Source organism: Mya arenaria, chromosome 3 (assembly GCF_026914265.1).
Source record: "Mya arenaria isolate MELC-2E11 chromosome 3, ASM2691426v1".
NCBI lineage: Eukaryota > Metazoa > Mollusca > Bivalvia > Myida > Myidae > Mya > Mya arenaria.
The window spans coordinates 51,149,053-51,437,410 of NC_069124.1; the positions used below are offsets into that span (position 1 = coordinate 51,149,053).

General features: G+C 34.7%; 12 protein-coding genes, 1 long non-coding RNA gene and 2 other non-coding genes across 36 annotated transcripts; 4 read left to right on the forward strand and 11 right to left on the reverse strand.

Moving 5' to 3' along the window:
- Positions 1-21,895: 21,895 nt before the first annotated feature.
- Positions 21,896-22,834, reverse strand: LOC128226104 (KRAB-A domain-containing protein 2-like). The gene has a single exon (XM_052935994.1). It carries the CDS (start codon positions 22,832-22,834, stop codon positions 21,896-21,898), a length of 939 nt encoding a protein of 312 aa, XP_052791954.1.
- A 5-nt stretch (positions 22,835-22,839) lies between these two features.
- Positions 22,840-31,460, reverse strand: LOC128226105 (KRAB-A domain-containing protein 2-like). Its single transcript, XM_052935995.1, has 3 exons — positions 31,292-31,460; positions 27,805-27,901; positions 22,840-23,152 (listed from the first exon to the last, which is right to left on the reverse strand). The coding sequence occupies exons 1-3, from the start codon at positions 31,458-31,460 to the stop codon at positions 22,840-22,842; spliced, it is 579 nt and encodes a 192-aa protein (XP_052791955.1).
- Positions 31,461-35,182: 3,722 nt separating this feature from the next.
- Positions 35,183-44,885, reverse strand: LOC128226106 (plasminogen-like). Its single transcript, XM_052935996.1, has 4 exons — positions 44,786-44,885; positions 43,196-43,292; positions 37,789-38,061; positions 35,183-35,262 (listed from the first exon to the last, which is right to left on the reverse strand). The coding sequence occupies exons 1-4, from the start codon at positions 44,855-44,857 to the stop codon at positions 35,183-35,185; spliced, it is 522 nt and encodes a 173-aa protein (XP_052791956.1). The 5' UTR covers positions 44,858-44,885.
- A 2,760-nt stretch (positions 44,886-47,645) lies between these two features.
- Positions 47,646-61,475, reverse strand: LOC128228472 (uncharacterized). The gene is made up of 13 exons (XM_052939795.1): positions 61,438-61,475; positions 59,367-59,471; positions 58,443-58,590; positions 57,667-57,828; positions 57,274-57,319; positions 56,489-56,713; positions 55,659-55,760; positions 54,802-54,921; positions 54,399-54,535; positions 52,333-52,509; positions 51,570-51,849; positions 49,562-49,841; positions 47,646-49,030 (listed from the first exon to the last, which is right to left on the reverse strand). Exons 2-13 carry the CDS (start codon positions 59,453-59,455, stop codon positions 48,964-48,966), a joined length of 1,833 nt encoding a protein of 610 aa, XP_052795755.1. The 5' UTR covers positions 59,456-59,471; positions 61,438-61,475; the 3' UTR covers positions 47,646-48,963.
- A 3,214-nt stretch (positions 61,476-64,689) lies between these two features.
- LOC128227948 (cyclin-dependent kinase-like 5) lies at positions 64,690-95,791 on the forward strand. 15 transcript variants are annotated; one of them, XM_052938919.1, is made up of 20 exons: positions 64,690-65,098; positions 66,230-66,312; positions 67,008-67,042; positions 70,216-70,261; positions 77,542-77,678; positions 79,515-79,635; positions 79,985-80,135; positions 80,527-80,716; positions 81,355-81,435; positions 82,560-82,732; positions 83,034-83,832; positions 84,521-84,661; positions 85,852-85,893; positions 87,266-87,389; positions 88,505-88,630; positions 89,698-89,742; positions 91,034-91,187; positions 91,670-91,754; positions 92,344-92,565; positions 93,094-95,791. In XM_052938919.1, exons 2-20 carry the CDS (start codon positions 66,276-66,278, stop codon positions 93,406-93,408), a joined length of 3,024 nt encoding a protein of 1,007 aa, XP_052794879.1. In that variant the 5' UTR covers positions 64,690-65,098; positions 66,230-66,275; the 3' UTR covers positions 93,409-95,791. The 15 variants fall into 15 exon arrangements, with proteins under 15 accessions (XP_052794879.1, XP_052794882.1, XP_052794883.1 ...); XM_052938922.1 differs by having other exon boundaries at positions 88,505-88,588; positions 89,701-89,742; XM_052938923.1 differs by lacking the exon at positions 89,698-89,742.
- A 2,522-nt stretch (positions 95,792-98,313) lies between these two features.
- LOC128227141 (la-related protein 1B-like) lies at positions 98,314-137,172 on the reverse strand. Of its 3 annotated transcripts, none has more exons than XM_052937388.1 (19): positions 136,241-137,172; positions 127,261-127,349; positions 126,747-127,011; positions 125,054-125,197; positions 124,210-124,365; positions 123,406-123,532; positions 121,200-121,344; positions 117,952-118,174; positions 117,539-117,702; positions 116,604-116,704; positions 115,815-116,031; positions 114,422-114,548; positions 113,950-114,158; positions 111,351-111,472; positions 109,224-109,393; positions 106,750-106,894; positions 105,461-105,570; positions 103,487-103,611; positions 98,314-103,105 (listed from the first exon to the last, which is right to left on the reverse strand). In XM_052937388.1, exons 1-19 carry the CDS (start codon positions 136,749-136,751, stop codon positions 102,497-102,499), a joined length of 3,759 nt encoding a protein of 1,252 aa, XP_052793348.1. In that variant the 5' UTR covers positions 136,752-137,172; the 3' UTR covers positions 98,314-102,496. The 3 variants fall into 3 exon arrangements, with proteins under 3 accessions (XP_052793348.1, XP_052793347.1, XP_052793349.1); XM_052937387.1 differs by having other exon boundaries at positions 115,767-116,031; XM_052937389.1 differs by lacking the exon at positions 136,241-137,172 and adding an exon at positions 130,960-131,323 and having other exon boundaries at positions 115,767-116,031.
- LOC128229430 (small nucleolar RNA U85) lies at positions 105,818-106,113 on the reverse strand. Its single transcript, XR_008260096.1, has one exon. It is a non-coding gene; the product is annotated as a small nucleolar RNA U85 (small nucleolar RNA).
- LOC128229431 (small nucleolar RNA U85) lies at positions 107,507-107,785 on the reverse strand. The gene has a single exon (XR_008260097.1). It is a non-coding gene; the product is annotated as a small nucleolar RNA U85 (small nucleolar RNA).
- Positions 137,173-142,063: 4,891 nt separating the features above from the next.
- On the forward strand, positions 142,064-163,017 carry LOC128227129 (brain tumor protein-like). 2 transcript variants are annotated; one of them, XM_052937358.1, is made up of 2 exons: positions 142,064-142,141; positions 152,202-163,017. In XM_052937358.1, the coding sequence occupies exons 1-2, from the start codon at positions 142,099-142,101 to the stop codon at positions 154,595-154,597; spliced, it is 2,439 nt and encodes an 812-aa protein (XP_052793318.1). In that variant the 5' UTR covers positions 142,064-142,098; the 3' UTR covers positions 154,598-163,017. The 2 variants fall into 2 exon arrangements, with proteins under 2 accessions (XP_052793318.1, XP_052793319.1); XM_052937359.1 differs by lacking the exon at positions 142,064-142,141 and adding an exon at positions 142,688-142,864.
- Positions 163,018-163,906: 889 nt separating this feature from the next.
- Positions 163,907-166,845, forward strand: LOC128228595 (probable bifunctional dTTP/UTP pyrophosphatase/methyltransferase protein). The gene is made up of 6 exons (XM_052939998.1): positions 163,907-164,077; positions 164,543-164,677; positions 164,885-164,991; positions 165,350-165,411; positions 165,643-165,745; positions 166,364-166,845. Exons 1-6 carry the CDS (start codon positions 163,988-163,990, stop codon positions 166,503-166,505), a joined length of 639 nt encoding a protein of 212 aa, XP_052795958.1. The 5' UTR covers positions 163,907-163,987; the 3' UTR covers positions 166,506-166,845.
- Positions 166,846-167,715: 870 nt separating this feature from the next.
- LOC128228501 (kelch-like protein 8) lies at positions 167,716-184,075 on the reverse strand. 5 transcript variants are annotated; one of them, XM_052939842.1, is made up of 12 exons: positions 183,996-184,014; positions 183,330-183,388; positions 182,883-183,059; positions 181,703-182,525; positions 181,266-181,443; positions 180,556-180,699; positions 179,730-179,850; positions 176,909-177,077; positions 175,599-175,758; positions 174,676-174,877; positions 173,113-173,237; positions 167,716-169,391 (listed from the first exon to the last, which is right to left on the reverse strand). In XM_052939842.1, the coding sequence occupies exons 4-12, from the start codon at positions 182,507-182,509 to the stop codon at positions 169,378-169,380; spliced, it is 1,920 nt and encodes a 639-aa protein (XP_052795802.1). In that variant the 5' UTR covers positions 182,510-182,525; positions 182,883-183,059; positions 183,330-183,388; positions 183,996-184,014; the 3' UTR covers positions 167,716-169,377. The 5 variants fall into 5 exon arrangements, with proteins under 5 accessions (XP_052795802.1, XP_052795804.1, XP_052795806.1 ...); XM_052939844.1 differs by lacking the exon at positions 182,883-183,059; XM_052939846.1 differs by lacking the exon at positions 173,113-173,237.
- Positions 184,076-190,378: 6,303 nt separating this feature from the next.
- Positions 190,379-199,602, reverse strand: LOC128228339 (heat shock 70 kDa protein 12B-like). The gene is made up of 9 exons (XM_052939600.1): positions 199,573-199,602; positions 199,148-199,201; positions 195,096-195,127; positions 194,746-194,865; positions 193,477-193,629; positions 193,108-193,326; positions 192,436-192,559; positions 191,836-191,951; positions 190,379-191,794 (listed from the first exon to the last, which is right to left on the reverse strand). The coding sequence occupies exons 4-9, from the start codon at positions 194,770-194,772 to the stop codon at positions 191,777-191,779; spliced, it is 657 nt and encodes a 218-aa protein (XP_052795560.1). The 5' UTR covers positions 194,773-194,865; positions 195,096-195,127; positions 199,148-199,201; positions 199,573-199,602; the 3' UTR covers positions 190,379-191,776.
- On the reverse strand, positions 190,912-191,763 carry LOC128226107 (heat shock 70 kDa protein 12A-like). The gene has a single exon (XM_052935999.1). The coding sequence runs from the start codon at positions 191,761-191,763 to the stop codon at positions 190,912-190,914; it is 852 nt and encodes a 283-aa protein (XP_052791959.1).
- Positions 199,603-210,054: 10,452 nt separating the features above from the next.
- Positions 210,055-210,585, reverse strand: LOC128226108 (heat shock 70 kDa protein 12B-like). Its single transcript, XM_052936000.1, has one exon. The coding sequence runs from the start codon at positions 210,583-210,585 to the stop codon at positions 210,055-210,057; it is 531 nt and encodes a 176-aa protein (XP_052791960.1).
- Positions 210,586-214,593: 4,008 nt separating this feature from the next.
- On the forward strand, positions 214,594-228,861 carry LOC128227108 (uncharacterized). Its single transcript, XR_008259768.1, has 7 exons — positions 214,594-215,111; positions 220,569-220,655; positions 221,391-221,534; positions 223,626-223,736; positions 224,752-224,828; positions 225,832-225,932; positions 226,770-228,861. It is a non-coding gene; the product is annotated as an uncharacterized LOC128227108 (long non-coding RNA).
- The last annotated feature ends 59,497 nt before the right edge of the window (positions 228,862-288,358 follow it).

Sequence of the window (288,358 nt, forward strand, 5' to 3'; positions counted from 1 at the left end):
TTTCGTACAGGAAACGGTAAACTGATATTAAGGTATCTTTCAACATTCAATAAAGACTTAAAGCATTTATAAGTATCACAACGTGAGGAATTATTTACATCACCAAGCCATGTTTGTCTACAACAATCAGCAATTCTTATTTTAAAATGAAACATAAATATATTTATATCTACCACATCCTGGGCAATCCAAGCATACCCAAAGCCATATGTAAACAATATTTCTTTTATATAAGTTGCCCAAGTACGCCTACCTAAACTATCCAGATTTTTTATCATAATATATGAATTTCTGGGGAATCTTTTTTCAGGCATTTGTAATACTTTGCACCAATATTTTACACATTTCGAGACATAAATAGTGAACATTGGTAATCTACCACATTCACCTAAAGCCACACAATTATTTACAGAACTCTTAACTCCGAGAAAATATTTACAAAAGAAAAGCTGTACTTTTTCAATCTCATTACATTCCTTGAATCCCCAAATTTCTGAGCCAAATGTCAGTATCGGGGAGACCATTGTATCAAAAAGTTTAAAAAATTCATTATGATTAAACGTACCAAATGACAACTGATAGTTTTTAATTGAAAAAAAAAGCTTTCCTTGCCTGAGCTGCTCATTTGGATTTAGCTGCAGACCAAGATAATGTTGGAGTAAACAATAAACCCATATATTTGTACATCGATGTAATTCTGACGATGTTACCATTAAGTGTCCAATTTTCATACTGGCGTAATGGGCCTCCGTTTCTAAATACAATATTTTCAGGGTTTTTTCAGATTAATCTGCATCCCATATTCATTACAGAAGTCGGAAATAGCGTTTAAAGGTTTATGGCAGTATCAGCACAATTTGCCACATCATCTGCGTACAGTATCTCAGTACTATAACAATATCCTTCATGTTTCTAAACCTCCTACGCAGTAATCTCCCTTGGCGTGCAGCAAAAAAATGGGTTTTTAAAAATTACCATTGAGCTTTATTGTTTGTTTGTGAAAATGTCACTCGAAAGAAGGAATTCCAAATAATTCCCTTTTAATGTATAGTATGTTTTTATCCCTATTCTATATACTCATAAGAGCAAAATGTGTTCCAAAAAATCAAATACAAAATATAAAGCCCGGAATTCACATAACTGGGTTTCCCATGCCGGTACAAATAAAAGGTGAATTTCAAGACCAATGATGTTTTTGGTATAATTTTATTTTTACCGGAGGATTAGCTTGGGAAAACCTGAATATCTATAATTCCAAGCAAAAAAGCGAGTTTTGAAAAATTAACATTGAACTTTATTGTTTGTTTTGAAACTGTCATTTGAAATAATTAATTCCAAATAATTCCCTTTTAATCTATTGTATGTTTTTTATCCCCATTCTATAACTCATAAGAGCAAAATGTGTTCCAAAAACAACTATAAAATATAAAGCCCGGAATTCAAATAACTGTGTTTTCCCATGCTGGTAGAAATAAAAGGTGAATTTCATGCTATTGAAATTCATGTATAAGACCAATGATAATTTTGGAATAATTTTATATTTACCGGAGGATTAGCTTGGGAAAACCAGAATATCTATAATTCCGGGCTTAAACTATTGTAACAATATGATCTACTAGATTGTCATTCGAACATTTGTATACGCCACATGTTATCATTGAAATAACCTTTTTTTGGTTACCTACATGCACGTTTTTCTTCTAATTCTATTGTGCCGACTTGATGCTATGCATCCATATTTTTCTTGTACTATGTCGGTATGTAGTACAAAGGGTTGACATGAGTTTTTTTTCTGATATAGGAGCCAGGGAGCCGCTTCAGTAAAGGTTTATTTTATATTTGTAAAAACGTTAAAATTGGCAATACATGGATTGTTTTTACTTTCTCTTTCTTTGTATTCATTTTTGATATTGACTTAATTGCATTTAACTCAAATAAATATGTCGCAAAATAATGAAACTTTGACAATAAGATAATTTCAAAATGCGACTAAAATCGGCTGAGATCTTATAGTGAAACGGCCCAATGCCAATGGAACGCACCACTCACTATTCACAAGTGCACAGTCAATATAGCCGTCCAGCTATACATGTAAATAAACATGACATCACTTACTGTTTGACGTGAAACACTTCCATATATTGCATCCCTGCCACCTATCATTAGGATCAGTGGTGTAACACCACAAAAAGCCGGACAAATCCGGGTCTCTGCAGTAGTTCTCGGCATCTGCCATCGAGTTTTCGGGCAGATATGTTGGCCCCAGGCCATGATAATGGGGAGAGTTTGTGTCCCATCTTTGACAGGTTTTGCCATTGGACGTGATGTTCCATTTACCACTGTAGTCTAGATGACTCGCCGTACTGATACAACGCTCGCCGTCCATGTCTAAAAGGCAACCCAGATATGAATATCGTTAAATCAGAGCGCTCGCCGTTCATGTCTTAAATACAAAACAGATTTAAATATCGTTAAATCAGAACGCTTACCGTCCATGTTTTAAAGGCAACACAGATATGATTATCGTTGAATCAGAACGCTCACTGTTCTTGTTTAAAAGGAAACACAGATATGAATATCGTTAAATCAGAACGCTTACTGTCCTTGTTTAAAAGGCAATACAGATATGAATATCGTTAAATCAGAACGCTCACCGTCCATGTTTAAAAGGCGACACAGATATGAATATCGTTAAATCAGAACGCTCACCGTCCATGTTTAAAAGGCGACACTGATATGAATATCGTTAAAGATTTTTCATGAGTTGAAATATAAATATAACGATATGAGCTACAGACACTAATTTTTGCCAGATATGTGCGCATAACGTCTAGTTCGATGGTACGAAGATCAAACGGTTCATTCGCAAATCCCCGGCCATTTTCCATCGAAAACAACCTCGGATGTATGCCGGTACATCAGCTGAAGTAGTTCGATTGTTTTTAATATATATACATATACACTACAATTCATTAATATATATATATTAATGATATTATTAATGAAATATTAAATACGTTAATTTCCCGCATATGCGTAAATTTAACTTTTTAAGAGCAAATAATTGAGGGAAAAGCACAAGTTTGTATGGAAAATTCGATTGTAGGCGTATTTTCTTAACTTTAATAGAAAAAGGGGTCATTGAATAGGTAAATCTGTTTTGGCATTCATTTCCACTTTTTATGTTAATTTAGCGGTATCGATCGGATTCGTGCTTTTTGGTGGAATTGTTGCCAAACCTTTAAACGAAAAAACGTGTTTTAAGTCAATGATTTATAATATTAAATGCAACAGGTCAATTGTTAAAAACTAATGATTTGTCTCAATATGTGTTGCTCGTGATCATAAGTAATTGTCATAACACAGCGCTATTACATTATTAATGGAGTCATCGTCCCTTGTGACCATAATCGTGATTTTCATAGCCATGACAGTCATAACATTGATACGCAACACTTATTTCTATTGGAAAGTTTTGCATAATTTAAAGGTTTCAATGAACTAACTCATTAACACTGAAATTGTTTCTTTTGTGTACCTTTGATTAAGTACATAAAAGTGTTTAGCTTCATGTATATATCGTTCTTCAATTTCAGTGAGATAAAAATAAGATATTGTTTATTTTACTTTCGATAGTCTTTCACTCGTATACTGAACATGTTATAGTGGCTCTTTCATTGATTGCTTCCAAAATGTAGTGTCCATTAAAAACTCATTTAAATAATTCAATGTATAGTTATCTTAACTGATTTGTTTCAGAAAAAATGTCGCCATTGACTCAAATACAAATATACCAATACTTCAACAAACCTTATCAACACTGATTGGGAATCTCGTATCAATTTAAGCGGGAGCACCTACGTATTATCCCAGCCCCTGTGATATTAATAGCTTTTTGTGTGCACGGCCTAATCTTGTTCCTATCTGTGGCGATTCAAAGAAATTTTCCCATGTGTCAATAAACTTGTAACAAAGTAAGACGTTACCGAAAGTATAAATAAGAGATTCATTGCCGAAAAGCGTTAGTGTAGTCATTAGAAACATTTGTTTTAATTAAAATGTTTGTCTATCAGGTGTTTATTAAAAAAAACTCGGATAATATCATAACTTGTCGCCAAGTGCGGAAATATCTTTGCTACACTATCTGAAAATCTAGCCATTCTACTTTAAGGGTTTTCACTGACTGAAGACTTGAAGATTCTACTTGAAGTATTTTCACTGCCTGAATACTAAGACATTCTACTTGAAGTGCTTTCACTAACTGAAGACTCGGACTTTCTACTTGAAGTGCTTTCAGTGACTGAATTTTTGGACATTCTACTTGAAGCGCTTTCACTGACTGAAGACTCGGATATTCTACTTAAAGTGCTTTCAGTGACTGAAGTCTTGGACATTCGATTTGAAGTGCTTTCACTGACAGAAGAATTGAACATTCTACTATAAATGCTTTCTCTGCCTGAATACTTGGACATTCTACTTGAAGTGCTTTCACTGACTGAAGACTCGAACATTCTACTTGAAGTGCTTTCAGTGACTGATTACTTGGGCATTATACTTGAAGTGCTTTCACTGCCTGACGTGCTTTCACTAACTAAAGGCGTAGACATTCTACTTGAAGTGCTTTCATTGATTGAAGTATTGAACATTCTACATGAAGTGCATTCACTTTCTGAAGACTTGGACATTCTACTTGAAGTGTTTTCACTGACTGAATACTTGGACATTCTACTTGAAGTGTTTTCACGGACTAAATTCTTGGGCATTCTACTTGAAGTGCTTTCACTGCCTTAAGATTTGGACATTATACTGGAAGTGCTTTCACTTTCTGAAGACTTGAACATTCTACTTGAAGTGCTTTCACTGTCTGAAGACTAAGACATTCTACTTGAAGTACTTTCATTGATTGAAGTCTTGGAAATTCTTCTTTAAGTAGTTTCACTTTCTGAATACATGGACATTCTACTTGAAGTGCTTTCAATGACTGAAGACTTGGACAATTTACTTGAAGTGCTTTCACTGACTGAAGACTTGGACATTCTACTTGAAGTGCTTTCACTGACTGAAGACTAGGACATTCTACTTAGAGTGTCTTCACTGACTGAAGACTTGGCTATTCTACTTGAAGTGCTTTCACTGACAGAAGTCTTGAAGATTTTACTTGAAGTGCTTTCAATGACTGAATACTTGGACATTCTACTTAAAGTGGTTTTACTGCGTGAATACGTGAACATTCTAAGTACTTAAAATATATAAAATACCTCAACATTCTTCATGCTTAAATATCTTAAACATACTGTCTAAACACTTGGACATTATAAGAGCTTAAGCGTTTTTGATATACTGCCTGAAGACTTAAACGTTATAGGAGCTTAAGCGTTTTTGATATACTGCCTGAAGACTTAAACATTCTACTTTCATTGATTGAAGTCTTGGAAATTCTTCTTTAAGTGCTTTCACTTTCTGAAGACTTTGACATTCTACTTGAAGTGCTTTCATTGACTGAAGACTTAGACATTCCACTTGAAGTACTTTCATTGATTGAAGTCTTGGAAATTCTTCTTTAAGTAGTTTCATTTTTGAAGACATGGACATTCTACTTGAAGTGCTTTCAATGACTGAAGACTTGGACAATCTACTTGAAGTGCTTTCACTGACTGGACACTTGGACATTCTACTTGAAGTGCTTTCACTGACCGAATACTTGGACATTCTACTTAAAGTGTCTTCACTGACTGAAAACTTGGCTATTCTACTTGAAGTGCTTTCACTGACAGAAGTCTTGAAGATTTTACTTGAAGTGCTTTCACTGACTGAATACTTGGACACTCTACTTAAAGTGATTTCACTGCGTGAAGACGTGAACATTCTAAGTACTTAAAAATATATATAAAATACCTCAACATTCTTCATGCTTAAATATCTTTAATATACTGTCTAAACACTCATTATAAGAGTTTAAGCGTTTTTGATATACTGCCTGAAGACTTAAACATTATAAGAGCTTAAGCGTTTTTGATATACTGTCTGAAAACCTAAACATTATAAGAGCTTAAGCGTTTTTGATATACTGTCTGAAGACTTAAACAGTATAAGAGCTTAAGCGTTTTTGATATACTGTCTGAACACTAAAACATTATAAGAGCTTAAGCGTTTTTGATATACTGTCTGAAGACTTAAACATTATAGGAGCTTAAGCGTTTTTGATATACTGTCTGAAGACTAAAACATTATAAGAGCTTAAGCGTTTTTGATATACTGTCTGAAGACTTAAACATTGTAGGAGCTTAAGCGTTTTTGATATACTGTCTGAAGACTAAAACATTATAAGAGCTTAAGCGTTTTTGATATACTGTCTGAAGACTAAAACATTGTAAGAGCTTAAGCGTTTTTGATATACTGTCTGAAGACTTAAACATTATAAGTGTTTAAGCGTTTTTGATATACTGCCTGAAGACTAACACATTGTAAGAGCTTAAGCGTTTTTGATATACTGTCTGAAAACCTAAACATTATTAGAGCTTAAGCGTTTTTGATATACTGTCTGAAGACTTAAACAGTATAAGAGCTTAAGCGTTTTTGATATACTGTCTGAAGACTAAAACATTATAAGAGCTTAAGCGTTTTTGATATACTGTCTGAAGACTTAAACATTATAGGAGCTTAAGCGTTTTTGATATACTGTCTGAAGACTTAAACATTATAAGAGCTTAAGCGTTTTTGATATACTGTCTGAAGACTTAAACAGTATAAGAGCTTAAGCGTTTTTGATATACTGTCTGAAGACTAAAACATTATAAGAGCTTAAGCGTTTTTGATATACTGTCTGAAGACTTAAACATTATAAGAGCTTAAGCGTTTTTGATATACTGTCTGAAGACTTAAACATTATAAGAGCTTAAGAGTTTTTGATATACTGTCTGAAGACTAAAACATTATAAGAGCTTAAGCGTTTTTGATATACTGTCTGAAGACTTAAACATTATAAGAGTTTAAGCGTTTTTGATATACTGTCTGAAGACTAAAACATTGTAAGAGCTTAAGCGTTTTTGATATACTGTCTGAAGACTTAAACATTATAAGAGTTTAAGCGTTTTTGATACACTGTCTGAAGACTAAAACATTATAAGAGCTTAAGCGTTTTTGATATACTGTCTGAAGACTAAAACATTGTAAGAGCTTAAGCGTTTTTGATATACTGTCTGAAGACTAAAACATTATAAGAGCTTAAGCGTTTTTGATATACTGTCTGAAGACTAAAACATTGTAAGAGCTTAAGCGTTTTTGATATACTGTCTGAAGACTTAAACATTATAAGAGTTTAAGCGTTTTTGATATACTGTCTGAAGACCTAAACATTATAAGAGCTTAAGCGTTTTTGATATACTGTCTGAAGACTTAAACATTGTAGGAGCTTAAGCGTTTTTGATAAACTGTCTGAAGACTAAAACATTATAAGAGCTTAAGCGTTTTTGATATACTGTCTGAAGACTTAAACATTATAGGAGCTTAAGCGTTTTTGATATACTGTCTGAAGACTAAAACATTATAAGAGCTTAAGCGTTTTTGATATACTGTCTGAAGACTTGGACATTATAGGAGCTTAAGCGTTTTTGATATACTGTCTGAAGACTTAAACATTATAGGAGCTTAAGCGTTTTTGATATACTGTCTGAAGACTAAAACATTATGGGAGCTTAAGCGTTTTTGATATACTGCCTGAAGACTTAAACATTATAAGAGCTTAAGCGTTTTTGATATACTGTCTGAAGACTTGGACATTATAGGAGCTTAAGCGTTTTTGATATACTGTCTGAAGACTTAAACATTATAGGAGCTTAAGCGTTTTTGATATACTGTCTGAAGACTAAAACATTATGGGAGCTTAAGCGTTCTTGATATACTGCCTGAAGACTTAAACATTATGGGAGCTTAAGCGTTTTTGATATACTGTCTGAAGACTTAAACATTATAGGAGCTTAAGCGTTTTTGATATACTGCCTGAAGACTTAAACATTATGGGAGCTTAAGCGTTTTTGATATACTGTCTGAAGACTTAAACATTATAAGAGCTTAAGCGTTTTTGATATACTGCCTGAAGACTTAAACATTATAAGAGCTTAAGCGTTTTTGATATACTGTCTGAAGACTAAAACATTATAGGAGCTTAAGCGTTTTTGATATACTGCCTGAAGACTTAAACATTATAGGAGCTTAAGCGTTTTTGATATACTGCCTGAAGACTTAAACATTATAGGAGCTTAAGCGTTTTTGATATACTGTCTGAAGACTAAAACATTATAGGAGCTTAAGCGTTTTTGATATACTGCCTGAAGACTTAAACATTATGGGAGCTTAAGCGTTTTTGATATACTGTCTGAAGACTTAAACATTATAAGAGCTTAAGCGTTTTTGATATACTGCCTGAAGACTTAAACATTATAAGAGCTTAAGCGTTTTTGATATACTGTCTGAAGACTTAAACATTATAAGAGTTTAAGCGTTTTTGATATACTGCCTGAAGACTTAAACATTATAAGAACTTAAGCGTTTTTGATATACTGTCTGAAGACTTAAACATTATAGGAGCTTAAGCGTTTTTGATATACTGTCTGAAGACTAAAACATTATAAGAGCTTAAGCGTTTTTGATATAATGCCTGAAGACTTAAACATTATAGGAGCTTAAGCGTTTTTGATATACTGTCTGAAGACTTAAACATTATAGGAGTTTAAGCGTTTTTGATATACTGTCTGAAGACTTAAACATTATAAGAGCTTAAGCGTTTTTGATATACTGTCTGAAGACTTAAACATAATAAGAGTTTAAGCGTTTTTGATATACTGCCTGAAGACTTAAACATTATAAGAGCTTAAGCGTTTTTGATATACTGTCTGAAGACTTAAACATTATAGGAGCTTAAGCGTTTTTGATATACTGCCTGAAGACTTAAACATTATAAGAGCTTAAGCGTTTTTTATATACTGTCTGAAGACTTAAACATTATAAGAGCTTAAGCGTTTTTGATATACTGTCTGAAGACTTAAACATTATAAGAGCTTAAGCGTTTTTGATATACTGTCTGAAGACTTAAACATTATAAGAGTTTAAGCGTTTTTGATATACTGCCGGAAGACTTAAACATTATAAGAGCTTAAGCGTTTTTGATATACTGTCTGAAGACTTAAACATTATAGGAGCTTAAGCGTTTTTGATATACTGCCTGAAGACTTAAACATTATAAGAGCTTAAGCGTTTTTTATATACTGTCTGAAGACTTAAACATTATAAGAGCTTAAGCGTTTTTGATATACTGTCTGAAGACTTAAACATTATAAGAGCTTAAGCGTTTTTTATATACTGTCTGAAGACTTAAACATTATAAGAGCTTAAGCGTTTTTGATATACTGTCTGAAGACTTAAACATTATAAGAGTTTAAGCGTTTTTGATATACTGCCTGAAGACTTAAACATTATAAGAGCTTAAGCGTTTTTGATATACTGTCTGAAGACTTAAACATTATAGGAGCTTAAGCGTTTTTGATATACTGCCTGAAGACTTAAACATTATAAGAGCTTAAGCGTTTTTGATATACTGTCTGAAGACTAAAACATTATAAGAGTTTAAGCGTTTTTGATATACTGCCTGAAGACTTAAACATTATAAGAACTTAAGCGTTTTTGATATACTGTCTGAAGACTTAAACATTATAAGAGTTTAAGCGTTTTTGATATACTGCCTGAAGACTTAAACATTATAAGAACTTAAGCGTTTTTGATATACTGTCTGAAGACTAAAACATTATAAGAGCTTAAGCGTTTTTGATATACTGTCTGAAGACTTAAACATTATAAAAGTTTAAGCGTTTTTGATATACTGCTTGAAGACTTAAACATTATAAGCGCTTAAGCGTTTTTGATGTACTGTCTGAAGACTTAAACATTATAAGAGCTTAAGCGTTTTTGGTATACTGCCTGAAGACTAAAACATTATAAGAGCTTAAGCGTTTTTGATATACTGCCTGAAGACTTAAACATTATAAGAACTTAAGCGTTTTTGATATACTGTCTGAAGACTTAAACATTATAAGAGTTTAAGCGTTTTTGATATACTGCCTGAAGACTTAAACATTATAAGAGCTTAAGCGTTTTTGATATACTGTCTGAAGACTAAAACATTATAAGAGCTTAAGCGTTTTTGATATACTGCCTGAAGACTTAAACATTATAAGAGCTTAAGCGTTTTTGATATACTGCCTGAAGACTTAAACATTATAAGAGCTTAAGCGTTTTTGATATACTGTCTGAAGACTTAAACATTATAGGAGCTTAAGCGTTTTTGATATACTGCCTGAAGACTTAAACATTATAAGAGCTTAAGCGTTTTTGATATACTGTCTGAAGACTTAAACATTATAGGAGCTTAAGCGTTTGATATGTATTGTCTAAAGACTGGATCATAATAATTGCTTAAGTGTCTTTGAGATACTGCCTGAAGTCTTGAACATTATAAGTGCTAAGTATCTTTGATATACTACCTGCACACTTGAACATTATAAGTGCTTTTGTGTTTGATATACTGCCTTAAGACTTGAACATAATAAGTGCTTAAGCGTTTTTGATATACTGTCTATAGACTTGGACATTATAAGTGCTGAAGTGTTTTTGATATACTGCCTGAAGACTTGAACACTATACGTACTTACGTTTTTATATACGTAAAGGCTTCAATATTCTAAGTGTTTGAGTGTTTTCGACACACTACTTACGAACATTCTTAAAATCAGAATGTCTTTGATTTTCTTTTTTAGATGACTTCGATATGCTACCTGAAAAAAATAATTTTTCAATTGTTTAAAGGACTTCGCTATACTACCTGAAGGTTAGCACTCTCCAATTGTTAAAAATACTTGAATACACTACCTGAAGTTTTGAACATGATTGCGGAACATCCTCCATGTGCCGAGCATTGAGCTGCACATTCTATTTTGGAAGGAGTTGATATTTCCTTGATGATATACTGAAAATAGATAAGCACAGTCGCATTTCTTTATGAAGACATTTTATCTTAGTTGGAAGGACTTTTAATTGCAAGGTTTGTGTTATGCTGTGTTATGCATATATTAAGTACCATGACAGCAAAGACATTATGGAAGATAAAAAGAATGCTCGCTTCAGGAATCGAACTTAAGACCTCTTGGATACTTAATGTTTAAGTATTTATAGAAATGTAGTACATGTAAAGAAGTAAGCAATATATGTATGTGGGTTAAGTGACTATAAATAAATTGCTAGAATTTCATGCCCGCCCGATCCCTTTTCCCGCCGCCCCTTAAATATTATTGACTCAAATAAAAATGTTGAACTGGGATCTGTATTTGAATATCGGTCCAATACTTTCCGGGAACGGCGTTTATTTATATATACGGTGTAGGTGTAAAAAGAGAATAGTTACGAGTGTTTTCGTGGCTCGTCCAGAAACAGATGTATGGTCCCTTATGCAATTAGAAAGAGCATGAACACTGTTCAACGGTAGAACAGTCATCCAAAAAAGAGAAAAAAATGCCCCCCCCCCCCCGCCACCATCTAAAAATTCCAACAAACCATACCATGACTAATTGCGTGATCGATATCCCAAATTGTAAATTGTTTATTTTAGATATTGACAGTTTTTTGAGCGTAGATCGATGTTCGGATTTGACAGGCTTGTCGACCTATTCTTTGTTATCAGTTATTTTACTCGTATATATGGTGTTATTTGCGTTAATAGACTTTCAACGAAAAAAAATGAAAAAAAAAAAAAATCTAGTTCTCAAAAAGTATCGGAATATGGTAGAAATACGTAGCTCTGAAAAAGAGGTCATGCTATTCTGAAACCCTCGTGAAAACTGCTTGTTTAAGTATATTTTCACACAAAAAACAACAATATAACTCACATTCAGGTTTTAACACTTTGAACCTATTTTTGCAGCACGTCGTAAATATACGAATGGGATTCATATAATATCAGTTTAAGCCTTACAAAATGATGCGCAAACTCTGGGGCTCAAACCACTAACAACATGATAATATCTAGAAGCGCTACTGAGGGAACTATCTTGTCGACTTGTTACTCTTACCGCAAACTTCAGTCATTAAAATACCTTTAATATCATTTGAATAATCGGTTTCATTTGAAACATAATAAACCTATACCGTTTACAACGACCAAGGTTCGAGTTACATTAAACACTTTAAGTATACGAAAACTGAGAAAAAAATGGTTCAGTTTAATATTTAAAAATGTTTTTTTGGAAATAAGACATCAACAGAAAATGTATCTTTACAAGTACAATACCATTTAAATATAAAGAAGTAATTATTAAGGAAAACACTGTTAAGGAAAACATTATTAAGGAAACACTACTAAGAAATTATCATTAAGGAATTACTATCAGGGAAACTTTATAAAGGAAAATCCTATAAATGAAAACCCTATAAAGGAAAATATTTTAAGAGCAAATACTATTAAGGAAAACACTATTAAGGAAAACACTACTAAGGAAAACACTATTAAGGAAAACATTGAGAGCAATTATCCTTTAAAACGCTCCTATAAATTCTACTTATGATTGTTTAATGCTCTGAAATTTATTTTATTATTCTTACACTTTTGTCTTCGTTGTAAGGAAAATTTGGAAGTCCCGGTCCCGAGAATTTCATTGCCGTTGTTCCTGCCATCACTTGCAAAACATTAACAAAACATCCGAACAACGACAGAATCCTCCGTGCGGTGTACACCATCCTTCCGTCAGAACTTCCGTTTGAAGCGATGGTTTTAAATGAAAAATAACAAAATCTTTTATTCAAATTTGCAGCAATGATAGTATCGTTAATTAATCCTATTGCGATTTTGTTTGCAGCTATTCTTATGAATTTTAATTGGAAATATCGACCAATCGCAATTAGCTCATATCTGCTATTGGCTGATTTCATCATCAATGTGATGGTTAAATATTTACAACTAAACTGTGGACAGATTCCGGAAAGTGCCTAAGGACAAACCAATAAACACAAACAGTTCGTCGGATTTAAGCCGAGAAAAATCGGAGCGACGGGCCGTGTGAGAGATGAGCATATCTGAATGTAAATATACAAATTGTCTAGATAATATAAATTGATCCCTATAACAAGCTGCTATATAGGAATATTTTCTAATTGAATTGAATATGTGATCCAGTTTCTGGTTAATGCCTGTGCAATCTATAATTTCTGGACATTTAAATTGTATTCCTCTTTTAACACGAATGAATAAAAGAAGACCTCCACCGCGATTGCGCCACCTTTAAACGATTACGTAAAGAAACAACATCTCTTATTAGAAAACTTTTTTTCGACTAAGTTATTTCGTGATGATGACTCACTTAATCGTTCCCAAGACTTAGTGTGTCGTCGGAACGCGACGGTAAGTCATGGCCACGAGCTAAAACGCATCACCTCTATGCCACTCTGGTTTACTTCAATATAACACGTTTAAGTTCAACCATTCTGGTTTTGGGCGTAAACTGCTTGTCCATAAAAGTATTCTAAGGACATTTGTAGCAGCGAATATGGCCGTAACTTTTCGGGTGTCCCCGAGCACTCTTATGCAAAGTATGGTTTAAGACAAAGATACATTTTTGAAACGAGGCTCAGACGCTTTTACTATCAAATTACTATAGCTTATTTTGTAAGCATGCGTACATCATTATGCTTCTTTATATATAACCCAAAGACTGACTGTACGTATCATCATTCAAATAACTGTGTACAAATGGAACCTGGAATCGCACTCGTTCTCACTTCATAATCGTTTTTCCGTAATTTCAAAAAATTAGAGCTTCCTTTCTGTAGCAAAACTTATTTGGTTAAACCGCTTGTTCTACCAATCCTAAATTATGGTACAGAAATATGGGATTACGATGAATAATCGGATGTTGAGAGTGTACACTCAAAACGTTATCGAAACATATTAGGTGTTAGACGCTCTAATTATCCTGACGTTCTTATGGTAAACTTGGTCGGTTACCCATGTAAGTACACAGAAAAAATCTTAATTATCAAGTACTGGTTCAGATAAATCACTTTAAACAAAACCACTTCAAAATTTGAGACGTATAATATGCTAAAAATCACACTTATATTTGACTTTACTCAATGGGCTTAAACGGGGCATCTTAAATTAAACATATTTTAAATGAACACGGTCCTGTCTAGTTTTGTGGGTTTATAAGTTAATACACGATTTGATTTTAGTGTTATAACACACGGTATACTAGAAAGTAATCACCAAAGATAAATTTCATACATTTTAAACGCCGGACGTCTTAAAACGTATTGTTTATTTTAAGACATTTTAATAACGTAGAAAACTACATTTATATTTAAGGACATTCTCAGATGATTAACAATTTGAATGTGGTCGATGCATAAATAAACTGACACCTCAATGACTGTAATCACAGAACGATCGAAAGTGAATATATAAGCCCAAATGCATGTTAAAATGTTAAGATACTACATAGATTTATAACATTGCATACTTTGTTGAATTTGCTCAAAGTTATACAACAAAAAGTCGGAGTTGAAAAACACGGATCTAAATGCACATAAGTAAAGTGTTTTCATGTTATGCGCTATGTCTTAAGTAAAATACTTCCGGAAGCGATTCTTTGATAAGTGCTTGAAAAAACAATGCCATAGACAATGAGTTTAAATGTTCTTTCTGAAATGCATTTTCCGCCAATAGAATGGAAACGTTTTGGGGTCATCCGCCTTTTCCTTAAAGCATTTTTTTTTCTAATTTGTGTTTATAATACGTCCATATCGTTGCGTTATTTCAAAGCTTTATTGTGACAATCATGCAAAATAACACAACATTGATGGACATTTTGAATTCAACTAAGCGCTTCAATACTGGCTAGATTTGAAAAAGGCGCGCGAGTGTTATTTGTTTATTTGTTTATCCTATCACACATTTGTAAATCATCTAAACCTCATAATGCATTATAAAGCAACACTGGACCTGTAGAGGGTAACATTGAGTCCGAAGCAAAATGGTAAACACTTTCTTTGAAACGAGGTCATTACTCAGTCAAACATTGGTGGTTTCTAACCAAAGTCGAAATTGATCTGTATTTTCTCGTGTTAATTAAGGAATGAATTGCGGGGTTGATGTCATTATCGGGGATATGAACGCAATTGGGTTGGTCAAAGTACGCGTGGAGTCCTTCGGACTCCACACACTTAGAAGTGCCCAATTGCGTTCATACCCCGATAATGACATCAACCCCGCAATTCATTCCTTATATTTACACCAATAGTTCATTATTTTATTCAAGAAACGTTAACAATTACTTCATTTCATTTCGAAATACCTTTCAGTAATCCTTTCTTACCCATTCTGTAAATAGGACGACCCGACTGTTACCGGAAACATTTTTTTTCAAATGACGTCACAATAACGCGCGAAAAGATCAACCACTTGAAATTACTTTTAAACGTAAAATTAAAACAATTTTGGCAACAAAACGTTTAAATATAATAACTTAGCACTTTCTAAAAAGTGGATTTATATTTTACGGGACCTGCTGACACAATACAAACAAAACAAGATCAATAGGTTTCATGTATATTGTTATGCGATGAATTGCGATCCGAACATATCCGAAAATGCTGCGTTCATCGATTGATGAACGCAATTGCCAAAAGGCAGTTCATTTAAAAAATGGAAGTTGAGGTGTAAATATGCATGTATAACAAACTTATTTTAATCCATTGTACCTGTCCTGAGTTCTCGTCTGGACATCAACATCTAGCAAATTCTCATACGGAACACCTCGGCCATTTTCATCGAAAACAACCTCGGATGTTTATGGACGGTTTACAATGTCAGAAATATTTATTGTGAACTGCGCTGCAGTTAGATCGCGTAGTAATATCAATTTAGCAGTTCAACTTTATGACTTAAGTCATCTTAATTATTTATGCAATGATTAACTTCATTGGCAATCAATTTAAACTTAGATTTACAACAAAGATGTTAAAACACTACAATTAATTCATACTATTCAAATATTTACGAACTACCCCTACTAATGAACCGGCATACATCGGAGGTTGTTTTCGATGGGAAATGGCCGAGGTGTTCAGAATTCTAAGTTGAAAAGGGGTCATAACTCCATCAAAAAAGTAAGTGTTTAAACAACATCTAATGTTATGATTTTTGGTGAAGTGGGTGTCTTACCTTTTAATCCTTTGATAAATACAATAATTCTGATTTATTAGTGTAAAATACTTAATAGTAAACAAGATAAAATTTGTAATGTCATGTATAGATTTATGTTAGAACTTCATAGAAATAATACTTATCAGTGTCCATATTACATATGTAAAAGAATCCTTAGAGCAGCTGGGCTTCTCTGAATATTGTATAATTAATCTGCTTCATCACCACATGTTTTCCAAAATATTGTTAAATCAAGAATAAAGATCAGTATATTCAAACATGGAATGAATCAGTAAATTCTTCAAATAAGTGCATCAATTATAGCATTTTTAAGAATGAGTTCAAGTTTGAGAGTTATGTAAAGATATTACCCAAAAATTTAGCGTTGTCTCTCTTTCATAATAGGTGTTGTACTCTCTTGTTACCAATTGAGAAAGGTAGATTTGATAACACTGAACGTGTTAACAGAATCTTTCACCTGTGTCCTACACACGCTAGGTGATGAATTTTATTATATATTTGAATGTCCACATTTCTGTATTGTTAGAAATAAGTATGTGCCTCTTTTTCTTCGAATGCCGAATACTATAAATTCACAACGATTATTTCAACGTTGTGCTATAATCCCACCTTTCTTTTCCGTTATAGAACGGTAAAAAATAATTTATAATGTAAATAATGTTTCTTCGATTAACCAATTCAATGTATTTGTGTGTATAAACATGTTTTAAAGTTTTGCTGCTACTTGCATGTTTTATATTACTTAACCATGCAAATGTGTGTTTAAGCATTGTGTATTTTGTTTGTAAAACTGATGCCCAAATACTGAAGCCACGCCTTCGTTTTTATTACCAGAGTTTGATTAGATAATTAGTTTTGTCAAACATTTCGACAAACCTGTTTTCAAAATAATGTTTTGACAGTGCTACATCAAGCTGCGTTTTTTTCATAGTGTTTTAAAAAAACTACACCCTCAAAAAAAACTCCAGTAAAATGGTGAATAAATAGTAAAGTTACCTTTGTTTATAGTCTTCATTTGAAGCAAAATATTCCTTCTGACGTACCATTTATGACGTCATTTACTAAGTGGTATATACACACACTGACTCTTTAGTGTTGCTATACAAGGAATATAAGTTGAAGGAGATGTGTAACGATATGTAACGAGCTAAAGCTGTGAAATTAACATTGAGTCGGTGCGTTTCGAGCATGAGCTCATTCCAAAGACTTGATAGGTAGAACATGTTGACCATGTGTTAAATCAAACGCTGTAATTATCGCTAGTAAAATGGTGATTGTTCAACATTCTCGTAGTAAATGCATGTCCTCGTGGTAAGTATTACAAAACAGTAGCATAAACTTGCTTTCTGTTTAAGTTAGAAAAGGATTTTAAAAGTAACCTTTACGTTCATCGTCGAATATTGCGGCTGACGCGCAACGTTTCCCTTAGCATGGATATCCAAATATAAAAAGAAATAGAGATCTGTGGTGGCATATAAATGCCGTAAGATAACCAGTTATATGCCACCATAGAGATAATATGATTGATACGATATCAGCTATGGGGGCTCAAAGTCTACCGGTAACATCAAATTATGTCCTTTTTATAAGAACTAGCACAGCCCCAAAGTTTCAATATAATGGTATATGATAAAATGTTGTTTAAATATAAAGTACTCCTTTACACTCTTTTGATGATAGCTAATTAAAATGTACAATACAAATACAAGTTCTTGCTCATTATCTGATAATATTTTTTTGATATTTTTTACTTCTCGCATTTCATTTCTGTGATTGAAGAAATTAAAAAAAAATGAATGTTTTTTTGAATATTTAACTGTAACGACTATATTCTTATAGTAACAGTTTTATCTCCTGATGGTGTTTAATGGACTTCTCGTGACTCGGGCCTGAAAGAAATTTAAAAAATACAACAACGCGCAACCATCATTACCCAGCAAAATCGGACACGTCTACCACATGATACAGCGTTATAATATTTTTTTCCTAAAAATACCTATCTCAGTAACAATCGTGGACGTTAATTATACCGAAAAGTATTAAAATACACTACAGATAAGAGATGTCCTACTGTCAGAAGCTGTCTTGCCATTTCTTGGTCGTGTTTTACGATGTGTGTTTTTTTAACTTTTAAAGATCGTGGATGATATTTTCCATATCAAATGTCATGTTTTCCCTACTGGAGAAACGGCGGCATTGTAGAGGAAAGCAAATACATGCATGGACTCATTAAAAATAGGAAGTCATCTTGGACCAATCCTAGTTAAAAATATTGTCAATATCTCGATAAATTTAATGAAATTTCTTACCTCTGGTCTTGTTTTCCAGCACAAACCGGCGTTTTTTTCCCAACACTTACTAACGGTACCTCCACCACTTTACCTCGTCACGATTTGACACGGGGCCACTTGCTATTTTAAACGAAACAAAAGAGCTTGCCACATGTGTTCGACATACCATGACAACGTGTCGTGTGCAAGACCCGTGTCCCTACCCCTAAGGTCAAGGTCACACTTGTGTATATTCACAATGGAATGCTACATATATAAGGACATAGAGTATAGGTTGTTGTGTCCGGGCTGTTACTTTCTCTTGTATGGACATATTTTAAAATAACTTGCCACATGTGTTCGACACATATGTGACGAATGCCCCCGAATGTGACATTGACCTATGAACAAGGTCAGTACATGAACAGTTGATCTTGCCTTTACGTGTCAAATACATATGGCAAGTTATTTTAAATTGCCACTGAACATAAAAAATACCACCCATACTTGACAACCTAGACTCTTATGTCATTATATTCAGCATTCCATTGTGAATAAGCACTAAGTGTATCTTTCACATTAGAGGAAGGGACATGGGTCTTGCACGCGACATGTCATCTTGGTATGTCAAACATATGTGGAAAGTTATTTTAAAATCTGTCCATACAAGAAAAAGTTACAGCCCGGACACAACAACCTATACTCTGTGTCCTTATATGCAGCATTCCATTGTAAATATACACTAAGTGTGACCTTGACCTTAGAGGTAGGGACACTAATCTTGCACTCGACACATCGTCTTGGTAGGTCGAACACATGTGGCAAGTTATATAAAAATCTGTCCATACAAGAGAAAGATACAGACCGGACACAACAACCTATACTCTATGTTCTTATATATGCAGCATTCCATTGTGAATAAAACACTAAGTGTGACCTTGACCTTAGATATAGGGAAACGGATCTTGCACGCGGCACGTCGTCTTGATATGTCCAACACATGTGGCAAGACATTTTAAAATCTATCCATACAAGGGAAAGTAACAGCCCGGACACAACAACCTATACTCTATGTTCTTATATGCAGCATTTCATTGTGAATAAACACCTTAGTGTGACCTTGACCGTAGAGGTAGGGACATGGACCTTGCACGCGACATGTCGTCTTGGTATGTCGACCACATGTGGCAAGTTATTTTAAAATCTGTCCATACAAGAGGACGTTACGGCCCGGACACGGCAACCTTTACTATGTGTCCTTATACGCAGCAATCCATTGTAAAAAACACCCAAGTGTGACCTTGACCTTAGAGGTAGGGACACGGGTCTTGCATGTAACACATCGTCTTGGTATGTTGAACACATGTTGCAAGTTATTTTAAAATCTGTCAATACAAGAGAAAGTTACAGCCCGGACACGACAACCTATACTCTATGTACTAATATGCAGCATTCCATTGTGAATAAACACTAAGTGTGACCTTGACCTTAGAGGTAGGGACACGGGTCATGCACGCGACACGTCGTCTTGGTATGTCAAACACATGTGGCAAGTTATTTTAAAATTTGTTCATACAAGAGAAAGTTACAGCCCGGACACGAGTTATTGAGCCGGACACACGGACGGACGGACGGACGGACGGACAGACGGACGGTGCGATTTTAATATGCCCACCTTCGGGCCATAAAAAGGGTCATCTACAGTTTTCCGATTAAGTATCAGGACAGTAGAAGTGTTCTAGATAACTCTGATCTATTGATCACAAAATCAAAACGATTCACATACCACTTATTTTGATAATTCCTACAAGTTTGATGGCTGTCTAATAACTTTTGTTTTCTTAAAAAATGAGCATTAATTAAACTCATATCAACTTAACTCAGTTTATTGCATAACACGTATACATCGTGAGGGTGTAACAGATGTGGACGTCACCATTAACTGTTCAATTGTTGTTGGGAAATTCTTTCGTTTGGACTATAATTATCAACATTGAAGGTAGTAAGCCAGTTTGCTTGTGCCTTGCAGTTAAACGCTCTCATAAAATAAACAAATTATCAACTTTAATAAGACATCATTATAAGATTAATATTTAGCAATCGAATTGTACATTATTTTGATAATGCAACATACCTTTTTTCATCTCACTAGAAACTCCTTCTTTATCTATATAGTCAGCAATTGGTCAGCAGTATCCCTATATATTCTATAACGTCAGCTAATTGGTCACTTTCGAACGAGTCGAAATGACGATTTTGTTTAGTGGGGCTCAACGCGAGGAAGGAACGCAAATCAGGACCGTTTTACACCAAAAATAATCAAGTACGAAAACAATGTGCACACTATTATATGCATTTTACTCGTTGTGTTTACCACAAAATGACTTCTTATTTCCGATACTCCTTTATTTTATTTGACTAATTTTTTCATGACTTATGGGATTTCTGTTTAAAGTCAATAATGACCAATGTAAATCTGAATTTTATTCAGTTCATTTCTGTGAATTTCACAGGAAGTCAGAATGAATTCCAGCGGCCTTAAGGCCGAAATAAACCCACCGAAAACATTTTTTTATTGTTACTGAACATAAAAAGTTAATGATGAAATAATGACTTATATACATACTGGCGAAACCATGCAGTGTCATATTTAATTAATATAAAAAAAATGATTTTACAAATCAACTATAACTACCATCTATTTATTTCAGTTCTTCCGTGGTTATTAAGTGCCTGAAAATATAAATATATATATGCTACAGTAAGATTGTGAAACCAGGGATTTCATGAAATCCCTGAAAATTCCAGTAATTTCGTGAAATCCCTAAAAAATGTAGTCAGAGATTTCATGAAATCCCTGAAGAGGAAATAAGCAGACAATACATCTGGTGATTTTTTATTTATTTATACATTTGAATAATCAGGTATACATTTCAGGTATAATTTCTTGCGTAGTTCAACCAAACTGCACCAGTGCAATGAGCACTGCAGTAACTGATTAATGCGGCACATTTCCCATTGTATATTGGGCATATCTATCAACAGTTTATTTGTTGCAGCAAGTGAGGCTGGAATGACATCTTGAGTTACACTTCAGCTTTGCTTTAAAACATTTGCATCTGTTGGACTGGCACTTATTTGGACCGTTGCAGTTGCACTTGGTAAAACCTTGCCCACCAGATGAAGATTCCGCAATAACAGCAGAACGAAGTGACGTTACATTCTCCTGACTGACATCAGCTTCTGTCCGTAATCGCTGAGGACACAAATCAAACTGGTTCCTGGAGTATTGTCCCTTTAAAACACCCGCCTTTACAGCAATCTTGTACTGGTCAGTGTCGACGTCTCTGTTGACGATGAATCAAAGAATGTTACGAGGATCACCTCTGCCACGATCTACTGCCGGTATAGGAACAGCCACATTGTCCCCAGGCACACCGGTTTTGAGATCCACACGGCTGCGTTTCACCATCCTCTCTGCTTGAGATAGTAGTGCTGTATAGGCTTCAGCTCTACGCTTCCTGATCTGGATAGTGTGGTCTTCCAAGATTGGTGTGGTGGTGACTGATGGGGATATCTTGGAATGGTCGGCTGGCATACTGTCAGTTTCATGTGGAGATGTTGGGCTGCTTGAAGAGGCTGGTATGCTGTCAGTTTCATGAGAAGAAGCTGGGCTGTTTGATGAGGCTGTGATGCTGTCAGTTTCATGAGAAGGAGTTGTGCTGCTTGAGATGACTTGTATGATGTCAGCTTCTTGTGTATGAGGTGTGCTACACGAGAAAGCAGTCAGAGGATCATCCTCACTCTCCATCCTGTAGATCACTTCTGTGGGTAGTGCTGAAGAGGTTAAGCCCACTCGAGCTTCACACCCAAACATGGCCGAGTATGGTGAACACTTAATCCCCGAGTGATGTGCTGAGTTCTTTTGGAATTGTACAAACTTGATGCCTGTAGCCCAGTCCTGTGTTTCATTGTCTGCCATCCATGCCACTAACATGTCCTTGATGTCTCCATTTGCACGTTCTACAGAACCTTGGCTTTGTGGATGACGGGGTTTGCCATGTACAAGCTTAAGGCTTGGCCACACCTCCTTCAGCTCTGTGATCACATGGGATGTAAACTCTGAACCATTGTCACTCTGGAGAATGACAGGAGCTCCCATGAGGAGGAATATGTCCATGAGCTGGAAGGCAACCTCTGAGGCACGCTTGGTGGTGAGTGGTCGGATGACACAAAATTTGGTCAAGTGGTCCTGGTAAACCATGATCCACTTGTAGTTGGATTGTGCCATAGCCTGCATGTCTATTAAATCAACCTGGCCTCTACCTTGGTCAGAATAGGTCGCACCACTACACCCTTGGTCATTGGACGCTTCCTCTTTTTCTGACACTCCGCACAAAGTGACTTGAAGTGCTCTAGAGCCTTGGTAGTGATGTTCGCATATTTTCGTTGTAGTTCATTGATCATGTGATCACGACCACCATGACCAGTAGCAATGTGGGCACGCTTGATAACATCAAATGTGTCCTCAATAGTAACATAGTAAAGGGGCGACTCCTCTGGATGTGTACGCTTCTTTATCAGTTTCTCCACATCACCACACTGGATAATCTCATACCTGAAATGCGGTTAATTACTATATTGAATAACATTTAAGTAACTCGTATCGTTTTCATAGCGGTAATGACTCAGATCATTTAACAAAACAATTCACGAAAATAGGTGTTAAAATAATACCTAATTGTCAGATACATCCAATTAATATGTACAATGAGAAGAATATTTAAAATATATTCCATAGATTAAAGGAGAAACACTGTAATGATTAACCTATTATCTAAAAGTGACAAAAAAAACTTAACAAAATTTGATAACATCACTTATTGGGTATCACCTATAATTAAATTAAATTAAATTATCAATTAAACAAAAAACGTGTGTTATACATCATCTCTCTCTCCCTCTCTATTTATCTGTCTATCTATCATCTAGTAATGATAGCTGTTTATATTCTACATTAATTTTATAAAGACATATATAGAAAATTCTACTGTTATTCTTCGAGGGGATTTTGAGTATGCTGTATTTTACACCTAGGAGATTTTGACTACCTAGCCATTTTTGGACCTAGGGGATTATGAGCTAGGGGATTTTGTGGTACACTCGTTCCTGGTCATCTCTTTTCCAACTTTTCTGAGCATTTGGAAAAACAGACATATTTAAATTACTTAAATTAATCTACTTAGATAGTAGCTGCTCCTGATCTTTGTGTGATTATTGGTAGATGCCGATTTCAAGCTTTCTATAATTCTGTAATATTCTGTCTTTGGAATCAGATACTTCTGACATACTTCATATCTTTTGAACAACTCTTGCCTGAAAACGTCTTCCATACTATCAGAAGACATCTTGCATGAAAGTAAATCTATACTGAATGGGCTGAACCGGGATGGGATGCCTTTTTAAAAGGACAGGCCTCAGGTGAAGCCAGGCTGTACAGTATACTGTATAGTAAGTTAACTAAAACAGAATTACACAGATTTACTGAAATCAGCCAGTAAGATAGTGTAAAATCCCTGCTCATATTTCAGGGATTTCATGAAATAACTGGAATTTTCAGGGATCATGAAATCCCTGAGTGAAACAGTAATTTCGTGAAATTACTGAAATTTTCAGGGATATCATGAAATCCCTGGTTTCACAATCTTACTGTAACATATATAAACTAGGTATGTTTGTCCAGGATTGTTAGGTACCGCCTTGGAACGATCAGTAAAATGTAAATTTACAGGGGGTTTAAACCAATGTGTGTACACAACCTCACTCTTATCTAAACAATCCCGAATAAAGTAAAAAAAGTAAATTGCAAATCTTATCAACGTATGCATTAACTTGAGGAAACATTAACCCCGTTTAATGGCACAGGGGAAATGCCAAAGACATAGAACACAAAAACAATCACAAACCAGAAACATGGAACAAGAGCACAAAACCCCACAAACAGCTCTGTACATAATCTACTAATGTAATGATATAATATAATATAGGGCCATAGTTTTTTATCTTTAGATTTACGGGAGATTTTTCAAAAAGTTGGGTAAGGAGGAGGAAATAAAAATAAAAATAAAATGCATAAAATGTCCCAAAGGAGAAATAAATAAAAATAAACCGGAATTTTCTCCGATTTTTTTTATTTTTTAAAACTGCTTATATCATGAAGACAAAACACACCTTACTTGTGTCAGCTATTTCATAGGCTGAAAAAAGGGTGATAGATCACCATAAAGTTTCAAAAGCATAATTAAAAGATCCTTTTAATGACTGAAAATATTGACCTCAACACTGTGAGTTCAAATGCTCATTGAAATTAATTGTATATATTTGTTCGAATGCATCTATGCATATGAGGTGCATATATTATCAACTCATGGATTTTATGAAACATGTCAGTGTAATAAAGAAGTTTAAATGGCCAATTCTAACCTTTTGACCACAATATAAGCATATCCTTTCCAATGTGAAGTAATCAAACATTGAACACAGTTTCAGACACGGTATAATAAGGAGGTCAAATGTGTTTTTCTGTCTTTAACGAAATAGCACCGTGACAATTTACCGTGATGTGGTTTTTATATAGAAAATATAACCAAAAAAAAGTAGAAGCCCTGATGGAAATTCCTGTTCACTTCAAATTTTGACAGGGCTTACGGATACACAGACAGTCAAAATCTACATTTATGTACTTCACCAAAGAACATTCGGGAGCATTCAGATAAATTTTACAAGTGTTATATGTTTCAAAAAACCAGGTCTAAGAACTGATTTTAGAATCAGTCCTGAAAAATATCCTTCTAATTCCAGCTATGCCCGTTGGCAATAAGCAACGGATAAGTTTGACTTCTTGCACTGACTGCCAGATATCTTATGTTGAGATTTTTTTCTGTTTTATCGGAAACACACACTGTTATTATTACATCATTTTCAGTATTCTATTACGATTTAAATTCGAAATCATTATTAAACTAATTAACAACTACGAATATCACGATACCTTGTGTTTTTCTCTTCAAATATGTGATCGTGAAGCAGTGTGTTCAATGCTCCCCAGAGTCAAATTCAGAAAAAAATATCCATTTTGACTATGATGAACACGATATCATTTTGCAGTTTGTGTTTGTCAGAAGCTATACATTTTTGCGCTGTAATCCAATTCATCCTTGTTAATATACGACGTGCGCCAACGACTTTTAATAGACACTACAACCCACAAATTTCTGTCTCCTTATTTTGACCGGAAGTTTCGCAATCATTCCACGAAACGCGAACAACATACTGAATCTACAAAAAAATCACAATAAACACGCTTTAAGTTCACCACGGTTTGATTTAAATAATGAAACATAAACATCGGAACGTTTTTTGTAGTAAAACATTTCTATATAGCTGCAGAAATTGCGAGAAATAAGGGGTATGACAAAAAGTACTTTCACTTTTGACAGGACGTTGTTATGGTAACGGGTACCTGTTCTGTTTCCCGCGTATTTCCGACTGGTTTACGTGGTTTGTACAGTAAAAAGACCGATAATGAATGACAATTGGTACACCAGTTGGTTCTGAGATATGGGTTATAGAACACTAATTTTATTTTGTTCTTCACATTGGAGCAACGTTCGTCGGAAAAAATAAAAATAAAACTACGAAAATGAATTTTATTTTTATTTGGGTTTTGCAATATTTAGGTACGGCGCTCCCGTAAATCTAAAGATATAAAAACTCTGGCCTAGGATAGGTTGGGAAGTATGTGGAAAAATCGAATTTAAACTGTTGAAAATAATATATGATAAATCAAACTTCCGGACACGAAAATGAGGCTGATCTGAGGTTACATACAACCATACGATAACGATAAACAATTCGTATGTCATCCACCCTCTAACAGAAATTATGTACAAATATTGCAAACATAAATCACTTTATTTTATAAGTGAAATAAACTGTAACAAACGCCAGCTCTTATAACATATGATTTTATTGAGTTGCAACTTTTTTAACAGAGAAAATATCGAGGATGACATCGCAATATATAACATCAATGTACTACGTACTTATTGTAATAAAATTCAAAACAAAAAGTGGACATATGTGGACATATGCGGACGCAAAAAACGGAACTGCAAGGGTTCGCCTTTAAGGCGCCAAGAAGTCCGTTAAAAATACAACCAGCCGAGATTAGGGCAGATAATTTGTATTTTTACCCCCCTTCGCTAAATATTTAAAGTTAAACTTAACGCAATGTTTGTACGCAATACACAACCTGCTGACACGCAATTGAAACGCAAAGCAAACTGTTTCCACAGCGTTTAAAGGTTAAACGCCAAAATTACTGGGCACAACACTCAAGAACCTGCTGACACGCAATCAAAACGCAAAGCAAACTGTTTCCACAGCGTTTAAAGGTTAAACGCACAAATTACTAGACACAACACGCAAGAACCTGCAGGGTTACGCAACATAGGTGTTACCATAACAAAAGAGCAACAACCTAAGGACTTGTATATTACATTGCGTTAAATTATCGTCTTAACATGTTTTTGCCCGTTTGTCTGTAACCAACAATTCACCGATGGGTATGGGGCTTAGCCCCGCCATCAAGTTTCAAGTTGGCAACAAACATAAAAAGTATTGGATTTAACCAAAAAGATTATTGACTGATATAGTGATCATGTAGATTAAATGTTGCCCTACTCTCAGCTGGCTGAATTTTTCCGCCACAGAAACTTGGTTTCCCCCAAAAATTCGCCCGACATAATTAGCAGCTCAAGTTTTTAACTTATTTTTAAAATCGCGTCTCTGAGGTAATCGAGATAAAATTCGATTCCGACGTCATTTAAATGGACGCCTTCATTTCTAAAGAAATGATCTCCTGCCTTAATGTCGCAAGCAATCGCATCAGACGGAGCCCCGGATGCAGCTATCGACCTCCCCAGTCTATTTATTCGCGTCCGTTTGTGTTCGATCGCTTTCGCATCGCTAGCACCCAACCACTTGCGGCGTTGAATTATATCTATCCATACTATGGTGGCGGCCGGGAAGGCGGTTCTAATGTAACAGAGCTCCTTATTTATGATGTTTTTGAGTCTAAAAATTGACTCTGACACAAGATCGTTACCACCGAGGTGAATAAAAACAGCCCTTGGTGGACTTTGAAACAATACCTTAGTTTCAATGGCACGGCGCAGCCCGTGCCACCCAAGGCCCCTTACCCCGTACCATCCTAACTCGCATGAAGTGCGTAGATTCACTTTCCCCGTGTCCCTCGCCCGGGCGCCACCCCAATATGGTATGGAATTCCCAACTATCCAGGTGTCTGAAAAGTGGTAAATAGCAGTCCTATGATAGACCTAGATGTTGTAGACACATAAACTATATATTTTTCTTCGGTTTAAAAAATACTGTACTTCACTGTACTGTAAATCCCGCTTTCACTGGCTACGGTCTTATGTAGCGCTTGTAGCAATTCGAACGCCAGCGGCCCAGTTGCATAATTTGCTCATTTGACATACCCAATGAAGCCAAATCGGTAGCCCGGCCTATTCTAAAACTGTGCGTTCTGTAATGGCCTCTCGCATACGCAGTTTTTTGAATGCACTTAGAAAGAACACTTGCCACTTGCTGCCTGGTAACCGCCGTCCCGTTATTGTGGCAGAACAAATGGCCCTTAGATAAAGCGCGTGTTTTACAATATTCACGCATCGCAAAAACCGGGCAGATTGTTTTTTCCGCTTCTGCTGGGAGCTTTAATGTCAATGGAGTCGTTTTTTTACTTGTTTTTTTGTGTTTTTAACGTGATTGAAATGCTTTTCAAATTGATTTTGCAATCATCCGTTAACAATGTCGGGTTACTTGTGGAATTACTCGAAACTAACTCACCGACGCGAAAAAGGCCAAAATATGCTAATGTAAATATTGTGTGAAACAGACTCGCCTCGTATTGCGTATAACAAACTTCCGTTAGTACGGAACATACCTCCCTTAAGATGTTTTTTTGTCAGGGTGGCACGGTTGTCTTTTGATGGTCTACCTCGTCGAAAATCTTCTAACATTTTTTGTATAATGAATGACTTTTGAAAATCAAATCATCCATGAAGTTTATGAAAGTAATTAATTGCTGCTATGTATGTTGCGATAGTGCTCGCCGCGCGACCTATTTCAAAACTATACGCAATGAACAAACTATGTGTTGTTCGTTAGCTGGCCAATCTCGCTCGATCATATACTTTTCGCGAAACATTTTGAACGCGTTCAGGCCAGTAGCATACGCCAATTGTGTATTCGGAGCTATTCCGGCCGCAAGAAGTTTTCCAGCTCGATGTTGAATATTTTCCAAAGATTGAAAGAAGGCTGGGTACCTGTCACGGTTCGCGTTCTGTATTTGGGCCAATAGTCTGAACATCTCGTACTGAAAACGAGACAATGCATCGCAAATTGAGTTACTTTTCCCGCTGACATGTTGTCCCTTTATCACTGCATTTAATCTGAGGCATTTTAGTGTTAGAAGTCTAACCATGCGCATGACATTGAGGTTTTAGACGAACGTTTATTCATAATCTGAACCACTGCTGCATTATCGCAATTAAACTTTATTTTTGTTTGTTTGTGAACCTATCCTCCCAAATAAAGAACGCAACTAATATAGGGAATAACTCGAGTAACGTGATGTCCCTAGTCAAAACTGAGTTGTGCCAGAAGTCGGGCCATTTTGCACTGCACCATTCACCTTGAAAATATATTCCAAACCCCAAACCTACGCCGCCCGCACTGTCTGAGAAAAACTCTACATCCTCATTTGATATCCAAAAACTGTCGTGAAAGATAGAAACTCCGTCATGCGACCTAAAAAATTCGAGCCACATCAACAAATCGTTTTTTATATCTTTATTAACTCTTATGTGATGATACGGTTTTGTTAAACCGCATATTGAGTCAATTAGGCGCCGACAGAAAGGACTACCCATTGGTATAGCTCTGCAACAAAAATTTAACGAGCCAATTAAAGATTGCATAGCCTTTAATGTTGTTTTTTGCTTAGCCAAGACAACAGTTATCTTTTCGATGACCTGCTCTATTTTATCTCGCAGTATTTTAACAGTCATGTTATTAGAATTCAGCTCTAAGCCTAGAAAAACTGATATTTCGGTCGGTCCCTCCGTTTTTTCTTCCGCAATTGGTACTTTTATGTCCGCCATAGTATTTTTAAAAATATGCATGATTGACGCACAAGCTTCTACATTTTTGCCCCCCCCCCCCACCCTAAAAATCATCCAAATAGTGCAGCAACTCGCCTGATGACATTTTTTTCTAACACAATATTCTAGTAACGTTGACAAACTTTCAAAGGTGCTGCAACTTATAGAAGCGCCAAAAGGTAATGCCTTATCAACGAAATACTGCTCTTTATGTTTAAAGCCTAACAGTTCGAAATCGACTTGCCTAATGGGAATTAGCCGAAAAGCATTTTGATGTCCATTTTGAACAATTTGCAATTTTTTCCTAATCTTTGAATCATGGCAACAGCTTCGTCAAAACCAGTATATTGTACAGACGCTAGGTTTGGATCTATATAATCGTTTACCGACTCCCCTTCCGGAAAAGAAAGGTGGTGGATCATACGAAATTTATTCACATCCGGCGCATTTGGGTTACTGGTTTTCTTAGGCACTAGACCTAGTGGTGAGACAATTAAATTCTCGAAAGGGGGGAAATGAAAGAGCCCGCAACTCGTTTTTCAGCAATTTCTGCATTTTTTATTTTTTTGTGATACAATATCTGGCCGAGCAAGAGCTGAACGAAGATTTTTTGAATTTCGCGCCACACGTGGCCCGGCATGATGTATTGGGAAACCTTCTTTGAATCCTTTAAGAATAATCTGTAACTTGTTAAAATCAAATCCTTCCGAATGCAACTGTAAATTATGTACATCTATTGGGGTGGGGGACAAATTCATAACGTCCAAATTATTTGGCTCATTGGCGGGCACCTCGAAAGAAGGGTCTCCCCCTGCCGCGAAAAACAATTTGGCGGCCTCTGTTGGCGGCTGGTGAGCGTGTAACAGCAAATTGGTTCGACCCCCGCCGCAGCTCGCTGCAGGGTGCTGACCGCCACAGCTTGAACATGTATGGCTAAAACGACAATTTGGCCACCTACAATTGCCACTGTTGTATTCGTGGCATGTGAATTTGCGGGTCGATGGAAATTGCCCAGTGTGACTGACGGGTTCGCTGTTCTGTGTGCAGCGCCACCACAGATCTGTGTTTATATGGGCCCAAGATGACGGATTAATCGCCTGGCGTAGCCGAAACTGTTCGTCATAAGCCCGCCATGCGAACCCCCCCCCCCCTTTTTAAAGCTCTCCCTGATGTTAAACATATAGTGTAGTAATTCATTGGCCTTACTTGGAAATCTTGCGAGATACACTCCCGAAAAAATAATAAAGGCGTCAGTCCATTTTTCGATGTTAATGATTTTTTCCCTACACTCACTTGGCTTGGACTCAATTTGCCCGGCGTCATTTAGCCGCAAAATGTTACTACTAGCATTGTCTTGCAATTCAATGGAACCCTTTAACAGAAGAGGCAAATTAATAAAACTTCCATTTTGAATTTGTGCCCTCAATGGCTGTGGAACATGTGCAGCCAAGTCGCCATCACTAAGACGAACAACTGAAATTGGCAAAGTGGTCTTTGGACCTTGATTTTACCTGGTGAATCAGTGCCCTCACCACCCCGCGGAATAATTTTTGAGGCCAATATAATTTTCTCAAAATCAATCAGATTCTCACCCGCAGGTTTCTCTGGTACATCTTCCAAATTTCCCTCGACCAGGTCCTCTTCCACCTGATGTTTTCTTTTCCTTCGAGCCTTAGGCATCTCTGTGCAATTTTAACTTAAAATAATGTGAAGAAAACAACGAAAATTCTTTGATTTAATACGATTTTATGAAGCTGTAAATTTTTGTATGCTATCCTACAGACGACGAAAACGGAAAGGAAGAGCTATGACAGACTGGTTACTAATTTCAGCCTTAAATCTTGATATCTGATTACATTCGATCCCAGAATTGAAAGCAGTCTATAAAAAAATTATTGCACTTCCGGCTGTCAGAAAGTGTAAACAAACGACCACAATGCGTCAAAATTACAAAGTTGTGTATTACTGCGACTACATAAACAATTCTTACAAGACTTAAATAGATCGGTTTATTTCCTAAAAATAAATGTCGTTATGCCTATAAAGTCATAACGAATATTATATGTCCCATGGACCCCTTGCTCAGCTTTTTCCTATGCACACGTTCGAAGACTATAAATCGTTGTTTCATTAAAATTGTATGTCCCTCTGAGTTAAAGACTTCAAAAACGCAAACTTAAGCTTTATCTACATTCAACTTCAATCCGCATTTAACAGAATATGTTTGAATGGTTTGTGAAATCCATCTGAGCTTATAGAATAACTGGATGTGTAAGACACTATGCCAAAGGCAGAAGAATTTCCTTAAACATTGGCAGAATGTCTATAAAATCGCTACTAGTAAATAAATCATTTGTAGACGAGATAATTAATAAAGGCAAAAGTTTTCCTTCATTTTTAAGACTGACCAAATCTAAAAATAAGGAGAATTCTAATCCTCCGCAACAACTACAGAAACTATCAACATTAATATTGGATCAATCGTTTATAAACAGAAAAGTCTATTTAACATTAGAAACACTTTGGTCATTATCCATCGGAAACAACCTGGGATGTGTATGGCCGGTTTACATTGTCAGAAATCTTTACATTTAACTACGCTACAAGTAGGTCGCTAGTAATTTCAATTTAGCAGTTAAATTTAATGACTTCTCTCTTTAATCTTAATTATTTATGCAATAAGTTAATTTATTTTGCTTAAAAATAAATTTAATTATTTTCGCGAGATTGAATTTAAGGTCTGTTGTTCCGTTGATGAGCAATCGGAACACTCTCGGCCTCTATCGGTCAAGTCAATGCAGACTGGTTCTCGATATTTGACACTAGTTTAAAGTGCACTTTTTAATTAAATTAAACTGGTCTATTAACGGGGAATCTTTCTTTGCTAGCGAAATCTCATGCGGAGAGGACTGGAATTAAAAAGCTCTTGAATAAATAGGAAAATAAAGAAGTTTAGTACTTTAATATCTGACACTCGCAGCTTAATACGCCTGTAACAACAATGCCGGGTAGAGGACGCCTTAAAGGGAAATGGAAGGTGGCGGAAGCAGCAGAAGTAAGGGAAGAGGAACAGCCACGTGCACGGCGGCTAAGGCAACCGCCTCGTATCAATTTGGAAGCACAACTCCCATAGGCGTCGCAGATACCCTTGCCAGACGCGGAGCTGGGAAACAACAATGAGGGAAATGTAATTGACTTCCATGATATCATTACTAGGTCTCATATTTTGCACCCTTTAACCACAGAAACTGTGGTTCCTACGGGTAATTGGCAAAGTCCTTCGGATACTGGGTGTGGCTTGGCGGGGTCTGGCCAAGTTGGAGAGTTCCAAATGGGTGCAAATTTTGATGGTAGAATGGACATGTATATGTTAGCGAACGATGATCTTTCATCACATGTACCAACGCAATTGAAGCAACAAATAATGAGGGGAGAATACATAAATTTGGCTATCTTGTTAAAAGGGGCAATTGAATTGAACGATATGTGTAAAAGTTCCACACTGTCAATATCACTAGATGGCTCCCTTGAGGCCAAATCAAAACTGTGCAAGGAAAAGGTACAATCCGTCGAAAAGTGGACTGATGCATTTTTGATTTACATGTCCATCTATCTGGCTTTGCAACCCCATAAAACAAACGAAATGTTACGATATATGTACAATGTTAGAGAGGGTGCTTCACGCCAAGGCGGCTTTGCATGGCACTCATATGATGAGCAGTTCAGGCTACGCCAGGCCATAACTTTGCTCATGGGCAATGTGTAAATTTAACCATGTTTGTTCACGGTGTGGTGCAAGGCATGCTGAGATTAATGGCAGTCATTCCCCGCCAAACCCAAATGCAAATGTAACCCCTGCAAATTTCTCTCGAAATAATCAGGCCGCACGGGAGCCTATGGGTTACTCAACGTAGATATTTCACACGAAGATCGGGGTTTTCCGCCCGGATAGAGTACATCTCGGCTGCCTGGGGGATTGGATTTTATCTTGACACTTTAATGGATTCGATAATGCATTACGTATAATTTTATACACATATTTTTTGGGGGGAAATTGTTTAACAATTTTGTGGCGGGAAAAAAATCGCAAGCCGAGAGCTGGCTAGGCTGTCATCCATTTCTATTTAAAAATGCATACGTATATAATTTATGATTTAGATGTATTTGGCTTGTTTAGACCTTTTACCTTGATCGAGCACCTCGGTGCTAGTTATCACTCTGTATGGGAAGCAACAAGAGGGCTATACATGTGAAATTGGGAATTATAAACTAAAATCAATTAATTAGGATGAATATAGATATAGATAACGTTTATTATCCCGTTGCTGGAATAACAAGTTCTTAAGGAGTCTGTTGCATGTCTGTTGCTCAAGGCCGGGAACGTCCTAGTACATGGCGTCCCGTCCCGGGTGGTTGCGTTGTTGCGTTGCATTGCGTTGCGTTGCCGTGAGATTGCGGAGATATATTGCGGATGTTGCATTAGCTGTTGGCAATTGTGGGTTGCATTGTTGCGTTGCTAGGAGATTGCGGGTATATTGCGGGCTTTGCAGTTGCTTTTGGGTGGAGCATTTGCACGTAGACCGTAGTTGCTGGGTTGTCGCATTTTGCCAAACAGTCTATTCCAGCACGGGCATATCATAGGACACTATAGTATTTATAGAGTACACTTTGAATATACATTAATACAACGGCTCAGCCTAGCCTCTCTCGGCTTGCGTGGTTCTTTTCCATTCGGACTTCCAGGCGTGTGTCACTATGACCTATCATGGAGTCCGTTCGTTCTCACGGCCATATTTTGCCAATCCTTTTATTTTTGTTTGTTAAGCTGTTGTACCAATTGCAGTTATTATATAGCAAGGCCATTATACGTTTATGATATTTATTATGCAGAAGTAAAACTTAGGAAATGTCAATGTTGTTTATTTGGTTTCTATTCAACGAACTGGTAAAATAATTCACAAATTTACGAACTACTTATGCTGATGTACTGGTAAACATCCGACGTTGTTTTTGGTAGAAAATAGCCGAGGAGTTCCAAATGGTCTATTTTCATAATTATGCAGGTAAATAAATATATTGAGTTTGTCGTCTGCAGCATAACTCAGTGTTAATTCAACTGTTTTATTGAAATGGTAGTATATCCATCATTATCTTCTTGTTTTGAACGCGCTGTAAAACTGTATTATTATTATCAGTCAAAAGATGACATTAAAACGGAAAATCCTGCCATGCATAGAACAAAACAACAATCTACTTGAAAAAATATTGAAGATAACTCCATTGAATAAATAGTTTTTGTAAATAAGAGACAAATTTGTTTCTTACATCTTTTGCAATAAAATGAATCTTATTTTAAAGACCTTAACACTTAACAATAATAAGGAAGTATAGCTGGATGCAGCTCAGGGAGTCGCAGAGTAATACCCGTAGCCCTGAACATTTTCCACCGACTGCGTGTAGGAACTGTACAGTCTGCAATTGTCTGAAACAAGTCATAAAAATGCAATGTGTTGCGTGTATCATATTATTGCAGTTAAAAACATACAACTAAAATACGGAGATAACTCGTCTTTTTCCACCCAAACATTAATTGCGTATGCATGTTGATATGAGGAAAGACCTGTGTTCCTGAAACTTACCCGAATGCATTAGCTATATCATGGTATATTATAATTACACTCGTTGCTACATACAGTTCATCATTCGATATTTTTTCGCACACCAATAGTCTAATTTCGTACATTTAAGCCACCTTTAAATAATGAGGTTGCTTGAAAGAAATATGATATACATGTACTTGTATTTGCCATTTTATCATAGAAATCGTTGTCTAATACAATCGTTGTCTAATACAAGACGTTTTCTCCCACCTCAAACAAGTAGATCCAAAATATTAACCATGCTAGAAATTCTAATCTTGCCCACGGGCAAAGTAAAAACAAGTACCCTACATTGTAATTACCTCCCTTGTTGAAGACTTATGTCTGTATCATCATAGAAACCTTGTCTTGTGGCAATATTTAGAATGCTGAGTAATTACATTTCGCTTCAAATGCACCATATAAAGGATTTCACGCACCTTTCAAGAAATAATGCCTCACTTTGCTCTCAACTGTTTAAAGACCGATTTGACTATTAACATAATCTGAATCACTGCGCGCATATCCATGACAACTATCACATATACATACGCATTTATTGTCACTACGCTCAAGAGAGTTCCAGCAAAAAATACATTTTACTTAATTTTGTTTAACTGAGGTGGGAGTAAAAGCATCTACCATAGCCGCTCGTGTAAGATAGGTTCATGCCAACCCACTCGCAGGGTGTTTGCGCAAAACACCCTACGCTCGTCTCGGGATGAACCTATGATACTTTAATAAAGATGTTATTAAATAAATGTAAATATCGCATACACTGGCCAAAATTTTGAACGTGTCATGAAGAAAGCATTGCAATCTTTTTAGTACAACCTACAATTACAGCCAGTGCAATTGCACATAGGCAATCATTAAGTACTAGGCTAGATTATTAAGAATTTAAACTTTCTTGGGGTTTTAATGGTCCGTCTACTGTTACTCATCCGACACACACTACTTGCATCAGAAACAGCGTTAATAATGTATCAGTCAATGAGATTGCATTCTAAGTCAGTTAGATGACCTGAAGTCGTATCTTATTGATTAAGAAAAGGCTCGTAAACTACGCTCACTTCCTGTCATCTAACTATTACAAAATCCTTGTGTCAGATTTTGCGTTGACAATGTGTCAGCCGATGAGTTTGCATTCTAATTCAGTTAGATGACCTCATCTAACTATTTCTTAATTTTAAAAATCAACTGGCATTGCCAATTCAATAAATGAAGCACGTCCATAAAAATGACTACATGGTATAGAAAGGGAGATTGATCGATGATTATCATATTTAATGCTGGTATATCAAGTATTAAAGATATCCACAGCAATGAACGGCAAAAACACACCTTAACATATGTCCATTGGCCCCATTTAGATAAACATATCAGTAATAAAAATGATTTAAAACATATTAAAATGTTAATAAGTAAATATTCTACGGAGAAATCGTAACTCGGTACAACTATTTTTTAACAAATACTACACGGTTTTGTTTTGATCTAGATTGTTTTCTTTGGAATGATTTTGAACAACATATTCTATAAGAAAATACGTGACACTGTTTAAAAAGAGTGAAAACATACAGGAGTTTGCAGGGGGTCCAACGTATTTTTTTGCGAAATCTTAAGTGAGGAAAATATTAAATACGAAACAAAAATGTAAATAAAATATTATATAGCTAAAATAGGTAAAAGAATTGTACCTTTTGACTAAAACGCAGTTTCAAGTAACACAATTTTCTATTTTCACTTTGTAAACAAGCAATCGTTTAGCTTATACATTCAATAACTGTTTTGTTAATGGCTCCCTAAACAACCTTGAGAAGCTTACGCGTCTGGTCGCTGGGTAGGCGTATTCATATTGCGATAAAAGTGATATAAACTTACTTCCTAGGTCAAAATATCCTCCGAAAACAAAATGCGTTCACAAACCGCCATTCTGTTCCGCATCTAACATTTCCCTTACGTAAGCTTCCGCAGAAATAAATTACGTTGGACCCCCCTGGTTTGTATCATACAATGTCTGTTTGTTGTACAATGAGTTTTTTTCTAATATTGGGGCCAGGGAACCGCTTCAATATAGGTTAACGATAGAAGTTGTAACTTCAATTATTTTAAATCTGGTAAAACCTCACAAATGGCAATGCATGGATAGTTTTACGTTCTCTATCTTTGTAGTCATGTTTGATACTGACTTAAGTTCATTTCACCCAAATATGTAGCCCAATAATAAAACTATGACACTAAGATAACGACTAAAATCGGATAAGATGTTATATTGTAACGGCTCACATGGACGGCAAAACTATTCACAAGTGCACAGTCAATATAGCCGTCCAGCTATACATGTAAATAAACATGACATCACTTACTGTTTGACGTGAAACACTTCCATATATTGCATCCCTGCCACCTATCACTAGGATCAGTGGTGTAACACCACAAATAGCCGGACAAATCCGGGTCTCTGCAGTAGTTCTCGGCATCTGCCATCGAGTTTTCGGGCAGATATGTTGGCCCCAGGCCATGATAATGGGGAGAGTTTGTGTCCCATCTTTGACAGGTTTTTCCATTGAACGTGATGTTCCATTTACCAGTGTAGTCCAGGTAACTCGCCGTACTGATACAACGCTCGCCGTCCATGTCTAAAAGACAACCCAGATATGGCTATTGTAAAATCATAACGCTCTCCGTCCATATCTAAAGGGCAACACATATATGAATAACGTTAAATCAGAACGCTCACCGTCCATGTCTAAAAGGCAACACAGATATGGATATGGTTAAATCAGAACGCTCACCGTCCATATCTAAAGGGCAACACAGATATGAATATCGTTAAATCAGAACGCTCACCGTCCATGTTTAAAAGGCAACACATATATGAATATCGTTAAATCAGAACGCTCACCGTCCATGTCTAAAAGGCAACACAGATATGAATATGGTTAAATCAGAACGCTCACCGTCCATGTCTAAAAGGCAACACAGATATGAATATCATTAAATCAGAAAGATCAGTGTCCATATCTAAAAGGCAACACAGATATGAATATCATTTAATCAGAACGATCAGTGTCCATGTTTAAAAGGCAAGACAGATGTGAATATGGTTAAAGAATTTTTATGAGTAGGAATGAATACCTTGTATATAACGATATGAGCTACAGACACTAATTTTGTACCTGAAATTTGCGTATAAGGTCTAGTTCGATGATACAAAGATCAAACGGTTAATTCGGACCTCCTCGGCCATTTTCCATCGAAAACAACTTCGGATGGACGCCGGTATATCAGTAGAAGTAGTTCGATTATTTTTAAAACATATATTTATTAAATAATTTATCTAAGCTTGTCAAATATTCAACTTAAGTTAAGCTTATGGTCATTCATTATTTACATCATTTACTTCATTGGTCAGTTAATAATAATAATAATAATAATAATAATAATAATAATAATAATAATAATAATAATAATAATAATAATAATAATAATAATGATACTATTCTAATAATAATAATAATAATAATAATAATAATAATAATAATAATAATAATAATAATAAAAATAATAACAATTATCTGATTGAAATATTTTCTTTTATTTTGCTACGTAGTGGCTCATGGTGACTAAGAACTCTAAACTTTAAGTTTTTGAATAAATTGATATTTATTCGTGGCGGAAAATTCTTTGTGGTCAGATTCGAGCCCTAAGGCGCATTAACGATGGCATTATATGACTAGATAACGAAGTGCAAAATTCACTCGCTACCCTGGGTGGTTTGCTGTCCTGAGTCAAGGTTTAACATCCTGGCCGGGATTTGCAATTTACCAAGGTTTAACTTGGTTTTCATGGGGCGTGGGTTGTTGTTCGTTCGAGTAGACACGCCCATGTAGGTTCCCCTGTCTATATAATTTGGATACAAGCATAGACGAATGTTTTGTGCAGTGACACACATGTGGCGAGTAGACACGCCCATGTAGGTTCCCCGTCTATATATTTTGGATACAAGCATAGACGAATGTTTTGTGCAGTGTGGTTGTGTCGACACACATGTGGTTGTGTCGGTTTACAGACGTGTCGTAGTAGTTGCATTGCCTGTATGCACGATAATACAGAATGACGGGATTTGTCAAAATTGGTCGTGTACAGTCCCCGTTGTAGTAGTTGTATTGGGGCATATATACATGATAATACAAACAATAGTTTATGGTAGTACTAGTAGGCCGCCAGTGGTAGCGTAGGCCTGTGTGCGGTGGTTCTCAAATCCCAAATACATAACAAGTTCAGTGCCATTCATAACCGCGCGCTGGGGCTCGGAACTGGCCGCTTGGAATTTTTCTTCTGGGTCTCAGCTATGGTGTCGAACGATCCTAGCGAGGCTATCCGATTTCGAATTATCAAACTATCCCAAAAACTTAATTTGCAACTGAATTCGATCTTATGCATTTATATCCTTAATATGTATACAATGATGTATGAAAAGAAGTATGTCAACAATAACAAATGAAATTTTAGTTGGTCTTTGTCCTAGGCGAGTCAATAAATAATAATAATTATAATTATAATAAAAATAATAATAATAAAAATAATAACAATAATAATAATAATAATTATCTGATTGAAATATTTTATTTTATTTTGCTACTTAGTCGCTCATGGTGATTAAGAAGTTTTTGAATGGTTTACGTGTGATTGGTATCCATTAATGTCCCCAATAAGCGTAAATTTAACTTTTTTAAAACAAGTCATTGAGGGACAAGCACAAGTTGGTCTGGAAAATTCGAATTTAGACGTATTTTCCAAACTTGTATAGAAAAACGGGTCATTGATTTTGGTAAATATTTTTGGCATTCATTTCAACTGTTTACATTAATTTAGCGGAATCAAGCAGACACGTGTGTTTTGGTTAAATTGTTGTCAAACCTATTAGCAAAATAACGTATTTTAAGTCAAAGAATTATGATATTAAATGCAACAGGTCAATTGTTAAAAAACAATGTTTTGTCTCGATATGTGTTGCTCGTGGTCATAAGTAACGGGCATAACGTAGCGCTATTACATTATTAATTATTAACTTGTGATCATAATGGTGACTTTCATCGAAAATCGGATCATTGATTATGGTAAATATTTTTAAACCTTCATTTCCAAGAGGGAATCAAGCGGACAAGTGCTTTTTGGTACACTTGTTTCCACAACAATAGACGCAATAACGTTTTTTAAGTAATTATAATATTAAATGAACCTAGTAATGTGTTTAAAACCAATGTTTTGTCTCGATATGTGTTGCTCGTGACCATAAGTTATTGGCATAACGTAGCACTATTACATTTTTAATGAAGTCATCGCCTCTTGTGACCATAATCGTGACTTTCATAACCATGACCGTCATATTAACATTGAAACGCAAAATTTATATCTATTAAAACGTTTTGCATAGTTCAAGGGTTCAATGAACTAACTCATTAACACTGAAATTCTGTTTTTTGTTTGTTCCTTTGATCCAATACATTGACGTGTTTTTTCTTCCACCTCAGATAAGTAGATCCAACAATTTAATCATGCTAGAAATTCTTATCTTGCCCACGGGCAAAGATAAAGCAAATACCAGTATGGAACTCACTCCTTTTAAATAGCCATCACATTGTATTTTTTAATTACCGCCCCTGTTGAAGACTGTCGTCTGTAGCATCATAGAAACCTTGTCGTGTGGCAATATTTAGAATGCTAATTAATTAAACATAATCTGTATCACTGCGCGCATATCCATGACAACCACTACGTACCAAAGAGTTCCTGCAAAAAATACATTTTTACTTAATTTTGTTTTAAATGAGGTGGGAGAAAAAGCATCCACCATAGCCGCTCGTGTAAGATAGGTTCATCCCAACCCTCGCGCAGGGTGTTTTGCAATCGGAACTCCTCGGCTAGTATCTCAGCTTGCCGGAGATGGCCGAGTTGTTACGATTGGGTGTTTTGCAGGTAAACCTCGTTTCCGCAAAACACCCTACGCTCGTGTCGGAATGAACCTATCTTCGGCCATGGAAGATACTTATAATCTTCCTTTTTATATTCCTTTATATATCGTTTTCAGATTTCAAGGAGCTAAAAATAAGATATTGATTATTTTACTTTCAATGGACTTTCACTCATACTGAACATATTATAAGGGCTCTTTCGTTGATTGGTTTCAAAATGTAGTCTCAATTAAATACTTATTAAACACTTTATTAGAAAGTTACCTTAACTGATTTCTTTCAAAAAACGTCGTTATTGACTCAAATATACCAATACTTCAACAAACCTTATCAACACTGATTGGAAAACCCATTTCAATTATCCCAGCCCCTATGGTATTAATAGCTTTCTGTGTGCACGGCCTAATCTTGTTCCTAACTTTTACGATTCATACACATTTTCCCATGGGTCAAGCTTACTCAACGTAATTTCACTACTACTAACGATTTGGATTACTTGCATACGGTCCACAAAATGTTTTCCCCAACAGTTGTTATTTTCCAGTTTATAAGAGTCGTTTCAACGTGTAAATAAACCTGTAACGAATTAAGACGTCATCGAAAGTATAAATAAGATATTCATCGCCGAAAATCGTAAGTAGAGCAATTTGAAACATTTTTTTTGAATTTAAATGTGTGTCTATCTGGTGTTTATAGAAACAGATATCATCATAACTTGTCGCCAACTGCGAACATGGATACGTGAACTAAATAAGTATTAAATGTCTTTGCTACACAAACTTGCACATTCATGAAGTGTTTTCACTGGCTGAAGACTTGGACATTCTATTTGAAGTGCTTTCTCTGACTGAAGACTGGTACATTCTATTTGAAGTGCTTTCTCTAACTGAAAACTCAGACATTCTACTTGAAGTGTTTTCTCTGACTGAAGACTGGTACATTCTATTTGAAGTGCTTTCTCTAACTGAAAACTCAGACATTCTACTTGAAGTTCTTTCTCTGACTGAAGACTCGGACATTCTACTTGAAGTGCTTTCAGTGACTGAATACTTGGACATTCTAAAAAACTTAAAAATCTTTGCTACAATGCCCGGATACTTACATTCTAGGTGATTAAATATATATGATACTTCAACTTTCTTCATGCTTAAATGTCTTTAATATACTGCCTGGAGACTTAAACAATCTAAGTGCTTATGCGTTTTGATATACTGCCTCAATACTTAAACATTATAAGAGCTTATGGGTTTTGATATATTGACTCAGAAGAATTGAACATTATAGCGTATGTGTCTTTATTATATTACCTAAAGACTGGCTTGAACATCATAAGTGCAAAATTGTCCATGATATACTGTCTGCAGACTTGAACATTATAAGTGCTTCAATATATTTTATATACTGCATGAAGACTTGAACATTATAAGTGCTTAAATGTATCTGATATACTGCATTAAGACTTGAACACTAGAAACGCTTAAATATATTTGATATACTGCCTGAAGACTTGAACATTAGTAGCGCTTTAACATATTTGATATACTGCCTGAAGACTTGAACATTCTAAGTACTTACGTTTTTATATACTACATAAAGGTTTCAATATTCTAACTGCTTGTTTTCGACACACTACTTATAGGATGGAACATTCTTATAACTTGAATTTCTTTGATACTTTTTTTAAATACTTCGATATACTACTTGAAAAACTTAACTTTTCAATTGTTTAAAGGACTTCGCTATACTTCCTGAAAATTAGCACTTTCAAATTTTTAAACAGTCTTGAATACACTACCTGCGGTTTTGAACATGATTGCTGAACATCCTCCATGTGCCGAACATTGAGCTGCACATTCTATTTTGGAAGGAGTTGATATTTCCTTGATGATAAACTGAAAATAAATAAGCACAATCGAATTTCCGTATGAATACATTAATTAGTTGGAAGGGCATTACATTGCAAGAGCTGTGTTAGCCAATTCGTTATACAAAATTTTGTCACCTACCCAGTATTTTAGAAAATAAAAACAAGCGGAATGTTAATTGCTGTCCATTCACATTGGCACACAAGTAAATGCACATATCGGTACTAAGTACCATGGCAGCAATGACTGTAAGGAAGAAAACGAAACTGCTCGCAACGGGAATCGAATAACTTGGATAAGAACCATTTAAGTATTAATAGATAAGAATTACGTGAAAAGAAGTAGGAACTATACGTAATAAGGCAACTTAAATGAATTGCTAGGTTTTATCCCCACCCGCCATTTTCTCCGCCCCCCCCCCCCCCAAATTGTGTTAACTCAAATAAAATCATGAAAAAGTTGAACCTACGGTGTCGATGTATAACATTCACATGTATAAAAGGATAGAAGTTACGATTGTGTTCGTGGCTCGTCTAGAAACACATGTATATGGTTCCGTATGTAATAAAACGGAGCATAAGCACATAGTCAATGGTGAAACAGTCATTCAAGAAAAAAGCGCGCAACCTTTTTTTTAAGAAAACAAGGTTTGCCTTATGTGGCTGAAATAGCATTAAATGCTCATTCAAACCGTAGAGATGTTGTTAAGAAAAATGTGTTGAAACGTTGATGTCCATGAAAACATTATTTAAACAAGATTTTGCAGGAATTATAAAAAAGTATCGCTAAGACAGTTTTCAGGATTTTTGCGTCTTTGGGGTGAAAAATATCTGTTTTACTTCTTAAATACTGAAATATGGAATTATAACAAAACATACTTTGACCTAGGAGTAGGATTGGTCCAAGCTTTGTCACATAATACAACATAAATCATGGCTGGAATATGAGCTCGCATGTTTTATTCGGTAGTAAGTAAAATAATAATTCCTTGATCTTAAACCAAAACCATACATAATTAATTTGAAAACTTCTGTGTTTTGTTCGCAAAAATAAAAATTACAGTAGAAATGGAGAGAAAAAAATGGTTCAGTTTATTATTTTGAAATGTTTTTGGAAAAGAGACAACAAAAAAAAATGTATCTTTTCAAGAACAATACTCTTAAAATTTAAAGAGTTTTTATCAAGGAAACCACTATTAAGGAAAACACTGTTAAGCAAAATATTATTAGGAAAACACTACTAAGGAAACACTATTAAGGAAGACACTACTAAGGAAAATACAATTAAGGAAAACACTATAAAGGAAAATACTACGACGTAAAACACTACAAAGGAAAATACTACTAAGGAAAACACCTTTAAGGAAAACACTATAAAAGGAAAATATTATTAGGGAAAACACTATAAAGGAAAACACTATTAAGGAAAATATTGAGGACAATTATCCTTTGAAACGCTCTTATAAATTCTACTTATGATATGATTGTTTAATGTTCTGAAATTTATATTATTATTCTTACACTTTTGTCTTGGTTGTAGGGAAGGTTTGGAAGTCCCGGTCCCGAGAATTTCACCGCCGTTGTTCCTGCCATCACATGCAAAACATTAACAAAATATCCAAACAATGACAGAATCCTCCGTGCGATGTACATCATCCTTCCGTCAAGAGATTTTGTTTTAAATGGAAAAAAATACAAAATCTTTTAGTTAAATTTGCAGCAATGGTAGTACAAACAAGTATGGTTATTTATCCTATTGCGATTTTGTTAACAGCTACTCTTATGATATTTTATTGGAAATATCGACCAATCGCAAATATCTGATATTAGCCACTGGTTGATTTCATCAATGTGATGGTTAAATATTTATATAAGGACATAACATAATTTGATTTAACTTAACTGTGGACAAATTTCGAGAAGTGCCTAAGGACAAACCAATCAATAAAGACAAATAGTTCTTCGGATTTAAAGCTGCACTCTCACAGGTTGAACGTTTTGACAACTCTTATTTTTTATCTTGGAACGAGCCAATTTTTGCGAAAACGTATGGAAACCAGTTATATAAGACTGTTGACAAAGAATTAGATCGCATATTTTTATATTTAAGAACAACAATGATGTTTAATGCTTTTTTCTTAAACCGTTAGTAACGGTTTAAGCCATAAACATTAATTTTCGAACAGAAATATGAAAATCTGCGATCTGATCTTTTGTCAGCAATCTTTTATCATTGGTTTGCAGATATTTACGCAAAAATTTGCTCTGTCCAAGACAAAAAATAAAAAAAGTTTTAAAAACGGCATATCTGTGAGAGTGCCGCTTTAAGCCTAGAAAAATCGGCAGCATTAGAGATGAGCATCTGATAATAAGGCTACACATTGCCTTGATAATATACATCGGTGTCTATAACAAGCTGTTTTAAGGGAATATGTTCTTATTGAATTTAATTCGAATTGATCCAGTTTCTGGTTGATGCCTGTGTATTCTATAATTTCTGGACAATTAAATGTATTCGTGTTTTAATTAAAGGTGCACTCTCACAGATTTTCCGTATTTCCAACTTTTTCATTTTTTGTCTTGGAATTAGCAAATTTTTGCGTAATTATCTGAAAACCAGTGATGAAAGATCAGATCGCAGATAATAATCGAAATGGTTGAATTAGGCCTCTTGAACGCTTTTCATTTCCCAACAATGAACAATTCAATGTTGTTTTTAAAATGTGTTTATATCTTACATAACACCTCTCGGAGTACATGTAACTAGATGTACTGGACACATGGTCCCAGAATGCACACCAAGGTTCGAATTCTACTGAAGATAGTGTTTTGTTTTATTTGTTATTTTCTTTTTTATCATTATATCAATAAAACTTTAAAGTTCATATCTTAACTGATCACTTTGATATATCATTCGAAAACTCAGAAAATGTTGCTTTGAGTTCACAAAATCGAGCATATGGGCAGACAATATAACCCAGGTTGAGCCATGCAAAACAGCTCATTGTTCAATGGCTTAAAAGACTTTGTCTCAGGCTAGGTTGATTTGACTACAATCATAAGTAGAATACTTTTATTATGTTCAATCATCCACTGTTGCTTTTATTAACTATGCATAGCTTTTGTCCGGAGTACCTGACAGGATATTTACCACACATCATTCAGTTATTGTCTCTTTGTACTTAAAATTCCAATGTCAATTGTTCTAATGCACCCGACATCATCAACCTGCTAATATATGGGCGATATGTGCCATGTTGCCAGTTGTATTCTGTTGAAACCCTTTAAGTGTGCATCTAAAATGTATGAGGTTGTGACTAAAATAGTGCTGTCAGGTAATAAGCTTTATAAACAATGTAGTCAATCATATAATACTTTTTTACTTCAAGCCACTCTAGGAGAATAACTGCATATTTATGAAAGCCAGTTTTAAACATTGACACACGTTTGACATTGGTAACAAGTGTTCTTAGTTCATGTCAAGTTTTGGATGGGTTTTTGTGTTTTTTTGCACGATGCCTAGTCCACCATGGTTCTGATGATACTTTGACTTCTTTAGTCTTTAGTTAAATTTTGTTTAAACTTGTTACAACGAATGTGGAACAAGTTATTACAACATTATATTAACATGATTAATCACTCTCGTTGGCACGATTTTATGCGAGTGTGGTCTTGTGATGAGGGGGAAACTGGAGTACCAGGAGGAAACCCATTTGTCCGGCTTGGTGACCATAAATCAAACTCACATGCGCCCAGGCCGGGATAGGTAAAAACTTTGACCAATAACAGATAAAGACACAATAACAATTGTAAAGCATGTCATCTTCATACTCAAAAGCTAAACCACCGGATGGATATAAATAGATTATAAGTGCTATAGAATATGTTACATGGACCGCATTTTTGTTTCATTTTAGTCCCAGCAATCTCCATGCAGTAATTTGTACAACCAGGGCTGTTCAAGCTGCACTCTCACAGATTTACCTTTCTACAACTTTTTATTTTATTTTTTGTCTTGGAATAAGTAAGCTATTGCGAAAATATCTGCAAACCAATGATAGAATATTGTTACCAAAAGATCAGATCGTAGATTTTCGTATTTCCATAAGAAAATTAATGTTTTATGACCAAAAGCATTACTAATGGTTTAATAGAAATGCATAAAACATCAATTTTGAACTTAAATATAAAAATCTGCGATCTTATTCTTTGTCAGCAGTCTTATATGACTGGTTTCCATACATTTTAGCATAAATTGGCTGTTCAAAGACAAAAAAGTTGTCAAAACATTCAATCTGTGAGAGTACAGCTTTTAAGAGATCATAGATAAATCCTTTTTATTTTTGTTTCAGTAAAATAACAAACAAACAGTATCATATTTCTTTGCATCAACTAATTTACATACATTTAACAATATAATCACAAAATCGATGAAACAGATGTAATAAATAAATAAACATATAAATAATGCATATTGTTTTACAAAAGTCAGATAGACACCTTCAATTGAATAGAGTATCTTAAGCGATAAATGTGTTGCTTTAAATGCATGTGTTTTGCAAAGTTGTGTTGACAAAATTCTGAGGGCTGTTCTAAAAATTTGCCGCATCTCAACATAAAAAGATGAAATGTTGTGGAAAATCTTTGTGAATTTGTTCAATGTAAAATACATTGGCGTATTTCTTGAAATTCTACTCTAAATTTATGGTTTTAATGAGATTTTCAACCAAAAATTTTATTTGGTTAAAATTTTGCAAACTTTGTACATTCTACATACAAAAACTGACACACCAATGATGTCAACATCCTTCATGATAAATAAAGAAAGTTCTTGTTTAAAGGTAAAAAATGTCCTTACTGATATTGGAAATTCCTATATGAATATAGAAACATAACATAAATGTATAACACAGTATTATACGATTATACGTATAAAAGCTGGTCTCAATTAACAAACATGATATACTATAACTGATTAAACAACATTTTTCACTGTCATAAATGTAAATTTAAACTGGCCTTTAAAGAATGTTTTATGTAAATATTAGCTTGACTATATTTTGTCTAAACTCTAATATAAAATGATTTCTGTCTCTTTCATCCTTAAAACATGGCTAAAGTAGTTTAATAACATATTTCTGAGAGAAAAAGAGTGACTTTGAGAGTTTTTTCGACCAGTGTAAGTCATTAAATTATCCACAATTATGAATGGCTATACATGCATAATATTCAAACTTCAAAACAATTGTCAATTTTTTGACAATGTTTTAAAGCATATGATATGCAGATAACAACAAAATGGTATGATTGCATTTTGTTAAAGTTCGGAGAATTAAACAAACCTTTATTTATAGTTTTATCCAAAAAAAGTCCTCAAAATTATTTGCATTTCAAAACAGCTGTACTTTGTCATATTACATGTTGCCTCATGAACAAGTTCAACTTCAAAGCAAAAAGTTCAAAGAGTGCTTCATTACCAGTACCATGTACCTGGCAAATAGGCATGCGTAGACTAGGTAACAACTTTTAGGCACCTTTTCCAGATTACAGTCGATAAAGATCATTCTCTCAATATTATAATTTTCTCATCATTCTACGTCTCCTGTCCATTAGCTCTTTCTAGTTCCTGCTGACCAGGTCGGTTCCCCTCTCTTGTCCATTTGCACCATCTAGTTTCTGCTGACCAGGTTGGTTCTCTTCTACTGTCCATTTGCACCATCTAGTTTCTGCTGGCAAGGTTGGATCATTTTCATGGTCTCTTTCATCCTAAATAGAAGAACAATACTGGTTCAGAACTTTTCAAAGGGATAATCAGCATGAGTTGAACAGTTCTTTAAGTATGTATGTTGCATATATATGCAGTGCAATGCTTATATGTTATGATATATATACATTGATACCTTACTATTTGATTAAAATATAAACAAGTGGTCCAGATTTGATCAAGGGGAACATTCTGACCAAGTTTGAACATTTTCTGATCAATGCCTACCAAGATATGGTACCGGACGGACGGAATGACGGACAACGCCAAAACAATATCCCCCTCCCGAAACCTTCGATTAGGCGGGGGATAATTAACCACTTGGGCTGCATATATACAATAAGCTTTCCTTTCAACAAACCTTTCTGACAAACAAAATCAATATCAAATTTATTATCATTATTATGATAAATGATGTTAATATAAATATAAAACATTCCCAACAGTTTAAATAGATATGCAGCTAAAGGAAAATATTTAGATGTAACGGTCAACCCATTCCGCATATATTGTTAAACAACCCGAATGCTTACATGTCATTGATCCTGGCAGCCATATCCTTTGTCTCAATATGAGAGCAGTCAAAATGGAGACTGCTGTCTGTGAGTGTTCCCGCGAGAGTAGGAGTACTGGAACGGCGAGCATCGTCCTCTGTTTCCATTGCAAAAGTGTCCTCATTGGCTGAAACCAACTGTCCTGCAATGCCATTGGTCATCTTGCGTATTGGGGAGTAGTTCAAAGAGATGTCTGAATTGTGCTGTTGTCGCAAAGATTCTAACTTTTGACTGTATGGCAGGGACTTCAATTCTGCAGCTGCAAAAATAAATACATGGGTCACTTTTTACCAAAACTGTATAATGTTTACATGGATAATAATGATTATTCAGGATAATCTGCACATATAGGATAAGTTGAGTTGAGTTGGGTTTTACGGCATCGCAAGACTGTATAGGTTATATGGCGCCATTCAGGCAGGAAAAAACTTGTTGGATCCACATTGGACACATACTTTTCAAGAATTAGATTGGAAACATATATTTTTGAAGTATTTTTGGCAAAAAAGGGCCGTAACTCCTAAATGACTAAAGCGATTTCCATGACTATCGAACTTGATCAAGATATTATGGTCACAAACATGTGTTTAAAGTTTGGTGAGGATTGGACAAACAGTTTTCAAGAATTAGATTGGAAACATATATTTTTGAAGTATTTTTGGCAAAAAAGGACCGTAACTCCTAAATGACTAAAGCGATTTCCATGACTATCGAACTTGATCAAGATATTATGGTCACAAACATGTGTTTAAAGTTTGGTGAGGATTGGACAAACGGTTTTCAAGAATTAGATCGGAAACAATCTTCGGGACGTACGTACGTACAGACAGACAGACGTACGTACGGACAAGGGCAACCCTATATGCCGCCACTTTGTGGGGGCATAAAAATTTAATGTTGAACTAGAAAGATAATGTTTCAAATGACATAAGCCTTTGGAAATAGCCTTAAGGTGGGAGAGAGTGGTCTAGTGGAATAGATGTCCACCTCACCCAAGAGGTTGTGGGTTTGATCCCCACTAGGGGTACTTTCTCATGGCCTCTAAAAATGGACACCAGCACTGGTTTCTAACCAGGAAACAGAGACTCAAGAGTGATTCTATAAGCTATCAGCCTTTGACACAATCATGCTAGAAGAATTGAGTATAAACTAAACACCCTTAAATTGTATTTTTAAGTTTAAAACCACAACAATTCTAAACAAGAGCTGTCACAGAGACAACGGGCTTGACTATTCTGCCACTTTTCAGTGTAAGGATTGAAAAGATTTGGCGAAACATGCATGGAACACTGCAAACTTAATGATACTTTATAAATCACATAATAAAGGGGCAAAAAGATAATATGCCAGATAAAGTTATATTAATTAATTAAGAAAGTTGAATGGTTGGGAGCCAGTGTATAAAGTTACAATGAAATACATGATGTATTTGCTAAGGTATTGACTAAAAAATGATTACATGCAAAACCTTACTTAACCAGAATTTCTATGTGGAATAAAAAAGGGCCATTATTTGAATTTAATGCAAACTAGAGTTATCTTACTTGGTTTATTTAAGTAGATTTGATGGTTGAGTACCATTGTATAAAGTCTCAATGCAATTCATCAAGTCGTTGCTGAGATATTAACCTATGTGTGCTTACATGCAAAACTTTAACCAGAATTATTTTCTAAGTCAGACATAAAGCCCATAATTTGCATTATATTAAAAAAGGTGTTACCTAACCTTATTAATTCAGTAGGTGAGATAGTTGGAAATACATATCCAAAGTTTCAATGCAATAAATGATGTATTTACTGAGATAATGATTTAAAGGTGCTAACATGCAAAACCAAGGTTTGACGTCGACGCTAGGGTTAGTAGTATAGCTGTCCTTATTTTTTGAATAGTCGAGCTAAAAATAAAACATAGGTTCTGCACTACATTTGTTTTAACATTTACATCAACAATTAAATTGATGCAATTCAAAAAGCAACTGTGACCTACCAAATGAAGACCCCGGACCTTCAAACAGTGGAGAGTTGACATTTTGAAGTCCTGCTTCTTGGTTGTCCGAATCTCCCCAGGCCATATTGAGAGCAGAAGGCTGGCTCCCTCCTGTGGCCTCAGACATAAGGGTACTGTTAGGCTCATCATAATTGCCTAAATGATTTTCCCTACCCCTGTTTGCACCGCCCTCAGCTTCGGCAGCAGGATTTCGCCTACCTCTATGTATATTTTGAGGAGTTATAAGGGCTGTGTCTCCTGATCCATGCACTGTTTCCAACTGAATTGAAATGAATCCTAAATAAACTTTCGCAGGTTATTTCTTAACATTTATGAACAAAAGTTTGTAAATGTGACGACTTAAATTCAATAATGAAAACTACTTAATTATTGCTTTTAAAAGGGGGCATTACTAAGCAATTATCAAAGCCAGAGATATAGGCTTTGCTTAATATGGGCAAATTGTCTCTGGCAACATGAATACTAAGTTTCATTTGGATTGATGCAAAAGTGTGTTTTTTTAAGTTATGGCCACCGTTTAAGTTTTGCAAAATAAGGATGCTGGCAACCCCAAGGCTATGACAATAACCCTCCATATTTTTTTCTTCAAAAATTAGATGAGCAAATAAATGTTCTTTAAGTGATATACATCTTGCTCAAAGTGATATTATAATCAAGCTCAACATGTTAATTAGAACTGAAAATTATTTCAGTTTAATATTTTACCACTTTCTGCCTCCAAGTGTAACCCTTGACCACTTACCTTGGCCTCTATAATGGAGACCCTGTTTTCAACGAGGGTCATCCTAGCCGCCAGTGAGGTGAGCTGTGCAATGACTTTGTCCAGTTGATGGGTCACTTGGTCTCCGCCCCCAGACACGCCCACCTCATGTAGCATCTCCAGCTGAGACTGGACATTTGTCATCAAATTGCTCACAGTCTGTAAAGGGTAAAATCAATATTGGGAATGCCGACATACTATAACCTAGGTATGATGCAGCATTAATTATTTATTAATATTTAGTGTTGGTTTGATTTGATCACCAACAGTGACTTTGGAAACTTGTTACATGTACATATATTCATACATGCCATATTTTCTGGAGACCATTCAGGGGGATTTGTTCAAAAGGCTGAAAATTCAGGGGGATTTTTGTTGTATTCAGGGGGATTTTTTTAGCAGGTCTAAGTTGGCGAAATTTTAAAGTATTTTTAGACGCAAGTATGAAAAAATGTATTCACAGATAGTTTGCTTTGAAAACCTCTTAACTTTTTCATTATACTGAATTATTTCATGTCATGATTTATCATATTTTTATGATAAACTGTCATGTCATACTGTAATGCACTTGCAGAACAAAATATGTCATTGGAAAAATATGTTTTCGAGACAATTAAATTACATTTACCTTCCTCCAAAGTCTTTAAAAAAATTGTGCTTAATTCTATCAGCTTTGATGACTTTCAGACAATAAGAGAATAGAATAAATATTATTAATTTCTTCCTTCCAAAAGAGTAATATTTCTTTGCCTTTGATAATTACTCCAAATTAATTGATCACTTGTTGTAAAAGTTTACTTTTGGAGAGTTTCACTCACATACTGTGGTTTGACTTGGTCATTATTGCTTGATGTAAAATTAAAAAAAAAAATTAAAAAAAAATATTTAAATTCCGGGGGATTTTTTATCTCCCGCCGGAAGTTCGGGGGATGGATCGAAATTCCGGAGGATTTTTTCCCCCGCCGGGGGATATGGCATGTATGATATATTGCACAGATCAGACCCACATTCATCAAACCTGGCCGCAGTCTGTAAGCGGAAATCAGATCAGACCCATGTCAATTAACCTGGCCACGGCCTTTAAGGGGGAATCAGATCAGAGCTGTGTTAATCAACTTAGCCACAGTCTATAATGAGGAATCAGATCAGACCCATGTCCATTAACCTGGCCATGATTTTTATGGGGGAATCAGATCAGACACACTTTCATTAACCTGGCCATGGTTTATAAGGGGGAATCAGATCAGACATACTTCCATTAACCTGGCCATGGTTTATAAGGGGGAATCAGATCAGACACACTTCCATTAACCTGACCTTTATAAGGGGGAATCAGATCAGACACACTTCCATTAACCTGACCATGGTTTATAAGGGGGAATCAGATCAGGCACACTTCCATTAACCTGGCCATGGTTTATAAGGGGGAATCAGATCAGACACACTTCCATTAACCTGGCCATGGTTTATAAGGGGGAATCAGATCAGACATACTTCCATTAACCTGGCCATGATTTATAAGGAGGAATCAGATCAGACACACTTCCATTAACCTGGCCATGATTTATAAGGGGGAATCAGATCAGACACACTTCCATTAACCTGGCCATGATTTATAAGGGGGAATCAGATCAGACACACTTCCATTAACCTGGCCATGGCTTATAAGGGGGAATCAGATCAGACACACTTCCAATAACCTGGCCATGATTTATAAGGGGGAATCAGATCAGACACACTTCCAATAACCTGGCCATGATTTATAAGGGGGAATCAGATCAGACACACTTTCATTAACCTGGCCATGGTTTATGAGAGGGAATCAGATCAGACACACTTCCATGAACCTGGCCATGATTGATAAGGGGGAATCAGATCAGACACACTTCCATTAACCTGGCCATGATTTATAAGGGGGAATCAGATCAGACACACTTCCATTAACCTGGCTATGGTTTATAAGGGGGAACCAGATCAGACCAATGTCCATCAACCTTGCCAGTCACAGGTATACAAGACGATTAATCACGTCAGAACACCAAAGTTACCTGTTGTAAAGAGGCCACCTGTGATGTGACCTCTGTCAACTGTTCCTGTTGAGAGGCTACTGGGCCCTGCAGAACAGAGTCACTGGCTGGTGCCCTTATCTCAAGGATGCTTGGCTCATACCCGTCTGATGTAATTTCTGGAAAAAATATTTGGAAAGTTCTTATAAATTGGTTAATTGATTACTAGTGGTAAAATTGTGAAAGATTAATAATGAACCACATATTCTCATAGCAAATTAAAATACAGAACTTAAAATGGTCAACAACCAAATTTGTGTGTATTCTGATTGTCAGAGCTATAAAAGTCACTTGTGGTTATACTTAGTATATCTCAGATGTACTGATACTCTTGGTAGTTTAAACGTAAAACTATACCAACATAATTCCTAATCAGATAACCTACTTCTAGGAATGCTGACAACCTCAACAAACTTCGGACACACTTTCTTGATACTAGGTGTGTTAAAACAGTCTCTAACTGGCTGTAGTTCTGGAGTATTGTTGTGTTCAGAGGTACTGGACTCTGAAATAAATTGGTAAATTTAATGTACCGTAACAGTTCAAACATGTGAACTCTACCCATGGTCGGTAAAATCTACTGCTTTTGAGGCCCTCTATAGCTCTACCGCTTTCCGATAAAATCTATTCTTTTTGGAGAGAACAAAAAATCAATATAATTTTTGGCCTTAAATTCTTTATTTTAAAACCTTAAAAATTCAATCACCAATGCTTAAATTCTTCTCTAACAATCAGTATAAACTACCCAATATAAAGGACATTTGTAAGAGCCAGAGATGTGATTGACCTGGCAGCTGAAACCATAATAAGTCCCCAATGGAGGCAAAAGGAGGTGAAGCACCCTGCGGCAGCTGCAAAACGGGCTTTTTAGAAGCCCTCTTGAGGTCTGTCCTGACGACAAATTGGAATCAAAATAAAGTTTCAATACTAACAACAAATAAAGTAACAACCCAAAAGCAACAAGTTAACTGTTTGAATAAAAAAAACAGAATTTCATTTTTAGGAGTTTTGGAACCAATAGGTTCTTAAAAGGTTCTCTGAATCACCAGAAAAATCACATCCCTTAACAGCTATTGCGCGTAAGTATAACCTTTGAACTAATGACACATGAAAACTTTAAAATTACACGAAAATGATTACCTAGAAAAAAGATCTGTGTACATGTAAATCTTGGAAGTTATTCTTGTTTTAATGTTGTAAAAGGTGTTATTTGAATACCTGTATTTTTATGCAATTGTTTACCTGGTGAATATAAATGTGTTTCTCTGGGAGATCTAATGGTGACGTGTCTTACTGTGCCCTGTACCTCTGAGTTCCAACTGCTGTAGCTGGAGCTGGCTTTGTCTACCAAATACAGACATTTGATAATATGTCATGCAAATATACATACTACTCTTGTGCATTCACAAAGCAAACATAACATTAAGACTCATGTCATGGTGGCAACTGTTCACATGGTCACCCACTTGCCCTGATAAGGGCTTTTCCTTTTTAAAGGAACACACCATCCCCAGGAAGGACAAATGAAAAAAAATCATAAGGGGGAGATTCCTGTTGATTTTCCTACCTTTTATATATATGTTAAATTAACTTCTAAAGGGGGACAACTCAATTTCCTGGGGTGGGTTGTAAGTTAATATAAATACAGCCCTAAGTAGCTATACAAAACTGAATTTGGCTTATTACATAGCACAAGCCTATAAGCCCAGATGTAGTAATATATTTGGTTGGATCACTGGCACCAGATTTTCACTTAACCATTTTTTTAAAAATCAAAATATACAGTACAGTACAAATTGCATATTTAAACATTTTTGTTATTATAATTTTTAGTTTAGAATTATAAGATTTCTTTTGATTTTTTTAGAAAATGATTGAGATTGAAAATCCGGTGCCAGTGGGTTGGATTGATTAAACATAATAGTGAATATTACAATTTTTAAAGCCAAATGGTAATGTTGCACTTCAGAATCTAATAGCAATGACTGAGGGACTAACTTTAGGAAGTAACAGCTTCAATGTTAAAAAGATGTGCCAAAAAAGTGCTTCATTTCCCATAAAAAAGTTCTAACCTTGCATCTGAGCCACATGCCGTACTGGTACAGACTGTGGGGAAACATGTGATATGTGACGCCTGGGCTCTATGTCTGGTGAGGCAATCAGCTCATTGACCACCTGGGGGGCGTGGGATTGTGTTGAGGCTGGGGCATTGTGCCTCCCGATACGGGCAGAGTTTGATGTTCGTTCTTCAATCCTTGGTGATACTTTTCCACATAGAGACTTCGACTTTGGTACACCTGCACAGTTTTATTGTTGAAAAATATTTGTATTTGACATTTGCTTCTTGTAATTTTCACATATATTTGCATAAACTGTATTCTAGATACAATTACAATATACAATTTACTACCAAAAATTATATCAGAAGTCAACTTCAATATTAAAAGATTCATTATAAAATGTTCCACCACTTTTGCCTTCATTGGGTTGTATGCAATACAGGAAATAATGTATCTAAACAAATTCAAGTATTCTAAAAATAATTGTGTAAAGCCTTTCACTGTATGTGTAACCAGAACAAGCACTAAAGATAACATTTTGATAAAACAGTATTTAATATACATGGAGATCAAAGTAGATTAAATTTGGGCTTTAAAAAGTTTGAGATCTTAATTGGTCCAGGTTCATCGACCCCCCACCCCCACCTAAACAAAATAAAATATTAAAAATACCCCCTCACTCAAATTATAAAAAAAGACTTTAATCCATTACCCTCGGATTGCCAATATGAGGATTAATTCTTCTTCAAATAAAAACCATTCTAAGCATTGTGGGAAAGAACATAAAACAAACTTACCAATAGAACTTCGTGAAGTCTGAGCAGAACTTTGCCTCACACCAGTCTACAACAGAACATTACAATAAAAGCAGACAAAGGAGTTACAATTAAAAACAAATAATTTTCATATATCATACAACTGACTAAAGATAAACCACCTGTTGAAAACAATATCCATGAAGCATGTTAAAGCAAAATTTAACTTATTTGAAAATGACTACCACTCCATGCATGCATGTTATGAAGCTATTAAGTCAAAAGGAAACTATATCAAACAGAAGCATATTACGAGATTTATATAGCATGGCTTGTTGATAATTTGTTATGCCATGAACTAATCACTAACCTAGCAAGGACTCTAGTTTATTCATTCTGAAGTCTTATTTCCATGACTTGCCATTATATTGTTACCTTTAGTGAAGTTTTCTTAGAAGCTGGGTTTAACTGGAGAGCTTTCTGTTTAACAAGATCGAGAATGTCTGTACACATAATCACTTTTCTTTCAATGAAGCCTTTTCCAAAAAACTGCTCTTTTGTTAATGGTGGTTTGTAGGAAAATATGTCTCGAAGCACCTGGAAAAAGAAAGGTTTAAAAATCTATAATACATATTACTTAAATACTCAATTTACAATTTCAAAGCAAAGTTTTAATGGTGATGGAATATGAAATAAATAAAGTTTAATCATAATTACCATATCAGAACAGTAAGCAAAAATATTATACTGAAATTATGGTAAGCAGCCTATGAGTCCTGGTCCCAATTTCTCGAAACTTCTTAAGTCTCTTATAACAGGATTAAGCTAAACTCACTATTTTTGTTGTACTATAATATGCTTTATATTTACTTCTTTAAGAGTTTTTATAAATTATATAAGAAAATTCTGTATGCTAATTAGAAGAAACCATTTTTCATTTATCAAAATCCATTTTCAGTATGTATTTTGGCTAATTGAAATAAGCGACTTAAGCCTGTTAAGCTTAAGAAGTTTCGAGAAATTGGGGCCTTGACACATACTTCTGGCTAAGGAGACCCATTTTCAGTTTGCTGTGCAGACTTGCCTCCACCAAAACATTTTTTTAGTATAAACAGCTATTTTGGGACCCCATTAAATAACTGGAAAACTCTTGATTTTACAATTTATCTACCATACACAAACTAAGTTTACCTTAAACAGGGTGGGTTTACCTTATATGCAGCTTCCATGAACCTGGCATCAGTTTTACCGAAAAGCTCAATGTCCTTACTAAGGATGAGCTCGGCCACAGCTGGACAGTAACTGGTGAAGGCGAAATGATACAGAGGCAGGTACGCAGTGGCAGTACCTTCGCTGATTCTGAAAGGTTTGTCAAAGGATAACACAGTTTGTTCTACATTTTTTTTGTACATATTAAATGACTTTTACTTCTTAGGGACTTTATAGTCATGCAGTTTTCCAAAAAATTAAAGTGACCTCTTTTATTTCAAACTGAAAGTGAAAAAATCGCCTGATCCCTCAACTGTTAATGAGCTTTGCCGAAGGTTAAAAAGTTTCACATGACAAAGACCACAACACCCACATTTCCTTGACTAATTTTTTTATTAGGCCATACCAAATTGAGGATTTGTTCAATAGATTTACCGCATGTACAGTATATTTCAGAAAATGCAAAAATAAACAAAAAAGGTCACACTGACAGGAATGTGAAAAATGCCCCCGAAAGGCCTTACTGGACTGATAGCTATTAGCAGTTAGGCCTATATTGACAGATAGCTTTTAGTATCTCACATAACTTTATGACGACTTTTCCATGCAGTTTTAAAAGATTGATTGCAAACATTCTCAAAGAGAACATGTAGATGATAAGTCCCTGCAAGATGGATTTGATGTCAATTTGAGTCTGTTGTACTTTTGAATGAGATTGTTGAGCAATACAATTATTGAACTATTCAAGTATGTGTACCCTTTACATTATGTTAGAAAAAAAAGGCCAGGATTCTAAATGGTATATAAAAATATAACTTTTATGTTGAAGAGAATGAAGAAACAGGCATAAAATCAATAATGAGATACTTAATTAAGAACTAAGATTTTGTTGTAACTTATTTTTACTTTGCAGTGAATTATATTACCCCGAAATATTTATGTCTTCCATATACTTCATATCCTTCAGCTTCTTCCGCATCTTGCGAATATTATTCAGAAGGTCCCCTGTAGCCATTTTCTTCTTTGCCTTCCTATAAGGTATAAAAGTGTTTATGCTACAAAATGCATGTAAATAAAATAAACAGTTTTCAACAGAGACAGGATTCTCAATATCTCAAACTCCACAAATAGTTAAGACAGCGATCTGTCACTAATAAACTGGTCAAATTGCGATTTGAACTCTTCATTTTGGCCAGCAGCCAGTTCTTAATCAGATTATCACACAGAGATTATTAAGGTTGGGTATAAAAAAAAACTGGTGGGACCGGACCAACAGTAATGGACAGTAATCTCTGTTCTGGTGATTACTGTTCTGGTCAGGAAAAGAAAGCTGTATAAACAGGCGCGTAGGAAGGAAATTGACATTGGGGCCGTGGAAGGGGTGGGCTCGGGAGGGGTGTCCCCTACGGTCGAGATTTTTTTAAATTCCAAGCACTGAAAGACTCGATTTCGTGCGTGTTCAGGTTTTATTTTCATGTTTTTATCTAAAGCTTTTTTGGTTAAAATAGTTGATAGATATAAAACTATTATCATTTAGTAACATTTATTAATATTTGCGCAGTCTCACAATGTATGTCTTAAATAGCAAATTAGCGCAGTTTACCTCTTCATAGTGAAGCCATGAGTGACTTTGGAAAAATTGCGAGTTGAATGCCATGTGTTCAGTGTTTTTAGTGCCAAAAGATCTTTAGAAATTTAAAACTTTTAGGCTGATTTGAAACGTCCATTTTAAAGTCAAACTTTAATGTGACGAGTTTGAAATAAAACATATTACTGGCTATTTAATGACAATTCTTTTTTAACGAGAAATTGCAATCACAATAAACTACAGTTTTTGAAACATAAAAAAGATACAAATAATTATTATCTTATTGCCTCAGTCTACCACCTTCCCGTCTTTAATAATCCGCCTACTGTTTTCACGCCATTCACACGCCAATTAGCTAGATGGTCACAGGTTTAATATGACATAGTGGCCTGTTTATTCAATATCGTGTCAGACTGGTATTGACCTATATGCGCGTAGCTTTAAAATACGATTATTAAGTAAATCATAATCAAATATTCCGTTGGTCCGGCATTGGTCCAGTCCGGACAGTCTTTTATACCCAACCATTATTTATGTAGCACACCATTGCAATTTTGCCCAAAATGTATGTTTTCACATACATGCCATATCCCCCGGCACGGGAAAATTCCCCCGAATTTCGACCCATCCCCTGCTCCCCCACCGGGGGATCCATATCCCCTGGAATTAATTTTTGTTTTCAAAACTTGCTTAAGGTTGACAGTGGAAAGCATCAATAATATTATGAGTATGAAATTCCATGAAGGACCATGATGACTATTTGAGTTATTGTAATTTGAGTGTATTTCTGTATTTATTCTTATATTATAAATGCAGATATTGTGCAAATATTCGTCGTGTAAAAATGGTGTAATATCAAAATCCCCTGGAATTCAGACCAAAATCCCCTGGGAAGCCTTGCAGAAATATGGCATGTATGTTTTCAGTTCAGACAAATTACATATAAAATAAAAGTGACATGACATCGATTTTTTGTTTGGCTTCAGTTCCTTTTTTAAGCAACATTCCTATCTTAAAAGAGAATGTAATTCCCTAGCTCAGTTATATGGCAAATACCAAACCAAAACATTAAGTTACCTACTTGAAATTTTGAATAAGTAAGTTTAAAAATGGAATAAGAAACATCCTTTGAATGAAAGATTATTATTTTGGTAATTATAGGACCTTGCCACATTGGATTAGCCTGCTTATTTTAACAGTAACTCTGTTAGTCTGTAGACTGCAGGCTAGCACATAATGAATGTCGCGAAAATATATTACAATCAGATCTTTCTCTATGTTCCGTGAGCCGTTTTTTCAACAATTGAACTGCAAATACATAATAAACATATCTTTATAACAATGTTTGTGTTGTGTGAATTTTAAACTGTTATTACAATCTAAATACTAAAAGTTAGTTATAAAATTACCGCGAAAATTTTGTTGTCAATCACGCAGAGGCATGCATTAGAAAGTGTATAAGTCGGTGTGCGGTTGAACACAACTGATTTCTCAATATACGTCTACTTTTCGTTTTATGTTGAATGAAGAAAATGGTTTTCTTATTGTTCTTAGTTTTTTCATGATGAATGTTGCTTCAGGATACCAGGATATGAAAGTAAGAAAATCTAGATAAAAGTATATGACATAATGGTTTTCCTACACACAACATCTATATTCGTATGTTGCAATTGACTCTGTTGTTCAAGGCCGTTGTACTAGTGGACCCCCCCACAACACACACATTCACTCCGACACTCACCCCAACTCGCCCATTTTAGATCCAGAATCAATATAAGGAGGCTATCTATAACCAAGGGCTGTTGACAAACGCGGGTCTCCATTGTCGCCCGCCGTTGCATCGACCTACAGCGACCGATAAAGTGTAGATCAAATTATTACTTTTGTTTCCACCACAATTATGACTAGTCAAGATGACTACACATACATATAAAGTCTAATATTACTGTCCGAATCTACATAACATAGATAATATTTAGATCCTCAATCATCCACGCCACTCATATCCAAAATCCCTATCCAATGCGTTATTAATGCCCCATACAAGAGGAAGACGGGAGGCATATGAAATTGCTCTTGTCTATCCATCCGTCATTCTATGCACCATTTGTTCTCTATAGTTATACATATAGTGTGTGTCGAGCTCATCTTACACTATTGAGGAGAATTGGGGTTTGTTTATTTCAATCAAAGACTTAAGTCATGACCCGACCGGTGGCCCTTTTCTCCTTGAAAAATAGATTGTGTGTTCAACTCCTCGTACATCTTTTGGCGTATTTGCTTTAAATGTTTACATATAAAACGGCATGATAGTAATGTAAGGAATCTGTGCTGTGTTCCTTCAAAAAGGCTACAAAAATGACGACCCTTTGCTATTTTTCAGTATGAAGTGTGTAGTGAACAAAAATCATGTGTCCTCGTATACCCTTTAAATGAGTCTCTTCCAACTACCACAGGTGATCAAGCTTTCGTTCACTTCACCTTTGTACAGTAGAGCTGAAATAATAAAAAATAGTATATAAAATATGTCACGTCAATATGGTTTTCTTTTTCTTATTGTTGTTGTTGTTGAATTTATAACTACTATTACTACTCCACCCGCGCCCTATAATGGCTACATTGTGGCCAGACCCCGTCACGTCCCCAAGTGTTACTTGCTTTTGTTATTTTGCAGCAAAAGTTTAAAGCCACAAACAGTGGGTATTTTACCCCCACCGGTTAATGGGCTTTGCAAAGTAACAAGAGCTGTCACAGAGACAGCGCGCTCGACTATTCCACCACTTTTCAGTGTAAGGATTGAAAAGTTTTGGCGAAACATGAATGGATCATTGTTAGATTAGATTTCAATGCAATACATGATGTAATGAGATATCAACATAAATTTGGTTACATGCAAAATTTTAACCAGAATTTTTAAGTCTAATAATAAAGGGCCATTATTTGCAAAATACAGTTATCTAACTTGATTAAACATATCTAAAGTTTCAATGCAATACATGCTATGTGGTTACATGCAAAACCATAACCAGAATTTCCTAGTCGAATAATAAAGGGCAATTATTTTGCATTAAATACAAACTAGAGTTATCTAACTTGGTTAATTAAGTAGGTTGGATGGTTGAGTCTCAAGTCTCAATGCAATACCTCACTTAATTGCTGAGATATTAACCTATGTGTTCTTGAACGCAAAACCTTAACCAGAATTTCTAAGTCAAATAATAAAGGCCTATTATTTGCATTAAATGCAAACTAGAGTTAACTAACTTGGTTAATTAAGTAGGTTGGATGGTTGAGTACCATTGTATAAAGTATCAATGCGATACGTCAATTAGTTGCTGAGATATTAAGCTATGTGTGCTTGCACGCAAAACCTTAACCAAGGTGTGACGCAAACGCCGACGCCGAAGAGTTTTCGGTGCTGTTCCAGGGATTAGGTCTTTATCATGGGGTCTTAGAGATTTAATAGTATTGAAGACAAAGCGGACTGTGGGACCAAAGCCTTGTAGGCAGGAAGTTTCCTTTACAGACCCAGTTTTAAACCTATATTTTGCTAAGGCATACTGCTTGGATTTTTTATAGTTCCAAACAATAACTGCATAATATCTTTGAAATGTTTTTTTTTTGCATTATGCACTCTGAATTTAATTCCTTCGTCTACAGAAAGAGTTGGGATCCCCCAATCATAGAACTACTCGAGGTTTACCTATTAGTTTTATTGTTTTGTTGTATTTTCACGTTTACTCAAGTTAAAGCATACTTTGATAAGATTTATCATTTATTTATTTGTTATTCTGGATCAGTGTTGGGATAAGAGTGAGGTTGTGCACAACATATAGTTTAAACCCCAGGTAATTTCATATTTTATCAACCGTTCCAATGCAGAATCTAAATATCCTTGATAATTAACACCCGTAGTTTTATAAATTATATATATATTTTACTGTTTGTGGCGTTGTGTGTTATTGTTCTATGTTTCTGGTTTGTGATATTTTTTGTTTTCGTGTTCTATGCCATTGGCCCTATGTCATTGAACGGGGGTTTACATTTGAAAACTTTTGACTACTGGACTTGTTTCTGTAGGTCTTCAGTGAGTTTCATCAGCAGCTCTAAACACCTTTTCAATGAACTGAAATGTTTGGCGTAGATGGTATGTCGCTCTGTCACGGGTATGGAACGTTGTTGGTCGGTGTTCTCGCGATCAAATGCAAAGACAAGCTGTTCGTTAAGACAGTTTGCCTTTGCTGCAATGCCGCAATTAATTAGCCTATCATTGTTTTAAAAAGTTCAACACCAGTAGCTTCATATCCCTTATTTTCAATAAAGGCCAAAAACTACTTGGATGGAGTGCTCCTTAAAGTCAGTTTTGCACTGGTAATGTTGTCATACTGAATATTAATAATTATCATGGTAGAAAATGTTTTATTTATTATAAGTATCATTTCTCTCTCTGTATTTTGGGCCGGTGGCTTTTAATTACCAATACATGTTCATATTCCTATTTCTAAAGAAATATGAGGGGTAAAAAATAACATAACTTCGTTAACTTACAGCAGAGACCGCAATTTACGCCTTTTCTATCGGAAGTTACGACCGCATATGTAACAAAGCTATCCAAGGGCCGCAACTTTTGTAATTTTGTTGCATTGTGGGTATGTTGGCAAGGAAATTCCGGATGGCGTCGTAAGAGATATCGTGTTTCATGGAAAAAGAAAAACAGGATTTCGTGTTTGTTTTACTATTGATACATTTTTATTCCATACGAGGAATATTAATTCAATAATTGCAGTGTGCAATATGAACAGCATTCCGACAATTAGTTCCAAAAAACAAAATTGACCACAATTGTTTACTTTCAGTTGAAAATAAGCATGATAATTGATATTTGTATCAAAGAGGATATTGTTAGTTCAAAAGAGTGAAACATTCCTATGCATTTAAAATATAATTGTGATTAACCAAAGATAACAATATTGTTGCCATAACTGTGTGTTGAAAGTTAAAAGTTCTCTTATTCCGTGGATAATAAATAATTTGTGCCTTGAAAAGGAAATAAAAAATATCATAGATTTGGTAAGAATATCCTCATGTACTTCTTTTAAATAATTACTAAATATATGCAAAAATTAACTGTTATCGTTCAGGTTTACTAAAAATACTTGTTTAACATCAATTTATGTTACAGCTTAAAGTTTAACATCAATTAATGTCACAGCCTTAATATTCAATTTAAATATTTTTGGACAAACATTTGTTCCTGAAGAATGTCAGATTTCTATTTCATTACAAAGGCTGCCCTTTTCTACTCAAATTGGCTGACCATACTTGTGAGTAAAGCTGTTGCCTCATGCAGTCTAGTGTGCCAATCATACCCATTATCACTAAAATTCTAGCATCAAGCATCGTCGTCTACTGAGTACTGACTGTTTTATATCCAAGTGATCAATTTGAACCTAACTAAAATCTTCTTTATATAAACAAACTGAAAAAGGTTAAAATATCATACCTTACATAATTATATTTCGAGTTTTGTACAGGAAATAATGACTGGGAAGGATACTAAATTGCATCTTTTACCAAACTTTGCACCACATGTAGGACTTGTTTTTCTTTATTTCGAATAATTTACAGCATGTTTTCTCAACTAATTATCATTGAATATCTGATCAGATACATGTACTGTACCTTGCCTCAAAAAATGGGGAAAAAAATACATGCTGGGCTGAACAGATGTGATGAATAGATTATATAGCTTATATCTACTTTCTACAAAATATATTTTATAATCTGTTGCAAAAAATGTTTCTGTTAATTGAATTGAGTTGTCTCTTAATAAAATTTGTATGGGATGTATGTTATTTAAAAACCGGTCAATATTAATGTCTCACCATCTGCATCACATGGTTTTAGACCCGGCTGTATCATTAGGTTTACCGGCTATATCGTTAGGTTTACCGGCCGTATCGTTAGGTTTATCAAGTGGTATTTATAATTTAAGTTAGCTAATGTATTCCTGGCTCATGTAAATGGAGACATTTAATGAACACCATAGTTTTGCTGAAATACATGTTCTTCAAAGATAGATCAATCATATGCAAGTTAGGCTATATGTCATGTACAATGTACATTATTGTAATATTATATATATATATATATATATATGACATTTCAACGTTTCCCTGATAAACTACCTTTTTTTTCAAGTTTGGATCCTTTTAAGGGGCTTTTGGCAGACCCAGGCTGTGATGTAATGAACAAGTACGAAATTGTTGGAGTTGTAGGCGAAGGTAGGTACCTACTAGTAACTAGTTTTAAAATGTAGCCATTTTGAAAAGTAAAAATATTTCAGAATCTTGGCCCAATTAGTTACAACAATTACTCACATATCATATGGCTGTCCTTTGACACATATTTTTCATTCATATATTTCTAAAATATCCATTTGGGTGTCATACCATATGCTTAAAAGTTAACAATTTCATTGTAATTCTGTTATCAGTTTTGTACATTAACATTTATATTGGTACATGTCATTGAAGTTAAATATTAATTACTTATAATTAATGTAAATGCAGATACATCCCATATTTATGTGTTAAACTCTTATTATCTTAATTAAAAAAAAAAATCATATATTTAGTGTGTCTGTTTAGTGAAAGAAAGTTTAGGTACATGTATGTACTATCATAGCTTTGGTGTCATTGATAATGTCGTCGACGTTGTCAGACTCAAACATTAATCTTGACTATAACTTGAAAATTGAAGATATTTAAATGAAACTTGGAACACATGTTTCCAGAGACAATAATGACGTGTAAATAAAGGCCTTAACTTAAATAATTATCTTGGTAATGCCCCCTTTTTTAAGAGAATTAACAACAGGTGAGCATTGGTATTCACTCTGCATTGTTATTGTTGTTAACAAAGCTTTTATAAGACAATTAAATTTGGTTCCTTTACAATCTTCATCCTACATTTACAGGTGCCTATGGAGTTGTCTTGAAATGTAAACACAAAGTAAGTATTACTTTATTGCTTTACATTTGTACAATTACATACTGTAGTAGTAATCAGCATATTTAACTACATGTAGTCTGATTTTTGAAAACAATGACAAGCTATTGTCGTCTCTTGATTGTCGTTGTAGTCTGAGGCGTTTGTTAAGTTTTGTGTTTAGGTCACTTACATGGAAACTATCAAAGCTATCACTTTGAAACTTGGGGAACTTGTTCATCTAATACCTTTCTTCACATTGTACCCTAAAGATGCTGAGTCTCACCTGTTTTTTAGGGGTAAAAACGTAATTTTTTCATGTTTTCATGGATTTTGAGAATTGGACATAGCTTCTTCATTTTTTGAAGGATTGATATAATTTTTTCACAGATATTAAATGGATAATGCACTTCAATATATCAAATGTGTTTTTAGTCACACATTTGGAAGGGTAGGGGGAGGGTTGGAGATATTTTAGTATTTTTGGACTTTGTAATTTTTTAGCTAGTCTCAATTTTAAGTTTTGTGCTAGGGTCACTTACATGCAAACTATCAAAGGTATCACTTTCAAACTTTAGAATACCTGTTCGGACTATCAAATGTACAATATGAAATAAAAAAAAACGTAAAAGGATAAAATCAGACAAGAGTTCAGCACCAGGAGGCGGTGCTCTTGTTTTACTTAAAGTTACTGAAACAACTAAGACAACAACATTGCATTGCCATAAAGATAAACGCATGGTTAGGTAAGTGTATGTTAACTAGTGGTACCATACTGCCATGTATAAGGCTGGTATATACATTTAGCACTCTAAAAATGGTACATACTTGTGTATAAATATTATTCATGTGAAGAAATGTGCTTTGCTCCCTATCAAGAGATGTTCAACAGTTTTAAATGTGATGTTGAACTTGTGTAAGGATATGCATGTATATTATAAATGTAGCTAGCTATTTTAATCCCGCATTTGAAGTGTTTGAAATGTTCCTACATGTTTTTACTTCCAAGATTTTGGTGTGAAAATGTCAGAAAGATTATGACTATAAGAATGGATTACTATAGTACATAACGCCATTTCTGTAGACTTTTTTAATAAAATATATGCCCTTAAAAGACCGGAGAGATTGGATATCTGCCTGTTGCAATATGTACATAGGTTAGAATTAGGCTGAAATATAGGTAACAAGTGTTTGCTTTTGCCGGTGACTTTTAAAGAAACCTTGCTTATCAGTTTTAAGCCATGCTGCCATTTAATTGAATTCCTGTATATCAGACCGGACTGATAGCACAGCTCTTTTAAGTCTGTTGCATAAGCATAAAGTTATGTGCTGAAATGCATGCACCATAATTAATATGTCTGGTGAAATTCTAGTTTATGAGCATTTCTACCTATTTGTAGGTCTTGATGAATACATACCTATCTTCAATAATAAATTATTTGTCCTCGAAGAGTTAATTGGAAACAAGATCAGTTCAAGAACACAACTGCAAGAGGACATTTTTCGTCTTACTGTTTCATAAGTGTGAAATGAAATTAGCTTCAGCTAATGATTTATAGGGGGTTGCTGCACCCTGTTTTTTTTGGTATCACCCTTTGCCATAAAAGAGACCAGCACACTTTTCTGTGTACATAGAATTAAATGCTTAAGATTGTCAAACCTTTATTCTGTTTTGATTAAAATTTCTAATAAGATTATAAATACATCCAAACATATTTGGAAGTTGAAACTTAATATTAAATATATAAAACATTATCCCTAATATTTTCAAATTCATAATAAAATGTTTAAGTTCTTCAAAGTGCCCTTTCCTCCCCTAACACCCTGTCCCTATTTTGCAGCACCCTGTCCTATTAAAAACCTGGCTAAAACCCTGAATATATTTACTTTCAGCTAGACGATTTTTGCATTTGATAATTAATGTTTTTCTTTTACAACCAATCTTTTAAGAACATTGCATTTTAAGTAGGCACACTTGGACCTTGTTTGTTTCCAAAACTTGTATTAAGAATAAAGCTTATTTTCTGATTGACTTGTGGTATGTTTTAAGTAAATTAAACGTAACTGTTTGCCTTGTTTATACTTCAATTCAGGCATTAGGATCAGCAGATATTAATATCATGTTAATCTCAATCAGTGACGGTTAACCATGTTCACATGCTGCTTAAATCATAGAATGTATTTATTACGACACACAGTGTAGATTTTAATACCGTACCACAAACAATATTCTTTGCAAATGGATTAGTTTTTTTTTTTTTTTAATTTGGCATTCAATATATGAAGAGTACATGACTTTGAATCGTTATATTGCATACAATGTATGCTTGAAAATTGGCAAAAAAAGATTGGCATTGACCACCTACTGTTTCATTGAAGAAATAAAAGTAAAGATCATATTCCTGGAGACATACATGAAGCAACAAGTTTTTTCAACTGATTATTTATCTTTTACTGGTTAACTACAATGTGCAGTCAAAGCCTGTTGCTTGAACTGCAAGAGACTGGCACATAATTTAAATGGGAAATTTAAGCCAAGCAGTAATACTTACATTTATTTGAAAAAAATTGTACTTGACATCCATTTCGTGACAACGTGGAAATCGAGCCAACGAGGTTCAACTGTACAATAAAATACACAGAGGCATTAGGTCTTAGTTTCTCAATCTTAAATACCTTATAACAGGATTAAGCTAAGCACATTATGTTTGGTATCATTTGTGTACTATTCTTATTTGGAAGGGTAAGAAGATTTTTCAAGGAAATTATCTTCATTATGATCTCACCAAAATTTCAGATTTTTTTAAAATTTGTCTACAAATGGCTTAGTGAAATATGATACATTGACTTGTAATGCTTAAGATTTTATTTAGAAATTGGGGGCAGGTGGCCACTTCGTTAAAGGATCTTGGCCATAACATAATAATCTGAAATCTTTGTCACAAATTGCAACTAAACGCTTGTTTTAAAAAAAAAAAAATCTTTACTGTGTGTTCATCTTTAGGACTTAAATATAGACTAAAGATCAATTCACATACATTTGAAGCAAAATAATGAAATTATGACACTAATATAATTTCAATCCACCGGTACAACTAAGATCGACTTAGATCTTTATTGAAGCAGCCACTGGTGCATACATGTATACCAACGTCATGATCCCTTGCACGTCTCATAAAATGCTTCTTTACTTTCAGGAATCAGGAGAATTGGTGGCAGTGAAGAAATTCAAGGATGGGGAAGGTAGGATCAATATAGTTATTTGGGTTGATACCTTACAATCAGCGCAAATATGGAAGGTCTATATTCTCTGGACAAACTTATTAAGAAACTGTCATAGTTGAACAATCTTTAAATAAAATTATCATGATAGTTCTTTCAACTTAAATGATACATCCAAATAAGTTATAGAAAAATTATAATCAGACCAATGGGTATTCACAAGCCGTATTTGTTTAATGTGAATCAGCTTTGAGTACAGTAAAGAAAGACCCATACACCAAAGGTCATTGATGTTTTTATTCAAAGGCTTTGTCCGTAGAATATAGTCCTATGGTGTATACTCTACTTACAACCCCAGTTGTATAGTCTGTATGTAGGTAGGCAACACAGATGTACAGTCCAATTGTTAAAGGGCCTGTCTCATACTACCTACTGCTTTGGTGGGACTAAACCGGAGCACACAATTAACATTGGCAGAAAATCGTTGGGCCTTTGTCGAGAAAGCACATGAAAAATCTCAGTTGGCCGTAGCAATACTGTAGTTGTGCTATGATACCGTTGAGAAACAGTTGTTCTACTGTTGTCCTACCGATGTGCTTCAAAATACTATGATACAGAGGCACGCAGCTGTTGCTCTACCGATGTGCCACCGTTGACTGGAGCTTATAATAGTTGAGCGATCCTGTTATGGTTTCATTTCTCGCTCCAGCATCATATCGGCAGGAATATTTGAGTTCAAAAGTTTGTACCCTTGCTGGCTGCTCCTTTTTTTCAACAATGTCATGGTGTACTACTGTTCTTAATGATGTGAAACTGTTGCACTGCCGTATTAGTCCAGATCCCCGAAAATCCCCTAATTTGTGCTCCGCTTTAGCACTGGCGGTCCAATCAGCTAGGTGTGACAGGCCCTTAAGTCTTGATATTTATGCACCCCTCCCCCTTCTGAACAACTTTTTCTTAAGGTGACTTCCGGATTAGGATTGAAAATCTGTTCCTGCTTTAATAGTATCAAAGTATTAGCACATACCATGTATTTGGTTATGTTGCTATTGCTTTATACTTGGTAAACATGGACTGGTTCTCTAAAAATCTCAAATAGAGTTAAGTGTTAGCCTATTTAAAGTGTGTGCAAATACAGCTTACTGCAGAATTACAAACTTGAAAACGACCTGTTATTGATCAAGTCAAACGTGCAAACATCAATTCATACTTTAACAAATATTTATAAATGTGGCAGGGGTTACTTTATGCACTTACATTTGAATGTAAATATCACATAAAAAGTTTAATATTTCACAACAAAAGGAAACATTTAGTTTTCATTAGTCAATTGTCTTATCTCCTTCTGTGTATTTCTGGATTGTTTTTTTTATTGAATAAATCTTGAAAATTGAAATAGGAAGATCAATGTTACATTCTCTATAAAATTGTTAAAAGCAAATTATATTTAGGTGCGAACACTTCCCGACCATTTGAGGCTGTTCAATGCACTTCCTGACTAGTTGAGGCTGTTCGCACTTCCTAGACTGATTTGATTCAGTTTCCATGTTTTTGTCACTTTCAGTCTCTCATTAAGTACCCTGGTGTCAGATTATTTCCTTAGAGAATCAATGGATTGAATATTAAACTTATCAATTACACCACCTGCTCAATCAATCCTGGCAGGGGAGAAGTAATTAACTGTGGAACATGCAGTTTCCGACAGTAAACAAGGATGCTGTTACAGTCAACAATGATTAAGTGGCTACCCATGTTTCTGATTGCATCCATTGTCAATAATTGTATCTGTTAAGATAGTTTTATTAGAAGCTATTAGTATTAAAGTTAATAGAGCTCTGTTTTCTCTATTCAAGAATGGACATGTGTCTAACTACAGATAGGATTAGTTTTTTAGCAACTTTTTTTTTCAGATTTACATGCCAATTTTTGCGGACCTAGATAAATTGGTATATTATAATTTACAAGAAAAAATCTTAACATTGAAAGTTGTTTTGTTTTGTGACCATGTAATTCTTGTCTTTCCTTCTTTTTTCATGTCTACAAACACGCCACCATTTCTAACATGCTGTATTTAAGGAAGGCTTCCCAGGGGATTTTGCTCAGAAAACCAAGGCATTTAGCACTTAACTTAAGGGGTATATAAATACCACATTAAAGGCATTTTTTTGCATGCTCTACTTTTGAAAGCATTCTTTTTTTACTACCAGTTCTTTTTTACTGAAAAGCACTGTATTGAGTATAAATTATATGTCTTAAGAAAATGTATGGGGTAAAGCAATCTAATCAATCAACATTTTTCCCAATCACACACACAATCCAGGGGATATTCATTCTAGTCCAGGAGACTGGGGCATGGGTCAAAATTCTGGGGGATATTTATTCCAGTCAAGGAGACTTGAGTATGGGTTAAAATTACGGGGGATATTTATTCCAGTCAAGGAGACTTGAGTATGGGTTAAAATTCTGGGGGATATTTATTCCAGTCAAGGAGACTTGAGTATGGGTTAAAATTACGGGGGATATTTATTTCAGTCCAGGAGACTCATGGGTATGGGTCAAAATTCTGGGGGACATTCATTCCAGTCCAGGTGACTTTAGTATGGGTAAAAAATCTGGGTGATCTTCATTCCAGTCCAGGAGACTTGAGTATGGGTAAAAAATAGGGGGGATCTTCATTCCAGTCCAGGAGACTTGAGTATGGGTAAAAAATCGGGGGGATATTCATTCCAGTCCAGGAGACTTGAGTATGGGTAAAAAATCGGGGGGATATTCATTCCAGTCCAGGAGACTTGAGTATGGGTAAACTAGAAATGTGTCCATAGGACACGGATGCCCCCACTTCGATTTTTTGTCACAGAAAATAAGCCATAATGATTATTCAGGATAATCTCAAGTCTTTTTTTGCAAATAAAGGGCCGTAACTCCTAAATGACAAAAGCGATTTCCATGGCTATCGAACTTGATCAAGATATTATGGTCACAATCATGTATGTAAAGTTTGGTGAGGATTGGACACATACTTTTCAAGAATTAGATTGGAAACATATATTTTTGAAGTATTTTTGGCAAAAAAGGGCCGTAACTCCTAAATGACTAAAGCGATTTCCATGACTATCGAACTTGATCAAGATATTATGGTCACAAACATGTGTTTAAAGTTTGGTGAGGATTGGACAAACAGTTTTCAAGAATTAGATCGGAAACAATCTTCGGGACGTACGTACGTACAGACAGACAGACGTACGTACGGACAAGGGCAACCCTATATGCCGCCACTTTGTGGGGGCATAAAAATCAGGGGGATCTTCATTCCAGTCCAGAAAACTGGAGAATGGGTAAAAAATCTGGGGGATATTCATTCCAGTTCAGGAGACTGGAGGATGGGTCATAATTCTGGGGGATATTCATCCAGTCCCGGAGACTGGAAGATGGGTCAAAATTCTGAGGGATATTCATTCCAGTCCAGGAGACTGGATTATGGGTAAAAATTCCAGGCGATTTTCCCCTATCTGGGTGATGTGGCATGTATGCTACCCTTAATTTGATACTATTTTAGACATCTAAGAATCTTTGATCCAAGCCTTCAGTGTTTTACCTAACAAGACCATAGTCTATCATATAGACACAAACAGTGATGTATGTCCCTTAGGGATTGTAGAAGGTAGCAATGATGTCCCATTGCTATATAACGTAAGGCAGTTAATTATTTGCTTTGCTCACGAAATTACCTGTAAAATTGCTATGGGTTTTCAATCAATGGCATTTGTGGAGGGCTGTAGGTTATTTATTATGCATGAGATACCTGTTAATTACAGACCAGGAGTTGTGTTTGCATAGATTGATTTCTCCGGGGTTCTGATTGAACTGCTTAGAAATTCTTTCTTTCTGGTATTAAAACAGGAAATTATTATTTTTCCTCTTTTAATTAGTGAGTTTCATTTTGTCCTTGATCAATGATGAAAAATACATTTGGTTGCCAGCATATTACGTCAGATCAAACCTGACTTTTGGTGGTTTGATAAACATATACGTTAACAAATTCAAAAGATGTTTTTATCTTTCAATTTTTCCTTGCTTTACTGAGAGTACATGCAGTTTACTTGAAGTGATAAAATTTATGTTTTTTTATCAAATACAAGTCCCTTAAATTACCCGGTATGAATTTTAATTGAATACTTGTCAGTGTATTGTACATAAAATGTCAGATAATATCTAAATGAAAAAAGCATTTCTTATTTACAATCCAGTTGAACACACAGTCCGTAATACCCAAACAACACCAATATATTAGACTTTCAACTTTGTGACAGATTTACTGCATTTACAAAGCATTTTAAGTGTGTACTTATTAAAAATCTTTTGAAGAGGCTGTTTGACCTCCAGAATGAAAGGTTTTACCCCCTCATATCTACATGATTTTATTTCTTCATCTGAAATTAATTTAATTTATTGAACATTTGAAAGTTGAGTCTTATCTAACTCATATTCACTTCAAAGTTTTTTACCCAAAATGTAAACTTCATTTTAAGAAAAGTCATATTCGTTCCAACATTCTTTAGTTATGTTGGAGAGATATTGGTTATTGTTATGACTTGATCATGTTTTAGATCTTTTCCACATTTTCCACATTGCTTGTGGTCGAAGTTGATTTTCAATATTTGAAATGTGCAAAACCAAATATTGGTCCTCTTTTATTCCACTTTATTGTCATAAGTACTTAAACTGATTCTTCAATGCTGGTTTTTGCTTAAATCCACATGTATATATACCTCACTATTGAAAAACTACAAAGAAACCTTGAAGATCAAATTTACTGTATGATAATGCTTCTTTTGGTATTTCCTTTTAGTTAAGGGCTAAACTAAGTTCAAACTTATTTAAGAATTATCAGAATAATGCAAATACAAGCATGGAGTTTTGTTGATTCTTCTACATATTAACTGTTAGGATTGATTGCTTTGATAAGAATTGGAGTTCTGTCTGAAGTAGGCCACTTAAAAAAATATTTGAAACATTATTAGGAGACCTATAATTGAAGGTTAATGATAAAAATGATACCCATAGCCAATCTGTCTGCAAACATAATGTTCAGAAAACCATCAGCTGCTATTATGTTGAGTGTTATATTATCTTTTTTATGCCCCCGAAGGTGGGCATATTAAAATCGCACCGTCCGTCCGTCTGTCCGGCTCTGTAACTTTCCCTTGTATGGACAGATTTTAAAATAACTTGCCACATGTGTTCCACATACCAAGACGACATGTCGCGTGCAAGACCCGTGTCCCTACCTCAAAGGTCAAGGTCACACTTAGTGTTTATTCACAATGGAGTGCTGCATATAAGGACATAGAGTATAGGTTGTCGTGTCCGGGCTGTAACTTTCTCTTGTATGGACAGATTTTAAAATAACTTGCCACATGTGTTCCACATACCAAGACGACGTGTCGCATGCAAGACCCGTGTCCCTGCCTCAAAGGTCAAGGTCACACATAGTGTTTATTCACAATGGAGTGCTGCATATAAGGACATAGAGTATAGGTTGTCATGTCCGGGCTGTAACTTTCCCTTGTATGGACAGATTTTAAAATAACTTGCCACATGTGGTCCACATACGAAGACGACGTGTCGTGTACAAGACCCATGTCCCTACCTCTAAGGTGAATGATACACTAAGTGTTTATTCACAAGGGAATTCTGAATATAAGGACAGAACAGTGTAGATTGTCAAGTATGGGTGGTATTTTTTTATGTTCAGAGGCAATTTAAAATAACTTGCCATATGTATTTGACACGTAAAGGCAAGATCAACTTTTCATGTACTGACCTTGTTCGTAGGTCAATGTCACATTCGGGGGCATTCGTCACATACTATGACAGCTCTTGTTATCTTGAAGTCTGTTTTTTTTTTCAAGAAACATCTTGTCAAAGCCAGTTGGAGATGTCATCGTGCAAAAGAAAACTGACCTTGGTCATTACCAAAAGGCTGTTTAAGATAATATCCTGAATCCTGATACTCTTTTTCGATATGACTTTGGTAAGAAAGTGTAGCAAGGCCCATAACTCTGGCAAAATGTTTGTGAGGTTTTTCGCTTAAACATCTTAAAAACACAGTGGAGCGTTGGCATTGATAGCCGGTTCTCTTTTAATTATGAAACCTCAATCAGATTTTTGATGAAAACGTTTAACATTGAAACGTTTAACATATGCATATGTTGTGGTAAAGAAGTCAGCACGTTAAAAAAATTCGGTCACAATACAAAATGATTTTCTGATTATATATATCGATTTTGTAAGTGTGCGATTGTAAAACTGTTGACAATTTTACATTTGTATGACAATAGCGGTAATAGATGTGGAAAGAGGATATCCTTAGATTAGTGAGCAATTTAAAAACGTTTTGTCTGATAATTGAATAATTGTACAAGGTACTATTGATTAACCAACTAGATTGTCATGAATATCATAAACTTATGAATGCTGTTATGTGTCGGGTTATAAACATTAATTACTCGACCTGCCTTAAGAAGCGACTGTAGATTTTTAAGACTTCATCTGAACTCTTAAGTATTAATTATGACAATAAGAATTCCACATATAACAAATAAGGGTGTTAAAATTTGTCTATTCTAATCAAACGAAAAAGGTTATCAGTGTGATGCCAACCTCTCTTAGATTGACACAAGTTGACATCCATTTCAGTTCATGTTACAATTATATTTTTGAAATCAAGTTTGTTTTATAATTGATCTTGTCCAAATTATGTTTGTTTGGACATAAAGGTTTAAGCATAAGAAATAAATTGGAATGGTGCTGCACCCTGTCCTTTTTTATGTAGCACCCTTCTGCCCTCATAGAGGCAACCATTGGCACCCTTCGGCCCTCATTGAATTAAACACTTTAAAAAGCCTGTCCATTGTTTCTTTTGTTGATAAAAACTAAAATATAAGTATTAATTCATACAAACATTACATATTTAGCTGTTGAAACCGAATATTGTCAAATTCATAATATTTCAGTTTTTTTCACAGCTGAAACAGATGATCCCTTTTCTCCTTTAGCACCCTGTTCCTCTATTGCATCACCCTCTTTTTTTTTAAAACATTGCTAACACCCTGAACATGTACAGGGAGTTAAGGTCATTTTCAAAAGCATTTTGCGCTTTCATCCCCTCATGAGTTTTCACAACACTTCACCATCTCATGTGATTCCCTTATCTATTCAGTTTTGGTGATGGATAGCAAATTTTGACAAAAGAAAGCATATCATATTGTATATCTTTTCTCTTTTGTATTTTTGTTCAGAAAATGACGATGTTCGCCGGACGACCCTGCGTGAACTCAAGATGCTACGGTCGCTCAAGCAGGAGAACATCGTCGAGCTGCGGGAAGCATTCAGACGAAAGGGCAAGCTCTACCTCGTCTTTGAATATGTAGAACGGGTGAGCAATTTATTACATGTATATATATTAATTACTGATTTAGGGTAATTAGTAAGTGATTTTCTTATAAGTTTAAGTTTCATTGGTTAAATTCTTCTGCATTTCCACATTCACAAATTTTGAAAACTACAATGTTCTAAGAAATTCCTGAAATAGTCAAACTACAAGACTCTGTTTTCTTTACTTTCTGGAAAAATACCACTTTCATTAAAGTATGTTACCATCTGTGACAAAATCTACACAATGCTGTATTGATAATTAATTAGCAGGGTCATGTTTAGCTTGTACATCTCATTTGCAAAATTAACGCATATGACTTGGCATACATTTGCTTGCTCAATGTTAAGAGTAGTATAAAAAACCAATGTCCGTTAATAGTTTTATGCCATTTCTGGTGCTGACAGATTTAGCTTCATATATTTTATGTTATTCTAAGTATTGATTTATTTGTCAAATTTATATTGTCTGGGTGAAGGATGTTTGTTTGAATACAATATTAGAAACATTTGTCAATGCCATCCATATTTGTTTTAAATTGATTGGCGACTTATCTGTTAGATTTAGTTCCTACAATACATTGCTTTCAATTGGAAAATTTCAGTTTTTCCCTCAACTCCCATATTGATCTAAAGATATGTGATAATTTTGTTTTCAGATCCATTTTAAAAACATGTTTATTGTATGGAATCTATTAAAATGCGACTTCCTAGTAGCAACTTTCAAACAAAACATAATATGTTTTTTCTGTTCATAGAGATAATCTAACATCATAACAGGTTATTTTATTATGAAATATTGATGGCATTGGTGTAAAATCTTGTATAACACCTTTTAAGGTAATATTGACGTTTAGGGCAGCAACCTAACCATTAAAATGCAATTTTCGTGAAACATGAATCTGCCAATATCGTATTACCCATGCTTTGACAATCATAAACAGTTTCATTACCTTTATCATTGAAGCGAGCTTTCCTTATCAGAGTTAACAATTTGCCTCTCAATTGATTAAGTATTGATCTGTATTTTACGTGACGGGGCAATCTTTATAATGCACGTAAACATGGTCATAAGTCCACCCATAGTGATTGTAAAATTGTGAATTCCAATAAGTTTTATATGACCTCAGACTTTGATAACGTGCTGTTAAATACGCATCACGGGACTAGTAAAGCCATATAGGTCTTGTCTCTATCAATAAGTATGGGAAACTAGCTGATAAAAAGACTATAAAATACTTGTCCAAGGATGAGCAGCAATATAATATCATCCACTTATTGACAAGAGATTACAAGTGTGACCTCAAAGGAAATTGTTTCTGTTCTAATGTTCATAGTTTATTGAAGTATCAATCACCCATTTCTTTGATAAGGCATATTCATTGAAAGAAAGTTCCCCAAAATGGTATCATTTTCAACACGTTTTTATAACATTTTGCCATATTCTGTACAATCATTGATCATATCATGTGTCAGTTATTTGCCCAGACATTCTCCTCGATTCTACTGCATTCTTTTCATAAAAATAACTCTTAAGATTTTAATTAAGTTCGTATTTGTTATTTTGTGTCCAAGGTGAAGTGCCTGAACCATTGATGCCTTTGCCCCTGACTATAACTTAACAGCTTATTACTTGTTGTCACATTATCACTGTTAGTTCAAGAAATGGTTCACTTGCCATTTAAAATGCCATTGCTCCTTTAGTCACCCATCATATTGTACTGTTTCCTTTATAACATGCTTGAGGTTATAGAAAAGCTGCCTAAGGAGTAGCACCAAAGAGGGTGCGCACTGCTACACCCATTTCATATGTGTTACAATTGTTCCTTGTTTGTTGTAGAATATGCTGGAGGTTTTAGAGGAGCTGCCTAATGGAGTAGCCCCCGAGAAGGTCCGCAGCTACACCTACCAGCTGTGCAAGGCCATACATTGGTGCCACAGTAATGACATCATACACAGAGGTACATTTTGGACAAGTTCATCACAACAAACTTGAATTGTATCTGTTAAATCCTTTAGAAGTGAACATATATTTTAAGGTGACGTTACTGAAGCTTCCGTTCATCTGAATGATTGTATAATGTACAACCAAATTTAAGATGATACCCTCTTGCTTAAAAGTGTATTGTTGCATCTTTAATTTAAGAAAGTGTTTGTTTTAGTGAAAAAGTTGAGGTATTGTTGGCCTTGGTACTATGAATGGCAGGTCTCATAATTGAAGATTAAATTCTTTCTGGATTCTTTTCCATTTATGAGCGTTAGCGTCTGCTTGTGGTACTCTTAACCATTTTCCCATGCACTTCATTTCAGACATCAAGCCAGAGAACCTGTTGATCAGTAGCAGTGGTCTGTTGAAGCTGTGTGACTTTGGGTTTGCCCGGACCATTAGTGGCGGGGTAAATGGCATGTACACAGACTATGTGGCAACTCGATGGTACAGATCTCCTGAACTGCTTCTTGGGTAAGTGGTGCCAAGGCCAAGGCTGCTCCAATATCTCAAGAGTTGATAGTCTGCTGGTTTAAAAATGGATGAATACTCATAATAAATAATGGGGTGAAAGCGAAAAGGTTTTATTTTCTTCTTTATTTAATGTCACTTAGAACCTTTTTGCATTCACCCCTGGCACTGACATTTTAAATTAGGATTTCTTAAACTTATAATTTAGTAAGTTACACTATAATTTGTATTCAAGGTTTAAAAAGTAGGAAGTATTAATTTTCTATATGTTTTTCAGGCAGAATTTTATTGTTGAATGTTATGATATGCTTTCATACCATGCCTAGGAGGCTTTCTTTTAATATCACTGACAGTTATGATACCAATGCTGACTGCTTTGTCCCATACTTTCCAGTGCTCCCTATGGTAAGGCAGTTGACATCTGGTCTATTGGCTGTATCCTGGGAGAGTTGGCAGACGGTCAGCCACTCTTCCCTGGGGAGAGCGAAATAGACCAACTTTATGTCATCCAGAAGATTGTAGGACAGCTTCCACCTGACCAGATGAACATGTTCTATAATAATGCTCGCTTCTCTGGATTGAAGGTAGGAAAACGCAATTGACTACCCCAGTCATTAAAATGATGAAAATGGGAGCATTGCTCTATTTGGCCACTTGTTGGTGGTTATTAGTATCAGGTGGTCAAAATTGTCCATTTATGGGTAAATTAATTACAATCATGAAATTTATTCTCTTTGCTAAGCACCACGTTAGTTCATAATTTGAATCTATTACTCCAGATCAATATTACTTTTTTTCTGGTATGAGACTTTGAGAAAAATTAATTGCCTGTGAAATTATTGTTGCTATGGAGATGCACAATTATAGTGATAAAGCTTATAGAGATAAAGCCTCTTTATTCTTGGAAATTGAATACTTGAAGTTTAGATCAATAATTGAAGAATGTACAGTTTTGTAATTACCAATAAGGTTTGTAATTGTCTGCTTCCGGAATTTAGTTCGTTAGCAGAACTTGACATATTTTATGCAAGTTTTCTTTAACTATCTTTTTCATGTTTTATTATCTATGGCAAGATTTTACACTGTAATATAAAAGAAAACCTTTAAATCTGTAAAAGTAAAAAACTTCACAATACCAAAGAGCGATTGTATCTTTTGCTTGTGTTTGGTATCAAATTGACTTGATACATGAACATTTGAAAAATATTTTGTGTGTTTTCAGTTCCCGTCTGTTTCCAGACCCCAAACAATAGAGAAACGCTACCAAGGCATTCTCAGTAGTGTTATGATCGACTTCATTTTGGTAAGTACCTACAATTGTGAACACCAAATTTTTATGTTCTTGTTTGACTATGGACTTAGATTATATTGCTAATACATGTAGCTGATACATGTATATCAATATTGGTTTAGTTCTCTAAGAGTGTTAGCATTGTCTAGGCGTTCCATTGCAAATCTTCATTCATGGGCGCTGGACTGAGTTGGCAAAAGATTATACCCGTATAACTCATATATTAAACTTTCGTGAGATACATAACATTGAAAGTAAAAAATATTTCCTCTACAGATAACCAAACAGTAAACAACTGAAATCTGTTAAAAATGATCTGGCAAGCAACTTGAAATGCTAAATCTATTTATAGGTTAACAAGCATTTATGTGCATAAAAGAATCGTATCTCAACTGTATAATGATTGTCAGTCATTTATTGAACTTGTGAGTAAGCATTATCTATTGTTTGAGGTCTGAAATAGATCACGTTACGCTTTGGCAGAAGAGTGTTCCCATTGTAATCAATGCAAAAAAAACATGATACATGAAAAATAACCTTTATTAAACTGAAAAGCAGTAGTTGAAATGTGAAATCTATTACTCTTGTGTATAGAAATCAATTAAAGCTTCTCCAATTCTTCAATGATTGTATTGTCATTACACATTAGCTGCCATAGGCTGTAAACAGATTCCTGTGCATAAACAAATTCCTGTGCATTTGAAACTTAGATTTAAATGCTTTGTAATGTTTTATAGATTTAATAGTTTCGATGTAAATTTACGTTCCAAAATGTTTTAAGAAATGCTTTTGATGCTATAGTTTAATAGATATATAAAGTAGCAAGTTGTAATTATCAATTTGACAGCCTTGTTCTAAATACGGTAATCTTTAACTTTAAATAGCAGTTTTTTATACACAATAACTGGTTTTGCATTTCCCCTACTTAAGTTATAGGCTTTCAGCTGAAATGGAGAATGCAAAGTGATACACTCTGCTCTATTTAATCAGCACCCCGCTGCCCTTCTGATCAGAATTGTTTTAACAAGGTCTCACTGTTTTGTGTTATTTTCATCCCAAAATACATGTACTTGTGGATTATTATTTGTATTCCAATTGAAAAAAAATCATATATCACTTTTCCCTATGACTTACAGCAATCATTGAGACTCGAGCCATCGGAACGTTTCACGATCGAGGAATGCCTGAACCATGTGTCGTTCCAGACAGAACGGCTCCTGAATCGTTCCAGTCTCGTCCCCGTCAAGCACATAGACACACACACCTCCAGCAAGAAACGCAAAAATGACTACAGCGACCATGTCAATAGGTAGGGTCTTAAATGCTGCTAGGACAGGATAGTTCTGGTCTTGTAAAATGAAAACCAATTTCATTTTTTTTTCAATTTTGGTTTCACATTCATTTTCCATAAGCCTGTTTATATTTCAAATAACATTAATAAACAATTTGTTTGATAAAGCTTTACTGTTAGTTTACTTTTAGCTTGACGTCATCAATGCTCAATTTGTTTTAGATTATTTAATTTTTTGCTCAATTGTTGAAATTCATGTCTTTGAATTGAAATTGAATCTTAAACTTCATATTTCAATTTGTGCTTTTATGTTTCACAGTGAAAACTTGAAGAATTTAACAGTTCGCTCAGGGAAGCAAAAAGGTTTGTTACCAGACCCTAAAGATGAAAAAAGTGAGGAGAAAATGGACACGTCTGAAAGTGAAAAGGAAGTTGGTAACCCTACGTCACAAAGCAAATACGTGAAACAGGCCAAAAATGCCTCGTCCAAAGCAAATGCTGAAAAACAGGCTTTAAACGCAATACGTGAAAAGATAGAACTTGAAAGGGTGCAGGAAGAAAAAGTAATTGCAGATGGTGAAGAAACATCTCGGAAGGAACGGACTAGAACCCCTGCTAGATCGGGGGGTAGACGATCACAAAAAAGTGCAAATCGTAACCAGCCCCAAGTAGATAGTGTTAGTTATAATGATGATAAAGAGGATTCACGGCAGGGAAAGTCATATGTAGACATGTCAAGTCGACAGCCAAACAACCAGTTTAATTCCAATTTTCCAGATTTTAGGTCTGGGAAACTGGTGGAAAATAAGCATGACTTACACAATGGTGATCCAATGGATACTGACCATAATGGTGAAATAGAAGAGCATGACACAGAAATGGATATTAATAACATTCCTAGTGAGTCTAAATACATTAAGCGTAAGCATAGTTCGAAAGCAGTGACAGACAATAAACAAAAGTTGAAATCTAAGTCACCCGAGCCAATTGTGCTTACACCAAGGGAGGCACAGACAGCAAGAACCAGTACATACACTGTAAACATTGAGGCTCCTGATAACCACGAACTGGAAAATGGCCATAGCAAACTGTCAGATAGTCCTCCGGAGAGGAAAAAGGTAACATACGTCTGAAGAATGTTCTATGTCAGAATTAAATGTTATTTTATACATGCAGTGTATGAAACCAATGTATGTCCAGAGCTATTGATAACTTTTTACCAATTGTACTCCCTGAAGTAAATTGTAGTGAACACATTTAATTTAGTGTAATGGTGATTGTTTAAGTGTACTGACAAATTGAATTGCAAACAGACATGTCTTTATCCTCAATGTTGAACATAATCAATTAGTTTAATTGATTCTTAACCAGTAAAATGGGCTCTTTTGATATGATCATAATTTAGCTTTGCCTGAGAACCACTGTAACCTTACCAAAACAAACAGATTTTGATATTAAGATTAATAGTTTAATTGATTCTAAGCCAGTGAAATGGGCTTTTTTGATTTGGTCGTAGTTTCGCTATGATCTTACAACAATTGAATCCTTACAAATGCAAACAGATTCTGATTTTATATCCTAATTGGCGTATTTGAAAGCGTATTTACACCAATTGTGATCCTTATCTGTAGCTCTGTATGTCCACTTCTTGATTGCTAATTTGCCTCATAAAGACAGTTTTATACATGCAGCTTTTACGCATCTGGAGGAATCATTCGATCATATATTACCACTTTGCTTGTTTCATCCATCTCATGTCAATATTATTAGCAATATTCCAATCTGATATACAATTTCATTCTACAGTTTTTGGACAAGACATTACAAGAGGAGTTACAGCGGATCAAGTCAAGCACGATGCGACAGAAGAAGAACCAAGAGCAGCCACTGCAGAAGCAGGAGGTCTCCTTCATGAGGACGATAACAGATCGCCTCTCTGATGCTAAGGTAGGCAGAAACACATTATGGTATGCACTACTGGCTTATTTAACAAAGAAGTTTGTGGTGAATGAGAGTGCAGCTTACATATAAATTTACCATTGATATATAGATACCATTTATATTTGATAATAGCAGTCATCATGTTTTTTTCACTGAATTCTTTGCCTTAATTGTATTGCATCACTGGATGTATGTGGCCAAACTCCAAACCTCAATTTAAAAAATAAAATCAATGTTGTTCTAGACATGAATTAAGACATTGTGTCAGTAAACTGACTTTAGCCAAAATATACTTTGAGCCAAAAATCAGGTGATGCAGTACATTTTGTGGCTGCTAACAAAATGCTTGTAAATACACATAATTTCACTCAAAGACATAAATTAACATGTTGTTGCACATTTGAACGAAAGTTTATACAAGAATTTGCTTTTTTGTTGAAATCACAGAATTCTGAAGGGATTTAGATAGCATTATGTATTCCAGTAAGTGCAATCTGTGGTTATCATGGAGGCAATGAATAGTGAAAGTAAGGAATTTAATAAGCAAATACAGGAATCAAATAAATCTATTGGAGATGAGATAAATGTCATTTGAAGAATAAACAGTATAAATAAATGCATCGGCATTAGTTATGAGAGATTGTCGAAGCTTATGTCACAACTGAAAACAACTTCAGTGGTGTGGTGATTGTATATTTTGTATTCAATTTCAATAAATATTTCAGTGCATTTGATTTATATTTACAAGTTCAAGCCATTAACAATCTGGCTGTGTTATAAACGTGATTGCCTATATTTGCCATGAGCTTTGGAGATAGCATGTCATCAGTGCTGTCTTAGCTGCAAGTGCATATGTCACAGCAAGTTTAATAGTTCAGTTTGCATTTATATTGATGAAAAACTTTTGTTTCACAGAACATATATATCCCAAGTGAAAGTGCATATGTTACAACAAGTTGAATAGTTCAGTTTGCATTTATATTGATGAAAAACTTTTGTTTCACAGAACATATATATCCCAAGTGAAAGTGCATATGTTACAACAAGTTGAATAGTTCAGTTTGCATTTATATTGATGAAAAACTTTTGTTTCACAGAACATGTATATCCCAGGCATAAGTGCATATGTTACAACAACAAGTTGAATAGTTCAGTTAACATTTATATTGATGAAAAACTGTTGTACAATTTCACAGAACATATATATCCCAAGCAAAAGGAAGACCCGACTCCAAAGAGTATGTCTTGTGATATAAAGAACAAAGCCATTGAAACTGTTAACATCACTTGACAGTTTTTAAAAACAACAAATTTTAGAGCATCGGAAAATTATATAATGTTTATCTATTTACATTTGTCCAGTTTAAAAAGTATGTTATCTACTTAATAAAAAAATAATAATTATATTTTTAGAATATCATTCAAAAGCGTTTAAAATACTTCCAAGACAGTTAAGTCTCTAAAATAAGATGACCAACAGTTTACATGGCTTATCAGCATAAAGTTTAGATGTTGGTATCCAGAAGCATCATATTATGTTATATTAGATTAAGCTAGCCATTAAGTTATGCATGTGTAGCAAAGATTTATGCCCATAAATATTAGTGCCAGACATATATAATTATGTAATATAAATAGTCATTTTTTTATTTTTGGTCTACTTAACAATATGACATCAGCTGGCCCCAGCCTAGCGTTGACTCAATTTTAAGTAGACCAAAATAAATACTAACTTTTCTAGTGTTTATGCAAATGTCTCTACCTTAGCAAATGCGCAATAGCTTAATAATTCATGCGATGAAATCGATTGAAAACAAAATGTTATATTTGCGGGTATTTTTGTCCAATGCTTTCTTAATAATTAAATCAGAATTCATCCTGGGATCCCATTGGGGTGGAGACATGAGTAGAAACACTAAGTGTGCATCAAAGTTGGTCTTGTCAATGTTAGGGTCAGTAAAACATAGCAAAGTAAGCATGGTTGAGAAGCCAAATGTAATATTTAAAATTAATTGACCAGTTGTTGTTTTTTCCAAAAATTATGCATTGATAATTCTGTTTCCTCAACACAGTATATAATTATGTTTGAAATGACCCTTCAAGTTTCCTATTTTTTTAAAATTATGAATATGCAGAAATAAACAGAAATAAAAGGGCACAGAACATTTTTTGCTACTGTATGAATTATGCAATATAGTCTGTATTGTGGTCTTACCATTGTATGTTATTGTTTATCAAGCATGGTTATATTTTATTTATGGTGAACCGCGAGCCCTATACATATTCATTAATCAGGCTTTTACTAACAATGTATCCTGAATCTGTCATATTTTAAACCTCTATGACAAGAGCTTTAGTCTTAAAAGATGTTTTTACATATTCTTATATGGCAAGAAATTTAGATGATATTTTTTTTTTCGATAATTTGAGATTTTACAAGTAGAAAATGGTTTGTTTCAGCAAAAATTAGCAGGTGACTTCCTTATAAGATCTGCATAAAATGCATTTTCACTTTAAAACCTTTTAATGCTTCATGACACATCATAATTCACCATAGTGATTTAATGTTTTCATTTCCATAGAAGTTCAATATTAATAATTATGTTCCAGTTACAGAATACGGAGGGTGGAAACAGCAAGTATGGACGGGACCGAGGGGAGCGGGACAATTATGGCACATACAACAATCCCGCCGGCAAGGACACCCGAGCTCGCAGCAGAAATCAGTACTATGGTAGGTATTATATCATGGTTCAGCTGCGAGAAAACATATTTTTATGCCCCCAAAGGTGGGCATATTAAAATTGCACCGTCCGTCCGTCCGTCCGTCTGTCCGTCCGTCCGTCCGGCTCTGTAACTTTCCCTTGTATGGACAGATTTTAAAATAACTTGCCACATGTGTTCCACATACCAAGACGACGTGTAATGTGCAAGACTTGTGTCCCTACCTCAAAGGTCAAGGTCACACTTAGTGTTTATTCACAATGGAGTGCTGCATATAAGGACATAGAGTATAGGTTGTCGTGTCCGGGCTGTAACTTTCTCTTGTATGGACAGATTTTAAAATAACTTGCCACATGTGTTCCACATACCAAGACGACGTGTCGTGTGCAAGACCCGTGTCCCTGCCTCAAAGGTCAAAGTCACACATAGTGTTTATTCACAATGGAGTGCTGCATATAAGGACATAGAGTAATAGAGTATAGGTTGTCGTGTCAGGGCTGTTACTTTCCCTTGTATGGACAGATTTTAAAATCACTTGCTACATGTGTTCCACATACGAAGACAACGTGTCGTGTGCAAGACCCATGTCCCTACCTCTAAGGTGAAAGATACACTAAGTGTTTATTCACAAGGGAATTCTGAATATAAGGACATAACAGTGTAGATTGTCAAGTATGGGTGGTATTTTTTTATGTTCAGAGGCAATTTAAAATGTATTTGACACGTAAAGGCAAGATCAACTTTTCATGTACTGACCTTGTTCGTAGGTCAATGTCACATTCGGGGGCATTCGTCACATACTGTGACAGCTCTTGTTAAGAATATTTTTCTCAAAAAAAGAGCACCAATCTACTGTAAGAAAAATTTAGAAAAGACATCAATTTTTTTGTATTATTCCAGTGATAGTTTTCTTTGCATGAATAATAAGATTTTTTAAAAGAGAGAAATCTTGGAAAAACTGTATACTCTTCTGAGGTTTGTAAGATTAGTGGTATGCATGAAAATGTAAATCCCAACATTTAAAATGCTCTTTAAGCTACCTGTATAGAACTACATGCTAATTTTGAACCGAACAAATACATGTGTTAGCACAGAATGTAAGAGGATATGTTCTTGAATAAACAGCAGAAGGGCCAGGGTTTGGACGTGAATCCAGCTTTTTCAATTCTGATGGCTCTCGGCGAATGTCGGTGGACGACGGCAGAAAAAGTTCATATCGTTCCTCATCCGTGTGTTCGTTCACAAATAACAGTATATATCACGTTTTGTGCCTGTCTGTGACAATTAAAATGCTTGTCACATGCTCCTTTCTGGGTTTTTTTCTTGTTTGGCTAGGAGTTTTATGTTATCGTTACAGTGTTCAAAGCGTTAGTTAAAAAGACTAGCTATTCAATGTAAATGAAATATTTATTTTAAATGATGGCCATTATGGACAAAATGTTGAATTTGAACACTGTTAGTAGATATTTGATACCATAGAGTAGACTTTTGTGTCCTACAATTTAATACAATTTTCCTGCATGATTGTCGCTATTTAGACTGTAGTTTTTGTAACATTATTATATTGTTTTCTAATTTGATTCCATCATAGAAATAAAGTTAAATCAGTTTTATTCAAATGCATAAATTGACACCAAAGAAATGAGGGTCTATTTCATTAATATATTCAGTATTAATGCGCATGAAACATTCAATTCAGGTAAAACTGAAAAAAACATATTTCGTTTCAGCCATGAATTTAATTTTTCAGTATTGACTTTTGGAAGTATTTTCTATTCAGTATATTGCAACAAAGCTTTTAAATAAAAGAAAAAACTAAGTGAATCATTTTGAATTTGAATGCAATTATGTATTGAATTTTTGTTTTGGAAACATCTTTTATAACGCAAATTGTTATAGATTGATGAACCTGAGGTTTTTTTTCTTTGATCATGATTTATGTATGCACAGACTAATGAAATAGAACCCTGGGCAGAATATGCAATAAGGATTAACGATTGCTCTTTTTTTGCGGCCAGTGAATTAAGATGTGAAGTGGTGGAAAATTCAATATTAAGATTAGGTTACAAAGAAACCATAAAAAATATGGCGAATTATTATCAAGTTGAATAACATCAAATAGCAGGGCAAAATTCTACTGCAATAACATAAGAGTTAGAGACCATTCATGTGTCGGTATTCTTGTTTTCTTTACAGCTTTCATTATACACCTGAGCAGACACAATACTCTCTTTCACCAGAATATTTTATGTAAAGCGATGGGTACAATTCACTTTCATTTTCTGCTCGTGTTTAGTTTATGTCGATTTCTTTCCTAGCAGAAAGTCGTCAAGGGTCCGCAACCTCTACGGAGTCTGGAGAAGGTAGCTAGAGTTATGCCCCTTTCCCTTCTTGTTCTTTCTTTGCCAGACTCTGCCTGCACTATGGACCCTTGTCTCTTTATAAATGTCTTGCATGTTGTGAATGTGGATTTCTTACTTACTATTTCCATGCTTTAAAATAATTATGATGGTTATTGAGATGGAATTTATAGAAAAAAAATCGAGGCATTTTCATTTGTTTGTTTCCAGGTAAGGGTGAAAAAGAATTGACTTGAAAAGGAAATCAAAACGTTATATTATAGATTCTTAGTACTATACAGTATTGTGTGTTGTTTATTGTGACTACACTCAATTGTATTAGAGACTAATGTAAAATCTTACCGTATTGTTACTATTCCAAAAACTGTGTCTTAATCAGCCATCATATTATTTTATCTTATCTATTTTCATTCATTTTGTCCTTTTTATCACAAGATTTGCAGCCACGTTTTTGTGCTGTAACCTTGTATTGCGGTATTTCTGTGTCACTGTGTTGTCACATTCTCGCCAATGTTTTGTATTGACAATATATTTCAGGTTTTTGATGCCTTTTTCCTTAAAATTAATATTCACAACTTTGTGAATGTAACAACATGATAAACACCATCCATGTTAACTTTAAATATGAAATGAATCTACAATGTGCTCATATATTGAAATAAAATAGGTACAGCTGAAACAGTTGTCTCAAATCTTGTTAGAAATGCAGCCGATCTAACATGTATCATTCGATAAAATTCCTGAGCAGTAAGGATCTGAATGTTAACAAAGTTGTTAATTTCTTACAAAGTTCTGAACAATTGGCTCAAAGAGTGCGATAGCTTACCAACATGGGCATGAAAGTACAATAGGTGTCATGTTTTCCTAAAGAATAAGTGACATTTAGATTATTAACTCCCTTAGATGATAAATTCCCTGTTTCTGTATAATTCTGTATAAAATGTGGAGGATATTGCTTTTATGTATGCAAAAGTTTGGTTGCTTTTTAGTTTGTAGAAAGAAACATTTTCTCTAGTCGGTGAAGTGTCCAGCTTAGCACAAGTTGTAGCACCAAGTTATAACCAATAGTTATGAAATTTTGTAGTTTGAATATCTGCACCCTGTTTTCTGAATTACTTGTAGTTTAATTATTGCAGTAACAAAATATGCATGATGTTATAACACCATTGTTTTAAGTTGAACACACAATCTAACCTTAGAGAACTTTTAAATAATACTTTGGTTTCCATGAAAATTGATATATAAACTTGGATGTTATCTAAGTGTTCTTAAAGGTTTCGGTGTATTTTTTCAGACTTGGGTTTCCACAGGGAGCACGGGAACATCAATGTCGGAGGTCCCCCTGTCCAGGCGAGGTCGCACACAAAGTACGTGAACGTTCAGCCATACTACAACGACAATGATATGTACCACGCACGACAGCAGAACATGAGGCATGAACCATCATGGTAGTGATGCTTAGATGTGCCATGTTTCTTGATGTTGCGTTCTTAAATATACGTTGTCACTTAATGATAAAATAATCTTGTGTGTCATAAAAGACATGCAGCTACTTGTATAAAACTGGTTTATTCTTTGAATTGGTTAATTTTAGTTAGTCGACATGTTTATTGATTAGTTAATATTTACCCATTGTTGACCAATTAAATTGCTTGTATGTGCAAACTAACCAAAAGAAAACCCGCAGACAATATATCCAGTTTTATGCAATTGGCCAATGGGAAATGATTAAAAAAGATAGTCATTATAAAGTTTGTTTTGGTGAAAACATAATGTAATCTCAAATTAATGAAGTGTAAACAAGTTTTGTTTTGAAGTTTTTGCTATATTTCTTAGAAAGAAATTGCCAATGAATACAAAAACTGCATATATACTGTAACATGTTTGTTGGTAAAGATTTTACTAAAATAGAATTCCTAAACATTTTCAGGCAACAGGAAAGAAATTCAGACTGGCATGCATCAGGGACAATGTATCAGCTTGCTAAGAAGAAAAAGAAGAAAAAAATTGTACAGGTAAATGAGAATGTTTTACATTCACACCTAACAATTATTTAACTCTTTCCAGATACTTCCTGTATGATGTAACAACATCTTTCCTATCACACTTGTTGGCATTATGTGAGGAAAGAGTGTGGTCTTTTGCTGTTGGGGAAAACAAAGTACTGTACAATAAACACATTTGTCCAACATGATGACCACCATCTATCCTACAGGAAGTGATCTCAGTGTTTGGTCTGAAATGATATTTATAACCAATATCTGACAAAAATAACAATTTTGGACAAAAACCTGGTCACTTATACTCTCCTTTAAAGGTTTTTCAGTTTTTTGTCCACATTTGTTATTTTTGCCAGTTATAGGTTATAAGCTGTCTTTAATTTGGCTTTAATATATCATTTAAGACAATACACAGAGTCAAATCCTGTGATCTCTCCAAGGCCCGCTGGGAATCAAAGCCATTTAATCATAGTCAAACATGCTGCACAACCCAGTGTAGACCTTCATTGCTGATGAACAAACACTATGCGATTCTTAACAGATTTATGCTAAGGTGTTAATGGATTGAACACGTTTATGCTAAGGTGATTTTTTATTTTAACAGATATTGATGGATCGAGACAATGAGAATCTTGGTCGAGGAACGCCGTCCCGACATTTCATGGCCCCGTCCCGTGGTTCCCGGCTGGACTTTGATGGTGACGATGAGTTGATTGATGGGCAGGTGTCAGCACGGGAACCACTCCAGATGGACAACAGGGAGAAAACACAGTTTGCTAAACAAACCATGGCACTCCGGAAAATGGCACAGACACCTGTAGATAAGGTTTGTCATAAAGAATTCTATCTTTAAGGATTGCAATGAAAGGATTTACTTTACTGAGAAATATTAATACCGGTATGAATGAGACTGTTTTTCTGAATAATTAATTTACTGATGCATTGTAGCTTATTGTATTTTTTAAATACTGTACATAAATACAAATACAATATCTAAGCATGAAATTGCTTCTGTAATGAATATTATATGAATAATGAAATACATACTTGGACAATGATAATGAAAATTTATTACAGCATTATATTAAGCACTCTTGTTGGTACTATGTAAAGTGACAGTGTGGTCTTGTGTTGTGGGGGAAACCAGGGTTCCTGGAGAAAACTAACTTGACTGACTTGGTGACCACAAAACAAACTCATAATGCCTATACTGGGAATCAAACCTGGGACACCTTGCTAAGAAGCGAGTACGCTAACCGGACAACCAATGTTAAAGGATAGTTATTAGAATAATAGTGTTATACCGACTACACATGTATTCATAACCTAATTATATAAACATTTCATGTTTTAGTCTGCAAGGTTACAGCCTATCAACAAGTACAGTAGCAGTCGATCAGGGAGCCAGACTGGGCATTACTTCGCACCAGAGACAATTTGGCCGTATGATCGGCATGGCAAGCCAGTTGACCATGACACCCGACATGCGGGATCCATTGGTGGTGCGGATGTTCGTTCAGGGTGGATATCCCGACCCCAGTCAGTGCTAGGCGATGATAATGATGTGTTTATGCACACGCCAAGGGATCCAGAGTTGAAACCAATAAAAAGTGGGAAGAGTCGGACTGGCTTCCACGATGTGAGAGGAATGAGAGACGGCAACACCTGAAGAATTATTTTATTTATTTATTGTTTTAATTCTTTTAAACTGCCTGTTTTTGATACCTATGGGAGCAAAGATCCTGTAGGTATATGTGCATATTCTTAAATAAATAATTTATAAGTACGGTATCATGAAGCATTTTCTGTGATTCAAAAGTTTTAAATTTATAGATTTATTTCCATAAAATTATTACCGGTAATGTTTTTTGTTTAACATATTGTTCAAAGGTCAGCCAAATCCTACATTTGTATGCATATATCAGGCTGTTATTCCATTTTCATTATGTGTTCAAATTTAAGCTATTTCACAATGTACAATACCATGTGATCAGGTTTGATCATGTGATCGATTCAAGTCATGTGACTGTGTCATGTGACTGCAAAAAAGATTGCCAAAGACATTGATATAAATTTAAACTTAAGAATTTTGTCTGTCCTTCGCTTCCGGGGTTTCATTATGCAAAAATGAGTGTTTGTGTTTTCGTGTAATACTCCATGTATGGTGGTAGTGTTTTGTTTTCACCGGGATCGTTTCTGTTTAATGGTTCGTGAACAGAGTTGTAATTGAATAAGGAAACAAGAAGCAGTTTCAAGTAAAGGTCTTTCATCCTAATTTGTTTGTACTCTTGTTTTTTAATTAATGAGAAGGAATTCCATTTCTATTTTTAATGGTACACAAATTTGCTCCTTTTTCTTCTTTATGAATATTTTTATATTCTTTTAAAATGAATATCATGTTATAGAAAGACTAAATGCAACTTATCTAGATATGAAATGGTAAAATCCTTGAAATGGATCATGATGTTGATATTGTAATATTGTATACTTGTAAATATACATGAATACTTTAGTGAGTCTCTGAAAAAAAGCATACATCTTGCCTTGTTTTCGAATGATATTGCTGATACTTGTAACTTGATGTAAAATGTAGAATTTTAGAGAAAAACATGATTAACTGTCTAGTATAAACTAGAAATACTCAAGTCAATTAAAGTATTATGATATGATTGTATAACAGTCAAATAGAAACATCTAGGATCATATGATAGTGCAGAACACTTCAAATATGGGCAGAGAAGATTTCCTCCATTTGATAATTACACACAAGACAATGAAATTGAAGCACTTTATTCTTTCTGTAACTTCCTTAAAAATTTTGAACTTGGCCTCAATATCACTAAAATATTTAAGTTATTTCCCAATCTTAATCTCAACCAAAAAAAAATCGGATAAAAAAATGGAAAGATTTTAAAATTATTTTTTACTTTTCTTAAATGCACATTCTCGTATGTAAGTATGTTAATAAACATGAATGCCCACCTTTCTTAAGGACATTAATCCCAGAGCAAAAAAAATAAATAAAAGCCATGACTCAAAAATAATAAATTGGCCTCACTTGTTTTTTTTTCCATATTTTATGGCTTTATTTGGGTATCATAAACTTACTTTCGCTTTAGAGGACTGATAAATACTAATACATAAAAAGATTTGAACCAACCACTGTAGAATACTTTCCATTATATTCAAGATTTGAATTATTTTCTTTAATAATGGAGACATAACATAAATATTTTTGTTATATTAGGGCCTGAAAACTTTCACCTTAAAAAGCTAAGTTTAGTAATCTTTAAATCATGAGTCTACTATTCAGTTGAATTTTGCGAAGGGCATGCTTTTGAGATTAATTTAAAGTACAATTAAGTATTTACTATAGTATTTATTCAATGTATAGATAGATTCATAATTCCATTACATTCGTAACACATTGTTGAGACAAAAAAAAAACCCTAAGGTATATAATTAAAAGTATAAATTGTTTGATCTCAGCTTTTAGAATTATTCTTATTTAGTCTTTGTGCCAAGTTGTGTGATTTTAAGAAGTTAAGCATTGTACAACTGATGTTAAAAGATGAAGTTGAATTATATACTTACATTTAATATTTCATTTCTAGCCTTATTGAAGATGGTCAGTCTATAATTGTTAGCTTGTTTTTTTTTTCGAATAAAACAAGTTGATGTATTGTCATAGCCTTCGTATCATCATTGTGCAGAAATCTTCAAACTTGACCATAACTCAAATGTTTTGGAAGATACTAACATGAAACTTAATACAAATGTTCACGATGAAAGTTTGCACCTTTTCTGTCCCATGATCAGCTGAGAAAAACAAGACGAGTGTCAACATCCCCTAGTGGCGCTCTTCTTATCAAATGTGTTTATCCGTATAACCTTTCGATTACAGATTGTTAAGTGTTTTTGTTTTGTGTTGTGTCATAAAATGTACCTCATTCCATGTACCTTTATGTAGATAATTTTTAAATTAATCACAAATTTACAATACACTTGTGCCATCATATTTTATGGCTAAAAATAAATTTTCCAAAATTAAATGTTTTTATTTTATTTTTACATGCAAAAACTATGCTTCTGCAATGTTAACTCTTGTTTGTGTCCATGCTAATTATGAAAGAGGTCAATTATTTTATGAAAGAGGTCAATTATTTCTTTCTCATCTTAGTACCATTGCTTCTAATGAAAAAGTGGTCCACAAAAAATGACAGATTTTGTTCATTCAATCATTATCACTTAGGTTGATGGAGTGGAAATATAAGTTTATCTACTTTTTGACTATGTTCCTTTCCAAGCTTAGCCTGTACTGTGAACTCAAATCCCCAAATTGCAAACACTTTGACCCAGTTGCATAAAGATTTATGTCAGAAAATGTGGCTGTGAGTGTTTACCTTTTGAAACATTTTTTACCTATGGCTTGTTTTTTTAATACAAAATATCAAATCATTTCTAAGAGTTGAACGATCCAGTTAATGAAGATTGGGTAGAAAATGTGACCTTCAGTGTGTTATGACCTGACCTTATTTGAATGGACATATTCATTATCAAACTTGTCCCAAACGTTCTGACTTTAATAAGGAGCGTTTACAAACAGTGTCAGTAGATGGCCACCATCACTCGTACACTACTAGCATTTTACACTTAGCAAGCTAAATAAGCTTCCATAATCTCTTTTCTTGAATATTAATGAACAATACACACTCGATAGAAATGAAGTATGAATCCTGTTGTAGAATATTGTAAGCAAGAAACTTGATGTTTGCAATGTGGACAAGTGATAACACAATTTGAATTCATGTATTCTCTGTGGCATTAATGATGAACCACTTTATGAAATGAGACATATTTATATATAAAAAATATATTTTAATGCACAGGATAAAGAAGTTCACTTGTTAATGCCATAAAATATAAAGCAGGCTTTGTTGTGTTCATTTAAAGCATGGCAGAATGACAAGTATCCGGAGTTGTGATATGGCCACAAGTCTGGCTGAATATGAGTAATAATGAAATGATTCACCATTCATAGATGTCTCATTCAACCGCAAGTCCATGTTTTTAATATGCTGTGGAAAAGATGTGATGACATTGTCATGGGCTTAATATATATAATAAGCAATTTGCTCTTGGCTTTAAATTGTAGCAGTCTTTCACCATGAGTGCCGTGCTGACAAAAAGCCCTCATCCCCGATTGTCAAAGGAAAGTGGTTCTTCTGGTCATTTCAGTTACAGTGTTTGCATACAAGACCAAGGTCTGTACCTTAAAGGTCAAGGTTAAAGGTCAAATATAGTTATGAACCTTATTCCGGCTGTTGAGGCCCATGCATTATAGGATTTTTAAAAAAACTTGCCATGAAGGATCACAATGATAAGGCAAATTGTCCTGCACAAGACCCAGGACTGTACTTCACTGGTCATGTTAGGGGTCAAAGGTTGGAATTATCCTTTTCTGAGCTGTATCTTGACCATGGATTATAGGATTTTCAAGAAGTTGCCATGATGATGATGAGGCGAACTGTTGCACACAATACCCAGGTCCCTATCCTAAAGGTCGAAGGTTTATTTAACCCTTATCCAGGCTGTATCTTGACCATGCAATATAGGATTTTCAAAAGAATTGCCATAAAGGGGCGTCGTATCATGCACAAGATCAAGTTCTGTATCTCAAAGGTCAAGGTTAAATCAAAGGTTTAAATGATCCTTGTCTGGGTCGTATCTTGACCATGCATCATAGCGTTTAAAAGGTCAAGGTTAGAGGTCAAAGGTTGATTTGTTGTTCTGTATTGCAATTGCATGGAAGAGCATTTTGTCCGTGTCAAAGGCTCTTATTAACGGGCTCAACAGGTCGCCGTTTGGCGTTGAGTCAACGGCTCAACATGTCTCCATTTGGCGTCTAGTCTTACACTAGTGTAATACAACTTAAAATTGACATCATTTCGCCCTTCTAATTCAGTCTAACTTCATACCTAAAGAATATAATAAGACTTCATCTTGTGCGACAAATATGTCATGAAAAAATGCATAGTCATTTAATAGTTTTATGTAAATAATTGCTCTTTAAGCCGCATAGGCTGCACTTTGTTAATTGAAAATGGTGAAGAAAAATAAGTTCTTTGTTTTAAGACTTCATTCGAAGCAAATTATTGCTTTCCTTTGTAGCCTTTGATGCAATTTGTCACATGGTATACACACACTGTTAAAGCTAGGGGTCACATGCAAGTGTTCAGCATTCACTACTTGAATCTAGTAGTGGCTGAAGTGATACACTAGCTTATTTTGAATAAACTCCTTGGTGTAAAACACCAATACATGGTGGACAGCTTGCCTTAGTTTATACCAGTACTGAGTACTCCAATTTCCCCTACTACCCTTTAATTCCAAGTGCAAGGCAAAGGAACAATTCTGATAATTTTTCGGTACAACGGTGTCTGGAATTGAACCCGCAACCTTCTGCAGTGGAATCGGATGCTCTACCACCAAGTTAATGGGGTGGTCTATAGTGGAGTGAAACAAGACATTTGTCTTACAGTAAGATTGGTAAGAATGAAATAAGCAACAGATATGATTTTTAAAATTTAATGACCTAATTCCTACACATGAAGCAAAATCATCTGGGAAACAAATATACACTTTAATTATTATTTTTCATAATTGGTACACTGTTATTTCCATATAAGTATACTTTCCATTACCAATGGACATGGATTTGTTATTATATACAACTTGATATTCTACATTCATAAATTGATCTTTACCTACATACAAAATTTCAACAGTTTAAAGAGGTTATATAAAATTTATACTTTAAAAACCTTGACAACATCAATAAAGCCTACTTATCACTGAAGCACCAATGTTTGTCCTAGTGAAATACTTAATAAGTCAAAATATGCTTGGTTCCTCATTAGTATCACGTAATATAAGTATCTTTCATGTGTTTCTGGTGTGGATGGGAAAAATCTATCTGAGGGCACATGCAACAGCTGGTAAAGAACCTTTAAGAATTACTGGTTACATTGCAGGCCCAATGCTCATTTTTTTATCCATGCAAGAAAAACAGGATTGATACTTTTTCTTGCATAACTTTAATATTTGAATATTATAACATTTGACATTATAAATACAGATTTTGTATACTTGCCAAAAAGCGTCTACGTCATTGCTTACTGAAGTCATGATGAGCAAAAATTTGAAATCACAGTAAATGTCAGGAACATTGCATTTTTACAGAGTTTAAACAATTGTATTTGATTCTGTTTTTTTGAAATGTCATATATTTTAGATTGCATAAAAGTTACAAATTTAAATATTTTAAACAAGTGCTTTGTTGCGAGAGACTCATCTTACATGGTGGTGGAAGATCATAGTTTCCAGCACTGGTCTCATGACTGGAAAAACTTGACCGGTATGAAAAATACAATACAATATGATGGTGTTTTATGAAAAGCACTCAGAATTTCTTATAAAATGTTGAAAGCCGTCAGGTTTGCACTTTATGAATCACTTAATTTGCGTGTTGAAAGCAGTTTGGACACAGCACAGAATGAATCAGAGAAAAACACATCTTGTAACAAACGATATTCATGAACATTACAATTTCTAACACACTGTAAGCATTTAGACAATATAAATATCCGTTGTTTTTTTACAAGTGAAGCAGTGGGGCAGCTAAGACCATTAAAATCTACATAATTGCACAGACAATTCCTTTAATAGAACATTGATATACAAGAGTCCAAAATTCATATGAGCGGTAATAAGAACATTATGAAACACGGCAAATTATGCAGAATGATTGACTGGAATTGAAGCCAAGATCAAAACGATTAACAGTATGACAAAATGCATGATAATGTACAGATGACAATTGAATTCCTTTTACCAAAGAAAGATGATTCAATAAAATACAAACGTTTAAAAAGTGCATACAGTCGTAAATGCTGAACCGGGAAACATGATGCATTAAAAAAAAATTGTCTAGTCATCAAGTATCTCATATGCTCTGAAAGCATTGGTTACATTTAAAAAATCATACAAAAAAAACTTAAAAACTATGATTATAGATATGTCCTAACACAGTTATCTATATTTTAGTATAATATTCGTAACATTTATTATATCAATCTAAGTCTTGAAAGATTCAAAATATCTTCTGTAACAAAAATCACATACAAACACCAGTAGGTGTTATAAACAATCTTACTGACACAAATTCTGAAAAGGCGGTTTATTTCGGAATAACAAAAAAAAAAAATCAAAAAAAATAAGTGCTTATTTTAATACGTGCCTACTTGCAAACAGTACTGTGATAAAAAAATGATTCCTAATTCACTATATTTTTACAAATATCGTATAAGTCATTGCATGAGCTGGGTGGAAGCCATTTCAAGACTCCTACATAGGCATTTAACAATATTTATGTTGTAAAACCAAGTATTATACTAGGGAAAAGGTTTACACTTATCAGTATATGTGCTGTAAACAAACCGCGTCTGAAGGTTTTGCAGTGAAACAACTCAAGTTTGGATTTAAGTTGAGCATTGTTCAGGGTTCTGATCAGAAAAAAACACCAAGGAAAAGACCCACCTGAACATTTATTATGGCAGATGACAAAAATGACAGTTATCAAATAAGTAAGAAATTCATCAAAAGCTATTTGTTCATATGAAAATTTGGACTATTCAGTGATATTATGTTGCATTTCTAGTTTAACCCATTACTGCTGATGGCGATTTTAAAGGCTTTGCAAACAGCTTGGAACCAGACCAGACGCCGAGTAACTCGGCGCCTGGTCAGGTTCCAAGCTGTTTGACACTCAGTCAATATATCCCCAAAGTTTCAAGTAAATTGAAATAAATTTGGAATAAACCAGACAACATTTTTGAGCAGACGACAATTTACCCAGCATGCAAAGGGTTAATACTGCATTCTTTTTGTTATCATGAGTTTATTTCAGTTATTTCTTCTCTTGTTAAGCATGAATAGCATCACCTTAATTTCCTATGGATGATATTTCTTTATCAAAACCCTGAACGACAGTATCTATACTTAATAATACATTACAGTATTTGGTTTGAAACTAGTTGTCTATATACAGACTGGTGTCATAACAAGGAAACAAAAATATCAACAATGTCAAATTTAACAAGAGACAATAATATGATGATCATCCATGAAAGAATACAGAACTTTCTTACATAATAAAATGCATAGCATTCTGGTTAGCTGTCAAAAACAAAAAGCAACCCCACGCAGACTTAATACAAGTTCATCTTCGGAAGAACATGCGTACAAATTATTTTTAAGTTAAATTTAAATAAAATTGTTGACATTCAATACTAAATAATGTAACAACTTATAACTGGGTAAATATGGTTTTCAAATTATTTTTTTTCCCTAAAATGTTTCCATTTACAATCAAAATGACAAACTTCTAACCATTATAAGACATTTTTTATCGCATCAAGCACACAAAATAGAGGTTCACGAAAAAGTAAAACATTTACAATTTTCACAGAAAATATTTGCACTCCGTAACAAATGAAAACACATGAAAACAAAACTGATCATAAAACGTTAATGTAAGCACACATTAAAATGCCATATAAAATGCATATGATAGCTACACTTTATTGGTAGTATAACAATACAATTATTTTATAACTAAAGTATAATAATTAAATGATGAAACAACAAAAGAACTGATTACCACACACAGTCACTATGGCATTAGACTCTTCTTTCAATACAAAAGTTTAAACCTTTTTTTAAACATTTTTTTTTTCATTTTGTATTTTTTAATGGAATTTTCATTTTGTTATATACAAAAAAATAACCAGCGCGTCCTTCACAGGACTTCAAAATTCATTTTCCCATAAATATCAACCACTTATTACATAAAGCATACAACTTTATTATTTATCATAAATCCAATATTTTTTATAAGGTCTATCAAGGCATTGCAATTTTACTTAAGAGGTTTTCCATTCTATATTTAGCATATTTCTTATAGTTTGTTGTCATTCATCATAATACATTACCAGGTATATTTCAGATATTCACAATGCTGTTGAATGTTGATTTCCTGTTTATAACTCGATCCTTCACAACCATACCTCACACTGTATGTAGCTTGTGTGCGTGTCCTTATTACAATACATGGTTGTCACATTGCCAATATTGTCTTAATGTCAAAAGACTCGGCAAAACACAATATTAATGATCAACATATCTTCCCAAATATTAAACTATTTCCATACACTTGGAGATCATTATCACACAATCACTCTCCTCTGATATCTTTCACGACAAGCTCGGTCTTTAAACTTTTTGCTTATATTAGATAATGGATCCTATACTTCAGATGCTAGCTGAAATGGCAGTACGAGTGTTTGATAGACTTGACTGTTGTTTATGATTTTTCTTCTTCAAAGAATCATGATAATGCCAATACTTGGAGCTGAACATGTTAAACAGAAGTGAACACAGGAGAATACAAAAATGAAAACTGAACTACAGTACAAAAGTTTCAATGGTTAATAACTCAATAGGCTTTGAACTACTCCTTAAAAGAAAAGCATTTTCGACGCTTACATTTGGAAGACTCAAGAAAGTCAAGATTTTAAAAGATGTTCAAAAGGAAACAGCTTATCACAATTCTTAAAAACACTGCCATTTCAATCTTATTCCATTTTTTTTCAGTTTACCCTAAATCAGAAATAAAACGTGACGACAGAAAAGTTGACTCATTTTTTGTCTGTGCCAGATTTTGGTTTAACGTCTGGCCTACTTACAGATGGTTTTTCTGTGCTTTTGCTTTGTGAGTCCGATTTTTTATCCGTTGACTGGCTGGCACTAGCAGAAGCATCTTGTGTCGACTTCCCAGACTGATTTGTGGGTTTTGGATGTGCTCCAGCACCTCGACCTTGATTTGAATGACCTCTTCCTTTCCCTGAATGGGAATGACCAGTTTTACTTTCACCACTCTTGTTTCCAGATGCTGATTGGCTAGTTTTATTGTCTGCAGCTTTGCTATGAGAGCCTTGTTGTGATTGGCCAGAGGTGCTTTTGCCTTGTGAACCATGCTGTGATTGGCCAGATGCGCCTTTGCCTTGTGAGGACTGCTGTGATTGGCTAGATGCGCCTTTGCCTTGTGAGGACTGCTGTGATTGGCTAGATGCGCCTTTGCCTTGTGAGGACTGCTGTGATTGGCTATCTGCTTTCCCATGTGATTGGCTGGACTTAGAACTGGAGGTTTTTGATTGGCCCTGGCCTTGCCCTGAGCTGTGTCGTACTTTATGGCCAGTTGTTGAAAGGCTTGAGTGATGGATCACATGAGTCTCTTCCTCTACAGACTGAAAGTTAAGCAAAAAGGAGTAATGTTTGTCTGAGGTTTTCAGGGCCTTTTTTAGCAAAAATTGGGAAGAAGTCTGGCCTTTCGTTTTGGAAAATTTAACAGCCTTTTACATAACCACTTCAAGCTCATTTATAAAATGAATAAACGAATGAATAAAAGACTGACCAAAACTTAGAGAAGAAAACAACTATTTTAACATCACAAATGATTCCATCATGTTAACATTACAATAAGATCATATTAACTACAATTACATAAGGACTCACATAGCATTGCAAATACATGAATACAAAATACTTGATATCGTACAAAGATGGCTATCAGTGAAGCCTATATCAGTCTGGCAGCACTTAACTGTAAGCAAACTATGAAGACTTACATCCACCCTGAAATCTGCTAGTCGCTTGTATCTGCTGAGCCAGTTCTTCAGTTTAGGGTCGACATCCACATGCTTGCGAGAATACTTTAGGAACGCCCAGAACTTCTCCAAACCATACAACTGACCTGTAATCACAAGATTTCATCCATACTGTTTTAATAGAGATCTCTTCAATGAACCACTGCTGGTTGTCAAGATGGACATATGTACACGACATGTAAGTATTAAAACTGCATTCTTTACAAAATAATTATTATACATACCGTATTATATCATGCATAGGACGCACTTTTTTACCCCCAATTATCGTCTTAAAAATTGCCTGCGTCCTTTCTATGCTATTAGAATTTCATCTGTTTTTTCCAAGTCCATTTCAGGTCGAAAATATCGGACCGGGGAAGAACGCGGTAATAGTAAGTATCTGTACTGCGTCACCGAAGTGAACAACTGACATAGGTTAAATCATGCAAGTTAACACACGCAGAAATATATTGAAAGTTTACTTTAAAATGATTTATTGAAAAATAAATTGAAAACAAACACGAGTGTTTACTTTTTTACAAAAGGGACGCTACTCACAAAAACTCGATGTGAGTCAGCACTTTAACTGGATTGAGTTATAACGGCAACGGAAAATCGGAAAAGGAGGTATTTATCAATTAATCGTTGTTCATGATTTTAATGTTTCGATATTTTACAAAACATTTTGCTGTATGTTACTGTTTTAAAAAAAATAATAAAGGAATGTGCATAACGCAAAGTAGCATTATTGTCACTATCAAATCTTTTCAAATGTGCGAAGGTGTGAAAAACAACGGCTGTCTGTCATTAGAAAAACATCAATAGAACGAACTATTGCGATGGTAATACCGTATTGTTGTTTGTTCGCACTTTACCCGAGGTGCCTTCTGCTGGCAAGGCTAATTACCGACACGCAATAATTATGCTGACATGCTTTAATCCGCGCAGCGACAAGCCTTATCAAAACAATCATTAGTTTTGACAATACACAGTTTTGCAACGGTTGCAACGGTTGACTGTCATTCAGAGGGCATGTCCGGAGATGCAACGGTTGACTGTCAGTCAGAACTAGTCTATTACAGCATTTGTATAAGTCTTATATTATGCGTGAATGTTCTCAAAATGTCAAGACATATATCATTGTTGTGTACGTTTAATTACCGAAATACGACGATAATTATCGAAATACACTAGACACTTACCAAAATATGCCTTTTATACAATTTTTGTTTGTTTTTTTACTTCAATATATGTTATAAATACTTTATCAACCTCAATTTTTCGGCTCCGATTTTGACATTTTTCCGCTGCGTCCTATCTTATATATTAAGGGGTTTTACCCGTTTTCTCAACGATTTTTTTGCCTGCGTCCTATCTATGCTAGCGTCCTATACATGATATAATACGGTACTTCTATATATATCATAATGAATTTAGAATCTAACCAGGGCACTTTGCACAAGCGACGCCACAGCACATCAGGTTCTCAGTCAATCAAGGGGCATAACTCATTATTTTTAGCAAGAGTTATGAAACCGCAAAAATGCAAACTGTCATAGTGAATATGTTTAACTCCAAAAACACTTTTTTCAACCTTGACAGAAATGACTCAACCGATGGCGACAGCACCTAGGCTATGTAATAAGGATACCTTCATTTGTTTTTTTACTAGAGTACCGCAGAACAAACCACAAAGCTTACCAGTTGTTTAAATTCTTTCAAAAAGGGGGCACAACTCAATCATCATTCAGGCCAGAGTTATGTGCCTTGCTTTCCATGCACTTACTGTCTCTGGCAACACTTGCACCAAGTTTCATGAAAAAATCTGGAACGGTTTATGACATATGGCCAATGTTATGTTTTTCCACTATGACATGGATGATATTGCCGATAACTCCAAGGCTATGAAAATACCAGGAGTGTTTTCGAAGAAAATGTAAAAACCTGACATACCAGCCTCATAGTCTCGTATAACCTCCTCTTGGAAGTCGTTAAATAAATCATGCCTAAATCGCTTTTCTAAACCATAGCTGAAGAATCGAAACAGACATTCCACTCCATATCTGAAAAATATTTTCATGAATATTGTAAATAAACATAATATAGACTATATATTGCTATTTAAAAGATAACAGAACTGATGATGACAAAAGCTATAAATACATATGTATGAAAAACAATAGAATTGTATTAAGAGTTATTTATATAACATAACATCATTACATGTATGTTTATCATTAGGAATGCAAAAATACAATAAAGATCTGGTTTGTTATGTTCTATTTAATAATATCCCTCTTGAAATCATTCTGTCATCAGATTACTAAATACTTCATCAAATACACAAAAATCCCCATTAAAACCCACCCTGACCCGAAATGATCCTGAGAAGACCCAGGTTCTGTCCAACCAGCCCATGAAAGCAGGCCCTTATCAACATATCTACATAGGGGCTGCACCCTCCCAGCAGGGGCCAATCATTGATGATCTATGTCCGGCCTTACAGCGACCACACAGTCTTAGTATGACCACCAAGATTTCAGACAATATTTTCTCTGGTTTATATAAACCGTGTGTCTAAGGCGAACCTATTTTCATCATTTGACAGAATGACTCATAGCTTTAGGGTAATCTTTTGTGTCTGACATTCAAAAGTAGTTATAAAGGAAACATTCATGACATCAAAACCACCATGAATTCTCTTTTTTGCTAATTTGCATGTTATGATTTATTTCTCTAATATTCACCTATAAAATCACTTCTCCCAATTCCAATGGCGTCCATCTGGTTATAGTACTCTTTCTTTATAAGTAAACGTAATATTTTGATCATGCCTGGTGTAAAGCACTTGTATTTGCAGACATCGCTTTTATGTGTTAAACCAATAGCTATAGCTGTAAGATTTTAAGTAAGTCCCTCTAGAGATGAACTTCATGCTATTCACCAGTGTAACATGAAAATTGAAACAAAGATTTCCTGTGCCACCAGAAATGTACGCTCTACCATTTGAAATGTACGCTCCACCAATAGAAATGTATGCTCTACCATTAGAAATGTACGCTCAACCATTAGAAAGGTACACTCAATCAGTAGAAATATACGCTCTATCATTCAATCATCTAGGCAGTTTAATCTATATGCTGAGTAGTCAAATGAAAAGGTTTCAATTGACATTTAACACAGAGGCACATAGAACCTGTTTGTGATCAGCTAAACATACTAAAGCGTACTATCAGCCTCACCTGTGTCCAGCAACAGAATCCTCTACGGCATTTGTCTTGAACTCCAAGTACATTTTCTTGTTGAAGTGTTGTCGCAGGAAGAAGGACCAGAAACGATACAGCGTGTTCATCTCCTGTGAAAGCCCCACTCCAGTCTTCTTACGATCTGTAAATAGTACCATACATGTATTAAATTTGTAAAATTATTCACCTCTCAAAACACCAATATAAATAGAAAACTAGTGATGCATGTTTCTGAACATATTATATCTATGTAGGGTAAATATTTGTACTTGTCTCCCACTTATATGAGATATTGATTGTATTATAAACCTTTGATTGTTGGAAACAAATTGTATTAGTGTTAACTGATATTTTGGCTGACGCTAACTGCTATTTCACAAATATTTTTTATTGCCTATGTACACATTGGCATATTGCCTAATATATTCTGAAATAAACTCTGAACTCTTTAAAATGTTGCCATGGTATTTTGTTTTAAAAATTTAACATTTTTCTATTAACAAAGAGAATACAATTTCGTGCAAGAAATGAAATACAAAAGAATATTATTAAGAGCTATATAAATTAAAATGCTGACAAACATCATTCCTTTTTATTCAAATTTTAAGTTATCGGTTAAAGCTGTTACATGAAATATTTACCATTAGCACTGCAACAATAAGATTTAAAACCATGTTGAAGTTTAAATAACATAGAAGGTTGAACTGTCTGGTATGTTATGTCCTTTTTCATAGTAAACCTCTTGAAATCATTCTGTCATCAGATTACTAAATACTTCATCAAAGACACAAAAACCTCATTAAACCCCACCCTGGCCCGAAATGAACTTGGGAAGATCCAGGTTCTGTTCGATCAGCCCAAGAAAGCAGGCCCTAATCAACATCTCTACGTAGGGGCCACACCCTCCCAAGGGGCCAATCAGTGATCTATGTCCGGCCTTACAGCGACCACACAGTCTCAGTGTGATCACCAAGATTTCAGACAATAATATAAAAAACATGTGTCTAAGGCGTACCTATTTTCATCATTTGACAGAATGTCCCTTAGTACAATTTTAGTACATCAAGTCTACTTTTTCAGTGAGATTTTTTTCAAATATTTATTTTCAATAAAATCTCAAATGAAAGAAAGGCAGAAATCAGCAAAACCTTTCACATTCTACATGTCACTTAAGCAAAAAAAATGGCTTGGTGAAGGTTACATCCTTTTCAAAAGAGATTTTTTTTATAAGAACGTCAATGTCATCATTGAGAATTGAGAATGGTGTTCAAGTAATCTTCTGTATAAAGGTTTAAAACTACTATTAGAACAAACACTTTAATTCATTTTTTACCTACCAACTATAACAAGAGGGCCCTGAAGGCCCTGAATTGCTCACCTGATCCAATAAAGATCATCAACAATAACTTTCTGATAAAGTTCCATGAACATATGGTCATAAATGTGGCCTCTAAAGTGTTAAAATACTTTTCCTATTATTTGACCTGGTGACCTAGTTTTTGACCGCACATGACCCAGATTCAAACTTGGCCTAGAGCTAATCAATATAAACATTCTGACTAAGTTTCATGGACATACAGTTATAAATGTGACCTCTAGAGTGCTAACAAGCTTTTCCTATTATTTGACCTAATGACCTAGATTTTGACCGCACATGACCCAGATTTAAACTTGATTTAGAGATTATTAATATAAACAAACCACCAACTTTCATAAAGAAACTTTTATAAATGTGACCTCTAAAGGGTTAACAAGCTTTTCCTTAAATGTGACCTGGTGACCTAGTTTTTGAACGCATATGATCCAGATTTGAACTTGGCCCAGAGCCAATCAATATAAACATTCTAAGTTTCATGAACATACAGTCATTAATGTCACCTCTAGAGTGCTTACAAGCTTTTCCTATGATTTGACCTAATGACCTAGTTTTTGACCACAATTGACCTAGATTTAAACTTGTCTTAGAGATTATACTAATATAAACATTCTGACCAACTGTCAATAAGATACAGTTATATATGTGACCTCTAGAGTGTTAACAAGCTTTTTCTTAAATTTGACCTGGTGACCTAGTTTTTGACTGCACATGACCCAGATTCGAACTTGGCCTAGAGGTAATCAATATAAACATTCTGACCAAGATTCCCGATGATACAGTCATAAATGTGACCTTTAGAGTGCTAACAAGCTTTTCCTATGATTTGACCTTATGACCTAGTTTTTGACCGCACATGACCCAGTTTTAAACTTGACTTAGAGATAATTAATGTAAACGACGATGACGACGGACACAGGGCGATCACAATAGCTCACCTTGAGCACTTTGTGCTCAGGTGAGCTAAAAATGGTAGTCGGCGCCTATTTTGTATGTAACCGGAACCAATTTGTTTTTTTGAGACCTTAGAATATGAATTCACTCTCTTTTTTGTTTAAAACTCAACCAATAGATAACAAGAAATACATGTACATACCCTTGACACACTTCGCATGGTACTTGTGATAGACGTGCCAGACGAAACCGTTCTCACTGAGGAGCTCGTGAGACGGGTGTTGAAAGTTAGGGAATGCATGTGGCGTGCTGCCGTATGAACCATATGAGCCGTACGAACCGTAGCTCGATGACATCGGGATATCACATTCACTGAAATATACAGGTGATTCTTTGTTATTCGTTTCCATGTCATTCAATACATGATACATGATATATGAAACAAAGGTTCCAGTCAATAAAAAATATCTTAAAATTTTCAATGATGTTATATTATCATGGATGAAAGTTGCAAAATTTCAAAATACTGAAAAATTAAGCTGGGGGCCAGGGGGACGCACGGCCCCTGGTGGGTCCAGGGCAAAGCTAAGCTCCAGGAATTAAGCATTTCAAAACACATTTCCAAGCCTTTCCTGACTTTTAATCAATCAAATCTATGTTGTATATTTTATATATTTATGATATTTCTGGCAGCTTTTGTCACCTCCATTTGTTTTTCCCAGGATGTTCAAGCTCTTTGGTATTATACCCTTGGGGTAAAAGCTTCATTGTTCAATTTTGACAGCAGTATTTTGATTTATTTCTGTGTTTATTTTTGCCTCCAATTTGCGGTATGTCGTAAAAGTCGTTAAGGATACTGACAGTAAATATCCAGCAAAAACCGGCTTTTTCCGCCAACCAAGTTTTTGTTGGCACGGAAACTGCCGAGGTTTTCGGAGAACATCGGAATGACAATGGTTTTTTACGAAAAGAAACGATTATTTTCGGAAACGTTCTGCTGATATCCACGACACTTCAGGCAACGCTATTTATCGAATGAAATTGGGAAACCAATTTAACTTTGTTTTGTCTACGATTTTGAGTAGACCGCGATGTTGATGATGGGGTAACAACAATTCATTTAAATGTTTTAATATACAAAAAATAATAATGAATAAATGTCGGAAACAATGGTATTTATGAAGGATACCAAGTCTGATTTGAAAGAAAGATGCAGAAAACATGGTATTTCTACCTTATGAGACGATAGCTGATCACAGTAAATCTTTTAGCATTCACCAATCATTTAATATAATGGGGTTTTCAACTTTTAAATGAACGGTTACAATCTTGTTATCAGTAATAAATATTTTTAAAAATTGCATTATTTAATAAGTAGTTAAAGGTTTATCACTCAAAATTTATGTTCGTTATACATGTGTATGTATTAATTTTGAATAAGAGGGTCACTTTAATTTATTTTCGTATTTCCCGACATTTCGCACATACATATATGACAGACAAGGATACACAACAATGGAAAATATTGTGAAAATGTAATAATTGGTCATTTAGATTTTTTTTTGTAAAACATGCTTCATAGAGCTATAGATAAGCTTTTGACATAAAGTTTAATGTACAACCTTTTGGCATTTTATGTACTGTAACCTCTGCTGTCATACATTAAAAGTGTGCATGTTATTGCTTTATGCAATGAATTACAAAGTAACAATAACATTTCATTACCATTAATATTGTTAAACATACATAATTAATCAATGATTCTTCATGTTACTAGTATTTGTTCAACTTCAGGATACATTTAATATACCTTTAAATTGTCATTAATTTCTACTAAAAATCAGCATGATCAATATTCTAAACAGCCTGTTCTATTTTATCCTTACAATTTCTGGCCAACATGTTTGTTTTTTTTTGTTTTTTTAAATAAGTTACACAGATGTTGAAAGCATCTTCAATCTGAATGATATTGTTTTGATGTTATGTATGCTTGTTATTCATGTCAGAAAATATATCATTGAGCTTATGTTTCTTATTAGCATATACCTGACTTCAAATAAAGATTTTTGTATCTTGTAATGATGCATGGTAAATGCCAATGATCATATCATTACTATGGACATCACAGATTCAACAATTTTCCCTGTTACAAAGCTCAACAAGCTTATCCCGGTACCCCCTGAAGTTAAATTTAAAACGGTATTTTGTGTTATCTAAACACAAATACAACACTTCATTATAGCTCTGCTTTGATAAGCCCAATACTGAAACAGCAGGGTAGGTATGTTTTTTTATCATGCTAAGTGTATATAAGTGTATCTAGCTGTACTTGTATGAGGCTGAGTTATTTCTGGAGCGTTGTGGGCGGTGTTCCTTGAAGTCCATCACCCAGCCCACGTGACCCTCAACTGGTGGGTTGCTGCTGTGACGTGTCTTACGCTTCCTTGGTGTCTGAAATATGCAAGTAGTATGTAGGTGTAAGAATCTTCACAGTGTTAAGTTTATATGTTCATCATTATTTGTACTAAGTACTACATGCATAAAGATCCTGCCAATAGATTGTGTCTGAAAACCCCCGAGGCAAATCAATATAGAATTGATGTTTAGAAGTTTTTGCTCTTATCATAAGTATGCATAATTGCAAATAATAAATTATTGTTATAACAATATGAAAAATTGATAAATGACTATTTTCTAATTTTTCTTCCATGTAAATTACAAGATGAAACAAGTTTTTGCTCAGCAGCTCTTTCCAAATAATAATTTGTTTATTCAAAGCATGATATAAGGTATGCACATCAACTTCAGATCAAGTGAACAGATGTGATGAGACTAATTCATACAAGTCGATATCTGTCTAATGCACCAGTCAATTGTAGCCACGCCCCCCCCCCCCCCCCCAGGTCTGGGGGTATACTGAGAATAGCCTGGGAAATGGGCCATGTTTTTACCTTCGAGGTGGCCCTGTATGCCGGGCGAATGTGGCGGTTTTGTCTTCCAGCCAAATACAGTGTGGAATGGGCCTTACCCAGAGTCCCTTGGGTGCGTGGGAATTTGGCGGGGGGTTCACGAGCAATTCGTCCCCGCAGGGCGGAGACTTTGCCCGGGCTTGGCTGGACCGAAAGTCAATGTCCCTGCTATTCCCTGGACCTTGGGGGGCCGTGGTTACAATTGACTGGTGTATAATTGGAAGTGGATAATCAAGAAAGAGTATCCGACTGACAACCATACCATGGCAATGTACAAGCACATGTATCTTCACATACATAGTTATTCATGCCATATCTGAACATAAGGGTGCCATGTTTGTCACATTACCATAGTGATATCAATTGTCGGGTAAGGAAGATTCAAGATTTTAATGTAATATCCAGTAATTACATCTACAAATCAAAAGAACTATATAAATCTTACACATGTGCCTTGACATTGTTACATATATATGAATTGACATGGTTACACATGTGCCCTGACATTGTTACACATATGCCTTGACATGGTTACACATGTGCCCTGACATTGTTACAATTGTGCCTTGACATTGTTACACACATGCCTTGACATGGTTACACATTTGTGCCTTGACATTGTTACACATTTATGCCTTGACATAGCTATACTTGTGCCTTGACATGGTAACACATTTGCCTTGACATTGTTACACATGCGCCTTGACATTGTTACACATTTGCCTTGACATTGTTACACATTTGCCTTGACATTGTTACACATTTGTGCCTTGACATTGTTACACATGTGCCTTGACATGGTAACACATTTGCCTTGACATTGTTACACATTTGTGCCTTGGCATTGTTACACATGAGCCTTGACATTGCTACATGTGTGCAAAGTTTAATGAGAATATCTTCCAGTGTCAAAAGGCCAATACTTGCATGGTGCAAATGTCATAGAAAACGATGACGATAAAACAAGGCTATGGCAATTGGCCAGTGACCAGTCGTCAAATCAGTTGACCAATGATTGCATTATCCAATGGTAAACCTCCTCCAAGTGACCTCTACAAGTTACAGAAATATCTTTTAAATCCAACCATGAATGACAAAGATACAGACCTGAAAAAAATTATCAGTAAGGCTTATACAGGGGTGTAGAAATGGGCCGGAAGCCGGTAAAATAACCCGGTTACTTTAGCATCTTCACCCGGCTATTTATCCCCGCATCATCAAAAATAAAATCTGTTATTTTTTGTCATGTTTTTATGTTTACATTAGTTTAAAATCCTGATTGATGGTATTGTTTATTTTGGTTTCCACACGTTCGGACTACTGTACTTAGTACTTAGGGGGGGTAGTTCTCAGAGACAGTATCATATTCAAGTACAGAAGTTTCCCTGTTTCCTTGTTACAAAATAAACATGCACCAGAACAGTTCAACACTAGAAATTTTGGTTAAAAAGGGCTTAAATTCAATCCCACAAGGGGCATTGGCCCCTTGACCCTAACTGGGGAAGGACACCCAGACTACCCCCCCCCCCCCAGCCTACTTTTGGGATCTTCCCTGCTACTTCAAAAAATTTCTACACCCCTGCTTATATGGCAAAACATACTAAAGTTTAGAAGGTTGCTGTGACCTTGACCTTGAAAGTCGAGACACAGGTCTTGTGGGCATCACACCCTTGTGCAATGGTTGTTACTTCTGCCATATTTTTAAAAATCAGACCATGAATGAAAAGATCTGGACTAGACAAAAAATGGATAGATGAATGTGATAACGCCCATGATACCCATATAGTCCACTATTTACTGAAGCAGGGGTATGATAAATGATTTGAGTCTGCTATATACCTTGACCTTCTTCTAAAAACAGAAGAGGTACAAACAAAGCCTGAAGGTATTATATGTTAGTCCTACAATCCGTATCCTGTAGTGTCTAGTGTAGAATCTTGCAACAGACCAGTCCCATACCTGCGGGTCTGGAGGTTTCGTCGAGTCCTTGGTGACGGGATAGAAGCGGACCTTCTCCGAGTCCTTACGTTCCCTTGGTGTTCGTGGTGTGCGGGGTCCATGTTCTCGTCGCCCCGGGGTAGTGGGAACGTACGCAGGCAGAGACTTGGCAACTTCATCCGCAGTGTGAGACGACCGAGGGCTTGGCACCTTCATCGCCTCGGCTACTTCTGAAGTATTGAGAGGATGAAGAATAAGTTTACAGGTATTAGTGAGTGTTCAATAGAACAGGTTTTAATTTTTTATTATTTTATGCCATGAAAAATATTACTTGCAAATAATTTTCACATCAGCCAATGTTACAATCTCTATGCATTTCACTAAGAATAAAAGCAAGAAAATGTAACATACATTCACATTCACACCTTTAACTGATTGTACAAATTTGACAATGTTTTTTTTCTTGCATTTCTGACCAGTACAACATATATACCTGTGGGGCTCTCAACCATAGGAGGGGGTGGGGGCACCTCCTGCTCTTCTATGGCTTCCTGGGGCACTATCTGGTCAAACGCTTCCTTTGATATCACATTGACTGTCTTAAACTTCTCAAAGTCACTCTGAAATATATAACAGATGGGTCAGTTTTAAGCGTCCATGCTTTAAATATATAATACATTCTGTTGCTTGTTGTTGTTTTTTCCATACAAACAAGAGGAAAATATCACTTAAAAATAATTAAAGTCATAGTAAAAGGCCTTGTTATACACATGGATGTTGTATCTGCTAACATATGTACCAAGTTGCAGTGAAATATCTTAAACAGCATCGAGTTATGGCCAAGGTTAAAGATTGTGCATGATAAGGACAAAATCAACAACGAGATCAAGGCTATGACAATAAGTACAAAACATTAAGTTTGAATAAATCTCTTCAACTGGCTTAGATAATCAAGAAAAGTACTATATATGTTGCAGATGTCACCAACATTATAATATAATATTATACTGTCATTTCTGTCCTCAATAATGAAAAGCAGTAAAAAGTTCGTTAATAATGGTCATATTATAATGAGGTTTGGTTAATGAATTCATATGGTGACACAAATACATATTTTGCATCTGAAATGTTCTACATTTGAATAAAAGTTCATAAAACACTTGAACTTTTATTTAAGTATTAAAACCATATTTTATTATGTGAAAGGTGTTTAAAATATGTTAATTGATCTTTAATGGATCATCGTTATAAAGTTAACTAAGTGTCATACATTTACAGATGACTGAGCTTTATTATACAAAAAGGAAGAGAATTCTTTAATGGCACAACATAAATAACCATTGAGTATTTAAGATAACATAAATAATGCCTGCACTGTAAGATCACCACCATCATTAATTACCCCTGTTTCATGATTTTATGAAAACAGGAGTTCTTTATGAGCAGTCATCATCATTTTGTCAATGGACTGTTGTGAATTTCTTCCCAAAGGTGTATTTACGCCTACAAGTCAGAGTCAATGAGCAAATCCATTTCTATCAGTTTTTCAACAGCGATAATTTCAAAAAATCTTGAATTTTCAAAATTAAGTGTCCCTATTTTCACAATTTGAAGGGCCCTGACTTTATTCACAAAGCAAAGAGGAAAAAAACATCGATGAGTTGGGACGACCTATTATCACAGTTGTAGAAAATATACAGAGTCTGTTACATTGATTAACATAGTCGCACAGAGAAAGGTTATTAAACCTTATGTTCACAATGTAATATTATAACATAACAAATCTCACAGCACAGCACCATCACCAGCCCACACCAACCTAGAGCAATGTAACACACCTGAGCAACTGTGACGGCACCCCCGGCTTTCGCCGCAGTGATACCCACCATGAGTTCACTGTCGTCCCAAAGATCCTGTTCGTAGTAGTACAGGCCCTCGTTTATGACCTTATGCATCTCGTTGGTTATTTTAGAACGAGGCGTGTGGCCACCAGAACGATCCCCACCGGGGTGCTTACGAAATGCGGGTGGTGTTTGAGTGACTATCAAAATCTTGTTGATCTCACTGTCCGGTATTTCATAGTCATCGTCTTCATCATCAGACCTGTTGAAGTAGAACTTGACTATTTACCATTTTATAAGTTATTTAGCTCATCATTCCCCTGACAACACTGTTTTATTTTCTTCCATCATTTCTGATATTTTACCATAGATAATATCCCGGCCCGTATTCATTAACATCTTAGGTTTCAATTAGACTCAAGATTCAGAAAAGTGTTTTTTTAAATGCTATTAAACATGATTTCTACCATTTTGTTAAACCAACTTGGGAGTTTATGCGATCTGTAACCTGTACAGCAATGCTCTTCAAAATGATACTTTTAGCAGAAAATTAACAAAAGAATGAAGTTATGATGTTTGAAGACATTAGTGAATATGACCCTGGTCCTGGATTTAATGCCAGACTTTATCATGACCTACAATACCCCATTTCAATGTCACTTGGTACATTACCGTGCCCAACCTAAATACATGATTTTAGTGGGGGGTTTTCACTACAAGTCTACAAAAACAAGTCAATTTATCAAAGCTATATTTTTTTTGCCAGTTTGACAATCCAATCCAAATTACAACGCAACTATTTGTAATGTTTGCCTTTATTATAACTAATCATACCAGTCTGTGAAATTGTTCTGCCTGCCGCCGAGAGACGTCATCTCCTCGTCAAACATGAAGTCTAGCTCCTCCTGCTGGGCACCACCCTCACCCTCATGATCCTGTGGAAGGAACGCAAGACATGAGGTCAAAACATGAAATGCACATGTACATTACTTTCCTGTTCAAATCAACTTTTGAAACAACATGAATGTTACAACAGTAGTGATACCATGATAATCGAATAATTGTCCATGGGCACCCAACATCAGTGACAATCAATTGTCATCCATGATTAATTTTCATCAAACATGATTATCTTATTTAACTATTAGAAAAACTACCGAAAAGTTCATTTTCTTAAAACGTAAATAACATGTATAGCTATAATACCTTATTTTTCGAGCATTAATAGAGTAAAAACTGCTTTCTTATCTTTTGTCAGCAGTCTTGTACAAATGGTTCTCAGACATTTACACAAAAATGATTTATTGCAAGACAAATATAAAAGAAGACAAAACGGTCAAACTGTGATAGTGCTGCATTCAACAGTGTAAAATATCAGAATGAAGATAATATACTGGACATTCTTTTTCTGTCAATTTATTTTAATTAATTATACTTTCATTTCAAATTTTTAGCCAATATTCAAGGCATAAAAATTTGTTGAATTAAACAAAGGATATTTTCATACCAATATTTGGTTCGTTAATAACAATGATCAATCATTTGATTTGATTTTTGATTTGTCCAATAACCAATTTAAGTTACAACTTGGTTGAAAGGATTTAGCTTTAATTTTGATTTCAGATTGAAGCCGTTTTTATGCCATCAATTAAACTATACATTAAAATCTTCTTTGTGCCCCCAAAACTGACTGATTATGTATAATACACTAATTTGTAATCATTAAGGGGCTGCAAATGAAATTAACTTTATATTTAATAATAACTCACCCTTTCTTTACTTTTCCTCTCCCCCTTCTTTTCCTTGGCTCGTTTCCTGACCTCCGTCCACTCCCCCTGTAACTCGGGGGCACTGGACGAGAGTTTTGGGGCATAAAAATCCTCTAGTTTAATTGACCTGGAGCCAGATGAACGGTGGTCCTCCTCTTCTGAGTCTGTAAGGATATAAGGAAGGCTGGTCAGGCATGGAAGGCAATCATAATTCTCCTCATAAATGACATGATAGTGTTAGTACCAGCACTTGAGAAATAGTTAATACTGAGGTTAATCATAGATCTCCTCATAAATGACATAGTTCTCATAGTTCTAGTATTTGCAATTTTAAAAATTCTACATGTATAAACTATGTTAAGTAAATTCCAGTAATTAAGTTCCATAACAGTTTACAGAACACGCAAACTTACGTGGGGGAACAGGGCAAGAGTACATCTGTCCAGGTACAAACTCTGGAACGTCAGCATGCAGCTTTCCTGGTACAAACTCTGGCACGTTGGGTTGTAGCTGGGAGGCCCCTGGCATGTATGTGCCTGGCACAGATTCTTCCAGCGGCCATTTTTCCGGTTCCTTCTTTCCCCGAACTCTAGTTCGATCCTTTGATATCTCGAGACTTGTACTCTCTGCTAATGACTGTAAGACAGAAAATAAAGGAGGTTGGATTTGTGGAAAATGCTGATTTGTTCATGGCATGTCAAAGAAAACATGACCACAAGCATTAGTAATATATTCACATCTTGTCTAAAATCATAACATACATGTAGCATAGTTTGTCGATTTATTTCAGGACTAGTACTAGTGTAAAATCTTTAAATTTGTGATGAAACAGCAATCGAGTTCAATTGAGAAATCTTTGCTAAAAATGTTTTAAAGAAACTCGTTTGCCATGTATGGTAAAATAAAGGAGGCCTGAATTAAATTAAAGTTTAAACCCAATGAACCATAATTTATGAAACTCCTTCAGAATACTGAAGTATATAAAAACTGAACCATCATGTGAACGGATTAATAACCACTTGAAAAAAACAGGATATATTATCATTTGTTTTGAATTTCAAGGATAAATCATACATAACAATTTGTATTTCTTATTTTCCAAGAAAATTACTAACATCCTTCTATAAATTTACGATATGCATGTCCTAAGACTTCAATACAAGGTTTACTTAAACAGATAAACAAGTGTGCTTTAACTCATATAAGCACTAAAGTGATTTTTGCTTGAATAGTTGAATACTGTTTTTTTAACTAGGTATTTCACCATTCCTGCGCAAAGTCGAAGTTTATTGTACATCAGGCCTCTTGCATATACACAAACAAAAGACATACATATATAATACAAACATGATAAACAGTGACAATGACATGTAATGATATCAAAACTAAACTTTCATAGAATATTTTCCCTCTTCAAATGCATAATATATAAACATTGCTTCATTATGTATGATCAAAGCATTTGTACTAGACATTAAAGTATAACAGTTATCTAAAGTAGGGTATTCATGATAGTATTTTATTTTAATATAAACATTCCTTATAACATTATATAAAGGACAGTGCAGTTATTACAGGACTAAGTTTTTATCAGCATATTTGAACAAGATGCTGCCGAAATCTGAATATATCTAGATGTTCACTTAAGCCTTTTATCTTATAATAAGAAACTGATTACACGCCTCTGTCTCCATTTAAGGCTTATACATGTGTAGCAACATAATTATTCATGAATACAATAAGAAAATGAAAGTTCAATTACACAGGCCTGCCAATACACAAAGAATCTTTTAAATACTATGCTGCACTCTCTGCTCAAAAACTGATTGGTAACATAAGGCTTAGAGTTCTCCGAAAAGATAACATGCATCAAGTTCTCATTTACTCACATTTGGCAGGCTTCATTCAACTCACATTTACTTGGAACTCACACTTTTTGATAATCACAGATTAAACAAAGGATGGACTTGTACTTTTCTGAAATTTGTCTACGGGACACACACTTTCCAGATTCAAGTGAAAACCAAGTATAATATTCTAATATATTTCCAACTAGGAAATGTAAAATTCCTAATTGGAGTCTCAACTTAAAGATGCATAGGATGAATTAATATCGAAAACAAGGGTTCTTAAGAAGGATAACGTGTTTAATTTGAAAGAAAGGTGCAGAAAACTCGGTATGTCTACCTAGAGAGACAATAGTTATCACTGTAAATCTTTGCCATGAAATCGTGCCACCAGTTATTTACTATTTGTGGGTTGTCAGCTATTAAATACATGGTTACAATCTTGTTATCAGTAATAAATATTTTCCATAAAAACATTATTTAGTAAGTAGTTAACAAAGGTTTATCACTCAAAATTTATGTTTGTTATACGTGTGTATGTACTGATTAAAAATACAAGTGTCACTTTAAACACACAATTTAAAAGTAATACTTGCATTATGAGAAGGAATTTTGTGATACAGCCTACCATGCCTACTGGCTCACTCTACATACAATCACATTAACATTATATCTGTCTGTAATCTAGCCCTAACATACCGCAACAATCATTCTGTGTAAAAATCAAGACACATTAAAGCAGCACTCTCACAGATATACCATTTTTACAACTTTTTTATTTTTTGTCTTGGAAAGAGCAAATTTTTGCGTAAATATCTGCAAACCAATAATACAAGATTGCTGACAAAAACTCAGATGGTAGGTTTTCATATTTCCGTTCGAAAAATAATGTTTTATGGCTTAAACCGTTACTAACGGTTTAAGAAAAATGCATAAAACATCAATTTTTGAACTTAAATATAAAAATCCGCCATCTTATTTTTGTCAGCAGTCTTATATAACTTGTTTCCATGGATTTTCGCAAAAATTCGCTCGTTCCAAAAAACTAGAACTCGTGAGTCGGATGTGTCGCCTGACGAATTATTTACTGTCCACATTATAGCTGTTAGATTGGCATTTTATTCATTTATAGACAATGATGTTGCAATTTAACTTTCAAGTGTAGGTGGCATTTGAACTGAAGGTAACAACGTTAAAGCAAAACAGGAAGTCGGCCATTTTGTTGTTGTTGTTGTTAATCAATCGTAACCCCTTGTTGTATTTTTGTAGAGGGACACCCAAGGAAGCTTCCTGTCAAGTTTCATTGAATTTGGCCAGGTAGTTTCAGAGGAGATGTTCTTTAAGCAGTTACTGTTATTGTGCACTGCACTTGCCCTCCATGAGATCTATCTACCATGAGATCTATCTACATATGAAGTTTCAAGTTGATAACTCTTATGTTCTACAAGATATGCCCCGGACAAAACTTTAAGCATGAAAAATAACAAAGGGCAATAAAATATGGAAGCAAGAGTAACAGTTCTTGTGCACTGCACTTGCCCTCAATTAGATCTATACATATGAAATTTCAAGTTGATACCGCTTATAGTTTAGGAGATATAACCCGGACAAGCGAAAATGGGACGCGGACGCCGCCGCCGACAAAAGTAACCTCTATATGTCGTCTTTTCAGGTGACAAAAAAAAGTTGTCAAAACGTTCAATCTGTGAGAGTGCAGCTTTAAAAGCTGGCTATCAAACTAAATCGACCAAGCCTCCCTTGTGCATCAAAAACACATATATTTGAACTTTGCACTTGAAACTTTTCTACCATACCTCAACAATTAGAGCCACATTCTGTGTGAGGGCCTGTACTCTGTGGAAGCTAGCTATCAGACTGATGGGGATCCAGCCTCCTTTCTGCATCTTACGACGAAGGAAAAAGTCCCGCTGAAGATTTTCCTCACTGAAGTAGTACTCACTAAAATGGTTGAAAACATTCAATATAAGCAAGAAAAATGTGTATAAATTGGCTGTAGTGAAAAAGGGCACCGTTCCCTTGGCAACTTTTTTACAATGGCGCAATACATGAAATGCAAACTGTTTTCAGTGATTATAGTGGGTGAAGGCCAAAGGGGCACAATTATATAGCCAAGATTACATAAGTCCACATAATAGACATGATATAACCTTCAACGTTTTCTTTTTTGAAAACCAAACAAAAAAAAACATCATACAAGCTCGAAATGAATTGAAGCTCAAAGTAAGCTACATGTTTATAAAATCGAAATGCATCAGGACGTATCCACATATCAATCACATAAGGCAAATAAATGTAGGTAAACAACATAGTTTATTACAGGAAAGGACTTGAATTTGGAAAAAAAATTGTACTAGCAAATTTTTGCAAGTGCTGAAAATGCCTACTCCCTAAATCTGAAGCTGTCTCATGATATTCTTGTTCACTCCTTTGTTTTTGTTAGGAAAATGTTATGTAATCAAAGGCCATTAGATTTACTGTGCTTTAATTCAAGTCCTTCCCTGATGGACTGTGCATCAAAACAAAGAAAACATATTGATTAAGTCTGATACCAGTTTGCAGAAATTATCCTGCAGACGTTTCCATCATCGTCTGTATTGAAGGTTAAATTTATGTGAAGTTTCTTTTTCCATTAAGTTAGTTTTAAAAGAAGGTCTTATTTTATTTTGGCTTTTATATCAGATTAGTTTGATGATGACCATTGCCATCAGCTGTTGTCGATTTTAAATATTGCTTGTCATGATGATGGACTGTGCATCAAAATTGATGACTTTAGCCAAATACTGCCCTCTAAAATCTGAACACGAAAAACCACTCTAAAATGTGCGCTTTATGAGTGTTTATGAGAAAAAAGAAAGCATGCAAATTGGAAGTTGCTATTTTTGTAAGAGTTTTTACTCACAAAATTTTGCAAGCACCTTAAAACTCAACTCGCATTTTCCAATTCCACTCGCATTTTGCGAGTGTGCTAGTGCTTAATTCAAGGCCTGCAGGGATCCCAATATATTTTTACTGCTCTCACAAACAATAGTTTGAATTCAATTACTCTAAAGGAGGGAAATAACCCATCAATTTGACAAGTCTTCTGCATATTTCTGCTACTTGGCAAGACTTGAGTCATTCGGACTTAAATAGCTCGTAAAAAGTATGAACATCATTTCAGTCTGGTCAACCTTGGTACTGTCTGGTAAAATGTATCCAGTTTTCAAAACTGACTATCCTATAAATGTCTGCAAGGTCTTCAAAAAAGTCTGACACTTACCACTAAACCAATGGGGCCTAAAAATTGGTTTGGTTAGGGTTACATCCTTTTCAAAAATAGGTAGGGTAGGTAGGCTTTATATAAGAATGTTATATTCATCATTGGACAATGGTGTTAAAGTAATCTTCTGTATGAAGCATTCAAGGTTTTATACCACATATCAAAACAACTTAAATTTAAAAAAAAAAAAAATCCTTTTTTTTTTTACAAGTCTGGAAACCCAAACAAAATGTGTTTTTTAGGCCTGGGGTGAAATGTCTATTGGAAAAGTCTGAGTGGCTCGGTATGATAAATGTATATATGTCAGTGTGTGGGATAATTCATTTGTCCATCCCCCAGACATGTGTCCATTCATCTGTCAGTAATTGAACAACAGCTGGCCATGTTCTGTTACTATATATGTCCAGACATTAAATATCATCAGTAGCATGTGTTGGATATAGGAAAATGTTTCTAACCACCAACATTATCTTCATGTTAGCGAACATAAAAAGAAGGCTGTAAGTCTGCCTTGAAAACTATTTTTTTCTCTCCTGAAACTAAGTCTCAGCACTGGCTTCAAGTAGCAGTTCCCCAAATGCAAAACCGACATGTGACATTTAAGTCAATTAATGGTTTCGTTCGCCACACACAAATGCTATTTAAAATCAACTATAATGAAGTGTAGTAAATTATTTGAAAACATGGCATAGAAAATTGAAGCTTTATCCTTATCAAACACAGTCTCTACATGTACATACATTTGTTTTTTGACGTAGTCTTTGACAGCTTTATCATCCAGGAAGGGCATACTGAAGAAAATCTGGCCCTGGGAGGGGTTTGCAAACACATTGGGGTCGAACTCTGTCGCATAATGCATGTTGGGACCTATAAGTAACAAACATATATATGAATAAATGTGTATGTTAATCCCTGAGGGACTAAACAGTTATTAGGCAATTAAATGTTTTAATCAATTTATAGTGTTTATGTGACACCTTAGTCAGACAAATGTTAAGTGTAATAAATATCATGACTTGCGTGAATGTCAAAATGAAGATATGCTTTTCTTTTTTAATGTTCTTTACAATAATATCTCATTACAACAATGTTTTTCAAATGTGTCTGCCAATTTAGATTATATTGAGCCCTGAACATCCAATCTTAATGCTTTTTCTTTTTTTCTTTCCATTTTCCAAGGATTGGTTTTCCATTTTCCGCTTTTACTCACAAATAACATGGGAGTTTTAAAAGCAAGGGACAAAAAACCCAAATTATGAGACACTTAAATTGTCATCTAGCAGTTAGACTTCAAAGGCTCCACCTTTGTCCCCCCATCCTTTCCGGCACCAGTCTCTCAACCTTTCTGCACTGTGACCCCTACTCCACCATGTTATTTCCAGTGAGTAATGGCATCTATCTAAACTAACCTTCCCCTGTCAACACCATTCCATTTCTTAATCATTAGACCCCACGCTGACACCATGCTATGTACTCACATCCCCTATCCTATAGCTGCCCCCCACGTCTTTATGCACTATGACCCTCACACGCCATGTACTCACCGGTGAGACTCTCAGCATCAATCCGACCTCCCCTACCCCTGGTGCCACCTCTGCCCCGCCCCCTCATTCCTCCTGCACCACGACCTCCTCGTCGCACATGACCACCTCGGGGACTTGGAGGTCGCATGTCCCTTCGCCAGTTTTCTGATTCCGAACCTACAAAACATAAAGACATTTTGCTTGCAGGGTTGATTATAGTAGATCTCTTAAAATAGAGATAGCTTTTAATGGATTACGACGACCTACGCTAATAACCTTCCTTGTTGAACCAAATTATTGATTGTATCCAAGTCCAAGTGCACTTATTTGTCTGATGTTATCATGTTCTTCATGTGACTAATAAAGTTCTCTATTGGTTTAAAAGCTACGACAGTCTACATATTCCAGGGTGGTTCAATGTCATGTCAATTGGCTCTGCTATAAAAAAATGCAAAAAGTACTTTTTTTTAAGCTTGACAGCTAATATAACTGTGGAATGGGGTCACTAATAGAAAAGTCCTAAAAAAGGTGTTCTTCAATTAGCCAATCAATTTCTGACAAAATACATTTTTTTTTATTCCATTTCAATGGCAACAAGAGTTTCACACAGAATACAATTATTTGAAAATCTTTGAAAGGAGATAGCCTATTACTATGGACCTTTCCTGAAGTTTAGTTGAAATTGGCATAAAAGCCCAGGAAGCACTATTTACAACAATTGTAGATCTCAGACTGACAACAGCCACTGTATAACAGAAAATGGACAATCAATATACTAAATGCTTATGTGAGCCCACAAGACAACAAGCAAATTGCATCCCTTGCAAACTGAGTCATTAACATTAAACAGAAAAGACAATTTTACCTAATCTTTTTCTTTCGGTCCTCTGTCTGTCGACAGCCTTCTCAGCCCCGGGGTTGGACCGTGGGGCACGGCCAGCGCTCCTACTCCTGCGATTACGCCCAGTCTTGTGGTCAATGTTCATAGGGACCCACTTTTGCTTGTTGCCTGCAAAAGATACAATCAGTGAAAATGTTGACATGGTGCAGACAAATGGATCTGTTTACCGCATTACGCAACAAGATGTTTTTCAGGAACATCTGGTTTGAAAGTGTGGCGTTCTTTTTCCCTTATTAAATGTATTATGCTTCATTTCCACCACAAATAGAAGACTGGGACCCAATGCTTAAAAACTGAGGGAAACTGTAGCATACATACTTTGCCCTTATTTAATAAATAAAGCTTCTTTCCCAAAAAAAATAAAGGGCTGGTTTCCAATACCCTAACACTGAAGCAAACTATGCCATACTTTTCCCTTTTTTAATGTATAAAGCTTCATTTCCTTACAAAAATAGAGGGTTGGGATCCAATACCCTAACATGGACAAAAACCCCATCAACATAGATCTATATTATCCTTACAGTCTTAAAATAATTATTACAACATGAATATTACCATATCTACGGTACCTAATAGTTAAATTGAGAAAACAAAGTTGCAGTCATGCTAAAACATTCACAGTGGCCAAAATACATACAGTATTAAAATCATTAGATTTCAGCAAGTTTTCAAAACTTTCTAATCTTTGATCAATTAACAGCCAATTTATATTACGACATTTCTAAATTTAACCCATCTACATACAGATCTGTTACTTGCCAATTTTAGTAGTCTGTCTTCATAAATAACCTTCAATTGTGTACGAATTTCTTGACATATGTTCAACAAGACTTAATTACATGTTATACGATAATATGTTGATCACTTTTCCATGTATCTAGTTGGAAATAAAAAATGGTGAACATGATTGTATCAAATCAACATTTAGATTTGACAATAGATGTTTTCCAAGAAATGCAACTCGTAAATTTACCAACTAATACGACAATGCCTTCTGTGTTCAAGACTGTGACATTTTGTTACAATGCAGATGTATATGAGTTTGTTGTATTAATCGATAAAGCAAAACTTAAAAAGGAACATTGACATATACATTCTGTGATTTCTGTTGAATTTTTTTTTTACAGCCTGTGCCTTGCAACTCTGGAAAAAAGTTGGCTTTTGGTAAAATACAAAAAAGGCCAAAATATAGGCTTATATAATGGCAAATATACATGTTAACTTTTTTATGCATACATTAAGCTGTGAAAGAGTAAGTCTTGTCAAGATTTTGTTTATATTTCAAGAAATTCATTGCTTTTTAATTCATTTACATTATCTGCATAAATTTATCAAATTGGGAAAAATGTATAAAATTTTGGGAAAAATGGACATTTTTATTCGCAAGGGGAAACACCCTTAAGAAAGCAGTAAATTTGCATTAAAAAAAATCACAGACAAATTCAGTTATATATAGCCCAAGGTTATTTTACAACTCTTAGCCCAAGTTAATTGTACAACTGGGACCGAAGCACTGACAACAGCACTCTAAACGGTTTGCTACAAAGTGCTTTACAACGATTATGCCTATGATCTCAGCATAAACAACTTGCTCATGTTTTCTTCATATAACAGACAAGCTATATACAAATAAGGCATATAAATGACCCGAATTTACCTCTCCTTTTTGGTGTCTTATTTCCCTCATCGTTTGATGAGTTATTGTCTTTGTTCTCTTTTGATGAATCATCACCACCAGAGTCACTATTTGATTGGTTGTTGCTACTGTTACTGATGACGGGGCTCGGTGCATTGGGTGCAGTGGCGGGAACTGCTGGGGCGGCTTTTACACCGCCTGTTTTCGGCTTCATTAGGGTCGGAGAGGAAACTTCAGAAACTTCTGACAATGTAGGCCAGATCTCTTCACTCAAGTTAGCTTGCTCCTGTTTACAGAAAAGCAAAATTTATATTTCTATGTTGTCAAAACACGATTCTACACTCAATCCTTAACAAACCTTTCTAACTGAGGCATATCATCCCAAACATTAAATTTATGTTTTTAAGATAAATAATAAATAATAATTTAAATGTATAGTTATAGTCACATATTTCATTAAGATTGTAATAAAGACATATTATGTAAGAAATTTAATCTTTTAAATGCTCTTTGATTAAGGCATGCAGGCATGTACCTTTTCTGGCTTGTTAATAATGTTGGAATCCCGCAGCTCTGGAGCGGGCACTACCTTAGGGTCTGCCACCTTTACAATATTCGGAGTCGCTGAAACAGAAAAAAGGCTCAATTGAAATCAACAAATAACAGCCTCTCATGGTTGCTCATATAAACTTATATAATTTTATAAGTATACAAGATGTGTTTCTTTAAAATTGGAATAAACCTGGTTGAGGTTGTTCATGGAACATTTGTTCAAATACAGTCCAAACCCATTTGCTCGATATCCCAAAACCCAGCCAAAATACTTTTAGCCTCGCAAATATGTGAGCCAAGCGGGAATGTTTAAATAGAGTAAAAATCAGTCTTATACATAACGTTCGAGCCAACAAGGATATCGAGCCAACAGGTTTCAACTTTGAAACCAGTCAAAATTGATCCTCGGCATAATATCTGTTCAACCTAAATACTGAAGTAGCCATCATTGTTAGTCTGGCGAATGTACAATATTGCTGATGCTGAATTCCTCGTCACCAACGACAGTTAGATAACTGCACAAACAATTGACAGAAAGAAGTATAGAATTCTCAATGAATGCTTCAGCATATATTTCAGAACATTGATAACCGAACAACTAAATGGCTGACAAGAATATTATATCACAACTAAATGGCTGACAAGAATATTATATCACAACTAAATGGCTGACAAGAATATTATATCACAACTAAATGGCTGACAAGAATATTATATCACAACTAAATGGCTGACAAGAATATTATATCACAACTAAATGGCTGACAAGAATATTGTATCATCAAAACTTTTCCAATAGTACAAACTTTATAACAACCATTTAGAGAAAATGCCGATTCAAAGAATAACAAATTGTAGATCACGTATATTACTTACATGAAAGCTTTGATTCAATTACTTAAAATCATAAGTTGCATGTATATCTTAATAACCATACTCCAATCTAATGTAAACTTGTACCAGCAAAAGCTTACGTGTAACACAATAAATATGGAAGGAAAATAGTTTTATCAATATTAAATATCTATGAGTATATCTAAATAGGTCAATAAACCTACTGCAATATTCCACTTTAAAAATGCATGATATAACACTTCAATTGCCTTAGGGGATTTTAATTTAATAAATAAATCTTTGTTTCACGATTTTTATGGTGTATAAAAAAAAATGTTTCCACTCCACGGACCTACCCGTTGTTTTCCCCCTGACCCTTAACTTTATTTTTGTTGTAGTGTGGATTTTTTCTGTAATTTCCTAAAAAATGTGCATTTTTAAGTGAACATGTTAAAATTTGACCATTTTATAATTAATTTTTTCTACATTAGTGATATACCCTGATATAGGTCAGGTTGGTACAGAATCCCGGTTCAAAGAAAATGCTACATGGATAACTATACCCTGATATAGGTCAGGTTGGTACAGAATCCCGGTTCAAAGAAAATGCTACATGGATAACTATACCCTGATATAGGTCAGGTTGGTACAGAATCCCAGTTCAAAGAAAATGCTACATGGATAACTATACCCTGATATAGGTCAGGTTGGTACAGAATCCCGGTTCAAAGAAAATGCTACATGGATAACTATACCCTGATATAGGTCAGGTTGGTACAGAATCCCGGTTCAAAGAAAATACTACATGGATAACTATACCCTGATATAGGTCAGGTTGGTACAGAATCCCGGTTCAAAGAAAATGCTACATGGAAAACTATACCCTGATATAGGTCAGGTTGGTACAGAATCCATGGATAACTATACCCTGATATAGGTCAGGTTGGTACAGAATCCCGGTTCAAAGAAAATGCTACATGGATAACTATACCCTGATATAGGTCAGGTTGGTACAGATGGATAACCAATGATTCATCAATCTATAAGAGTGCAGCTTTAATAATAGGATTGTAAATTAAAATAAATGACAACATGATTATAAGATGACACTGAAATGTCAGTAAAAAAGACAATATCATATTTTATGAAGTTAACGGACTAATTGAACTTCAACAGTGCATTATAACATTGAGTTACAGAAAGTGCCACCTAGCCAACAACCAAATGTCTTTCAGCATAATTTTAATGCAAAAGATTTGTCGTTGCTGCATGATAAATACACAATCATGATAAATACACAATCAAGCATGTAGCAGACATACTTTTTGATAATCATTCTGCAGAAAAATGTCGTTACTGCAAGTTAAATGCACCAGCATTTTAGCATGCATTTTTGTGTAACAGATATTTTACTTGATATAATGCCCAACACTATGAATATTGATTATGGGTAGGGTTTTTGGCAGGGTTTTACAGTAAATCATTGACGAACAGACCAAAATATTTAGGAAGGAAAATGTTAAATGCAACTTAATTTATTGTCTTTTTTTTTAATACCATGTTTGTGTCTGATTAAGCTATTTTGTTTTCAAGTTTGGCTATTTGGTTTTTATTTGAGCCTCATGTTATCAAAATGGAGTGCTTAAATTTCAAAAACAATTAATTAAAAGCCATCAAACTCCAATTTCAGCTGATACTTTTAACACATCTTGATTTTATTTTTTCTTAGAATGAAGCCAACAAGAATAATTATGCAAAGCTTTGATGTTTTCTGACAGTGTGACCATTTGACACCAATTTCTTTATTTTCCCTGAAATGACTGCAACATAATATCGCAAAGTGAATAAGTCTACTATTAAATGGAGATACTGATATCATACTTCAGTAATATTAGCTTCATCATTATGTCCAATGAAATTTTCAACATAAACTATTTGTTGTTTTATTAAAACTATTTTTTTTTCTCATTTGCCTTATAAATGCATCCAAAAAGTACCCCAGAGGTAATTAAATTAGCCTAAGTTGGTTTATTTACCCTCCAGGCAAATGTTTGGCATATAAGCCCAAAGCATTATCAGGTTAACAAGTACTTTCATGTATCATGCTTTTATGTACAAGACATTATGTTTAAAGTTATTTTTATATAGAGTTGAAATGTACTAGAGGCAAAACCATGGTATTAAGTATTTATATTTGAACTGAGTGGGTCAAGTAAGTCATGCTTTCACTTTATCATGTGTATTTTGAAAGATAACCTGCCGTACAGGCCGTCAGTTTAAGGTGACAATAACATGGATGACTTTCAACTTAAGGGATCTTATCTGTAGGGGCAACAAATTCCCCCTGTTCGAGCCCAATACTTAAAGCATATTTTTAAAGGAATGGAATAAGCTTGACTGGAGTTTTAACACGCTTATTGCATCATCTTATTGAATTTTGATCAGACTGCTGATTTTCAATTAAGATTACTGTTAAATTCTAATTATAATTTAATTGCTCCCTTGTTGCTGATACTGGCATACATGAACCTCAAAAAAACCAAACCTCACTTATCAGCCATAAAGCTTGTCTGATAGATTCAAAACTTGTCGCCAGTAGCTGAAATGACACCATCATGTCAGGTTAACACTGTGTCTTAAAGCCGACAACCCAGATAATGAAACTGTCAGTGTTTAGCCTTATGCTCAACATTATAGTAGAAAAAATATTAACCTTTATAACCTCGAATAACTTTTCATATTAACCTGACAAACAAATGAAAATTATATAACAATTAAATCCTAGCAAACAAGCATGTCTTAATTGCACCATATGCTACCATAAACATTTCACTGGAACAATCATTACCTGCAACAATATCGCACCACATGTTGTTTTTTTAAATTAATAATTCACAGTGGACAATATCCTGTTGATTTAATGTAAACATTGTTCGTTAAGAAACACCACAAGGACATTAACACCATAATCATTTTATGTTAACTGTTCACCACAACGAACCACTCTGCATAGGCAGCCACATTGTTTTATCAATTGAAATAGACAACTGTTCTAATTTAAACTTTCCTTAACACGAACGATATATACATATAAAATGTTCAACTGATACAGCATATTCATTTGAAGTTTTATAACTCCATATAAAGCCGTCCAAAGGAGCAACAGAATTAAAATGTTATTACCTGCGAAAGGTAATGTCGAAGAAACTTAGCAATTACATATACAAGAGCACATGTGACCACTTACAAGGTCCCATATGGTGTTTTCACTGACATCCACACTTACAAGTGCTCCCGGCCAAACTAGGTGAGAAATGGGAGATAACTTGTAAATGAGACATACCCATCATCTTAAGAGTTACCCAACTTATGAGTAAACACATGCAGGATTTTTCACCATTGCTTGACTCGTACATTAGACAACTGAGTGGTTTTGTGACTTAAGGTGACAGAAAAATACATTTGGCTTAAATAGTAAGTTTTCAGCAAGGAAGCCTATCTAGCAATGGAAATATTTGAAGGGACTTCAATTACCATATTTGTCCTTATAGACACCCAAATAGATGCGCATGGGTCATTTTGCAGATCTCAAGGACCACAAGTTGATAATGCTTAAATCCTGATTCAAGATATCAAACCATTGCAATTATTTTACTGTAATATTCATAGAGCCGAGTAAGGTGCATTTCTTAAAGATCTCAGTTAGGTACAGCCCCAATTAGGTAAAAAATATGTCACTGTTTATTAAAAAAAGCCCAGTCTATGTATACAGCATCATTTGGTCACAGGTATACACATCAACATTTAAGATATCAATTCTTTCCACTCATCACTTTGTTGCCTAAATGTAAGAAAACAAAATCAAAGTCTCTATGCCATCATGGCAAGACCTGCAGCATTTTACATACACTCTAGACACCATCATGGCAACGCCTGCAGCATTGCAGCTGCAGTGCCTGTTCACAATCATGTCCACTCCTGCAGCATTTCACATGCAGTCCGAACACCATCATGGCAATGCCTGCAACATTTCACATGCAGTCTGTACACCATCATGGCAAGACCTGCAGTATTTCACATGCAGTCTATACACCATCACGGCAACACCTGCAGCATTGGAGCTGCAGTGCCTGTTCACAAAAATGGCAACGCCTGCAGCATTTCACATGCAGTCTTCACACCAGCAAAGTCTGTACACCATCATGGCTACTCCTGCATAATTGCATGCACAGAGTCAGTACACCATCATGGCAACACCTGCAGCATTTCACATGCAGTCTGTACACAAATGTGCCAACGCCTGCAGCATTGCACGCACAAAGTCTGTACACCATCATGGCTACTCCTGCATAATTGCACGCACAGAGTCTGTACACCATCATGGCAACACCTGCAGCATTTTATGTGCAGTCTGTTCACCATCCTGGCAACACCTGCAGCATTTCATGTGCAGTCTGTACACCATGATTGCAACACCTGTAGCATTGTGTGCGCAGTCTGTACGCCATCTTGGCAACACCTTCAACATTCATGCACAGAGTCAGTTCACCATCAGGGCAATACCTGAGGCATTGCATGCCCAGAGTATGTTCACCAGCATGGCAACACCTGCATCATTGCACACCCACACATACACCATCATCTGCAGCATTGCATGGCCAGTCTGAACAACATCATGGCAACACCTGCAGCATTGCACGCCCAGTCCGTACACCATCATGACAACACCTGAGGCTTTTTACACCCAGTACGTAAACCATCATGGAAACACCTGCAGCATTGCACACCCAGTATGTACAGCATCATGGCAACACCTGAGGCATTGCATACGCAGAGTCTGTTCACCATCATGGAAACACCTGAGGCATTGCATGTGCAGAGTCTGTTCACCATCATGGCAACACCTGAGGCATTGCATGTGCAGAGTCTGTTCACCATCATGGCAACACCTGAGGCATTGCATGTGCAGAGTCTGTTCACCATTATGGCAACACCTGAGGCATTGCATGTGCAGAGTCTGTTCACCATCATGGCAACACCTGAGGCATTGCATGTGCAGAGTCTGTTCACCATCATGGCAACACCTGCAGCATTGCACGCCCAGAGAATTGCACTATTCAGCCCTTAACATCTTGACAACAACAGAGAAATGAATTGACTCTGAAAAGCATGTTCTAATTTGCATTATGTTTTGCTCAGTGAACGATCAACTTATCATCAACCAGTCCCCATCCAGTCACAACCTATCAGTCTCAACCAGTTTAAAGCCTATCGCCCAAACTTAGGTGAATGGTTGCCAAATGTTGCCGATCACTCACTTACAAGTGGAAAAAAAAATAGCACTGAAGGATTGGCAATCTTACCCTAATTCCAAATTTGGATAAATTCTCATCAGTCTCAGCAGAAGCCAGTCTGTCATGATTGAAATCAGTCACAAGAGCGCATTGTTGGTGTGATTGAGGCTTCGACAATTGTGAGAGGACAAGAATATGACAAAACACTCACAAAAAGACCCAAAAAAATCGACACATAGCATCTGAAACACTCCCTGAACTAGTTGAAAACATGTAAATGCTGGTAGATTTTCAAACTGTCCATCATCTTCAGCAAGTGGAGGACAGAACTGTTCCACGTGAACTTATATCTAAAGTTGAAATATCCATCATGTATGAAGCTTTTAGACAACTGTCATTTTTACCAGATGTTTATATTCCAAATCCGAATTCCAAATTATTTTAAAAATAAACTGTTTTTGTTTTTAAGCCATTAATGTTACATTTCAGATGAGACGAAAATACATTATTTTACTTCCAAATTGAAGTGTTATAGCTCAATGAGTAGTATTATATCATTATGATATAATTGTACAACATTTATATCATGCAATACAACTTATTTGAGAAATTACACGATTACTGAAAAATATCCTACTTAGCATGAAAATGTCCAGCGAAGACTTTAAAGACGTTGGAAAAAAGTCCAGCATGTTTAAAAAGTTTTCACATACATTGATCCATCTCAGTTTAAATGTAACCATTTCATGTTTTACTGAAGCACCACCTAGTCATATCAACATAAAAGTCTTGGCTTTGCGAATGTATTCATACTTGCTGTTTATTTCCAGGTAAACACAATGCATCAGTGTGAATTTACTAGCTTTTTTGTCGTGTTGTTTATTAGGGCATTGAAGGGCATGAAAACAGCCCGTTGCCTAGAAAAAAATATCCAAGTTGGGAATTTAGAATAATAGCTGGTCAGCCTGACTGGGCAGGTAAAAAAATTGGAAGGAAATAAACAAAATTGGAAATGTCAAATACATTAAAATGTATTAACATTAACTATTGACTACCTTTTTCTTGGAGATTCCTCAAAAATTGATGTATTGTAGAATGCGGCAATATATCTTTCCCTTATATATAACACTTTTCCTTTACAATAAGAACATTACATACATGCCAGGGTTTGACATTAAAGTTGAGTCCAAATGATATTCACAAGTGGATAGGTGGTCAGATCTAGCTTTGTCGGAGGCTGAGCTAACCTGTTTGGTTCTGAAAGTTTGTAGAAATTATGTTTTCAAAGGTATCAAAAGCACAATATGTGTAAAAATTATTACGCTTTTCTGAAAAGTTTAATGCATATGTACTATATTTAATACCAACCTTGACAAGGTTCCTTGATTTGGTGTATTCAGATCAAGGCATTTGGTCGCATACTTGCCAAATAAATATTATGTCGAAATAATCATGGTAAAGCACAATGAGCATGCTTATTTCTTCATCTTAATGCTCTCTTTGTTAATGTTGACGAAATAGTACTTTTTTTCTTGTTTGTTTACATTGGATTTAGCAGACGACAGCAATATGTCGAACAATTAATTGATCAGCAATTTGTTAAGATAGCTTGTTTTAATAGTTGTTCTCTTGATTGCACTTCATTTAGGTATCATAGTAACTTAATTTTATCGGTATATTATAGCAAAATCTATGAAATCACTTAAATTAATGCTAAACGCATGCAAATGCTGCAATTTGTGAATAAGAAGTAATGGTACTGTTAATCTAATTATGACTTCATATGTTTGTTTTTTTTAACCCATTTTTTGTATGGTATTATGTGTTGAACAATTTGGTCGTGTTCAGTATATGTCAGGTCTTGTAGGTTTTCAAAGAAGTTAATGTCAAACCCTGCATGTATACTTATCAGATTATGTATTGATGTACTGGTCCGTTTTATCATAAAAATCTAGTAGCCCGATCAGGTATTTGGTAGCCCCATTCAATGTATTGCCACATTAAATAATAAATTGTAAAGTTACTACACAGAGTTTTCAATTTTCAATTACAAATAAAAAGGTGGGAGTAAAGGTGACAGTCGCTAATGTCAACAAATCAATCAGAAAGCTTTATTATTGCCAACTTCTTTTCTGAGAATAAAACTTGTACCTTACTGTACAGAAGTACCTTACTGTACAGAAACTCACAGTGGTTATAGCCAGGAAAGGAGGTTTATAACTAGCTTAAATTCCATAGTATAATTAGTGAAATCAAAACATTTTTAGTAAACACTAGTAAAACATCGAGTAGCACTGCAGACTACCCAACTGGAAGAAAGAGTAGTCATACTGAAAAACTGGTACCCGGCTACCGTTGAGGTGGAGTGCTGCAGTATATACGCTATGTAGAAGGGGCATAGCCCATCGCACAAAAGATTTACATGCTTACTTTTTTCAAACAAGTTTAGGTTTTGGACAAGAACATTTTGATAGCAAAACTGCAAGGGTAAGGAATAAAATAAACAGTCAAAGTGACTTCCTGATGTCTGATCAGCATTCACTTGAAGAAAGAACATCACACAACAGTATTATGCGAGTTGCTAATTGAGTTGTACTCATTTAAATCTTGTCCAAATAAAAAATACTTAACGTTTCTGTAACAACAGCCAAGTAATAATATGTTAGTATGTCTTACATATTCATAAGACCAATCTCATGAACAGTCATGGGACCCTTGATGTCCTGCAAAGTTATGCATAGGTTAGTTCCTTGACCAGCTGCACTGAAATTAATTATGAAAAAATGCTGAAATAAAAATGATTATGTGTAAGAATTTCAGAAAACTTTTAATCACCTGTTTCTGTTGTTTGACTTTTGACCACCGGTGACTTAGATACACCCCATGCATTAGTCTTCGGCAATGGTGCTTCTACAAAATTAACATTGTCAAATTTTTTCACAGCATCCTCTTTTTTCTTTTCATCTTTTTCTTCTATATCTTTCTTTTCTCTTTTATCCGAATCCTTTCTTTCTAAATCTCTTTTTTCTGTTCGCTTGAATTTTTCTTCCCTATGTCTTTCCTCTCTTAAATCTTTTTCCCTTTTCTCTTTTTTGTTTTTTACCTCAGTGAAATCTGAGTCCGTATTGTTTTCACTAGGCTTATCACTTTCAGGGGATTTTACTTCTTCGGTAGATTCTACGGCATTACTTGAAGGGTTTGCGACCTCGGTAGAAGACGACTGTTTTTCAAGCGACCTCTTCATCCATACATTTTCAACATGAGGTGTTTCTGAGTTTTTATCGTCTGACAAAGACTGAAAGTCTTCAGTTTGTGATTTGGGAACACTTGTCATTGCTGTAGACATTATTTTGTTACCAAATGTATGCTATTTTTGATAATGCTATGCCATTTGACAGTGCAAATTGAACCAGCAGATTACAGCCCCAAAAATCCCTGATATGGTTTCAAAAACACAATTTTTAACACAATTTACCTCACACAAACGTTTCGATCAGCATGGTGTATTAAGTCATATTATTTAAATGGGCTGCCATTGTAAATTCCTTCCTGGAAACTTGCGCAACGTTTGGTTCAATCAGATGGCCACGTTGCTGGGCTGTATTTACAGTTTTGCAGCTGTACACAATAACAATATGAGATATTTAGGTTTGGGATAATATTTGTATATCATAGGAAACGAATGCAGATGTTGTTACCCCTGGTCGTGGCTTCTTCAATAGAAAATATGGCAAAACATTATAACAACAAGTATCACAGAGCACATGTCGCCATTACAGACCAAAATTATAACTGCGCATGCGCATTGGTTTTCTGGTTCCTTAAATGAAGGTCAACAATCAAGCGGGCCGGGGTACATTTCTTATTAAAGTTATTTCCCTTAGACCAACTATACATTTTTAGCATTGAAATTAGTCAAAACGGCAACGAGCGAGTAAATTACGCAACGAGCTACACTTAGCCAATATGATATAGGTATAATCCAACTCAATAAAACGCTACATTAATTGATATGTTCTTAATTTGAGCAGCAAAAATACATGGTGTATACTATAAGACACAAAACTAGGTGGATATGACGTCCGCGTGTATTTCACCCAAGAAGTTGTGGCTTCGCAGGGTCGACACCATCAGCAAACTGCATAATACCGATTATTTTTTTTGGCTTGGTCAAAGTTATCCGAAAAGTTAACTGTTTGGTTAAAAGTATGCTTTGGATAGGTGTTAGGTTGCAGTATCTATGCATATATAGTTATGGATAATATATATGCAATGTTGTGAATGGTTATCAGTTTTGAACAGAAAATTACGTAATCGACATACGCAGTGTGTGTGTACCACGTGATAAATTGCGTCATAAATGCTACGTCGGAACGCAATATTTTGCTTCGAATGAAGACATTAAACAAAAATAACTTTACTATTTTTTCACCATTTTAAATGAAACATAGTGCAGTCTATGCCGCTTACGGAGCCCTGCCTTCAGTCGTTTACCAGAGTTTGACTGAGAGTTTAGTTTCTTAAAACACTTCGACAAACCTTTTCACAAAACGGCCGTCTGACGGAGCACTGTCAAAACATTAATTTGTAAACAGGTTTGTCGAAGTGAATGATAAAACTAATCACCATATGAAACTTCGGTTATTAAAGGAATGCGGGGCTCTTTAAGCGACATAGACTGCCCTTTGTTATGTCATTTAAAATGATGTAGTAAAAGAAAAGTTATCTTTGATTTAAGTCTTTATTTTAAGCAAAATGTTGCCTTCCGACGTAGCATATATGACGTAATTTATCACGTGGTATACACACACTGATACGATGTACTTGAATAATTTTAGTTCTATTACCAATTAACTATGGTATATCGTCAACTCATATTTTTTCCGTTAGTCAGTAGTATAAAGTTAATTTACTCCGTACTACATGGCCGGTCGAGCACACATGCACTCTTTAATGATATAGAACTATACTTAAGTGAAACTAACGATGCAGCTTTAACATTAGACCAACTTTCAATGTATTTGTTATTGTTTGCAGATGATGCTGTAATATATTCTGATACTGTTGAAGGTCTTCAAAGATCTTTGAATAATTTACATGCATATTGTGAAAAGTGGAAACTCAAGGTTAAAGTCAATAAACCAAAAAAAGTATTAAAAGGGAGGCAATAACAATGAAAATGTAAATGTTTACTATAGTAATGATTTGATAGAGAAGGTTCAATCTTTAACTATCTTGGTATTGTTATGCCAAGCGAAGACATTAGCAGATAAAGGGCCTAATGCTATGGGATAACTAGGGGGAAAGAAATTCCTGTTAAAATTATGTTTGGTTTATTCGAATAATTTGTGTCATCAATTTTGTGTTATTCTTGTGAAGTATGGGGCTTCTGTACAGCTGAAAATATAGAAGGATTCGTAGAAATTTTCTGAAAGACTTCTTGGTGTAAGAATAGGCACTAGTAACTCTGCAACATATGGTGAACTAGGGCGATATTTCCTTTATCAGTTTAAAAGAGACAAATGTATTTAATACCATACATTGCAAAGCCTTCGATACGATGCAGCAAATAACGCAAATTCAAATAAATGGTGTTTAAATGTACGCTCTATGTTACATAATGCAGGATTCAATGAAGTTTGGTTGTATTCGGAGTCTAATAATATCATTTTATTCCTATGCCGACGGTTTAGGACAAAATTAATCGACTCCTTTAATGGATATTGGAAAATGATATAGACTTATTGAGTTCACTACTGTTATACAGAAAACTAAAACTACTATTCATATGCCATTGTATGTAGATAAAGTGTATAGCTATATACTTAGGAATACTATTGCTAGGTTAAGATTGTCCTTCCAAATGTAAGTGTAAATATTGAAAGAAATGAACGTAAATGTGTTTATGTATTCATAATGACATTGCAGACGAATATCACTTTGTTTTGATTTGTACATAATATTATGATATTAGGAAAAAATACATACATAAATTCTACTATGCAAGACCAAGTATGTTTAAATTTATTCAATTATTAAACTCTGAAAATACTGCATGTCTACGAAAACCAACGTTGTATTGCAAGCATGCTTTTAAGTTCCGATATAACGCTTTGAATAATAATGCTTAACTTTATTGCTTTTAGCATGTTAAAACCATTGATATATCTATATATGTCTATGCACTCTCGCATTTATCAATTATTGCGGGTCCGAATTATTGCCATGCCACGTGCTTATGTTATTGTAATAACGATGAACTCTATATGTTTAAGTTAACAATAAATGTTATGTTCCGTTCTGTTCTTAAAAGTAGGCAGTGGTCAAATGTTTGCAGTCGCACCAAAATGTGCGTAAACTTCTTGCAGCGAACAAAAGCCGGGGGGGGGGGTGTTGAACCACAAACGATCGACCAGGAAATATGTACTGTCGAGTTATAACCATCAAGATTGGAAAAAAGGCATACATACATGCAAGCACAACAACATACACAGAAATGCCATATTTGCGCAAAAAATACGTAAACGTGTGGTTAAAATCAACCTGTTCATTTGTAAATATTGCTACAATAACTATTTTATCGTTAATGTTATAATACCAAACTAAGGTGCCGATCGAAAGACATGGTTTTCGACACATACTAGACTCATAAACATTTCAAAATAAAATCGGTACTTTTCTAAATAATCCCGTCATTTTGTTTCAAAACAAGATCGTATCAAACATTGCGTCAGCCCGCTTAGACAATTGTACTGGTAGAGAATGCTCGCCGTCCTACAGTCCTGAGTTTTGGTATAGTGGTTGATCATGTTTTACCTAGAAATTAACAAAAAATGGACAGAGAAAGCGTAATACTGTGATGAGGTTGGCATTAATTCTACTGCATAATGAATGCCATCTTTTAAAGGAAGGAGGCACGCCAAACGGTCGATTGTATGTTATTTATACTGCTGACAGAAAATAACAATAAAATATGATTTAACTAGACGCCGAAAGATGGCACCCTTAAATGCTTAGTTTAAGCCTTCTATGAGTGACCCCCCCCCCCTCCCCCCACTCCCACCAAAACGTGTATTTGTACACAACCTCTGTTAATTGACCTTAATCTTATTGCCAAATTGTCTTATCAGATCTCCAATCTGAGTATCCTGCTGTGCAGTTTGGGATGTTTTATTATATTAGTGGACCCTAAATGGCACTGAGCCAATAAACGAATACACAGGACAGGGGCGTAGCTTTGCCTATTAAAAAGTATAGGCCCACTTGGTAGGGGGGTTTGGGGGACCTCCCCCGGGATTTGTTTTTACTCCAGATCGAATATGGTGCGTTTTAGCTTATATCTGGAGTAAAATTATATTGCACTTCACTAAACTTTATTGTTGTCTTGCTTATGATGTACAATAACAGGACTGAAATACAAAACTTATTAGAAAAAACATGCTTAGTTAACATGTAGTGTTCACTTGAATGTTAATTAAGCTGTCACCCCTTACCTTTCAGTTATTATTGCAGATTTGGACGTTTTGTATTTTTCATTTTTGGAAAAGAAGTGTAGGCCCGGGCCTACCGTGCCTATTGGAGCTACGCCGATGCAGGAAATTGGCACCTACTGTGACACCAGTGCAATTAAACATTCTCCAGCGCCAAATCTTGATCGCCCCTGTATCCATACCTTACATAACGATATGTTATGTTTACAAGTAATCGGCTATATATTGTCTTTCAACAGCGCAGAATTCTTAGATTAATGGTGCGCCCATGCACGTAGCATAGAGGACACGGGACTCTCTGCGATGAAAATATCGTGCCTCGATTAAGACATGCTCTAGAGAGGGCGGTCTTTCCTTCTTTATATAAATTTCGAAAATATATATGTAAGGCCAAAAAAAAAATGAAAAAAATTGTTTGTTTAGGGTAACCTTCCCAAAATTTCTAGGTAGGGTAGGTCGGGATTTTTTTTTTTTTTTTTCAAAATCTGTCGTAAGTTCAGAGTGTTTTCTTGCACATGGCGGTCTTTCCTACATTGCTGTCATTGCCTGACTTTGTTTTATCATATAAACAATAATTCTGATTAAAATCTGCATTTATCCGCCCTTCGTAACTCTCTATTCGCTAACGAATATTTTTTTTGCTCAGAAACGGAAAAAAATAGTTAGGGTCGGCGCATTTTTATAGGTAGGGTCGGGTTACCCGAAACGGTCATATTTTTTTAGGCCTAATGTGATAATTATAAGTTGAAACTTAAAAGAACTGTGATTTTCTTTATTTCAAAACAATGATATTATCGTCCAATTTTAATGTATTGCAACGTATGTGAATGGAAATGGACAACATGACTATAATATAATACAACCAGGCACGAATATTAACTGCGAGCAGGATTTAAGTTATTGGTCCCGGATTTATATAATAAAAAACATTCAGTCAAAATTTACCCAAGATACGTGGGTTAGTATGCCGTTATTTAAAAGATTTAGTTCATTCCTTAACGTGGAAGTTATGCATTCATTATATAATTGAGTTGTAATCGGAGAGACAGTTTCCTCGGTTATTTCAAACTTGCCGGGCCTCGTGAATTGTTGTCAGTCCGCAAGGTGCGCGAAATAGGTGGCGCTTCCAACCTAATTAATGCAATTAGGTATTCATTTCCAAAACGAGGCAAAGTGTTCTTTGTCATGGCGGGACGCTAGCACATGTCTTCCGAAGGAAATTTAATCATCACTGCAAACTTTATAAGTAAGTGTTGTCATTTCATTAGTCATAAACCGTTTAATTAAGCATTGTTTCTTCTGTATTTCGGTATCAAACATTACGATCTATCAGCATTTGGTGTTGATCTCTAAAATTTTGGCGGTGCTGGTTCTTTCATTTCAAATGGCGTTGTTTTCGTTTAGAGAAAATGTTGTCAATGCGCAAAACACAACTTAAAAGCATGCTTCCTCGTTAGTATTTAGCACATATGAAAACAGTATCTCCAGGTATCAAAAGGCATTTTCATTGTCGCGAGACATTTCATGCTTTTCAAGAAAATTTAACATTTTTATCCAATTTACAATGTAGACAAGACCATGCATAGGTCTAGTTCTGTCGAGGGATTTGATTGGTTGAAACACACAAAAGTGTATTAGTCAATTTGCGCTCTCTTTGTTTACAACAGTAGTATTCTCCTTTTTAAAAGTTATATATGTATATGATTTAGTTCAAATAGTTGTCATAACCATCTTCTTGTTTCTCCTATTCATATTTTTGATTTAGGAAATCAATGATTTTGTACAGTAACCAAGACTAGAAGTGATTCATCTCTGACTGTTTTACAATATTCTGACTCATTCTATCATCACAGTCTTTGTGTTGATCATTGTCAGGCTCATTGGAATAAAAATATTGTGATGTGACACACTTGTTTTGTTGCTAGGAAATAATTTTTGTTTATGATTGTCATGAAAAAGGGATATGCAGGTAATTATGTAAAATCAAATTGAGAAAAGTATGATGAAGAAAGAATGCTCATTGCTGTATTATTATTTTCAACGTTAATGAAATAATTATAAAATTTTGATATGATCGGTAAGAATAATTTCCATCAGTCCATGTCATTTCGCCTGGTATGAATCAATCTGGTCCACTTCAACATTATTTTATTCAATATTGCATTATATTTGTTCATAAAAGAAAACAGATTATATAACTAGTATTAACAATTGTTCTAGACCTCAAGGAAAATGCCTGTGTAATATGGCAAAGTATTGCATATAAAATCATATTTGTTATAAAAATATATGTGTACACGTACCAAGAATGCCAAATTAGGCACAGATAATTTGATGTGTACTTATGAACCAAAATTTTAATGATACGCTTTGCGGCTTACTAAATGTATGGCAATACTGAAAAGGTAACAAGTTCTGAAGAGCTTTTATATAGTGACAATCGTAAATCTAGTTTTAAAATCTACTGTATTTATTAGAACCATTTACCAATCCTGTGTAATACCACGCCCTAATTACTATCAATGAGTTTCTATTGAAGGCACTAATTTTGGACCCTCTAATCCAGAGTCTGATACTGTTTGTCTGTATGGTTACCACCTCGATGTTGCCACCAATGAGCGCGATCACTTCAGCCTTTATTGGCATACATGTACGCATGTGCAAATTATATAATGTTCAGGGGGTCAAGATTTGTTTATTTCAGTATTTTGTGACACAACCTTGTACTGTGACCTATCTGCTCATAAATTATTATGTGATTTAAAAATCGATGTTCATCCTAAATATATTAAGTTGAGCCAACTATTCGGCTGTTTAAATGTTGGATCACTTCATTATTTCAAGGCTTTCAAATATTTTTTCTGTTGAGATTGTTGCCATTTCATGCAATTTTCTTGGCTAGAATTAAAACATAAGTTTAGTACAGGATATTTGTATACATGTTATATTGTCTGTCAATTGTATTATCATTTCATGTCTTGTTCTGGTTTGCATATCAAATTCAAAGTCTGCTTGAAATGAAAGTAAAAAAAATAGCATCCCACCATTTTAGGTTGTCAGTTTCTTGAACAAAAACTGTTAAGATATATTCATATGAAATGTTGTACAGAGAATATATGCACATGTATAGCAATGACCAAAAACACTTAAATAAATGTAAAGATATTCCTTTTTTTGAAATGATAAACAATAGTCGAGTGTTGGTGTAAATGCTTTTGCAATTTACTATATTAAAATGATTAACATTTTTCTGTAATTGTGAAAAGAAAAAATAAGTTTTTATTTTTTTAATTGTGGCACAATGATAAGCAAAATGGTTCTAATATGTGATTTTTCACTGTAAAATAATTTAGACAATGCTATTGTTATTTGCCCTTTTATTGATCTTATCCATTTTTTTTAGAGATAATTTGAGGTGATTATGGAGTCAACAGGGTGTAATGAGTTAAACACTGGCAGACTCGGCTGGCGTTACAGTATCCCATTTCAAGGCGTTTTTGTGCAAAATTGCCCATGTGTAGATCTGAAGTGAAGATTTTGAGATTTCAGAGATTTTGCATGGTGATAAGCAATAGAAACAGAACATGTTTAGGCAATGTTTATTCTTCTGGAAGAGGGTTTATGTTATTATGATTGTTTGGTTGTTTACATGTATATATCCTTTGTGTTGGTATTGTTCAAGGGACTACCCTTATATTCTGAACCTGAGAGTCGCTCCGCAATGGAAACCGCTTTCATCAGCTGTTTCATTACTGTGTGGTCAGAGTGCAATGAAACCTCTTATGTTTCAAGTATGCTCTTCATAATTGTTAATAATTGGTTAACATGATTACAACAGTTTTTAATAACTGGATTTTGACATTTGCAAAGCTGCAATATGAACGTTGAGTGCAAGGTTCTATTAAAAACTACGATGTGTTTTGATTATACGTAGTGATTCCAGTACATTACCAAAATATATGTGTCTGAGTATGAAAACTGCTGAGTGTATTTTCTGGTGAATTTTTAATTTAAAGACATAAAAATCCTGTTAAAAGTGAGAATGGAAGTTGTGTTACCATGCTTGAGTTAGAACAGATAGCTCACTTGTTCTATGAATAAAACTGAAATCTAGATTTCACTGTAGACATGTTCAAAACTAAACATGGGGATGAAATTTAGTATTTGATATAACAATTTTATAATGGTATCTGGGTTTTTCTGTGGTTGGGTCCTTAAACACTCATTGATAGTGAATTCTTTATTTGTAATCGATACATCAAAATTGTCAGAAAACTAGAAAATAAAATAATCTCAGTTTTCGAGTAAAGCCGGCCACATTATTAATATGAGTATTCTTTGAGAGGAAGCTTGAAAGCTGTGTTTATGGTTCACAGAAAATGGTTGCCAGATGCCGGCCCCTGTGCTGTCTCACACCTCTCATGGTTTCTATGTGCTAGATTCTTGGTTCTGGCTGACTACACAGCCTTGATTTAAAGAAATGTTTGAATAAAATTGTAATTAACAATTAAGATTGATAGTTAATTACTATATCAGCTGGTATGTTCTGTGGCAAGTTTCTAATCGATACAAAATTTGTGTGGAATTAAATGCACATTTAGTTACTCGTTTTTTAAACAAATGTATTTATATAAAATCCTATAATTCAAAAAGTAAAATCATCTTTAAATGAAAGATTTGTAGTGCTTTATATGTATTTGCTCTTGTATGAATAAATTGGCTCCTTAGCGTTTTACATTGAGCCCCTGAGTACAAGCTGCAGGCAATTGATCTGGGAATGAAGTCTGGGGAAAAGGTGCAGAATGCATCAACTTTCATTTCTTGTTAACTGAGAAGTTAGTTCTTTTATAACTGCTGTGTCCTACTAGGCACAGGCTGTGTCCCAGACACAAAGATATTCCATTTCTTTGTAAGGAGAAGCTGAGTTATTAAATATAAATGTTAATTTTGTGTTTTATTGCTTCAGCAATATAACGGGTTACTGGATACAGATGATAGCTTTTTGATCACGGAGGAGTTCAATTAATGACCAAAGAATTTTATGTTTGCGGAGGCAAATACAGTTATTCTGAAATTTAAACATTCTTAAGTAATATTTAGCCTGGAGAAAAATGACATTCCCATAATTATTAGAACTACTTACATGTAGTTGAGTAATCAGGCCTGCTTTTATAAATTTTATAAATACATGTTTTCTAGTCGATATATAATTATAAATAATTCAGCGCACTGATGGAGCGTGCACATTTTGAAATAGTAATTAGAAAGACTATTGGCTAGCTTCTTATGTTGCCTACTAAACTGTTCCTATCATAGACTTTCTTGACCATATCCTATTAGTTTCAAGATACCTGATTGATTTTCAGGTATCAGATATTTAAGTATTATGGTTGTCATGTTCCTTTAGGTATTCAACATATTAATTCCAGTCGTCAAGATTATCATTGAATGTGTTATTATCTGCTGGTCAGCTTGACATTTTGTGTCTACAGATAGCAGGAAACTTAAGTAAATAATTACAGAACAATAATGATTTATGTACCAGGGAAAGTGGCCAGTATTTTCAAGAGTCATCATTATATTGAGCTCAGGAAGTCTGACAGCTAAAATCTATTAGTTTTGACCCATCCTAAGAATTAATTGTTGTTATTTAGGAAGGACCTTACTTGACTCACTAGATGGTTAGTACAGTCATTGAAAGCAGGCTTTTGAATGAACATTTGAAGCCATATGTTTGCTACTGTTTTTCATCAACAAATTTCAACAAACCCTGCTATATAAAATAGAGAATTTAAGCAAGCCTACAAAGGCAATTTTACCAGTTATTTTTTACCACTGCTAATTGTCGTGATATCCTTTTAATCTACTGTATTTGTTATATTAGACTTAGTGTTTTCATTTTAAGGCCTCCTGCATGATAATGTGTCAAATGTTCGAAATTTGTTGTTATTGTCCTGTGTATAAGAACTATCTCCAGAAAAGCATGAACAGATTGCACATTATATAACTACAGCATATTTCTGTATTTACTTGTCTGGTTAGAGAAAATCAGGATTTGAAGTGAAGTAATGGACCTAGCTGCATGCAGTGAATCTAGCATTGCAATGCTATAACATTGTCTGCAATCATGTCGGGCAAAAACATCTTGGTTCTTGTCTGTGTTTTTCTTGAAATTATGTTGGTGTTCGTGATACAAGTAATTTTAGGATATCCAAATTTTTCTTTCCATTTCTAGATACAAAAAAACTTGTTGACAACATTATGTTAATTTCTTGCTTGAAGCTAAACAGTTTCATTGAATAATACAGAATATACTCATATTAATGAGGAAATGTATAAAGCAGTCATAGATCAGCTTTTATTTTTTAATCGGGATCAGACGTTTAATATTCGTTGAATATACCCTGAAACAAAGTTTTACTGGTTCTCATTAAAGCCATTTATTTACAGGGTTTATGGATGTTTGATAACTGGGGCTACTCTAAATGTTACCAGTGACACTTTGTTTATTTTGCAGTAGAGATTAGCTGCTAATTCTTTCACAAATACCTTGTTGAAGATTATTGTGTTGACCTATGCCCACCTGATCAAAGAAAAAGCCATAAAAATTAGACTTATTGCATTTTTGGTCAATCTGTTTTGAATACTTGGAATGTTTAAAAAATAATTGCCTGAGATGTATACTTTGGCTTTTGACCTAGAATTTGGACCAATCAGATGCTGTAAATAAAAAGAAAGGGAAAGGTTTTGATTGGTTAATATTTAAAACAGAGAGGTACCAAACTGTAATTTTAATGTTATATGGTCTGAAATGATACATGTTAATGTTATTTCTGCATTCATTCTGCATGAATTGAATTGATGTTATATAGACTTTTAAGATAAAATCCCTCTTGTAATGGGGGCTTCTTTGTTATAACATGCACAGGTATAACAAGAGTGTCACTGTGTTTTTCAGTTTTGTTCAGTCCCCACAACATAAATGGCTATTTTATTCTCCACTTTCACCATACATCACATCTCATGCTTCGTTGTCTGTCAATTTTTCTTTATCCAGGCAGAATAAATGTAGTGTTTTCCCTTGCGATCACACTACCAGATGGCAAGGCTTAACTCTTGTCGTTTTCATGATCATTTTCATTATTCATAAACAGCTCAAATTTTCTTTGTTTGCTCTTGAAATCATTGATTTTTTGGTAGTTTCGGATATTCAATTGAGGCATTTTCACAATTCCTCTCCGGATATGTTATTTAATTTTGTCATGATGTGGGTTATTATTTTCTGCATTACTGGAACTCAAAAGTTTCTTTGTTATGAAAACCTTTGGTCTTGGTTGGTACTTTTTGTACATGAACAAAGTGTAGTGTAACCATCTTCATGATTTGTTTAAACTGACTGCACAATTGGTTTAAGATATGTTACCATTATAGCTCAGTTTCCCTACATTTCTCTGTAAACAATAAACTTGCTGTGTTCTCAAATGTAAGAACCAGTGACCCTCATGACTGTACATTTGTGAAAAACTCGGTAAACTATCAGTAACACGACACCCTGGAAACTTGACACCATCACAGGAGTAGCAGGGTTATCTTTGTTGGCTGCTGTTTCTGACTGATGAACACAAAATGAACATATTAAATGAGAGGAGATGTTCTTTGTTGTTGTAAGACAGTTTGTCTAGTTATATATATATAAATATATTGTTATGAAACAGTTTTACTACTATATTTATTGACATGGATCTTGTGATGTCTTTACACAAGCTTGAAGAACAAGTTGTTTAATTTTAATAATGGGAGCAGCAACTGTTTTGTACCATATATTCAAGGTTAGCTTCCAATAAGATGCTGCTTATACATGAATGTGAATAGCAGTGTAGTACAGTGTTGTTGTTTCTTCGATAAAAATTTGGGTTGAAATTTTGCCCCATTCACAATCCGAAGGAGTATACTTTTTTCGCAATATTTGAATCAAAATTCACAATCCTGCTAAACGAAACTGTTTCGATATTTTTAGATACAAAAACATCACAGTGTTTTTTTTCACTTTTAGGGGAATGGGGCCAGGGCCCGTCAGGAGGGGAAAATCGCGTCATAAAAGGGCAAAAAGGGGAAAATGTATAAATGCAAAAATCATTAAAGCTTTGCCTTCCTCTTTAATAAATTGATCATATGCATATACATAACAAGATCAAAGTGAAAGTGAAAGCAATCTACAAAGCAATATCTCTTTGTTTCATATTGTAAAGGTTGAGTATGTTGTCAATGTCCCCTGCTGACAGTTCTTTTGGCACTCTCATACATATTCTTATAAGACTGTCAAGTGTGTTGCCCTGTAGTTTATTCCTAGAAGGCGTACAGAGGGAATTCATAAGACTGAAGAGTCTTTCGACATAGGCTGTGGAGGTCGGGATGAGTTGGCCTAGACTGTACAGATGCTTGTTTTTTCGTATAATCGTAATATAATTAATTTTCCGAGCGATTGAACGATACTGATCAATCAAGGGAGACTAGCATGTATGATCACTACGTGTAAAATGCGGCGCCAAACTGCGTTTACCGTATTGAAAAGTGCCGTAATTACGATCGGCAAAGTTATTTTAGAGGACGATTTTGACATCGTCGGGAGGGGAATTTTTTACTGAAATAGGGGAAAAATATATACTTTTTGGAGAGGGGAATGGGGCCGAATTTCGGCCCCAAATCAGGCCTAAAAAAATACTGCATCATATTAATGTTCTTGAAGATACACTTATTCTAAAAGCACTGGCCCCATTCACAACAAGTGGGGAAAAGCACTGTAATACATATATGTCGGCTACTTATTGCATTATTCTTTGTTAAGGTTCTGAAATGGAAGTTAAGGTATAGGTGGAAATAAGGAAATACTCCCTAATCTGGTGCAATACAATGTATAATGGTATCAGTTCATTTATGCTGCAGTTTTTTTCCGAGCACAGTTTCACATAATAACATAGTTATACAAGCTCTCATGGTAAACATTGGGTTTTGAGATCACTGACCCTCCTAGAAAGCCATTATTATTATATTGGTGATAGTCAAACATTTATCATGTCTAAAACCTCCGGCCCTTGCTGGTCATTGAACTTTGTCTTTTTATTTACAATGTAGGAAAAGAGAAAAATGGCTATATTTTATATTCACATTAATTAGTATTGTTTATGGTATTCCACAGTGTTCAAGTGTACAATGGCTTGTTTTGTTATTATCTGGTTATCGGGAGGTGATCATAAATGCATTTTTGTCTATTTGTGTGAAAACACCTTGATAACTTGTATGCCTGTCCTGAACTTCATGAACTTTTCCTTGAAGAAGTAATCTTATGATGTGATTCATCTCTATGTTATACTTTGTGTCATACACATTGTCAAACGTATCTATAGTTTGTAAATATTTAGGTTTATTTTCTATGTATATATTTAATGCTATTTTTAATGATAGTTAATTGAAACCCTTCACACTTTGTTGGATTTCAATGTCAGTTGACAATGCAATGTAAAAAGAGTCCGTTATCTGTTTCAAATAATAAAGGAGAGACAATGGCATGGCGGACAAGGATGGATTTTATGCTGGCTTGTCTGCTAGATGCTGCTAATCATGTAACAGTCTGGAAGCTGCATTTGTGCAATGTTGCAGCTCAATGTTCATTAAGAATGTTTTATACGGTTTTGTCAATACATGTAGCTTGGTGGATAACATGACATTCTTTATGTACACATAGTTTTGTAGAATTGTACAAGTTGTTTTTGCTTTTTGCAAGGTCTGGCTCAATTATCTCGAGATGTTTAATACAAAGTAGCTGTAAATCAGCATGTCTTAATCATCAGTCGTAAGTAAGTTAACAGTACATTGAGGTCATTTAACCTCTTTATATGAAGTTTAAAAGCATTCAATCACTAGGAATTCCTTGACATTGAAGTAGTGATAGTGGCTGACCAAGAGTTTATTCAACTCACCTGTTCTTTGTTTGCTGGAGCAATTTGGTATAAAATGAAAACATGGTTTATGAGAATTTTAGTATGACAGAATCTTCCTCATTAATTAAAACAAACTATCTTGAAATAGGATATTTCTCAGTTGTGAAATTATTTAAATACAAATACTAACTTTAATAAGTAAAATTATTTGCATCACAGAAAGACAAGAAATGGACTTTGAAGTTAGCGTTTTAAAACTTATGGAACTTCATAATATAGACTTTGAAGAAATCAAGTCGTGTACTCATGATTGTAATGACATCTGGGATTGTTACTGGAGTTTAGACATTGACACACTTTTTCGAGGTTAGCTTTATATTACCTATTGTACTAAACTAATGGTTGTAGGTGTAGTTTTTGGAGTGGCTGTGCTGTGTATTTACACATTGTTATAAAAGTATGTTTGGTTATTGGTCGACCTGATTCATTAGGGAGTGTCTCTGACTGTTCGGTGTAAAGTTTATATACAACTATCCTTTACAGAAGCACTTTATATAATGTACTGCAGAAGTACATAACATAATGTACTGAAAATCAGATTTGATATACAAAAATATTGTCGGTGGGGATTTGTCATCACATTAAACAAACAAATCTTCTGCAGTTCATTTGGTATACATATAGATATTTACTGTTAAAAAATGGGGTTCATCTAGATTTCAGCTTTATTTTTATGTTATATTAAGAAAATATATATATGTAATGGGTGTATAAATTGCGCTGTATAGACGCATGTCTTAGAAAGGTTTTATCAAGTGGTTTTCAAGTTTCTTTGTGGATTTGAAGGAAGTTTCATGTTTATCCATGAGTTATGTAGTATCTACTGCTCGAGATACACATGTGGCAGAAAATATGTCACAATCATTGGGTTTAGTATGCCAGATTTTATTAGCCTAGCCTTGTATCATTTATTTAGTTGAGAATGAAATATTGAATATGTTTACATAATAGAAGAAATGTATGGAATGTCAAATATTTATGATACATTTCTGTGTATGTTAATGTCCTATATTCCCGGGTGATGGTTATAGTGTGAATCTTTAAGTAGATGAAGTTCTCTAGTATTAATTCATTAAATGATGGGTCTATAAGTAATCAGACAGTCTGTTTTCTGAAACTAAAATTGATTTATGAACTGTTATTTTAAAAAAACCAAATGGAGAAGCCATCTATAAAATAAAAAAAGACCGTGTATTTCTTGTGGGTATTGTTATTTATTATTCAAGTAGACATGTAGGTTATTTGATCAGTGTATTTTAGTTTATGAAATTATGTGAGTCCTAACAGTTTTTGTTTGTTTACTTACAGAATCATTAGACAGAGACTCACCAGACATAGATATGGCTTCCCCTACTCCCTCGCAAAGCGACACCGTAACCACGGCATCCAGCTCCTCAGACAACGAGATGGACCCACCAGGAAACCCAAACCTCCGCTGCACCATGTGCCACGAAACATACTCCATACCCAAAGTATTAAGTTGCTTTCACACATTCTGCCAGCCATGCTTGGAGAAAACCCAGGAAATACCGGACAAGATCTCATGCCCAGAATGTCATCAGGACACGTTTCTCAACGCCAACGGCCTAAGTGGGCTTTTGCCTGATTATGCTGTGAGCAACCTCCTGGAGAAAACAGCGCTTGACACAAGTGCCTTACACTGTACCGGATGTAAGAGTAAAGATACAAACGCAGTTGCAAGGTGCTTTGACTGTGCCAACTTCCTGTGTGCTAACTGCGTGATGGCGCACCAGTTTATGCATTGTTTCGAGGGTCATCGTGTCACAAGCCTCACAGATCTGAAAAACAACAGGGAGAATGGCAAAATGGAAAAACCACTGTACTGCCCAAGACACAAGGCTGAAGAACTGAAGTTTTTCTGCAAAACGTGTTCTATCCCAATATGCAAGGAGTGCACAGTGTTCGATCATGGTCGAGGTCACGACTGTCAGTTCCTCTCTGACACAGGAGACAAGCAGATAGCTCAGATGCATTTGATTGAGCAAGATGCAAAAATGAAAGTCGGTGAACTCAAGACAAATTCGAAAAGTATTGACCACCTTGCAAGTCGGTTGCAAGTTCAGTTTCATAAGGCCCAAAATGACATTAATGACACCTACAACTTCTATCGAGCAATGTTAGATGAAAGAAAAGTCGAGGCGCTCAAGGAACTTGACCAAGCTTTTAACAGCAAGCAACTTCTAATCAACAATCTTGGTAACAAAATTCAGGAACACATTGATAAACTTTATCTTGGGACTGAATTCGTGGACAAAATAACGAAGTTTGCAACTATGCCTGAAGCTCTGATGTTCAAGAATATTGTAGAGCAACGCTTCCAGAACTTGTTCAACTTCTCACCAGATGTTGACAATGATAGCTACAGTGATGTTGAATTCATATCAAACTTCCAGGCTATTCAGACCGGTGTCAGGAACACTTTTGGCTATGTTCGTGAGGGACCCAGCGATGTTTCACATATCATAGCAAAACCTCAACTGCCCATTGCTCGCCCTACCGGAATTGTCAACAATATCAGTCCACCACCGGTATCACTCAGCAACACGCAAATGAATGGACAGCTGAACGGTCACATGTTTGAACCACCAACAATAGATTCAAAAGACTTTGTGTCCACCAGCAATTTCAGCACGAGCAGTCAGTTTGATTCCACCAATAACTTGCTTTTCCCTTCGGCCGATACGTTCACAACAAACAGTGACACCAACCTTTACAAGGAGTGGTCAAGTGGTGGCTTGGACATTTTCCAGAATGGTATTGATGTTTTCTCCACAAGCAGCTATCCACTGATGGACATTACCAGCAAGCTCATCTCCACCAACCTTTACCCACCAAAGTCTCAGATCAAACGCCAAAAGATGATCTACCACTGCAAGTTTGGGGAATTTGGCGTTATGGAGGGCCAGTTCACAGAGCCAAGTGGTGTAGCTGTCAATGCTCAGAATGATATCGTTGTTGCTGACACCAATAATCATCGAATTCAGATCTTTGACAAGGAGGGACGGTTTAAATTCCAGTTTGGTGAATGTGGAAAACGTGACGGTCAGCTGCTGTACCCGAATCGTGTGGCTGCTGTAAAAACCTCCGGTGACATCATTGTCACAGAGCGAAGTCCAACACACCAAATACAGGTTTACAACCAGTATGGGCAGTTTGTCAGAAAGTTTGGGGCCAATATTCTGCAGCATCCCAGGGGGGTTGCCATCGACAACAAAGGCAGGATCATCATCGTTGAATGCAAGGTGATGAGAGTGATCATTTTCGACCAGTATGGCAACACCTTGCAAAAGTTTGGTTGCTCAAAGCATCTGGAGTTTCCCAACGGTGTTGTTGTGAATGACAAAGAGGAGATCTTCATCAGTGACAACAGAGCTCACTGTGTGAAAGTGTTCAACTACACAGGGCAGTACCTACGTCAGATTGGAGGGGAAGGCATCACCAACTACCCTATTGGTGTTGGCATCAACAGCCAGGGTGAAATCCTAGTCGCAGATAATCACAACAACTTCAACTTGACCATTTTCACGCAGGACGGTCAGTTGATTAACGCACTGGAGAGCAAGGTGAAGCATGCCCAGTGTTTTGATGTTGCACTGATGGATGATGGGTCTGTCGTTCTTGCAAGCAAGGACTATCGTCTCTACATTTACAGATATGCACAAATTCCTAGCTTGGGAATTTGATTAAGATGTCTGCATTTCTTAAGCAGAATACAAAAAAAAAATCAGGTGATTTACCAAACATTCAGTGTCTGTGTTCATAGATATTGTGATGATTCACCAACACATCATTTGTACATGCAGTGAGGAAACCCAGACTGGATAGTCTACAGACCATATGCTGCTCAGAGCTTCAATTGGCTGTGTGTATATTAATCTTGTTGTTTTATGCATTATAAATGTGCTTTTGTTGGATTTTTTTTTACTAAGAAATGTACTAATTCATGCAGAGCAGTTGACAAATATGCTTTAGTTGATAGGTAAAAGTCTGGTGCCAGTGACTAGTCAAGTCTAAAAAGCTAGCGATTGTTTTGTCTGGTTGCCACGGCAATCTTTAAATTACCTTGCATACAAGTGACCTTTAAAAGTATTTCTTGGGGGTCGTGGCAAATTTGATAGGATTTTGCGGTCAGTATTTCTGAATGAATTTGCTTTAGCCTTTTGTTATGACCGATGAGTGCGCAAGTCAGAAGCTGTCATTGTTTAACACATATAGTCGAACATACTTGTTAGTATATATAAACAAAGTTGATTATTTTATAATAATTTAGTTTGTAATAATTAATGTGATAGATGTTTGTATATTGTTGTTGTGCAAATGCACAGCTTATATTATTCTATTTAATTGCCACTGTATCTTTCTGGACTTTGTTTTTGTTACGTAATATTATTATAAATTATAATTTACTTTTTGCATGGTGTTTAAATTCTCAATGGTTATGGCCTGTGTTTTTTCTTCATCTAGTTAATACAATCAGTATCTAGCTTAGTACATTCAACATTTGCAGTTATTTGTTTTTATTATTTTTGTCTGTTTTTTGTTGTGTTTATTCTACTTTATCATTATAATTTATTAAATTGCTGTTAAGTGTATTGCGTAATTATCTAAACTGGACCATAATACTTAAATGTTCTGCTACCTCAGACGGGCAATATCTGAGAATTATCCAAATATTAGTCATTTCTCTAGGTATTCCAATTTTACTTAATGATATTCTTTGTTTTCATGACTACACAAATCCATAACAGCATTCACTTTTTTTCAGTCATTCTTTAAGTTATGTTAATGATTTAGTTTAGAAGTAAGATGAGAACATCAGGGGCCATGATTACGAACAGTCTCAAGTCTGAGTTCAGACTCTCGGTGACAAATTTGCTAATCACTTATTTATTGTTTCTTTCTAGTTAAGTTTTGTTGATGAAATTGCTGAATCTCATTATTTTGTTCAAAATAGGAAAATAATTCACACTTACTTTTTGTAAAATGAAGGAAATAAAGATTTTTTTTGTAATTTATTAAAAATGTTTTTCTGAGTCTAACCATGGATTTGAGACTTTCAGTAAGAATGGCCCCAGAAGAATAATGGCCTAAAAAATAGTCATTTTATCAGATAATCCTATTTAAAGCTAAAAAATCTGAAAATATTTATACTTGATAAAAACTACTGGTCTTATTTTGTTAAGCAGTGTCACTGTCACTCCAGCGAGATTAATATTTAATGGTTTTTGCTGATGAATCAGGTCTTTGTTGATGTTTCTCTTTGTCCAATACTCCCAATGATTCATATAACCATACACGCCATGTTTTATGCAGCACAGGGTAGTGTGTTAGTTTGCTAGGCTTGTCTCCCATAGTCTCTAAAAATAGCAACCTTTTTCTTTGTTCTTAATATAAACATGTCGCCTGGTGCAGAGGTCACAAAAGTTCATGTGCGGTCTTGTTCTTTGTCTGATAATGTGATCGGCTTGATACACTGTGTTGAAATTATTATAATCCAAACTGAATGTGCCATATGTTCATTATTTTCATTGATGCTCAGATTTTTTTCTGTCCATCAGGATTTGAAATCCTTCTCATTCACTTTTCAGATTGTTAGATTAGGTTTTCTTTGTATTGAGTAGCAAACGCTCACAATTTAATAACATAAGTAAGCAAACAGGAATTGATAAATATTGACATGTTAGAGCTTGACAGCTATCAAATAGCAAACATTGGCATTGTAAAACCATTTCTTTCTTACATCAGATTAAACGTTAAAGCTAATAAAAGCCTGAAGTAACTTGTCCAAACATTCCTTCTTTGGATAGAAGTTATAACCTTTGTCTTAACCATACAAATATAATGTGAATGAGAGAGACATCGGGGATATTTGGAGGTTATTTGAGAACCATATGATGATCAACAAAACATGTTGATCTGTTTATAGATTGATCACCGAATGATTGAATCATCAACATTATTCATCGTGATCACTCATCGTTGTTATTTTTTAACCATTCAGGGATTTAATCATTACCAATTCGCACATGGGTGCTAATTATGCCTTGCATAAATCATCCTTCATATGTTGTGAAAGGTTTATTATTTGGAGTAACAGGTTTCTTATTCTACTGTTAAATGAAATAAACATCATGTACTTTTCTGTACATCAGACTTAATTATTGATGCATGAAATGCCGTGAATCCAACATAACAGTCAGCATACTTGAGTAAAACTCTTAAATAAAAGAAAAATGCAGACTGAAATCAAAATCAATATTTCAATCAACCTTTATGTGCCTTCCGTAAATGGTGCTTTAACGAAATAAACTACATCAGATCAGAAGACAAAACTTATACTAGTAAATTGAGTCCTGCAAAATATACCAGTTTTAATCATGTTCATTGTATACAAAATTAAACTGCCAATATGTCTCGTGTTCTTTGCAAAAGAAACAATGTGTTCAAGTGACCTCTGCCAAGGCTATAGATAACCATTTTCTCAGTCAGAAATTAGTTAATTGAGAATGTTTTTCACCTCACATTTTTTGTTTGATTCAGCACAAAATGTAACTATCAAAATTCCAGTGCAATTTGAGCAAAAACTCTCAGTTGTTTTATTGTTATTTGTCATATTATTTTTTAAAATTCAAAACAAACTTGCCTATTGAATTTCAATTATTTGTTAATGACATATTTTTATGTCACTTATTGTTAGATCCAAAGCATTCATCAGAGCCATAATTGTTATTTCTTGTTGTTTTTTTACCAATGAGATATATCTTCATAATAACCTTAGGTGTAGCTGTAGACATGAAAATACATTAGTGGGCTAGGAACTAATTTATCCTTCAAACGGTGATTTGTAACTCTTTATAGGTCATTAAGGCACCAGTTTTTATTTTGAGATGCATTTTTTTTGTACTCCCCCATACAATCTAGGTCATGCACAATGCATGATGTGCCAGCCTAGCAAGCCAGATATTTTCATTCTTGCTCAGTTATGTTGTTGTCCATTGCGCATGTTTATTCTCATTGTCATCGCTGTTGTTGGTTACTGAAATATATATTTCATATAAATGACCATATATGAATATTTTTGTACATTTTCTTCTTCCTATGTCAATTGTGCAAAGCAACGGATACATATTTAATAGTGTATTCATATGTGGTTAAACACTTGTAAAATATGTAGCCTATATTGCTGTAGTATATATGCATTTTTATTTAAGTTATTTGTAAAATTTGAAGAGAAAAAAATTACAAGTTTTAATCAAATTTTTATTTCTGTTGAAGAGAGCTCTGTTAAAGGGAGCTAACCTTGTGTGAATTTGTGTTCAGAGAAGAATAACGGGTTGTGTCCCTTCTTTGTGCTGAAGGCTCTGCTCTGTCTTTTTGGAATAAGAAAATTGCAGTGTCAGTGAACAGGCAAATGTAATTTTTTGAACAAAAACATCATGTTAAAAAGCCTTTTTGTAAGAATGAGTGGTGGTTGCCTTAATGTCTTCCTTCTGTTTATGTAAAATATAAAAAGTATGATTTATAGTATTGTAATGTATCAAATAATATGATCTTATTGCTTGCTCTATTTTTTTGTTTGAAAAACCAATGACATGCAATTTTTCAAATAGAGATTGGCATAATAAATAAGTTACAGATCTAAATCTGATAATTTCAACTGCTGATTTGTTCGGAATGATTCCACACAATAATCTTGCATAAAATACTAGTTAAATTTGAAAAAAAATGTAATTGTTTGTGATTTATATGACTTTCTTATCATGTTAAATGTTATTACCCGTTGTTAGAAATTGAATACTCAATCAAAATCATAACTTCATGGCAACCATTCAGTAATTTTCATAATCATTGGTGAGGTGCTTGGGCCTAGCAGCCTGTTGTTCAAGTTTAGTTCTGCAACATGTCAGTGGCTATTTTTACTGTTATTTACATCAGCATTTTTGTAAAAAAAAAAAATATTGAAAAATTGAGGGGAAAAAAATCACACAAAAATGTATTCTTACGAATTTAAAGAAATTGTGTTTTATCTTTTGCATGTTATTATACCATGGTTGTTTTCTAAATGAGATATTGCCTTTCGTTTGTAGTGTTAGTAAATGGTTTATGCAACTGTTTCAAGTGATCTGCAAATCTACCATTTATTTGGTCCTTTCTTGCTTAAAGTGTGCGAGAGTCCTTTATATTTGAATTGAATAAGTTCATGAACTTTGAATGAAGCAAAAGATGAAATACTGATTCTGCAGAAGTATTTAGTAGTATTAATTAGAAAATGATTCGTGCAAATGGATTTAAGTGTACAAAATTATTTCCTGAATCAAGCAAGAATGGAAAAAATGAGTTCATTTTGCTTAATTCTTTGTCTTTGCTTTCACAATGTGGACCAATTAAGATGTTTTCTTTTTTCTGTTTTGCTCAAATTTAGCCGATGTTGTTTAAGACTGTTGGAAACCGAAAGTAGGTATATCGAAATGATGTTTAACTTTGTCAGACATCTAAAATAATTTGTATGTTAATAGTTATCCATTTGTTAGTCCCTTTGATTCATAAAACTTAACAAAAGCTAAAAAAAATAGGTTGTCTTTGTTAGAATTTGGTGCATAATGTTATCTTTATATAATCATGTTAGTTTGTTGTAAGAAGAACTGAGACCCATGTATAATGCTGGTGTTCCACATATGTTATAGCAACACACTTACATACGGTATGGATATTTCAATGATAAGTCAGGTAGACAGTTGTGTATGGACTTTTGGAATACAAGATACTGGACGTACAAGTTTTCATTATATATCGGTCTGAGTTCAGATTGTTGATTGCCTTGGAGCAAGTTTCAAGAAGGGCAGAGTTATTATTGAACACAATTGATTGTTTATATGGTTATGTTTGAGTATATATTTGTAATGGTTGTAGTCGTTTGTAATTGTTGTTTTTGTGAAAATGCAGTGTTGCTTTTTGTGAAATTTTACACAAAACTAACATGAGAAAATCGAAATGGACTTGGAACACGATATAGTTGATCTGTATGCATGGCATTGATAAAGCATTGGTTCAGTGCTTTTGTGTAGTAAAGGAATCACATCTGAATATTTTTTCTTTGTGCACATTGCTTTACATGTTGTGAGAGATATAGGGGCCTTCTTTGTTTGACGAACTTTCTGCCAAAACATGTTTGACTTTACATTTGATTCTATGAGTTTGTAGTTGGATGATAATGCTATTGGTGTAAGAACATCTGCATGTTGTCAAGTCAAAGTAGACAATGTTTCGTTGTTATATCGATACTGACTGTTTACTGTTTACCATTATTTTCATGTTCAGAACTGTTTTGTTTTTTTTCATTCCAACCCCTTAAACTGTGTTCTTGGAAATATTTGCAGATGACAAATTATTTTAATCTTTGCATTTTTTTTTTTTTACAAAGTTCGTTAATTGAATTTTCTATGTATTACTATTAAATGTTTTTGTTGTTTATAGAATTTTTATACAGTTATATAAGTGTTGTGTAATGATCTGTAGTTATGGTATAAATGACTGTAAAATTGTTCTTTTGTACTGTTTCATTAAAGATGAAAGCCAAATGCCTGTATTGAGTTTTTCTCGAGAAATAAAACATCCATAGGACTATGGAATAAATCAATAAAGATCAAGGTCAGAATGAAGTAAAATTTCTGGACTACTTTTGGTTCATAATTATGAGTTTTTAGAGGCAGTACATTAAGACAAAAAGTGTTCTTAACTAATCATAAGTCGGATAAGGACTGAGATTATTTGGTAACAATAGTTTTGCATGGCATAATATGTATGTGCACTTTGATATTCAGACTAAAAGTATGGGTAAAATGACTGTTTGGCAATAAGAATGGGAATGATAAATTATGGTGAATTTGTTATGAAACTTATGATTTGTGAGACACTTGTCCAAATTACAGTCAAAACTGCCATATTTCAGTGTTGAAATTGGTGTTTGTATTTTTAATGATTATTATAATTATATGTTAAACAAAAAATAGTCTTTGTTGGTTTTGCTTATTTTTTTGCTCCTGGCATTAGGGGCTTGTTTTTGTAGAAATGTAGATATGTTAGTTATTTAGTTTCAATTTTAGATTATTTATTTTGTTTGGTTTGTTATTTAGATGCCATTTGAAATGCCAGCAATTGTTGTATAGTCATAGTTAGTCATTGTGTATGTTTTTACCGAAATTCTGTTTTAGTTATAATAAAAAAATCAAAACATAAAAAAAAATCATTGTAAAAGTCTTGTACCATCAATGTCTTATTACATGCTTGATATTTGTACTTTCAAAGGAAAAGTTTATTTACTGCTGCCAAAGAAGAAAGGTAACATCAGAACATTTCATAAGCAGGTGGAGAAGAGTTTGGTTTCAAGATTATCATAATATGTTGCAATTCTGTTTTGGATAGCATATTGATTATCAATGGTATAATAGTCAATAAGTAGACTTGCAATGTGTGGTATGGCTTTAATAACAACTGTAAATGTGGTTACTGTGTAAAAGTTTAAATTTTTAACATTTTTGGTACTTTTAGGGCATTCATGGTACATTACTTCATAATATGTGTGCCTCTAAATATGATCTTTGGTAGCCTAAATATGAACACAGACGCCATAAGAAGTAAGAACAAAATTTCACCAAGAGCTTACTGATGGTACATAGCATCCGATCATTTAACATGAAGCCATATGCACATATGTTGACAATCTTTTGAATGACCAGAATTTAGTGCCTTTTTTGTGAGCTTAATGTTAGGAAATAAGACAGATACTTAAAAATTAAGCCTAAGTCAAACTGAAAGCTTTAATAAAAAAATATGTCTCTTAATAATCATCTTCTAGTGCTATAATTGTTATTGTTTTGCAATATCAAGCCATAAATTGTTAACATATGTTGAATTTTCATATCGTATTACGTTCAGATTTTGTTAAGTTTTATTTCATTTTTTTTAATTCCTTCAAAACTTCAAATAAGTGTTTACTTTATGCATGTTAAAGTAATGCTTATTGGACTCTTTTCCAAATGAATTAAATTGTGATGAGAAAGAAAACATGAATGCATGATAAAGCTTAATGTTACATTCCCGAAACAAGCTCAACTATGGATGCTCCATTTGTTTTGCAATATTAGAAGTTTTCTTTGAATTTAGACAAAATTGAAATAACCGTTATGCTCGAAAGAGGTGCATGTTTTTATAACAGAAATCCATATAAATCATTAATACATGTTGTTTACCTATTAGTTCAAAATAGTTCAGAACAACAGAATTATTGACTGTTTTCAAAATATGGCTACCACAGTATGGCAATTGCAGTTTACACGAAATTTGATTATTATTAAGTTATAATATATAATATATAGTTATTAGTTTTTGTGTGTTTTTGTGTTGTTACATATTTATTAGATTTTTAGATTTAAAATTAAGCAAGATCAAATTTATTAACTTAGATATGCAATAAAAATAACAATGACAATTTTATTGAATAAAGCCATTTGATATGTATAAATGTAGTGTTAAATTGAACTAGAGAGATTGACTTTATAGTTGTTAGGAGCATTATGCTTTCCTTTGAATTTTGGAAAAGAGGCTGTAATCAGACTACTTAGCACAATAGTTTTCAAAATTACAAGGATTTTGCATTAGTTGCTCAAAGGATCTCATGACACAAAATACTTCATGCTGTCGTACGAAACAGTTCACCAGTTGTGTGTAGAACGCTATGCAATTGCACTTTAAATAGAGGTGGTAGTTCACTTTGTGGATACCTAGAAAAATTAGACAAAAAGTGGAATTTAGACGGAAGTAAAACCCTAGACTGCCATTTTGATGCTTTTGAACAGCAATTAGTCATTTTCATTTCTAAGTTGTCTCATTTGTCAGTTTCATACTAGCTTGAAGTATTTTGTATATTTTATACAATCATGGCATTTGTAAACCCCTTTTTACAAGTTGATATATTTTCATTACATCATTCATTTGAAGCCTGCATTGTTTCATATTCAAGTGTTACCTTCTCATCCAGTCACAACCGTTTTGTTATTATGAGTGTACATGAATGGTATTAATAAAGTATTTTGTTTGCTTCAAATGTTTGTTTTGTCTTTGTTTATATTTATAAATTTAGTGATGTGTCGTTCTGATGAGAGGAAAACATCTCTTTGCACAAGCATATCAAGACACTTGGATCCGATCTGTTTGTATTGTTAGAGTGAACTCAGAAAAAATTGAACTGCTTAAAGCAGGTGCCCTTTAAAACAACATCATGCATTAAACAACACCATGTGCTTCTTATGTTATACAAGATTGCCTTGAGTTGCTCACCCAAAGCCACAAGGTCTGAACTGGCCATCAAGGTATATATGCGTTTTATACCAATCTAGTTCCGGGTTGAAGTTAAATAAAATAATACAGATTACTCAACCCTACAAGTTGGATGCGCTATGGCCATTCTGCCGTTTGTAAAATACAGTTTAGACAATGCACTCATATTTATCAATATTACGGTACTATCTGATATTTTACGTAAAATATGTATTAATCCCGAATTATATAAATATGAATGTACTTTCAAGGCTCAATGCGTAAACTAGGGAGTATAGTTCCATCATTCAAATTTCACTTCCAATTGCTAGTAACAAACAGCCAATATTTCATTATCCTGGACAATATTTATTTTACTCTTGACGTACCACATCACACTCACAAAACATCTATGCACTACTTCTTTGAAATTGGCGTAAAAAGTCACCCATGGCGCATTTTGTAATTAGGAAATGGGAACGGCGACACAGAACTAATTATGAATCTGATATGTGTTGTCCGATCTCGGTATACCGGCTTACAGCGTTGAAAATTAAGACTGAAGTGATCTAATACTGTCCATTAGTTACTGAAAGGGGAAGTAACTACTGCAAGGAGTTTGTGAAAGGGATAACTTTATTAGTGACGTGTAACCATTTTCTGATTTGCTATTTTGACAGACAAGGTTATAAGCCTACTTTCATATTATTTCAACAGAATTGATTTGGTGCACACGTTTAAATTTTTCCAAGTCAAGTATGTTGCAACCAATTTTAAAGAGCCTGAATAGCAAGAGAATCGTTCTGGCGAGTTCTTCCCCTCGGAGAAAAACGCTTTTGCAAAATATTGTTAGTAGTTAGGTTACAATACACTATAAAGTTTATATTATATAAACCTATATAAACTTGATCAGAATGTTTGCTTGGATAAAATTTTGTATGAGTTGGAAACTGGGTCAAGAACTGGGTCACTAGGTTAAACCATATAAAACTCTCAAGGGTCATATTTATGCTCAATTCTTTAATAGCCATAGTGTTATCCCTTGTTATGAATACGACTCTCTGCAGCTGTGCTGCTGTATATATACATGTTTTGATAGGAATATTCCACAAACGTTTATTTCCATTCCATGTACTTCGTCTCATCAGGCAGGGGAATTCTATTTAACAAATTTGCTTGTTTTACTTATGATTATATAGAATATAGAGGATAACTGTTCACAGTATATTTCACTGAGGGTGTACCAAAAGCAATGAATATTTTTGTAATTCACAACATGCTTGAAGTGCTCTTGTTTTATGTCTGTTTTAAAGGGACTTAAGTTTGAAGTAATACCTTCAAACTTTGAGGAGAACCTGAAGAAGGACACTTTCAGCTCCCCACTTGCCTACGTCAATGAGACCGCAAAGCAGAAAATGCTTGATGTTGTTCACAGGCTGTATAAACAGGTCTTTGATTTTTGATCAAGTATAATTTTCAACACTCTTATATTTATTAATATTTATTATTAATGTTTATATAAATCTTCTCATCTAACTTTAAAAAATCTGCATTACTTGTATTATGTTGAAAGAGGTATCATCTATTATTTAAAACTATTTTGATACTATGCAAGAGTAGTCATGTTATACTTTCTGTGTATTTTCTTTTGGCAGGATTCCCCCCCAGATCTTATCATTGGTGCAGACACCATTGTAACAATGGAGAACGAAATTTTTGAAAAGCCAGCCTCCAGGGAACATGCAGTACAAATTCTATCAAGGCAAGTTATTAACATGTTTAAGTATCATCTAATTCTGTTAATCCTGATTCAGAAAGCAGCTGTATCAAAGCTGATTCAATGTACCGGTATGAATCACTTTAGAGTTTGTTTCAAAGGTAGAAACCACTAATTATTTCTTATTAAAGAGGCTATGAGGAAGTGCCTGAGTATAAACTGTTTTTCTTGTACTACATGGAGAGGTTTTTAGCGTAATACAAGTTTAAATCAAGCTTATATGATTCACATAAATTGTTTGGCCAGTTTTCTGATTATAAATGATGTAAAAAATGGAGTATGTTATATATACAGAATGGTATATTGTAATAATTGTACTAAATACAGACATATGCTTTGACAGACTGAGTGGTAGATCTCACAGGGTGTTTACATCGGTTGTGCTTGCAACTCCATCTGAAGCAGGTATGAATGCTGAAGATAATTTTCTTTTGTATAATTGTGAATCCAATTAAAGTGAAACTTCTTGAGGTGTTTTTATTATTACAATAAGAAAGAGAAATAAATGCAACTGCTATGCCTTTAGTTTGATAAACAGACTAACTTGTTCAGCATTTATATTGCAACATAAAGCTTGTCTGGTGTTATGTGTGTACTGAATCATCTAAACTTGAATTCACAACATGGCTATTTCAGATCCAGGCTATGCATTGGTACAGTTCCATGCAGAAACAGAAGTGAACATGGGGGATCTTGCACCAGAAATAATCCAGGCCTATGTTGACACAGGAGAACCCATGTATGTGTAAACTACTTATCTGTCTAGGGTTTAATACTGTTGGATTATACAATATCTGTTTGGGCCTTGTTTGATCTTTGTAAAAACATTTGTATGGTGTTAGTGATAACTTTGTTGGAGTGTTTTCTTTAGGCTTATTTATGGTTACTGGTATATCAACTGTGTGATAAATAAGAAACACTGTGATTTTCTCTGATTTGCTTTGCTTTCCATAGAACTTCTAAAGTGAACTCTAATTTATTTGTGGTGACTGTGGCACTCTGTGCTTTCATTTGACCTATCTTAGTGTTATATAAATATAATATTTTAAGTATTAAGATGTTAAAAGACTAAACACTCAAGTCCAGTCATCGAAATTAGGCTTTTGAATGATCAAGCCCGACTTCTAACATTAGCGCTTGCCATCAAAATCTATCAATAAGCCCTTCTATATCAAATCCAGATGTTGAGCAAGCCCCAGGAAAGCATTTTATCAGTGTCCGGCTTGCAGACTGGTGCTATTTTTGACCACTGAAATTCCATAATTTACATGACCCGGTACCTTAAATAGACTGTTATGTTTGCTAGGACAAATCAAAACTCTCATTTGTGTATTGTTATGCTTTAAATGTGTTTCAGGGACAAAGCTGGTGGCTATGGTATACAGGCGCTTGGCTGTAATTTAATCAGTGGCATTAATGGGGACTATTTTAATGTGATTGGCTTTCCCCTGCACCAGTTTTCAAAAGAATTGCTCAAGTTGTTTCCTATTTCAGGATAATTGAAATGTAGTATCTTAATCTTTGTCATTTTATCTGTATCTTACATTTCACATGTGCTTCCATGTGCTTCTAGAAAATGCAATAACACCACTTCTGTTTTCAATGTAACTGCTTTATGTGCCTTTATGACAGTATGAAATAAGTTATACCTTACTGCCAACTAATAATCATCTCAGTCTGTTTTACCCATTCATAATACAGTTTCAGGCCACTTTGGACTCAATAAAATGAAATCAGTGGGAATGTATTCTTGTCATGATTTATGTGTCAGGGTAAATACAATATGAATTTAGGCTCATTCAAATGTATCTTTAAGGCAATAAATGGCACACCTTGGTATGTTCTTTTTTTTATATTTTTTTCATTATTTTTTTTCGCACACACCTTTTTTTAACAAAAAGCATTACAATACAATACCGAACATAACTTTGTTGTTGCTTGTTATATTATAAACTCTATAACATGTTTTTGAAACTATCTAGAATATGTTTACTATAGATAGTTCTGTATTGATATTGTTTTGTTGATAAGTGAATTAAAAAAAAATGGCACACCTATGCTCAAACCACTAGGAGATGAACTGACCAAGCCACCAACAAATGTTCGCTCTCTTTGGGGACAACAACATACACCCTTGATTAGCAAGTTGAAACGCAGTTTGTTAAATAGATTTCCCATGGTCATTCATGACAAATGAAAACAAGAATCAAAATCTGATACCTCCTTTTGAAATTTGAGGAACTTTTGACTTTGTTGTTTTTCTTCTTGTCACAAGTCTTCTAGTGAAATTTGAATATTTGTTTCACTTACTAATGAGTTATTGACCTTTGAGCCTTTAAATCATTAGGTATCATCTGTCATCACCAACCTTTTTGTAAAATATGAGAACCCTGTGCTAATACCTTTTAGTTATGTATCAAAAAATTATTTTATTACTTAGGGTCACTATGACCTTGTGACCTGAACTCAAGGGGTCATTGACTTTTCATGTTGCTTCTTGTTTTATTTAAGGACCCTGGGTCCAAGTGGTTATGTTATTGATTGAAACTCCTTATGACCAACCTTTATGTTAACCAAGAAGACCCTAGGCTCAGTTGATATTAAGCGGGTAATGGGACAGATGGCATTATAATAGTGTTATAATTATGTACTGCTTTTAAAAATGCTTTGTTTATTCTGAAAGAAAAAAATAAGCAAAAAAAACAGTGCTGTAAATAATTAATCATTTATTTTAACAGAAATAAAGCCTTTAATGCAATAATTGTAACAAGTTTTCACACAAAATACACAATGAAGAGATTCAATTATACCTACAAAAAAGGAAATCCATAACCAATAATGGCAAATTAAATTATTAACAACATCAAAGCCAACATTAATTGTAGGTTATTGTTATATTGCACAAACTGTTATATATGGCAACACTAGCAAGATGCATCAAACAAATGTATATATATATATATATATATATATATATACCTACATGTCTACTACAGCAATAATGATATGTAGCTTACAGCAATTTTTTAAACAGTTTAATCATGGACCGAATTTTCAGAACTTTGTTAAAGTTAACAACATGATTAATCATTGTTAAGTTTTAAACATGAACTAGTTTATGATGTCTTCACATATTTAAATATAAACAAGTACAGTTCATTGTCTAAAATCTTGTAAGAAATACAGCAGATCACAAATGTTTCCTTTAAACTTACAGAGCAGTAACGAGTTGAAAAATAACAATGATTACATTAATAATGTTAACTTGAAAAATTCTCAACAATTGTCCCATTGTCGTCGGAGGTCACACTTTCAGGCTCTTCGCTTACATTGTTATCAAAATAATGATACCTTTATTTTATGAATCATAAAATCTTCTGACTTTCAAAGTATTAGCACTGTTCACTTATCCTACTAATAGTCTCATTGCAAAATTAACAAAGCAGTATAAATGATTATAATAAGTACATCATTAAAAACTATTATATGCATTTATGAATCTTGTTCAATAATCTACCAGCCAGAGGTTCACATGTATGTCAATATGAAGCATTACATAATCATATAAGCACAAGTGTCATAGAATAACTTAAACAGCAAAGAAAAACCTTACCAAGGATGTATAAATAACTTAAGAGATGAATACGATTATATGAATTTTGATATTCCATCATGTAAACAAGATCTTAACTGTTTGCTGACACGATAAATTGTATAAAAAAAAATCCAGATACAGTCAAATTGTGCATGTATCAATTAATTACCTAGAATTGTTTCTAGAATTTGAATACCATATTTCATGTTTACAAAAACACAAGGGCAAAACCTCAAAAACATCTGGTGTGACATTAATTTGCATACTAATGTTGATCAAGATTAACATGATAAAACACAGCTTTCATCTAACAAAACATATGAAGTGTATGAAAATGAATACAGCTGCTTCTTCTAGGCCATTTCAATAAAAACCCGATGTCAACTTAGAACAGAAATCTTGTCATTTGGAATAACATTAGGAACACTGTCCATAAGTGCATTCTCTGTTAGCCTTCTTTTCTTTTACATCAACCAAAATGAAAACAGCACATTACATTTCAAAGCTTGGAGTAAAATTACTATGAGAAAGATGGCAGCAGACGTAAAATTTCAATCTGAATGCTGAGTCCATTTACAACACTTTTTTATTTCATATTGAAAATTGTACTCGCTGCTCGCGATCTTGTCTCGATCAAAGGTCCATTTAAACTTGAGGGCCCAAGACGCATTAGAGGGCCCCTGAACCCTTTAAAGGGCTAACCAACGCTTGGAATGTAGCAGTAGAAAGTGGACAACCCGCCACTCCAGCTCCCGCTCTTGGATTAACCATTTCTCCTACAACTTTCCAGCTGAAATATAACAATTAAATACATGAATGAGCTTGAATAAAATTATTTTAGCCTTTAATTTTTCCATAACTGATCAAATCTCATATATATCACCCCAGTCAATTTCCTGGGCAGTAACCTGCAGTACTGGTGTCTGTTTTGAAAGGCCATGATTAACTACCCCAGCTGGGGCTCAAACCCACTTGTAACCTATTCGGTCGCCTCAGACACCTATCCCACAAGGGTGAATTTGTACAATATGGACATAAGCTGGTTAGTATGCCTGACAAAAAACTACCATGTGCCTGACAAAAAAATACAACCTCTTTTAGACTTCATGTGGTTATCAATACTCTTCCATCTCATTCAATCAAGGGGCATTTTCTGTTTAATATTTAAACTGTTCTGTGAAACAACAACCCAAAGTGTGTCAAGATAACAAGAATATCTTTTCTAAATGGTTTTGGAGCTATGGCCAACACCAAATTATTAAAAGACAATTGTGTGTAAAGATGACACTTGGGCAATGTAAATACAATCTTTTGCCTTATTTAATATTCAGCTTGACCACTAGGTCACCATTGTCTCTTCATGCTGAATTTGTATTTCTCTTGTTAAAGAACATGTTTTATAGTTATATAAATCCAAAGGTGCTTTTATTAAAGAATTAGAATGTGAGCAGTGAATGGCACTAGTTGTTGAGTTTATAAAGGTCTGCTCACTCCCTATATAAATAACATTCACATATGTAAACAAATTATGAAATAAACATCAGGTATAAAGCAAGCTATGATTCCCGTTTTAATAGCATTATAGCATTAAATTCTCTAATAAGTGTAAACAATGAAAAATCAGTGCACAAGGCATGTTTAAAGCAAGATAAAATACAAGAAGCAGTAACATACAAGTATGTGGATGATAAGAGTCATCTTACATGACTAAACACAAATTTGAGTATCACCTGGCCAGTGAAATCTATACCCATACATGCTAAACATTTCCTGGGTAATTTTTGGGATATCTATCAGCATAAAGATACAGCTTTACTATGGAACACCTTCCATCAGAACACTGCAATGTATAAGCTTACAGAGCGCTACAAAATAAAGTGACCAAAAAGGGAAGTGATAAATATGAGTGACAGCAAAAACAAAGATTCCCTGTAAACATGAAAGGAGTGAACAAAATCCCTGAGCCAGTTCTAGGCCTGCTTACATATGAAGTTGACCCAAAACAACCAGTTACAGACTGCCATATCCCCACGGAATTAAGAACAGTATCAACTTTGCCTTACAACAGTCAATTCCTGAAAGAATGTGTGAGTAATGTTCAAGACAAAAACTTTAAGTATGAAAATCAACAAAGGGCAAAATTAAAAACAAGAGCTGTCACAGTATGTGACGAATGCCCCCGAATGTGACATTGACCTACGAACAAGGTCAGTACATGAAAAGTTGATCTTGCCTTTACGTGTCAATTACGTGAGGTAGGGACACGGGTCTTGCACACGACACGTCGTCTTCGTATGTGGAACACATGTAGCAAGTTATTTTAAAATCTGTCCATACAAGAGAAAGTTACAGCCCGGACACGACAACCTATACTCTATGTCCTTATATGCAGCACTCCATTGTGAATAAACACTATGTGTGACCTTGACCTTTGAGGCAGGGACACGGGTCTTGCACGCGACACGTCATCTTGGTATGTGGAACACATGTGGCAATTTATTTTAAAATCTGTCCATACAAGAGAAAGTTACAGCCCGGACACGACAACCTATACTCTATGTCCTTATATGCAGTACTCCATTGTGAATAAACACTAAGTGTGACCTTGACCTTTGAGGTAGGGACACGGGTCTTGCACACCACACGTCGTTTTGGTATGTGGAACACATGTGGCAAGTTATTTTAAAATTTTAAAATCTGTCCATACAAGGGAAAGTTACAGCCCGGACTTGACAACCTATACTCTACTATGTCCTTATATGCAGCACTCCATTGTGAATAAACACTAAGTGTGACCTTGACATTTGAGGTACAGACACAGGTTTTGCACGCGACACGTCGTCTTGGTATGTGGAACACATTTGGCAAGTTATTTTAAAATCTGTCCATACAAGAGAAAGTTACAGCCCGGACACGACAACCTATACTCTATGTCCTTATATGCAGCACTCCATTGTGAATAAACACTAAGTGTGACCTTGACCTTAAAGGTAGGGACATGGGTCTTGCACGCCACACGTCGTCTTGGTATGTGGAACACATGTGGCAAGTTATTTTAAAATCTGTCCATACAAGAGAAAGTTACAGCCTGGACACGACAACCTATACTCTATGTCCTTATATGCAGCACTCCATTGTGAATAAACACTAAGTGTGACCTTGACCTTTGAGGTAGGGACACGGGTCTTGCACGCCACACATCGTCTTGGTATGTGGAACACATGTGGCAAGTTATTTTAAAATCTATCCATACAAGGGAAAGTTACAGCCCGGATACGACAACCTATACTCTATGTCCTTATATGCAGCACTCCATTGTGAATAAACACTAAGTGTGACCTTGACCTTTGAGGTAGGGACAAGGGTCTTGCATGCGACACATCGTCTTGGTATGTGGTACACATGTGGCAATATATTTTAAAATCTGTCCATACAAGAGAAAGTTACAGCCTGGACACGACGACCTATACTCTATGTCCTTATATGCAGCACTCCATTGTGAATAAACACTAAGTGTGACCTTGACCTTTGAGGTAGGGACAGGAGTCTTGCACGCCACACGTCGTCTTGGTAAGTGGAACACATGTGGCAAGTTATTTCAAAATCTGTCCATACAAGGGAAAGTTACAGAGCCGGACGGACGGACGGAAGGTGCGATTTTAATATGCCCACCTTCGGGGGCATAAAAATACTGCAGCCAGAGTTAAGGTTCCTGTGCAATGCACTTCTGCTTAAAGAGAGCTATCTTTATGTAAAGTTTGAAGTGAAAAGAAAATACACAAGGGCAATAACTTAAATAAACAAGGGCATTAACTAAAAAAACACTGCACCCAGTGTTATGATTCTTGCATTTCTCCTAAATAAGATCTATCTGTATATGAAGTTTTAAGTCAATGCCTTAAATACTTTTCAAGTTGTGCTAATGACAAAAAATAAGTATGATTATACACAAAGGGCAATACTGCAGCCGGTGTTATGGTCTCTGGGCACTGCCTTTCTCCACAATGAGGTATGTCTGTATATGAAGTCTATACATCAACGATTTTCCAAGTTATATTTCGGACAAGATTGCCAGACCCGCAAACACACATGCACACACACACACAAACATGCCTACCATAACTATATCCCCTTTGACTTTCCGCAGTGGACAAAAAAGCGAAGAAAACGACAAAAACAAGTATTCATGCAGAAGACCTTGAAACAGTGACCCACACATGCTGTCAGAATATTTCAGAAACAAACATAGACATTAAAAGTTTTTCGGCAAGCAAGCAACTGCCTTCATGACTTGTATCAGTTGCAAGATTGTTAAGATAAAATTTACGAAACCGAGATACATGATTTTGTGTATGTCATGTCTCGAACACATGGAGGAGTATGTACCTGCCCTACAACACAAAGGGAAATGAGGACAATGGAAATAAACACAGTGAGCAACACCTAGAGTAAGTAACATCGGGTATTTGGGTAACCATGCAGGAAGAAAATTAAACACATAGTGCCTGTACCTGCCCCACCACAGCTGGGGAAGCCTGCGTTCTCCAGTTGGTCAGGTATGAGGGACACAGGGCCGGGCAATACTGCCACGCCCGCCCCTGCCCGCGATATCTCTATTGGGGCCTCCTGGGACCAGCTGCAATGATGGGAGAGTATGAGGTGTCATGAGAGACCTAGACTAGGATTTAAATTATCATTGTAATACCTCATTTTATTGGATATTTTCAACAAGATAGCCTTTTTGCACTCATTATCAAGCTGACTCATTTTACATTTTATGGGGATCCGAAATAGAAAAAAATCCTTCAAGAGAAATGTAAACAAAATGCTTGTTACAATGATAAAACAACATCAAAGGTTCAAATTAGACCTCTAGTGTTGATAATTACCTAAACCTATGACAGAAAGTGCTCTATTTTGCCAAATATCATTAGTAATGCTATTGAAAATTGAATTATTTTAAATTGCAAAAGTGAGTATCTGCCAGTTGCTTTTTTAAGTCCTGGTCATATAAAGTAAACAAAACAGCTAAATTACAACAAAGTTTAAAAACAACAACACATTGCCAAAATAAAATCAGTGAACAAGTCCGTTTAAAGCCTAACTGTAATTTCACACAATGCATCAGTTTTTGAAGGAGAATTATGCTATATGCCAAACACATTTTTTGGCAATAAATATTTTTCCTGTGGCAAAAACTAAGGGTTTAACAATGTCCTGTGCATAAGCATTTTGCTGACTGAGAAGTAAATGATTGCACCGTTGAATCCCGATTACAATGTCATGGTATATTGTGCCTGCTGAAAAATGACTTAGCACATGGGATTAGTCATTATATTTGTGCAACACCAAAAATAAGGCCAATAAAAGGTGTACATGCATGAAGCAAAATCTCATTCCATGGATGTACATGTATATAACTGAGCACATTTGGATGTAAAAGCATAAATCAACTTGGAAGTGAATGGGAGCATGGTCAGTTTATCGGAGGTAGTTCATAGGTGGTCTAAGTGTTAGTATATTGGATTAAACAGCCATGTACCAGGGATTTTTTCTGATGAATTAGGGACCTTCATTTGACACCAATTGCAAATGCAAAATGTAAAGGTATAATTGTTTATTCTAAGTATTGAAAAAAATATTAATTTTTACTTAAAATTGAACCTAAAAACATTTTGGTATGGAAGAGATGGTGTATTCTAAAAAATCAAACTTCACCACGTTCTTTTGTCTTGTCAGACTATTTTTCAAATCATTTTATTCATCTTTAGGCATAATTTGAGTTTCCAATTTTAGTTAAACCATTTTTCCCAATCAAAAGGCAGGAGACCAATTCCCAAAATGGTTGAAAAAAACACTATATGCTATGCTTTATTGACCAAATATAATTCAATTATCAGTCAATTGAAAGCTAGAATGACAATCAGCATCCTGTTAATTGAAACATGTCAAAATAGCAATAGCACTTCAAAATACACAAAACATCAAAAGAAATGCCCACCTGCTAGCTAAACAAATATCAAAAGAAATTTCTACCAATTAGTAACACAGAACATCAAAAAAAAAGTGCCCACCTATTAGTAAGGGGATCAAAGGCCTCCACAGTGTTGAGATAGTTGCTTCCATCATGACCCCCTACAGCATACAGTTTGCCCCCCATAGCTGCTACCCCCACGCCACCGCGGGGACAGGAGAGTCGCCCAAGGGTCGTCCAGCGAGCAGACCTTGGGTCGTAGCGCTCACATGTGTCCAAAGATGCATTGTCATCAAAACCACCTGATACAAAATTGCACAATTTAATTATAAACATTAAACTTCTTAATAATGAGTTTTCATTGGCATGTGTTTTGCTATGGAAATGAATCTTTAGACATTAATTATTGATTTTTTTGCTGTGTTAAAGCATTTAAATCATTTCTTTGTCTTGGCCAAGAAAATATCTGAACTAATACTGTCAGAAATTCGCAGTTAGAAAATAACTTTTTTTCTCAATAAGCATACTGTCTATGTTTATAAACTGATCTGAAAGTTTAATAGGTGACATCTTCTCTTCTTTATGACTTTCAAATTCTCAATTATAAAAGAACACAATTTTTAAAACTGGTCACCGTAAAAAACAAAAACACTTCTGATTAATTTTTTTTCAGATATAATTTTTTTTTACGTTATTGTACGGTGAGCAAAACAGGTCATGTATTAAATGTCAGAAGGTTCTAAACATTGTTCTAGGCCACGACTAATAAAAAAGCTTTCTATATTCCTATCCACAGTTTTAAGTGTGGGTAGGTATGTTTTGTGAGTGTTTCTTTGAGCCCTTTATTCTGCTATGAAAAATGGGGGAAAATGTTTTTGACCACCCAGGAGGCTAAACGAAATTAGGGTCAAGGGTATTTTTGTGAATCAAGATGTGCTAAACAGACCCTTGATTGTGGCCCTAGTTAGCTATTTATTACAAATATTAGTATATTTTGAGTGTAGGACAAAATCTCCCCCCTACCAACTGCATAAATGTATCCATCGAGGACCCCGACCCCAGCCCCAGCCCTCTTGTTCGTCATACTGGCTATACTCATCCACTTGGAGATGAACGGATCATAACTTTCACACTTGTCCAGGGATGATGAACCATCATTGCCACCAATGGCGTATAGCTGGCCCTGCGATGATACATACTCTGTTACTGGTGCGTTATCAATAGTGTTTTCAATCAATTTCTCAAGGACGTAGATTTCAGATTTTTCATCTGAGACTTTTTTTAGTACAAGTGACATTATAGCATGTTTAGCAGCAAGTAAACTACAGTCAAAACCTGTTGGCTCAATATCGCAAGGTTCAATTTTCTTGTTGGTTTGAACTTGATGTATAGGACCGATTCTTTTCACTCCATGTAAGCATTCCCGCTTGGCTCCATATTGGCGATGCTGGAAATATTTTGGCCCGTCCCTGGGATATCGGACCAAAGGGTTTGGACTGTACTGATATTCCAATCAAAGCCAGAAGATAATAAAGTGAACTTCTTATTATTCTAGAAAGTAATTTTTTCGAATTTTAAATTCTAAACTTAACTGTACAAAACCAGAACACTTTCGGCACAATTTTTGAAATATTTTTAGTTAGACTTGCACCACAACTACAAAATTTTCCATCAGCATACTATGATTCAAGACCAATTGGTTGATATAAATGGTATTTTTCAAGATACTACCAATCTGCATGGAAAGTACTTTAATAACCATACAGTCAAGGACTGCCGTTTTTGTCCTCGGAGTACCTAAATATGGAACAGTTTTAATTTGTTATTTATTCTTATATATCCTTTTAAAACTATTGCTATATGTTTTGTTTCAGTAAATTAATAATTTATTTTACTTCTAGCTTTTTTTGTCAGAAAATTTGACACTTTTAGTAAAAAAAATACAGACTGTACCAGTATGCTGTGATTGTGGCAAGCATGAAGTTATTCCCCCATGTGCTATGTATTGACATTTGATAATGAAAAACTTGAATGATAGCAGCATTTGAAATACTTACCTGAGTATCATGTTTTTTGGAACCTGTATCTAAGGCAAACATCTTTTTTGATTAAAATTGTAAATGAACCGATCACGATCAGAAAAACGCTTTTAAAACGGGTGTTCCATATTTAGGTACTGTTCCGATTTAGGTTCTTACCCAGTATTCAACAGGGACCTGAATGTCTGAAGATGTTTCAGTGATGGTAAACAACAGTTGAAGTCTTCTCTTTGTAACAAATTTCACTAAATGACCAAAATGAAATGAATGCACAATTAACACCTAATTCCTTACCCTGAGTGCGGCGACACCCACACCACCCCTTGGAAGGATCATGTTCGCCACCTGTGTCCATGTGTTGGACGCTGGGTCATACCGCTCAACTGTGTCGAAACATGTCTTGTCATCCAGGCCCCCCACTGCGTATATGGCACCTCCCAGGCTGGCCAGGCCCAAACCTCTCCTGAAATGACATAGTTGAATTTGTCTAAGAATGATTTGAGAAGAGAACCATATATACATACTTAAACATAATTCACCAATTACAATGACCAATATGGTTTAATATTTCATTACTATTTATACAATATTTCTTTACAACTGTATACATAAACCGAAATCCTTTAGCACAAGACTTATATACAAAAGTTTTTAAACATTCCAGGTGTCATATTATCATGGACCTATAAACAATGGGTTATTTTATAAAGACTATTTTAACCTATCATGAACAGCAAGATTTCCTCCAAGATCATCATGTCAGTTGTCTGGTTAGTGCAGTAGTTAGTGCACTCACTTCTCACCTAAGCTACATGTACATGGGTTCGATTCCCAGCCTGGGTCATGTGAGATTGGTTTGTGGTCACCAATCTGGACATGTGTTTTTTTTTAAAGGGGCAACATTCGCTGCCTCGGCAGTGAGTAAATGGGGAGTGGCTTATTGTAAATTCGCTCAGCTATGTACCTGTCTGTTAAACTCAGTGTTCTATCTTTAGCACACCCTGGAGAAATGTAAACAAACAGGGCTGATCAGAGCAGACGATGTATTTCCCCACACTACTATCTACTATATGAACTAAAAATCCAAAGCAAAGTTTTCCAGATGTTTTCTTTGAAATGATTATTTTCCTGTTCCTAACTGGCATTTTGTAAGTTTGACTAGATCTTTTTTCTGTATGGGACATCCCTCTCAAATGTTTAGAATCTACATTCTCATTCCAGTCCCAAATAGCAAGGTTTATTCTCAGTTTGGAATCCAAAACTTATTATATTACCAACATACTATAATAATGCTTTCTTGAATGCATCCACAACCCTAATACAAATTCACCTTATTGTAAACGAGTTAGCCCGGATACAGTTTAGTCTGCCATACCATAATTAAGATGGTGTTGACACCTTTAATTGATAATTAAATGTCACTGGCTGGAATCTGGTTTGTGTATTGATAACAGGAAAAGAGATGCACATTTGAGTCAAAAAGGAGGGAACTCAAACACAGACATACATGAACATTTACAAGTCATGGAACTAGGCTCTGCCGTCTTTTAAAATAATTACTTTGGGCAGAATAAGAAGACTCAAAATATGGAATAAAATAATCAGCACAAAGAGAGATATATAGTTTGCATGACTGAAGACCAATAGGAGATATTTATTTTACATGGGATATATACATTTGTAATGGTGACAAAGGCTTTGATAGAGAAGTGAAGGAGTAAATAACATTGAAGCAATGAAATTCATGATTTTAAAAAAAAAAGACAAATATGAAAACAGTGTTCTATATATAAACCTGGGAAAGATTCACCAGAATTACTAAAAAGGAAAAAGTGTAAATATCATAGAAAACAATCAGATTGAAAATGTAGCATATGAAGCTGATGATATCTATCAATAATTTTTGGATATGCTTAAAACATGTGGAATAAAAACTTATCAAGGTTTGTTCACTTTTGTTACTACAGTATTTGATAGTGAGGCAGATCGTCTGCTACAAGCAAGCTGCTAGGAATGTAAACACCAGCACGTGGTAATGTTTACAACAGAGAGTTCATAACCCCCAGAACACCAATTAGCCACTCCCCCGGCAAATTCAAATTTTCAATCTGACAGTTAGATTTTTTTCTCAAAATCATGTTTCTTGTTATCTTTCAAAAACAAATTAAGGATTTTTCATTGGTGTAACCTTCTACATGCCTGCAAAGTTTCAGGTCTAAAATCTTTGTAGGTATTGCTTAATTTTGAAAAAAGTGTCCCTGAAGTGAAACATGTATAAAATTATACAAAAGCTTGCCCCAGCGCCACCTGCAGGTTTATATAGTCCTGTTGCCCGTTTAAGGTACTCCGATTTTTGCCACAACACAAAACCACAGTGTTGTGTATTATCGTGGCAATGAGAGTGATTAATAAAATGTTGTAATAACTTGTTTCACAATCGTTGTAAAAAAATAAGTTTAACCAAGATCAAGTTAGATTTTAATGGGTGGAATTTCCCCAAACTTGCAGACTTTGTGCTAAGGATTGTGGATAATTACCTTCTCCTGATCGTTTAAACAATATTTTGTAGATTATGTGTCCATTTCTTACATACAATAATGGAGTTCTTTGATCCAATCAAACATTCCTTTATTCCAAATTATTTCAATATAAATTAGTCTATAACATTAAAAAAAAATACAAACAATTATTTGCTTTTTACACGGACATACATTTATTTACATCACCGTGCTTATTATAGCACAGCTGATGGACATAAATGGAGATCGCTGATTGCCTCAAAGAACTGGTGGAATTTCTTGATATTTACTGAGCATATAAATGCTAAAGATTATGTGCAAATTAATTCTTCTTATCCTTTTAACCGTTATTGGGCAGTTTCCAATCCAAGGTTTATATGTCTGTGATGTTATTAAGAATCATACACTATCATTCTCCCCACTGCCAATGATAATATAGCTTGACAAATAGACATACTATTTGGTTACTCTAAATTGCTTTTAAAAAAGTGTATGACTTGTATTAGATTTTTAATTCATACTACAATATCATCATAACAATGTTAGATGTAAGATGTGTTCAAAACGAACTCTGCAGTATTGCTAGAGACACCTACACTCCAGTCCTTTGAGTGACCATAGATGCTATTTTTCTCCACTTGGCCGTGTATGGATCAAACACTTCCCCGCTTCCCAGGTGCTTACTGCCATTGTGACCGCCCACTGCATACAGCTGGTCTATAAAGGACTGAGAGGGTTAAACAAGAATGGGCACTTACACATGAGAGCTCTCCGCATTGAAAATGATGTAAAATTTAGTTATTTTCAGATTTGTGCAGATTTTCAGACTTTTGCTACCACTTTAAGTGAATGAAGCACAATTTGGCTCCATTTCAGAAAAAGAACAAGAGCTATCACAGTAAGTGACGAATGCCTCCGAATTACCATTCAGTTCAATAAATTATTGAGATCCCTCTGTGCATGACAAAGTAACAACTCCGACACCACCAACTATACTGTATAAATATGCATATGAAGCATTTCATAATGATGAACCTGTAAGTGTGGCCATGACTTTTGAAGTACGGCAGTGGGTCTTGCTCACAACACTTGATCTTTATGTTCAAAACACATGAGCTTACTTATTTAAAATCCCACTGCATGACAAAGTTTCTGCCTGGACACGACCAACTATACTCTATGTGCATATATGCAGCATTCCATAGTGATTAAACTCCAAGTGTGACCTTGAGGTAGGGTCATGGGTCTTGCAAGCGCTACATCTTTTTCATGTACCAAACACATGTACCAATTCATTTTAAAATCCCTCTGTGCATGACAAAGGACAGCCCAGACAAGACCAAATATACTGTATAAGCATTTCAGCAGCATTCCATAATGATAAACCTGTAAATGTGATCTTGACCTATGAACCATACTAACCATTCAGACAACACACTCCAACATGCCGCCGTCTTGTATGCATTTCAGTAAGCTGGTACCAGCGGTCCTTCATCGGGTGGTAGCACTCAATAGTTTTGTATGGATCACCTGATGCCCCTCGACCTCCCACACAGAACAATACACCTGACATGAAATTACAAAATAGCTCAATAGTGTTTTTTTTGTCAATACCTAGGTTTTTTTTAGAAATACATGCTTACTTAAAATAATATGTCAAAACAAGAGCACCGCGGAGTGGGTGCCAACGCTCGTCTGTTTTTTTTCCAAGTCGAAAAGGGGGGATAACTCAATATTAATTAAAGGCAAAATTATATGACCTGCTATAAACATGCATAGTGTTAATAGGAACACGTGTAGCAAGTTTAATGTGAAAATGTTGAACGGTTTTTGAGTTATGAGGTAAGGTTAAAGTTTTTGGACGACGACGACGACGCAGACGCAGACGCAGACGCAGACGACGCCGACGACGCCAAGGCTATCACAATAACTCGACTTTTTTTCTTCGAAAAACAGACGAGCTAAAAATCATTCTTTTAGCTAACATTCCGGAGACCATATGTCTTCATTTTTTTAACAATTTTTTTTATTGTTTATTGATCAGTAACATTCTAGTAATGGAAATACCAGGTGGAATCAAACAGTGACTCCTCACACATGTAACTTTCCAGCGAGTCCATATTATAACAAACCAGCGTAGCTCTTCCTGGGCCTCATCCTGTCATTGAGTGTGAGATCCTGCAGCAGGCTGGCCTGGTACATGTGGTAGGATCGGGCCTCGTCCAGCAAGTCCCGACATCCCAGGTCCGTTCGCACCAACTCGTTACTAGCCACCTTCTCTGTCAGGTAACTTGTGCTCAGTAATGGCACCTAACATGGTGGGATTTTTATTATAAAATGTATGAGGGATTCCTTATACAGACTTATAGATAAGGCCGAATATTTAGATGTAAATTGACTTGTTTACACAAATGCTATCAAACATGAATCGAGGCAAGCATTCGAAAAACAGAACATTTCGTTATAGATATTTCACACTTGATATGGAAAATGATTTTTGAATTTTAGTACCAAGTACCAATAATTAATATATGCATGCACCTTAATATTCTTTTTCCAAAAAGTTTACCTTTATTTTGGACATCAGTTTAGCAAGGTGTTGTTTCCTATCCTCCTTGTCATGGTTGATCCACAGCATAACAGTATCGAAAACCTCAGCCTCATTGGAGACATTCAGCTTGTTAGAACCAACAATGGAGTCTATTACATCTGCAGACATTGACAAGTATTCTGGTGTCTTGGAAACCTCCAAGAAATTATCTGTGATAAAGTCCCGTGTGTATTTAATAAGCTGTTCTCGGTTATGCTGCATGGCGAATGTGTGCACTTGACCACAATTTTCAGCACTAAGATGTTCCTTCATGAAGTCAGAGCAGACTTGTGCTACATTTTCCACTTGCAGGATTGAAGCTACGTACAAAATACTCTGGACATTTTCAACACTTATCATGACCTTACCACTGTACGCATACTTGATCATGTCTTCCATCACATTTTCATCAATGTCTTGAATTTTAACAACATCTTGCTTACTTTCTGCCATCTTGCCCAGAAACATTGCTCTGAAATACCCACTAACAGTGGACAGAATGTTGCGATGGCACTTAAAAGACCTCGTCCCACACTGAATCTCAACATCACAGAGTTCTTCCTTTTCAAGGAACCCATTCAGCAGTTTATAAGCATCCCGAAAGAAATCAGGAGTTTCAAACTCCACTGTGGAAGCTGTTGATGAAGTGATGGAGGAACTCGGTTCCCCAGCCTCATACCTGGGTTGGAAATCAGACTCACTGAGGGAACGGCTTGGGACAATAATACATGGCTCCTCCCGATTAAGACTGTCCACACGTTCAGGTAAAGGGGGCGTGTCTGACATGATGGCTCATGCAAAACTGCAATGGAATCAATAACATACTAGTTTTACCCCAAATCCAGAGTTTTTGCTCTCCAAAATTATCATTTTGATGAAGGTAACCCAGGGTCAGTTATATATACTGAATGCCAAGCTGGTATTAAATTCCTAAAACATGTTTCTGAGAACCTACCTGTACATCATAATTTCACTTGTTTTTGTTGTTTAGAACATTTTATTTCATTCAGTATACTTGAAATTTTAAGTTAAAAATTTGTGTGTGTTTTATTTCATTATAATTACATTAACAGTTAAATAATTATAGTCAGAGCCATCACTGAATGTGATAAATATCGCCGTACACCCAAGCGTGATGCAAAATCATTTTAAATCTGACCTTGTATGACAAAGATGTGGATCGGACACAAACTATCATCAGTAAGGCTGATATAGCAAAACATTAATTTCAGAAGGATGTTGTGACCTTCACCCCAAAGCTAGGATCATGGGTCTTGTGTGCGATACTTCCTCATAATATGATGGTCACTTCTTCCAAATAAGTTAAAATCCGACACTGTAATGTATGATAAAAATATGTACCATACACATACTATTTTCAGTAAAGCTTATATAACAAAACATACTTTAAGCTCACATGGTTACTGTGACCTCGGCATCAAAGGTAGAAATACCAGTTTTAAGGTTGATACATTCTCATATCTGTGGTGGTCACTGCTGCCAAACATTTTTTTAAAAACTGACAAGGAAAAAATGGACTTGACAAAAAGGGGACAGACAGACTGACAGACACATACTCAGTTAAGAAGCTTGCTCTGACCTTTACCTTGAAGTTAGGGACACGGGTCTTGAGCAAGACACATCCTCATGCCATGGTGGTCACTTCTGCCAAAAAAATCAGACCATGAATGAGAAGGATATGGAATCAACAAAAATTATGTTTGAGGGACCATCTGCCGTAGGGACGGACGTGACAATGTGAGTGGTTTCTATATAATCCCCGCCTGCCTTTGTGAAGCAGGAATATAATGACTACACTGCTTCCTGTGACCATAACTTAAACAAAGCTGGCGCATTGTTTTTTTATATGTGCAAACAAAAATTAGCATAACATATTGAACACAAGAACCATAAAGAAAACATTGCGATTTTATGTTAAAACTTTTAAAAAATTTGTGTAGGTGAATAAGGTGGTATATGCTCAAAAGAAGATTGTATATACTTTTTGTATGCAAGCATGTACCCATATGGCGATTTATCAGACCGAGCAAATTAAATTCAGAAACAATGAGAGATCGAAGTTCCCTGTGGGATATGTTGACTGCTCCGCCTAAACCACAGTTGGCATCTTTGCTAACATTCAGTGATTTACTGATTATTCAAATTTTGTATGTACATAATGTGGAGAAATTGGGAATGGGCGATCGTTCGGAAAGTGTGACCTATATAATTTGTTAAATTTAAAAAAATATATTTTGTAGATTTTGTTTACCTTTTTACTTATTATTGAGTTACTTCCCTTTACTGCATTTCAGTCAAAACGGTTCTCAATAATGACGGCCGTTCGGTAAATGGATGGAGTGCCGAGTGTAGGCATAGCCTAGACGTATCGGCGAACAGTATGTTCTCCTGAATGACCGTTCTTACCAGCAACACACATTTGCCGCACCTTCGGCAAAGAGGCACAGACGGCGACGACAGAAGCCATTCGGCCGTGATGTAGCGACAGTGGATGCTGAACCCCGTCTTCAGAATTAAGGATTGGTCCTTCTTCAGGCAGACAATCCATACCACAACGATGTTGAAGGCTTTTATTGTTTATTTTCAATTTAGGCAATGTATAGATTCAATAAATTCTTATAATAAAACAGGTTAATACTTTTTTTAAATATGAATGTAAAATGAAAGAGACAGATCGAAAACATTAAGTTAGCACAATTTTATATGCAGATTGTCTTTAAATATTTCCTGGTTGTATAACCATCTGAACTAGAAGGCTTGAGGATGTGGTCTTGTGTCGATACTTCACCAGGAGGCCGAGTGCGTTCATTTGGCAGTAGAGACAGAGGACACGGGCCAAGAGACGAAACAACTCTCATATAGTATTCGAGCGGCAGAGCGATAAGGCATCATCAGACCGTATAATCTGGTCAGTATATAGACGGGGAGCCCCGGGCATCCGAATATCCAGGGAAAAACCGGAGATAAATACTGTCTTCGGATGTGAACTGTTGAACTGATGTTCATTTGTATTCACATAATTTTATAATGTACACTAATGCACTGTTAATAAAAGTCACAGTCAGTGTTTAATTAACGATGTTTAAGTTAATTCTGTACCCAACTAGGATACACAATTCTTATTTCTGAGCTAATTAAAACGATTGCCTCACACATTAATGTTAACATAAACGTGACCAATGATCCGGTTCTATACGTTTATGAAAACAACATGTGTCGAAGTCAGTTACCAGAACAGGGCCATTGCGGACCGGACCTTTCTGGTTCTGGGCCTTTCTTGTACTGATCCTTTTTAAGTGGGCCGTTTTGACCCACATTCATGGTTAAGCTAATGGAATAATAATTACAAGAATATCTTGGACTAACATTTGTTAAATTCTAATGGATTGATAGCCTGTCCCGACAATTTAATTAGAACTGGGTCTATGCTTTTAAGCTGCACTCTCACAGATTAACCGTTTTTACAACTATTTTATTGTTCGTCTTGAAAAGAGCATTTTTTGCGTATATATATATGAAACCAATGATAAAAGATTGCTGACAAAAGATCTGATCGCAGATTTTCGTTTTCCGTTCGAAAATTAGTGTTTTATGGACTAACAGTTTAAGAAAAATGCATAAAACATCAATATTTTAACTTAAATACAAAATGCTGCGATCTATTTTTTTGTCAGCAGTCTAACTGATATAACTGGTTTCCATGCATTTTCGCAAAAGTTTGCTAGTTCCAATAAAAAAAATATTTTTTGGTCAAAACGTTCAAGCTGTGAGAGTGCAGCTTTAAGAGATTAAACACATCTATATATAGCGATATATCTTTCGAATGTACAGGGTGTTTCATAATTCTCGAGTCCCCGTTTGTAAGGCTAGTACTTTGTATACAGGCAAACATTAAACAAATTATTTTTCATATCACCTTTTAAAAGAATAGAGTCTTGTATGGTATGTTATACATAAATAAGTCAGTTTTACAAGAAATTTTCGACATGATGTCCCTTTTCTGCATTTATGACGTCAAGGCCGGCGTCTAAGAAACTTTCTTAAGACACCAGTGTATGTTTCTCCATGGCATGGATTTCTCTTTTGATAGAAGCTGTTAGTTCATCTGTGATGATTTGTGCGGTTCAGTTTACCTAATCTTTAAGGTATAACAACAGACAAACACCAAGTTGGCTCAAGTGGGGAGAGATAGATGGCAATTTGTTTGCATTACATGAAATGAAGCGTTTGCCAAATTATTTTTTATTGTAACTAATCAATTACATCATTGGCTATATAAGGTGCTGTTTCGTCTTGCTGTAACCAAAAAAGTGTACACTTATACTGAATTTCTGGATATACTTAACTCGCAGATGAAGACGCACTTAAACCCAAGGGAGATAAATCTCAATGTAAACAACACGAAAAATAAGCGAGTTAACAAACCTTGGTGGAACGAGGATTTGAGCGTTGAGTGGAAGGGTGTTTGCGTAAGCGAAAAATTATGGCTCAACTGTAAGATCAGATCTCAGAAAAACTTATTAAAAGCAATATTTATGAACAAAAGAAAACTATTTGACAAAAATGTTAAACGGAGAAAAAGGGCACACTGGCATGATGAACAAAGTAAATTATTAAAAGCTTGTGAAAACGCAAATAAGAGCGATTTTTGGAAAGACATAGGGAAGATTGGTATCGGGTCCGAGCGAAATAAATCTATTCCGATTGAAGTCTTGCTAGCGGACGGTTCGGTATCAACATTACCCCAAGACGTCTTAAACAAATGGAAGAACTCTTTTGAAAAGCTATACAATGTACCAAATATTAATAACGAACCTGTAGTTATACAAAATAACTTACATGAAAACACTTTGAACACTCGCTCACTGAACGATGGAAATCATATTTTGGAGATTGACAAAGCTGTGAATTCGTTAAACAAGAATAAAGCCCCCGGGAACGACGGTATACCAGCCGAGATGTTAAACAATAAATTGACTGTGTACTACTTACATGCCTTATTTAACGTCTGTTTTGACACAGGGACTGTTCCTAAAGCATGGACATACGGACTTATTACCCCAATCTTGAAAAAGAAAGACTCAGATAAACGTGACCCAGTTAACTACCGTGGAATTACAGTGACACCGGCAATTTACAAAGTATATTGCTCTGTATTAAATGATAGACTTACTAAATGGAGCGAACTAAACAATGCAGTATCTGACACTCAAAATGGTTTTCGGAAAAACAGAAGTACGATCGACCAGTTATCAACTTTAACTAGTATAATCGACGCTAGAAAAAAGACAAAGAAGGATACCTTTGTTGCATACGTTGACTTTTCCAAAGCCTATGACCGGATTAATAGAAGTAAGCTATGGGCTAAATTGGAAGGGAACTTCGGAATACACGGCAAAATGTTGACTGCTCTGAAGTCGATTTACAAATCGGTCAAATGTGCCGTGCGCGTGAACAACTATACAACCGATTGGGTTGACGTATCCACTGGCCTGAAACAGGGCTGTCTGGTTTCCACGACAATGTTCAACTTTTTTTTTAAATGACTGCAGCGAACTATTTGAGCATTCAAATAAAGGTGTTTTATTTAACGGCAAGATAATAAGTCACCTATTTTATGCGGATGATTTAGTGTTAATTGCCGAAAATGAAAACGATCTTCAATATTTGCTAGACATACTATCGCGATGGTGTTGCACAAACGACATGACCGTTAATATTGAGAAGAGCAAGGTTATGCACTTTAGAAATCCGTCTAGACAGAAAACACAGTTTAAGTTCAAATGTAGTAATAATGAATTGGAATGCGTAGAAAAATATCGTTACCTAGGACTACTACTAAACGACAGTCTCGATTATAATATCACTGCAAAATACGTTGCCCAGTCAGCTACACGAGCCCTTGGACTTATTATATCAAAATTTAAAGCCATGGGAGGCATGCCATTTAACGTTTTTACGAAACTTTACGACACAGTAGTCTGGCCAACCATCAGCTACGGTGCTGCGATATGGGGAACACGGGAATACGCCTGCATTAATGCCGTCCAGCATAGAGCCAGTCGCTTCTTCCTTGGATTAGGAAAATATACACCAAACGCCGCTGTGAATGGTGACATTGGATGGACCCCACCTCTTGTTAAACAATGGAAAGTTGTCATTTCCCATTGGGTCCGATTACCTAATATGGACAGTAATCGACTGAATAACTTTGTATATAAAGCAATATCTGGTTATAAGAAGTGTTGGACTCGTCCTGTAATGAATAAAGTGAAAGATATAGCTGACTATAACTTGGATATAAACGTTAAAATTCGTAGATCTGAACACTTTAGATTAATAGATACATGTCATACAACTATGCTTGACCAAATTCACAATCAATGGCGTAATGTTATAAATGTAAATACAAGCATACGACAGATAAATGGAGGCAACAAACTGCGGCTATACAGAACTTTTAAGCAAACATATAAAACAGAATACTATGTTCAGAGCCCATCTATTACCCGCCTTAACAGAAGTGCGTTAGCTAAATTTAGATGTGGAGTGGCGCCATTAAAACTCGAAACAGGCCGCTATGAATCACTCAATGTTGAACAAAGAACCTGTTTTAACTGTCATAACATAGTAGAAGATGAATGTCATGTTTTATTACATTGTCCTTTATATAATAATCTACGGCATTTACTGTTGTTAAAAGTTATTGATATTAATGATAATTTCAATTCATTATCGGATAACGAAAAACTTTCATTCCTTCTTTCAAATGAAACTATCGTTAAACACAGTGCCAAAACCTGTCATGATATCCTGAAACTCCGACGTCAGTATCTGTATAACAAGTAATTTAGTGTTTGTATGTTTTATTGCATGTTTTGTACAATAATGATTATTCTCACCTTATTTTTATTACTGAATATTTTAAGTTATATTGTATGTTTTAAAGTTGATATATTTTATTGTTTTTTATTGAGCAAATAGTCTCTCATAACTCCATGAGGAGTGGTTTTATACATTATTATTGCATGTTTTATCTGTATTTATCCCATGAATGTATAAAAGTGAGACTTGAATAAATTTTCTGTCTGTCTGTCTGTCTTATAAATTTCCTTCGTAATGCTGGCAATAATTCATTATTCAAAGCATTCAGGTATCGGCATTGATTAATGGTGTCCGCGTTGCCATCATCATCCCCAAAGAAAAAAGGCCCTATCATTCATTCAGAACTTAAGCCAGCCAAGGCTAACATTTTCAGCGTGCAAAGGTTTCACAATGTATTAATTTGGCTTTCCAGTTCCCCAATATCTGCAGTTTTTCTTGTTTACCTTGACATTGGAATAGAAATGGGCTTCGTCTGAAAACGAACATTATCAACAATGTCGTAGTTTGGCAAACGGCAGTCTGCTTGCACTGTTTATACTCTAAATGGTGGAAAGAGTGTATGGCGTGAGCTTAAATTTATACCCTTGCACCCACAAACACTTGTACAACTTGCTGAGTTGGTAATACCACCCTTCACCCACCGAACAGAGCTTTTAGGTGTTTCACCTATCAAAGCTTCCTCATTTGGCATGTAATTTGGCCATCCAGGATCGTTGTGTCGCCCGTCTTCTACCGACCCTGTATCTGTAAACTTTTGAATAATTCGATGTTTTTGTTTCTTGTTCAATTTTTCTAAATTTGATCTCTGAATCGTGCCACGACCTCATCGTTTTACACTTCTTTTATGTTTATAAAAAGCATTTCATCCCTCTACTTTGTATTGGTGTATAAATGAAATTTCTGCTTAAAGAAATACGAAAGTTGAAGGCGTTTCTAAAAGGGACATATAATATGAACCACTTCATATTTGTAATGTAAATAAATATTAAACTAAAATAAATATTTCGCAAATAATTTATTTATCAATATTTTGCTCCACCGATGGTGGCAGGTGTGGAGGGTTTTTAGACAAATTGTTTTGTTGTCTACTTCCTATCCCTAAGGCAGGGAAGTTTATCAAAATTCCCGGAGTCCGTGATGTTCTTGGTATTATTTATGTTACGGTTGGTGGTTTTCTCACTTGTTCTGTCAAAATTCTGCCCTGTCAAAGATCATCGCTGTCTAAGGTCCACTATGCGCCAGTCCTGCCGCGCACGGTAACAAGTTTAACAGGCCTGCTCCAAAGCCAAGCTTGTGTTGCTGAACCAGATAATCTACGGCCTGCTAGAGATTTCTCGGGTCAGTCACCACCAGAACCAGAGGAGCACCACGGAAGTGTCCCTCTGTAAAAGTTAGACTATGGAACAAGTTGCTAGACCAGAACACTTGATACAGCAGCGCTGTTCAGATACAAAACCATCTATCTTGATACGTTTGCAAATCGACAATTTTAAGAAGTTTATCATATTTTCGGTGCTCAAAGTGCAAGCTTTTTTTATTCATGCTTTTTGTTGATGACGACCTTTTAGTCGATATGTAGTCTTAAGGTAACGCAACGGGTAACTACAGACTGTACGATAATAAGTTGTATCAGTAATAGTATTAATTCTTATGAATAATCAATCCTCGTTCTAAAATAATTTGATTTGGTAAACTCTCGAATTCAAGAAATGAAAAAAAAGAAATTGGAATGATAAAGACTAATTTCTCTTTCAAATTATTACTTTGATTAAATTCCGATTAAAAATATAATATGTACTTACATGTACAAATGTAACACATTCATTCAAATAATTTGTAAAGAATATTTCAGACCAGAAACTGAATAAATATATAAAATTTAATACATGCATAATGTTCAAAATTGCAACAAAACTATTCTAAAGTTATTAGATATACAGTCACGTCTCATATTTCGGGCATACTAATTTGTTTTTCGTTATAGCAGTATTCAGCCTTACATGTATTTGCATTGATTTCCTTTTCAATCACTTTTCCTGGACTTTGGGGAACTTTGTCTAAAAGATAAGCTGTTGCCAACTATCATTTGTGAAGTCTTTCAACTGCTAATAATTATTTACCTTAATATGTATTTTGTTATGTTCACGAAATTTTTCACGCGCTTATAGCGGTCCTGTCAGCATGGTTTAAATAAAAAAAATATTGAGATTAATGAGGAAGTCAAAGTGTTGTCAAAATATATATCCAATTAAATAACGGTCACCAAAGTCATATTGGTCGAACTAGTCTAAGAACTTCATCTTGGCGTCTTTTATCACAATTCCATGTTCATCCCGGACTTTAACCTGTATTTCGGTCCCACCAAATATCAGCTTAACTTTGATTTTAAAGTTCCTGTTGCCGCCTGTGTCCATTTCCACAAGCAGTGAGCCAACATGCTGACAACCCTCATCGGTCACATACTCGGGATCTTCTTTTGAGCTTGCGAACACCTGCAGGGTAGCTTGCGTCTGCTTGGCTATAGTTGGATGATAGGTAATCTCTTTCATGCTTTGTCCGACAATTATCTCTTGTCCAATAGTTACATGCTTTTCAAAGATGTCATCGCAATACGCACGCCCACCAATCAAGATACGCTTCTGTTCTGAATGTAATCCTGGTTCGAAATGTTTCATTGTTGCGATACCATAGGTATACTTTGAAACTCTTGTTTGTATAGCAGCTGGATTGTGGCCAAACAACACGGCTCCTCTCATAACAGCAGTTCTTGGTTCTGTAGGCTCTACAACTTTATCCCCGAATTCAGCCTTCATTCTCGTTCGAAGGTATTTTGACTCTGAAAACCCGCCAACTAATACTATATAGTCAACATCTTCAAGCGCGTTAAGAAGGGATTGAGTTCTTTCGATAACTTGATCTATTGTTTCATCAAATATCCATTGTCCTTTGTCTTTTAAAATACGCATTTTACCCTGTTTTATTTTGATGTCTTCAGAGCAGCCTGCTTTCTGCAAAACATCATCGATACTTTCATGTTCTCCATAAATTTCATAAAGTCGCGGTGGAAACTTGACTATCAGTTGATCATTCTCTAAGTTATCAAATTTTCTTTTGGACATCTCAAAGTCGGCCATCATTTCCCAAAACTCATTCAAGTAGTTTTCTTTGAAATTTCTTACCGGTGTCGAACCAAAGATATCTTCGAGTAGTTTTATAAATTTTTTGTCTACATTTGTTCCACCAAACCTTCCACCTTCCGGTCCTTTTAACTCCTTTAAACCACCTTCTACAACTTTGTGGCATGTTATGTCCGCCGTACCACCTGGAAACAACACTTTTGGATTAGAAAATAAAACTCATGAAAAGCAATCCTTCGGGGACTCAAGCAACATCATACATTTGAAGAAATACCGTTACGCACGGTAAGTGCAATGTTGAAAAATTAAACAAAGCAGTATATGAATACTGAGCTATGCCAACCTTCATATATGTTAAGCAACATAGGGCAGGTAAGTTTTCAGCCTTAAGTTTTGTTCAAACCTAATTTTAAGGAAAGGAATGTGCATTTCTGGTGATTAAATGTTTAACAATCATGACGTGAGTTAAGAAATTTACCATCCACCATTTACGAGGAAAATTCAAAATTTTGGTTTTATTTAAAAATTTGTAATTTCTTTATGATTTTCATTGGTGAAAATGGCAATCTTATATATATTTGTTGAAAGGATAATTATATTTGCATTATCTTTGGCACTTTGGTGACACACACACATTTATATTTTTATAAGGAAATATCGTGCACTTACCGCCGAGATCAAGTATAATGTATCTCGTTCCTACTTTACCAACGCAAGGAAACGATTCCATGCAGTATACTGAAGCTGCTTCAGGTTCTAGCGCTAAAGAAAGCATTTCATCTAATATTCCAGCCTGAAAATTAGTTTACTACATGTATATACATAGACAAATGAGAAAGGGATACCCCTTAGTAAATAAACATAGGCTTGTTTCAGTGAAAAATAAGCCGCCGCAACCGGGAAATGAACTCCAATCGCTTGCCCATTGCCGTAGCCATTATATCACTGCTACTGCGACATATTCACTGCAAAACTGCTAATATACTTTTTTAGGCATCTTTTTCTAGCTCGTTACGTCGATTAATTTTCGCAAATTTAGATCACGACGTTGTATTTCTAACCTGGCTTTACCTTTATACCCGGAAACTGAGTAAATGACCTATATACTATAATCCATTCCGGAGACGATAAACAGCCAAACATGAAGTAGTCATGTCCCAGCAAATCTAAGAGGGTATTAGCAATAGGTCGGCAATCCAGCGATCCAGGAAAGACTCCCGCTTGCGGTGGTAAATAATTTTACTTTAATACAACAGAGCTATTGGGATTGTTTTTGCAATGATTGTAAATAAAAAAAAGCAAAAAGGTGGTATGTCTGAAATATCAAATTATCACTATAACCTTTATAGCTGCATTCCTCATAAACTGCTTTGCGGAATCATTCCATATTGCTGGCACTGTAAGAACCCAATGTATGTCACTCTCGCGAATGCCACTGTCTCGCTTGTCGAGATCTTCTTGAAGCTTGTTTTTAATGAATCCTATTGCATTGGCGAAAACATCAATGGCGGGCATTTCTATTTTCTCTTGAATATCTTTCACCGGTGTATTTTCTTTAAGCTAAAGAATACAATCGGTAACAGTTTAAACATGGTATCATTCTACAATGCAACCGATGATATTTTATTCAAATATTATAATTTTTAGACTCATGCACTGCTTTCGCTGATATTTGGAAGTTATCTGTAAAATTGTTCAAATGTAACATACCTCCTTTGATTGAAAAAGCGTCATTTTGAAATCCGTAAACAGGTACCATTCCCTATGGTTGTCTCGGCTTAATAGTTTTTCATATTTGTTTTGTGCTTCGTAGCCAAACGAATGAAACTTTTTGTTCTGGTCAAATAGTACCATTGTTGGAACCTGGCAATAGAAATATCAAAAACCCTTATTAAGGAAGTTTAGTTAACCATGTACATTCAAGATCTTAAAACCTCAACTCTATTGTACTATAAACACAACTATTTTCAAAGGAAACAAGTGACTTTGTAATTGATATTTTCAAAGAAGCAAACCTTCAACCATACTTTACATATTTGGCAATGGAACCCTACATGTTGTCATCTATCAGACTTGTTCAAATGATACAATGTCCAGTTTCAAAAATAATTTGTTATCATTGGGAACGATGTATGCCCTACGACGGGATAAAAACGCTTTAAAAAATCATTGAGCCGGAATGTTCTGATAAAATGCGCATGTCCTCTTGTAAGTCAAGCTTCACATACGGTTTCAGTGTATTCAAGCCGCTGTGATATAGTTTCTGCGAAGTAGCACGGACACGATTGGACTTATATTACACTATTAAAGAATTAAAGGGCCAAATCTCTGGGAAAAATCATCTAACAGGAACGTGCTGATAATAGCACATCTACTCTTGTAAGTCAAGCATTCCATAAAGTTGCATTGAATTCAAGACTGAAGTTGCTGAGAAATAACCCGGGCACGATTAGTGGTACGGACTGGCGGAATGACGGACGGACGGATAAATGGAGGAAACGGCTACTGGGGGCTCCCTCGAACTCTTTTTGGGATAATGATAACGACACAATGCTAAGATTTAACAGACCCTGAGAGACGCATAACGTACCAACAACACAGACAAACCATACATACGTAAGAAATATATTTATGTTGGATATTTGTTTAAAGTCTATTAACTTCGTTAGTATTTTGTTTACCATGACTTATTTATGTAATCTTTATCCACCGGATAAATACCAAACTATAATATATCACAAGTACACAAGTAGTGATTCATGTTGGGATATGCGTGTGGATTTGATCGCGTAAACCGGCCTTATGTTTGTACGTGTAAATGCATATGTTGTATGTTGACTTTTTGGCGTTGTGTGTCCATTAATGGATAAACATAAGAATCAATCTAGTATATCTATAGTTTGGTATTCATTCTCGTGCCTCTGTCGTTTCCATTGTAGTACAAGTTAAGTGTCAACATATTATCAAGTAATAACGTACCTTTGAGGACCCTTCATCGGTGGTCATTGTGAACACGCGTTTATGATCGTTTTGCCAGGAGAATGCATAGCCCGTGTATGCGGTACCGAAGTCAATTGCAGCACATAACAACGCGGACCTCTTTTATCGGAAAAAGAACAAACGGTACATAAACCTTCATTTGTCAGTCTGTCCTTTCCGTGACTGCGATTGAAATGTAATGATTTCATAAAGTACGAAGTTTTAATGTTTTAGCATCATATTAGAAGCACTACTTATATATATAGAAATGCATTAGACTTAATATTGTTTGCAATTCGTTTTACTATTCTAACACTCTGCTATATACCTACTCAAACATCTATACTTACACATGAATCTGTTCTATTTCCTAGCCCGTCACCTGATAAATAAAGCATACCATGAGTTAGAAATTAAAATAGTATGGATTAAGTTACTTTGTATACCAAAACCCTTTGGAGAAATAATACATTTCTTATAGATTTGCTCTTTCTCGTCCGTTCTGCCGACGGTCACAAACTCTTGCGTCGCGTGCACCTCCAAAATTATAAGCGAGAGTGATGGAGCTTAACATGCTAGACCGCATGAGAAGTTGTGCATATGCGGTTGTACGTGTGGCTGTACCTTTCAGTGCGGAGTTATGACCATTGACTTAGTTGAAAAATAACATATAGAGCATGCACTCTTGTCAGTGGCGGGTCCAGGTTTCTCAGTTAGGGGGGGGGCGTAACTTCTGAAATTGAATTCTGTTGGCCGCTAAGGCCCACATGTGGTTTCATGGAATTCAGGGGGTCAGAGGCCTTCGCGACGGCCTCAAGCTCTTAAACTATTGCATGTGTTTACTATGGAACGCCGGGGCTCAATGCTTCTTGCGCAATGCGTTATGCAAATGCTATATATTTCGCATAAAGCATTAAGCGTTTTGCAAAAAACATTAAGCATTATGCAAAAAGCATGAAGTATTTCGCATTTCGCAAGAAGCATTGCGCCCCGGCGTTCCATAGCTTGAACTGCGAGAGACACTTTGTAACGTAGTAACGCCGTTAAGCTGATCGTCACCTCCCTATAGATCAAGTTTTTTCCCCGCATAAATTGAAAGACCTTGGTAAAATTGAAAAAGTAATTCATACAGTTATAAGGCAAACTTTAATGTTTGTTCAGTGAGACCGAGTGAAAGTGACTTCTCAGGGTTAATACATTCAACACAATGTCGAATAAAACCAGAACATATTTCATTAAAATAACTGTTGTGTCCGATATTCCCCGCATGTACTTCAGCCGTCCGATATTCACTACAAAACTACGCATGTGTCCGATTGAACGGCGTTTTACTTCCTGCGTATAGCCGTAAAAACGGAGGATAGCCAAACGCTAACACATTCTACTGAATACGTCATAATAGATAATTTCATCGATAAGAGCGTTCCACAACGTCTCGGACCAATTATGTTTCGTAAGAGTCCAATGTGGCCAAATAGATGTTCGATACAACCACGGTAAATCGAGATCTATTTTTTTTTTGTGGAGCAAATCATAACCTTAAAAGCTATCTACAATGATGGAACGATATTAATAATTTATACATATACTTGGAAAATTTTAGGGGGGGGGGGCGCCGGGTCCGCCCCCTCCCCCTGGACCCGCCTATGCTTGTGTCGTGTATATTTCCAAAAGAATATAAGTCAGAGTCATAAAATATACAGAAATGTAACCATTATGTGAAGTTGAGCAACTGGGCCCGTTTATCAATGGATTTCTGAGTCGTATCTTCAAAAACCTTAAATCGGTATAAACGTAAGAAATGGCAACACGTTAAATTATTTTAACTATGTCTGCATTTTAATTACTGGTTAAAGCTTAATTAGCACAAATATTTAGCAAAATAACGAATCTGACCCTAAAATAATTTTGATTTACCAATAAATAACTAAGATTTACGAAACGGGCCTCTGCTGGTGTTTTGTAAACTGCTTCGCTCAAAAAGTGCACAGTTATGGCCATTGCATTCGTTAACATATGACCAAAATACCATACACTTTCGTGTCGGACATATCTCCAAATGTATGAGGACCGGATGCAGGAAACTCTATAGCAATATTTATCATTAATCATTATGTGAGCCAGGCGTAAACGTGAAACTGACTCCAACAAGAGTTGATTCATGGCAATTGACAAAGTTAAAAATTGCATATAAAATATGGAATCTTGTGTCAACCCTATTTTTATAAATATATGAGCCAGGGTCATGTTACTTTAGACGAATTTAAACAAGCATTTGTACATCTGGGATTTTGTTTGTGGCTATGCCCAGCAGAGTTAATGCCCTCGAGATTTAAGACTTAAAAATAGGCCAATATAAATAAAGTCATAAACCTTCAAACAGATGTTAGTATGCATGTGATGTTAGTCTTTGTGTACATTTGTGCACCTGGGCTCAATGTCAACTTTTACTGTTTCTTACAAGTTTTTACTTCATAGGTGATGCCAAAATTGAGTTTCGTTGTACCGCATACAGCCTTCTCGAGTTCCGAGTACTCCGGTAAACCCCGGTAATAGTGCGTTTGAAAACAAGGATTTCAGCCTCAAAAAGCTCATCATAAACGCTTATTTTTCATCATTAAGACCAGATGAATAAAACCTTGGTCATATATATCCCCCTCCTCCTTCATTATCTTGGCCATAAAACTGAGTTCAAGCGCATCCGTGGACGGTAACTAGCAATGGCTAATCGTAAATGGACGGTAATCTATGCGATATTATTTGAATAATTTAGTTTTCTAACTCATTTAATATTGTTTTATGTTTCCTGTCAACATTATAAACATTAGAAAAGGGACAAGGTCCGCACATTTCATCAATTTTTTACTACGATAGAAACACACTTAGTCACTATTGATGGAAAGAATGCTTTAATTTAGTTGCTTTGTTGCTTTGTGAGGTTGTACACGCAAACTGGTTTAAACCCCCAGTAAATTTACAGTTTACTGACCGTTCCAAGGCGGTACCTAACAATCCTTGATAAACAGACCAAGTTTATTTTATATTGTATATATTATAAGTTGATCTCTTGGCCTGAGAACTCAAAACAGGTTTCTTGTACATTGTAATTCATAACATAAATAAAAAAAATCAACTCCACAAACAACTCAGTGTATAAACTATATATATATATATATATATATATATATATATATATATATATATATATATATATATAGTTTATACACTGAGTTGTTTGTGGAGTTATGTGCTGTTCAACGTTTCTTGTTTGCAATTTTTTGTTTTTGCGAGATATGTCTTTGGCGTTTACCATGTGCCACTAAACGGGGTTTATGTTTAAACTTTTCGCTACTGAGCTTGTTTCTGTAGTTTTTCATATAAATATTGCTGTTTATTTATTGCGTTCGCCATACTGATCATGTATACTGTATTAGTTTTTCGGCTTCAAACAGACTGTTCTTGCAATAATTTATAGCAATTTCAGATTTTCTGAGAAATACGGAGGATTATCAAACTGTTATTGCAATTATTTATAGCAATTTCAGATTTTCGGAAAAAACGGAGTATTATCAAACTGTTCTTGCTATTATTTATAGCAATTTTGGAGAAATACGGACTATCATCAGCTGAATAACATCTGTGATAATGTTATTTTTTCACTGCAATCTTAAAAGAGAAATAATTAATTTTAAGAACTACTTCAATTTAATTGTGTTAACTTCCCTTTGATGAAAAGTGAGTACTTAACTTTATGAAAAAAATAAATATTTAAACTATTCTTAAACTGTCTGACTTTGTCATACGAACTTCCATGAAAATTCAGACATCAATTAAATGATTAATAAAGTAAAATAACTCACAATAAGTAATCTAAAACAAGTTATATTACAGATACCCACAATTTTGTAAGTCAAGCAATTTTTGTCGAGCGATTGGGTACCCAAGTTGATCTCTTGGCCTGAGAACTCAAAACAGGTTTCTTGTACATTGTGATTCATAACGTAGATAAAAAATCAACTGTTCGTGTTAGTTTGCAAACAACAATTTTTACTATCTTTAAAATATTATTCATGATATTTATATTCGAAAAAGCCACTATGATATATAGAAAAGACGCACAATTTAAGCGACAAAACGAATTGATTACCTTTAGAGATATTTGCTAACATTTAAATATGTGTAATTTCATAACTCATAACTCCGTGGTACATATAAAAAGTTAAATATTTGTATACTATTGCCATAACTGATTAATCATTAATTTGACATAATTTAATATCTCCATCCATGGTGGAAATAAAGATCAGGTGAGTAGTTGAATTGAGGTAATATATTTATTTATCTATATATATTATAAATGTGTACATGTGTCACGTTTATTTTTCATTCTTGCTAAACTTACTCGTCTCAGCTTCTGTTCTGGGGTGAAGGTGGATTCTTCCTGGTACATAGGCAACTGGAAAAGAATGGTTTTGTTATGACTTGTCCAAACATCTGTTTTAAATGTAATAAATTTGAAGACATATACTATTTTCACTTATTTTTGATATCTTACATAAAGGCTTTTTTATTGAACGATAAAAATAAAAATTTAATTATGAATGTTCTTTGCTTTTACATATACTTGTAAAGTGCCACCTACTAATGTGCTATGCAAATGCACTTTGTGAGATTTGTCGAATCATAGAATCTGGTCGTGTTATCATTATATAAACATTGTTACGAAAGTTTGTAAAGATTGGGTGAGAACTGTTAAAGGCGCGGAGAAAACAACACCATCGAGCGAGCCATACGATCTGGTAAAACCACGCACAAACATTAACTCACCTTGGTGAGATATGGAACCATCGGGGGCATTCTCATCTGCACAAAAAGGTCGAATATTATATAAACAAAATCAACAAATGATGAAAATTGCAATCTAAACAATAGAAATTGGCGAGAGAGAGACAGAGAGAGAGAGAGACACAGAGAGAGAGAGAGAGAGAGAGAGAGAGAGGGAGGGAGGGAGGGAGGGAGGGAGAGAGAGAGAGAGAGAGAGAGAGAGAGAGAGCCACTGAATGTACGTAAGGTAATTCATCGCAAAAAGATATCGGCTCTGAAATGTGTAAATAATATAATAATGAATAATAACCTTGAAATCTTCTAATACATCTTTCTTTAAAACAATGAAAGAGACAATTAAAACACTTTAAAAGAGTAACATAATCACATTTTTGGCGGCAGCATAATCCACCCATGGCCGATATTCCTTATAGGCTGAAAAATATAAAATAATAGGGGAAGCTTTTAAAAAATAAACCTGTACTCACCACAGAATAAGAATGTTTTTATTTGGCCCGTATTTAATACACATAAATCAAACTAATGTTTGCAAGTGAACTTAGCATTTTAAGGTTTTGAAGTATTGAATGATCGGTGATTTAAATCTTCACCAATCCATCAAAAGAATATAAAATAAAATGAAACATTTATAGGCTGTTGGTCGACTTTATAACAGCTATACACTAATGTTTGAACTATGTCAAAGCTTCCGTCTGTCTGTCTGTCTGTCTGTCAGTCAACGCCTGCTTTTTGGCATGTTGACAAAAGCAATTTAGATATGTTGTAATTGTATGCTCTTCTGCGAAGAAAGTACGATCGAAATTGCCATTTATCTTATCCATTAACCTGCAGTGATCTTTACTATAGCAACTATATGTTTTGTAGTTTTCCTAAAAAGTATGATTTGGTATTCCTTAAAAGTATGATTCCTGCCATTAAAATTATATTCAAAAATGGACATTCTAGCGTCTGTCTAATGTTTTTAGGGCTATTAAACATTTTGCTTCGGTGAAATCAATTCCGGCTCTGCAATGTATTACCCTCTTTAATACTTACTTTTGTTATTCTTTTGTAAATTTATTATATTCTTCTTGAATATGACCTGTAATCCAGTTGTTTCCTGAAACAACCTTTTTTTCGACCAAAACCTTTTTAATTGTATGTAATATTTATGCTACTTTAATTTATATATATTATCATATTTTTACAGAATTTCCGCGATTACTTGCATGACTCGGCGATTATCAGTTTTGCGGTCAGGTCCGATCATCTATTTTCGTTTGACGGCCTGCTTGTGGAAGGTTCGCAGGGGAATTCTTATTTCGCTTTTAAAATGGTAATTGCCGAAATCATGGAGTGCAGTATTAAATACATAATCACAATGTCTAGATCTGTTCAAACAGAAATTTATCATCTCAATTTTAAAGGTAGGCAAACATGAACGCTAATTAAGAAAGTATCCTTATTATCGATAACCATTTTAGACAAACATGGTGGCGTTTGTAATTCACCATTGACATTGGAAAACAAACAAACAAACAAACAAAAGAAGTGGTAAGTTTGTACACTGTACATATATTTCGTCATCAAGAATACAAGATATTTGTTAAGTTAAGAACAGGAAAATGTTCTACTTGTTGCAAGTTCACTTTAATTAACTGAACTGTGTAATGGAAGACATGGAAATAAAGAGTGTCAGTGATTCGTACAAAACAAGTTTGGATAGACTTCTTGGGGATTTTTCCGCTTAAAATTGACGTGTTATTATTCACAAAGAATTGAATAGATTAAAAAAATAAGCAGCACAATGTTGTTTTTTTCGACTTGGTTTACTTAAAAAACAACAACTATATTTAATTTGAGAGTAAGTTTACTCATCGTCAGCAAGTTGAAGATTAAAGGAATACAACTAGAGTTGAATTAAACTTTGAAAATCATATTAGTAAATATACACAATAATAAACAGCATATTGAAGAGGTTAATACATGGCGTCTCGGGCCTCTATGAGACACCTGGTCCAATTATCATGCAAAAACCCGGCTTAACCATGTATCAACCTTTTAATGATTCCGTTGCCAAAATAACCAATCCCAGATACAATTGTTACAATAATTCGGAATAGAAACGATAAATATAACTATAGTCCAAATTCAAAAACATGACGCAACTATTCCTATTTCAGGGGGGTGGGGGTACAAACAATCTGAATCTGCAACGAATCTGCAACGGTTTAAGTGAGGATTTTGAATATGATCTGCAATATGGCGTCCGTTAAGTAGTTATCACCCGTTCAATGTGTCGCAAAGATTACTATTATTTATAAATGCTTGTCAAATTTCATTTAGCTCAGATGACAAAACGATATTAAACTGCTATCACCACACAATTAGGTGTGTAAACCAAAACAGTTCGACCATGAACGCTCTTGTATAAGAAAGCGATAGGAAAATAAGATACCACATTTGAATAATGTTGAAAGAGAAAACCAATTCAAAAAAGTATGTGTTTTGAGCTAAAATGACGTGTAAAGTATCAAAATCTCACTTCCCACATTTGTAAATACAGACTAGTCGAAGGTTTTACTTCGATAACTTTTTTATTCTGTAACCTAATAGCTTGAAATAAAAAAACCGGGCGTAACATTGAAATTGGAGAGCCGAATGCGCGCACTTATGTTTTGGAAGTGTATAGTTTATAGTACTTACCGGGCGAAAACAGGATCCAAAAATCCTACTTTTTTAATGTTTCGCCGCCATCTTGCAGCTCAGATTTAATATCCCCACTTAAACCGTTGAAAATTTGAAATACTTGTTCCCTCCATGTATTTGCCTTCATTGTTCACAGTACGTAACGAAACGGCATATATATTTTAATCTCTAAGAAAACAGTTTGATAACACAAATTGAAAGTTTTGAAATTAAAGCGAGTACATTTGCATATATATATATGAAAATCTACAAAAAAATCCTGTAGTCAAAATTTTAACCATAAACCCCGTTTAATGGCACAGGGTCAACGCAAATGACATAGAACACAAAAACAAACACTCGTTGATCAGGAATCTAAAACAAGAGTACAAAACTCCACAAACAACACACTGCATATATAATATACAAAGCTAGGGGTGTGTTAAAAGGATTATTAGGTACCGCATTGGGACGTTCAGTAAAATGTAAATTTACTGGGATGCTTACCTAGTTTTTGTGCACAACCTAATTCTTATCCCAATTATCCAGAATAAAGTTAAAACTCATATGGTCAATTTGATCAAAGTATGCATTTACTTGATGAAACTTAATAATAATAATAATAATATTTATATGAAAAACTACAGAGACAAGCTAAATAGCCGAATGTCTAAACACAAGCCCCGTTTGATGACACAGGGTAAACGCCAAAACAAATAATAATTAAGTAATTATAGGTAAACCCCAAGTACTTCTATGATTCGGGATCCCAACTCTATCTGCAGACGAAGGAATACAATTCAGAGTACCTAATCAAAAAACTTTTCAAAGATATCATGCAGTATATGTTTGAAACTATAAAAGTCCCACACAGTCTGCCATAGCAAATACAAGGTTTAAAATTGTGTGATATTAGAGTTTCATAATGAAAAGTATTATTGTACTAACTCTGGGATTAAACAGATAAAACATTACTAAAAACAAACAAAAACACAATATATATTGGCTAAAAATAAGAAATAAGTTTATGCGTTGATGGACGGCCAGTATGCCAGTTGTAAAAAAATATTTACGAGGGTGTCAATCTCATATTCAGTATATAGTTTTGAAATCGAATAAATGTACTTTCCACTCATAGTGGTTTACTATTCACGTCTCCAATTCTAATTCGAACATGTCATGGCTAACCCTACTTTGTCAGTAGCAACACATAAATACTTATCTTTTGTTTAAGTGTTTTAACAACTGAGTTGTTAGAGTAAACATCAAAATACATAAAAACTCTAAAACACCGATTCCTTTCTACTGGAGAGACACCTTAAATTTTAATACTAAACCTTGAGGTTTCTGATTGATTCTGGTTCGGAACTTTCCGTATTTAGTAACTTACATGTATAAATTATTATATTCGTTTGTTACTGAGAATGTTCATTTCAACAATTTGTTTTATTATTAAATATTTACTACTGACATCACCGACATCCAATAAACAAGTAACATTTCGCTCAAACCAAACTTTGTCTGCACAGGTAAATACCCAGATAAATAAGATCGCTTTTTATATATACACATGTAATATAAGCATTTGATATTTGTCATGTAAATTTTAATATTGCTATGGATCTAGACTAGAATATTATAAATCATTTTGTTGCAGGGGAAGAACTTGATCGCGCGAAACCTGATATGATCTAGCGTAGGACGAAAGACACATTTATCCCATCTATTCAGTGATATATCATCAGTTGCACATTCATCTGATGAAATGAAATATGAAGCGTTATTTGTATGTGACATGTATCGGAGTAAGTATTGGAAAATATATGCTGTAGCAGCTGGTCTAAACAGTTGAGGTCTTATTCGCCGTAAAGAGCTACACAAAATGTCCTCGCCCCATTTATGTACTCGTCTGAAATGTGCCGCAGCGAGCCGCTTAGGGACTAACTGGTGCGAGGTCCATGTCATTTAACTCGGTCACTTGTTGTGTCAAACACACTGAATACACATGAAGTAAACATGAGTATCACAAAAGTTTCGAGTGACTTCTCATACATAAACGAAGATTTTGTTCGTATATCATAACTGAAGGTAGATGTCTTTATTTTTGCAGTTGACATTTTAAACAAGATGTAAAGAGGTTATATTCCCTTTTTGATAGTAACATGACATAAAGTACAATCCTAATGATTAATAATGAGCGGAGTGAGCATAGTGAACGAGCCCTTTTTAGTAATTCATAATTTATTTCAGGCCATCCAACAGAATACAACCTCACTGGCTGAAACATTGTCAATGTTTAATCTGACACCGGTAGTGTATCGAATGAGTGGCAGTAGGCGGACATTTAAACGACCGCCAAAGTTAGAATTCTTAATGATTAAGCTTTTTTCTTAAAGATTGCCTCTCTGATATTTCCTTGGCTGAAAAATTGTAGGTTCTAAAAGTAGAAAGGATACTTAGATGATATCCAGAAAGAATCATTACATAAACACTATTATGACTCTTTACAAATAATGCTTTTAAATAGTGGCATCATATCCGGTAAGATGACATTATAATTAGATTTTGTTGTATATTTATGAGGTCATTATCTGTTTAATTCTGCACCATCACATACTCACATATTTTATTTCTATTTTTTGTCCCTGAATCAGCTGATCTAGCATCAATGCGTTCAATGTAGTCATATAAGATAACAAATCACAATTGTTTGGAAAATTGCAGGAAATTTTGTTTTTTCTGGAAGCGTTGGTAAAGCATAAACATCAATTCCGAACGTAAATATGAAATCTGCGATCTGCTAGTCAGCTGTCTTATATTATTTATTTTTTTACATTTACGCAAAATAATCTGAGAAAGATTCAATGGTGGTAAGATAAAAAGATAATAAATGCCATACAATGTATATAGAATATATTAAGTGTCTAGGTAATAGTTCATTACTAACAAATCAAAAACTCGTTTAAATGTGCAACAGCGCTGATGGAAAATGAATAAAGTTGATAATTATCCGCAGAGTAGTAATATACAGGTTACGCCCATTCTTCTTGTTACCGTTCGAGTATTGTCCAAATAATTGTACGTATGTACGTAGACGGATTATTTTTCGAATTCTTTCTATAGAAAATTCTTTAGGGATTAAAAGAATCCCATATTGAACGTCTGCTATTTAAGACAGCGCATATACAGTGTGTGTATACGACGTGATTAATTGCGTCATAAATGTTACATCGGAGGGCAACATTTTGCTTCGAATTAATATTTTAAACAAAGATAACTTTAATATTTGTTCCCACGGGAATGCAAATTGATGTTAAGTTGTATGTTCAAAGCATCCACTCGGTCATTGAACTACCCAATGCCAACTGCGTAACAGGTTTGCACAGATTTTGGACATCGATGTAACACTTGGCATACTATAACCTGTGCAATGTTCAAAATATTAAGTGCAGTGTCAACTATATCACAATTTTGACTCGTTATGCCCTGCAAGGTAATGTTAGAGTAATAAACGGCATCAGTGCCAATCAATAATACAACTGTTTCAATCTTTGTTTTGAAAACGGCTGCTGAGGCCCCAGGAAAGCCAGAGAATGGATTCATGGGTCGTCCGTGTAATCCTAAATCAATTACTTAAAGGCGAATTCTCCGCTCGCATTTAACTTCGAAGTCGAGATAGAAAAGAATGTTCAAAGAGTTGAACTTTCATGGGCGCGGCCATCTTGGATCACTACTGTCCTTGCGAAACACATGAAGGCCAAATACGCTTTCATCCACTGTCTCAGTTTTTCGTTGTCTTACTAGCGCAAACATTACAATATATCACAAAGTTGAAAGGCATTGGAAGGTTGCCACCACTATAGTTTTTATTCCAGAATTGAGACGAAGCAATGCCCATTTATAATGCGGAAAGTATAAACCTTCGTACAATGTAGTATCGGTAAAATTATGCAAACTATTTTGCTTAAACATCGCAAGCACGTATCACTGAAGAGTGTTCTTGAATGGAGGATGCGGGAGGCTAACGATAGGGCGATACATAACACGTGACTACTTGTCACGGCTGATAAGCCCCGCTTTAGATGTGAACGGTTCAACCCACAGAATAAGAGCTCTAGGGGTGAATCAGTTCAACCCACAGATCCATAAAATATTTTATGTCAGTCTAAAATTTTATAAATGAATCATGGCGCAGTCTGCGCCCCTTACGGAGCCGAACATTCGCGCTATTACCATGGTTTGATTGAGAGTTTAGTTTCTTAAAACACTTCGACAAACCTTTTCACCATAAAATGACCGTGGGGAAACTGTCAAAATACTTTTTTCGAAACAGATTTGTCGAACTGTTTGATGAAAAAAATACCTTATTAAACTCCGGTGAAGAAACAAAGACGGGGCTCTATAAGCTCTTTGAAATTTTCTATGTTTCTTTAAAATAATGTAGTCAAAAAAAAGTTCTCTTTGTCTTAAGTCTTCATTTGACGGCCATCGTCTTTGCCAAGACAGAACGATGAGACCTAATCAAATAAGTACATTGACGGGGAGCTCCGATCATCCGAGTATCCAGGGATAAACCGGATAAATATATTGTCTTCGGATGTATACTGTTTAACGTATTATATTTTGCAACATCATTCAGATATAATGTGCACTCATACACTGCTCATAAAAAAGAATTTAATTAACGATATTATTTCTGTATCTAACTGTGATGAAAAATTCGTACTTCTGAAGTTAATAAGTCTGTTCTTTAATCGCTTAAACACATCTATCTATAGCAATACCATTTTACTTTACAGGGTGATTTATAGTTCTCTGCCTGTTACAGGCAAAAATAATACAAATCAGTTTTATATCACCTTTTGATAGATAGATAGATTAGAGTCTTGTATGATATGTATAAACTTACCCTTACAACATCAGTTACAATAAACTTGGTCAAAAAGTCCGTTTTGCAAGAAATGTTCTACATGACGTCCCTTTTCTGCATTTATGACGTCAATGCTTCGTTCGAAATTTCTTATGACATCAGTGCATGCTTCTCTAAAAATGGCATGAGTTTCTCTTTTGATGAAAGCTTCTAGGTCATCAGTGGTGATTCGTGCAGGTTAGTGTACCTTGTCTTTAAGATATTCCCAAAGGAAAACGTCAAGTGAGCTCAAGTCGTGATGGTTGGATGGCCATATACATTCTGTATTCAATGAATGGATGTTTTAGTCAAATGTTTTTGCAACCTGTCAATATAATCATTGGTTGTATTGGGTGCTGTTTCGACTCACTGAAACCACATTATTCGAAAATTGATAGATTTCCTTCTAACACTGCCAATAATGTATTCTTTAAATTATCCAGGTTTCGACATTGATTAATGGTGTCCACCTTTCATCATCATCCTCAGAGTAGAAAGGCCCTATAATTCATTCAGTACTTTAGGCAGACAAGGCTAATTTTTTAAGCGTGCAAGGGTTTCGCAATGTAATAATAGTCCTCGGCAATTAGAAAGCAAAGGGCCTCGTCTAAAGAAGACCATACATCAACAATTGTAGCAAATAGCATGAATGCATTGTCTTTACTCGAAATGGTTGAAACAGTGTATGGCTCGAGCTCAAATTCATACCAACCACTCCACAAACTTAAATACATCTAGCTGAGTAGGTAATATCACCTAACAACAGACAAAAAGACCTTACAGGTATTTAACCTATCAAATCTTCCTCATTTTGCGTTGACCTTGGTCATCCATGGTCATTATGTCGCATGTTTTCAACCGACCCTGTATCTTTAAACCTTTGAATTATTAGATGCATTTGTTTCTTGTTCAATTGTTCTAAATCTGGTCACTCCTTTTTCATGGTTCTAATATCTGGATAGCACCATCTGGAAAACTTTGCCCAAAAAGAAATTACGTCATCATCTTATCGTTTTACCCCCCATGTTTATAAATTAACATTTCGTCCCCCTACAATGTATTGGTGTATAAATAAAAAACTGCTTAATGCAATACGAAAGAATACGACGAAGACGTTTCTAGAGGGGACATGCTATGAAACACCTCAAATATGTAATCTATATCAGTATCAATCTAAAATAAATATTTTGCAAATAATATATCGATCAATGGTTTGCTCTTCCATTAGCGACGTGTGTCAAGCACACACAGGGACTTAAGGCAAATGGTTTTGTTGTCAGATACCATGCTAAGCGCAGGGTTATTTGTCAAACAAGGTATTCTAGGCATCAAAAGTTCTCTTATTAAAGATAATCCGGGCAAATTTATTTAACGATTGGTGGTTTGTCAATCGATTCTGTAAAAATGCCGCTTGTCGGAAAACACCCGCTTTACTATGTCCCTATTCGCCCGTTCCCTTATATATTTGCATATTCCGGTCCGGTTATAATCTGACAATGCAAGCTCCAATGCCAAGGTGGTTATACTGAACCAAATAACCTATTGCCTGCGAGTGTTTTCATGCATATTCCAATCACAAACAACTCAAAAGGAACACCACGGAAGTCTTTCTCTTGTATAATTAAACTAAGTTGCTAGACCAGAAATAATCTCTGAAGTTATCAGTTGCTGTTTTGTACACTTCTATTCACAATGTACTATTTCCAGATGAATACCATTTTATAACAAGCTTTGATAAAATGTTTACACTTTTTAATGTTTTGTTTAACCATTGGAAAACAACAAACATCATTGTTAGATATGGTTTAAATATTCGTCTTATTTTTTGGTTTATGCCGGTATTTAACGCTTTAACCACAAGTTAAGTTAGGCGGTTAACTCAAAGCGGACGTATATTCACTGAAATTCGTACGTTTTGATCGGCTGACGGCTTATCGTGTGATAGAAAAGTCGCTCCAATGTCACTTTTAAGTACAGTTCATATATTATGCGTTATGAAGCTTTGTTGATTTTTCGTCCTTAGTTCGTAATCCAAGAAATACAAAAAACGTAGTCTACTAGTATCTATTAGAAAGTACAATTGATAAAAGTTGACCGACTTTTCGGTGCTTATATTGCAAGGCTTTTTAATTCGTAACATAGCAAATGTTTCACGATTGTTTAAGGCGACACGTATTTACCATTGCAGGGCACTGCAGGTTATAAAAATAAAAAAACTATAAGAATAAGTTGTATCAGTAATAATACTGAGTTGATAGGATTGTATTTACCTGCGTTCATAAATCAATAGGTTTGCAACTACAAGATGTGAAAAAAAGAGAAATTTGATCGAAAAAGATGGAAATTGTCAATTTTATTGAATTCCGATTACACAGGTTACATGCATGTAAACGTATAAAGGCAACATATTAATTAAGTAGTTCGTAAAGAATAATGCAGCCCGTGTACAGAATAATATTTCAAATCAATATACATAAAGTGCAATTCCTAATGCAACCTTATGCACAAGTATCATACAATTAAATCGCAACAAAACTATTCTAAAATAATAAAATATTCAGTCACATACTAAATTTCTGGTTAAATATTTTATTGTGGTATAAAACCATCATACATGTGTTTGCATTGTTTTTTTTTTCTTTTCAATTACTTTCGATAATTGTTTTCTGAAATAAAATCTGTTTAATCAAATTTGAATGGACTTTTTCCAGCTATTATTTACTTAAAACCCGGATTTTATGGTGTTCATATGATAGTACACTGCCGTTATATCTGTCCAGTCATCACGATTTATATTTATTGAAAATGATGCAAATGATGAAAAGTTTAGTGTTGTCAAGCTATAATCAATTAATTAATTAATGGAATCAAAAGTTACGCTTGCAGTACTAAACTAAAAAAGTCATCTTCACTTCCTTCATCAAGATTCCATGTCCATCGCGGACTTCCACTTGTATCTCGGTTCCACCAAATATCAGCTTAACTTTGATTTCAAAGTTCCTGTTACCGCCTGTGTCCATCTCCACAAGCACGAGGCCAACATGCCGACAGTCTCCATCCGTCACGTACTCGGGGTTTTCTTTTGAACTTGCGAACACATGCAGAACAGCGTGTGCATGGTCATCTATAGTTGGGTAATAGGTAATCTCTTTCATGCTTTGTCCGACAGTTATCTCTTGTCCAATAGTGACATGCTTTTCAAAGATATCATCGCAATACGCACGCCCATCAATCACGATACGCTTCTTTTCTGAATGTAATCCTGGTTCGAAACATTTCATTGTTGCGATACCATAGGTATACTTTGAAACTCTTGTTTTTATATCAGCTGGACTCTGACCAAACAAAACGGCTCCTCTCATAACAGCAGTTCTTGGTTCTGCAGGTGCTACAACTTTATCTCCAAATTCATCTTCCATTCTCTTTCGAAGGTATTCTGACTCTGAAAACCCGCCAACTAATACTATATAGTCAATACCTTTTACATTTGTAAGGAGTGACTGCGTTCTTTCGATAACTTGATCTATTGTTTCATCAAATATCCATTGTCCCTTGTCTTTTGAAATATGCATTTTACCGCGTTTTACTTTGATGTCTTCAGAGCAACATGCTCTCTGCAAAACATGATCGATACTTTCATGGTCTCCATATATTTCAACAATTCGCGCAGGAAAATAAACTATCAGTTTATCTTTTCCATCAAATTTTCTCTTGGACATCTCAAAGTCGGTTAACATTTTCCAAAACTCATTCAAGTATTTTGTTTTGAATGTTTCGATTGTTTTCAAACCAAAGATATCTACGAGAAGCTTTTTGAATTTTGCGTCCACGTCTGTTCCTCCAAACCCTACCACTTCAGGAGGTTTTAACGCTTTTAATCCACCATCTACATTTTTGTGGCATGTTAAGTCCGCCGTACCATCTGGAAACGAAATTTGTGGTCTAGAAAAGCATAAACCCATGAAAGGCGGTCGTTCGGAGACATAAGGTACATCTTGCGTGTGATATATATTGTTACGGTAAGTGCAAGATTTATTCAAAACTGAAGAATTAAATAAAAACTACTGAGCCATTCTGACCTTTTTATATGCTTAGCATCATTGGCAGGAAAGTTTTTTTTCTAAATTTAAGAAGTAAGAGTTTCTACTGATTAAAGTTTAACATGAGATGTAAGTGAAGAAATAAGCCACTTACGAGAAGAAATAATTAGAATTAGGGACCAGGTTTTTGTCCGGATTGTTATTTTTCAGTCAGTATTTAGTTATGAAATTACTTAAATATATCATTTCAGACCATACACTGAGTAAAAATCCTGTCCACTCTAGAATGTTGACAAATTTTGAGGTGTGGGTGGGGTAAACAAAATCGTTAGTTCATTGCTGTACGCATTTTTGAGGAAGTTTAAGTTTAAAAAAATAAAAAAGGGATATTTGATAGATAATATAACATCGAATGTATGTTTTAGTAGTTATTTTTGTCTGTAACTTGTTTTGAACGAAACAAAAGTTCGAACATTCATAGCTTCAAAGTTCAAGAAAACGTTTAAAAGCAAGATTTCCATTTTTTCTTATAAACGATTATTTGTTTATTTCCAAATATATGTCTTTTTGAATTCATGGAACCCTTTATTCCCTTAATTAATGCAATCTTTTTTTAACTTTCAAATGATTATTTTTGCCAACCGTATTGTGTTCAAAAGTGATGTGTCGAGTTATGATGAAGGGGAAGTCACTACAAATGTAGTTTTTAAAGTTGATATTTTAACTCCTTAGTTTGCAGTGAAAATGTCAAATTGATATTTTCACTGTTGTTTTTTTCATTTATAAAATTCCATATTTCATCAAAGAGCATAAACGAATATAATGTGTTTTCATAATAAAGTCAAAAAATATATTTCTACACATGAATATAAGCTTCCTTGACGTCTTCATTCATTGTAGATATCGCTGAAATAGGCGGTCGGGATTTTCAAACTTTTTTTTTCAGAGCCTGTCAGACGATTAAACTTTTTTTTTGGCATTATGTTTTTAAGATGTATAAATTTATTATTAATAAAATACAGGTAATGGGTATTAATAGAACGTCCCTGTTTTGATTTTACGCGGTCAAAACAGTATGTTTTAATTGTAATGCCATATCGCTACTCAATACAACTTGGCTATATGTGTTGATGATATGACCGATTATGTTTAGCTTTAAAAAGCAAGTATATTTCTTGTTACACTCATACGGAAATATAGGCTTTTTCTTATCTCTTGTGTGTGTGTGTGTGTGTGTGTGTGTGTGTGTGTGCGTGCGTGTGCGTGTGCGTGTGCGCGCGTGTGTGTGTGTGTGTGTGTTTTATTAAATTCTGAAATGGGGATAGGATAATTCAAGTTGGAATAAAATGTTCTTTGTAGGTAAATTTCTGTAAAAAATGAATCTAGGAAATGATACACATTACGATACTATCAAGCTGATCACACTTTGAAATGATGCCCATTAATGGTTTTATTTCGTTAGTATATAAAAAAAAATTAAGTGTACTTACCACCGAGATCAAGAAGAATGTATCTCGTTCCTACATTTCCAACATAAGGAAACGTTTCTCTTTTAAATTCATAGTGTTACCTTTATAGCTGCCATACGCATAAGCTGTTTCGCGGAATCATTCAATATTGCTGGAACTGTAAGAACCCAATGTATGTCACTCCCGCGAACGCCTCTGTCATTTTTGTTGAGCTCTTCTAGTACGTCCTCTTTAATGAATTTTATTGCACTGCTAAAAACATCAATGGCTGGCGTTTCTATTTGCCCTTGAAAATCGTTCACCGGCGTTTGTTCTGTAAGCTAAAGAATACAATTAATATACGTATGTAATGCATCTATAGTTGAATTGTTTCATTCTGTAATGCATTCGAATATATTTCATACATATATAAAACAATATCAGACAAAAAGCTTGTGCTGCTTTCGCTGCTTTGGTTTAAATACGGAAGATGTCTGTTAAATGCTTTAATTTTGTCAGAAATTACTAAACATACCTCCTCTGTTTGGAAAAGCGCCATCTTGAATTCCTTAAACAGGTACCATTCCTTATGCTTGTCATGGCGCAAAAGTTCTTGATACATTTTCTCTGCGTCTCTGGTCAAATAATACCACTGTTGGAACCTTACAATAAAATGACCATAAAAAACTAAGAATATAAAATAAACATGTGCCTTTGACATCGTAAAGGTTGGTATGAATTAAACTATTTCGCAAGGACACCGGTGATTATGATTTGTGATAATTTAACACAAATATTTTCAAAGAATATCTAGAAGGCCTAACAAACACTGAACGAGATAAGCAAAGCGTACAACAACCCCGACAGGCTAAACATGCAAAACAATACCTTTATCAGTAAATGTTAGGCATTTGTCTTTATCAACTTTATTTTGTTATCCCTGACTTATTGTATATCTTTATACACCGGATAAACACCAACATTATCTACAACACAAGTATTTGGTGGCATTTTACTGATGAAAGATAACCTATTAACGTCCGCGAATTGTTTCCTGTTTTGGGTTTTCCACTTTTCCACTTTTATTTATCATTCGCGATTATTGTCTGGCTATCTGGTTAAGAATTCGTTAAGATACATAACATAAGACTAAAACAGGCTTTAATTTGCCAAAAACTGCCATCTGTTACCATTCAGATAATATTCGTGATGCCAATTATCTTTAAATATATCTATCCAGTTAGCCAGTTATTATGTTGATTGGGAATTACTAATTGGAATTCGCAAACCATTACTAGATTACGTGTTTGTGTCTGAATGTGGAATAAACCTATAGGTTACTGTTAACATATATTTGATCAAGTTAACCAGGTATAATGTTATTTAAATTGACCCCTGTGTCACCGTAGCTTCCCCTGTATTATTAGTTTGAATTGAATAATTAAGGATAAACGAGTACAACGTACCTTTGAAGAGCCTTCCTTTGTGTGCATTGTAAACACTTGTTTAGGATTATTTCGCGAAGAGAATGCATAGCCCGTATATATGTGTTTCCGAAGTCTATGGAAACACAGAACAACGCTGAACTCTTGCTTGGGTCTCCATCGGATGTCTTCAATAGGGAAAAAGAACAAACGATACATAGAACTTCAAATATATATATATGTATATATATATTCCCTTTTGGAATACTTACATAATCCTTATAATCCTTATATATCATACCTATGTATCAAATATATATATATATATATATATATATATTTGAAGTTCTATGTATCAAATATATATATATATATATATATATATATATATATATATATATATATATATATATATATATATATATATATTTGATACATAGAACTTCAAATATATATATATATATATCTACTACAGATATTAAGGTGACCATATATATATTAATATAGGCATTATGGGGACCGCTGGATTAAGGCGACAAAAATTGGTCTCCTTAATATTTTCAGTCCAGATTTGATGTATCAAATGTCAATAAAAATGTCCATTGACAGTAAGTTGATAAGCTTGAATGTTTATTTACGAGATCATTTCATTGTTTTAAATCTTATTATCTTTTAATATTAAAAAAAATATTCTTAAACTTTTGTGTGTGTATATTTGTGTATCCATAAAAATAGCTATTAAGGCGACCAGGGAAAAAATCATAATTTTGGTCAAAAATAGCTATATACTAAGCATTTTTTATTTGTTTTACTTTATTTAAAGCCTATTGTATTTTATCCCGAAGTTTCATTCCATAAAAAACAGAAATAAGGAAATTCGATATTTCGTGTACCACCAGCATCCAAATTTTCAAGTATACAGAAATTTAACTTTCCGGAATATAACGGAAATTTTCGGGTATCTCCGTGGTACCATCTCCGTGCAATTATGCAGTATGGCGTTCATCTCTTACGGAAAGAGAATGGTAACTTGGTAAGTGTTTAAAATACATATTCAACGTTTTTTTTTCGTTTATTTTTATGACTTTTGTACAGTAGTATAAATCGTCCACCCTTTGGATGAAAAGCAAATGATTTATCCGGATTTTGTTCATCCGAAACTAAATCACTAGTATCAACATCCGGTGTAATTTTTGCTTGTATTTTGGAGAAACTCGATTGATTTCTAGCAAACTTGCACTACATCGTCGCTTATTATTTGGTATGTTCCAATCTAAAAAGGGATTTGCTCCCTTAACATCTCAGATTTTAATAAATAAAAGACGAAATGATACAAATGCCTTACATTTTGTTTGTCAATGTCATGTCATTAGTCATTCTCATCACCTTTGAATAGCAGAACAGAACGAACACTATCACCAATTCGTATTGTGGCTTTTTGCATGTGTCTTAAATTTTCATATTTGATAATAAATGCAACAATAAAATATTTCCCTTATTCTGCCACAGTTATGCACCAGTCAATTGTAATCATGGCCCCCAGGCAGGTCTTGTTTATACCAGAGATAGCAGGGGAAATGGGCCATGTTTTTACGTTCCAGGTGGACCGGCAGTGCTGAGTGAATGCAGTGTTATTGTTTTTGCGCTGAAAACAGGGAATGGGCCTAACCTAGGATGTCCCCAGGGGCATTTGACGGGGATCTGGTCATTTCGTAACCTTACCATTTCGTAACTGCTGAATCATGGTTATTTTGGAACCATTTTGTTAGTCAATTCGTAACCGTCAAAAAATCAATTGCTCGTATGGTAACCACCATTTAACAAGGTGATAAATAGTACACTTAGCACCTCGTTAAGTGTATTGTTCGAACCTGGATGTATATGGCACAGCAACCAAGACACCAATTAACTCAAATTCTCACTAGTAACAAGCCAATAATTTATGTTACTCAATAGTTATTAGATATATATATATCATGGTAAATTAGAAATGATTTGTTATACTACCAAAATATGTTAATTATTTTCTTACATTTTGCTTACTTATAAACAATAATTTAAGACTGATCGCGATGTATTTTTGAGTAAAATTACGTTTACATAAATGATCATTCTTGACCTATTTCATTGACTATATTTGTTTGAATTGTTTAAAACGAACAAAATTTTGTTCTGTTCTTTTCTCAATTGATCCATATTCTGCATACTTTATATCCGAAACCGACAAAAAACAGCCTAAAATTATTAGTTATGGTACAGTGGAAACTCACTAAACCGGATCTCCACAAAACCAGAATCCTCGGGATACTGGAATTTTATCAGAGTCCCGGTTTTCCCCTTCTATTTTCAATGTAAAAAAATCCCTACAAAACCGGAACCCCGGAATTCCGGATACCGGACAAAAAATCGAGAAAATGTGTTAGTTGTCAACGTAATTTTACCTTACAAAACCGGACGTTTTGTTCAAACATGTCAAAATAATTCTGTGTATTAGGAATTCGCGAATCACGTGTCACTTTGTTTTGACAGCCGGTACGTCGTTAAATATTACACCTGTGATGTTGTGTTAACACGATAATCGATAATGATGATTGCGCTGTGGATTGACTGTTGCGCGATAATCAAACGATAATCAAACTTGTGAAAAGAAAATTGATGAAAACATTTATTTGTTTGTTGCAGAAAATAAAGAACTAGAAACGTTTTTTTAGTGATCATTTTGAAGGGTTGTTTTATCTAAAGACTTCTATGATTGAATCAAATTAGAGCGGTGCTTTAATTAAACTATCAAACATACTAAACAAGCATTAAATTACGATAGTTGTTTTATTTCAAGACTTGGAAAAAAGATGGGTTATAAAAACGCAGAAATGTTTAATTATGCTTATCACTTTTGCAAGTGCTTTAATCATGTCTAAACCTCCGTCTAAACGTCGGAGAATTGAACTGTCCCTAGAGGACAAAAGCCTTTAAAGGTTAACTCAGTTAATATATTGAGTAAACTTACTCCGTACATCGAATCCCCACTAAACCGGAATCCTCACTAAACCGGAAATTTTGCCCAGTCTGGACCTTGTCCGGTTTAGTGAGTTTCCAATGTATTAATTTCCAATAACAAGATACAAAATTAAACATATGGGCACATTTTTAATACAATAAGCATATAAAAAGCGCATACTCTCATTCAGCAAACTCACTACATTTTACAATACTTCTATGCAATTTAAAAAAAATGAAATTCTAAAGTTATATGGTCTATATATTTAAAAAATATTGGGTTAAGGTCACAATTCCTCTCAATGGTAGAACATCTATGAATTAAAAAATTATTACATTTAATATTCAGCCTACTTATAATATTTCCTTCGCAACATAAAAAAATAGCTAGTGTGAATGTTTCTATTTGTCATAGTTTCAGAGTTTACACTAGTTCGCACTACACTATTAGGAATAAAGAAGGAATACAACTACTAGATTTAACTTTGTTTATGTTGTTATTTTTATGTTTTATACTTACAGTAAACTTATTTTGTAAATTCAAATGGTATTAAATTAATTCCTCATAATTATAGGAGTCAACGGTTAAGATATGACCATTCGATTTCTTAACGGTTACGAATTGACTAACACAATGGTTACGAAATGACCAACAATGAGCGGTTACGAAATGACCATAATTCATTTGACAGGGCTTTTACCAGCTGTTTGTCTGTGCAGAGCGGGAATTTTACCTGGGATTGGCTGGACCGAAAGTCAAAGTCCCCGCTATTAGTAGGACCTTGGGGGCCCATGCTGCAATTGACTGTTGCATTATTTGGATTTTTTCTTAACTTTACGACACGCCCCCCTACAGTATTTTATAGTCAAGTTTAGTAACATTTATTTACAGAAATTGGATAACTTAACAAGTAAAGTAAACTGTACTGAGCTTTGAACAAACCTACATACTTATAAATCAAAATTGATATTTTGGGGTCTACACTGAATAAACCCAAAATGTTAGTTTTGATTTGCTAAATTCGAACAGTATTTAGTCTATCCACACAAAATTTACAGGATCATCAGATAACAAATTTTCTAAAAATTCTCTGTTTGCCAAATAGGGAAGACATGTTAAAGTGGGGTTAAAAGGTTGCTATCGGTGACCAAAAAAATACTATTCAAAATTGTGAGTATTCATTTATCTTTCGTTCAGTTAAGAGCATGCAATGGCATAGTGGTTGGATTAGATAATCTGACAGCGGTGCTGGACGTCAGGAGTTCAAATATTGTTGTGAGTTCAATGTACCAAAAGAATACCTTTGGAATACACAATTATCTATAAAAATGGCAGAGCAAATTGCCCATATTGTAGTAATGTCTTAGATCCAGCTTGGATAACTTGGACACAGTAAGCGGTTCACACCCAGGGAAATTCTCAGATAAAACAGCGCTTATGAACTTGAACATTACATTTTTCATTGAGACAAAGAAAAAACATTATTGCTGATCTTCTGAAAACAAATCTTGGATTTAAACTAATCACCACCAAAAATATATGCATTTTAATCACACAATGTAAACAACTGCGCCACAGATCTTATCTGTATGTTTAGGGTTTTTAAAATTTAGCAGTTAAATATAGATTAGCATACTGGTAGGTCTGGTTGGTCTGTTGCTTTAGATGCTAAGTAAACATAATGTCAGTGATTTCATCACTATTTCTATTTATATATCAGTTTTCTTCTTCAGAGCTTCTCACATTTGCACCATTTTTTTACCATTTGAATCAAAAAAAGATAAACAAACACGGATGGAACATTTGAAAATACAATTCAGTTGGTTTCTATTTTCATGCTCATTTTTGCTTGAAATTATTCTGCTTGAATGTGATTTTTGTTGCTTAAATTTGAACTTAACTCTTTGTGAATATATATAATTTTATGCCGACATAAAATGTTTTATGGATCTGCGGGTTGAACTGAATCACCCCTTGCTAAATGTGCGGGTTTAACCGGTTACATCCAAAGTGTGGCTTATCAGCGTTCCACGCCGTGACCAGTGGTCACATGGTGTGTGCTTGGCTTATCAGCGTTCCAAGTCGTGACCAGTGGTCACGTGGTGGGTGTCAGCCTATCGCTAGCCTCCCGCGTCAGCCATTCTAGAAAAATCTTCTGAGATACGTGATTGTATATTTTGAGCAAAATATTTTGCATAATATTCCTCCACCTCCCAATCCACCTCCGTACATATTTAAATAATCTATGTATATATTATTTTTATGCATTTCTTTATGTTGTATATTTGTAGTGCAATCAACTAATTTCTAAGTTGTTTGTGTATTGTTTTATACGTCATTTCTTTAAACATATACATGTCTAGGCATTTGATCTAGTATATTTTGGTTTTATTGTTACACGGTTATTCATCATTGGGCAGTTATTTGGACGCCCAATGTGCTAGTCGTGAATAATATGTTACGAGGATGTCAAACTCGTATTTATTATTTTATTTTGACATTGAATAAATGTCCTTTTCACTGACTGTGGTTTATTATTCACGTCTCCCACTTAGTTGAACTTGTCATGGCCAGCCCCTCCTTATTCAGTAGCAATACATAAATAAGGAATGTAAGAGGTCAGATTTCAGATTGTTCATTATTTCTGGAACACTAAATACTTTATTTGATTGTGTACACTGCACTTTCTTGTTAAGCATTCATCCAAATCATTTGGGTAAATATTGGCAGAAAAACTGCTTTTAGATTTATACTGGTCATCAAAACCGGCACTTACAAAACATAAGATGTGTCTAATTAATGTGCGGGAAAGAGGTTTAAAGGTGTCCGCCCACAACGAAATGCTTGCGGGTCACAGTACCCCTTCAAGTAGTTCTTGGAAAAAAATGATTCTCTCAGGTAGCGTTTGATTATGTGTACATTGTATCCTTGTATGTATTTTCAAGTGTACACATGATTTATATAAGGTTTGTACAATTTTAGTTTTATTTAAATTTTAAAATTTTGACATTTTTTTTAAGATTTGCCTGCCCCTGTCTAAACACTTAAATTCTTGGTCTTTGGACTATTGTCTGCAACTTCAAAACACACTTTTTGGAACAGGACACATTTTTCTGATATTTTATCCAGTTTGACTGCAATACAAGTTGTATTTATCAATCAAGTAAAAAATGACATTTATTTTTCCATAATTACCTGGTAGTTATTTGTTAATTTGTTTTAATTCATGGATAGGTTTATTGCGAGTGTCATGGAAAGCTGGAACTTTTCAGTACACAACATGCAAACTGAGAATGAACTGTGTGTGCCGGCTTTGTCCCCCCCCCCCCCGGACACGCAATACAATTCGTGTTTAGCTGATCTGTTGGCTGGGATCAGATCATCCATTTGGGGATTTAGATATGTTACCCCAGCCAACAGGCTGCATGTTTAATTTTACTCAATACTAAGCTTTGTTTTAGTGCGAACATCAACATGTTTATCTAATTGCAGTTGCTGCTTGGGACAATAAAGTTAAGTCAGCAACCGTCTACCAGACTGCAAGATTCATCTCTTCCAAAGGATGTCGTACCTTTCCAGGTGGGTGTGCATTGATTGATTGATTGATTGATTGTGAGTTTGTGTAAATGAATAACTGTGAAACCATAACCAAATGTTGGGCTGTAAAGGTGTGTATGTGCATGCTTCACATATTCTCCGTCCTTTTGGCATACTGGACCGTCATCAGACACTCTGCCATGAATGTTAGAGAGTTTAAAGCTATTTCTTATTTTCCTGTGTAACTATATTGATGTTAGATTAAATTTACGCCGCCGTGTTACTGAGTAACAATTTGAAATTGGGCCAAAATCATCAAGCTAGAGCTTTGCATAATCTTTTTCAAACTTCTGCGAGATTTCTGCCCTTGACGATATTTGCTCGCAGCCCCCCTTAAAGTTGCACTTCGTTCAGTATTTGAAAGCTTACGGATACACTTTTTTGTTAATTTGAGATCTTAATGTGGCTACTTCTAAGTAAATAGATGCTCAAAGTAACTAGACGCTCTGGGTGTTCACTGGGTGACAAAGGCTACCCAGTATTGGTTGTTTCTTTTTTCTGAAAAGATGTTTCTAGTGAATTGCCCAGTTGCAGTGGTTTTGACGCCACAGAACCAGCATAGCTCCATGACAGATATATATGTTTTCGTCATTGATGTCAGTACTGCTGTATTGGAGGCCTCACAATTTCTGTGTGGAAATGTCATCTGATACACTCATAACGGCGTATTTCTAGCATAGCTTTCATAAGTGCATGGCCATTCTCTGTCATTTTCAGATACACTGTGTTTTGTGTGGATAAGAAATGCAGAGTGGTACCACCAATCACCTAAGCCACCATTCCCCTAACAGACAATAGGCTCATGGGGACAGTTCCTGCAATTTACAGAAAAGCTCTCAATTGTAGCCCTACGAACTTCAGGTAAGCGATAAATCTGGACTTCAAGATACTCACTGTAAGTTTATACTTCATTTGAACAAAACATAGGGCCAAATTCAGAACAATCACTCTCACTCACCCTCAATGAGTTAATCCTCTGTAATCACATAACGGTCGAGATATTTTCGAGTGAAAGGTATATCCGTATTCACAGGTGTGAGTGAGACTCAAGTGTTTTGCATGAGTGGGACATTTGTGAGTGCTCCGCTAGGCCACTTGAACCGCCCTCGAGGATTGGTTGTGAATAGGAATTGAATGAGTGTATGTGAAAAAAGTACATGGCAAGTAGAAAAGATGAAATATATCAAATATTTGGAACAAATAAGGACATGCTTGTTCCCAGACATTATTTAAGAGACCGGGATAATCCATTGAAGTACATGTTCATTCAATAACGTGGCCATCTATAAACAAAACAAATTCAAAAGGATGCGCCTATCATATATTTGTTTTGTTTCGCAATGATCTTGAACCCCCAGCAATGTTGATGTTTGCAATTCACAAATGGCTGCATAGACAGGCAGCTAAAGGTACATGAAGTTAGCATCCTAGCGGCATGAAGTTAACGGCCTAGCGGCGTGAGGTTGACGGACTAGCGGCCTAAATTTGTTATCTATTTCAAGGTTTAATGGAAAATAAGATAAATCGATGTTTTTAGTCGTACATTAGCGGCCTTAAATTGTTTTCTACTTCAGAGCATTTTTATATGAGTTTTCTTCTAAAACAATGCTAAAATAATTGTTTTCCTATGCAAAATACATCACGCTTGAGCGGTCTTGCGGCGTGAACTTGGCGGCCTGGTGGCCTAGCGGCCTAAAAATCCCCAAAACTCAATCCAGCAGCCCATGAAAAGGGGGAAATGCTGATATTCGCTAAAGGATGTTGATTTATGAAAAGGACATTTAATTTATCATTGTTTTAGAAAAGAACGCATATAAAATGCTTTGGAATAGGAAACAATTTTAGGCCGCTAGTCACATGAGGCGGCTAGACCGCCAGGCCGCTAACTTTCATAGCGTGGTAAGGGAATTGATATGTATTTTCCAGCCTACATTCAGCTGGATTATTATTACTATTATTACTATATTATTATTATTATTATTATTATTATTATTATTATTATTATTATTATTATTATCATTTTCATCATCATCATTATCATCAGCAGCAGCACCACCACCAGCAGCAGCACCACCAATACCAACACCACCATATCATCTTCAACATCATCATTATTATTATTATTATTATTATTATCGTCACTCCGAGGTGTTATTTCCCCATAAGAAGTAGATTCATTCGCTAATTCTGTCCATCTGCTATTTTTTCAACTTCCATTTTTTCAACTTCCATATATTATTTTCAAACGCCCAAGACCGGTTTATGTAGAATACAAAAGCAAGATTATATATGAATACATATTTAAATTACGTGATACAATGGAAAACGGCTATATATTTAAAACAGCAACAACAACGACAACAAAAAACATGCATTTAAACGTATTTTGCAACAGTTATTTACAACCTAAAACGTTTATTTTTATTAACCAATTGTTTTAAAATGTAAATTTCAGTTTCAGAATAACACTTATTATCATTTGTTTGTTGCCATAACTAACAATAAGGTACTCAAATCTCAAATAAACATAATTATGTTTACAATGTATAATGTAAACATCACCATAGTCAAACAGATAATCCGATATGATCATGTAAACATACGTGTATAATTATATACTGTATTGCTCACTTGATGAAGTGGAGTGTTAGCGAGGCGTGTGAATACGAACAGATCACTTGAGTGTCACTCCCCATATTCCACTCAAGTGATCATTTGAGTGTCCCTTACGGGAATGTGGTTGGAGTGTGAGTGAGAGTGGATGTTCTGAATTCGGCCCTTACAATTTCAGCATCAAAATCCAGGTTTAGATCCCAGACCGAACTTTGTCTCCTTCATTAAACTTAATTTCAGATGTTTTATAAGCCACATACATGTTCACTACTTATGACGGATAAGAACTTTCGCAAATTGATTATAAATGCGTTTTCCCAGATTTACACCCTCTTGCAGATACTGCCGATGGTGAAGCTTGGGTGCACCGGGCCGGTTTTCCAGCCGTGTGGAATCAACATCTCCAGCTGAACTGGGGCCGGGAATTATATAAGACTCCTTAGCAGCATGGTGAGCTTTTGCTTATTTATTTCCAGGCTCATATACCCGGCCAGACTTCTGCATTTAAGCTTTCCTGTCGTCATTTTTTTAAATGACGTATCTCAAGTCTTTCAATGAAATCACAACTGTGACACCTTTGGAGACTAGATTTAAATTAAGGAACCATTATGTGTAGAAAGCCTTTTGGGTGATTTAAAATCAAATTAGTCAACAGGATTCTCATGGTTCATGGTTTATAATTGGCCTTGTGGACCTTTCATTCTTTACTTTGGTAACAGCCGCTTAAGTATGTAAGAAGGGGGGGGTACAGATGTGATAGTAAACAGTGTTTAATAAGGTATATTTGTTTTTATTTTATCACCATTTTGAAGGTAATGATTTTGTTAAATCAGGGTTAAGTAACAAGTTTAACACAAACACTGTAACATGTTCTTTATTTCAAATAAATCTATAAATTATTTCTGGAGAATTTAATCTGATCTCCATTTCTCAGAAAATGTAGCTGTCTAAGTGCCTATTCCATCAATGAGTATCACTGTCTTTAAATTGCTGTTGCGGTACAGTTTAAATAGCAAAAGTTTTATGGCCCTGCTTGTTTGCAACTTCTCATTCATTTTTGTACAGCGAGAAAAGTAAGGGAATTCTAGAGATTTTCTAGAATTATGGATTGTTTTTCTTGAGTTACACAGTACATAAGGAGGAATAAGTGTGTACACAACTCCTCATTTTATTCCTGTTTATTATTTATATATGTAACATAGATGTGTACAAGACTTAGAAACATGACATAAAAGAGCTCACTTTGATAAATTTTCTCAAAACAAGATATCTTTACTGTTAAAGTAAGAACTTTTACTGCATAGTAAGTAATGTCTTCTGCTCATCTTTATGACATCATTACATGGAATGGAAACTTCCCAAGATACATTTCCACATGGCACAGCTCATTTATATATATTGCTGATGGATTGTTTAGAAAGGGACAGTTTTAATTGGACAAAATGTTTTAATCGCCATTTTACAGAGTGCCAGCCAGTCATTGCTGTTCTTGCATTGCTGAGGAGGACAGTCCTGCCAACATAACAGTTTGTTCAATAACAGGTAAAAAACTGGTCTCACTTTACATTTTCAACCACTGCCAGATAATATAATCTTATATAATGATAACTCCTTCTTCACAACTGGTGTTAAATATATAATGATTAAACTAACAATAAAATGGAAATTATGCTCTTTAAACTCAGAACCATTATTGACTGTCAGATGCTACTGGTAAATGAACTGGTCTTGATGTCCTTTTCTTGAGATAATAACTATTTGCATATTACCCCGGTACTACTATTGTACATTCAATAGAAAATCGTCTTGTTTGTATCGTTAAATGGCTTTATAATGTTCCCCACTTCCTGATTCTTGAAAATTACGTGAACAAATGACAATCCTACTACCATTTAAAGTTTGATTAAATTTCGGACAAATGTGTTTGTTTTAATTTGCCTTCTGCTTAAAGTAAGGGTATATATACTGGGCAAGAAGTGCTGAATTTCATCGTGAATGACAGTGATTATCCATAGTTTGAATTTGGTTCGGACATGTTTGACGGGAATTCAAAGACATTTTTTTGTCATCATTTTCGCATACATTGGTTCATTCTAAGATAAAAAATATAACCTTTTTCAAAATGTTCAATCTGTGAGAGTGCAGCTTTAATAGACCTGTAAAGACTTATCGATGTGAAACTAAACTCTCAATCAAACTTTGGTAAAAGATCAAATGCGGGGCTCCGTGTGCGGCATAGACTGTGTTAATTTTTATTTAATATGATGAAGAGCTAGTTAAGTTATCTTTGTTAAAAGTCTTCATTTGAAGCAAAATATGTTTCAATACCCTGTATGAATTTTCTTCACTGGATATTGATTCATAAAAAACATTGCTTCAGGGTGCGGAGCTATATTTTGCTATATGTCTATATGGAAAAATCTTCTCCTCAGAAGCTAACTTTGTTCCCCAATGTGCAAGGCACAATCGGTGAAAATAATTTCAATAAAAGTCACTGATTATTATTATTGTTATTATTATTATTAATAAACTTTTACTATTTCAGGAGACAAACAGAAACACAGGTGCTATACATTCTGATGGAAAAACAAAAGCATCTCCCATCATTTTGGCGTGGCTCAGATCAAGAGGAGAATTTTAAGAAAGGTAATAACTGAGCGACTAAGAACATGCAAGTTGCACTGGTTAGAGTGTAAGACCCATCTCCCTTCAAAAGAATTGATAATCATCACTGTATTAAATCAAGAAATTGAAACGTAAGTGTCTTGTCTTTTGCAGTGTTTTTGAAATATAATATAATTTAAAAAAAACTAAATTATTATTTAATATGATTGTGAATGTGTGATGTTTTTTTCTGATCATTCACTCTCAAAAACCAGATACTAAAAACATATTTGTAGATTTTTTGTTTTACTTGTAAATATAGTTTTAAGGTTGTATTTTAGGCAAAGCCTTTTATTCTGCTCAATACAAACTTAAATATTGTAAGAGTTATGGCCCTTTGTAATTTTTAAACAAATACATTTTTTCATGTTTTTGTAAGCCCATTATTAAGGGACTTTTAATATTTTCACCAGCTGCATTATAAAGTCAGACCAAAAGTGTTCAGTAAGTGTCCAAACAATAACTAAGTTAGAATCCTTAACAATAATCAATCTTTGAGTTAAATTGACAAATATTGTTGTAGAATGTTTTGTGAAGACATACAATTGGATTACTTTTGTGTCAATAGGATTAAGGTTTCTGCACATAAAACTAATTTAGAATTGTATTTGGGTCAGTCGGTTCACGTTCAATATTACTTGCAGTATAAGTGGAAGCAGTGACTTAAAATTAATTACCAAACAGTTTCTGCTCAATTGCTTTGAGTTAACATACGAGTTATGAAACTTGGAATACTAGTTCTTGGTGGCATAAATGAAAGACCTTGTTTTGTCACATTGACTTGTAATCAAGCACTAACTTCCTCTAAATTCTCTTCAGGTGATGGTTGGGCACACACAAGAAGACATATATCACAGGCGTCTAGCCATATGAGTAGATAGGAGTGTCACACTCTGCCAAACTTACTTCATCAGACGAGCAGAAAGCTTCTCAAGATCCCGCACTGCACACTAAGACATAGTCTTTGACTACAACAAGGTGATGAAAGTACAGAAAGGTCCAATTGAAATCAATTCTGTGCTGCTGTCATTTCTTCATTCTGGAAGTCGATGGACATGATTTATCATGGCATCAAGTGTGCAGTCTGTCGACTATCAGCAGTCTTGTTCACCAGCTGTGCAACTTGAGCTGGTAGCTTTATTGCTTGAAGCCACTGCATAAGAGGGGGAAGGTGCAGGCTCATCAAAAAGTCTCAAAAGTTGAAACTAGGAAAAGAAGTTTATCAAGAGTGAATCTATTTTGAAAACAATCGTTACAATGATTTGGTTTCCTTTGAAACTTGATACATACTATGAATTGAGATGCTTAAATAAAAAAACGCTATTCAAATATCAGGAAACTGCCTTTTTCATACTAAAGGGTAAATGATGTCGCCATTTCCTGTATGTATTTAAATAAGATATGTCTCCACAATTAATATTTTTAGGGAATTTTTCTCAACCTAATGAATGAGATTAAATTGTACAGCGTTATATGAGCTTAATATGTGTTTTCTCATTCTTTAAAATTGGTGAAAAATTGTCAGAAGATAATTAGACCAGTATCCATTACTGCAATCATACAATCAAATATACAGGGACAAGCCCACTGGGCATATAATATAATTAAACCCTGTTTAGGGGCACGAGGCAAACAGAGTTACTTTCAAACGTTAAAGCTGCACTCTCACACTTTGGATGTTTTGACAACCTTTTTCATTTTATGTCTTGGATTGGAACCATCCAATTTTTGCGAAAAATTAAATCCCAGATTTTTCTATTTAAGTTAAAACATTGATGTTTTTTATGCACTTTTCTTAAACCGTTAGTAACATTAATTTTCGAACGGAAATATGAAATCTGTGATCTGATCTTTTGTCAGCAATCTTTTATCATTGGTTTGCAGATAATTACGCAAAAACTTGCTCATTCGAAGACAAAAAAAGTTGTGGAAACGGTATATCTGTGAGAGTGCAGCTCTAAATGTTTAATTGCTTGAAATTACAGGGGTTGGGGCATATTTTTAGTGTTTTTATTGCTTGTTTTTGATTCATACAGTCATACTTTATTCTTCAGGGCACAACTTACAAATAAACAAAACTGGAAAATGGTCATATCAAAAGGTCAAAGATAATGCAAGTTGAACAATCATATTGTTCATGGCTTGTATTTTTGGTATATTTTGTTGCATATGCTATAGAAAAGTTGAAAGTTAAAAATAAATTCATAGTTGAAATGATGGCTTTGAATGGTATTGTCAGATGAGAAACGGCACTATTAAGAAATAGGTATAATGGTACTTTATTTATTTTAATCAATTTGAGATATTATGAAAATTATTATCTTATTTAGTACATGAGACCTTTTAAAGAGTTATTGACAATATAACAATGTGTATATGAAGCTTTAGATCAACACTTAAAGCTGCACTCTTACAGATTGTCAGTTTAGACACAAAATTGTCTCAAAATCGGCTGATTTGGTTATCATTCCTTTAATTCAGTCATATTAGATAATTTACAATAGAACCAATCAAAAATGTTTGGTAAAACTGCCGAAAAGTTAATTTACATTAAATTGTTTGTAATGCTTTTAGTCATTGTTCGTAATGCTTTTTGTCATAAAACATCATTTTTTTAACATGAATATGATGAACTGCAATCTGATCTTTTTTCAGCAGTCTTATATCACTTGGGTCTAGACATTTCTGCAAAAAATACTCCATTTATTGACAAACAATAAAAGAGTACCGGTAGTCAAAACGATCAATCGGTGAGATTGCAGCTTTAAATACACCTTTTAAGACCGCTGTAAAATTCCAATGGTTTGCCTAAGTCTTTAAAGCTAGCATACTGTTTAATTGACAACCATACTTATTGTTTAAAAGTGTTATGATATCTTTGCACAATGTTTTTATATAATTCATTAAAGAAGTCAAAACAAATTTGTTTACCTTGTAATTTGTTATCTGTTATTTAAATGACTCAGACAAAAATGGGAACGTCAGTGCTAGTTCTTTTACTATTAACATCCCATGAAGTTTCTATTGGTGTAGCAGCAAGGAGGTGTTACATTAATTATGCATCATTTAAACCAAATTATACTTTCATATGCACATCATACAGGCGTGTAGCCGCCTATACGTGAATACGCGGCTGAATCCACATGATTCTGACAAAAAAAATCAACTAAAGTTGCAGTATGCGAACTTGACTACATGAATCTAAAACTGGTTATTTTCCAGTACTAAATAATGCACATCGGAACGCCCAGAATGCACTAGATTACACCATGGTTTTCAAAATTTTCTGAGGGGGCACGCCCCTGAACCCCCCAGCACATTTATGAATTCACATGAATAGAGGGGTAGCTACGCCCCTGACATAATTGAAACCACAGTGTGGCTAAACAACACTTGAATGTTTATCATACGCAGTGATCTCCCATGGAAATGAAATCGTCAAAGAATCTGAAGGGGCTGTTTATATGGACTAGATTTGAAATGCACCAAGTGTTTAAAAAGTTGATTTCAGTCAAGAAGAGAATCAACCATACCCCACACTTGTTGGAGTAAGATGAAATGTCCACTTTCCGCGAGAAAGAAAATGGTCATTTGATTCAATTGACTATCTTTTTATAAATATGTTGCAATACATAAAATACGTTATTTGTTATAATTGTTTACCCATGTTGAATTTTATTTGGCAAATTTATAAGAGATTTAAATATTAAGAAACTCAGCCGCTAAAGAGGATATGATTATGACATACTTTTTTTAAATCTTTCGAACATGAGTTTTTGAGTGAATATAAGCGAAGCGTTAAGTGTTTTGAAAATGCATCTTTTACTTGGATTTTATAGATTGTTATTACGAAATAAAGTATGGCGAATCAAACGAAGTGTTAAAGCCAAGCTATTGATGGCTGAAACCCTTCAATAAATGTTGATATGTGCTAAAATATAGTCTTTGAAGTCCAAAATTTTGACATGTGTTACTAACCCGATTCAACAAAAGGCTGTTGCACAATCAGTTGATTGACATAATCACGTGATAAACCAATAACTTCCATTAAGGTTAAAATATTCAACACCTTAGTATGAGTCCCTGTGGGCGAGTGGATAAGCGTCCGTTTTTTATTCTATGTGTTATCTGCACCCCCATGTGCTTGCTCCCAACTTGAACAAGATTAATTTTTAATACTTTAATCGGGTTTTTAAAAATGCAATTGAAGTATAAAAGAAAATCAACCTGGTTACTATTATTTCTGCAATTTCAGTACCAAGGAGTAAAATAAATATACATGTAAGTGTTTTCAGATGCATTACGAGGAAAAATATGTTTGGTGCCAAAACATGAGAGAGTCTCTTTAAACGGAAAAGTTTTGGCAGTTACTCAGTCAGTCAGATGATGATAAATATAATGCATAGCATCATCCCTCTGGAGTATTAGAACGTTGTATACAGAGTATGTTTTTACTGAACATGCGTCTGTTTATTTTGATGCCATAAAAGGTTTAAATTGTTTAAAGGAACTATAACATTATGAAACAACAAATCTGATTACAGATGTCAGTGGCAGATCCAGGAATTGACTTAAGAAGGGGTACGTGAAACTCATGGGCTTAATCTTTCCACATCCGCCCCTCCCTCAGAACAGAAATTGAATGGCTTAAAATGTTGGACCGGGGTGGAGGTTAGACTCCCCTAATTTATAGTCCGGAATAGTGCATTTTTATCTTAATATTGTATTTTTTCCCGATATTGACTGAGAACGTCTTATAAACGGACGATTCAAAGGGGTGGGGGACGGCGCGCGCGCTGGGACCAACCCCCCCCCCCCCCCACCCCTGAATCTGCAATTGAGTACATGCATTAAAACCGTCTCCGTAGCCTATTGGTTAAGGCGTTCTATACCCTTCATTCAATTGCCTTAATACTTCACACAATTGTTCAGGACCATCAGCCAATGAGGTTACATAACTCCATAATACAAGTTATGGCCCCTGATTGACTTAGGTTAAAGTTTTAGGCAAGTATAATTTAAGGGGAAGTTGGAATTTAATAAAAAAAACTTCCACGGGTCACAATGAACCCAATGAACAATGTTCTTTAATCATGAGCTAACTGTTCAAGCGTTAACAGACACATTCCTGTGCATACGAAACTTTTATTGTTTTTACAAGCACAGAACTTGTATTTAGAATTAACAGTTTCTATATAATTCAACTGAGAGTTCTATTTCACCATAATATATCAAATATTAAGTCACCATTCACTAGCGGATTGAGAATGGGGCGCAATCGGCGTGCGCTGCCTTTAAAATCGTCCAAGTTTACTTTTTGTGTCAATATATGAGAAGAAAATAAATACGCACATAATGCATCATTTCCGACTACAAATTGTTAAAAAATTCTTGATTGAGTAACCCTCAATCCTCCTGCAAACGCCCCTTAGTAACGCCCCCTTCTAACGACAATTCCTGGATCCGCCCCTGGCCATTATATTTTTTGTTTATCAAACGGTACACATACCAAGTGACTGAAGCTGAATTTCATTTAATGAATGAGATGGTCTGTAAAAGATTTCTGATGAATATCCTATGAAATTTGCAGTCTTCCCGTTTCGACCGGTCATTGTTTGTGGATTTATTACACACAATTATATAAAAAATACTATTACAAAGTTGTCTCTTAAGGTTACGGGAGCCTTCACTGTCAAAAGTAAGATATATATAATTTGTCCCCCTAATGCCATAAAATATGGATGGTCCCCTTAATGCCTCAAAAATAATATAATATATACACTGGTCTCCATAAACCCTTCGACATATATACCTGTCCCCTTAAAACCTGCAACATACTTACAAATTATTAAGGAGACCGCAAATTACGTATATTTTTTGTTAATTAATTTAAGAAGCCTAAATCTTGTACACATAATAAATGATCATTTCAATACTAAATTATCAACAAAAAAGCAAAATAAAGTATAAAATAAAAAATATACAAATTGTCTCCTTAATGCCGTAAAATACATACGGTCTCCTTAATGCCCTAAGTAGATATATATATATATATTCCCTTTTGGAATACTTACATAATCCTTATAATCCTTATATATCATGATAGCTTCGCTGTTCCAAACACCGTTTATCAGTAATTATCGCTATATCAAATGTATGCATTTATTACCCTAATTAGAACTGCTTGCAATTTGTTTTACTATTCTAACCATCTGATTTACTTTCAATCACAAACCAATACTTACACTTAAAAATGTTCTATATTCACAGTCGTCGCTTGTTAAATAAAGCAGATCATGAGTAAAAACTTCAAATAATGGAGGCTACCGTGCAACTGTTATTTGGTAAGCCACTACTCTGCAAGGGGATATATAGATTTGCACTTGTTCGTCCGTCCTGCCTAGGTTACAAAACATTGTGTCGCTTGTACGTCCAAAACAATTAGACAGAGGGATGAATCCTTACATGAACGATAAGCCTTGTATATGTTGTTTTACCTTTGAGTGCGGAGTTATTGACTCAGGTAAAAAACCTTTAAAGAACATGTAATCTTGTGTCGCGTAAATCTCCAAAAGAATATAGTTAGAGTCATAAAATGTACAGACATGTTAACAAGCCAGAGTAATGAAACTTTAAACGAATGTTAACCAACAATTGCAATTATGCATCCGGGGTTTTGTTTGTGCCCAATGAACTTATTGCCCTTGAACTACTTAATATGGGGCATTGATTTTAGCGTTACCAACAAATATGAGATCATAAATCATAATCCTTCACAAAGATGTTAATCTGCATGAGATGTTAGTCTTCGTATTTAGTTCTACATCTCGGGCGAGGTCAAAAACAATTATTACTTAAAGGATTTTTACTTCATAGGTGAAGCCAAAATTGTGTTTCGGCGAAGCGCATACAAACTGTCTTAAGTATTCCGTAAAACCCCGAAAATGATGCATATGAAAAAGATGGGTTTCAGACTCAAAACTGTCTCACCATTGAACACAAACGTTATGACTCACTATGACCAGAAACATAACACCTTTGCGCATACCATGATGCAAACGCATATATATATCCCTCTCCTTCTACATTTCCTTGGCCATATTACTTACTGAGTTCATGTGCATCCGTGGACGGTTAATTGCAATGGCCAAGGACGGTTAATTGCAATGGCTAAAGACGGGTAATTGCAATGGCTAAGGATGTTTAATTACAATGACTAATCCTAAATGCACCGTAATCTTTGCGATAGTATATGAAAAATTTACGATAAGAGTTTTTCGACTCCTATCAAACTGTTTTTGCAATTATTTATAGCAATTTAAGATTTTAGAAATATTCTGTGTTTTATCAGTGATATAACAACTATGATAATAATATTTTCCACTGCAAACTTAAAAGTGTAATAGTAAACTTTAAGTACTACTTGTGTAAAATGTAGAAACTTCACTTTTATGTTCAGTAAATACTTAATTTTATGAAAATTATTTATAATATCAACACTCAATTAAACTGTCTAACTTATATATACGAACTTTCCTAAAAATTCAGACAAAAAATAGCACACCTAAATATACTTTACAATAAGTAATGTAAAACAACCAACAGTAACCCGAACCTTGGTTTTGTCGAATGATTGGGAACTCAATAACTCAATGTGATATCTTGGCCTGGTAATTAAAAACAAACAGGTTTCTAGTGCAAAGCGATGATCAGGATACATAACAAATCTACTGTTCTTATTAGTTTAAAACAACAACAACGTCATTTAACATCTTTAATGTATTATAAATGGATGTATACATGTATTCGATTAATATATAAAGTATAAAAACGATTCAAGTTCAACCGCAACACTTTATTACCTCTATCATGAAATATTTGCGTTCATTTAAATATGCTATACAAGTTAGTTCTCATTGTAAATATGAAAAGTTACATTATTTTTGTACAATATTGCCATACCTGATAAATCATTATTTTTTTTCCATAATATGAATATCACCTTCCCTGGTTGAGATAAAAATCAGTAAAGTAGTCCAGCTGACTTCATACTCTATATTCAATTATATTCAATTATATATTATATAAGTAGAGATAATAGTCATAGCAACAACAGCAGTATCAAGGATTTCTCTTTTTAATTTTGTTATTGTTATAGTACAAATACAAGTTCTGGGCGTATGTATACGCGTTGGTTTCATCTTAAAGCGAGTTATACAGTTTAGTTATATTGTGTTATTATCATGAGTATATTTGGTTTTTTTAGGAGATTGTGTCTTTTCTATATATAAATAAAACCACCTGGGCCAGCTGGCAAAATTATATAGGGGGTCAATAATGTAACGGTAACATATTATTTTCATATGTACACATTTAAATCAATAATCCATCATCCATAACAGCACTTTATGGAAATTAGAATACGACTTAACTACGCTGGGGTGGATAAGCAGTACAGACAGAAGGGAGAAAACCGCACTGAATTGATTATTTCCTGTACACATGAATTGCCTCACCTAAAGTATCTTATTAATGGAATTGTTAGGCTTCATAGTTCAAATGAGGTGCAAACCAGAACTTCAAGGAGTTTTCCAGTTAAAAGAAGATTTACCTTTCATATCCCTGTTTTATACGTGTGTTTTACTGTTAGTATACACACATATTACATACTCTAACATACACTTATTTTGGAGATCAAGCATTATTCCAGGTATGTTTATTTATATGAGACTGATTTTCACTGAAATCATATACTTTAAATAGATGTTCAAATCCACATTGACTCGGTTGAACATTTTGTGGTCTATTACAAAATTCATAAGTTAAAGCTCTAGCCATAAAAAAGACACTCCACACGTAGAATAAGACATTCCATACGTAGAATACTGACACCTCAAATAACTTTAAATCGGTTGTCATAATTCTATATTGAAAAATGTTGTAGTAGCTGTAGTTGTAGTAGATGTAGTAGTTGTAGCAGTATCTACTGCAGTATCAAGGGTTTATCTTGGTCAGTTTGTTATAATGGTATAGTACAGGTTCTGGACGTATGGGCGGTGGTTTCATTTTTAAGAAAGTAATAAAGGTAACTAAATTGAGTAGTTTTTATATGTATATATTTGTTTTTAGGGGATGGGATCATTTTTCTATATAAAACTAAGACCCCCGTCGCAAAACTATATAGGGGGTCAATATTGTAGGTGTTGATGTACTATTCCTATGAATGTCCTTGGACGAGCTTGGAAATAGGTATTCCATTATAAAATAAAATGCTTTACAACCTTTAATCTCATAAGGCAGAGTGCTATATAAGTGATCAAAAACAGTTACATTGTCATTTCAATGGTAACAACGGAGAAAATCATCGTTTGTTATACTGGGACAAATTTCATTCGAAGGTATTAGTCGTATATTTAGTATTTATACACGGAAACAAGTTGTTTTTGTCCTTAACTTTCTTTACTTTAATACAGACTTTATCATACATTTACCTTTAGATTGCATCGGTGACAAAACATCCGTTTCCATGCCAGGTTGTTGAAGATATAACGTCATTTTTTCAATAATTGTATTGTATGTTTCTTGTCTTTCTTTCGATGAAAATGACTTCTTTTCTTTCTTTGTAAACCTTTGCAGAAAGCGTTGAATTCTAACGAAAATTCCACCACTGTGTACTCTGTAACTGCGTTGCTCACATTCCGCGGACACTTGAGAGACTAGAGTAAAAATAAATGGAAAAAACTAACAAAAAGAAAACCAGAGGGATAAGATGGTCCTATGTCGGTCACCAAATTGGACAAAGTATTATAAAGATATTTACAACATATTGGACGCCGCCTGCCGAAACGCTCGCCGTATAAAAAATAACTCTTACAATATCTTAATGTTATATACTTTGTTACAAAGATCATATTGCTACTGTTAAGAAGTCTTCAATGATTGTAAAACAATAAAGTCATGTATACGAAAAATAACAAATGGTTTCTGAAAGTGTTCCATATAGACATGTAGTGAAAACAAGCCCCGCCCCTGATGGCCATGTTTTTGAACGAGTCAACATGGAGTGAACAATATTAATAGAGGGTCACCTAAGAAAAATGTCTGTGTGACCAATTTTTTTATATCAGGGCAGCAGATTCCGAGAAGAAGATTTTCAAAGTTTTCAATGTAGGTATAAAGAGAAAAGTAGCCAAGTCCCCACCCCATACACACACAAACTGGCACCTATGTTTTTTCATGATTCAATATTGGATGAATGAAATTAATAAAGGTCCACCAGGACCATTAATATGATATTATTCTAAAATCAGGCCAACGGATTCCGAGGAGCAGATTTTCAAAGTTTTCTATAAGAAGAAGGAGAACAAGAAGATTTTATTAACTATAAGCTTACAGCCCATCAGTTACATATAATATAAACATGTACAGTATATAAACATTTCCGACTTTCAAAATCAATCATAATGTATAAACAAAGTAAAGTTATATCACATTTGCTTAAAATACTGAAAAATAGTTCGTGGAGAAAAGTGTCTAAGACTAATTCTTAACTGACGCATTTCAAAGCCCTTATAGACAAAACAACATAGTTTTCTAATAGTAGTTACATTTTCGCTCGAAATCAGTTCGATGAATTTAGGAATATTTGGATTGCGCCAATAATATCGCTTAAAGTATAAGATTCTTAATTCATGGTATAAAGGACATTCTAAGAGAAAATGGAATTCATCTTCAAGTGTATTACAAAGTTGGCATTTTCGTTCATTTCTTGGAATTATTTGGGGCTTGTGCCATCTGCCCACTTCTATTTCTAATCTGTGAGATGCTACTCTTAGTCGTGTTAAAGCTGTTCTGAATTTATTGTTTTGTTTGGTGTCTAAATATGACTGATAATTAAAATTTGCAAATAGTATGTATGTTGACGCTCTTGATGACTCTCGTAATTCTTCATTCCATTTTTGCATGAAACAATCTCTAGTCCTCATCTTAAAGGTGTGTATTAAATATTTTGTATTTACAACCCATGCTGTCTTTATTTCTTTAATTGAGATATCGATGTCCAGTTCTGAGAACATGACTTGTAGTTCCCCATTTAAGAATCTATTATTAAAATAATCGGTTTCTTCATCTTCCTGATAGAAAACCGAATCTGGATTATTGATGGATTAAAAATATTGCTCAAACTGCGAGATTGATATATTGCCCGATGACTTATTATTGTTATTATTTTGCCTATTTTTGAGCATATTCCAATATAGTTTTGCATTTTTGTATCTTGCTTGAACCAGTTTTTCTGTAGCAATTTTATCATGTAGGTATCGTTTTGTTCTCAAAAGAGTTTTATATTCTGTTCGTGACTTTGTTAAAAGTGATCTATTTTTATCGGAGTCGTTATTTCTGTAGTTATTTAATTGTGAAAAGAAATACTTTCGTTTTTCTGTACACTCTCTATCGAACCATTCGTTTTTATTTTTACTTTTGTTAGTCGAGGTAGTACCATGCAGTATATATCTTTTGAAAAGCGGATTACAGATACTCCCCATTTCCTCATAAAATATATCCAAGTTGGCTTCTAGGTTTTTAGTAGTATTAACATTTTGTAGATTATTTGTTAACGAATCTAATTTTAAAACAAACGAGTCTTCAATGAGATTGCTTTTAAAAGTATCCACCATTTCATCATTCCATTTGTATATAAAACCTACCGTTCGACTTTCGTGATTACTTTCAGCAAAATTATTATCATTATTTATTTCTACCTTTTTTGACAAAGAAAACGATATTTCACAATGATCGCTTAAAATATTCGGGTCATTAACAGTAAATGACGAGAAATGGGGGATTGAATTCGGTTTACACAATACATAATCCACAACGCTACGACCCTGACCTTTAATACAGGTAAAATTTCCAATATTTTTATCGTTTCCTACCCTGCCATTCATTATGCGTAGACCCGTCAGCTTACAAAAATTAATAAGTAACCTTCCGTTTTCGTTTACCGTTAAATCTTTAGTGTTTCTCGGTAAGAAATCGTCTGCAAAATAGTCGTCAGGCATAAAGTCTAAATTCTGTAAAAACTCATTTTCAACAAAATCATGTAGTTTCCCTACCCTACTGTTCAGATCCCCTACTATCATATAAATTATATTTTGAACATCATTTTCAAAAAAAAAATCATATCATTCAAAATATTATCGAACAAATCATTATAAGCAATACCTTCACGACTACTGTTTGTAGGAATATTATAACACAGACAAACATACAAGTGTTCAGTTAAACACACTAACTGACCATCAATCTTAAACCATATCATACAGTCATCTATAGTTTTAACCAATGTTACATATTTATCAATTCTCTGTGAAATATAAGCGATAAGGCCGCCACTGTCTCGAACTGCATTAGGTCGTTTCAATCTATTTACCAAATAATAACTAAAACCATCTATCTCATAATCAAAATATTCATTTGACCAAGTCTCTGTTAATAAGATAATATCATGTTTATCAAAAAATGTTTTCAAATCACTCGATTGCAATTTATTGTATCGTTTCCCAACAAGTCTCTGTATGTTCAAAAGACAAAAGTCTATATCACTTTTCTCCTCGTGTTCCTATTCCTGTGACCTTTGACCCGTGTCTGTTGAGTGGAATCAGCTGGTTTCTCTCTCGACTGGTTTTCCCGATGTCTATGTTTAGAACTAGGCCTCGATCTGGTCTCCATTCCCTGTGTTGCTCCCTCGTGTGTATATTCCTGTGAATTTGGATTTAAAGTGTTTGTTTGCGAATAACGTGATTGTGATCGGCTCTTTGCACGATTTCTTTTACGGATAACATCTAGGATAACATCGACTTGCTCTGAAGGTAAGTTTGTTTGAGTGTTTGTCTGTATTGTTGATGCATTCTCATTCACACTTGTGTCACGTGATAACGAATCATGAACATGTACAATGTTTACATTCTGTGAACTGTTTACCTCTGAGTGGGCGTGTCGCTCAGGTGTTTCGAATACGCTGTTTCTATGGGGGCTGTCAATGACAGTTGAGCTGGAATACATACGCTCTTGTTCTCTTTGGTTATTTTCAGTTTGTGTCGGTTGCTTGATTTGTTGTTGAGACTGATCGGTAATTTGTTCCGGAATTCTGCTTCCTCGTAGGATTGTGAACCAGTCAGGAAATCTGTCTGCAACAAATCGCCCCTCAATATAAAGTCTAGCGGGGTACCTTATCTGGACTTTTTTCTGTTCTGTCTGGCGTCTTTTGCTGACTGAGAATTATACAGATATTTCCTAGCTTTCATGATTTCTTGTGGGTATTGTCTATCAATGCCATAGCTTTTCCCCCTTAACCCGTACGCTTTTTGAAGAATCTCTTCGGTGTCCTGATAGTAGTGGAGGCGGGCGATGATTGGTCTTTTGGGGTCACCCCTACGGTGTATTGGTGTAAATCGTAGCTGTCCCAACCGATGGGCCCTGTCAATTAAGACGTCTTGTGCGTTTATGCCAAGCTCACGTTCAATAAAATCAAGGATAATTCTCGTGTCCGAATGACCATTATTGTTTTTCGCACTGATACCATAAAAATTAGATTGTTTCTCATATCTCTTGCCTCACTGTCGATTGATTTGTATGCTAATAATTTGAGTAAACGTTCATGTTCATTCATTTGGTGTTCTATATGATCGATTTTCTTGTTTACACTTTGCATATTTACTGATAAATGTTCGATGTCCGATAGGCATTTAGTCTGGTTAGCATCTACCTTTGTTAAAGTCTGACTGTTTCGGCTCATACAATCGAATATGTGGTTTAACTTCTCATCTTGTGTTAACGTACTAAATGTGTCACTAGTTTCACTGCTCAGACTGTCTGTCATACGTTTCCTCTTTGCATCTCTTTGTTTACCATTGACCAGTGTCCAGTTTTCGCCATCCCCATCTTGCATTTCTTCACCTGTCGTACCTGTGAATCTGTTTTGAGTCTTTACATAATACTCCATCTGCTCTATTTGCTCACAGAACCGGTTCACATCCGAAACTGATGTATCTAATGTCCCCTCAGCACTCATTTCACCTTTTCTTACCCTACTTATATTTAAATAATCGAAAAAATCTCTGACTAAAATTTTCACCTGCTGTTGCTACCGGAAATACGTCATACTAAATAATAGTATATATAGAAATATATTGTCAATTAGCCCCGCCTAATGTCGGCCATGTTTGTTAACGAATCAATATGGTGTGAAGGAATTCGTCACAGAGACACCTAATGAGCATTTCTGTGAACATATTTTGAAATTAGGCCAGGGGATCGGAGGAGATGTTGTTTTTGTTTCTTCTTTTGGTGGCAATGGAATCAAGAGTTCTGCATATAGCAACTTTATTGGATGCATCTGGAAGAGGACCACGCAAGTTTTTTTTTAATTGTTCAAGTCGTCTAGGAAAATAAGTTGCTTGAAGCAAAATGTTGACGACTGATCGACTTTGGACGACGGACGGACGACGGATGGACGACGACGGACAACCGGCCATATTGTATAGCACCCGCTGAGAACCTTGTGCTCAGGTGAGCTAAAAACCGAATATCTAATGAGGATGGTCATTATCAGAATTGTATGAAAAATGAAAATCTATTCTTTCCTTCCTCAACTTACACAATTCGTTAAGGAGAGCCAAACAGCTTTGGCTTGTAATGCCAATACACACTTCAAAAAGAGCATAGTCTTCTTTAGTCAGCATTACTACTTCAATATTTTCAAATAAACTACCAAGCTTTCCCGAAATGTTGTCTTGTACAAGAGAAATAACTGCGTCCATAGTGTGACACTGGATTGAGAGAACTACACAACCTCGACTGACTTTAATTATTTCTTTTTTTATGAAAAAGAATAAATGAAATTTTCATTTTAATGACTGCGTACAAATGTGTTTGACGAAGTAATGGAAATATCCATTGGAAATTATATGGACAGTGTTGCCAAATGAACAAACTTACCGTCAAGTAATTTACGAACGAGGGTCGTTACTTCAACTTCCAGCTCACTGCGGTCAGCTATAAGTAAAAACGACTCATATAGAATATATACGCATATCGACATTACATCTAGTAAGGGATATTTTTGTAACGTCAAGAGAAAAAGTTTTACACTGAAAATCTCAGCCTGATTAACTGCATACATAATGTATAAATCGATGCTTACTAAATCAGGCAACAATCTTAAATATCTGGTGATTTACTCTTGCTCGATTGGGCAACACATTTCACGTTTTCATCTTGCAAATGGAGGAAAACGTGTTTAGTTTTCTTAAATAATCCAGTCATATTGTAAGAAAAAAACATTCCATGATGTGTCAGAGAATTAAAGATTACCTGGTATATATACTGATAACCCCTTGTTCTGAATGATCTGCTGTATTTTTTGCGAACAGGTTTCAAATGCTGCGTCAGCTGAAATAGCAAAGCGATTTCATGTGTATATATAACATATATGAACATATATTCTGCATTACATGAAGTATCCATACTCAAATTGTACCTCCAATACTGTCTTTATCCGACAGTTTAAAAAACCCACATCATTCTACAAATATATAGTATGATACATGTTTTTGCCAGAAAGATTATGCAATCCTTGAGAAGCAGAAGTGTGTCACTGACAGGTCAATAAGTAATTCAAATTTATAATATATAATCATATGTATACTGAAAGTTATTTGCTAAATTATTCATCAATACTAAGTAAACATAATCACCCTCATTAATCATGTCAACAAATTTGCAACCCAACTCTGACAAAAGACCGTTGGGATATATATGCCTTAGGCTTTGGTACTTATCAAGTTCTGTACAGAGAGGTATTTTCAATTCCGGTTCTTGCATGAAGTCACATATTCGTTCCACAGCACCGACAATACGGCCAAAATAATGGGGGTAAATTGCCTTGTTTAATGCCCAACTCTTCTTTGCAGAAGATGTAAAAACACTTGTCTACCACACTCGTTCAGTGCATGACTGACTCTTGAAAAGTATTCTTTTTCATCCACCGGATTTGTTTCGTATGCCATGCTGTCCAATCTGAAGTATTTATACCGAATAATTTTAATTGGCATGTAATGCTGTATGAAGGCCGTAAAATGTAATCTTCTGTATTATTCAGAGTGAAAAAGGATCCGTCGGGATCATTGAATTTCAATGTCGAATATAAAATCAGAACACATTTTACATGATTAGTCAAGAAGAGAAAGGCTATAATAGAGTTACACTTAGTTGCACTTATCGTAACAAAGTGTTGGGGCTATTTTTAAATGTGTTTCTTTTTAAAACGAATGGAGTGGTTTTTATTTATTTGCGTTTCGATTTCTATTCGTAGTGTTCATCTTTGAAAAAAATGCAAACAAATAGCAGTAAAATGATGAGTTATTTTGTTATTGATAGAGTTAATGATTGCCTACTTTTTCTCTTGTAAACATTCTTAAAAAGAACAATGCAATGTTGAATTGAATTGACGGTTCCCGAATAGTTACGTTTTTTATTGGTCGCCTGTAATCATGTAACGGAAATGTCAAATTGATGGACCGGGAAGCATATGTTTGCAAATGATGGTGATTTATTATTACACACATGTACCATTATTATTTTGAATGGGTGATAAGAGGAATGAAAATATACGTACCATGGTTTTTATAGAAATAATTCCGTTACCAGCACGGTTGACTATCTAAATTGTAATCATGACAGTTATAATTCAGTTAGCTGTACATGTATGCAACAGACTCGACCGAAGTATCAGATCACTTCCCAACGACTTTAAGTATAAATATTCATAATCTTATAATTGATAATTTGCATACAAGTTATTTGTTTGGAATACAAAACATAGCGAAATATTTTACGAAAATTTGGAAATCAATTCTCAAATATTTATGGAAATAAATAATATTTTGTTGTTTAGTAGTATGTCTCATGGTGAACGTATGTAATACTTTCATATATTTATGATAGATCGTTAAACTGCTAAGGAAACATATGTCAAAAAGGCTTCATAATGCCATACAAATCTCCTTGGTTTGAAGAAAAAATGTTAAAGGAGAGAAGATGTATTCTTTAAAGCCAAGCGATTATATTCTTTAGAAAAGATTAATAGTATTATGATTGCATTTCTGAAGGATTGATTTATAACCAAGGAAAGACAATGTGTCAAACAGAAATAAGCTGTAAAATTACTTAATATATGATCAATCTTATTATAATGACGAACAGACATGTGTTAAACTACGCCCTGCTTGAGAATTGAGTTATCAAATTTTTCGAGGTAACGGTCGATCTGAAACAAGGCGAACCACTTTCTCCTTTTTTATTTATTTTGTTTATAAATAAAAAAAAATGAACATATTATTTACCACAGATCCAGTGAGTTTGCAAGCCTAGATGGAAGCTATCTCCCCTTATTCTTTTCAATGGGAATTAAAATCAATGTATATAAAACTAAGATTTGCTTTATTGAAAAACGAACGCAAGCTAGATATGTATAGTTGTTTAGTTGAATAATTCCTCTGATATAACTATAAAATTTTACCCAGTTAATAAGATTATTTCCAAAATTGAAACGTTTATGACATTTTATTATGAATTCGTGATCTATGCTGTCAATATCCTTCTCAAAATCCACAATTATCAGAAGTCCTGGTTTGTTTGTGCTGTTGAAATGTTTAATTACCTTTGTATTAGTCTTATATTTTCACCAATGCATGTCCCTTTGATAAACTCGCTTGATTGGGTGATATAATTGCATCAATTTTTAACTCTATTTTCAATTGCTTTAGGTGCATTTTTATAGTTTATATTGAGAAGATCAATTTGACGCCAATTTGAAAGTAATTCAGATCTTTACCTGGATTAGGTTTAAGAGAAATAATACCTCGTTTTTGCTGTTCAGAAAGTGATTGAGTTTCAAAAGAGTAGTTTATAGATTTTACGAAATGCTCTTTTAATATATCTCAAAATACTTTCTAAAATTCAACTGTCAGCCCATCTGAACCAGGACTTTTATTAAAATTCATATTTTTAATGCATCTGTGCATCCAGATTCAGTTAATAAAATCTTCACATTTAGGTTTTTCTTCACTGTTTATGATTTCAGTGAAGCATCAAAAGAGTTGATTTGAGTTTTGTTTTGCGTCTTTTTTGTAAATGTTTCATAAAAATGTCGTTGTTCGGTTAAAATATCTTTAAAACCTGTTAATACAGTTTGGTTTGCTTTAAGTTTTGTTATCTTTTTTGTTCTTAGTGATGTTTTTCAAGATTTGCCGAAAAATACTTATTTTTCGTTGTGTTCTACATATTGTACTTTTGCACCGTAGTTTAATTCCATTATTTTTCTGTTGTAATAATATGTAATTCCTGATGTAGCAAAATTATTTCTTCATCATAATTGTTATTGCTATTTGAGCGTTTATTTTCTTGATTTGTTTCGATTACTTCATTTTTTTTCTTCTTTTCTGTTTAAATGTATGTGAGTTTATAATGAAAATGTTTCTAATGGTTCCTTTGATCATATCCCAAAGAGTATTGGGGCTTTAGTTACTGTTAATTTCTACGGTTTCCCTAATTGCAGTTTATATTTGGTTTTGGTACTATGTGTGATTAATGACATTATTGTTTATCTGAAAGTAACCTGGTCCTCTTAAGTGTTACGGGTGAGCTCTAAAGTCGATTGGTCTGTCTTAAATCCTGGCTTGATGCCACATAGTGAATGGTATTTAAAAAAATCTGTGTTCGGTACATTGTACTTTATTCTTAGTTCTTCAAATGTGTACAAAAGTTTCGTCGTGTTTTTCAATAAACAGTTAATGTATATGTCGCCATGTATATACCATTCATTGTAAAAGAATAGCTTTTAACATGTGTTAATATATTCATCATAACAAATTATTTCCGTTAGATAATGTTTTATTTCCTTAGTAAAGTTTCACCTTGTCAAACTTGGAACTACATCTTCTAGAAATTTATTTTGTATATTAGGTAAGATATATTTTAGTTAAAATTTCCGCAATTTATACCACCAAATGTTTTTATTTCCTTTAAATAAAGTACTTTTCAACTACCAGTATTGGAATCGCCAAATATCATTTTAATCCATCTTTTTTATTGTTGATATGAATGTATTGAAGACGATCATTTTTAATCCACCATTTTTATAATCATGTGTATTAATGTTTCTCGCTTTCTTTTTTTGGCTTTCTATACCAAAACAAATTGCAGAGGTGTTTTACATTGCCTGTAGTATTTTGTTCTGGTAGGTTTAAGAACAGTTAATGGAAACACGATATTTTGAACTGCAAACGTTTTAATAACCATTATTTTACCAATCAAACTCAAACCATATATTCAATGTTGAATAAAATTTAACATTTGTAGTTTAATTCTATGCGTTTGTTTCTATCATTTATAAATACAATACCTAACGTTGTCGCTTGATCCGATGTCCAATTAAACTACTTCATTTTGCAAAAGATTATATCATTGGAGCGTCGTGAACCAGCCCGTAATTTTATAAACGTATTCCTATTCAGTTTTAAACGTGAGCTATTGCTTAAATCGTTAATTGTGTAAAAAAAGCGTAAAGGAAGTTTTAGAACCATTAACAAAAAACATATTTCATCAATTAAAATTTTCTAGAGTTTTAAACATGAGTTCATGATCAAGGCTATCAAAGACTTTTTCAAACGTAGGAAGTTCCGGGTTATTAGACTTATCTAAATGATCTTAAATATCATATATAATTCGGATATTTTCCCCAATATATCTGCCTTTCATGAAACCTGTTTAAGAGTTATGAACTCCAACCAGTCGTATTCTATTAAGAATTTGTGTCAATCGTATATTATATATTTAAAGAAAACGGACGTCAATTATTCAAAATGGAGAAGCCTTTATCTGTTTAAGAAATTAAAAGAATCAACTTTGTATCAATCCAGAATAATTTATAGAATTATGTCGTTAAACCGTCAGAACCAGGACTTTTGTTATTATTCATTGTTTCAGCACACTCATTTTCTGTTAGCTCTCCTTCACATGATTCTTTTTTTTTAAACTTTTTTGTTCTTACATAAATCATATATTGATTCCTCTACTATTTAATTTTGATAAAGGTTATTATAGAATAGCTTAGTGTTAATAGTATATTGACAGGCTCATTTATTACTGAGTTGTTAACAGTAAGTCTAGATATGGTCTTTTGCTCTATTTTTTCTCAAGATTAGCGAACTATTTGATGCCTTCTATTAATCCATTTAGATTCTAGAACACATGTACATAACAATATTTATATGAAAAGCTACAGAAAAAATCTCAGTTCCTATATGTAACAAAACTGGTGCCATATTCGACTTCCCTGATTTCATTCTGGAGAAGAATACACATATTTGGGCATTGGCAATGCTGACATTAGTGGTATGTGTACACTGATTGGGCAAATGTTTCAAACACTTACGGATAAGGGTTAAGAGTGATAACATGTCAGTATGTATATCTGACTATTTGTCAAGGTTGGATTTAGAAGTAAGACAAAAGTAGTCAGTGGTTTATGCTGACGAAGGGAATTTAGGCAATAGTCCTGTTGAAATAATGAAGTCAATATGTAGATTTGTTTTAGTTTGGTTCACAGTATAGTTGATATAAAGCATATTGTTTAATTTTACAGACAAAAAAATTGAAGAAGTTTAAAACAGGTATGAAAATGTCAACGGAGGGCTTATGCACAGAGCTCCAGAATGAATTTAAGGATTCAAATAGAGTATTTTTTATCATTTAATACATACTTTGGTTTAGCTGATAAACCCAATGAATTACTTGAATTTTATTTAAACCGTGGATATAAAGGCAATATTTTTAAGAGCACTTGCCTTTTAGTTTTTGAAGATGAATTCCTGAAACAAAATATAGGGTTGAATATAGAATCCATCCATAACTAAGCTTTCAGTCCTTTGATTTTATGAAGATTTTGCTAATTCATGTTATCTATAAAACCTTTTTTGGCTGACTCGGAGTGTTTTGGCATGTGATTTGATTTTTTTCAAATATTTTACATTTTCAAATTTTTGGAAGGAAATATTAGCTAATACATGTCGCTTTTATTTTTAATAATATTCTCTTTATTTGTTCCTAGTTTTTGTACAATGATGCTTTTTATAATGAAACTCTATGATCACACAGCTTTAAACCTTTTATTTTATAAGGCAGCCAGTGTGTGATGTTTATAGTTTCAAACAATGACTGCATCGTATCTGTGAAATATTTTTGCATTAGGTGCTCTGAATTGTATTCCTCAGTCTGCAGATAGAGTTGGGATCTCTAATCATAGACGTACTTGGGGTTTACCTATAATATTGTTATTATTTGTTTTATTGTTATTTTTCCTCAAGTTAATGCATACTTTGATAAGATTTACCTTTTGCGTTATATCTTTATTTAGGATTGTTGGAATACGAGAGAAGTTTGTGCACTTAAACTGGTTTGAACCCCCAGTCAATTTACATTTTACTGGCAGTTCCAAGGCGGTACCTAACAATCCTTGATAAACATACTTAGTTTTTATATAGTATGTATGTACTGTGCTGTTTGCGGAGTTTTGTGCTGTTCTTCCAGGTTTCTTGTCTGTGATTTTATGAACTGTGTCTTTGGCGTTTACCCAGTGTCATTGAACCGGGCTTATGTTTTTTTTTGCTACTGAGATTGTTTCTGTAGCTTTTCGCATAAATATTAGGTTTTTTGCCAGTGTCGACAGATACGTTACAGTTGTATGCACATTTTTAGTAGGAGTTTTAAATCAGTGGATTTTATCAAAAACTAATTAAGTGGAGTTAAATCGATGTATCTTTTGTAAGGTCATGGTGTTGATCATATTAATAATTATTTATTAAATCTGTCTTTAGAGGCAAATTGAAGATTGCTTTTTACTTTTATGTATTGTTTAGTTTGAAACTGTGTGATTCAAATATTCTAACGATGCGGTTTTTCGTTCAACTGTTTAAAGAAAAGAGAGTGATTTTAGTTGTTGACTAATATTGATAAGTTTTATTTGTATCATGTAGGTATGATGACGATGGTAAACACTTAGAAAAGGCAACCGATACGCAGCCTTATTGTTATATCGGAGGGTTTCCATGACATCTGTGAAAACAGTGTAGAATATTTGACCTCATATTTTAATTGCAGTGACCCGTATGCATATTTTTAAGACGCAGGCAAGTATTTTGAACATGTTTCATAACAATTGGATGAAGATTATTGCATTTGTGACGGGATTTTTTTAAGTTTTGACCTAAAGTATTTATAATCTAATTTCATAATAGTTCAGGACAACATGCAGATAAGTATTCTGCTAAAGTAAAGCAATTGGGTAATGACTATTGAAATTATGACATGAAATAACAAATTAAATACAGATCGTAAAAAACATAAGACCGCCCACCCAATCACATTTCCGCCCGGTTTTTGATATCATATAACCTGTGATTTTCGTTATAAATATGTTTTAAATGTGACCATTGAATTGTGTACAAAGTTAAGTTGAACGAGCTTGGGGTAACTGAGAGAATAAAGCTTTGTAGTGATTTTCTTTAATTTTGAAGTAGCATATTTAAAATAGATTAAAACAGTTCCTTACACTCTAGCACAGAACAAAATACATTATAGTGAGTAGTTTTAAGCCTTGAAATAGCAAGTTTGAGGCCTAGATTTATGTGGTAAATTCCACACGGAGACTTAATTGAAGTACAATGAATAAAGATTTGCTTTAAAGTGTTGAGTTGAAAATTCATACTGAAAGCAATGTTGGATACATCTCAAGCATTGGAAATGTGGAATTAAAAGGATTACATAGTTTGATCCAAAGAGCTTCGGAGATTTTAAGCCTTGAAATAGCAAGTGTGAGGCCTAGATCAATGTGATAAATTCCACACGGAGTCTTAATTGAAGTACAATGAATAAAGATTTGCTTTGGTTTTGAGTTGAAAATTCATACTTAAAGCAATGTTGGATACACCTCAAGCACTGGGAATGTGGAATTAAAAGGATTTCATTGTTTGATCCAATGAGATTCGAAGATAAGCTTAGAGTAATTACTTTAGAAGGGATAGATGAACACACGGAAAGTATTGCGCTGTCTTGTGGCGTACACCTTTAACACTGAAATACCTAAGAGCCACTCGGGAGACATGTACACAAGTACAAATAACCGAGTATAAACTAGGAAGCTTTATACTAAAAGTTCAAGATTAAGTCTATATATATTATTATAATTTATTATATATATATAATGAGAATTAGAACTATATTGATTAAGGAGAACAGCAATAGATAAGTAAAAGTTAATAACAAAATAGATACGAAGTTCAGTTTAATTAGGATGTTGTATCGAGGTTTTGATAGTGAATGAAATTTAATTTATTTATAGACTAAAACGATTAAAACTTATCAAATGGCAATAAAGGCTAAAGGAAAATATACAGCAAAAGAACATTTTAGTTCACAGTTTTGAAAAGTAAACCCTTTCTAGACCGCTCAGAAACGTTATGAATCTATCTTTTAATAGAAGTCCTCTTGTGTCATGAAACATTCTACGCTATACTTTATTTAAAAAAAAGATCATATATCGAACATATTCAGAAGTAATGACTCTCATTTGCTTTTTTCTTTCTCTTAGTGATTGGTTTTCGCCTTTCTGTACATATATATTTTGACAAACCTGTCCCTTCTGCCCTCAAGACCTATTGTATTGCATAAGGTTTTATAATAGTCCTTATCTTATTGCATTATTGTGTCTGTTGGAATCGTTCAGATGAATCAATGAATACTGATCTGTCAAAGCATAACAGGTATAACACTGTTTATGTGGACACAGCCCTCAATGACAATTATCCAATAGACATTACACAGGAAATTTGGCATCCTGCTAAAATGACAGGGCAATACTTAAGCAACTTACAGGCTAGACATTCATCTTACCAGGCCTTTAGCGAAATGCCTTCTTAGACTAATTACGGTACGAGGTATGTCATTAAACTTGCGTAACATAAGCATGTCGTGGAAATAAATCGTGTCAGTATGCAAGCTTAGCTTTTGAAAGGATGTCGAGTGCGTCTGAGGAAAATAATGGTGAATTTATATACTGCGAAATCATATTCGTGGGTCGTCGAAAATTTGACCTTGACCTTTGCACTATGACCTCCAAATTCATAAGGGTCATAGACTGGTCGACCCAAACTTAAATGTCCAGTTCGTGGGCCATGGATACAGGCATTGACCCAATGACCCCTATAATCAATAAGGGTCATCTACTGGTCAGGCCCAACCTTCATGTTAAGTTTGGTGACCATAGGTCATGTACTTTTTTAGCTATCATTCGCAAGCTTTGACAACCTTTTCCCGTTAAAGGTCACTGTGGACTTGACATTGGAGACCATCTACTTGTCAGGTCCAACCTTCATGTCAAGTTTGATGACTATAGGTCCAGAGATTATCTTATTCACAACAGATAGCACAATGGAATAACTATATCACGAAGAAAACAGCCTGATAAGACCAATCAATAGTTTTGAAATGATAGCGAGTGATTTTTAAGATTTCCAAAGAATGTCGAAAAGATAAATAGTGCAAAACTTCAATAACATGTAGCTAAAATAGATAAAAGAATGGTAAAAACAGTTTCAAGTCACCCAATTTTGTATTTTCACTTTGTAAACAATCAATCGCTCATCTTATACATTCAATAACTTTTTGCCTCTAGAAACAAAAGTTAAAAAAACGAGAGACGCTTACACTTGTGGTCTCCGGGTAGGCGTATTTATATTGCGAGAATGGTGAGGTAACTTACTTACAAGGTGAAAATATCTGCCTGAAACCCCGAAATTCCTTCAAACGCCGCCATTTGATTTGGCTTCACACTATTGCCCTCACTTAAATTTCGGCAAACACAAATCATGTTTGACCCGCTGTGATGGTAATTGTCTCTTTTATTGAATTCCGATTACAAAATAAACTTGTATGTACACGTATAAAGGCAACATATTAATAAAAACAAAATAGTTCGTATAGAATATTAGAGGCTGTGAACAGAAAAATACTTAAAATCAATACACGCATAACGTGCAACCTAATGCACAAGTAAGCTCCATTTACAATCGCAACAAAACTATTCTAAAATCATAAGATATACAGTGACATTTTAAATTTCTGGTTAAATATTTCATTGTATTTTAAAACTGTCAAACATGTATTTACATTGTTTGATGAATTTGGTCTGAAACAAACTATTTCATTAATTTTGAATAGACATTCTATTGCTATTATGGACTTAAAACATGCATTTTATTGTGTTCATATGATATATCACTGTGGTAAAACCTGTCGTCCTGACAGCATGATTGAAATATATTTAAACGTAAGTAGGATTTAAATGCTTTCAAATTATAATCAATGATATAATGGTTACTCTGGCTGTGTACTAAACTAAAAAGTTCATCTCCGCTTTCTTTATCAAGATTCCATGTCCATCCCGGACTTCCACTTGTATCTCGGTCCCACCAAATATCAGCTTTACTTTAAGTTCAAAGTTCCTGTTACCGCCTGTGTCCATCTCCACAAGCACGAGGCCAACCTGCCGACAGTCTTCATCCGTCACGTACTTGGGGTTTTCCTTTGAGCTCGCGAACACCTGCAATACAGCGTGTGCCTGGTTGGATAACGTTGGATGATAGGTACACTCTTTCATGGTTTGTCCGACAGTTATCTCTTGTCCAATTGTGACATGCTTTTCAAAGATGTCATCGCAATACGCCCGACCACGAATCATCATACGCTTCTTTTCTGAATGTAATCCCGGTTCAAAACGTATCATTGTGGCGATACCATAGGTATACTTTGAAACTCTTGCTTTTATAGCAGCTGGATTCTGACCGAACAACACGGCACCTTTCATAACAGCAGTTCTTGGTTCTGCAGGCGCAACAACCTTAATCCCAAATTCCGCTTTCATTCTTGTTTGAAGGTATTTTGACTCTGAAAACCCGCCAACTAATACTATATAATCAACACTGCCAAGCAACTTTAGCGCTTTAAGAAGTATTTGCATTTCTTCGATTACAAGATCAATTGTTTCATTAAAGATCCGCTGTCCTATGCTTTTTGAAATACACATTTTGTCGCGTGTTATTGTTATGCCTAAAGTGTCATCGATCCCTTTCTGTTCGTTATATAATTGGTTTAGTCGCGCAGGAAGCTTGACTCGGAGTTGCTCAGTCCCATCAAAAGTTCTTTTGTACAGCTCAAAGTCTGCCATCATATCCCAAAACCCATTCAAGTCGTTTTCTTTGAATTTTTTTACCGCTTTCGAACCAAAGATATTTTCGAGTTGTTTTATAAAACTTTTGTCTACATTCGTTCCACCAAACCTTCCACCTTCCGGTTCTCTTAACTCTTTTAATCCACCATCTACTACTTTGTGGCACGTAATATCTGCCGTACCACCTGGACACAAAACTGAGAATTAGATTCAAGATGGATTACAAGATAAAACTCATGAAAGGCATGTGTATATCATACATTTAAAAAACAACGTTACGGTGAGTGCAGTAGACATTTAACGTTGAATATATATCAATTCAGTGCAATGTCAACTTTATTATATTAAGCATCATTGGGCATTTGTAAATCTAAAAGCTAAGGACAATGCATTTCTTGAGATAAAATGTAAAGCTTAATAATGCGAGACAAGGAATTCACAATTTACGAGAAAAGATTTATGTTTGGACCTGTAAATGTAATTTGTTCATGTTTTCTTTACGATTTTCATTGGTGAAATCGGCATTTGTATATACGTTTGTTGAAAAGATACTGCTATCCCTTTTGACACTGTTGTTTACGCCCGAAAATAAGGTTTTTTTAAACATGAATTCCGGTGCTAAACAAAGAGTCGGTTTGGCATGGTTGCTTAGTATAAACAAAATCTTAACGACAGTAGTTAAAATATATAAGAAAAATAGAGTGCACTTACCACCGAGATCAAGAAGAATGTATCTCGTTCCTAAATTACCAAGATAATGAAAGGTTTCTCTGCAGTAAACGGAAGCTGCTTCTGGTTCTAGCGCTATAGAAAGCATTTCGTTCAATATTCCAGCCTGAAAAAGAGTTCATATATATATATATTGCCTTTTGAACTTATTTTTTCAGGCTGGAATATATAGACAAATAAGAACGACTTCCTTCCCAGGAAATTTAAATAAACAAATCTCAGTAGCCGCTGCATCCGGTCCATTGCAGCAACATTTATACCACTGCAACGGCGACAATTTCACTACTAAACTGCTTATATAATTCTTAGGCATCCATGTTTAGCTCGTTACATCGATTGACCTTTGCAAATTTAGATAACCACGTTCTATTTACCTGAATTTAATCCCCTACCCCGGCAACTCATTAAATGACTTTTTGGTTTAAAGCAATAACTTTAACCCGGGTGATAAACAGCCTAATAGGAGAGAGGGACACACGCTTCAGCAAATTTGTAACGAACCATTTAAGTATAAATTACGCCGTCGCAACGGTCTAATAGTAGTTGTAATGGGTTAGCAATCCAGCAATCAGATATCCATTCCAGGTTTCGGCGTTTACTTTTTCTATATTACAACAGCGCTATCGGGGTTTCCAATGGATATGAATACTTTGTTTAAAAGCAAATAGGTGTTAAGTCTTTAATTTCAATTCATACTGTGACCTTTGTAGCTGAAGTCCGCATAAACTGCTTTGCGGCATCATTCCATATTGCGGGCACTGTAAGAACCCAATGTATGTCTCTGTCGCAAATGCCACTTTCTTGCTTCCCGAGATGTTCTAGAAGCTTCTCTTTTATGTATCTGATTGCATTGGAAAAAATGTCTATGGCGGGCATTTCTTTTCTCTCTTGAAAATCTTTCACAGGTGTATTTTCTTTAAGCTAAAGAATACAATTGATATAAATATAAAAAAACATATCAGTATGGAAATTCTCATTCTGCAATGCATCCTATGATACTTAATACCAATATGTTATTTCCAGACTCAAAACGTGCACTACCTTCGCTTATATTCGGTAGTTATTTGTAAAATTCTTCAAATGTGTCTAGAATTCAATCTTACATACCTCATTTGTTTGAAAAAGCGTCATTTTGAATTCCTTAAACAGGTACCATTCCCTATGGTTGTCCAGTTTTAAGAGTTCTTTATACTTTTTCTGTGCTTCGTAGCCAAACGAATTAAATGTTTTGTTCTGGTCAAATAATACCACTGTTGGAACCTGACAATTAAATGACCAAATAGCTTTATTAAGAATGTGTAATTAATCATGTGCATTTCAGATCTTAAAGCTTCAAATAAACAACACTAAATCTGCTATTTGCTTTATACATTTGGAAACTGATTCTTACGACCATCTACCACATTGTTTGAATGATACAATAAAAACTACAGTGACATGTTCAGAAGCCAAAATAGCCAGAAGACGGTTATCGTTTGAAAACAGGTTTTGGTATTTGTTTAAACACTCCCAACAGACAGATAGACAGGCAATAAGACAGACAATAAGACAGACAGACAGCAGACAATAAGACAGACGGACAGACAGACAGACAGGCAATTAGACAGATAATAAGACAGATAATGATCAGTCGCTACGTGTAAGTGTTGTTACGAACAATAAATTACAATCGAGTATATTTAAAGAAAGGTTAATACGATACAACAAATTGGGATACTATTGATATTGTGGCATTCGATTTAAATCAGTGCATGAACATATTTTACAATATTTAGTTCTAACATTAAATATAAAGGATCTTATTTAAAGAGAAACAAAAACAAACATATGTTACCCAGGTTTCATAGAGCCTTATTTCAATGGTTAATCCCTTAAGGAAAATATCATGTAAATATGATAACATGTGAACTCAACTTTAAAATACTAACATTCTATTCCCGCTCTTAGTTTGACAAGTTACTTTGGAGTCAGGTTTTTAGGTGTAAGCATCTCTGAGATATTTTAACTTTTTCGTATTCAATCCACTGCCTGGTAAGATTTTGATTTACAGTACTTTGTATTATTGAAAACACTGTGAGGGAGCAAAAACAATCACGTGACCACAAATGCGAACGACCACGGATAAATTGAGACAACAAAACGTATGTTTTTGATGTTTTCTTTATTATCTTGAATCGAATTAAAACAAGACCTAGCCCATGGTACGGCACATAATTTCCGATTTCATGTGGTATACTGTCTGATATTCTTGGTGTCGTAGTTTTGAGAACATTCAATAACAAATTTGGAATCGAGGATGCAGACGAAAATTTGCAGTGTGGTCGTTCGCATAATTTAATATTGTACGATTTCTTTAAAAAACATAATTTCGCCTTGAAAATGGGTTGTCAATGGTATATATTTACTGTTTATATATATTTTTGTAAAGAACCAGTAGAAATTAGCCGATTTATCATTGTATTTTGCGAGATAAACAAAATGTGTGGTCGTCTGCATCGCCGATTCCAAATTTGTTTTTGAATGTTCTCAAAAACTACAACAACAAGAATAACAGACAGTTTACCACATGAAAGCGGAAATCATGTGGCGTACCATGGGCTAGGTATTGTTTTAATTTGATTCAATTTAGTAAAGAAATATACACAAACATACCTTTTGTTGTGTCAAGATCGCCGTGGTCGTACACATTTGAGGTGACGTCACAATTCTTGCTCCCTCACAGTGGAAAATGTATTGTAACTGTATTATGAATTTATCTTGTGCCTGATGTATTGGATAAGAATTAATACTTAATTATTTGAATTGTGTAGTTTATTACCTTTACTGGTACTCAGGACTTATTGTCTTATTAATGTACATTTTAGGATTTAATCAAATGTTTGGAATCATTAAATTATAAAAAAACACGAATATCTGAATCGTAACTTGCTATTACTTGTTGTAAGTGCTAAGCGACGGAACACGGGTAACACATACAAAGTTTAATAACCTTAGTTATGTTAATTGATTTCAATTGTAAATATTTAATACATACGATCAATTATATTCAAGCATTTCTTTCTAACATTATTCAAAGATGGACATACACATACAAACTGAAACTTATATTCGATATATTTGGAATTACAACATAGGCTATATAAATATCTGGCTTCGTTCACTACGTTTTCTAGCCTATCTACCAGTTGGAATATGAATATACGTATTTCCTCTTGTAAGTAACAGACACAGAACGAAAGCGTACAAACAACACAGACTGACCATACTTGCATTAAAATATCTTTATCCATAAAAGTTTGAAGTCTGTTTGAAGTGTGCTTCGTAAGTGTGTTACAGACCCTGACCTATTTATATGATATTCATCCACCGAACAAACATCACAAGTACATAGTGACACAAGTTGGGTGATGTGTGTTGTTTCGATCGCGTAAACCGCCTATAATGTGTTTGTTATATGTGTCTGTTTTATGCTGGATTTTTTGTATCAGTTGGGAATCAATCCTTCTCCTTCTGTAGTTTCCATTGTATAACAAGTTAATTAAGTGCCCATAGATTATTGAGAACTTACGTACCTTTGAGGAGCCTTCAGCTGAGATCATTGTTAACACTGTTTTCGGATCATGTCTCGAGGAAAATGCATAGCCCGTGTAAGTGGTACCGAAGTCTATGGCGGCACAGAACAAGGCGGACCTCTTCCGGCTGACACCACCATCGGATATCTTTAATCAGAAACACAAGAAAAAGGCACACAAACTTTTATCTGTTACGCTGGTTGAATTCATTTTATCTTCATATCAGTGATGCATTGCTTGTAAATAAAGATATGCTTTACCATCAATCTTCTTTACAATTCATTTTAATATTCTTACCATCTGCCATATATCTATTTACTCCAAGAACTATACTTACACATGAAACTGTGCTTTTGTCTCGGTCGTCGCCTGTTTAATAAAGCAGATAATGAGTTAGATCTTCGAATTATAGAGGCTTGCACATTTTACTTAGTATTCCACTTTGTGGCGTATAGCGTGAGTATGCTTCAAAAATGAGTGGAGTTATGGCCCTTGACTTAATTAGAATTGCATATATTTTACATGGACACTTTTGTCACCCCTATTCCAATAAAGATATGGGCCGGAGTAATTAGGAGGCAGTTAGACGGATGTTAAAACCTGTTAGGTTGTTCATCCGGGGTTTCAGAATTATTGGCATTGAGATACATTCGGACTCCACACACTTAGACCAGCCCAATTGCGTTCATATCCCCGATAATGACATCAAGCCCGCAATTAATTCCTTAATTCAATTTGAGTTAAAGTCATAAACTTGTAAAAAAGTGTTAGTCTGAATTAATGTTGTTCTTTGTTTGAAGTTGTGTTCTTGGGTCAAAGTAACTTTGGTTAATCAAGCTTTTACTTCATAGATGATGCCAAAATTGAGTGTACACATACAACAATCTCGAGTCCCGAGAACTCATTAAAACCCCGATAATAATTCGTACAAAAAGAGGAGTTATAGCATTGAAACTCTCATCATTAACGTTTATTACTCATCATTAATATCAGTTACATAGAATCTTTGCACACACCTTAAAACATTCGTTCATGTATCCTACATATCCATGGACATAGTACTTGCTGAGTTCAATTGCATCCGTGGACGGTTAATTTCTAAATTCACGGTAAGCTATGTGATATTTTTTGAATATTTGCCGTTTGTATTAATCTTAATCACTTGATATTACTGTATGCCCCCTGTAGACATCAGACGCACCATATGCTGTATGCCCCCTATAGACATCAGACACATCATATGCTGTATTCCTCCTGTAGACATCAGACGCATCTGAAATGGAACAATGTCCGCACATTTCATCAAATTTAGTTTTGAACTACGACGACAGCACACTGGTTGTTTTTGTTGGAAGATTGTTTTAATTAAGTTGCTTTGCTGTCAGTCATTTATTGCGTTCAACAAACTGCGCATGTATGTTGAACCAGTTTTTCGGCTTCCCCTAAACTTTTCGTTCTTGCAATAATGTATACCTGTTCAACGTTTACGGAGGAGTACAAAGTTTTATTAGAGAAATAACATCGATGGAAATTATAGTTTTACTGCAAACTTTAAAATGAATTAAAAAAACTTTAAGTAGTACGTTTCCAAAAAACTATGTGAAAAGTGAGTATTTACTTTTTTCATATATGATAATATTTAAACTCTTTTCGAATTGTTTGACTTTGTTATTCGAACTTGCCATATATAACCAAGTTCATGTCTTGACCCGATAATTTATAAACAGGGTTCTATTACACTGTGATGCATAAAAACGATGGTTCTAGTTATTTTCATTCAATTTTTTATAATATCTTTGAAATTATAGACTTCTATATACTCTATACAGTAACTATGCTATATGAAAAAGACTCTAAATACGACAATCTAACCGATTTTTTTATCTTCAAAATGAGATATCCGCTTATGTTTATGAAGTGTATGTTATATGCTTAATTCCAATGTGAAAAGATACAAATGTGTATGCATAGCATTGCCATATCATTACTTTCTCAAAGTTCGAAAATTATCATTCATGGTGAAAAAAAACAGTTAAGTAGTTCAGTTGATATATTCATTTATCTTTACAAAGTGTTTCCTTTATTCTTTATAAATATATTATTATATATTTCTTTTTTTTCTGGCAAAACTTACTCGTCTCCTCTTCTAGGGTGGGCGCAGGGTGGTTTCTTCCTGGTACATAGTCAACTGGAAAATTAATGCTTTATTTCACCTTGTTTAAACATCTGTGTTTGAAGACACATATTATATTCACTTATCTTTTTAGCGATCAATATCATTTATAATGTGTGTTTTTATTCAAAAATCAAAATTATATTATGAATGTACCTATCTTTTACATATACCGGAAATGTGCCACTGGAAAATGAGCCATGCAAATGCACATTTGGCACAGTTTATTAATGAAATGGCCTTTACTTCAGGGAAATGTGAGATATAGCCGATGATAGAATCTGGTCGTTATATTATTACATGAACATTGTTACAAAAGTTGGTAGAGATTGGAAAAAAACGCTATTAGCACGTATAAAACGACCATGTACGGTCAATGAGGCAGCCAAAACGATTCATATAGTCGTGTAATACCACGCACATAAATGAACTCACCTGGGCCAGCAATGGACCTTTTTGGCGCATCCTCATCTGCTAAATAAGACAAATATTTTACCTACAAAAACAATAGCTCAAGATGGCAATTTAAACCAAAGAAAGTTTGTCAACCAATCATTATAAATATATTTGATAAATAACAAAAATAAAAACATAAAATTTTTGCAAAATAAATTGTATTTCTGATCATAATAACAAAGATATATAACATGGAGTTGACGAGTTCTACTATTCAACGACATTCTTTTAAAATGTATATATATATATCGTTTATCAAAGACGTAAAAAAGCGAAACAGTTGGAGAGAGAGAGAGAGAGAGAGAGAGAGAGAGAGAGAGAGAGAACCACTTGCCCAAAAAAGTATTCAACTTAAATTGAATCAGTTTATTGGGAGTAATCATACTTTCGCTGCACCAAAGTGCCGTTGCAGTAAAAACTAATGACACCCTATATAATAATAAAAAAGACCAAAGCGTCGAAAGAAATCCTTCACACGTAGAATCATGACCCCTCATATAACTGGTTGTTATAATTCTTTATTAACAAATAATCCCCTAGATCGTTATACAGATAAAAAAAATCAATTGTTAGTGTAGCTGTAGTAGTAGAAGTAGAGGTAGTAGGTGTAGCAGTAGCAGCAGCAACAGAAGTATCAAGTGTTTATCTTGTTATTGTTGTAATATGACTACTACAAGTACACGTTCTGGACGTACAGGCTGGGGTATCATCTTAAAGCAAGTTATAAAAGTTGAGTTGTTATCATTAGTTTCTTTGTTTTTAGAGAATGGGGTCATTTTTCTATATAGAGCTTTTTAGACCCAAAAGGGCAAAATACGCAAAGGTCATTATGATAGATGTGAGGGTTCTTATTCTATGGCCGTCCTTCAAGTGTTTCGTGCATAGTCATTACAATGGTAACAACGAGAAACATCATCGATTGTTATACTGGGGGCAAATTTCATAAAAAATCTTAATCGTACATTTAATATTCATAGACAGCAACGGGTTGATTTTGCCCTTAACTGTCTTGTTTTGTAACAAATCAACGGATGTAGATAAGCCAAAATTATGAAATAAACAAACATGTTAAGAATGTTAAGTCGGGCACTGTGGGTTTTGTGAATTGCTTGAGGAATGTTAACCAGCATTTGAAATTGTGCATCTGGGGTCTTGTTTTTGGCTTTGATAAGCCGTCTTATTGCCATTGACATATTTAGCCATAGACAGCACTGAATTCAGCGTTACAAAAATATATTTTTAGTTAAGGTCAAACCCTTCAAACAGATGTAAATCTGCATATGATGTTAGTCTACATGTACGCATAAGGGCAAGGCTAAAATCATTGTCAGCAAAATAATCTAGATTGGCACGAAACAATTTGCAAACGTAAACAGGTTATGGCAGTTAAATGCCACAATACAATTGGCTTTAATTTAGTTGCTCTACTGTTCAGTTATTGAGGACGCATGTATAACGTATCATTTTGGGCTATAGACCAACTGTCTTTGCAACTATTTATAGAAATTTAAGATTTTATGGAGAAAGAAGAATATTTAATCAGTAAAATAAAATCGGTCAAAAATGAATTCACTGGTAATCCGATTCTTCAAACGTTTTCTTAAATTGCTCGAACAGCGCTTTCTTACAAAACTCTTTAGAACGAAAGCAAGTTCTGGGACATAATTTGATGTTATAGAATATATAATATCTTTGTTATTCGATTCTGCCTGAAAATTCAGACAACAATTAACATATTCATAAAATAAAGTACCTCACAATGAATAATTTGAAACAATAATTATATGAAAAACGAGTCAACTCACAGTTAGCCGAAGCTCGGTAAATCGAGCTTTTTGGGTCGAGCGATTTTGTCCTTGAGTATATCACTTGGCCTGGTATTTTAGAAACAAGTTTCTAGTACACTGTTATGCATAATGAAAACAAAACATTAACTGTTCTTGAAAGATTGCAAAAAAATATATTTTTAAATAATTTTAAGATATTATATATTTTTGATGTTTGTTAAAATATATACGTTTTATAAAAAGAAGCTAAACCGACTTTATAACCTTCAAAATGAGATATTCGTTTACTTTTAAAGATGTATTTAATATATGCAAGTTCTCATTTGTAAATGCCATCTTGCTGATTCGTTTGTATATAATTGCCATAATTTATTAATGATTATTTTAACATAATTTGAAGAGCATAATTGTGGAAATAAAGATTATTTCAGTAGTTAAGTTGATTCGATATATTAATTTGTCTATACAATATGTCTGGATGCTTCACGTACAATTTCATTTCTTGCAAAACTTACTGGTCTCTTCTTCTATGCTCGGGGCACTTAGAGGGTGAAGGTGGATTCTTCCTGGTACATAAGTAACTGGAAAAGAAATGTTTTGTTACGACTTCAGTTTTAAATATAATAAGTTTAAAGACATACATTGTTTTGGGTTTTTTCTACTTTTTATCGAACAATATGTTACTTCAAGGCTTTTTTATTCCACGGTCAACATTTAATTATAAAATGTACTTTGCTTTTCCATATACAGGAAATGTGTCACCAAACTAATGGGTAATATGAACGCACATTTGGCACAGTTTGAGTTTTTAAGGGCCAGAACTTGAGAGTGAATTGTGAAATATGTCGGATTAAAGAACCTGGTCATCATATCATTATATTGACAATGCTACGAAAGTTGGTAAAGATTGGATATGAAATGCTCTAGACCATTGACGATCAACGCGGCCTTTGCAATACGAGCCAAACGGTCTGGTAATCCTACGCACAAATATCAACTCACCTTGGTCAGATATGGACCTTTCGGGCGAATCATCTGTTCAAAAAGACAAATATTATACAAACAAAACCAATTGATCAACATTGCAATTTAAGCCAGAGAAGTTTTGTGTACTAATCATGGGAAATACTATTAATAGATTAACAATAAAATTGGCAAATTAAGAAATAGAGAGAGAGATAGAGAGCGATAAAAGTGACGTTGTAATGAAAACTAATGACTCCTCAATAAATAAATAGCAAAGCACTGATAGTGCTGAGCGGTTTCAGTGATGATTCTTTTCATGTGTTATTCAAACAAGAAAATATAAAGGACAGCATACCTAACATACTGATGCGGTTGTATTCCATTAGCAGCAAAATAAAATGGGTATTATAGCAAAATTTGTGTTCGGATTCAACTAAACTTTTACACTAGTATGCTACTTTATTTTGCCTATCAACTTTAAGGGAATGTGAGCACAATTGTAGATAAAGTGACACTCTCTTTCTAAATCAATAAAAACACATGTTCAAACATCAATTGGACTGATAAACTTCCTACTAAAAGTACATTTAGGCCACAACAAATTGATCATTTGTTCGTCGGATTTGCCGCACCTAAAATTCGAAAAACGAAAAAAAAATAAAAAAAACTTTTTTTTGCGCCCGCACTTACTATTTGGCCGCGCATATTATATATTTTTTTTACTTCTGAATTTCCTCTATTTTCTGAAGTTTTTTTACTTAAAATTTGAACCTGCAACGTCGACTTCGCCTTTTTTTGAAGGTATTTCCATGCTTTACATTTTCCGCGAGCAAACTTTCCTCGTGTCAGAACAATATCAGGTCCGGGTAATCGCAAAACAGTCGATATTTGTTGACAGTCTTTTTTGTCGGGAATATTTTGCAGGACGCACCGTTGTTATCTATTTCCAGTATTAATTTGCAGGATACTTTCCGTTTTCGTTAATGTAAAATACACACTTTTAATTGAAAATCAGTGTCATAGTCAATGGATTATAGTCTTCAGTAAACAACAACAGTTTCACAGCGTCGAAGGCAATAATTATTTATGTGTGTTTTAAGTAATTCATTGTTTTGTACTCAAAATTTAGTGTTAAATAATAACTAAATCAGATTTTGAGTGCAAAACTTATATTAAAATACACGGACACTCGACTTACAACAAATGAACATGTTTTCGTGAGGTTTTTTTTAAATTCTAAAATGCATTTCTCAGTTTTATACTCGTAATTGTTAAAAATAGAAGGACTTGTAAATGTTTCAGAAACAGTCTGTATTTATGCACCATTCAATTGTAACCATGCCCCCCCCCCCCCCCAGGACCGGGGGTATACCGGAGATAGCCGGTGAAATGGGCCGTGTTTTCACCTTCCAGGTGGCCCCGCAGTGCTGTTGGTTTTACCCGGGGTTGGCTGGACCGAAAGTCAAAGTCCCCGCTATTCCCCGGACCATGGGGGTCGTGGTTACAATTGACTAGTGCATTACACATACATGTACATGTACAGTATAAAAATGACATCAGTAAAATCAGAAAATAAAACCTTTTATAAGTAAAATGACTGTTTTAATTTTCTCAATTCTTTGTTCTTATCCATTTGTTTTCTTTGATCGATTTGTAGTAAAGTGGCCTGTTATTAAAGTGGCCTGTTTCTTACGGGCATTGAAGCTATGGAGGGTGTCATGATTGTTTTTTTCAAGGCACGGACCTATAAACCATTGGTTCGTGGTAAAGGCGAGGTCTTGAAAGGGAAACATCTTTATTCCACCACCTGCTCTAATATAATGACCGGTGCCACATTTGCAGATTTGTTTAATACTGCTTATTGCCATTTGTTATATATTGAGACAGATTTTCATGTGATACAATGAAAACCGTTTCATTTATATTTAAACTTCATTTATATTTAAACTAAGAACCTATGTTTGCAATTAAAAAGCATTTCTTGACATATTGCATGATGAATTTAGTAAGAAATAAACTTTTTAATTTTTATTTTATTTTTCGCCTTGCGCTCGCCTTTGAATTGCCTTAAATTTAAAAAAAAAAAATATTTTTTTTTCGCTCGCTCGCTCCTACTTTTTTTGGGCAAAATCCGTAGAACAAATGATCAATTTGTTGTGGCCTTATGGAAAATAATAATTACTGATTACAAGATTGCAACCTTGTATTTAATAGCAGAAAGCCATAAACTATTAAATGATTGGTGAATGCTTAAAGATTTTCTGTTGTTTACTACTGTCTCATAAGGTACATATACCATCTGTATGCGCATTTCTTTCAATTTTAACTCGGTTTCCTTCATAAGAACCATTCTTTTCGACATTGTTCATCCTATTTGGAATATTCAAACAATATCATTAGTTGTGGCAAATTTGATTTGGGAGTAATTTAATTCAGACCATAGCTTAAACAATTATAACATATTATTTTCATATGTACACATTTTAACCAATTATCCATCATCCATAACAGCACTTTATGGAAAAAGGAATTATCAGAATGTCCATGAGCATACGCATTACATACACTGGGATGGATATGTTTTAACGTTAACACATAAACAGCAATACAGAAGAAAAGGACACAGCTTATCAAGAAGTTGGAGTATGAACGCCATTATACATTTGCAAAATTTGAGGTATACATCAATGTTTAATGATATAAGATTTATGTTCTTCCATCTAACATAGAATGCTACTTGGTATATTTCACTGCTAGAGCAGTGCAAGCAGAGGAGAAAACAGAACTGAATTTCTTGTACATCTGAATTCCCTCACCTAAAGTATCTTATTTATAGAATAAGTATGCAACATAGTTCCAATGAGGTCAAAACCAGTACTTCAAGGAGTTTTCCAGTTAATAGAAGTTTTCCCTTTCATATCCCTGTTTTATACGTGTGTTAGTATACATGAACTTATTTTGGAGATCAAGCATTATTCCAGGTATGTTTTAGAGTCTGATTTTCACTGAAATCTTATACTTTTAAGTATGATGTTCAATTCCACATGAACTCGGCTGAATTTTTGTGGTTCATTACAAAATTCACAAGCTAAAGCTCAAGCCTTAAAAAAGACACACACGTAGAAAAGACACTCCAGACGTAGAATACTGACACCTCAAATAACTTTGAGTCTGTTGTCATAATTCTATATTGAAAAATGTTGTTGTAGCTGTAGTTGTAGTAGATGTAGTAGTTGTAGCAGTACCAGCAGCAACTGCAGTATCAAGGGTTTCTTGTCAAGTTTGTTATTGGCATAGTACAAGTACAGGTTCTGGACGTACTGGCGATGGTACCATCTTATAGCAAGTAATAAATGTAACTAAATTGAGTTCTTTTATAAGTATATATGTTTTAAGGGATGGGATCATTTTTCTATATAGAACTTAGACCCCCGTGGCAAAACTATATAGGGGGTCAATATGGTAGGTGTGGAGGGCATTATTAGATGAAAGTCCTTTTTGTCATTACACGGTTTTGAAAATAGATTTTTCATTATAAAAAAATGATTTACAACCTTTAATATAGTAAGTGTCATAATTAAGTTCGGTATATACATTATCTATAACAGATAAATAACTCGTACATTGTCATTATAATCGTAACAACTGCACAATCAGTAATTGTTAAACTGGAACCAATTTCATAAAAGGTCTTAGTTGAAATATTTCGTATTAATAGACGGAAACAAGTTGATTTTGTCCTTAACCTTCTTTATTTGAACTAAGATTTAAGTTAAATACACACAAATCCGTTTTCAACTTACATGACTCAAAAATTCCTATGCAGTTTTATGACTGAGGTGCAATTCTGCTGGAGCGAAATGCGACACAAGATTCTTAAGACCATTTTTATTAAAAATAAATACAATGGAAACTACAGATACATTCCAAGTAGACAACAATTTAAACGTATACAATGGTTAGAGGCTCAGCGTTAAAAAGGCTCAATAAGGTTTGCGCCTGGTCAAAAAGCTGCAAACAACGCTTATATTGATACAATGAAAAGTGTACGCATTGTCGGATCTAGCTATAACTTGAAGAAGTTGAAGATAAGAAGACAAATTATGTGCAATCTGCAATTACTAACGACCAAATAAAACATCACATGCAAACGAATGGATCCAGTCGGATCTACAGTGCCAACGATAATTTATACAAAGACAAGTATTCGACATAGCTGTTGGAGCATTCATACCACAAACTAATTTAACAGACTATTTATTACTTAACCAAGAACCGTATCTTTTGTTAGAAAAAGAAGAATGTGACACAAGGTGCACATTATACCACGTCTGCGAATATTCCTATGAAGTTTCACGAGTGTAGGTGGAATGGTTTGGAAATTTGGAAAAGACGTATGAAACAATCTTTTAAATTATTTCCAATTATATGCATTCATAGTCACATAAATCTAACCTAACCCAAGATCATGTAGCGACGTTTCTGAAATGAAAGTGTATTATCAGCCGACCGAGTTTATAATAATAATTATAGTGCGTGTGCCAAAAGTAAGTGAGACTTGTAAAAGATTTGATCGACTGAAAATTATAATTACTATGTAAGATAAGTTTAAATCATCGCAAATAAATTGCAGGCTCCATAAAGAGTAAATGATAACATAATTAATAATTATATTAAATGTGTTAAATAAATCATTCCTTTAAACAATGAAATGCATGAATAATAAAAAGAAGAAAAGAGAAACATCATCACCTTTTCGGCGGCAGCATAATCCACCCATGGCCTATATTTCTTATTGACTGAAAAGATAAAATAATATGGGCAGATGTTAAAATATATACATGTACTCAAAGGGATTACTATAATTTTGATTTATCCCGTACATATAACTATTTCATACATCTGTTTACAAGTGAACTTAACATTTCAATTTTTTGAATGATCAGTGCATTACATCAAATGCATATCAAATAACATGCAAACTTTTGAGTCCGCCTGTCAAAACATGCTTAATGGCATGCTCATAAAAGCTAAGATGTGTTTATTGTTATTGTAAAAATCCGATCAAAATTGCTATTTATCTTATGCTTGTTATTACTTGTTTCTATAGCAACCATGCCAATACAGCATGTACTTTCCTTACAAAGTAGCATTCCTTCCATTTAAAGTCTATTTTGAAAATGGTCATTCTAGCTTCTACCTTATGTGCTTAGAGCTATGCAACATTTGGCTACGGTTATATCAATTCTGTTATAAATTATATGCTTACTTTAACTTTAAACATTGGTGCATGTTCACGAGGAGGGTTCGAATCTACTGTCTTCAATTGTTAACATGAGAAATATATCAAAGGCACTTGCTCATGTTTTTGGACCAAACATATTTTCCGGGTAAAGGATTATAATATTTACACTCGATCCCCGTTGGCTCGAACTCGCTTGGTTCGCATTCTTAGTTGACTCAAACCAGATGTAAAGGACCGACTTATTTAAACTGAAAGTAAACATTCACACATGGCTCAATTTTTCCGAAGCCCGAAGTATTTTCGCCAGTCCCTGGGAGTTCGAGCCAACGGGGTTCGGATGTAAAAGTATTTTGATTTTAGAGGGTTGGGCAGGTAAGGTAAATATTTAAAAGAACGACGCGTTTACACGCCACCAGATAACAAAATAGATGGATATTTTGAACTCTTAAGAATACATTGATAACATATTGTGATAATGTAAATAGCCAATTATGCAAAATCAATACCGTAATTAAGCGACCATTAACGTAAATAACATACCGACAGACATACCGACAGTCAGCCAGAAAAGTGTATTGTCGTAAACATGGTATACAACAGTTTCTTCGCACTTATATGATACATATAAGCATGTATAACTAGTCAGTATGGTCACATCGATGCATGACATAAATAAAATGAAAAGGGAACAGAATAAGTAATTTAAATTAAAGAACATACAAGAAGTTATCAAAACAAAAGAGAAAAAAGAAGAAGAAACATATCAAAATAACAAACTGTGTGATGTATAACATACATAGAGTAGTACTATGGGAGGCTATTTACAAATGTCATAATACTCCAAATATCTAAACGAAGTTATCTATTTAACATTTTGATTTATAAACTTACCTAAGCTACATAGTATGCTTACGTTTTTGATAACACTAGTGCGTTAAACTTGTACACACTTGGGTTTCTAATATACTATGATTTAATCAAAATAATGTGCGGTTGTTCTTAACTTTAAATATTTGAGCTTATATCAACATTTACTAAAGGGTTTTAGCTGTTGGTACCTTAGTTTTAAAACTCCTAATGATTTGCCACACTTTATTTCGTCCTACAAAAAAGTGTGAAACTAAAACTAAGATAACGTTGGCTGGAACCCTTCATCTAATATTAATATATGCTCAAATAATGTCTTTGAAATCAACGATTTTGAAAAGCATTAGCAATGCGATTCATAAAACGTGAAAAGATTAATCAATATATGAGTTCTTGTAGGCTTGAGGTTTTGCTGTTAGTTTTCAATTTTTTACTCGGCTGTTTGGTCGTCCGTTCGCGCTCCACTAAAACCAGATGTTTTATTCTTTAAAGCTGCACTCTCAAAGCTTGACAATTTTTTACAACTTTTATTTTTTTGCGTAAATCTGCAAACCAATTATATAAGACTGAGACCGTTCGGAAATGAATGTTTTATGGCTTTAACCGTTACTAACGGTTTAAGAAAAAAGCATAAAACATCAATTTTTAAACTTAAATATAAAAATCTGCGATCTGATATTTTGTCAGCAGTCTTATATAACTGGTTTCAATCGATTTTCGCAAAAATTGGCTCGTTCTAAGACAAAAAATAAAAAAAAGTTGTCAAAATGTTCAATCTGTGAGAGTGCAGCTTTAAGAGTATTCCTTCTGCAGTTTCGGTATGGAAGTGTAAAATAGTTATAATTTAAGTGTTTTCAGGTGCATTACCGGGGAGGAGTGCCAAAAATGAGCGAGTCCCTTAAACCTAGTTAAGAATTTTCTATTATCTACACCATTATTATTTACAAATAAAAGTGAACACTTTCAATGTTTAAAATGTAAATCATTAAAACAACAACAGCAACATTTCAATTAGGCAATCTTTAATTTAGACCCATAGTTGATATTTACGTACATATCACGGTGTTTACAGAGACTGGCTCATAAATAATACAGGTATCGTTCGTATAATATAAATGTTTGCAATAATTGTTAACTATAGTTTGCCCACAATTACACAATTTCTAAGCTAAAGTGCTGATAATATAGGCAACAATGTTATTTGTGTATAGTTTTATTGCTTAAACTATCAATCGCAGTTACAATCGTATCAATTAATGATTCAGAACAGAAACAATAAATAAAACTTTATTCGAATAAACAAAAACATGCAAAAACACGACGCTACTTTTCTTTATTTGACTTCCTTCTTCACCAAAGATAACACAACGACCTTTCCCTATCTGGACGAAACAGATAAATGTTTCATATGGCGCAAAAGCATATTCAAATTTGACAGTTGTTACGGTAAACATTACAAAGCATCAAGTCTTCAACACCAATTTCCTTTTCCTGGAGGTACACCTTAGACATCGGTGATAAACCTTCAGGTTTCTGGTTGATACTGGTTCTGACCTCTTCTCTATTAGTTACTTTCATATACAATTTACTTTATATTCGATTATAACCGAGAATGATATTCGATATAATTTGTTTGAATTTGAAGTATTTACACAAAATTGGCTTACCACGTTGGCATCATCTACATCCAAATAACTAATAATATTTCGCTCAAAACAAACATTGTCTGCAAAATTAATGCCCCAGGTAAATGAGATAACTCTATCTAGACGGATAAAATATAATCGATCACACATTTTTTGCGATATAAGGTCAAGATTTATATCTGTTCGATAAGAGATAGTGAATTGGAAGACGAAATACGAGTGTCATTTAACTTTAAGGTAGCATTAGACTAAATATTTCTTATCATTGTGTAGCAGGGACAGAACTAGATCGCATGGATACCTTATATGACCCAGCCTTTAACAAAACAACCTACTTCCCCCATCTTCAGTTGTTTTCGAAACTTATGATTAAACGGACATGATTATGAAAGTCACGATATTTGGAAAAAAACAACTAAGATCAGTGTTTAGTACGCATACTTTGAATATACATTACACATTGTACTGTTCAACCGCGGGATATGTGGTTGGTCAACGTTTTATAAAGAAAGCCGTTCTGTATCTACATGTCCTTCAATAACGCTTTGTATTATTCGTGACTATATCCTTTCCATCAGCTGAGAGCATTTTCAAACGCCTCAATATGACGCTCTGATTCTTGTGTGTCTGTCTTTAAGTGTTTACCTGGCCTTTATGCTTGTGCCTTAAACACGATATTGGTTAGAATTTAGGCTATTGTCTTCAGAAGGGCAAGGACGGGTATCCGTGTACTCGGGCGGGCCGCGTGTGGTCCATATAATTATCATGTTTTGAAATAAAGAGACCATGTTTTTATCCAAATGTCATCTATTTGTTGAAAAAAAATATTGCTAAGACAATGACATTTGTTTATGTGCACTTGTAAGCAACTCAATCCATGAAGAATAAAGTTGTTTGCTGAATATTTAATATCAGCTTCTTCATGTGGACTGCAAACTGAATACATTAAATAGATTAACATGCAGGTGTGGCTTAAATGTGCACAACTAATTGTGCTCTACCAAGGTTGAATGACATATGCTATGATACTTTGTCAAAGTCACAGCTTATCCAGGTATACCAATATGATTTTGAGATAACAATTTTGTTTGAAAGGGCTTGGAGCGAATATGAAACTTTACAGGTCCCAGTCTGTTGTCGTAAAAAGAACGGGATTCTGATGAAAAATTGGCAACCATCCACTGAAGATGAGTGAACTGTAAACCACCATATTGTTGCCTCGTAGTCATTTCGCCCGGAAATACTTAGTTTAGCTCCTGAAACACCCAGGTCAGGTAATTTAGGTTGTAAACTAAACCTATCTTAAGATACCTAACCATTATATTGACCTAATCATGAAGCAGATGTTTCAAGGTACTCCAAATATTGGTAGGGAAACTAAACAGACAATATCAAAAGCTCATTATCAGCCTATTCCTGCATTTGATGAACGTGGGTAGGGATTGATACAATCATAGGAACAAACTCATCGTTGTTCATTACTGTTTCTGATAATGTCAGCAAATTAGTTTAAATTACATGAAAACTTTTAGTTCTGCCCTTTATTAGTGTTTACTGTTTAGTCAAAAGCATTTCTTCAGGAGGTTTTTACTATAAACGTCATATACAGATATTTCTCATTTAGGAGAAACGCGGAAAACAGTAGAAATAACTCTGGTTGTTGTATTTATATAGTTTTTGCCCTTTTTATATTTTTGTTCCAAAGCATTACTTGAAAATTCTTTTAGGTGTTGACTTCAAACTTCATATACAGTTAAATCTCATTGAGGAAAATTGCAGTACAATGAAACAATAACTCTGGGTACAGTATGTTTTTATATTTGCATAAGTCGAAGTTTAAAAGGAATTGACCACAAATTTCACATACAGATAGATCTCATTAAAGATAAGTGCAGTGCATATAAACCAAAACTCTGAGTGCAGAATATTGTTTAGTTATTGCCCTTTGTATATTATGATACTTTTGTCTTGAGCATTTCTTGAAAAGTTGTTGAGGTATATACTTTAAACTTCACCGAAACCATGACTCTTGGTGCAGTTTTTGTTAAGTCATTTTCGTTTGTTATTTTGGAAAGGTTGTTGAGGTATTTACTTCAAACTATACAGAAACCATAACTGTTGCTGCAGTTTTTGTTAAGTCATTTCCGTTTATTAATTTTCAATGTAATCCTTTGTCATTTGGCGAAGTTGATACTGTTCTTGATTCGGCGGGGGATATGGCAGTCTGTGAATGCTCGTATTGTTTTGTGTTGTTTCTTTTATCGGTGCTAATTGTGCAATGCTTTGCTTATTCAGTTCCTTGATAAGTATTCGATATATAAGAGTTTGTATCAAAATAATAGAATAGCGTTCTAAAATCATTTTTAACTGTTTGGTAATTTCTTAGAATGCAAGAATTTTTTTTTTAACCTCTTTCACTTTCATTTTTGTACCGATTACAAAAATATTACGTATTTAAATGTAGAAAGGCAACTCATTTATACAAATAATTCATCCAGAATATAGGAACATTTAAGTATTTAGAGATGAATTCATGCTTAGAGAACAAAATAGTAGGGAACCCCATCATACATAATCCATACTTTTATTTGTACGAACGATCACATGTCATATTTCTAAAAAAATAACCGTTCTGTTATACAGGCACTAATATTGCTTTTGTTCATTTTTGTGACTTCTGTCTGAAACCTGAAATATTTATCTAATCACAACAACCCTGCATCTGTATGGTAATTCGCCTGCGATAATTAATACGATTGCTTTGCATATAATTGCGTTAAGTAGTTATACCAGCGTGTATTAAAGTTTAAACATATCGAGATTGGTCAGGGATTAAATACACCACAAACTCAATAAATTTCAGCCACGTCAGACAGGGTGAACTAGCCTAACATATCCAACCTCGCGTCTTTAATTATGTGGCCGTGGCTATTCCTGACTTCCAACAGTATCTTTGTTTCACAAAATTCCACCATCTACATGTTTGTGACACGTTATGTTCTCCATACCTGATGGAAACAAAACTGTTGGATTGTAAATAATGCTCATGAAATAGAACCTTTGAAATCATGAAACACCCATTGATGAATAATTATGTTACGGTAAGTGCAGCACTAACACTACTCCAGTAATCGTTCAACACATTCACTTTATGTATCTGATATATCAGGAACACGTCGTGTACTTACCATGGGGATCAAGAACAAATAATCTCGTTTCTCCTTTAACAATGCAAGGAAAGGATTCTATGCAGTAAACGAAAGCTTCTCCAGGTTCTAGAGCTAATTAAAGAATTTCTTCTCATACCCCAGCCTGAAAATGAAAATAAAATACAACAGAGCTATTGATGTTGTTGCATAGTAATTGCAAATAGAATTATTGCATACTGCGGCCTTTTTAGCTGCCTTACGCATAACATTATTTGCAGAATTATTTCATATTGATGGCATTGTAAGAACCCAATGTATGTCGTTCTCTCGTACACAACTGCTTCACCTGTCTTAATGTTCCAGAAGCTCTTTTTTAATGATTTTTATTGCGCCGGCAAAAATGTCAATGGCGGTCATTTCTTTTATCTCTTGAAAATCGTTCAGTGGTGTACTTTCTTGAATCTAAAATACAATGGATATCAATAAAAAAAGTGTTCAACACATGTTATTGTGTAATGACTTTTCATTTTGAAATATACATCCGGTGACATATTAAAACTGAAAGCTAGTAGCATTTTGAATTTGCTTCATCTTTGTTAATTAAAAAAAAAAGACATTTATTTGATAACTTCGATATTTTAATCAATGTCTTTTTTCCTTATATGAATTTGCCCAGAAACAGCTTACAAACCGCCGTTAATTGAAAGAATAAAACATATTTTGAATTCTATTGAAAGGTACCATTATGGCAATATAATATAAACTTACATACCTCGTTTGAGTGAAAAAGAGTCATTTTAAAGGAGTTGTAGAGTCAATGGGAAAATACGATTTTCTAATAAATACAGGTTTTATATCATGATTATTTGTGACGATGGGTTTTTTTTTGACACACTGATCATGAAATGTGACAGGTAAATTAACGTGTAATACAGCTTATGCACTGGGCCATCTTTGACCGATGACGTAGGCGAGCTCGCGTTCCAATATCGCGAGAGTTAACCGCGCATGCGCAGTAAGCGCCCATCTGTCAAAATGGCTTCTATGGACAACAATAACGCCGATAGTTCAAATAATTACGAAGATTCTTCGTCTGATGATGAAAACCAATTGAATTTAGATGATTTAAACATACAGGCATATCGCTTTGAACCGCAGCGAGATACAGACGACGAGAATTCCGAAACTGATGGGGATACTGGCTATGGTCCTAGGGGCTAATGTCTGGGGGGGGGGGGGGGCAATCATCTGGGGGGGGGGATATTATCCGTACCTCTTTGATCATACATGCTATTGGCCTTTACAAGTGATTTTAAACATTTTATGTATTAAAAGTAAAACATGGTAACATCACTTTACAGTAACTGAATGTGCTGTAATTCATTTAAATGAAATTGTGTACTGAAGTTTTATTTTCAAAGAGATCAAAGCTTAAAGGCAGGGCTCAACTGTTTAAACATGCAGATGGCAAGCACTAGATGTATATACCAGTATTGGGGCTTTTTCTAGGTTATTCTATATTATTTTATTACACAGATTGCTGAATAAAAATAGCTTTAAAAAGTGTTTTTGACAAGATAAATAAATCATCATTTTTTTCAATCCAACGTATATTGAAACTAATTAAAAAAAAACATCAATTGTTACATGTCATTGCACGTAAGTGTATATATTCTTACATATATATATAATTGCAAACTGATTTCAACTGAACCTCAAAGGCCCTGCAGAAAGGGCTCATTTTATGACATGCAACTGGACTAACCATAAAGTCACTTTTTAATTTTCATGTGCAGAAAAGTTTTATGGCCTACAGCTTGTCAAGTTTGTGTATACAGAAGCAAAACATATGTTTTATGACATGCAGCTGGTCAGGACTGTCTGGCCAGTGCAAAAACTAGTTGCTGGGGTAACTAGTACATATTTGATACAAGATTAGCTATGAAATGAATTAAAGTAATTATTAAGTTTAATGGTAAGTATTCTGTCTATTGAGGAAACAAACATTAGGCATATTGGTCATCAATCCAAGTCCAACTTCCAAGTCTTTACTCAATTTCCATTTATTCAATAAATATTTTCATGAAACAATTTTGTCAAGATATAATATTTTACATTTTCAACAGCCTACTGTTTGTATTCAAATTAATTTGATAGTTAAAAAAGGTAAAAACATGTTTTAAGATAAAACAGCAGACTCCCTGATAATACAAATGACTATAATATTAAAAGAAAATCTGTCACTACAAAGAAATCAAATTGCAGTAAAAACAATATTTAATAAAGATCAAAGGATAATTTTGACTTTGGTTGATCAAATTATATTTAGCTTGCAGAAATAGATCAGTATACATAACTTAATGGCTGGTCATGATGTGCATTATAGATATGACACCAATTTGTCCCTAACTGATATTTATGGAAGCATGTAATAAGTAATGACCAATACATCTAAATGGCTGTCAAAGAGTTTTGTGACAATTTTATGACAAGGACAGACTGGAGACTGCAGGGATACACAAGAAATTTCAAAATACTAGGAACCTATCCCTGAATGCCAATTTTCTAAGCTAAAGTAATGACTATAATAAAGGTTACTGAAAATGAGTACTTAATCCGGTCAAGTCAACATAATTCATTTTCACAAAAACGCCATGTGTGCATAACTTATTTATAAACACAAACATTTGGAACAAATTAATCCTAGTTATTATATTTTCTCAACATGTTTACTATCAATTCTACATAAGATGAATGGACATGACATTTTTTGAAGGTTTGCGTAAAAAAGGTTTTTAGAACTGTCATCATTTTTTTTTAATGTGATTGGTAGAATGTGACAATAATTTATTCATATCATATATTGTCTTTTTACTTTGTACATGTCATGTAGGTCATCATATTTATAACTTAAAACACACCACGCCTGCTTTAAAAAATATTCATACAGAGTATTGAAATTAAACAAAACCATAAGAAATAAAATACATGTCTTACCTTTCCTCTTTGTACAATAGTTGTCACTGAGCCTGGTACGAGATCATATCGGATCTCTTCCCGCAGACCTTTCCATCTGATCTCATTCCGCTGACCTCGCGATTCGGGTCCCCGCCCACTGACAAAGCCATCAGATCTCTTACCGCTGACATCGTCATCAGATCTCTTACCGCTGACATCGCCATCGGATCTCTTACCGCTGACATCGTCATTGGATATCTTACCGCTGACATCGCCATCAGATCTCTTACCGCTGACATCGCCATCGGATCTCTTCCCGCTGACCTCTCCATCGGATCTCCTCAAGCTGATCTCGCCATCGGATCTCTTACCGCTGACATCGCCATCGGATCTCTTACCGCTGACATCGTCATCGGATCTCTTACCGCTGACATCGCCATCAGATCTCTTACCGCTGACATCGCCATCGGATCTCTTACCGCTGACATCGTCATCGGATCTCTTACTGCTGACATCGCCATCGGATCTCTTACCGCTGACATCGCCATCGGATCTCTTACCGCTGACATCGCCATCAGATCTCTTACCGCTGACATCGTCATTGGATATCTCACCGCTGTCATCGCAATCGGATCTCTTACCGCTGACATCGCCATCGGATCTCTTACCGCTGACATCGTCATTGGATCTCTTACCGCTGATCTCTACATTGGATCTCTTACCGCTGACATCGTCATCGGATCTCTTACCGCTGACTTCTTCATTGGTTATATTCCCGCTGAATTATATTGGATATCTTCCCTCTGACCTCGAAATCGGATCTGTACTATACAATTATGCATAATGATTAAGCACCATCAATAAACAACAAAGTTATCCCGCGTAGGCCTCGCATAAATAAAGAAAGCCTCTTAGTGGAGGATGCAAACATGTGAACGTAGAAAAAAAGCTTCTCTTTGTATTATCGTTGTAAAATGTATCTAAAAAGAGGATTTGGATTACGACACAAGGTTTGTTTAGTTGTGGGTTGTTAAGAAGGATGTGTCTCTGGTGGTGAAAGCTGTTGCAGACATAGAAAAGTTACGTCGATCATAGGAAGGAACATAACACATATTGTTTGAAAACGGGAAGTGATTCAGACGCTCTCACATTTAATTCAAGTTCATTTTAACGAGAAGTGTTTCTTAGGGTAAATAAGTTTGCAGGGAAAAGTGTATTAAAGATGAAGTACATCGTAGACGAAGAGTTACGTAGAGTATAGGAAATAATTGTATGTAAGCCAATCCTTTGGTCATACATCATTGACTTCATTCACTCTTTCGGTCGATTATTTATAACAAGTACTTCGAAAATCTACGTCGTTCTTAGCTCAAATTAAGACTAATATTGAATATAAGTTCAACTTTATTAATGCCTACGTCATTGAGGATAGACAAAGATCGCACCACAAAGGCAACCGTAACCTACTCAGTGTGAGGGTAAACTGATCCGATTTGAGTTATTTATCAGTGATTGCTTTTAACAAGCCTCTTACTAAGATAAAGCACATATATTATCAGGTCACCAGGCAAGTTATCTGCAATACGGTGAATTTTCTATTTTGATGTGTTTAGTAGTCTTTGTTAAAACTGTTTTTAAAGTTTTTATCTTTTTAAGTTTCTTTTGTGCCCTGTGTTCATTTATAGATAAAGCATTTAAACTGTCCGCACAATATGCAATAGTTTGGTAACTCTATTTCTGAAGACTACCGTCTCTTTAAGCTTAAAGTGTGGTCATACAAATAAAAAGTCACAGTCCACACTTAATGCTTAATTGGAAGACATCTTGCCTGAATGTTAATATAAAGAAAACAAATTACGTTTGTTTATCATGTCACACATATATATTACAACATTATTTTGCTGCTATTATATTGAGTGTAGACATGAGTTTACATTATTTAAATTAAAATAACCTCATTTTCTATTCATTTTAACGCAGTCTAACGAGAGTTATGTTCCTTGGCTTAGTAATAGATTGTGTCGAAGGTACATCTAAAAGACTTACACCTTCACTCTTGAATCCTAGCAAGAATGTTGGCCTTATAACACAAATGCTCCTGTTGTTATTTTCAAACATGGCATTTAATAATTACTCTGTCAATGAGACGGATGTGAGCATTTATTCACTTCTTAAATATCACTAGTTTACAAATGTTAATACATGTGCACAATACAAGAGTAAGTTACAAAGAGAAAATGATACAGTCACTATTTAAATGTTCACCTTATCTACTATAAAAAAGTTCATTCCAAAGTGATTTGTGTAGTTGGCCAAGTTTCCAGCTGTAAAAATAAGTAAGCTCGTATTTGGGAAATCAACGACGAATATCGTTTTCATACGGCTTTTACCAAAATAGGACATATTAAGCTTGTTAATTTCTAGGTAGATTTGGACGTATTTAAGATATATACACATATATATATAAACAAGGTTTTTGTTTGTTTTAAGGTTGTTTCCATACATTAAAAACCGTGAGGGAGCAAGAATTGTGACGTCACCACAAATGTGTACGACCACGGCGATCTTGACACAACAAAAGGTATGTTTGTGTATATTTTCTTTACTAAATTGAATCAAATTAAAACAATACCTAGCCCATGGTACGCCACACGATTTCCGCTTTCATGTATGTTATTCTTGATGTTGTAGTTTTTGAGAACATTCAAAAACAAATTGGGAATCGACGATGCAGACGACCACACATTTTGTTTTATCTTGCAAAAAATAATAAATCGGCTAATTTCAACTGGTTCTATACAAAAAGATATATAAACAGTAAATATATACCATTTACAATACATTTTCAAGGCGAAATTATGTTTGTGAAAGAAATCGTACAATATTAAATTATGCGAACGACCACACTCGAGAATTTTAGGCGAACGACCACACTTTTTTATCTAAATTTGATAAGAGTGCGAATAAAGCTTCAAATACTTTATTTGTTGTGAATGGGTATAGTATATCTTTTAGAGTGAAAGTCGACAACCTCAGGTCTGCAGATATTGTGGCAAGGTCCTTTCGAACATTTCAACACTGCAGCAGCACGAAACAACACATATATTATTAGAAAATTTATTGTATTTTCTAACAATATTTTGATTTTGAAAAGTAATCGCCGTATGTACATAACCAGGAAGGCATTTTCAGAACTGTTTTAGTAAATTCTTGCTTTTGTTTGAGGCGATGGGTTTTTAGCTCGACTATTCGAAGACTAACGAGAGCTATTCTACTCACCCTAGCGACAAACTTTGGTTAAGGTTTTGCATGTAAGCACCTTAAAGTCATTATCACAGCAAATACATGTATTGCATTGAAACTTCAGACAGGCGTTTCCAACAATCCAACAGACTTAATTAATCAATTAAGATAGCTCCATTTTGCATAAAATGTAAACTATGGCCCTTTATTATTCGACTTAAAGATTCTGGTTAAGGTTTGGCATATATACCCAAACTTTGCATAAAAGATTATTGTAGGTGATTCATTACACTTTTTTTGTGATTTGCTCTGTAATTACATTTGTATGTTTAAGTTTTACATGTAAACACCCTTATCAGTATTACATGCTATATCAATCTTATAAATGCGATTGTTTCACAAACAAATGCGGACTTTTTTTGTTTCATATAGATGTGATTTATACTCTGTGTTTACTGTGATCCGTTTGTATTTTTAAAATAAAGACAATAAACGTTATCAAATATCAGTTTTATTTGAAAAATCTTCACTATTAGTTCCATATGATAACACTGATTGTTGTCTTATAAGTGACGTGTCAATAAAGAATAAAGCACAACACATATTTAATCAGAAACAACTTGTAATTGAGTAATGACTACACATGTCATTCGCCGGTCATAAATGAACTACCCAGTAGCATTAGACGTTCCATATGAAGATATCGATAGTCAACATGGAATGTTTAGCAATCCAATTTAGGATGTAACAAACGTTTTTCAATCATTTCTCCTCGCCTTTTCCCTTCTGACACCCAGTGCCCCTTTTTGCAATGAATTTCGATCCAAACATAATGTACCACTCTTCTTCCTTTTCGTCGAACGTATATCGAACATACGGTCCCTGAAATTGTGTGGATGAGATAACTTAAATGTATGGTTTTTTTTCATCTTACAATACAAAAATTGGTGTTTTAACAAGTTTAACGATTGACATATTTAGAGATATAGGTGTCATGGGATTTGGGTGGGGTTTGGCCTTATCAAACGTACGCTAGATCTTGGCATCCGAAAATTGCCCTAGTACTCTTCATTCTAGACACACATCCTAAAGTGACTTCTATCAGCATGTGTGGATACAAATGTCCTGCGAATAGAAAAAACATTGAGATCACGAAGGCTTTATTCGCACCCCCTTCAAATTTAATTTAAACTGTGGTCGTTCGCCTAAAATTCTCGAGTGTGGTCGTTCGCATAATTTGATATTTTAATATTGCCTTCAAAAACACCAATACCCCTTGCAAAGGTACTCTAAATGGTATATATTTACTTTAATAAGTGTTTTCCGTAAAGAACCAGGTGAAACTAGCCGTTTTATCATTGTTTTTGCAAGATATACAAAATGTGTGGTCGTCTGCATCCTCGATTCCAAATTTGTTATTGAATGTTCTCAAAAACTACGACACCAAGAATATCAGACAGTATACCACATGAAATCGGAAATTATGTGCCGTACCATGGGCTAGGTCTTGTTTTAATTCGATTCAAGATAATAAAGAAAACATCAAAAACATACGTTTTGTTGTCTCAATTTCTCCGTGGTCGTTCGCATTTGTGGTCACGTGATTGTTTTTGCTCCCTCACAGTGTTAAAGAAAAGAGTTGAATCAGTTGAATTATTTACGCTTTAAGATTGTCATGAATTGTAATAGTATAGTATTCCGCGCGAACTTATGTAACGAGACGTCACCGCGTTATGACTTAACGTCGATGTCACTTCCATTAGTTTGTATATATGACAGTTGAGTGAAAGGATCGAACCTGACACGACGTGTAATTTACTTACTCAGTCTTACAAAGACAAGGATGTATAAAAGGCAATATAAAACCAAACACATATAAAATAAAAAAATGTGTGTCTTTCTTGAGGCGCTTCACAGCGTCATCAAAATAATGTCTAAGCAGGATTTGAGAACCATGAGATATGGATAAAACTATAAAGAAATCAAGGTTGTCACTGATGAGGCCCATTGGTAGTATTTGACCTTTAAAGTCTCCGCGACACACATTCCCATGCTGAGATTTACGAGGATTTCCGTTGTTATAACACAAACATGATAAACATTTTGATAATAATTTAAATAGGATTGTTCACAGGTAAAAATAAACATCCTCTAATTTATAGTATGATTATCGATATCAATTAATTTTTGTAAGTATAAAAACACAATATCATCTTTCTACCTACAAGTTTTTATTTTAGAGACTTACTGTACGGTTGTCATAAGTATGATCAGAGTGTTCCATGCTTAGTGTTTTCATTTAGGCCTGCTTAAAGAAGTTTCAAACAATTGTAGCTAAAATGATATAGAAAGTGTGAGGTCTTATTTACCAACGATCCCCATTAGGAAATCGAAACATTTAAACCTTCTTTAAAATACAATTTTGCAAATATGCTGCATGCATATGTGTTACGTCGCAGTTCGTTTATTTATCTGTGTGTAATCGATTGTTAAAGCTGTAAAGCTCATATTTTAAACCGCATTCACCGGATTTAACAGAATTTAGCTAAGCATTTAGCATAAAGTTTACATTTAAACCGAGCAGGACACGTTTGCATATGTGGTGACGTTGCAATCCTTGTGTACCGAGCAGGACACGTTTGCATTTGTGGTGACGTTGCAGTCCTTAAGTACCGAACAATGGTGTGTTTCGATGTAGGTGTGTATTAAAGACAATATTTATTTACTAAAATTATTCGACAAGAGAATAGCATGCGAGTTCATCATAAGCCTGAATCATACTGCCTCTTTAACACCTCAAGGGGTTCCACATTGGTGCCTTAGCCGGGCAGTTCCTGATTTGCATAAAGAGGCGGATCATCATTGATTTATTACGCTGACACCATAGGTATCGAAATAACCCGTAAAATTTCTTTCAAACAAAACATTGCCAGTAGAATTGATGACCCAGTTAAATGATATCGCTTTATCTAGTCGGATAAAATAGAATCGATCAGACATGTTTTGCTATAAAGGGTTAAAATGTATATCTTTTTGACAGGAGATGAATTGAAAGATAAAATGATGAAACATAAGGATACTCCAACTTGATGTTTCGTTCCGCGGATTTCCCGCACCTATTGTTTTAAAAATATGAAGAAAAAAAGTATTTGTTTGTGCGACCGCACTTATATTTTTATCTTCAAACATATATTTTGCGGTAATAAAAAGCTCAAAGGCTGAAAAATAATCAATTATAATTTTCCTTCGCTAGTTTAAGTGTTTTTTGTAAAGGAAAGTAACCGATGCGTGGCGTTGTATACTGTATATCGATCGGTTTAGCATTGGTTTCAATAAATTCAATCAAAATGACGTATTCCGGTATAAATAATTTGGCTCGAATTTTAATCGTATTTCATACAATAAATGTATATGAGAAGAATATGTGTGGACTATAACAATTTCCCGTGGACTTTTTGAAATAGGTGAACTAATTATTTGAAATACCCTGCTTTTCCGGGTAACCAGCCATGCTGGCAAGGATGAACATTTGTATGCTGTTAGGTGGTCAATATGAATTGATTTTGCAGGGCTTGTTGCCGATCTTTTCACCAGATAAACAATATCATCTTTTTAGTGACGATGAATGGCCCTTTCCAGTTGACAAATAGCTTTGTGTAGACACCTGGCCGAAGTGTCAAGCATTCAGACAATTTTACCACTTTTGAAAGATCTCTTTTTAGCTGTAATGTCAAAGTGTCTCTTTTGATATTGATGTTTTTTTCTTCAGGAACCCGCGTGCTGTTTCATGGATGGCTTCCAGTTCATTGCGGAGATCCTGCACATAAGTTTTGGGTGACACGGCATCCTGTGCGACAAAAGCCTGCAGTGGTAAGACAATTTCATGTCTAAATACCATTTGTTTTGAGCTTTGCTCTGTACTAGCATGAATGGAGGATCTGTATGCCATCATAACTTGAGGTAGAAACTCTCCCCATTTTCTCTGATTTTCTGAGCAAATCATGCTCAACATAGAACATAAGGTTCTATCAAACCGCTCAGAAGCGTTTGTTTGAGGGTGTAATGGTGTCGAACGGGTATGATGAATTTGTAATGATTTGTACATGTCTTCAAATACGTTAAAAACAAAAAAAAACTATGTCTGTGTGTATTTGTAATGAAACATCGAATCTAGACACAAAGTTGGTCACAAACGCCTTTGCTACTGTTTCAGAGTGTTGGTCTGGCAGCGGAATTCCCTCAGTCCATTGAGTGAACATTCGCCATAGGCAAAAGGGTCTTATACTTGAAAGTTCAAGTGACTAAATGACAATCTGAAGTGAAGAATCGGACCGCTGTTGGGATTTTATATTGTCTAGCGACCAACTTTGGACCAAAAAAGTGGTATGATTAAAGGGTGATAAAGGGTAAGTTTGGCTTCTAGTTACTGCTCGAGCAAGGTCTGCTACTACAGTCATGGTGTTAGTATCGTGGGTCAACACTTCATCGTGGTCAGCATGACATACTTTTTCAGTCTCATCTTGGTTACTTTGCTGCTTAGAACACTTTGTACAAGGCGAACGTTAAAGGAATCAGCATTATCAGCAATCAGCATGCTGAAGTCCTGGCCGATGGGCAAATGTGATATTTTAAGTGCCTAAAGTATCCAACCACTAAGCAACTTAACCTGTTGGATTATTCAGTGAACTCATCCAGGACATCGCTACATTGTCTGTTTGTAATAAGATTGGCTGACCGTACAAATAGTGATGAAAGGACTTTAGCGCATTAACAACTGCAGTAAGTTCTTTACGAGTGACATAGTAACTAAGTTCATGTTTGGTCATGCTTTTGCTGAAATAAGCAATCACGGCCTCTCTTCTACCATGGACTTGAGATAGAACAGCACCAGTTGCAAAATTGCTAGCGTCTGTGTCAAGTATGAACTTGCTTTCAGGAATAAGATAACCAAGAATTGGCGCTGAAATAAGAGCTTGTTTTAACTTGGTAAATGCCTGGCAACAGTCATCAGACCAGATTACTTTGCTACTTTTCTCAGTTAACTTGTGATGTTGTTTGGCTATCTTTGCGAAATTTTCAACAAAGGATCTGTAGTAGGAACAGAGACAAAGAAAGGGCTTTAATTGTTTTGCGTTTATGGTAGTTGCCCAGTTTTTGACAGCTGATATTTACTCTGGATCTGTAGTGACACCATCTTCAGATACTATATGTCCAAGAAACTTTACTTTCTTTTGGAAGAAAATGAATTTAGGAGGTTTGCAGTTTAGACAGGCCTGCCGAAGTTGTATAAATATACGTTCAAGACGTTCGAGGCCCTCGCTCACCGTTTCGCTAGGAACCTAGATAGCGTCCATACAAAGTAAGCACTCGACCAACTAGAGACCACGGAAAACATTTTCCACCAGTCTTTCGAACGTACTAGGAGCAGTTGAAAGTCTAAAACTCATAACCGTAAAATGATACAATCTCATAGTTGTTGCGAAAGCAGTCTTTTTCTTGTATTCAGGCTTCATGCCCACCTGCCAAAAACCAGAGTTGAGGTCCATGGAGCTATAAAACTAAGCACCTGACAAAGCGTCGATGCAGTCATTGATGTTGGGGAGGGGGTAAGCGTCTTTTACGGTGGCATCGTTCAGCTTTCGATAGTCAACGCAGAACTTTGGCGTCCGATACTTCTTTGTGACGAGGACAACAGCCACGACCAGGCAGACGGCTCAATAACACCTCACTTCGACTTTTTCACAATTTCCTTGCGTTCAATTTGTCGCTTTGTGAAGGGCAACCGACGTGGGGACTGGTATATTTGCTTTGCATATCTTGTATTTATTGAATGCTGCACAATATCAGTTTGACCGAAATCTTCAGCGCTTTTGCAAAAGGTGGATTGATATTTGCAAAGGAGTTTGGCTAAGTCATATTTTTGAGTGTCATTTAAGTGATATGAACTAAGAGAATATAGATCAGTGAGATGTTCTGGTAGGACAATTTCACCTGGAGAAGTAGGAGATTCAACGCCTTTAACGGCTGCAATGTGGTTGATTTCCTTGGTGTTTGAAAAGATTCACATGTACCCATGTTCGTGTTTTTGAAGAGGACTTTTTCAGTGATACCATAGTTCATCAAATTCAAATGCAGGGATTGTGAAGTTGTGTCAGTTATACCACCCATAAGGCAGACTTTTTCTTAAGCCATCACTTCGATGGAAGACTCTACGAAACCACATTGTGCCAGATGTTCTCGATGGGGAATTTTGACAAAAACATTCTTTCTGGTGTTTGGTGGAAGGCGAACGGTTTCGTATAGCTTTACTCGACATATTTGATTTGCTTTTTCCCCAGTCCACAAGGGAGTTTCATTGGAACTAAGCAGGAGACATGCGCGCTTATAGTTTATGCTATCTTCATGCTTGCGTCAAATGTCTTGGCCCAAAATGCCATCACTATCCATAGCGCAAACAACAAAAAGAACATCAAACTTTTCATGGCCCATTCCAAGAACTAAATCAAGATTTCCACTGGCTGTGATATTTTCTCCATTGACTGTTTTGAGAAATTGTGTAGTAGCTTGTAGGTGAAATAGAAATGTATGGTCAAGGTCATGGAGATATTTGTCTGAATGAAGAGAAGTGGTTGCACCACAGTCTATAAGGAAGTTAATGGACTGGTAGACAACCTGGCAAGTGACATAAAAGCCGTAGTCAAGTTTATTGAAACTATGACCTGGTCGAGCTGAGTGAACACTTGCATCTTGTGATTTTGTAGGGCTCTCATAGCTTGCTGACTCTTGGCCATCAGAGCCAGCCCTTACTAGTTTTCCTGGGTCTGCCTTGACCTGGAACTTACAGGAGGATTTCGTTGGACCGTAGGAAGAAGTGGCGCAGATTGTGGACTTCTACCTTTCCTAAAATACTTATTATATTCACGAGGTGAAAGAGGGCAAACCACTACAAGTAACATTCTGTTGACTCTCTGCCCAAAAGTGTTCAGGGAATTTACAGCCAGAACTTAAGCGTGGTGCTTGGGCGTTGCCCTTTTAAGGGCGAGAGGTCATACTCTGTGATTTCTCAAGCTTGTCAAGACGCGACATGATCTGCTTAACAGTATCATCCAACTTGGCAGAGGACTGAGGCGATATAACATCAGCTCTGATGTTTGCGGTTGGCATGGAGCCAAGAACAGCCCTGTACTGTTCGATAACATGAAACCTATCAAGATTCGTCTAAGCTTGTTGCCCCAAGTGACGTAGGTCATATCAAAAAGTGGAACTACTCTCACCACGTGTGCGACCTCAAACATAGCTAGCCAAAGGTTTTGGTGTCTACTTAAATCAAACCGGGCTGACAACCTTCTTTTATCTTCGGTCAAGGACATATAAAATATCAGCCAGAACCCTTAAGGCTGGACGCAAGGACAAGGACTTTGGGGTTTTCATCCCATCGGGACAGTTCTGCACAGTCTTCGAAGTGCGACATATGCTGGCCAGACCCATCATAGGCATCTGGTTTTATGAAAGAGGTTTGGACTGGTACCATGTAAACAAACGCATGGAGCGAGAAATGTCACATTTATCATGGTTGTATGAACTGGAATGATTGGCGGTTCAATTTTCCAATCGTGTTAGATTGAAACTCAGGATTTGTCTTGATTCAATTCATTTATTCACATTTCATGGATAACTCATTACATGGGTCAGCAATGGAACCAGCAGTCACCTTTTGTATCCAGGATATGAACTACTTATTTCTGTATTCTATTATAGTTATTTAAGTAAGATAGTAGTTTTTGTAGGTATATATGTAATTTATTAAGATATTAAATGTAGTAAAAATGTTATATAATGTAGAAATTACCAGCATAACTCTTATTCATGGCCGGTTAAGTAAGAGTGGACTTTCTTCTGATGACTGACTACTGACGACTGACGACTGACTCTATCGCAAAATGCATCGCCTTATATAGTGGTTGCTGGTGAAACGCTGGTTGAGTAATGCGGCTCATCTTTTGTATGGAAAAAAAAACTAATATAATATTCACTTAAAACGTGAATTTATGGTGTTAAATTAGAGAAATAAGCATATATTCTTAAACAATACAATGCATTATTTACCTCTTTTTAAGTAAAACAGTGATAAGTGAGTCCAGCATTACACCAGCATTCCACATGAACAATAGTGAAATAGTGCTCTTTAGCATTGGAGATCCGAGGTATAAACACAATATAACATTGCATTTAAATGTTAGAAATGACTAGATTCACTTATATGCTTAATTTACTACGCCGTAACCTACACAATACAAATGGCGGACAAGTAAACAGTGTTCGACTCAATGCTAGCACTCAAACTTAGGAGTTAATCTGGTAGAGTTATTGAGTAAACATTTGCTAGAAATTTCATACAATTAGTAAGGGTTATAACAAGGTGATACAGCAGCGACAACTCCAACTAATTACTTCAAATAAGTATATTGGTTTACGAGTTACACAAATTTTGGGCATGCATTTCGGGAAAAATGATAAATCATACTATTACACTATTAACATTAACATTTTTCTTCGATTTCATCATTTTGAAGAAATTACACATTGTCCTGACCCACCTTAGGAGACATTGTTTTGAACAGAATGTATTTTTGATATCTGCAAGCCGTTCAATTACGTATCATTCGATGATGCGCTTCTAATACCTTTTAAGGTGAATACAGCAGCTTACACATTTGCAGACGCCTCCATGTGATGCTCCGATTCTTTTTATCATTTTTAAAGTGTTGATTTGGCCTCGATCATTGTGCCATTAAAAGGGATATTGGTTAAATGTTATGCGTCTTATATTATCTATTGTTTTATCAGGCACAGACTAAAGACCATGGTACAATCTGATAAAGGACATTATATTTCTTTTAGAAAATAAAGGATATCTATCTCTGGAGAATAACCTACCGTTGTCTAGTCTTCAAATGATTGAAACCACCCATATATCATTTTTGATTTTTTGAACGTTAATGTTATCTATATCAGTATCCATGTATAATTAAGAAGCATTGCAACTTCAAACATGGCGGCTGGACTTAGAGCCGTCATGCTAAATATGTTTAATCAGAGGCAAGTGCCACGTCTACGAGTTTCGCGGGACAGTAGTAACCCTCTTGAGAACTTGAGGGAAGAAGAGATCTTCGCGCGGTATCATTTTAGAACGGACACTATTACCTTTTGTTGGATTTGTGTCAGGCGGCGGTCCGATGATTCGCCATACCGGTGTTGTTGTTTTTGAGTTAT

What these genes read in the sequence shown, in the direction of transcription:
- LOC128227129 (XM_052937358.1), top strand. Translation starts at nt 142,099, where the DNA reads ATGTCTTCCGAAGGAAATTTAATCATCACTGCAAACTTTATAA. An exon ending in CATCACTGCAAACTTTATAA is followed by an intron (nt 142,142 to 152,201) that starts GTAAGTGTTGTC and finishes GTTTACTTACAG; the next exon opens with AATCATTAGACAGAGACTCA.
- LOC128226105 (XM_052935995.1), bottom strand. Translation starts at nt 31,460, where the DNA reads ATGCCTAAGGCTCGAAGGAAAAGAAAACATCAGGTGGAAGAGGACCTG. An exon ending in TGAGGGCACTGATTCACCAG is followed by an intron (nt 27,902 to 31,291) that starts GTAAAATCAAGG and finishes ACCACTTTTCAG; the next exon opens with ACACCTGGATAGTTGGGAAT. An exon ending in ACTTCATGCGAGTTAGGATG is followed by an intron (nt 23,153 to 27,804) that starts GTACGGGGTAAG and finishes ACCGCATTTCAG; the next exon opens with GTATGAGATTATCCAGTGTG.
- LOC128227141 (XM_052937387.1), bottom strand. Translation starts at nt 136,751, where the DNA reads ATGTCTACAGCAATGACAAGTGTTCCCAAATCACAAACTGAAGACTTT. An exon ending in TTATTAACAAGCCAGAAAAG is followed by an intron (nt 127,012 to 127,260) that starts GTACATGCCTGC and finishes TTCTGTAAACAG; the next exon opens with GAGCAAGCTAACTTGAGTGA. An exon ending in TATGGTTGAGAGCCCCACAG is followed by an intron (nt 114,159 to 114,421) that starts GTATATATGTTG and finishes TCAATACTTCAG; the next exon opens with AAGTAGCCGAGGCGATGAAG.
- LOC128228339 (XM_052939600.1), bottom strand. Translation starts at nt 194,772, where the DNA reads ATGACCACCGATGAAGGGTCCTCAAAG. An exon ending in CCGATGAAGGGTCCTCAAAG is followed by an intron (nt 193,630 to 194,745) that starts GTACGTTATTAC and finishes TTCTATTGCCAG; the next exon opens with GTTCCAACAATGGTACTATT. An exon ending in TGAGGAATGCAGCTATAAAG is followed by an intron (nt 192,560 to 193,107) that starts GTTATAGTGATA and finishes ACTAATTTTCAG; the next exon opens with GCTGGAATATTAGATGAAAT.
- LOC128227948 (XM_052938919.1), top strand. Translation starts at nt 66,276, where the DNA reads ATGAACAAGTACGAAATTGTTGGAGTTGTAGGCGAAG. An exon ending in GTGTTCGTTCACAAATAACA is followed by an intron (nt 88,631 to 89,697) that starts GTATATATCACG and finishes TTTCTTTCCTAG; the next exon opens with CAGAAAGTCGTCAAGGGTCC. An exon ending in CTCTACGGAGTCTGGAGAAG is followed by an intron (nt 89,743 to 91,033) that starts GTAGCTAGAGTT and finishes GTATTTTTTCAG; the next exon opens with ACTTGGGTTTCCACAGGGAG.
- LOC128226104 (XM_052935994.1), bottom strand. Translation starts at nt 22,834, where the DNA reads ATGCAGGCTATGGCACAATCCAACTACAAGTGGATCATGGTTTACCAG.
- LOC128228501 (XM_052939843.1), bottom strand. Translation starts at nt 182,509, where the DNA reads ATGTCAGACACGCCCCCTTTACCTGAACGTGTGGACAGTCTTAATCGG. An exon ending in TGGAGTGTGTTGTCTGAATG is followed by an intron (nt 179,851 to 180,555) that starts GTTAGTATGGTT and finishes AGTCCTTTATAG; the next exon opens with ACCAGCTGTATGCAGTGGGC. An exon ending in TGGATACATTTATGCAGTTG is followed by an intron (nt 174,878 to 175,598) that starts GTAGGGGGGAGA and finishes ATTTTGTATCAG; the next exon opens with GTGGTTTTGATGACAATGCA.
- LOC128226107 (XM_052935999.1), bottom strand. Translation starts at nt 191,763, where the DNA reads ATGGCCGACTTTGAGATGTCCAAAAGAAAATTTGATAACTTAGAGAAT.
- LOC128228472 (XM_052939795.1), bottom strand. Translation starts at nt 59,455, where the DNA reads ATGGCTACAGGGGACCTTCTGAATAATATTCGCAAGATGCGGAAGAAG. An exon ending in GCATGTGGCTCAGATGCAAG is followed by an intron (nt 55,761 to 56,488) that starts GTTAGAACTTTT and finishes TGTATTTGGTAG; the next exon opens with ACAAAGCCAGCTCCAGCTAC. An exon ending in AGGTGGCCTCTTTACAACAG is followed by an intron (nt 52,510 to 54,398) that starts GTAACTTTGGTG and finishes TACCCTTTACAG; the next exon opens with ACTGTGAGCAATTTGATGAC.
- LOC128228595 (XM_052939998.1), top strand. Translation starts at nt 163,988, where the DNA reads ATGTTGCAACCAATTTTAAAGAGCCTGAATAGCAAGAGAATCGTTCTG. An exon ending in AAACGCTTTTGCAAAATATT is followed by an intron (nt 164,078 to 164,542) that starts GTTAGTAGTTAG and finishes TCTGTTTTAAAG; the next exon opens with GGACTTAAGTTTGAAGTAAT. An exon ending in GTTGACACAGGAGAACCCAT is followed by an intron (nt 165,746 to 166,363) that starts GTATGTGTAAAC and finishes AATGTGTTTCAG; the next exon opens with GGACAAAGCTGGTGGCTATG.
- LOC128226106 (XM_052935996.1), bottom strand. Translation starts at nt 44,857, where the DNA reads ATGGCAGGAACAACGGCGGTGAAATTCTCGGGACCGGGACTTCCAAAC. An exon ending in CCTACAACCAAGACAAAAGT is followed by an intron (nt 43,293 to 44,785) that starts GTAAGAATAATA and finishes ATTTATTTTCAG; the next exon opens with TTTATCATCAAGGAAATATC. An exon ending in GAAGTGTTTCACGTCAAACA is followed by an intron (nt 35,263 to 37,788) that starts GTAAGTGATGTC and finishes GACTTGTTTCAG; the next exon opens with ACAATTGCAGACTGTACAGT.
- LOC128226108 (XM_052936000.1), bottom strand. Translation starts at nt 210,585, where the DNA reads ATGGAAGATGAATTTGGAGATAAAGTTGTAGCACCTGCAGAACCAAGA.